Source organism: Ctenopharyngodon idella, chromosome 13, assembly GCF_019924925.1.
Source record: "Ctenopharyngodon idella isolate HZGC_01 chromosome 13, HZGC01, whole genome shotgun sequence".
In the NCBI taxonomy this organism is placed as follows: domain Eukaryota; kingdom Metazoa; phylum Chordata; class Actinopteri; order Cypriniformes; family Xenocyprididae; genus Ctenopharyngodon; species Ctenopharyngodon idella.
This window is the reverse complement of record NC_067232.1, coordinates 30282750-30522476: the sequence shown is the minus strand read 5'-3', so window position 1 is coordinate 30522476 and position 239727 is coordinate 30282750. Positions and strand designations below refer to the sequence as shown.

The following is a 239727-nucleotide window of genomic DNA, read 5'->3' as shown; positions in this document are numbered from 1 at the left end:
ATTTTTTCAAGACGGTGATCCCCTATTTTTTTTTGACGGTGCCAGGGACTATACATTCTTTTCAGCTCGTCATAAGAGCTATTCAAGGATAGACTATTTACTTATGTCCCCTTCTCTTATTCCATTTATTAGTAAAGTTGATATTCTGCCACTTCTTTTATCTGATCATTCACCTGTAATTACTACCCTAACACCTGTATCGTTGGGCTCCAGACCCAACCGCTGGAGATTTAACACCTCCCTGTTACAGGACTGTACTTTTGTGGCTGAATTACGAAGTTCTTTGAAGGAATTCTTGCAGAATAACACGGATTCAGCCTCTAACTCTCAAGTATTGTGGGAAGCCACTAAGTGTTTTATTAGGGGTAAATGTATAAGTTTTTCATCTTTTAGTAAAAAACATAGAGAGAGTCGTAAAATTGAATTAGAAAAACAAATTGATCTGCTAGAGAAGGAATTAAAAGGTAAATTTAGTGATATCAAAGCCAAAGAATTAAATGCTCTTAAATCAGAATTAAAATCTATATATTTGCATAGAGCTGAATTTATTATACATCGTACTAGGCAATCTTATTATTTCTATGGAGAACGCCCCTCTAAGCTTTTGGCTTTAAGGTTGAAGGATGGTGAATCCAAAGCCAGTATATCTGCTATTAGACATGAGGGTTTAGTGTATACTCAACCTAAGGATATTAATAAAGTGTTTGAATCATATTATCAACAGTTGTGTACTTCAGAATCCAGCACTGACCCAACAATTTTTGATTTATTCCTTAAGCATTTAAATCTCCCTAAATTGAATGATTCTCAGCGTGATATACTGGACAGTCCTTTGACAATTGAAGAATTAAAATCTGCCCTGGATTCCATGAGCAATAATAAAGCTCCTGGCTTAGATGGGATTCCCCCTGAGTTATTGAAGATATTATGGGACATAGTGGCTCCATTGATACTTAATTCTTTTAGTTTTGCTTTAGAAAAAGGTGCTCTACATAGAGACCAAAACACAGCTTTGATAACTTTACTGTTGAAGAAAGGAAAGGATCCCCTTGAGTGTTCTAGTTACAGGCCAATTAGCCTCCTATCCACAGATTCAAAGCTAATGGCAAAAGTTTTGGCCTTAAGATTGGATCGGTGTGTAGGAGACTTGATCAAGTATGATCAGTCAAGTTTTTTAAGGGGGAGATTTGCTGCATACAACATCCGTAGGCTTCTTCATATTATTCAACAAGCAGACACCTATATAGCTTCCTCTGCAATCTTCTCTTTGGATGCAGAGAAAGTTTTCAACAGAATTGAGTGGAATTTTTTGTGGTCTGTCCTGAAGCATTTTGGGTTTGGTTCTTTTTTCCTGCATGCTGTCAAAACTATCTATTTTGAGTGTTCAGCAAGAGTACTTACTGGTCCCCATATCTCTCCTTCCTTCTGCCTAAGCAGGGGTACTCGTCAAGGATGTCCCCTGTCACGCTTGCGTTTTAATTTATCATTAGAGCCTTTGGCCCAAGCGATTAGACAATGCTCTGCAATAGTTCCTATAAGCTGTATGAATGCAACCCATAAAATTTCACTCTATGCTGACGATATTCTTTTGAATCTATCAAATATCACAGATTCTGTTAGTGAATGCTTAAAATTATTCAATACATTCGGTAAATTGTCTGGTTACAAAATTAATTGGAGCAAATCCGTACTTCTGCCCCTTAATATAGCTGCTAAATCAGAGATTCAGGCCTTACCCACTATGATTCCAATTACCGACCAGTTTAATTATCTGGGGATTAGAGTTTTTTCTTCACTTTCACACATTGCTAAATGGAACTATCAGTCTCTTCTTGATAAGATTAAAAGCAATCTTCTGTGTTGGTCTCCACTCTGTTTGGCTCTTCATGGTAGGATAGCCACTGTTAAGATGAATATACTTCCGAGGTTGAGCTTTTTATTTTCTACCTTACCTCTGGCACCACCTATTGGTTACTTTGAAGAGCTTAATACAGTGGTAACAAAATTCTTATGGAATAATAAACAGCCTAGAATTTGTCTTAAATCTATGTACCGGCTGAAACCCCATGGTGGTTTATCGCTACCAGATTTTTGGTCCTATTATTTACCGTACCAAGTGAGACCGCTTAGGACTTGGATTGATGTTGACTCTCCTGTGTCATGGCGGGCCTTAGAAAATAATATTATTTACCCATTGCGTCTACAGGATTTACCTTTTACTGGAATACCTAAGAAGGTTTTGGAAAAGTTTGGTCCAATTATATGTCATTCTATTAAACTCTGGAAAGCAGCAGAAAAGATCATGGGAGTTTCAGATTCCTATAGCAATTCTACCCCCATTTGGCATAACAGTAACCTCTGCACATGTAATAAACCGTTTATTTCTAAATGCTGGGTTGAATGTGGTATTTATACCCTAAAAGATCTGTACAATGATTATGGGCTTAAGTCCTTTCAGATCCTACAAGTTGAATTCTCTCTCCCAGGATTTTCCTTCTTTTTGTATTTAAGATTAAGATCTGCACTAAAAGCTTATGGAGTACCCTGGTCAACTAAAATATCTCCTCACTTTATCATAGATTGGATAGACTCTAGTAGGGCTTCTAAAGGTATTGTGAGTATAATTTATAAAATACTTGTGGTACGACAGTACTCAAACATTCCGACTGAGGACTTCTGGGAGAGAGACCTTAACACCGTGATTAATTGGGACTCTGTCTGGGGGAATTGTTTTGCTACCTCAAAAAATCCGGCCCACCAAATTATTCATTATAAATTAATCCGTAAGGCATATGCCAGTCCCTGTTTACTATATAAAATGAAAAGAAAGTCTGATCCTTTTTGTCACTTGTGTAGCAGCGTAAGCCTAGGTACATATATGCATATGTTCTGGGACTGTTCCCGAATTGAGCAGTTCTGGTCTTCGGTCCGGGACTTATTGATAGATCTTCTGAAGACTCAGATCCAAAAGGACCCTCTGGTTTTCTTTTGCTAGATGACTCTTCACTATCACTGTCTGTCAATCAAAGAGGATTCTGTCAGCTGCCCTAACTGCTGCTAAAAAGGTTATCCTGAAACTGTGGTTGGAACCATCTACCCCAGCTATGTCCACTTGGATGTCCTATTTGCTGGACATTGCTCTTTTGGAGAGCACCATTGAGACTTTATCAAAAATGTTGAAATCTTGATATAATATTTATTTTTTATTTATTAAGTCTTATTGTATCTCTTTTTCTTATGATTGTGGGCGGATCTTGGGCTCTGTTGTAAATATTTATAAACTTAAAATGTTTAATAAAACATTTGGCCCTGAGATGGAGAACACAAAGATGGAGGGAGCTGCTCTTACCCAGGAGGTGGTGATCACACCACTCCTTCCCCCAGACGAGGGCCGGGCGGAGAATCTTTTGTTGCAAAAAAAAAAGAGTTTATTTCTGCAAGTATTTTTAAGCATTTTATTCTCTGGTTCTGAAGCTCCTGCCATGCGTTCTTAGCCTTTCCCTTTTTATCTGACTTGTTTGGCCCCAAAAATTACAGCTTGCTGTTGTATTTATGAATACTTTTTGTTAGCCGACATAAATTACATTATCAGGAAGGATATTTTGGGTGGAAAATCCCCTCAATGGCCCATCTTGAACTTGTGGCAGTGAGCGTGGACTGTCTGTTCAGAAATGCTGGTAGGCGATTATTCTGACAATTCCAATCCTCAATTGTCAGACTCAGGCGGAGACAGAGAAGATGTCAGATGCTTATTGACAGAGACACGAACACAGGTAACAGCAGATGATAAGGTGAGTAGAGATGCAAGCACAAACGAACAGACACTTAGCTATAGAGAGTAACTTGGAATGTCTTTGCAAGAATGGATGGAGAACACGGAGAACAGGACACAGGCAACAAGGAGGAATCGCCTCGCCCCCTGGGAGCAGGACGGTCTGGATGGTCAGCGTGGAATTGGGTAAGGAGTGAGGGGTCAAGGATGTCGTGACGATTTACCCAGGATCGTTCCTCAGGGCCATAATCCTCCCAGTCAACGAGGTACTCCAGTTGTGGACCCTGTCGTCGACAGCCGAGGATCGTCCGCACCCGGTAGATGGTCTCTTCTTCGACCAGGTCGGGACGAGGAAGTACCGCATCGTCACCAGGATCTGTGGGAGAAGGAGATAAGGGTTCAGTGTGGGGCTTAAGGAGTGACACATGAAATTAAGGTGCAATACGGTACTGTGGTGGAAGGTTGAGACGGTAGGTGACTTTGTTGAGTTGCCTCTGGATGGTGAACGGACCTATGTACCGGGGACAGGGATTTCAGGGCAGTCGGAGACGGATGTCCCTCGTCGAGAGCCACACCTTTTGTCCCAGCTGGTATTGGGGAGTTGGGCCTCTTCAGGGTGTCTGCGTGTCGCTTGTGTCTCCGAACTGCCTGCTGGAGATGGATATGGGCTGAGTCCCACACTCTCTCACTCCGCTGGAACCAGTAGTTGACAGCTGGAACCTTGGAGGGCTCACCCGACCAGGGGAAGAGAGGAGGTTGGTAGCCCAGGATGCACTGGAAAGGGGTGAGTCCTGTGGTGGATTGCCGGAGGGAGTTCTGGGCATATTCGGCCCAGGGCAGGAACTGGCTCCAGCTGTCCTGATTCCGGTGGCAGTATAACCGCAGGTATCTCCCGATCTCCTGAATCTTCCGCTCAGTCTGGCCGTTGGTCTGGGGGTGGTGTCCGGAGGATAGGCTGACGGACACTCCTAGGAGCTTGAAAAAGGCCTTCCAGACTCTGGAAATGAACTGTGGGCCCCGACCAGAGACGATATCTTCGGGAATGCCAAAGTGACAGAATACATTGTGGAATAAAGCTTTGGCCTCTTCCAGAGAGGTGGAAAGATCCCTTGAGGGGTATGAGTTTAACGGCTTTGGAGAATCAATCCACTATGACGAACACACGGGTGAAGTTGTTAGATGCTGGTAGGTCTGTCATGAAATTGATTCCCAAGTGGCTCCATGGATGATGAGGAATGGGTAGAGGTAGCAGTTTGCCTTCTGGTAGCCTCCTAGGAGTGTAAGCAACGGCACATACTGAGCATCCTTTGACGTGTCGGGAGACATCCTGGGTCATGGACGGCCACCAGTAGTGTTGACGCAAGAGCAAGAGGGTACGTAAACTGCCTGGGTGTCCAGATCCCGGAGAGGAGTGAGCTAAGTCCATGAGGACTGACGTTGGTCAGGTGGAACATAGAGGAGGTCCTCAGGACCCCCCAGCAGAGCTGGTTCAGAGGCGTTAGCTTGGATTATCTGCTGGTTGATGTCCCACTGGATTGGGCTGACAAGCATGGCTGGAGGGAGAATCGGTTCGGGGTCAGGATTTTCTGGCTCGGGCTGATATAGTCGTGACAAGGCATCTGCCTTGCAATTCTTAGTTCCAGGACGGTAGGAAACTTTAAAGTCAAACCTCGTGAAGAAGAGAGCCCAGCGAGCTTGGCAAGGATTTAGTCTCTTTGCTTCTCGAAGGTACTCCAGGTTCCGGTGGTTGGTGATGACCTCAAACAGATGGTTAGCTCCCTCCAGCCAGTGTCTTCACTCCTCCAATGCTAACTTGATGGCCAGTAGCTCTCTAGTCCCGATGTCGTAGTTTTGGTCCGCCGGGGATAGCTTTTTGGAGAAAAAAGGCACATGGATGGAGTCGTGGGGGATCACCCTGCCGCTGCGACAACACCGCCCCGACCCCTGTAGAGGAGGCGTCCACCTCGACGAATCTCTGGATTCGGATGAACGAGGATCGGGGCGGTGAGGAAAGCTTCCTGGAGATGTTGAAAGGCTTCTTGGGCAGATGGAGTCCAGGACAGAGACTTGGGCCGGCCCTTGAGGAGTGAAGAGAGGGGTGCACTGAGGAGACTGTAATTGTGAATGAAGCGTCGGTAGAAGTTAGCAAAGCCCAGGAATTGCTGTAACTCCTTGATGGTTGAAGGGAGTGGCCAGTTGCGGATGGTTTCCACCTTCCTCTGGTCCATCTGGATCCCATGCTGGTCGATGATGTATCCGAGGAACTGGACCGAGGTGGTGTGGAACTCGCACTTCTCCAGCTTGAGGTAAAGGTGGTGTTGGCGTAACTTCTCCAGGACCTGGGAGACGTGGTGGCAATGTTCTGCCAGGTTCTGGGAGTAGATGAGGATATCGTCGATGTAGACTATCACGAACCATTGGAGGTACTCCCGGAACACCTCATTCATGTAGTTCTGGAAGACGGAGGGAGAGTTGGACAGGCCATACAGCATGACCCGATATTCGTAGTGGCCAGATGGTATGATGAAGGCAGTCTTCCACTCATCCCCCCGTCGAATGCGAATGAGGTTGTACGCACTCCGCAGGTCCAGCTTGGAGAAGATACAAGCTCCATGTAGCTGTTCCAGGGCAGCCGGGACCAGAGAAAGGGGATAACTGAACTTCACCATCTGGGAGTTGAGATGGCGGTAATCGATGCACGGCTTCAAGCCTCCATCCTTCTTGGCCATGAAGAAGAAGCTTGAAGCGGCAGGGGATGTAGATGGTTGAATGAACCATTGTTTAAGGGCTTTCTGGACATACTCCTCCATGGCCTTTTGCTCCGGGATGGACAATGGGTAAACCCTACCCTTGGGTAGAGTAGCCCCAGGCAGCAGGTCAATGGCACAGTCCCATGGCCGATGAGGTGGTAGTTGCGTTACCAACCGCTTGCTGAACACATCCTGGAACGCCCGGTATTCATCGCTCCACTTAAGGATCTCACCCGTGTTCCACTGTACGTGAGGTTGGTGTTGATTTAACCATGGGCGTCCCAGGATGATGTCAGCGGTGGATTCTTACAGCACCATGAACGTTATTTCCTCAGCGTGTAGGCAGCCAATGCGGAGCGTCAGTGTGGGGGAGAAATGTCTGATGCAACCACGCCCCAGCAGCTTCCCCTGGATAGTTTGAATTTGCAGATCCTGCTGACATCGATTACGGCGTACATTCAGTTTCTGGAGAACCTCGTTGCTGATGAAATTCCCTGCTGAACCGGAGTCGAGGAGGGCTTGCGCTGAAACACAGGTACGAGCATTAAGGACATGGACAGTAGTTCTGGTAAGAGGGGCAGTATGAGCGGGTAACTGGAGGGTACTCACCGCGGGATGTGGTGGTCGGACAGGGACAGGCTGTGATGAAATGATCCTCTCCCCCACAATACAGGCATAGATGTAGTTGTATCCTTCTCTGACGCTCCGCTCGGGTGAGACGATATGAGTCCACTTGCATTTGTTCTGGTGCTGGAAGAGCGACAGATGGTGTGGTGGGCAGAGGATTGACAGTGGACACTGAACACGCAGAAAAACGGTGAGCAACTCGAATGGTTTTTTGAATAAGATTCTCCAATCCCATTGAGTCATCGTACACAACCATTAACTGTTTGACTTGAGGATGAAGTCCTTGGTGGAATGCTGTAATCAGCACCACCTCGTTCCACCCACTAGCAGCCGCTAGTGTACGAAATCAGAGCGCATACATACTCACAGTTTCTTCTCCTTGGCGGAGACTGAATAGTTGGTCATGCATGGAGAGGTCGGCGGTATTCTGTCTGAATACTTCCCTGAAGTGACTGAAGAATTCATTAATGGTGGCAGTGACTGGTGCGTTTGACTCCCAGAGGGGTTGAGCCCACTGTAATGCTCATCCGGAGAGCAAGCAAATGATGAATGCCACCCTGGCTCGCTCGGTGGAGAAAAGATGGGCTTGAGCTTCCAAGTAGAGTGAGCATTGTAGGAGAAACCCACTGCAAATCTCCGCCGCACCGGAGAATGTCGCTGGTCGCGCCATGGGACTGACAGAGGCAGTGGTGGGTGTGGGCTGAAGAAATGCTTGGCGGATGGCGTGCACGATGGTGTCTGTGACAGCGGGCGTTGTGCTTGCTGATGGTCGTGGTAGAGAGGACCGTACAGCGTCAACCAAACTGGTCAACGGATCCGATGTATGATCCTCGCCTGTGTTCGTGGCGCTCTGCATGATGGTCTGGTCTTCTGTCAGACTCAGACGAAGACAGAGAAGTAAGACGTCAGATGTTTATTGACAGAGACACGAACACAGGTAACAGCAGATGATAAGGTGAATAGAGATGCAAGCACAAATGAACAGACACTTAGCTGGAGAGTAACTTGGAATGTCTTTGCAGGAATGGATGGAGAACACAGAGAACATGACACAGGCGATGAGGAGGAATCAACGGGAATACAGGTACATAACAGATAAGGAGTCCAGGTATGTTTGACGAGACCAGACAATGAACTGAGGGAAATGTGAGTCTATATAGTGTCTGTGATGATGAGGTGCAGGTGCTCGTGATTAGTGGGAGAGTGTAGAGATCTAGTGACGATGCTTGGGTGTTTGTGGGCGTTGGCTGTGTCTCCGTGACATCAATAGGGTAAGTCGGGGTAAGTCGAGGTAAGACACCCCCCCCCCCCCCACACACACACCTTATTTTTTTCTTCAGACCATAGATGACACAAAATCACAAAATGAGATTTAGTCAGCTGAAACAGTTTTGAGGTTAATTGATCTAATTTTGTGTCTCTGAAATATAGTGATCTATGACTATTGATAGATCACTATAGATCTATGATCTATTGTATTATGATGAATATCAAAATTGTTTGTCTATTTGTTAATGAGGGATTTGTGGACACATCAATGTTTTTAGATTTGTGGAGTAAAAGTTATAGATTTTATTTTAAGTAAAAAGATAAAATTAGACCCTTGGAGTGAGATGGGCCACACAGAATTGGCACAGAAGACCCTAAATGGCATGTTGTTACTAGTGTTATTATTTTTAAATCGAATACTTATTGTAATTAATCAGATTATTATTCAGTATTCCATGAATTAGATACATTTCAGACTAGAGACCTGCACTCTGCGGGACCCAACGCAACAGAGTGCGGCACGGGACAAGATTTGATGTGTGGGCAGGGCCGTTTCTAGCCTTTTTGGCACCCTAGGCAAGAGATTCCTATTAGCCCCGAGGAAAGAACTATGTTCGTTTGGCAGGTCCACAATATAACATTTTTTTTGCGGGAGCGGGACAGAATCCTGCAGGAGTGGGCAGGTCTCTATTTCAGACATCTTTGCTTTCAATAAAACCTATAGGTTAATCAAGTGAAATCGTTCAATTTGCATTCATAGTGTTGCTATTACATATCTTCAATTAAAATATGTGCAAATAAATATGTAAATATTCATATGCCTGTATAAATCAAAGAATAATTTTACTTTTCAGATGAATCTTTTACTGAGATTCTGCTTTGTCTGTCAACGGATATTTAATTATCAATAACCGAACTAAATTGTCAAAATTCAATTTTAAATAGAATAGTTGATTTAGTATTTTTAGATTAATTACACTTTTAAAGTGGTTGATTATGATTTGACTTTTTTATCTTTAGTTAGTGTGTAATGTTGCTGTTTGAGCATAAACAACATCTGCAAAGTTACGACACTCAAAGTTCAATGCAAATAGAGATATTTTCTTTTACAGAAATCTGTTTATGGACTACAACAAATGGCTGGTAGGGACTACAATGAGCTTCTTCCCAGGTTAGTGACATCACTAACCCTAAAATTTACATAAACCCCGCCCCCGAGAACACACAACAAAGGGGTGAGGCCATGTTATTGCATTACAGTACGTAACACAAATGCAACAGCATGTCATAAATGCAAGATGACAACATACAGTGGGTACGGAAAGTATTCAGACCCCCTTAAATTTTTCACTCTTTGTTATATGGCAGCCATTTGCTAAAATCATTTAAGTTCATTTTTTTCCTCATTAATGTACACACAGCACCCCATATTGACAGAAAAACACAGAATTGTTGACATTTTTGCAGATCTATTAAAAAAGAAAAACTGAAATATCACATGGTCCTAAGTATTCAGACCCTTTGCTCAGTATTTAGTAGAAGCACCCTTTTGATCTAATACAGCCATGAGTCTTTTTGGGAAAGATGCAAGTTTTTCACACCTGGATTTGGGGATCCTCTGCCATTCCTCCTTGCAGATCCTCTCCAGTTCTGCCAGGTTGGATGGTAAACATTGGTGGACAGCCATTTTTAGGTCTCTCCAGAGATGCTCAATTGGGTTTAAGTCAGGGCTCTGGCTGGGCCATTAAAGAACAGTCACAGAGTTGTTGTGAAGCCACTCCTTCGTTATTTTAGCTGTGTGTTTAGGGTCGTTGTCTTGTTGGAAGGTAAACCTTCGGCCCAGTCTGAGGTCCTGAGCACTCTGGAGAAGGTTTTCGTCCAGGATATCCCTGTACTTGGCCGCATTCATCTTTCCCTCGATTGCAAACAGTCGTCCTGTCCCTGCAGCTGAAAAACACCCCCACAGCATGATGCTGCCACCACCATGCTTCACTGTTGGGACTGTATTGGACAGATGATGAGCAGTGCCTGGTTTTCTCCACACATACCGCTTAGAATTAAGGCCAAAAAGTTCTATCTTGGTCTCATCAGACCAGAGAATCTTATTTCTCACCATCTTTAGCAAACTCCATGCGGGCTTTCATGTGTCTTGCACTGAGGAGAGGCTTCCATCGGGCCACTCTGCTATAAAGCCCCGACTGGTGGAGGGCTGCAGTGATGGTTGACTTTCTACAACTTTCTCCCATCTTCCGACTGCATCTCTGGAGCTCAGCCACAGTGATCTTTGGGTTCTTCTTTACCTCTCTCACCAAGGCTCTTCTCCCCCGATAGCTCAGTTTCAGCTCTAGGAAGGGTTCTGGTCGTCCCAAACGTCTTCCATTTAAGGATTATGGAGGCCACTGTGCTCTTAGTAACCTTAAGTGCAGCAGAAAATTTTTTGTAACCTTGGCCAGATCTGTGCCTTGCCACAATTCTGTCTCTGAGCTCTTCAGGCAGTTCCTTTGACCTCATGATTCTCATTTGCTCTGACATGCACTGTGAGCTGTAAGGTCTTATATAGACAGGTGTGTGGCTTTCCTAATCAAGTCCAATCAGTATAATCAAACACAGCTGGACCCAAATGAAGGTGTAGAACCATCTCAAGGATGATCAGAAGAAATGGACAGCACCTGAGTTAAATATATGAGTGTCACAGCAAAGGGTCTGAATACTTAGGACCATGTGATATTTCAGTTTTTCTTTTTTAATAAATCTGCAAAAATGTCAACAATTCTGTGTTTTTCTGTCAATATGGGGTGCTGTGTGTACATTAATGAGGAAAAAAATGAACTTAAATGATTATGCAAATGGCTGCAATATAACAAAGAGTGAAAAATGTAAGGGGGTCTGAATACTTTCTGTACCCACTGTAAGTTATAACCGTAATTAAACTAAACTATACCTGTTCTATCTTCATGCAGCATATATTCTCTGGCTCTGTAGGATCTTACAACAGTTCCCACACAAGCAATTTATGAATATGCTAATCAATGACTTTATGAAAGTTAACTCTACATCAGCTACATAAATTCATCAACTAACCATTCAGAAATGTCCTGTTGCATTCTACATGTTGTCACTTCTTCTTGAGTGTCTCCATCATTGTCCGACTCTGGTTTGAACATAAAAGGCTGAACAGTTTTTGACATTTTCAGTGAGTCTGCGTGGGGTGCTAACACGAGCTCTTGAAACTCCGCCCTCTTCTTGGGAGCAGCAGCTCATTTGCATTTAAAGGGACACACAAAAACTGAGTGTTTTTGCTCACCCTCAAAAAGTGACAAATTTAACATGCTATAAAAAATTATCTGTGGGGTATTTTGAGCTAAAACTTCACATACACACTCTGGGGACACCAAAGACTGATATTACATCTTGTAAAAGTGGCATATGACCCCTTTAAAAAAATATATAAATATTAATAAGAATTATATCAATAGTCATATACATTATACATTCTGTAAAAGTTTAGCCAGTGGAAGCTTCTTACCCAAGTAGTGGGATGGAATAGCAGAATAGAATAAAGAATAGCGAGAGAATTAGCATTACACTGAATGACAAAACTTCTACTTCAGCGTATATTGCAGGCCATCAACTAGCCACCTATATCAAACAGTGAGCTTGACCAATACAGTTAATCACAATTATTCACAACATCTACTTATTTTTAAGTAAATAATCTAACAATTAAATTGTTTTTGGCATTTCACTGAATGACATGCATTGTTGTAACTTAGGTTACCACACTATGAAAAGGTGGAATGATCAAATATCAGATAGCATTAAACTCACTTTTCTGTAGCACCACAGTCTTCAGGGCGGCATTTGATGATGTCACAGACTGTCAAATCAGTTTTGATTTCAGAATGGCTTCTTGATCCTGTTACACTGAATGACCTCTAACAAACTGAGTATTTGGGACAAAAGTCTCCTGTGGCCTGTTGCATGAAGCTAGTTGAACAAACTCTGAGTTTCAGAGTAGGTTTGCAGTTGACAAATCCAGATAAATCCAACCTGTTTTAGATCATGGTCAACTGTTGCACAACGCTCGGTATAAACTTTCTCTGTCAACTCAGGTTTAATCCAGAGTTTGCAAAGCGCGTGCACCTGAAAGTCTGACATGTGCGGTAAACAGCCAATCACACGGAACAAAGAGAACATCAGTTTGATTCACTTCTCGCAAGAGAGCCGCGCAATTCATGTCTCTTCCGAAGATTAAGAGATCGTTATGAAAAATATGAAATAAAATGCATTTACAAAGCAGGAATAAACACTGATGCAGTGAAAGTTTGAGAAGGCAGCTGAAAGAAAATATCTGACTATATCAATGCATGTGAATCAAACAAATAGACCAAATAATTAATATAGTTTCACAAAGAGCTCAAAAGAATAAATGTAAGTGCATTATGCATGTATTATATTTATTTTAATTTAAAACTAAAGTTTAATATTGCCAATAAATATAATCGGCCTAATTATATGAATATGTCATGAAATATTCATAATTTTAATTTTTTTAATATAAATATAATGAATAATTAACAGCAAATGTTGAGAAATTTGGTTTCTAAAAATGTTTTCACTATAAACTGATTTAATTTGGAGTGAGAGATACAGGGGGAGTGGCTTTATTGCATCAGATACATGTCACTTTACTCACAGCTGATTGGCCGAGTTTGGGTTTGCGATCTCTAACCCAGAATAAATCCTGCTCCGGAGCAGGTTAGCCATGAAGTGTAAGTTACCATAGCAACAAACCCCGCTAAAAACCAATCTACCTTCATAAACCTGAAAAACCAGAGTTTGCTCAAACTAATCTTGAACTTACCTGGGTAGAATCTGAAACCGGCTTTGTGCAACATGCCACTGGTTATTTAAATTCTTAATAAATAAATAAATAAAATAAAACAGTCATTTTAATATAACACAGCCAACACTAATTTGAAAATGCCAAGAAAAACAAATATATTCTTAACTTGGTATTTTATGTGTTTATTTAAAGATGTAATGGCAAAATCAAAGTCCGGACCATTACGCTAAATGACAATTTTACACTTTAAAACATTATTTCACCCACATTTTGATGTTTTATTTTCACAAAAGTTATTTGAAACATTAAAGAAGACTCTTTACTTGCATTTAATACATTTTTTAATGTATATAAAATCACTTTTGTAAATTTAATTTGATGTGGACACCAAAATTGTCTTTGACCCAACTATGATTTAATCATTTATTCTCTGTCTTTTTCTTGATGGGAAAATTTTAAAGGGTACTTTGAAAAAATTTCCGAGCTGTTCCTCAAGTGCTTCTATTGTTAATTCCTGCACTTTGCCGTTGTTGTCCGGTCCATAGTAGGCCTTTCGTTTATCTGCCTTATTTTTCTGTTGACAGCAGGTGGCTCTCCAGTAATACTTTGACACAGTGACTTTCTCATTCATTTTTTCTTGGTCTAGGTCAGGAACTACACCAGTCACTACATAGGCCTTATCACAGGAATTCAGGTCTTTCATTACATCTCTCTCATGTTTCAGCCAAGACACCTGATTGAAATCTGGGTCCTGCGGAGCTGCGTTGGTCAGTGTGGAGGTGGCCAGCATAGACAGATGATTGTTGGTGTGGAGCACGGGATAGAGGTGACCTTTGTCATAGTCAGAGTCTGCATAGTCGCATTTTAGAGCCTGATTAGTGCCAATAGTCTTATCTTTGCCTTTAGGCTGCATACATTTAGGCTTTGTCTTTCCATCCAACTAAAGGAAACAAGGAAGAAAAATACCCCAGATTGTTATTTCAATTGTTATTTCAAATAAAGTCAAATTTGAAATGTGCAATTTTCTGTCTTCTGTCTGGTTAAGCAGAGTTTCTTGTTTGCATGAAATGTGGACTTAATAAATTCCTATCTTGAGCAAAATAAGCTAGCTGGCATTCAGTAAAATCTATATCTTTTATTTCTAATATATACAAATTCAGTGTTGGGGGTAACATATTACAAGTAACTTGAGTTATGTAATCAGATTACCTTTTCAAGTAACTAGTAAAGTAACGCATTACTTTTTCAATTTACAACAAAATATCCAAGTTACTTTTCCAAATAATGCAAGTTATTTTTTTTTACATTTATTGACTGACAGCTCTCCTGTCCGCATGTTGAGAGAAGTGCAGAGGTGTGAACATGATGGTTATTGTAATTCTAGACTAAATGTGAACATTTACTCATCTCACTTGCACAAAAACAGATTCAGTATTCCTCAAAATGAATAAAAACAGTGAAATGCAAGCTCAGAATTTTATGCAAACCTGTAATAATTTACTATATTAAATTACACAAATATTCTTTATGTATTTAATCTCACTTTATTAAACAATGTCTTAACTGCTGATCTTCGATGATCCAATTCAGTGTTGGGGCCCTATTCTAATGGTCTAAGCGCATGGTCTAAAGCTCATGGCGCAGGTACACTTAGGGTGTGTCCGAATCCACTTTTGCTAGTTTAATGACGGGAAAAATGTTCAGCACACCAGGAGCATGGTCTAAAAGGGTTGTACCTATTCTCTTAATGAGTAATGGGTGTGTTGTGGGTGTAACGTGCAATAAACCAATCAGAGTCTCATCTCCCATTCCCTTTAAAAACCAACTGCGCTTGCGCCGTGTCAGATTTGCTATTTACATGGTGGAATTTGCAAGTGGAAAAACTGAGTGAGGAAACGGATCTGCTCATGCACGAGGTTAAAGCAGACCATCTACGGGACAAGCCGTATTCCACCAAAGCATTTTTATCTTTATGCACACAATAATAATCTTTTACATTGTAATCCTTTTATTTTTAATAGTTGGCATGTTTGTGAGCTGCTGCGCGTCCCTGTGTGTGTAATAAGCAGAATGTACGTGTGTTGTGCACCCGCATATAGGCGCATATTACTAACACGCTCTTTAAATAACAAATCAAATACTGTGCCATTGACTTTAGACCAGGTCTTAGTTGGTCAATGGTGCAGTCTATTTAAGTTGCTTCAAAATAGCAACACGCCAACAATGCACCTCATTTTCAGACCGGCACGCCCATGGGCAAACAAATAGGTGCAAATGCATTTGCTATTTAAACAACGTGGCGCAGGACGTGAAAATAATAACTGCGTCACGCTGAAACTAGCAAAAAACACTTGCGTCGCGCCTGACGCCTAGTGATGTGTCGTTTGCAAACGAGTCGGCTCTAGAGCCGAATCTTCGGCCGCAGACAGGGGCGGGACTGTATTTGGATGGGCACACCATGTGGCCAATCACATGGGAGGACAGACTAGGATCATATCATTATGTGAAAGAAGGAAGGGGACACACGCTCCAAAGATAGCGAGTGTAGTGGCAGGGGAGCCGGATTTAAATGCAAGCGTGTTGGGAGAAAGTGAAGAAATGAGTGAAAACTGAAAAAGAAGCAGCATCTGGCTGCATTTTTTTTTTTTGCCTTATAAGCCTTTATTTATTTGATTTGTTTGCTGTGGTTCTGTGTTCAATTGTTCAATTAGAGTTTTATTAAAATGTTAAATAATATTAACTGTGTATTTTCTGTAACAAAAAATGCATAAAAAAAGGCTTACAAATCACTGACTAAAAAATTGCTTAGCAACACACAAACCATTCACAATTGCTAAATTGGGCTAAAATAGAAGGCTTCGAGTGATCCTAAATGAAGAGCCATTTGGGAGCCATAAGAGCCGGCTCTTCTAAGGGAGATGAGCCAAAAGAGCCGGACTTCCCATTACTACTGACACCGCATTGCGCCAGGTGTATGATAGGGCTCTTGAACTTCCTTCTCCTGTATCCTGTTCTTCTGTATTCCAGAATGGCAGCACAGCTGAAAGGTTTGTTTGAGCTGCGCCCTCTACTGTACAGGCATGAATTTGCATTTCCTTCAGCCTGAGGCTTGGGGTGTTGGGGGTGAAAGGACCTTAACATTTGCCAAAAATAGAACTTTTTTGTTGTTATTAAAAAACAAACAAGCAAGCCCAGCGCAGGTAAGAAAAAGTAACAAAAAAGTACTTTTTCATAAAAAGTAACTAACGTAATTAGTTATGCAATATTGTAATGCTTTACTTTTAAAAGTAACTATCCCCAACACTGTAGAAATTTAATTTACATCTTTTAGTTTGTCAAGAGATTTAAAGTGCCGTTTTTGAAGAGTGCACATGTGTGTACATGCTCTAGTCTTCAGATGCCAAAACATCTAGCATTAATTTGATCTCAAACGGATTCATTAAGAGAAGTTATTACTCCACCATCTGTATGACATCATTAACCAACAAGGTTGAATGAAAAATTTGTGACAATACGGTTTCAGGAAACAGTTGTGACTAGCTAGTTGATTTGTTCAACGATGCATCGAACTATGGTAGCATCTGTGGTACTATGGTATTGTCAGGACATTTAAACAAACACCAGCATTGTCACAGTGCGCTTCAATTGTATACTTACAGTTGTCTGCAAATGTATCTGGAATATGTATTTTAACATCACAAAAATTGCACACTTCACCTTTAACCTTACACTCATTGTATGAAGTTAATTTTTTTTTACCTGTGGTTCAATGTACCAAGCATCACATCTCCCAATATTTGGGCTGCCAAACACGTATGCAGAGTAGATGGGGATCTTCCAGGTCGTGCTGTACAAGGTTGCATAAACATAAATCTGCTGGTTTTTGTCACCCCAAAGACACTGGCAGATGTGCTTGACTGTATTGCCCTTCGCTGGTGTGAATTCAGGAGGTTTGTTGTTCAAAAAGAATTCACTGCATTTACTAAAATCATCTACAACTTCACTCAAAGTAAAGAAAGGTAACAGAAGAAAAACAAGATGTTTCATGATGAATGATGAGTGAATCCCTGAAGTTCGCCGTGTGCAGAGAACAGTAATGCTGTCCCTTATATAGTTTGACGACAGGGAAAGGAATCACATGTTTGTAGTTTACCTTGCTGATTTTTATTTTGTGTAAATATATTATCCACCACACCCTTTTTCCTGATATTCAAATAATGTTCAAACATAACAAGCACAACCCAAAAAGTTGCTTGATGTTTGTAAAATATGTCTCAGATTAGAGAACCGGTTATTATGTTAATTATGTATTATACAGTCCTGCAGAAAACAGGTAATGATGCGTTACTGGATAATGTAAACGTTTGTTACTGTACATAAAATAACGTCACTATATAAATAATTTATAGTGAAGAAAAGTATAAATTTGAACGATAAATTTTTTTTTATTTTTTCTCTGATTTTGTGTCTGTTTCTTAAAAAAAATACTAGGGACAATCCTTTTAAAACTATTTTTACTTTTAATTATTTTGATTTTTCATAATTGTAAAACCTTACAATAATGCAACCAGAAAATTTCAGACACTTGATAAACTCAAATAAAATTAAAAAAATAAAATTTAGTCAGTCAGAATAAATAAGTCATTATGTTATAGTCACACTATTTTACATTATCTAATAAACTGTAATGTTATAAAATTATGTCTTTTACATCGACTATTTAAAATAATTTTCATGACTGAAAATGTCTCTAGAGATTGCGTGACCTTACTGTGAAGATAGGAAGGAGGTTTTAGTGTCATGTCATGTCATTTTTCTCTTTATCAAAATTGACACATGATCTATTTATATAAAGAACATTCTTGCAACTCACTGAGTAATCATTTTATTTAAATATCTTCAAATCTTAGAATATCACAATTGTACATATTTCTATTTTCTTTTATTTGTTCAAATGAAAAAGCACAACAAAAACAGCAGGTCTGCAGAGTTTCAACAGTCACTAAGTACTATAGTCTATGATTGCTGTGGTTACTTTTGCATAAACACACAGAAACCATTGGTATCAGCGCATACATCTCAAATGATGTATTGAAACAGGATTTGGGAGTAGTTTCAATATATATGGTTATCATCATCTCATATGTGTTTACACTAGGTAAATTAAATACAAACACAGAACATACATCAGGTATGATGAATGTGTCCTGTGACCGTGAAGGATGTGGCACCATACTGTCAAGCCTGGGGCTAGATGTTAAGGGCCAACTGTGTAAAGAAAAACTAAATGCTCTTCTTAGGTCCAAAAATAGACATTTTCCCATAAATGGTTGGGTCAGATTGTTTCTACTGAGGTAAAGGATTGAATTCCATTATAATTAAAATATGACATGATATATATATATATATATATATATATATATATATATATATATATAAAAACAAGACAAGAGTTATCTTGCTGTCAGGTTTGGTTAGGATTCAGTTTCCTATGACTTTTAGTTTATACTTGTATTTGTTCTAGTTATTAATTTGTTTCCATAGTTCACCTGAGTCTTATTTGGTTCCCTCTTCTGGTCTTTTATAACCCCAGTTCTGTTCTGTTCTTTGTCTAGTATCTTCAGTGTTTAAGGTTGGTTAGTTCATTCTCCTGCATGTTTCTTCTTTGCCTACAAAACCAGTTTGGTATTTTTTTTTTTTTTTTTTTTCTAATAATGACTGCTGCACATCGATCCTCCACTTGCTTTTTTGTGAAACCAACCCATGACAATTGCCATATATTACTTGCAATGTGATAAATTATTATCATATACATTATTTGAATATATCATAAATTGAAGTCCCACACATACACAGAAAATTTTCTTTCTTCCCAAGAAAACTGAATTTAAATCAGGAATATTTGCTCATATATTGAAACAAATTAGGTTAAATATTTCAAGAGAGTAGGTATGTTTAGTGTTAGGGGTTAGGACAGTATATCAATTTATGACAACCTCAGTCAGGATTTTTTCCTATGTCTCAAGTCTCAATTTATTTATAAAGCACAATTAAAAACAACTACAGTTGACCAATGTGCTGTACAATGTTGTAAAAGACTTATAAAAACATGTATACAAACCAAGCAAACATCAGAAAACAAACAACATCACAAGTAGTGAAGGCCGTAGGCCGTAGTGAAGAAATACATTTTTAACTTTGATTTGAAAATATGCAATGTTGGTGCAGTTCTAATATGGATTGGTAATGTGTTCCAAAGTTTTTTACACCTGATTTAACTGAATAGGATAAAACACCAGAACGTACATGAGAAATGTTTGGGACTTCAGAAGAACCAAACACAATGATCTCTGTTTTACTCTCATTTAGATTTAAAAAATCCAAAGACATCCAGGCTTTGACATCAGAAGGGACAGAGGGAGTCTAAACCATTTTTATGCTTCAGGGGCAAATAAAGTTGAGTATCGCCTGCATAGCAGTGATAGTACAAGCCATGCTTTTCAAAAATAGAGGCTAAAGGAAGCATATATAAAGTGTAAGACTTGATTTTCCTGCTATGACAAAAGCTGAGATCAAGCACTCTGCAATAAAGCTATAAAACTCAACTGAGGAGAAGATCTCAAATAAATAGGACACCGCCTTGCCCAAACTCTCCTCACTCATGTAAGCACTTCCGCCCCCATCCCCCCCTGCTCCTCCTACTCTCTTCCTTTCCCTTTAATTCAAGTCACTAAATGTTCTCCAAGAATGCATATTCTATGTATGATGTATCTTGTGTATCTCACTTTCATGTTTGGTATCATTTTAAATGTCTCAGTGCGATTGGTAAAATGGTCTCAATTTCACAGCATTCCCTTGAGTTATGAAAAAGATTGAAACCTATGAGAATTCTGTTCTCCTTTTTGGGTGTTGTCTTTTCAATATATCTGATAACCCACTCCTCTCCCCCAAAAACAGGTGTTGGTGTAGTAAATATTTACAATCCTTTTGTTCTGGTCTGGGTATTTAAGGGAAGGTGGCAGAGCAGCCATTTGGGACATTCTGCAGCCAGAAACCCCCATGCAGTGATGGGTGAATTATTAGAAATATTCATCCACCACTGTGTGTATATGCATTTCTTACCCTTGGAGTCATCTTTGAGCAATTAATGTTATGTATTTATTATTTCTGAATTGGCTTCTAATTGTTTAATTGTGTAATTGGCATGATACATTTTTACCTGACAAATAAATATCATTCTTGATTTATTCTGCATTTATTCTTAAATCATTATTTCTAGTAGATTAAAGCGAAGGTATTACAGCAAATCAGTGTCCATGATAGATCGTACGGGAAGGCTCAATGAATGGAGCATGGGGCACATCATTTGAGACCTTTTTGATTTCTGACTATCGCTGACTTAGTAATTTGCAGTTTTCGTAAATATACAAAACTATGCCTTTTGTTATGAGTGAACAGAGCGCAACCGACTTAAAAGTAGATATTTACCCTGCATCCTCTGTCTAAGAATCAGAACTGCCATGTTTGTGATCGTGGGAGTACATAATCGGCCGATGTAACTTCCTGTGTGATACCGAATCCGTAATGAACGATTAATTGAGACTAGAAATTGAAAAAACTCCTTGAACATTGATGAGAAAGTATCACTAGTGGTGGAAGATATTATAAGAGTCATACAGGCAGGTTTACATGATTTAACATCAGGAGAGGACAAAGGAAGAGTAAATAAAATAGGTTTATGTTCTGAGAAACTGTAATCACCTAATTCAATGTCCAGCACTGAAAAACCACGAGACAGCACAAGGTCAAGTGTATGACCCTGTGAATGAGTGCAACTTTATACCAGTTGAACCAGATCAAATGAGTCTATAAGGCTAATGAAATCCTTGGCCAACAGAATAGAGGGACAGCACACATGAACTTTAAAATCTCCAAGGATTAAAAACCTATCAAAATTAGGAATAATACCACTTAAAAATGTAGAAAGTCTTTATGAGGTTTTGTGGGTCGATAAATCAATGCAATTACCAATGGATTAACAGAGCCCAGAGCCAGGAGTTGAAGTTCAAAGCTGTTATACGCATCCATCTTTAAAGCCCGACAAGAAAAGTTCTCTTTAAAAAATAGTTGCCAATCCTCCTCCCCTTCTCACAGTTGCCAGGTAACAATTCTGAAAATGGACTCACATCCCCAGCAGTGAACCAGGTTTCCGTAACAAATCGAAAGTCCTTATTCACAGCTGATCTTGCATTGACTAAAGCCATTCTTACTCGCACCGGGCTGTCCGCCGCCTGTGTGGTCCAACACAGCTAGTAGAGATTGTGCACACGCATACCGCCACGACGAAGACGAGGCGAACGGGGTTGGGGTAGCTGAACAAAGGCAGTTGGTAGAGCTGGTATAATCCAGGAACAGACAGGATCCGATGGATGCCATATGACAAAACGTTTAAGATCCACATCATGATTTGGGACGACCAAACAAGGTCTGAACTCTCTTTTGCTACCAGCAAGACTTTGATCTTGACAGCTACGCCTCCTCGTTTCCCCTGCCTTTTCCGGCATCTTTTCACAAGTAAGGAGCACAGAGTTCGGCACAAACTTGCAGGTAGAAACGCCAGCCAGGGAGGGGGAGAATGATATGGGCCTCTCTAAACTTGGTTAAACAAGGTATCCGTAGAGATTTGCATAATTTAAAAGCATTTGATGGTCATATACTATAAGCGGTGAAACAGCTTGAAATAAAAACCAAAAACACAGTAAAATAGACAAACTAAGAGACACGGAAGGGAGCAGACGGCAAGCCACACACAATGCCGCCATCTTTCTATGTTTTTTTATTTCTTTTATGGCATGAAAAACATCTCAGTTACGTATGCAACCCTTGTTCCCTGAAGGAGGGAATGGAGACGTCACGTCAGATGACCAGCGAATTGAGATCTCGCTAGAAAGGCCAAATTTACTTTGAGTGTAACTAAAACGAGCCAATGCACATTGGCATGTGATAATTGCATCAGCTGCGCTGTCCTGCGGTGCAGGTATTTAATGAGCAGCAGGTGCATAGCATACTTCAGGTTTCGCTGAGAAGCCAAGCCGAAGTTGGTGACCCGGCACCCCAGCAGCGGTAGAGCTGCTGTGGCAATGGGATGAAGGCAGCTACACATGGCAGAGATGGCAGAGTGGACTCTGCCAAGGGTAAGACATGGGCTTCTGCTTAGGAGCAATACCATGGAAGTTACACATATGGGCATCCAGCCTAGAACTGGTTCACATGGATACAACAGATGTAGGCCTGATGCCAGATGCTCCACCACATCCGGCTGCCAGGGGTTGATGGAGGACTCAACTGAGTCTGCCCGTAGGGACTTTCCGGAGCAAAAAGCAATCTGAAGTGCTTTGAGCACCAGAGTGAGGTCCCAAGAGGGTATGGAGGGAGGTCGAGGAGGATCTTGCCCCCCTAAGGAACCTGATGACCAGGTTGTGCTTCCAGACCGACTTGCCTCCTATGAGGTTGTGATAAGTAGAAACTGCAGCAGCCTAGACTTTGAGGGTGGAGGGAGACAACCTATGCTCCAACCATGCTGCAGGAAGGAAAGCACAACACTGATTAAACACTTTCGGGGGTCTTCTCATCGAGAAGAACACAACTTGATGAACAGGTTCCACTTCAGAGCATAAGCGTGTCTCATAGACAGTGCTTGTGCTGAAGTGATGGTATTAAGTACCTCTGGGAGTAAGTCACCTAGAACCTCTGCGTCCCGTCCAGGGACCAGACATGGAATTTCCAGAGGTCTGGACGCGGGTGCCATAGGGTGCCCCATCTTTGAGAAAGTAGATCCTTCCTCAGAGGAATGCGCCAGGGAGGGCAATGAGGGACTGTCGCGAGGAGCATCAATTCTGGGAACCAGGTCCGGTTGGGCCAGTAGGGCGGAACTAGCAAGACCTGCTCCTTGTCCACCCTTACTTTGCACAGTGTCTGTAGAAGTAGTCTCACTGAAGGAAACGCATATCTGCATAGGCCCCTGGGCCAGTGCGTCCATGCCGAGTGTTCCCTCGGACAGGGAGTAGAACAACTGGCAGTGAGAGGTTTTTGGAAAGGCAATCAGGTCTACCTGAGCAGCTCCGAAACGTCTCCAAATCAGCTGGACTGCCTGGGGATGAAATCTCCATTCTTATGGGATCGCAGCTCGTGATAGCTCGTCGGCCACATGGTTGAGCGTGCCAGGAATGTGAATGGCACGAAGCGACCTCAGATGCTTCTGACCAACCAATCTCGGGGACAGATGCATTCGAAAATGTGTTTCTGCGTCAACATTTTGAACGGTAGCTTGTGTAAGGCTCGGTTCAAAACTTGCAGGTCCAAGATTGGTCACCCACCACTAGGGCTGGAAATCGTGAGAAATTTTCCGGTTCTGGTTCCGGTTCCAGTTCCGGTTCTGCCTAACGATTTTGGTTCCGGTTCCGGTTCCATTCAAATAATTAAACAACTAATAAAAAATAGTAGTAAGGGGAAAATGCACAATACTTGACTCAAACAGTCCTTTTTGTGTTTAACATTTACTAATACATTATTAAATTCAAGAGTTGTATATGTTAACATTAGTTAATGCACTGTGAAGTAACATGAACAAACTATGAACGGCTGTATTTTTATTAACTAACATTAACAAAGATTACCAAATACAGTAACAAATGTATTACTCATGGTTAGTTCATAAATTAACCTTATTGTACAGTGTTACCTCAAATTAGATAAGATGCTTGAACACACATGTAAGATTCAGACAGGTGAAACAGAATATTTTTGTAAGTTGGATTCATGAAGACTTGTTTCTGAAAGAATGATTCAGTGATAGACACATTTTTAACAGTAATTTGTTGCCACCTAGTGGAGTAACAATGCAATCGATACAGTCGTTATTGAAGTACAGTTACTTTCAGAAGGTAGCCTAATTTATTATACATAAACACCAGCGTTTCTATCTGAATAATACACTTTTGTTTACTTCTGTTATAATTGGAATAGGCCTATTTGTCACAGAGAAATAATGTGCGTTTGAAAATATTGTTTGTGAAGCCGTTTATATCTACACATGACAACTCTCTTTAGATCCACGGCAGCGCGAACGCAGATTTTAATGTTGCAATTTTATTTTTGTCAAAGGTTTATATACACAGGCGAATCGTTGTCATTTAGGAATTAGATCATGTGGGTGATGAAATCGAGAACGCTATCTTTTAAAAATTAATCATGCAGCTTTGGGCACCTCTCTCTCTCTCTTTCTCTCTCTCTCTCTCTCTCTCTCTCTGCATTGAAATCTGACGTATATGAGTAGCGCAAGGGATTTTCAGTGCATTCATTGCTATAATATTCATGATGTGAGATGTCTCCATTAAAGGATACGCTCCCCGCACTTCGCCCACCCATCACACCAGAACCGTTTTCGGAACCGAAACTTAGAAATCTTGCACGGTTCTGGTTCTTTTCAAAGAACACTACCGGTTCCAGATGAGAACCGGTTCTCGGTTCCCAACCCTACCCACCGCCTTTCTTGGGTACAATGAACTGAATCGGCTATGTGAACTGAATTGCATAGGCGAGCCAGATAGTCTGAATGAGCTAGCAAGCCAAACTAAGGAGCCCTAGCTAGGCTCACAGAGACCGTGCAAGTGGGACCAAAGGGTCCACAGGCGTACCCGCAGTGGGGCAGCAAGGCGGAACGCAGGGACCAGGCTTGGGGAGGCTGTCTGTTTGATGCGGCCCGCAACAGGGTCTGAGTGTGCATCACAACACTTACCTGGTTTCGCGGTTGGGCAGAGGGTGCATGAGGAGGCTTGGTGATGTCCTCGAACTGCCCACTGCTGCCCGCTGGCGACAGAGGAGGATGAGAGTGGTCCGGTTCTGCACCGTCCACTGCTGTCCGTGCCCTCTGGGGACCAAGAAATAGAGGAACTGCTCTGTTTTTCTGTTTTACCCTGCTGGAAAAGAGCAGCTCCGCTCATCTCCTGGTTACCCATCTCAAGAGTGTTGTTTCACCGACCGCTTAACGGCAGCTGAGACGGGTGGCATCGTCTTCCTGTGACGGACACAGTAGAGCAGGCTGTACCAGAAGTTATTTTTTCACAGGGGGCGACACCCTTGACGATGAGCAGACTGAGGTGTGGCCCACAAGGGACTCTTGCACCTCTGCAAGGTGAGCCAGGGGCACTTCTGGACCACCAAAGTGGACATCGTCTGGCCAAGGGCCTGCGCCATGGCTTTGATCATGGATAGTCAACAAGCGCAGCTCAACCCAGGCTCAGAACTACCCTTGTGCATTAAGAGAGCCTTTTCCTCACATGCAAGGTGGAGGCAGCCTGCCAGCAGAACTGCCACCCCACTGTTGAGGGTAGTGAAAGAGGAGAAAACTTTATGCAGATTTTGGCACTTTTGGCCTTCCATATTTATGACAAAAAATAGCTCCATATTACCAATTTGTCCATGCACATCTGGTTCAACCAGGGAAAGCATGGCTGTTAACTCTGACTCTGATTTAGCATGAGCATACACTATTACAGTGGGGAGGTCAGCATCATCTTCATTTCCAGAGCATAACAGCCCTCTCTCTGATGCAGCGATCGACATCTGATCCTCTGCTGGAGCCCCGAATGAAACTCTGGGTTCCCCATGAGAAGGATCAGCAATCCCATCCAGAAGCTGCACAGCTTGCGATGTGCCTGGGGGGGGGAGGGGCCCTAGGGGGTTAGTTCCCCGAAGGAGAAGCCCTCTGTAGCCCTCAGGTCACTCAAGCTATAGTTACACTCGAAGTAGATTGTCCTCTCTAGAGAGATCCCAATTCGAAGAAAGAGAACAAGACTTGAAATGTCTTTTTTTTTTACACATTTTTCAACATAATACAATAATAACTCAGCAAAATTGTGTGTATTTAACAAACCAATTAATAAAATTATATAAAGTCATGTGAAAAATATAAAATATATACAAAAATATAAACACAAAATATCGCAAAAGCCACTGATCTTCATACAAATTGAACTCTGTGTATCTTTGATATCAGAACATGAGGATGTGATTCCATCAAAGATCTCTACAACCTGTCAGGGTACAACTATGGAAACCCAACTTGGATTATGTAGAAAACGCTCATGTTCCCTCCAGTCTACCAGAGTATATCGATTTACCCTTATTAGCTGATAATTCTGATTATGTTCAAGATGTACATATTTCTACCATAGCTCTCCTCAGAGAAAACCTAGCGATCATGTGTTTTCAGTCTCATCTGAAATGAGCATTTTTGGGGGTAACACATTACAAGTAACATGTATTACATAATTAGATTACTTTTTGATGTAACGAGTAAACTAACACATTACAAGTAACATACATTACATAATCGGATTACTTTTTGATGTTATGAGTAAAGTAATGAATTACAAGTAACTTGAGTTATGTAATCAGATTACTTTTTTGATCTAACAAGTAATGCATTTCAAGTAAAGTGCATTACGTAATCTGATTACTTTTTTGATCTATCGAGTAAAGTAACGCATTACAAATAACGTGCATTATGTAATCAGATTACTTTTTGACGTTATGAGTAAAGTACATTGCAAGTAACAAGCATTATGTAATCAATTACTTTTGATGTCACAAGTAAAGTTTCAATTTCAAATTAAATAATTTGAAATTGAAAATTTTTATGCCATAATTTTCTACATATGTATTTTCAAACAGCATATTTTTTGTTCTGAATTCTTAGACTGCAAATATTCACTTCTTAAAAATACAGCTTCAAGGTCACAGACACATCCCTTCAGATTTAATTTAATAAGCCTACAATTTGCATGATATTGAGCAGAAATAAATCATGTAATCGCGCCTGCTATGTTACACATCATTTGTGATGTTCTTGAGCTGAAAACGCCAGCGAGTGAAATAGCCTAACATCCAACTTTGATAACAGAATGCAGCAGAAATATAGTAATTATAGAGTTACTGTTACGCATGCTAATCACTTCCATACTAAATATACTTTGTACTAAAACAAATATCGTAGCAGAGACCCCCAGAAAAATCAGAGAAATGTCTCGCATGCTGAGAATTATTGCTGCTCTGTAATTGGCCAAAATGCAACGTTCGACTTTTCCGAGATCCTCTACCCTGTGGAACCCAGAAGTTGGACCTCTGACCTGCTTTCAGTATGATCTGAATTTCTGCGTTTTGAATTTTAGAATATTGAATTTGGTGTTTCAAATTTGTTATTCATGTTGAAAACTTGAAGCTGTATTTTTACGAATATTTGCAGTCTAAGAATTCAGAACAAAAAATATGCTGTTTGAAAATACATATGTAGAAAATTATGCCATAAAAAAATTTTTTCAAAATTTTTTCAAATTCAAATGTCCAAGATTCAAGTTTAAAAAATTCTAATTCAAATCTATATAAAATGGAACTTAATATTCAATTCTGTTAAATGACACTTGTCAATAATTCAAATTTACACAATTCAAATTCAGATCATTATGTCATATTTCTAGCTCCATATGATATTACTCATTAGATATTGCTTGATGCTACAGCATTTTTTACCTGCCAGTCTTCTAGGATAAAAGGAATGGATGGATATTCCAGAGCAACTTGGCATTTCTGACTAGCCATCAGCCATCTTGGTTTGGAGGGGAAAGAAATCGACATACAATGGCTTGCCACTTGGTGGCAGTGTATAGGATGATGCACTAGAGTCCACTGTAGAGGCTGATGTGCAACTATGCTATCAAAACCCAAGAAAATGCAAGAAAATGCTTTTTGAACAGCTATCCAACTATAGTGCCATCTATGTGTGGAAGTGTTAAACAACTAAATCATTCCTTATTCCTAATAAAAACAGAATTGAACAGTAAGTGCTATAAAATAGTATAAACTGCTAATACATACAAAAAACTAGGGTCTTAGAAATGCAGTCCAAATAGCAGCTTTCGATGGTTCCCCCGATAGAGGGTGGGATGGTGTCCCCTTGATAGTTAGTGCCCTATGCAGACCACATATTCTTCATATATGGAACAGTGGTAGTTGACTTGTTGTAGTAAAAGCTTTACGTGAAGCTTTTACTGAAATGGAAACATGAAATTGCTGCCATTGATCAACAACAAATACAATATACATGGCCTTTGGTTACTTTGGAAGCTTTTTTTCCACCACAGAATAAAAAGTATAAAAGGTAATTGTGACTTTTTGAATTCTGAGAAAAAAAGTCAGAATTGTGAGATATAAAGGTCCGTGTACGTTTTGATAATTTCATTTCCTATTTGGAATGGAATAATGAGAAATGAATAGACAGCTTGTTTATTAGTTTTTCGTTTAGTTTAACAAACGGAAAATTAGATTTTGGCCCAATTTCACATTTTTTTTAAATTTGTGATTTACAAATCGGTTTATGGCTTTGATATTTCATTGTAGCTGATAATTTGTTTGACAAAATATGTAACAGAGAGCATTTTTTTCAAGATCAAGATCAGTTTTGGTTGCATGCATTGTTGTTACAATAAAATAATGTTTTGCACATTACATTTGACATTGTACTGACTCACACATCTGCCTACACTCTCGGAAAAAAGCTACAAAAGCTGTCACTGGAGTGGTGCCCTATCAAAAGGTACATCTACCTAGAGTGTATATTAGTTATATATTGGGTATATATTGGGTACCAAAAGTGTACATTCCTAAATGGTACATATTAGAACCATTTACATGGTAAAATCCCAGCAACAGCTTTTGTACCATTTTTCCTGAGAGTGTAGCATGGATATTTCTAGTAATCCTGAAGACCTTGTTTAGCTGGTTCAGATGTGTTTGGTCGGAGCTGAACTTTGCAGGACATTGATCCTCCAGGAGCAGGACACCCCTGACATGCCCTTCACATTAATTGAATGTGATTTATCAACACCTTACATCTTAAAATATAGAGATCATGACAAATGAAAACAAAATAAAAGAAAATGCTTGTATAGAAAAATACTACCAGAGCTTTGCTGGACAAACATTGAATGCATAAAGCAGTGGGAATAAACAATACCTTGAAAAAAGTTTGCAAACTTCAGAGAAACATCAACCAATTAATCATGTAACAACAACAACTTTAAAAAGTGCTGTCTAATTAATATACAATATTAAGAGGGTTGATTTTAAGTTGTATTCCACATATGATAGAATCTGTTAAATGTAATTTGTAGATTAATGTATCTCCAGAAACTCTCCTCAGTTCACAATTCATATAATTGCTGTTTTTATTGGATTGTATTTCTAATCCAAAGAAAACTAGCTACTAACATTTTTTTATAACCAAAGATTGACAATGTTCTAGCCTATAAATTTAACATTACAGTTAAATCTCATTCTTTCCGCGTGAACTGAGTACATAACGCTTACAGTCCTACTTTTTAATTTCAGTTTTCACAATTATTTATTCAGGTCTTTATCTCTCTCTCTCTCTCTCTCACACACACACACACACACACACACACTACAGTGATCATCTTAAAAGATGAATGAGAAAGGTTAGATATATTATCATGGTATATTGGGAACACCAAACTCCGTGTAATACTGTATGACTTGTGATCTCTCAAGTGTCATACATTAGAGGCGAAGCTTTGCAGCAGCACTAATTATAGTTAAATATAACACATTTCTGATTTAAATATCAGCGAGTGGTGGTTCGTGTGGTGACAAAAGCTATTCTACCTGACAGAAATAAGGCCGTCCTGAAGACGGTGCGGTTTGACCAATCAGATGAAAGGGGCGTTTCAGCGCCGCCCACATGTGTGAATGAAATATCAAAGCCATAAACCGATTTGTAAATCTCAAACGAAAAATGAGAAATCGGCCCAAAATCTCATTTTCCGTTTGTTAAACTAAACGAAAAAAACGAATAAACGAGCTGTATTTTCATTTCTCGTTATTCCATTCCAAATAGGAAATGAAATGATCAAAACGTACACGGACCTATAAACTAGGAACTGAGAAAAAAAGTCATAATTTTGAGATTAAAAAAGTCAAAATGACCTTTTGTATTTTCTATGCATGGCAGAAATATAAAGCATACACAACCTTATCATGTAATGTCTTGTGTAGCAAAACAATAGGTGTATGAAAAACTAAACAAATAAAGCTCTTCCTGTCTCCACTCAATTCATTGCCTAGCTGTGTAACGCAAGTATGTTGGCATGTTCATGTAAGAAGTAGAAAACGATGCTTTGACTGCAATAGAAGAATGAAAGTTCAGGCATTTCAAACAGGATCAGAGCCCTGGTCAGAAGAACTAGTTTAAAGTTGAGAATGTTTTACTTATTGATTTGTTTCTTACATTAATCACAATAGTGGAACACATTTTCTTGCATTGTATGCATCCTACAGAGCTTGAATTTCCTCCAGATTAAAAATATGCATTTGTGTTCTGATTAAGAAAGTCATACACCTTGGATGGCATCAGTACGGTGACTGGGAAGGGACATGTTCGGTTCACTTTGTTTTGTAGCCACAACATATAAACTTGTGGGAACGTGTATGTTGTGGCCACGAGGTCATTTTGTCAAGGTAACGACATCCTTATGTCGTGGCCACGACTTTACATCACATGTCCCTTCCCAGTCACCGTAGTGATGCCATCCAAGGTGTATGACTTTCTTAATCATATCATATGGTGAGGGAACAATATATTTTTCTCGTGGCCACGACTTCATTATGTTGAGGGAACGGCATCTATTTCTCATGGCCACGAGTTGAATGTGTAAACAACCCGTGTGACCATAGCAACCTGGAATTATCAGAAATGAATTAGACTATAGTCTACACAACAACAACAAAAAAGCTTGGCAGTCCAGAAGTTACACTGGTTTCACCCAGAGCACTACCATAATGATTGGTTTATTATTAAAGCAGTTTGAATTCATGTTCGCAGATCCTCCACCCAAGCACAAGCTCAACACTGCACCACAGTACTTTGTTGAAGCACCTTTGGCACCAATTCCAGCCTCAAGTCTTTTTGAGTATGATGCTACAAGCTTGGCACACCTATTTTTTGGCAGTTTCTCCCATTCTTCTTTGCAGGACCTCTCAAGCTCCATCAGGTTGGATGGGGATTGTCGGTGCACAGCCATTTTCAGATCTCTCCAGAGATGTTCAATCGGGTTCAAGTCTGGGCTCTGTCTGGGCCACTCAAGGACATTCACAGAGTTGTCCCGTAGCCACTCCTGTGTTATCTTGGCTGTGTGCTTAGGGTCGTTGTCCTTTTGGAAGATGAACCTTCGCCCCAGTCTGAGGTCCAGAGCGCTCTGGAGCAGGTTTTCATCAAGGAGGTCTCTGTACATTGCTGCATTCATCTTTCCTTTGATCCTGACTGTCTCCCAGTTCCTGCCGCTGAAAAACATCCCCACAGCATGATGCTGCCACCACCATGCTTCACTGTAGGGATGGTATTGGCCAGGTGATCAGCGGTGCCTGGTTTCCTCCAGACATGACACTTGCTTTTCAGGCCAAAGAGTTCAATCTTTGTTGATGTCATGGTCTGAGAGTCCTTCAGGTGCCTTTTGGCAAACTCCAGACGGGCTGTCATGTGCCTTTTACTGAGGAGTGGCTTCCGTCTGGCCACTCTACCATACAGGCCTGATTGATGAAGTGCTGCAGAGATGGTTATTCTTCTGGAAGGTTCTCCTCTCTCCACAGAGAAACGCTGGAGCTCTGTCAGAGTGACCATTGGGTTCTTGATCACCTCCCTGACTAAGGCCCTTCTCCCCTGATCGCTCATTTTGGCCGGGCGGCCCTCTCTAGGAAGAGTCCTGGTGGTTCCAAACTTCTTCCATTTATGGATGATGGAGGCCACTGTGCTCATTGGGACCTTCAATGCTGCAAAAAATATTTCTGTACCCTTCCCCAGATCTGTGCCTCCATACAATCCTGTCTCGGAGGTCTACAGACAATTCCTTGGATTTCATGGCTTGGTTTGTGCTCTGACATGCACTGTTGAGGACCTTATATAGACAGGTGTGTGTCTTTCCAAATCATGTCCAATCAACTGAATTTACCACAGGTGGACTCCAATCAAGTTGTAGAAACATCTCAAGGATGATCTGTGGGAACAGGATGCACCTGAGCTCAATTTTGTGTGTCATGGCAAAGGCTGTGAATATTTATGTACATGTGATTTTTTTGTTTTTTATTTTTAATACATTTGCAAAGATTTCAAACAAACTTCTATTACATTGTCATTATGGGGTATTGTTTGTAGAATTTTGAGAAAAAAAAAATGAATTAAATCCCTTTTGGAATAAGGCTGTAACATAACAAAATGTGGAAAAAGTGAAGCGCTGTGAATACTTTCTGGATGCAGTGTAAGTCAAAGAGTAAAGATTTTAGGGCAATTTAACATGAAGCAATCACATTTGAACCAGAAACCACAATGGATACAATGGTGTTAAATCAAAATAAATAGTTTAAATGTAGTTCCAAACGTAGGTTCGGGAGGAGCCTAAACATTCAGTCCTGTCAATCATTACTACGAGCGTATATAAGCAGCAGTCACTGCGTCATCCCAGCGACAATTCTTCCAGCATTTGACCCTGCCCCGTCGTTTGAATGCATGTCCCAACCCGACGAGCTCCAGCAGCATTTTACCTAGTGATGGGAAACCGGGGCTTTCTGAAGCGTTTGAGGCTTTCATCAAATTGTGCCGAAAAATGGTTCATTACTCGAAGTTTTTAACACAGTGCGCATTAGCGACATCTGGTGGTCAGACTTGTTTTCTGCACCATATCTAAATCATCGCGGAGCAAATACGGTTTGAAAAAGCACGTGACCAAACAAAGCGTCGGAAGTCCGTGACATATGGAATCACTCTTGTCTTGGATCAATACAGTTCTATCTAATCTGATCTAATGTCATCTAAATTAATTTGTGACAATGAGACCACAACTCGTGTCATGCGTAGCCTGGTCAACAAATTCACATATTGATTAATAATATAAAATACAATGATGTGATCATAATTGACGTGAGTAGTTGAAAAAATATTTTGGATGAGCTGTTTAACCCTTATGTTCTGTTCGGGGTCTCTGAGACCCCAACAATAAAAAAGAAAAATTTCCTTTTATGCATCAGGTGAAGCGCCAATTTTTTCAAACCAGCTGTCCCGACTTTCCGATACTGCATGACGTTCGAAGCTTCAAACATCATCAATCACGTGGTATTGTCATTTTGATACAAGCATCAGTACAGTGTGTGATACAATAGTGCTTTGAAAACTGCGTCGGAGCATCGGAGCCCCAGTATCAACCGTCCCATCACTAATTTTACCTTCAACGAAGAGTGTTCCACAGAATACTCTTCCGTTTTCTGGATCCTCTACTTCTGGTTCCCCTTCCGCACATGACAAGGGAATTTGAGCATGTCATCCTCAGCGTCCTCCTGCAAATTTGTTCAGGCGGCCATTAAAACCCGCTCCTCCCGCCCTCGGCTAGGCGTCCACGCACCCCCTGCTCAGCCGCTTTCTTCCAGTCAAGTGATTTGCCGCAGCAAACTTCCAATTTCCACGAAAGACGTACAAAATCCCAGCTCTCTTTTTCCTTGATTCGCAAACTGGCCAATTGATCCGTCGCTCCTGTCTCTTCCAAGCATTTTAACCCGATGATTTTAATGATTTTAACGATTTCATGCCTAAACGGTAAAGCTGTAAGATCCGGTAAAGTTGTATTTCCACACACAGCACGAAGGTCTAAAAATCTACTTATTTATGAATGAACTGTTATGACATCCGCTAAACATTACAAAGCTCATGATAGCTTTCATTAACTCTAAGTAATTTCACTTAACCTTCTAATTACTCTTCATCAGTGGACTAGCTGACGTTTTTTAAAAATACGTTTTCAACACTGCATCATCTTTGCAACGCGATCGGATCCTGTAAGTCTATGCATGGCGTAATATTGTGCACAGGCTCGTTTGAATCGAGATCAACTGCCCTAAAATATTTATGTGAATTACTGTGCTTTACTAATGTTTCGTGAATTTACGAACTAAAACGTGGCCCAAAGCCTAATGTGTACACTGTTTACATTTGCGTACATGGCATTTATCTACAAAAACTCTGTAGATTTCTCTTATTAAAACAAGTATGCTTCTTCTGTTCTGCTAGTTAAGATCTTCTCAAACTAGACATAACACAAAAGCTAAGATTCTAAGTCTTAAAATGAGACCCCCTCTTTTGCCTGTTCAAACGGGTGGCAATGATTCTTTTAGATATGCAAAGATGGTGCACTCATTACTTATGAATGGTAGAAATTGCAAAGGCATAGGAATAAGAACCAATTGGTAGTCATTGTGTCACTGCAGCTGCTAAGCTCCGGTTGCTATACAAAAAGACAGTGTTCTGAGACTCATGAACTGCATTTGCTCATTGGTTCGTCCAGCCCAAAATAAGCTTTTTAACACTATTTGAGCATAAGAAACAATATTTTTGGGATAGTTCATATCAGATTTGTTGCTGAATTTAATCGTGTTATTTAAATATGCTTGCAGTTTTTGCAATTTCAGGATTTTCCTCATTCAAATATATAGGACGACTACTTAGATGTCCAAAATAGCTGCCCGGCGATGTCGCAAATATGGCTGCCAAATGTGAACAGAATTTTCTTGACCGAGTCTTCACTCCTACCCACTGCTGAGTTACTTAGCTTCGCCCAAACACACCCATCTCCGCTCCTCTCCATTTTCCTCCTGCATTCTTCCCAGCCATCTCCGGAGTGGCCCTGAGCGTGAGGCTGCCTCTGCAACAAGGAACTTCTCTGGCTCCTCTTTTCTTCCTATAACTTTCCTTTCAGTAGCACTAAACCTAGCGAGTGCCTGCCTCTGCTCTACCCTTCACTAGCCATCCACTACCTACATCAACTCAAATGCCATCTTACACCCTCATTACGGCTGCCCTAGTACCAACCCCGACCCACAACACCGCTATGGAACTTCTGCTTCTTCTCATTTTTAGGAGCCTAAGCATGGTTCACTGGACTTATTGGCCCATATGTTGAGCATTCCAAAGATCTCAGATCCTTCTAAAGGAGAACCGATAGCATCTCGGCTGGTGGTCTGAGTACGGTTTGCTTTCAGCTACAGGTACATTTCACTAAAATGTTTATCGTGAATGAAAATCACTCTCCTGACATTTTTCCATTTGCTAATTCCAACTGGTTTGGTCATCAGATGATTCTGTACAAATCTTAATCGTCATGGCTGCTGCTTCTGACAGATTCTGACAAATTGTTCATTTATATCATACATGTGCCAGCCACATCCAAATTCCAAGAAAGAACACCTCTCATGTTAATTTCACGTTAAGTCCACATGACGATATTTATTGATGATGTTAAACCACTGTGTGAATATTTCCATGCTGATGTCACCATTGCTTTGTGCAATAAATAAACATGATTCAAGGAAAACAATCCAAAATAAATGTGACTAATTATAATAATAATTTGTGATCTCCCCTTTTAAACTGTATATACAAAAACAGCATGAGTAAATCAGTGCTACCGCATCGTTCTGTTTCTAAAGATGGACTGCTCCATTCGGGCTAACCGCATCTGCGCTACAAGCCGGCCGCATGCTGCGATGCTACAAAAGTTCGGCTTGCGATTGGAATCTAAAATCTTCATAACTCAAGTCAAGTCAAGTCACCTTTATTTATATAACGCGTTTTACAATGCAGATTGTGTCAAAGCAGCTTTACAGTGATAACTGGTATATAATTTTGGCTGCACAGCAGCTCTAGAAGAAAATGGTGTCATTATCCATCTTAAGTAAATTCAGTATTGATTCATTCCGATGTAAGAATCACTAATTACTAATTTGGTTAATTTATCTATATCAGCACTGGAGTAAACAGTGATGTCATCATCCAGCTCAGTTCAGTTCGCATACAATGGTGTCGATGCAGGCAGATCAAAACATTGTTGAATATCAAATGTCAAGTGTCCCCAACTAAGCAAGACAAAGGCAACAGCGGCAAGGAACCCAAACTAAAACAGGTGACATCAGGTGGCAAACAGGTGTTAAAATGTAGAAAAAACCTTGGGAGAAAACAGGCTCAGTCGGGGGGCCAGTTCTCCTCTGGCCAATAGTGAACAGTGTTTTATGATAGCTGCCTGAATCATAATAAGTCCGATGGGATCGCAACAGTCAAAGTATTTATTCCAGTTCCATCCAATTGAGGATCGTATAATGCCATATCTACACCACCAGCGCGTTCATTTTTAACAAACACATTTGACAAGACAGACAGCAGCAGTACAACATCTAATGCTATGAAGAAATATACTTAAAGTGACCTATATCATCATTACCTGATATCTCACCTGTTACATTACCATTACATATGCAGCTTTTTGATTAAACCATGCTTTCATGGCCACTACCCTGTGGAGGAAACAATGGGCCTCCAAAGCATTCTCTTCTATTTGCAACAACTCCAATGCCATTCCGAACCAATGCCTCAGACGGCTAATCTGGTCTTCCACTAGTGATTCGTTTATAAATAAAACAGAATGTATAGCAGAATTTAAAAATCAATTGCCCAAATTCTGCCTTTCAGAAATTTAGGACACTGGCTTCATACGCAAGCTCGTCATGCACCCCAGTGCTACTCTATGTGGATCTAACGTTCCAAAAAATAATCTTCTCAATCATCTCCATCTTTTCTACAGTATCATTTTTTCCAGCAGAACTCCAGCTATTAATAGCCCGCAAATTCAAATATCTAAACCCAGCCTTTTAGATTCTCATTTGTCACTCGTAAAGTATTAAGCAAATGCTTATTCCTCCTCTGCAGGAAATCACTAAGAAAACATCACCAGAACAATCAACACTCTATTCATCCTCACGTTCTTCAGATTTTTCAGATGTTCCGAATGATCCACGATGCAGATCCATTTGTCTTTCTCCAGTCTCCAAGTATTATACAGCGACACCATCCACAATATCAAGCATAGCAAAACAGATCAGTTAATAAGCAGCCATTCAATTTTCATTGTTAATTTACCCAAATCCCTCCAACTTAACCAGTCCGTTTCCTTTTTTTTAGCCTACAGAAGTTCCTGCTGATGCCCTCTTCATCAACAACAATTCTCACAACTCTTTTCAAAAAGTGGTTCCAAAACACTTTCCAATCAGACTTCAGTTCAAACCCATCACACATACTCAAGCTCATCGATTACCCATTCAACAATGTAGTTGCTGCGCACCTGTACCGCATTAATCAATATCTCCACCTGCTCTCCTCCTTTCCTCTGCAATTGCAGGATTTCCACCTCCACCCTGAAAGCTCCATCAGCCTATCTCCATTCAAGTGGTGCAAGACTACCTAGCATGGGTTTCCCTTCAGGCTCTCCAGTTAGACTTTTATTTCTCACTGCCGCAGCAGTGATTTCTCCCCTCATTAAAAATAATCTTTTAGCAAACACCAATGCTAAATTTTCCATATATTGTAATTCTTTTTCACAGCTTATAATAATTAATTTAATGAGCCCATTGTTTCTGGCGTAAATTAAATAAAATACATTTTTAGATAACTGTGTGATTTGTACATTTCTGAAATACATTACTTGGACACAGTGACCTCTGATAACAGACCAAGGTTATTATAGTTTTGCATTTTTCATTAGTTTTTATTTTTATTTCGTTTAGACTTTTTGTTTTCAAATTCAGTTTAGTTTTAATTAGTTTTTAAAGTGGGTTTGCTAGTTTAGTTTAGTTTTTATTTTTTGAAAATGCTTAGTGTTAGTTTAGTTTTTATTAGTTTTAGTGTTAGTTTTAGTCTTTTTTTGTAATTTGGGTTATTTGTCAGGGGCAAGATTCAAAAAGGTCAGAAAAAGTATTGTGTAATAATAACTCAACAACAACATCATACAATTTTAGAAAATATTCATTCAAAAATAAAACCAGTACATAAAATGTACATATTGGCACAAATATGCAAACAGTCTCAACACTCCGCAGTAAGTGCAAAATGTGTAAGTGACGTGTGCCAGTAAAAAACCTAATGAGCCAACAGACTAAAGAAGACATACATGAACATGTATTCAACCCATTTTTGAGCCACAACAAGACATTTCTGTCAGATTGTCTAAATTTACCCTATACAATAGCCTACTCGTCTGGATTGAAGCAGTGTTGTGTGTGTGTGTGTGTGTGTGTGTGTGTGTGTGTGTGTGTGTGCGCGTGTGTGTGTGTGTGTGTGAATGTGAGAGAGACGCGTGAGTGAGAGACGCAGGGAAAGGAAATGCAGCTGAACGTTATTTGCTCTATGAAAGACATTGACAAAGACGAAAACTAAGGACATTTAATCTATAATTTTATTTTATTTTAGTTAGTTTTGCCAAACACACATTACAGTTTTGGTTAGTTATCGTTTTTTTGTAATGCCTCGTTTTTATTTTTATTTCAGTTAACGACAATGTTTTTTTCCCACCTAGTTTTCGTTTTTTCGTTCGTTTTCGTTAACGATTATAACCCTGTAACAGACCACACTAAATTGTAATGTAGATACATGAATTTCTGTAAAGCTGCTTTGAAACAATACGTATTGTGAAAAGCGCTATACAAATAAATGTGAATTGAATTGAATTTTACTACCACTAGCATGTATTTTGGCCTGCGCTCTTGCAACTGCTTTCAGATTAAACTTTATTCCCCACAGTGATTCCAGCCACAGCTCTCTTAACAGCCTTCAGACTAAAACTTTATTTATATCTTCCACAGCAATGATATCTCCCCCACTGCTCTCTAAACTTATTTCTTACTGTCGCCAGGGCCGCATTAAGACTTTAAGGGGCCCCTGGGCTTTACCTCTTGAAGGGGCCTTTCATCCACCAGAACTATAACCTACATTTACTCAGTCTTCTTAATCACAAAGTGCAAGTTATCAGCCTTTTATTTTGCATGAATAAATACCATCACCAAAGCATTCGAACCTATAGGTCTGTTATAAAATATAAATATCACTGCATGAACTACATATTGGCACATAGTCTGAACTATTTGTACAGGCTACTTACAGTACTTAGAACTACTGCTTACATCAACTCCATCTTCCTATCAAATCAGCCTTTTGTTTTGCAGAAATAAATGCAATAAAGCTATCATATACAACATTTCATTTAAAAAAATATACAAAAATGTTCCTTTCTGAACGCTTTTTTATCATGCTGAAAATGTAATCAGATCATGGGGGCTAACTTACAAAGGTTGTAAGCTTTTTCAGGACACAAAATCAGAACAAGTCTTTCTTCTGCCATTGCTGTTTTTTGTTGTTGTTGTTGTTGTTGTTTTATTACTATGACAGCTTTGAAAAAGAACGTTCTACATATGTATTTGTGACTGGTAAAGTTTAAAAAGCTCATATATTTCATATTCTCGAGATGTTATGACACCAACTCGTCTATTATTAGGAATTCAACGCAAGGAGCTATGCAAAAAAAAAAAAAGGAACACACCGACTCGCTCACTACGTTCCTCTGACTCTGGCCTTCTCGTTGTCCCTCGGCATCGCCTCTCTTCAATGGGGGGCAGATCATTCAGTGTTATCGCACCCAAACTCTGGAATTCTCTCCCCCGCTCACTCTGTTGTGTTAATAATATCTCTGAATTTAAATCATTACTCAAAACTCACCTGTTTTCTGAATGTTATACCTCTGATTTGATGAATTGATTGCTCTGCATTATTACTAATATTTCTCTGAATGTTATGTTATGTCTCTTAAGTCCTGTTTTGTATTTCTGTATTTGACTCTATTCTTTTGTATGCTTCCCTGTCCATTATTGTTTTCATCATTGTCTACTTGTATTATCTCTTCCTTGATAATTGTAAAGCGTCCTTGAGCCCTGGAAAGGCGCTATATAAATAAAACTTATTATTATTATTATTATTGTTAATTTCAACATTTTAAGTACAGTACCTCATTGAATGTTTTCAGAAACTGTAAGCAAACTGTATGCAAAGCAATGATTTGTATTTTTATTGGACTTCAGACAGAACATTACTGACGACTGCAGGGTTCAGTGAGTGAAGGGTTGCACATCGGTCGAGAAGCACAGCGCCACACCACGACATTCTAAAGTCATGAATCAGTTCAGCTATGTTAAAATCAGTTAAACTTTGCGGTTTCCCCCATTCCACTGCCCGCGTCTCGCGTTTTTCAAAGCAAAAACGCGTTCTGTGTGAATGAGCCCTATGAGTGTACGCACACAGGCAGCGCCACTCGGTCTCTCCGTGTTGTCCAGATACTGATACTGTGAGTTGCTTGCTGCTAGATGCGGCGCGTCTTGATGCACTTCACGTGCAGGACTTGAAACACCCGCACATGTATTCAAAGCAAAGCGATGTTAAAGGGACAGTCATCACATTATGAAATGCGGTTAAAAAAAATTTCCGGCATCACCGGGGCCCTTAAGCCCAGGTAAGCCCGTGCATTAATGCGGCCCAGACTGTCGCAGCAGAGGTTTCAGCCTCCACTCTCGAAGCAGTTCTCCAACTGATCATAGGGACAGAAAAGTATCCCTTCACTACCCCAGCAGTGATTTCTCTCTCTGTTCCTGCAGGAGCCTTTCGTTTTCTCTTTTAGCTCCCGCAGAAAATTCACCACACAAGCTGCCTTATTTTTCCCCAATATGGCAACAGCAAAAAATATTCTGCTCATCTTTGGGGGTAGAGGGATTAAATCCTTTAAGTCTTCTGTACTTATATTGCTAAACTACTTTTAGTTGACTACCCAGCCTGCTGTCCTTGTATCTTTTTGGGGGTTTAACTCAAGCCGAGCCTCGGGTTCGAGCCTCCTTCGAGGACAGCAAGCCATGTTTGTTTTACCATTAATCATTCAGACTGAATGGGCAGACACCCTCGTGAAAGGGTTAGTTTGCCCCAAAATGAAATTTCTGTCATTAAAGGGTTAGTTCACCCGAAAATGAAATTTCTGTCATTTATTACTCACCCTCATGTCGTTCCACACCTGTAACACCTCGTTTATCTTTTGAACACAAATTAAGATATTTTTGATAAAATCCGATGGCTCAGTGAGGCCTGCATTGACAGCAATAACACTCCCTTGAAGCAGTGTTTTGAAATCGCCCATCACTAGATATTGTTGAATAAAGTAACTATTTTGTTATTTTTGGTGCACAAAAAGTATTCTCATTGCTTTATAAAATTAAGGTTGAATCACTGTAGTCACATGAACTGTTTTAAAAACGTCTTTAGTACCTTTCTGGACCTTGAAAGTGTTGCTGTCTATGGTCAAGTCATAAACCTCTCGGATTTCATCAAAAATATCTTAATTTGTGTTCTGAAGATGAACGAAGGTGTTACGGGTGTGGAACGGCATGAGGGTGAGTAATTAATGACAGAATTTTCATTTTTGGGTGAACTAACCCTTTAAATAAAGTGAATAATTTGTGGAATAATATTTAAAATAAAAATGACTTGATATTACCACTATAACCAGTATGGTTGCGGCTAATGGCTGCAGAGGACCACTCATTGGCTCATTTGTCATTTCCACTCCCTAATATAGTTCTTTTCACATGTTTTGCTTTCAGATTTATATTTAGACATTGTAAAATCCCAATTATAACATTTAAAAATCTTTTCTTTTTTTTTTTTTTTGGCTAAGTTCAGCACTGTTTTATATTAAAGTATGAAGTAGAAAGAATTTTTAAAATCTCATCAGATCTACAAGATTGAATCACACAGAAGACCTATTTTGAATTACAAACTGCAATTTTCGGCTATAGGTGACTGCATCCCTGTTAACAATCTCCTCAGTTTCTCTCGAATGTAAACTGAATGCCCATTCACAAACATACCATGACTTTTTATTGTTTGAGCGACAGAGATACTCGAAAAATAACTGATATTAATGTTAATCACTTTGCCCTCTCAGGAAACAACATATAGCCCCAGTTTCACAGACAAGGCTTAAGCTAGACCTAGACTAAAATGCATGTTTGAGCTGTTGTAACTGAACGTAACTTGTACTGACAGATCTTAAAATATGTTCTGTCTCAAGATGCACACCAGTAATGTTTTTTTCTAGTGTACGTTTATAAAAGCTACTTAAATGCCCTAATTGAACTAAGACCTAATCCTGGCTTAATCTAAGCCCTGTCTGTGAAACCGGTCCTAAATGTTGACTTCTTGACTTACACTGAAAAAACAAACAAAAACAAACAAAAAACAAACAGCTGTTCACTTGGTCATTGCTGATCTCATTTTAATGCATTTTTTATTTTCCTTTTGTCTTTTTCTGTTCCGCTCCCCAGAAAGTTTCCCTCCTCTATTCATTTTGGTCATGTGACTGTGTCTATTGACATGTTCTCACTTGATAGTAAAATACATTTTTGTACCAATTTAAAATGCTAAACAGAAGTCAAAAATGTTTCCCTGTGTATGTGTGTGTGTGTGTGTGTGTGTATATATACATACTAGTTAAAAGTATGGACAAGTGGCTGCTTTTCCAACTTGTCTGTTTGGAAAGAAAATAACATGTAGGTACAATGTATATTTACACACAAAACCAATTTCAAGAACAAGCTTTTAGAACAAAAGTTTTTTTTTTTTTTTTTTTTTAAGATGAGAAATACAAGTTTATTTGAGCATAAAACCTTTGACCAGTAGTGTGTTTATACACAAGATCTTTCTCAAAACTGTTGCTGATTGCTGGTGCTTCAGTTAATTCAGGTACAATCTGAACCATATGATCTCATTCTGAAGCACTTCAGTAAAGTGTGCCGTACTATAATGTACTTCCTGTTGAGTGTCTGTGATTGACAGTTTCAGTGTGAGCTTTAGTCAGTGTAAGATTCTTGTACAAAAAGCAACAACAGGCAAAAAAAAAAAAAAAAAAAAACCCTATAAAACTAAAGTTCATTCTATTTTAAAAAAGCTGAATTTCTGTAACAGTATTACACATTCTGAATCCTCCCTTCTTATATACACTTTATTGCATATATAATTTCATTAAATCTTTGATCATGTAAAAACGTTGGTCTTCCATGAGCTGAATCGTCCCTCATGCAGGACATACAGCACAATGTTCAGGAGAAGATGCTCCGTCGGTTTATCAGCATCTTGTTTGTTGGACTGTTGTTCATCAACGCTTGTCATCTTGTGAGGGTATCCTTCAGTTTTTCATACATTAACTGCTCCTGCAAGGAGGGAAATAATAACCCAAGATTAAAGCAACCAACAAGATGGACAACTTTAACTTGCACAAGAGAGATGAATGAGTGACGTATGAAAACCATATGGCTGCAAACCTCGCCGTTCTGCTGTGCTACAATGAGCAAGAGCTCCATTCATGGATGTTTCATGCATTCTGTTCATACTGAACATGATGGGTCACTTAATATGTTCATAAAAGTAAATTCAAGGAAATAAAGTCAGTAGCGATATGAATATAGGCTTCACATTTAAACATTGACCAATGAACATACATAGAGCTCATTCAACAGAAGCTCAACCGTACTTGCTTGATGCACGAGAACAAACCCTTATTGGTTCTTGCAGAAGCTCAAAATTACTGCGTAACAAGCAAGAATGAACCTAAATTCATATGGATTTATTTTGCCATCTCTTTATGAACGTTTTTAAGCATTTTGGGTGAACAGACTGTCAATGGAGGGACAGAAATCTCTCAGATTTCATTAAAAATATCTTTATTTGTGCTCCGAAGATGAACTAAAGCAGGGGTGCCCAATCCTGTTCCTGGAGATCTACCTGGAGTCCATATGCAACACTTCTCCAACACACCTGTCTGTAATTATCAAGTACTCCTAAAGATAGAGATTTAATTAGTTGGTTCAGTTGTGTTTGTTCAGGGTTGGAGCTGAACTTTGCAGGAAGGTAGATCTCCAGAAACAGGATTGGGCACCACTGAGCTAAAGTCTTACGGGTTTGGAACAACATGAGGGTGAGTAAATTATGACAGAATTTGCATTTTTGGGTAAACTAACAATTTAATTTGTTAAAATAAAAAAATAAAAAAATCCTATTGGGTTTTTGTTGAGGGAATTAGGGTGATGTGAACATACAAAAATACGTCTTAAAAGGGGTCATGACATGCATTTTAATATGTTCCTTGAGGTTCACTTATAATGTTAATAAAGTTTTTTGAACAAAAAAAAAACATGCGGAAAAACAATTATTTTCTACCTTCACTTTGACCCTCTGTCTGAAATCATCAGTTTTTAAGGCGCAGCTCCTTCAAGGCTTGTCAGTAAACAGACACTGTTATGATTAGCTAATGTCATTGCATAGGAAACAGTATCAACGCCCACTCACTATTGTACGCAAGTAAGTGTTTTGAAAACATCCATATAAAAATGTAATTTACAAACAAAGCATTATTAAATGAATTTACTTATGGTTTGTGATGCAGCTGCTGTCAGATCCAATACAGTTGGCTACTTCATCTTTCAACAAAAGATAAACAAAATGCTACTAGAACTACCCTGCCATTCACCTCATTTTTTCTGGGAGTTTCTCTTGCTGGCAGTTAAGGTGCATTCAGTGGTGTTTCGCCTAAAAATGCAAGCACAGATAAGTGCAGTGACTCCCCCCTGGACGTTTTGGCATAAACGAGCACATTTCCCTAAAAAAGCAAGCACAGGTGGTGTCTTTTTCAAGATGCCTTTCCGTCCATGTATTTCTGGATGCTGTCGTTTCCTGGCCTCGTCTGACAGCCACGATCGGGCCGTGAGCATGCTGAGATGGCGTTTGTGGACGGTTCATGTCCTTATTGTGAGAATACAACCATCGCGACATTGCAATCACGACTCTCCTTCCTCATGAAGGGTGGAGTCCCCTCTTTTGCTACCCACTCCGGTCCCTCTGCACCGCACAGGGCCGCGGTGGTTAGCACTCAGGGCGATCTGAGGGTTACAGTGGGAGCTCTTCCCACTGTAGGATCAGAAGTCGATAGCTGCACTGGAGGGTGGGCTACAGTCCTCCGAGGACGAAGATCCTGCTGAGCTTCCCCCCTCTGGGATGGCCACTGAGTGGAACCCTCCGCCCTGCCCGAGCACACGCGGCTGGATGATTGGTTTGTGGGTGTGGGACACGGTTCGCAGCCATGCCCTGCACTGGTGCCTTTTTTCCTGGAGGTGCATGAGGAGATCAAGAAGTAGCGAAAGGCACCTTTTACTGCCTGAAACAGCTTCATGGCCTTCTCCAACCTCATTACCCTTGACGGTGGGGCCGCCAGGAGTATGTGGAGATCCCCCAGGTGTAGCATGCAACTAAAGTGCCGCCACCTTGAGGAACCGTCCGTGGTTCCCGTCCAAGGCTTGTAAGCTGATGGCAGCCCTGACAGCTAAGTCTTACATCACCGCTGGACATGCCGCCTCCGCCCTGCATGAGATGGCCATCCTGCAGATACATCAGGCCAAAGCACACAAAGAACTGCACCAGGGTAGTTCTGAGCCGGAGTTGATGCAGGAACTGCGTACGGCGACCGACTAACGTACCCTCTCTGCGGGTACGTTTGTTGTCTTTCTGGTGCCGCCTGGGAGCCTTGCTAGTGCTTTCCAGCCCATCCTGCTGGCTAATTCAGACAATCAAACTCAGCTATGTGATTCAGTTCGCCAGGTATCCTCCCAGGTTCAGCGGCGTCCTGTTTACCCTGGTGGCAGGCAAAGACCCCCTGTAAGTGGCGATTGCGGTCCTATTGGCGGAGGATGCAATAGACCCTGTCCCTCCAGCCAAGATGAAGTCGGGGTTCTACAGAACTGACTTCATTGTACCCAAAAAAAGGCAGTGGGTTACGGCCGATCTTGGATCTGCGAGTCTTGAATCGGGCCCTGCACAAGCTTCCGTTCAAGATGTTGAAGACGCAGAAAAGCATCCTCACGTGCACTCGCCCCCAAGAAAAGGGCTTGCTCCATTAAGGGAAGTGGGCATCCGTGTTCTCAACTCAAATTTCAATGACTGGCTCACTCTAGCTCACTGTCAAGGTTTGTTGTGTGAACACAGGGACCTGGACCCATATGTATAAAACTTCTCAGAAATGCTCTTAAGAATAGTCTTAAGTTTTGACTTAAGTGTCAAAAAATTCTTAGTAAAGAGTAGGACTTTTCTAAGAGTAGGAGACTTTTATAAAGAAGCTAAAAGCAACTTTTAGTAAAGTCTAAGACTGATTCTTAAGTGCTGACTTAAGTGTTGTGAACTAAGGACTACAATGATGTCAACTCAAAATGGCTGCCCTCAACCTCTGAATCAGCCAATAGCAAGCCTGTAAGGGTGAAGTCACAGCAGCACAACACCAATAATTTAATGTTATTATAAAAAAAATCTTTGAACTTTTTGAACTGAAACGTTCAAGATTGAACTGAATCATTTTAATATTTTAATTTATTTTTTAAAATAGCTTTGCATTGTGCAAAATGATCACAAATTAGTATTGATGGTGTGGAATCTTTTTCTATTGATATATGTCTCATCATTTACAGTTGGAGCAATGATGTGTCATGAGTTCATCAACGGCTCCAACAAACCCAGGGAAGTCCACTATCAGCATAAAAGCAGCTTGCTTTGATGGTCAGTTGGAAAGTCAATGAACTGCCATAGAGTAGTGGCCAAATGTGATGTCCAGCCATATGAAAATTGACATCTTCAACCTTCATTCAAATATTTTTAAAAATGTGTTAAAAGATATAAGCATATCGTGTAGCCGTGCTTGGACTCAATTGTTTCATGTGTGATATTGAAATGAAATTTCAAATTATTTCAAATTATTTTTGGCCAGCTGTCATACAAAGAAATTATGAACACATGCCAAAACAAGAGGACCAATGAAATCTTAATCTTAATATTTCATGTATTAAAACATTTAAATAATATAAACATAAAAATAAAAATATTTTCCTCATATTTTGATGGTTTAAGCAAAATTGTAGGGTCATTTAAAAAAAAAAAAAAAACATTTGCACATCAATTTTGGCCACTATGTTTGATGTGGTAAGTTTACACAATACAAAAGAGCTCAAAAGAATATCACTGGAATGAAGGTTTATGACTGGGCAAACGCTTCAGGACCCGCGTTTATATTAGAAAAGCTTTCCAGCGCTGGAGAGAGCTAAGTGGGAAGGCCTGAAAACAGATGAGGAGGCTGCTTTGATTCCTTCTCATGTGAGTAACACTGGGTTTTGATGGTCTGGAGCTGCTGTTCTGTTGGCGATTAACAACAAACTCTTGTTTGTATTTACTCTTGTGTACTGTACGTTCATTTTTTGTGCTTCCTTGTCGTTCATTCATCATCTGCGCTTTATTTTTCGTGAAGCATTTTGTTGCGCGTCAGCTGTGATAAACAAACATCCACTTTCGCATTGCGTGTGTAACAGTGGCCAAATAGTGAGAGTTGAGCATGTAAACTACTGCACACTGTTGACTGCTAGAGAATGAGGTGTTTAGCGCCATTGGTAGTACATTTGCCTCGCCTGCCAGCAGCGTTCGGGCCAGGGTTCGAGACTGATTGGGAGCAGGGTGGTTAGGATTGGAGTGTGAGTTTTGGAGGCGGCGCAATGAAGAGAGGGGTGGGTTTGTTTGGATTGATTTCAAATATCAACAGTGTTCAACAACGAATTTGAGAAATCGCATACAGCACCTTTAAATGTATTAAAATGCATTAAACATATTAATTATTGTTTAAGTAATATTTATTACACATTTAAAGTTGTTACACTTCTTATTAGCTCAGTTACAAAAAGAATTGTCAATCAAGTTTATATCGTTTTATCAACTCCATGCATTCATATAACCCCAATACATCATATCTTTATTGGAGAGCGTGTGTCTCCTCCTCTTTGCTGCCATCTTGTTACTCCTAACTAGGTTAAGATCCCTCTCCAGCTCTCCTAAATAATTTAGGAGCTGAGACCTAGTCTTGACACTTAGGAACCTTTATGAATCATACTTATTCTTAAGTCTAGGAATAAGAGTAAAATTACATCATTCTTAGAATTTTGACACACTTAAAACTAAAATTTTACTCTGAGCGACTTTATGCATACGGGCCCATGTGCTCAGCCACCTCAGCCATCTGGGGCTTTGGGTCACCTGGGAAAATTCAATTCAATTCAATTCAATTCACATTTATTTGTATAGCGCTTTTCACAATACATATCGTTTCAAAGCAGCTTTACAGAGAATGCATGTCAACATTACAATTTGGAGAATGCAGTTAGCTAATAATGTAATAATTTAGGCAATAAATAAGGCCAGCCCAAATCGCAAACCAAACGGAGCAAGGAATGCTGTGAAAACAGCAGTTGAGAGCTGTATAAATAGCTCGCGGCTTCGCTGTAAGGTGCCTTAACACCAGCACTGTCTAGTCTAATAGCAGGAACACACAGGTTGGCTCTGAAGCAAAAGACAGAGTGCGATTGCATCCGATTCCCTATTTATACCCACCTGGCGGGGGCAGTGCGCATTATGCAAATATCGCACGCCAATTCCATTGGCTTGTTTAGTTTCACTCAAAGCTGATAGGGCTCTCTGGCGATATCCCAATTCGTCGGTCACTACTGACGTACGTCGAACGTGACCGACTGAAAGGGAACTCAAGGCTCAGGTCAGTCATTTAGTGTTCACAGCATGTTAGTTCACTAGAGAAATTAACATTTCACTAAATATATGCACTATATTAGCTTATATATTCATTATATTTACTTTACCTGTTATGTCTTAATTATTTAATGTTTAAATAAATTTTGTCATGAAAACAAGTTATGACAGTAACTGTGTAAATAATCATATTTCAAAAATGAATTGGAGTAGAAAACTAATTGAAAAATAATTTTATAATTAGATTCAGAAGTTAATTCAAAACCTGCCTTATGTGCAATGTGTTTTTTATTTGAGTGTTGATTATTATATCTAAAAATATTTAGCAACTGAATTTAATAGTTTATGCTCTGTTGTTAATTGTAACCTTTAATATTATAGTAATGTGCAAGAAATGGCTCCTGTATATAGTTTACAGCATTAGCTGTAGATAGATTTTTATCCTTAAGAAAATGTTTATTATAATTGAATTTATTTAAAGAGAGAGACCATTTTTTTAATAAACAATTTTTTAATAAAAAAGAAGAAAAAAGAAGCAATTTTATGTTTAGTTTTCTCCCCCTGCTGTACCGAACCCGTATTGAACTGTGATTGGAATACCGTTGTACATACTGAACTGTTTGTGTACGTTACACCCCTAACAGTCAATGAGTACAATAGAGTCTGACGCTACAACATTGCTGTGGTTACTTTTGGCTAAACACACAGAAATCTTCGATGCCAATGCACACATCTCAAATGATGTATTGGTTTATCAGGATTTGAACAGGATTAGGTGTCCTGTGACTGTAAAGGATGAGGCACCTGTCAGGACCGGAGCTAGCTGTCAAGAGCCAGCTGTGTAAAGAAAATTGTCTCTACTGAGGTAAAGGATTGGATTTCGTATGGAAATAAAATATGATATGTGATCTATATATAATTATATATAACAAGGCAAAAGTTATATTGCTGTCATGTTTAAATGATTTTTTTTGAAGCTGTTCACTTTATTTAAACAATTCATTTTGATTTAACACCATTGTATCAGATTTCTGGTTCAAATGTGTTTACTTCATGTTAAATTGACTTGAAACAGTTATTTGACACGATGTTTTCATTTCAGGTTTCAATCAAGTAACAAAATCAAACAGGGCTTTCACTTCCCGTCATGCTTTGCACTGGGCTGAATTGGGAGAGTAAATGTTGAAATAAAGTGTTATTTTATGCATTTTTTAGGAAGACTTGTTAATTTTTAATGTTCTATGATATTGGTGTTTAAAAGTTTCTGTTATGTTTCCATCATGGTGAAGTGTTGAGCTTGTGCTTGGGTGGAGGATCTGCTAACAAGAATTCAAATTGATTTAATAAAAAAACAATCATTATGGTAGTGCTCTGGGTGACATGTCTCGGTTACAAAAGGTAAGGTGGAGAGGTGGGTTCTCCCAAAGGGAAAGACACAGGCTTCGTTTAGGAGCAACCGTGGAAAACACATATGGGATCCCTGTAGGGTCATACATATGGAACCCAGCGTAAATCCGGTCCTCAAGGATACAACAGAGTATAGGCCTAGCGCCAGATGCTCCGCCATGTCTGGCTGCTGAAGGGTGATTGGAGGACTCAACAAGGTCTACCTTGTAGGGACTCTGGAGCAATAAGCACATGTAAGCAGCTCTACAAATATCTGTCAGCGAGGCACCACGAGCCAGCGCCCAGGAGGATGCAACACCTCTCGTAGAGTAAGCATGCAACCTGAGCAGGCAGGACATGCCTTGTGCTTGGTAAGCCATGGCGATGGCGTCCACTATCCAGTGGGCCATTCTCTGCTTGGAGACAGCCTTTCCCTTCTGCTGGTCTCCGTAACAGACAAAGAGCTGGTCTGAGGTCCTGAGGCTTTGAGTTCTGTCTATGTACAGTTGCAAAGCACGGACTGGACAGAGCAAAGCCAGGGCTGGGTCTGCCTCCTCCGGGGGCAGCGCTTGCAGGCTCACTACCTGGTCCCTGAAGGGAGTGGTAGGAACCTTGGGCACATAGTCAGGCCGTGGTCTCAGTACCACATGGCCATCTCTCCGCCCAAACTCTAGGCACAATTCATCGACCGAAAATGCCTGCAGGAGATGCTGCCAGCGGCAGATGGGTGGACGCAGCAGCTGACTGCCATGGCAGGATGTGACTGATGGCCTCAGACTGCTTCTGTACAGCCGAGAACAGCTGGGCAAAGTTCTCAACCACGTCGCCGAAGAGGCCAGTCTGGGACACGGGGGAATTAAGAAACCTGACTTTGTCGGTATCCCTCATGTCAGCCAGACACAGCCAGAGATGGTGTTCCCGGACCACCATAGTGGACATCGCATGACCCACTGACCGCACTGTAACCTTCGTCGCACAAAGTGCGAGGTCTGTTGTGGCACAAAGTTCTTGGAGAACTTGTGGATCATGACCACCCTTGTGCAGGTCCTTCAGTGCCTTGGCCTGATGGACCCTCAACAACGCCATAGCGTGTAGAGCGGAAGTGGCTTCTCTGCAGGCCTGGGTCCCTAAGGTCCGATTAGTGCTTACAGGTCCGGGAAGGGAGAGACAGCACCCCCCACCAGGTGGAGTTAAGGCACAGTTGCATAGCAACGGCCCGCTCCACAGGGGGTATGCGCGTATAACCCTTTGCCGCACCGCCATCAAGGGTGGTGAGGGAGGAGGATCCACCGGCACGGTTTCAGGCAGTAAAAGGTGCCGTCCATGTACCCGTGAGCTCCTCATGCACCTCCGGGAAGAAAGGAACTGGGGTGGGTGGCTGAGAACCAGTATGCGCCACCCCGAGATACCAATCGTCCAACCGCGAGGGCACAGGACACGGTGGAGGGTTCCACATGACCCTGTTGGTGGCCCGGGAATGCATAGCCATCATTTCTGGATCTGAATCGGGCACCGTTGTTACCGTTCCCGAAGGAGGCAGCTGCACCGACTCATCATCTCCAGAGAAATCTGGCTCACCCTCCGAAGCAGCTATCGACATCCGGTCATTGGGGGGGAGCTCCGAAGGATACGGATGGTGCACACCTCAGAGATGGCCCACCACGTTCCCCCGGCAGCTCTACTGGCTGCAGAGTGCAGGAGGAGTGAGGGTTCCTAGGGGGTTGGTTCCCCAAAGGAAGCGCGCTCACTGTGATCCTTAGATCACCAGCACCAGCATTTTTTCCTTTTATTTGAGACATTCCAGGTGATGGAAGGTTAGATTTGTTCTGCTCTAAAAAGTCAATGTAAAAATATCAGAATAGTTATTACAATTCTTTTCTATTGTTTAACAAACACCTGCTTCTTTAGCACACACACACACATTCTCACTAGATGTGTTTCATGGTCAGAAAAACAGATGCAGAGATTCCCAAATACGAGGTTTATTTTTCTGAAGAATGAATACATTGGTGCAGAGTAGTTGAACAATGAGACAAGACACAATCCCCCGGTTTCAAAGACAAGGCTTAAGCTAGTCCCAGACTAAAATTAATGTTTAAGCTTTTTTAACTGAAAGTAACTTGCACTGACATATTTTAAAATATGCCAGAGCCATTGTTTTGTCTCAAGATGCACACCAGTAATGTTTTTTTTTTTTTGGCTTAGTCTAAGCCCTGTCTGTGAAACCAGGCCATTGTTTGGCCGCGCTGTTTGAGTTGGAGCTCCGTCGAGTTGATTCCTAATTGCCTGTTTTTCTTCTTAAAATCAAATTTATAACCTATTATTTTCTCCTTTTACAGCAGGTGAACATATCCCTGACATTATTCTATATAAAAACGTTTGGATTTCCTTGATATCGCTAGTTTTATCCGACTTCCCAAACACCTGCTACTAGCTTTAGCCCGTTAGCAGTAGTAGCGTGGTCTTACTAGCATTTGTACTGCTTGCACTTCTCACTCACAATATTATTATTCATCTGTTCTAATGGCGAATGTATCAGATGTGTGTCTCAAAGGTAGACACACATCTGATACATTCGCCATTAAGTCAAACCTCAAATCACAGTCTGTGTTCTACCCACTTAATTGATAGAAATGTGAATGTAGTACAGTCTACAGAAACTGTGTCTATTCCCCGAATAGTGAGGTCTAACAATAAATATATAGGATCTAGAAAAAATCTGATCGTGATCAAACCAGAAATTCGCAAAATTGCTGAACAAAAACAATTTCTAAAGCTAGGGCTCGTAACATTAGATCGCTGACACCTAAGGCTGTTATTGTAAATGAAATGATCACAGATAATAGTCTTGATGTAATTTGCCTGACTGAAACCTAGCTTAAACCAAATGATTATTTCTGTCTTAATGAGTCTAGTACACCTGGCTACTGTTATAAGCACAAGCCCCGTCTGATTGGTCATGGCGGTGGTGTTGCAACTATCTATAGAGATATTCCTAATCTTCAACCTCTGACAGAGTTTTATGTTTCAGCCTCAATTTTCGCTTCAAGAACAGTTGCAGTGCTTATAGGACAAGAAGAGCTAAATAAACTTATCATTGTGTCTAAACCAACAACATGTTTATTAGATCCAATACCCACTAAACTACTGAAAGAGTTGTTACCTGTAGCAGAAGAGCCTCTTCTCAATATTATTAACTCGTCTTTATCTCTAGGTCATGTTCCAAGACCGTTCAAGTTAGCAGTTATTAAGCCTCTCATTAAGAAACCACAATTAGATCCAAATGTATTGGCAAATTACAGACCCATTTCAAATCTTCCATTTATGTCTAAAATACTAATCAAAGCATTCACCGTGCTCTTCCATGTAGCATCTAGATGCGAATCACAAATGTTCGAGTCACCTCTAAGATTGTGTAAGCTGTAACGTTTGACCCCCTTCCTGTAACTCACCACGTGGCTCCGACTGGTCTGGACCACGTAGCCTTTTGTCACATTGTATTACCCTCCCAAAGAGACTAACCACAAACATAAGCTTTCTTATGGCACCTTTGGGAGCTTCCAAAGGTGCTAGATTGACCTCCTGTTGGGCTAGAGACAGACTGGGTGACGCCAGGAAACAACCCAATATACACACACATACCTATATAGAGGAAAAACTCTTATGATCCAACTTATAAGTTAACCATTCTTTCTAGAAAGTATATGGTGTATCCCTTTTATGTATGCATGTCCCCATGTGTAATTAGCCTAGTTGTGATTTTTAGTTATTTAAGAATAAGTTTAAATGCTAAGTTTAAATCATATGTGTGCTTTCTTAATGTCTTTGTCATCCTACCATGTTTAGTTTTGTTCTAAACCCCTACGAATGCTTTAATCAACTGTGTATGTTATGTTACTATAAAATGTGACATGCTACTTTTGAAGTACTTTTGAGAAAAACGTACCCAGATCTGATACCTCATAAGATATGCAAATTAGACCATAAAACCAGACAAATAAGATATTTCCCGCTACAGAATTCACGCTGGCGACTGGCCAGTCAAAACTTGAGAGGAGTGGAGATGTTTTGCTTTATAACGAACCAACGCGTCTTCACCAGTAGCTCAGCTTAACTTTATTTTCCGGGCATCGTACTTATATTAAAATTTGACTTTTTGATGTTTTTACCCATTTCACGAGTTCACACTTACATATAATTAAAGGATTAGTTCACTTTCAAATGAAAATTAGCCCAAGCTTTACTCACCCTCAAGTCATCCTAGGGGTGTTCTTCTTTCTTCTTTCTGATGAACACAATCGGAGATATATTATTAATTATCTTGACACATCCGAGCTTTACATTGGCAGTGAGCGGGAATATGAGCTGAAGAAAGTGTCTCCATCCACATCCATCCATCATAAACATATTCCACACGGCTCCTGAGGGTTAATAAAGGCCTTCTGAAGAGAAGTGATGCGTTTTTGTAAAAAAAAAAAATCCATATCTAACAAATTATGAAGTAAAATATCTTAACCTCCGCCAGACAGCCTTCTGTATTCTTCAAAAAAAAGCTTATGCTGTATGTCCTACGCCTTCCCTATTCAACTTACGGAACTGACGTGATGCCAGTTCCGTTTTTTCCGTAATTTGAATACGGAAGGTGGTCTGGCGGAAGCTACATATTTTGCTTCATAACTTCATAACATATTTTACTTCATAACTTGTTAAATAGGTACCAAGCTCCAGCGGATACAGCTTAATGATCCAGGCCTACCACAGCTCCACGGCCCAGGCCTGCCATTGCTATGCCTTGGTCCTGGTCCTGTCCCCTTTCACTGGCCTGGCCCTCCATCCCTCTCCCAAGACCACCCTCGTGGACTTTTGGGTTTTTGGTTTTGATGTTTTGTTTGGGCATCTGGAGTCCCAGAAGGGGAGGATGTGTCACAAATACCGTGGACTTATGTTACACATATATACATGTGCTGCTGAGTGAGAAAACAACCTGCTGCATAAAGCACAAAGCAAATTTTTTGCAGTGCAGCAAGAGGAGAACTGGCTCCCTGGTGTAACCTGTTTTTTTCTTCATTATCCAACTTCAAATGGAGTTTTTCATTCCTTCCTAGGGGTGTGCAATATATATCATCTGTGATAATATCGTAATTGTTGTTTTAACAATGTGCTCTCTGACATTATCGAGCATATCCCTCACACACACCCAGAGTGCACGCATACAATACGTGATGTTGCAGTCTTGTAGATTTGACTAGTGCGCGTGCACATTTAGAGTGCATGCTTTTACTGTGTGATTTAGTCTATATTTATATCATTTAATATAGCTAATAAATATCACACAAAGAGTGCAGTTTTTCTGCAGATATCAGCATGATAACAGATGTGATATTGATTTTATGCAAGTTATATAGCGTAGAATAACAGAAGAGAAGATATTGTTGAATAAAGTGGTTATTTTTGTTTTGTTTTTGCACACAAAAAGTATTCTTGCCGCTTCATAACATTAAAAGGTTAGCTCACCCAAAACTAATGTTAACAAGATTTTAATAATGTATTAGTAAATTTTGAAATGAACATTAACAAAGATTAATAAATGCTGTATAAGTGCAGTTCATTATTAGTTCATGTTAATTAATGTAGTTAACTAATGAACCTTGTTGTTAAGTGTTACCTTTAAAACAGTTCATGTGACTACAGTTGTTCAACCTTAATGTTATGAAGCGACGAGAATACTTTTAGTGTGCCAAAAAAACAAAATAACGACTTTTCAACAATATCTAGTGATGGGCAATTTTCATTATTTAAAAAACATTATTTATACATTTGTAACTGCAGGTTATTTTCATTTGTCATTTCAGGTCATTTCATTAAACAGTCCTTGTAAATGCATCTAAATGCCACTTCAGATGCAGCTTGTTTCCTCTCCACTGCAAAGATGAATTTTGTTGATACTGATTTAATTTGATTGGTAACAGCCCTTTTGTGTCATTATTATTATAACTGATTTTGATTCAATTTTAGAAATTGACACAAAAGATGATGCATGCATATAATTATGTTTGAAAATGTATTTATAAATGTAAAAATGACCATAAAAAGTAAAAAAAAATTAAAACATAATTGTGTGTAATGCTGTGAGCTGACCACCACACAGAATATGAAGAATTTCAAAAGCTTTAGGAGTCAGCTGTCCACAACAGTCCTACACCTGGCAAGGTAACAGCACAATAGCACACCCAGCAAAATATCGTCCAATTATCATTATCAAGAAAATCTCAGAAAATACCAATATATATTTTCGTCAATATCTCACTCCCTTATTCCTTCCCACAGTTGCCTTTGGTTTGCACACTAGGTGACCAAAGATATTTTGTATAATGCCTTTCATTAAACTTGGGGTGGGTGATATGACCAAAATCTTAAACCATGTAATTTATATGTGTCCTTTAACTGTGGCAGTGATCACCGTCATCAATGGGCTTGTCAGGACACCAAATTGTTATAAATTGTACAGACCCTTACAGATTCATAATTTTCAATGTTGCCGCATAAATTAAAACATATACTATTTTTTTTTCTGCATGCATTCAATACACTGAAACGGTCACACAATATGTATTATAAAGTAAAACTCCAATGCTTATAGTTTATATTTTCTTTATACATAAACTTTACTATCATTCAGCTCTAAATGAAGACAATCAAGCATCAATATCGTAAAACTCTGAAAAGCTGCTTGTGAAACGCGCTATATAAATAAATTATGTTACGATCCCTGGTCTAGGGCAAGGTGTAACACAAATGACACAACAATGCTGATACTTCTTAATTACTAATTTTTATTTTCTTAACGATTCTCTTGTTCATTTTTCGATGCGGTAGTGTTTTTGGTAAATACAAAACAATTTCATGAAAAAGAAAGAAACAAAAGGATTCTGAAGCAAAATCATCAGGGGTGAGCTTATGCCAAAACAACAAACAAACAGAAAACTAACTTCCCTATGAATCAAAATAAAAGAAACAAAACATACAATAACATAACTCCTTATCTGCCCAAAAACAGGAGAAAAAATAGTGGCCTGTTGGCCTACAAAAAAAAAGGCACTCACACCCTACAGCTTCCCAAAATAGTTAAGAAGTTACAAACATGGCCAGCAGGATATTGATGTTCTAGAAATAAGTCTCTTACAATCAAAGGTGGCTAACAGCACTGTGTTGGAGCATAAATCATGATGTGCAACAACATATTCACCAGAACTAACACAGTATCAAACACACAAACAGTAATGAGTAATCAATCAAAGAGGCAGAGAGCACGCCCTCCAGCAGCCTCTCATTATGCCCAGGACCAATCCTGAAAGAGAAGGAGACAGCAGGAATACAACCAAGCCAAAGTTTAACAGTACATCATAGACATAACAATTGACACATGACTATTACTATTACAGTGCACCTAAATGATTTTAGATATATGTGGTTGATGTGTTTATTCCCATCCACAGCTCTAGGTAAAGATGCTGCTTTGGCAGTTTCTTCTGGTTATCAAGCTGTACCATCAGTTACAAAACAAGGGCCTTAGAAATGGAGAGAGACAAGAGATAAAACACATGATAAGTCATGTAGAATATGTCTGTATACAGAGCTGACCATTAGGTTAAGATCCACACTGCACACTATGATTATATGCTATTGCACTGAAAGCTTGTACATTTAATATACTCATATCATATTACATCATCATCATTACAGTTCTCATGTTTACTGGTGCAAGTGGCATTCTGTTAATCTTAGTATTAAAGTATTTCTTAGTATTTAAAGTATTATTAGTATTTCCTCCCCGAAGGCGAGCTGGTGGGCTCGTCTTTATCACACTTACTTACACATAGTCTCCATAGAAAAGCCCTGGGAATTCAGATGAATCTTCACCTTCTGGTTGCAGCGAAGATGATAGTCCTCATAACGTGTGCATTTGCGTTTTTTGCACATGAACCTTCAGAATCAGAACACACATAGCACAGCATCACTATAGAGTCTTTAACACAGCTGACATTTGCTTTTAATCGAGTATAATTACTGTTATAACAATGATTTGTGTAAGAAACAGAACACAATTTAAGTGTTATTAACTGCTAATGAACTAGGAGATCTAGAGAGGATGTAAAGAAAAATAAATTTATTAATAACAATTCTCAAACTTTTGTTTTTCTTTTCCTCACAAAACGGTATTATGCAACTTCAGAAGACATGGAATATGCTGCATGTCATACTATTATGGTGTTTTTGTGTCCTTTTTAAAGTGTGAAAGTACTAGACAACATGAAACTGCATGGAAAAGACATTTACTGATGCAAAATGTATGACGATAAACCAATACAAACCCCTGAAATGTCGTAATATAGGCTGGTCTTGTGCGTGACCTCTTCAAGATCTCGATTCCTTCCTCCAGTAAAAAGTAAGCATTTACCCTAGATGTGTTATATAGATAAACTGATTTACATTTTAGGGACTGATAATTTCATACTTTATACTTTGTTTTTCACACATTCATTTGAACATTTTCATAACGATTTAAATTGATGAGCGCCATGTCATTCCAAACCTGTATGACTGACTTTCTTCTGCACAACACAAATATAAGGTAAGAAAACAGTTTAATTCCCATAGAATTCCATTTTGTTTTTTGTCCACACAATAGAAGTCAGTGGGATCTGAATCTGTTTGGGACACCACCATTCTTTAAAATAACTTCTTCTGTGTTACTCGGAAGAAAGAATGTCATGTCAATGAGGGCGAGTAAAATAAATACGATTTTTCATTTTTAAATGGACTGTCCCTTTAAATATGGGCTACACAAACAGACAAATTCATATAGGAACAAGACAGATGGTGATTTCATATATTTTGTCTTACACGAGTTCTGTTAGACTGGAGCACTTCTGGATGATTTGGAGGGTCCAAACAGACCACATCTCACTTAGACAGTCCACTTCTATTTCTATCCTTTTCAGTTTAGAGAAAGAATAGACAACAGACATCAATGCATCTGAATCTCCTTGGTGAATTTTCTGAGAAAATCTGATCCAGTCTAAGTTTTTTAGATCTTCGTTTGGAAAGGTGAGAATGAGTAATCGCAAAGATGCTCCTGGGTTTCTATACCATGGAGGACATATTTGGATACTGTACAAAAAAAAAAAAAACAGACAAAAACAAATTGGTATCAATGTCTGTAAACCAACAAGTCCTTCTTTAGAATAAGTTTTATTTTATTATGATTAACTGATGAACTGTTGGGCACCAGACATTATTTGCATCATCAGCAGGAATCAAAGAAGCTAAAATTGTGGTACTTTATTGTTTGATCTGTTTTGGGTCAGCAATTTAGCAGCATTATTACTACCATAATTATAATCTTAAGGTATTAGACTGTCAGATCAAACAGGCCAAATAAATGTGAGATGTTTGCCAGGAAAGGGCTTCTGTACATGTGTACTGGCAGAACATGGTTATTGAACGAGGTGACGATATAACTGCTCATCCGAAATATAATCATCACATAACTTTTCTGGTTATCATGAGAAACTGCTATTTGATGAACAGAAAACAAAAAACAAAAAAACAGTTAACTTCACCTGTTTCGCTCTTCACTGATTGACTGAAGTGAATTTCTTAATAGGAAGCAGAGATCATAGCTGCAAATCAAAGGACAAAAAATACATATGAACCAAACATGAAACAAAAGCACAATGAAGGATGATAGCTCATGTGTACATAAAATACATTATATGTATGAGACATTACTGCAGCGAGCACAGGGTAATCTTGTTCATCAAGTCCAGAAGATGACAGTACAGGCTAAATAATCAAGTTAACTGGCAATCACAAACAATGAAAACATAATGACACATTTATAAAATGTATAAAATATGTATCTGTATACAGATACATTTAAATAATATAATAAATTCACAAGCAAGAAATGAAAGTTAATATACAGTATGTAATATGTATGTAAATATAATGAATTATCTGCTTTGGAACAAAGCACTTACCTTACTCTCTTGAACTTGTGGAAAAAAGGCAGAATCATAAGCACCATTTCAGATGGTAAACCGCTGTTAAGATACAGTTCTTCAATGCACTGAACGCACTGAGCGCAGTACTGCAGGGCCCAGCAGTCTGTTCCTCTTAGGACTGCACCATATGTGTTAATTCTGTTCCAGGCTTCCATAGCTTCTTTCACAAAGTCCTCTTCATGAAGTTCATAGAGACAGTGAAGGAAAAAAACTGCTCTATTCGAATACATGTTATTACTTTGAAGCTCTTCCAAAATCCATTCTTTCAGATGAGCCTGTGTTTGTGGATGAACAAAGAGACCATGTGTTTCAAGTGTGCATCTCACATCCTTATTCAGCAGACCAAAAGCAAATTGCGCCACAGCTGCAAAGCGTGGAGGACGAGTGTGATAATCACTTGAGTTTTTATCACTGGAATATAGCTGAGTGAGTTTTCTTTGGGACTCTTCTTCATCCAGAAGGACATAGTACAGAGCAGTGAAGAACTCCTGAAAGCTGAGATGCATGAAACTGAACATCGTCTCCTGGTAGATTCTTCTCTTAAACAGGAACTTGCACAGGAACGGACTGCCAGCAGGGTCTGAAACTGTTTCATAAACACTTTTCCCATCAAACAGGACTTGCTGTTCCAGCATCCCTCTCTCTGCCAGCTGACCCAGACTCCTCAGCAGGGTCGGGACGGACTGACTCAAACCCTGGCAGTGATGATCCAGCAGAGTGGACACAAAGTCAACGTAGATGGAGGTGATGGTTCCCAGTCCGCTTGTTACATCTGCACCAATTTTGAATCGTTCCTTGATAGTTGTGCAGATGATCCAGCAGATGACAGGGATGGAGCAGGCAGTGATGAGAGTTTCATTTGTCTCCACAAATGTATAAGCCTTCCTGAAAACTTCCTCAATTTGAAAAAACTTCTGGAAGTACTCCTTCACCCCCTTCTCAGAGAAACCAATTATCTCAGAGAAACGATGAGGTCCTTTGAGCAGTTTACTCAGTGTGTCTGTGGCTGTAGATCTGGTAGTGACCAGCAGGAAGGACTCTGGCAGGATTCGACCCCTCAGCAGGTCACAAAGAATGACCTCAGCTGGGGCTTTCTGAAGCAGATCAGTGTGTGGCGATATGTCATAAACATCCGGTGTGAGTCTCAGCTCATCAAATCCATCAATGATGAAGAGCACCTTCTCTGGTGAATGCTGTAGTACCTGTGAGATCTGATCTGATGTTAAACTACAACTGCAGCTCAAGATCTCCGCCAAACTCTTTTCGGCAAGAATGCGGTTAATTTCTTTACACTTTAAGTGGAACACAACATCAAACCGCTCTTTGTAGAGGTCACCAGATGCCCAGTCCATCATGATCTTCTGCACAGTGAAAGATTTCCCGTTTCCAGAATTTCCCTGCAGTATAACAGCACTAGGACTGATCCCGTGCTCATCTGTGTCGAACAGAGTGTTCAGATCCCGGACAGAGTCATCAATGCTCCTGGAGCCGAGGAGCTGCTGGAAGCTCTCTCCACTGGAGCAGATCTCTTCTTCTCTCTCTTTTTGATCTCTATGTCTCTTAAGGATCAGCGGTTGTGTGTAGCGCTCAGAAAGCAGCACATGTTCACCAGGCAGTGAGTTATACTCGGTCACATACCGATACTCACTGCAGATCTGCGTCTTATGTTTTAAAATCACTGACCTTGATCCTGCACACATAAAATAAGCAATGTTGGTATATATTTTACAAGAAATTCTGATTCTAGTAGAGTAAGACATTTCAGAGCAGACTGCAAGTAGCTGCTACATTAAAAGGTGGAAAGTACAACATTCAAGACATACAGTATCAGATTGATCTATTACCCGAGGTTTGAGTTTTTTCAGAGGGTGGGCGATTCCAAGTAAAACCTGCAGAAAATTAGACAATGGCGATAAGTTATAAATTGTCAAAAGCTAAATCTAAAATATATACAGCATTAATTTAACCCTCTATGGCACGACTTTTTATTTTTGGGGGAAAAATATTTCACTCCATTTTTTAGGAGCTTGGGGATCTCTGATAATATATCCATCATAAAACTGATGCCACTGTGTGTGTATAAAGATAAAGTTTGCCAGAAAACACTACTCATTTAGGCAGTTTATGAGCTGATAGGCTTGATTCTCTGTGGCAGCATAATAATAATAATAAATATCAATTACACACATAAAGCACATTCTTTGAGCTTTCAGAGCTTGTGAATATAAAATTCATAGGAGGACTTGAATACACCATATGGTTCTAATATTCATCCACACTTTAGCACGATAGGCAAAAGTGCTCTAACTGCACAATGTTGCCCTGAGGCAACAAACAAAACAAAAACAACACAGCTTTAGTATATAAATAAAAACAAAATAAGTCTTTTAATAATCAAACATACTTCTTTACATATTGATGCACATGTATATGTTTTTTCTATAAAGATATTTCATTTTAAACATGTTAAACAGTGCTATTTATCTTACCAATTTGTGGCACAGTGTCCTATGCAGCTTTGCTTCCTAAAATGACTGCTCCATCCCCAAACAAAAGGCTACACCCACTTCAGCCCATCATTTCACTGTCAGGTGATATTATATGCATATATTTTTTTATTTAAAAAAAAAAAAAAAAAAGAAGTTGGGCGAGTTCCAAAAAAGTGGTTTGTTGCCTCAGGGCAACACTATGCCATAGACAGATAATATTATTAGCAGGTATCTGGTAGATCCCTTTTCTAATAAAACAATGATTTTAGCATATGACCTGTGATTACACACATGAAAATACCCAGTACATTATCAGAACAATTATTATAGTCAATATTATCAGCATCTATATTTCACTTACCTGGTGCATTATGTATGATGTGGACATTGCCTGTTATTGTATTGTTAGTGAGTACAGGTGCTGAAATATGGCTTCCACTCTGAGCTGTGGCGCTCACATTTGGTCCAGCATGAGATCTGACAATGTCCTCGTTACTGCGAAACTCTAGATGACAAAGGAAACATTGTAGACACCCCCCAGAAAACTATATTAAGGTAGTTGTTTTTAGCCTGAAATATCAATAAATGAGCACTTATTTGGTACAATGATACAAGCTTTGTGCACAGCTGAGGAGCAGAGAATGATTTGACATAACGTTGTTTTAAAAGCACTTTTACTTTACAGACTAAAAATAAAACTTAAAAGATTAACTGAAGTTCTTTAGTCTTGATTGAAATCATGTTAGACCCAAAACCTACGGTCAGAAGTGTCCATCTCTGTTCATCCTCTGCAAGAATATAAACACACACACACACACACACAGTCAATAATATAAAAGGGAATGCGAATTTTCAGAACTTTAAGGATATTTTATATTACACTTAAATGAAAATAATGAAAGCATAGTGTTAACAGCTTGCGTTACAACTCTTTCAAGCAGAACAATTTTTAGTTGGCATACGTTTTTTTTTTTTTTTGCGCCGTTACCTTATTTTCACGGGGTAGAAAGCCTTAATGAACAGACTGCTGCTTCCGTGATCTGTCACTTCCGACATATCGAGCGGAACTGCGTTCACGCGATCTACACTTAAAAACACATTGCGTGTCTACATGAGGAGGTTGTGTGGTAGGCTAAAGACTCTTGGTGTCGGTAGACATATTTTAAAAATTCATGAAAAAATAAAATCAAATTGTTTCTTGTTCTCCCTGCTGAAAAAAACAGCATATGCTGGTAAGGTAGGTTTTTAAGCTGGTATGCTGGTTTGAGCTGGTTTATGCTGGTCAAGTGCTGGTCCAGAACCAGCATGGACCAGCATAGGACCAGCTTTGGACCAGCATACCAGCTTCAAAACCTACCTTACCAGCATACTGCAGTGATTTTTCATGTTGTTTTAACTGTTTCATTCTTTAGTAATTGAATGCCAAAGTCTATTCCTACCTCAAGACTAACCTATAGACTTTTATATACTTAAAGCTGGCTTTGGGATAACCATGAGGTTTGGATACTGACTGTTGTTTTGCTTGGCTTAGTAAAGACTTAGGTAATTCTCATTTTGCTTCTGCTCCCAGCTTGCTGAACACATCCCGGAACGCCCGGTACTCTGGAGGAATTTCAGTTTTGCTCTCGGTCTCAGGAGATTCAATGTAAGTGGAGTTCAGGGTGACGACGGGTGGAGAGCTGATGAAGCTGGACTTGGGACGACGAACAGGAGGTTTGACAACCGGAGACAGGCATACGTGAAAGCAGGACTCACTCCATTACAGCATTTCCCCAGAGTTCCAGTTGATGTTGGGATCGTGTTGGGACATTTCTTGTAACATCCACGGGCATCCCAGGATGATGTCAGTGGTGGATCCTTCCAGCACCATAAACGAGATCTGTTCATCATTCAGGCAGCCGATGCGGAGCGTCACAGTGGGGGAGAAGTGGCAGATGCAACTACGGCCCAGCAGCTTGCCAAGGATGGTGTGAATCTCTAATTCCTGGGAGCAGTGTTTCCTCTTGATGTTGAGTTTTTGGAGAAGTTGATGAGAGATGAAGTTCTCTGCAGACCCAATGCCAGAGTCAATGAGGGCTTGCGCTGAAACAGTAATTTTTGGGGTTAGGATGTGTACTGTAGTTCTGGTCAGAGGAGCGATTTTATGGTACTCACCGTTGGGCGTGGTGGTCGGATGGGACACAATGCAGGCATAACTGATTGAGAATTCTTCTTCGACGCTCTGCATGAGTTAGATGGTTGGAATGGACCTGCATAGGTTCAGCTGCTGGAAGGGTGACAGATGGTGGACGGAGGACGCAAAGTGGGTCTTTCCAATGAACAGGCTGAGAGACGTTGTGAAATGATGGCCTTTTAAATGAAATTCTCCAAGCAGATGACATCATCATAAATGACCATCTGCTGATGCACTTCAGGGTTTAAAACTAGTTGAAAGATGGTAAAGAGGGCAGTCTCATTCCAGCCATTAGATGCTGCTAGAGTGGAGAGTACTGACTGAAGCATTGCCTTGACGCAGGTTAAACAGCTGATCATGCACAGACAGTACAGAAGCAGTTTGTGCAAAGACTTCCTTAAAATGGCTGATAAAAGATGTCAGTGAATTCATGACTTGCCTATTAGAATTCCAGAGAGATTGAGCCCGCTGAAGTGCTCGACCGGAGAGGAGAGAAATCATGAAGGCGATCCGCGTGCAATCTGTGGTGAAGAGTTGTGGTTGCATCTCGAAGTAGAGAGAACATTGAAGTATGAACCCGGTGCAATCCTCCGCCTCACCTGAAGCCAGGGTGGTGCCGGAAGCTCAGGGGATCAGGGCGGCGACCAGCTAGGCTCGGCCACTATGGCCGGGACATGTACTTTATTAACCTCCTGGAGGCGTATGGATTATATTTATGATGGATGGATGTGCTTTTTTGGTCTTGGGTTCCCTTCACTACCATGGAAAAGCCAGATTTTTTTAATATAACTCTGATTGTCTTTTAATGAAAGAAGATACACGTGTCATATACACCTAGGATAGCTTGAGAGAGAGTAAATTATGGGATAATTTTCATTTTTGGGTGAATTAACCCTTAACATCTGTTTGTTCACTTGGTCATTGCCATCTTCATTTAACATATTATTTTTTTAATTTCCCCTTTGTCTTTTTCTGTTCTGCGCCCCAGAAAGTTTCCCTCCTCTGTTCATTTTGGTCATGTGACTGTGTCTGTTGACATGTTCTCATTTGATAATAAAATTTTTGAACTAATATAAAATGCTAAACAAAAGTGAAATAAAAATGTTTCGATGTGTATATAAATACAAACTAGTTAAAAGTTTGGACAGTCAGCTGCTTTTCCAACCTGTTTGTTTGGGAAGAACAAAACATGTAGGCACAATGTATATTTATATTCAAAAACAATTTCAAGAACAAGCTTTTAGATCAAAAGTTTTTTTTAAGATGAGAAAAACAAGTTTGAGCATCAAAACTTTGACCAGTAGTGTGTTTATACACACAAGATCTTTCTCAAAACTCAACGCTTCAGTTCACGACGGATCGTTCAGGAACCATATGATCTCATTCTGAAGCACTTCAGCAAAGTGTGCCGTACTAGAATCTAATGTACTTCCTGTTGAGTGTCTGTGATTGACAGTTTCAGTGTGACTTTAGTCAGTGTAAGATTCTTGTACAAAAAGCAACAACAGGCAAAAAACTATAACACTACTTTAGAAAAGCTACTCATTTATACAAAAAAAAAAAAAAAAATTAAAATGAAATTTATACAAGCTGTCAAACTCACTTTTTTTTTTTTCAAGAATTTCTGTAACAGTATTAAACCAGCAATCATCTTCTCACGTAATTTTCCTGTTAAAACTCATTCTGAATCATCCATTCCTATATACACTTTATTGCATATATAATTTCATTAAATCTTTGATCATGTATAAGTGTTGGTCTTCCATGAGCTGAATCGTCCCTCATGCAGGACATACAGCACAATGTTCAGGAGAAGATGCTCCGTCAGTTTATCAGCATCTTGTTTGTTGGACTGTTGTTCATCAACGCTTGTCATCTTGTGAGGGTATCCTTCAGTTTTTCATACATTAACTGCTCCTGCAAGGAGGGAAATAATAACCCAAGATTAAAGCAACCAACAAGACGGACAAACTTTAACTTGCACAAGAGAGATGAATGAGTGACGTATGAAAACCATATGGCTGCAAACCTCGCCGTTCTGCTGTGCTACAATGAACAAGAGCTCCATTCATGGATGTTTTTATGCATTCTGTTCATACTGAACATGATGGGTCACTTAATATGTTCATAAAAGTAAATTCAAGGAAATAAAGTCAGTAGTGATATACACCGATCAGGCATAACATTATGACCACCTTCCTAATATTGTGTTGGTCCCCCTTTTGCTGCCAAAACAGCCCTGACCCGTCGAGGCATGGACTCCACTAGACCCCTGAGTCAAAGTCTGTCATCAGAATGATTTGGTTTAATTCCCTCCAGAAGCGTCTCACATGATTGTGTTCCCAAACACCAGCATCCGAACGCAAGAGAACATGACAGCGTTTATTTGTTTCATCTGCCGCTCTGAGATGAAACTCATTTATAAAAAAAGAGCCCGATTGCAGATATTTTGTGCCAATTTCCCAGGAAGTGCCGATTTTGTTCTCTTGAACACATGGGATGGAAAAGGTGCTTTACTCGCAAATGTTTTATGCAATATTGCAATTTTTGCGCATAAGTCAAATTTGCAACTTTGGATGGAAACAGCTAGTGATGCCCTAAGGCAACACACAGTAACTACACCCACAATTTGTTGGAATTTGTTGCTGATGCAATTTTTATTCAATCGAATCAAAGCACAGTCCAGCCAATCACTGTCTGAGAGCTGATTTCACTCATCGCTGTGACTAAATGTAAAGATATGAGTGAGAGTATGTAGAGTGTCTGTTCATTTAAACATTCATCTTGTCTTTTTCTCGTCACTCACCTTCTTGGACACAGACGGTCGCACCTTCTTGAAGGCCTCCTCGAAGTGAACCCGGCTCACTCTGATGTCCTTCACTGGCTCTGTAACAGAAAACACAAGCTTTTCTGTCATGTGCAGATCTACTGCAGTGTTTCTGACCAGAGGGTGGCGTGCAGGAGCTTCAGATAACATGTGTGTGTGTGTGTGTGTGTGTGTGTGTTACCTGTGTGTGTTTGCGCTGGTCCTGCATTCAGGTGAACTCTCAGAGCGTTAACACTCGCCTCTCGCACCAGCGCCGACAGATCTGCACCTCTAGAACACAATCCAACAACAAACTTCAAACTTTGGAAAGTAGGGATGTACAGTCAAACCAAAATTTATTCAGACACCTTGAACATTTCATTCATTAATTCAGTTTATTCACTATAGTTTAAAAAAATGGTAATAAAATATGACAAGATCTCAGAGTTAAACTGTCTCAGAAAAAAATTATCTTAAAAAAGCAAAACATGGTCAGGTCAAAGTTTATGAATAATTTTTGGTTCCAAATTTTTATCAATTTTACTGGTAGGCCACTGTATGAAGAATTTTTGGGTATAATATGTCACAGTTTACTTTATTTTCCTATCCTCACTTACAGAAATGAACTATAGTGTCCTGCACCCACTAGTAAAATATACCAAAAATTATATCTAAAATTATAATTTTTGGTTTGACTGTACGATATATTGGTATCGGCCGATAATTATTCATTAATGTTATCGGTACGATAATGGAAAATGAATAATTTTCACGGAAATTAGGGCCCTATGAAATGCATTTTATATTTTCCTAAATTCTGTTTTATTTTTCCCAAATTCCACTGACGTTTTTTTATATTACATTTAAATGGTTTAATTAAAATGTAATGATCAAATAGCAAGTCTAAGCAGATGAATTCATAAAACTTTAACAACTTATTTTTGAAATGTTTTCTTTATTTTCTTTAATATCAAAAAAAGTGGTAATCAAATGAAGGCATAAAACATGAACAATTTAATGAATCTTTTAAAATGTAATCAAATGATAGTTAAACAATTCCTTTTATTTAGTTGGCAAACAAAGTGCAGAGGTTTACTATTAAAAGTAAAACGGGGAAAAATTGTGTGCTTATTCCTTAAAGTTTCAATAATTGTATTGTTATTATTATTATTGATAAATTATGGACTAATTACAATTATGGGAGTTTTTCACCATAAAAAAAAAAAAAAATGGACATCAGAATTGCAATTCGCCTTGGGAATGTAAAATTAATTTTAAATGTTTTAACTGGTTTAAAGTAGGCTACATTTTGGGACATGACTTTGGAACAAAGTCCTTGTTTTCTGCAGTTAAGGTTTTAAAGAAAAAGCAGTTGTCCACTGTTTTTGTTTGCCTTTTTTTGGTAATCAGGCTCAGAAAAAAATTATTTCAAGATTTAGATTTATTGGCCAATATATCGGTTATCAGCTTCCAAATATAAAGAATTATTGGTTATCGATATCGGCCAAAATTTCCATATCGGTGCATCCCTAATGAAAAAAGTCAAAATCTACTAAACAAAAACATAATCTGGAGTTTGTTACAATAGACAACGCATTACAATTTTGTCTATAAAGCAAACTAGAGCAGAGTATCGGCAGCAACCTCACAATAAATCACAACGCATCACAATTTGCAGAATCATGAGAAAGACCCAGTGTGGGAAAGCATTTCGATCTCTCAGATCATTAACAACAATTTACAAACTTACGTAAAACTTTCACAACGTGCATCATGGGCAATTTCCTCAAGACTGACATCAGAGTCTAGATGTGGTCTGGTGCCACCCTAAAACAAAAGAGTTAATAAATCCAAAGATTACCTATATCACATCATTACAGTGGTTCATACGTTCATATTGTGTTGGGTTAAACAATGTTTACCTTAGTAATGGTGACTAATATGGCGTGTCTGTCTGCGGCGGGCGGCAAACCCACATACAGAGTTTTGTCCAGTCGTCCCGGTCTGAGCACAGCCGGATCAATAATATCTACAAACAGCCAACAGTCATATACGCATTTTAGAAATCTAAAAAAACCCCATCTCAATATTTTCAAAAACATTACTCTTTATCACCTGGTCTGTTGGTGGCAGCCATCATGAAAACCTGCCGGCGATTCTCCATGCCGTCCATCTCAGTGAGCAGCTGGTTTACCACACGAACGCTGGCTCCTGACTGACAGCACACACACATCACTGATCATCAACTTCATAACTCATCATCACACCTAACTAGTGTTTATTTGCTGCTGTAACTAGTAGTAAAGAGGAAGAGATGATCGCTTCTACAGTGATCTGTCACATTAAGAGACACAAAAACACGTTTATTGACTGAACTTAGTGATGAAACTGACAGGATTTGAAAGATCCAACAAAAAGTATCAAATAAAGCACAAAGCTTATTGTGATTATTGGATGGGAGGCCCTACAAATAATGTTTAGTGCAGTTTTGTTCATGCATCACCTAAAACTGAAAGATCTCTGTTCATCAAAATGAAATGGCATAAAACAGGTACTGACAGAATCAAAACGTGCCATCGGAGAAGCGCTAATTAAACGTCACCATTTCGGGCATTGCTGAAGTTTCAGCGCATCAAACTCTTGCTGTATCTGGTGTGGTTGTGCGCTCACCTCATGCTCTGAGCGACGAGGACAAAGAGCATCAATCTCATCAAAAAAGATGACACACGGCGCTGAGTTACGGCCTCTCTGGAAGACCTGCCGGACGGCTCTCTCGCTCTCGCCTACATACTGCAAACACACATCACACAACAAACCTGATGGCTGAACATGTCTGATTCATACTAGAAATATATAGAAATTATATTAATAGAACCATTAAGATTTTTTTTGCATTTGACATTATATGGTATTGGAAATTTGTAGAGTTGCTTAATTATCATAATTAAGCACCTCTGCAAATTTCCAATACCATATAATGCAAAATGTCTCATTAAACATGATACTGTAATGCAAAAACATAATTGCATTTTTACTTCAAGTATTTATACACCATGATGGTAGTACTTATTTAGTTTTGAATTAAAAAAATAAAATTTACTCGGGTTACATGCTAAATATATATTAGTTTGATTTTGTTGAAATGTGATCTGGACATGTTTTCATCTTGAATAGTACACAGATGAACAATATAATGACATGAGAGAAGAACTGTCACATTTTCTATGATGGCAGTTAGAATCTCACCATATTCAGCAGCTCTGGACCCTTGACAGAGATGAAGTTCAAGCCAGACTCATTAGCAACAGCCTGTAACGAGACAGAGAGACTGATGAAGAATGATGGAAACAAACTGAATCTATGGTGAACTAGATCAGAAAAACTAACCCACGGCGTATTATAACACCATGTCTTAACAAGGCGTGAAGATTCCAGTGACAAGCAATTTGTCTGTCCACACTGAACGCCAAAAATAAATTGCAAAACAGCAAATGAGAAGTGCGCTGTCGTCAAGAATCCAGGTAAATTGGGTAAAATGAATGGGACAGAAATTTTCAGGAGCAGAATCAAAACAACAGTCCTGTAAGTCGAAGGGTTTGTCACATAATATTCGATTCTGAACTTCCGCAATCGGCCTCTGCCCATTCATGATCGATGCTGAGCTGTAGTTCAGCCCAATAATATCTCTGTGTGAGTGGGATTTACAGACATAACCTAATAACGTCACAAAAAAGTGTCACTCACAAGGGCTTTCAGACTCGAACTAGTTAACCCTGGGTCATCCTTAATCCCGGGTAAAAAGAATCCTAGGTTATCTTGCTTCAGATTTCACAATGTTCATAATTTAGCCGAGTTTAAAACGATGATATCCCAAGGTTAAGTGCAGTGTGTAAAGCCCTATAGAGTGCCACAGGGATGACGTATCTTTTTATGTAAAAATCTGAAAACCCCCCTTGTGATTTTTAAAAAGAGTTTTCCTTTACTTGTAAAAAAGGTGGTTGCTAACAATTGGATAAGTGGGGCTACAAAGGTAGTCAGGGACATTAAACTTCATCAGCTGAAAAGGTAAACTCGTCTAACTAGTCCACTTTTATAACCACGTTGCTCTTGCAAACTATTCTCTCACACATTTTCAGGGAAAATGTTTTAAAAAAAGACTGGATAAATTTTATATATTTTAATTTTTAGGCTTTTACTCACATTTAAACACTGACCAACGAATACACATAGAGCTCATCAAATATGCTAAACAAAAGCTCAACCATACTTGTTTGACATGCAAGAAGAAACCCTTATTGGTACTTGAGGAAGCTCAAACGTGCTGTGTAACAAGAAAGAATGAACCTCATTGGTTCTCAGGCGTCATGCAAGCATTACCGTATCTGAGTGCAGTATGTTTGTTTACATGTGAATAATTTAAACTGTTCATCATATAAAGCAATCGTGTCTCTTCAGAAGACTTGAATTAAACCACTCAATTCATATGAATTTATTTTAACATCAGGGACAGAAATCTCTCAGTTTTCATAAAAAAAATATAAATATATAATAAAAATATCTTCATTTCTGTTTTGAAGATCAACGAAAGTCTTAAAGGAACACTGGCTATAGTTCCTAGCCATATCGGCCTAGAAAATCACAACTTTTCATTTTCCGTCGGTCTTGGTACACGATGTAACTACAGAAGAGTAGTTTTAAAAGTTTTAAATAGGAAAAATATCGAAACTCTTTGGTCATTTTTTAACGAGATGCAGAAACTGAACACATCTGTATACTGTATCAGCGTAGACGGCGTCAGTGTTTATAATGACTTCAGAAACTGATCACATCTGTATACTGTATCAGCGTAGACAGCGTCAGTGATTATAATGACTTCAGAAACTGAACGCACATCTGTATACTGTATCAGTGTAGACGGCGTCAGTGATTATAATGACTTCAGAAACTGAACGCACATCTGTGTACTGTATCAGCGTAGACAGCGTCAGTGATCATAATGACTTCAGAAACTGAACACACATCTGTATACTGTGTCAGCGTAGACAGCGTCAGTGATTATAATGGCTTCAGAAACTGAATGCACATGTGTATACTGTATCAGCGTAGACGGCGTCAGTGATTATAATGACTTCAGAAACTGAACGCACATCTGTATACTGTATCAGTGTAGACGGCGTCAGTGATTATAATGACTTCAGAAACTGAACGCACATCTGTGTACTGTATCAGCGTAGACAGCGTCAGTGATCATAATGACTTCAGAAACTGAACACACATCTGTATACTGTGTCAGCGTAGACAGCGTCAGTGATTATAATGGCTTCAGAAACTGAATGCACGTGTATACTGTATCAGTGTAGACGGCGTCAGTGATTATAATGGCTTCAGAAACTGAACGCACATCTGTATACTGTATCAGCGTAGATGACGTCAGTCATTATAATGACTTCAGAAACTGAACGCACATCTGTATACTGTATCAGTGTAGACAGCGTCAGTTATTATAATGACTTCAGAAACTGAACGCACATCTGTATACTGTATCAGCGTAGACAGTGTCAGTGATTATAATGGCTTCATAAACTAAACGCACATCTGTATACTGTATCAGCGTAGACAGCGTCAGTGATTATAATGGCTTCATAAACTAAACGCACATCTGTATACTGTATCAGCGTAGACAGCGTCAGTGATTATAATGGCTTCATAAACTAAACGCACATCTGTATACTGTATCAGCGTAGACAGCGTCAGTGATTATAATGACTTCAGAAACTGAACACATCTATATACTGTATCAGCATAGACAGCGTCAGTGATTATAATGGCTTCATAAACTGAATGCACATCTGTATACTGTATCAGTGTAGACAGCGTCAGTGATTATAATGACTTCAGAAACTGAACACATCTATATACTGTATCAGCATAGACAGTGTCAGTGATTATAATGGCTTCATAAACTGAATGCACATCTGTATACTGTACCAGGGTAGAGGCTGTCAGTGATTACAATGGCTTCATAAACTGAATGCACATCTGTATACTGTACCAGGGTAGAGGCTGTCAGTGATTACAATGGCTTCATAAACTGAACACATCTGTATACTGTATCAGCATAGACAGCGTCAGTGATTATAATGGCTTCATAAACTGAATGCACACCTGTATACTGTATCAGTGTAGACAGCGTCAGTGATTATAATGGCTTCAGAAACTGAACACATCTGTATACTGTATCAGCGTAGACAGCGTCAGTGATTATAATGGCTTCATAAACTGAACGCACATCTGTATACTGTATCAGCATAGACAGCGTCAGTGATTGTAATGACTTCTATTTGCTTTGGACGCGACACTCATATCCAGTGTAGCAGTTAAGCGAATGAACGCCAGTGGGCGGGGCCTATGATGCGGTGATGTATAACTATTGGTTGATGTCTTGCTCTGGAAGCATGCAAATGCAAATGAATTTGCCTGTGTAGTGTCACAAATTTCGCAGTATCAAAAAAAGCTGTTTTTTGAGCTTGATTAAATAAATGCTTTGTTTATAACGAGGAGTACGTTTTAAGCAATGAAACTTGTAGAATGTTTTAATGGAACAAAGACCTCTTATATGTTAAAAGATCAAGTAAATTTGATTTCTTATGTCATGACCTCTTTAAATCAGCACTCTAGATCTTGTCGCAGTTGGTAAAGGACAAAAACACTAACATGGCAGAGGCAAATTTTATCACTTGACTTGAATCGGTTAGGACACATGTATGAGAAACTGAAGTAATGCAGATTGAAATAAAAGTTCACACACTTTGGCTAAGAGGGTCTTTCCACACCCGGGCGGTCCGGCGAGCAGCACTCCAGCTGGGGCATTGAGACCCAGAGCTTTGAAATGCTCCGGGTTATGGATGGGAGCCTGGGAACATACAAACACAACCATCAGATCTGCCCTTCCCCATCATCTTCACCTTTCTTTAGTAGCAGAGTCCAGTGAGTTTGTTGAACAAGACAAAATACACATTGGCTCTGTATTATCGATATTCTAGAAGATGAGCAACATTGTAATAAACTGCAGTACCATGATGGCCATGTTGAGCTCCTCGCGGATGTCCTGCAGGGCGCCCACGTCTTCCCAGGTCACGTCCGGTACGGTGGCAAAGCCCTCACGCTTAGCGGATGGCTGGACTCTGGCTAACGACGTCTTGAAGTCTGACATGACAACGCAGAGTCCAGAAAGCTGCTCCTCGTTCAGAGACTCGTTCGTCTTTAGCAATGCCAGCAGCTGCTCCAGCTCACCTTTCTGCCAGGAACATCACATGTTTTGTGTTTTACTGCAGTGTATTACCATTTCAAATGGCTAAATATTTAAAGAGGACCTATTATACCCTTTTACAAAGTCTTGATGTTGTTTTTGGGCTCTGCTAGAACAGGTTTTCATGCTTGAATGTTGATTATTTTCCTCATATTCTCCATTGTTGCAGCTCCTCTCATCCCAGTCTGTCAGTAACGCTCTGTTTAGTTCCTGTCTCTATGAAGCCCCTCCTTCTGAAAAGCACAATGTGCTCTGATTGGTCGGCTAGATCAGTGTGTTGTGATCGGTCAAGTGCTTCGAGCGTGTTTGGGAAATGTCCCGCCCCTTACCATAGCCGCCAGTTTCAACACACTACTAGCTAACTCAACCAGGCCCCGCCCCTTTATTCTGCATATGAATTATTTAAATGAGGAATATTGTGAAGAAAACTCAAGACTACAATGGAGGCGTTTCAGAGAGTTCAGAAACACTGACACTGATACAGAGAATAACTCCCGCTGGAGGAACTTTGAAACGTCCTGCACAAGTCATGCTTGTGAAGGTGGTTCAGGTAGATCAGCTTATTCTCCTTGACTGTCATTATCAGACTTGAACTGATACGGCAAAACTGACACCATAGTTAGCGTAGTTACAGTACTCAGTATCCTCTGGAGCTGATACTCGCCGGTTATGGTAAGGGCCGTTACAATTCCAAAACATGCTCTAAGTGGTAGACCAATCACAACAGACTGTGACCGGCTGACCAATGAGAGCATACTTCGCATTTCGGAAGGTGGGTTTTAAAGAAACAGAAACTAAAACAGAGCGTTCAGACAGAGGGTGAAAACAGGTGCTGCAACAATGTAAATTATAAGAAAAATAATGAGTTTTTTGAACAACTAATCATTCTAGTAGACCCCAGAAACAAAATGATGAACCTGTAAATAATTATAATAGGACCCCATAATGAATACATGTGAAAAGGCCCTTTCACACCAAATGTGTTGCCAAAAAGTGTCAATGACACTGGTAAATAAAGTGAGATCAAATCCATAGTTTGCAGACTATTTTATGTGCTTCAATCCAAAATGAATACACTAGTAAGATAACTGAAAAGGAACTTTTAAAGAATAGCAGGGCTGCATTTAACTCCACTTTTAGACATACACTTGCAAACTTCCCCTCCGCCATTTTGTTGTGTGTTCAACTTCGTCAAGTGCTACTCAACATGTAGACTTCAGGCAGGTCCTTAGACCATAATGCAACATGATTGTGATGTCACAACAGCAACTCGCACAGCAGTTTCCAGTGATCAAGTGCTTTCATTTACAGCCACTGCAAGGGTTTCACCAGTAGTGGGCACTCGTGCAACGTAAGCAGTGACGTACATCAAAGTGAATGAGATGGAGGGAAGTAAGCAAGGGAAGGGCATGTGAAAAGTGGACTTAAACATAGCCCAAGTCCAGTGCTGCCGTACCGGTGGAGTGCCGTCTTCACTGCTCGACTTCAGCAGGATTCTGTTGACGGCTGTCATGGCCGCCTCACGGCACAGCGCCATTAAATCTGCGCCCACATAACCTGGTGTGAGACGCGCCAACTGTCTGTAGTCAAAATCCTCCGGCAGCGTGATCTTCCGACAGAGTGTCTTCAGAATCCTGGGATTGAAAAAATTGAGGATAAATTTTGTTTTTAGACAGCAACACTAAAGAAAGATGAACAGTGGAAAAAAAGCATGATAGTTCCTCTTTAACTGTATTTCCAAATATGACATTTTAGCACAAACATTAGTAGGCCACAACTGATTCAACTATTTTTGTTCTTTATGAGGAGGCGAGTCAGTGAGAGAGACATACTTCAGTCGTGCGCCCTCATCAGGAATCCCCAGACAGATCTCTCGGTCAAACCTGCCGGCTCGACGCAGGGCCGGATCCAATGAGTCCGGACGGTTAGTGGCTCCAATAACCAAGACCTGAGCTGGCTCTGATAACGAATTGAGGTCTAAAGACAACAAGAAACAGTAGATTAGAAAAACACCTTGAATTAAATCACACTAAGTCAGTTTGTTTCAGAAGAGACACCACACACCATCCATGCAGGTGAGTAACTGAGCAACGATCCTTCTCTCCATGTCTTTGGAGGCGATCTCTCGTTTTGGAGTGATGGCATCAATCTCATCGATGAACATGATACAGGGAGCGCTGCTCTACAGGAACAACAGAGACCAAACACAATTAAACAAGCACCAATGGAGACAAAGTTATGGCTAGACATACTGAAGTCCACGGTTAACCTTAGTTTCAGTTCAATTCAGAGGCATACTTCCTTGTTTTCCTGTTTCCTTCCTAATGCCTGTGTTCTATTGTTAAAAACATCGATATTTCAATATGTAACGACACTGAAATATCTGAAATGATTCCAATACTCCTTTCTGCAGTATCGATACACCAATACCAGCTGCGCAACAGCGAGCTGACTCTCATTCAAAGTGTTAGTAAACCAGGTCTGAATTTCATCGCGGGATTGCGCATAATTCTACTCATTCCCGCAGATTTCACACTCACATCTGAAGCGCACACACGTAATAAAGCCGCCTCTGACATACAAGAGCCAAAATTAGCTCTTTTTTGCGGCTTATTAATGGTCAAATACGTTCAAAAATAATGTCACAATGCCCATCTTGGCGATCATTAACATAAACGCAATTGTAAACAGTTCAGGAAGAATGTGTAACATTAACAGCGTTTTGGATCCGTAAGTGCGTTGTTCTCTATGTTGTTAATATTAATCAAACAACAAAAGACAAGGAGAAAATCACTTACTGCTCGTGACTGATTAACTTGTGTAACTTTAATTGATCAATCTGTATTTAATTGTTTCTTTATTCAGTTTCTTACCTGAATACTACTGTTAGACCTACCTGAAAAATAAAGCAGTCTATTTAATTTGTATCTTTATTCTATTGTATTTATTTGTGCTATTGTTAGTCATTTGTTTTTGTTCTTATTTTATTACTGTTTACTTGTCTTTTTAAAATTCAATTTACCATTTGAAATCAAGCTTCCTTGTGCCGTGTGTAAGCAGCTATTGCAACAAAATGACCCCTTTGTAAAAACAAATACATTAAGTTAGCAAATATTAGTGAGATAATTGTAAGGGTAATTGATCAACGTTTATATATGAAAAAAGCTTAAAAGCTTCATCATATAAAGTTATCTCTTCAGAAGAAATTTCTGATTGCCTAGACTTTCAATAGATGGACAAAAAACATTAAATATATCTATATGACAGTATATGCAGCGTTTTTTTCCTTTGGTATCGAATATCGATACTTTTCAAGGTATCGTATTGAAGTTAGAAATTCCAGTATCGTGACAACACTAGTGTGCTCTAGTCAATAGTTTGTTACCATGGTTACGGATTATGTTGTGCACCTGTGTCTTGTTGAGTTCTTGCTGTCCTGTGTAAACGTGCCCTCAGTTTCTTGTGTTCTTTGTCTGAACTTTGTTTTTAGCGGTTGCATTCGCTTCGTTGTTGGATTACCTTCTTCATTTTCGTTGTGAATAAAGTCATTAAGCTGCAAATAGATCGTAATCTCCGCTTACGTGCCCGTGGTGTTGACAATATAGATTTCATTCTGATGAACTGAAATTGATTCTTAAATCCCAAAAATCAATCGTTCAGTCTGTGCTGTTTTCAGTTGATGTGTGAACAAAACTTCACTAAACATTATTTGTAGCTCCTGTGATCCAATAATCATAAGTATTGTGCTTTGACACTTTTGATATGAAACGAAGTCTCAGCTTTCAAATTCTGCCAGTTTCATCACTAAATTCAGACAATAAATGTGTTTTTGTGTTTCTTTAATGTGTGCTGACAGATCGCTGTAGTTCAACCGATCATCTCTTCCTCTTTACTACTAGTTAACGCAGCACATAAACATGAATGAACATCAGAAGATACAGAACAACTTACTGAAATGAATTATGTCCCATGTAATCCATGTCACGTAACATCACATTTACGACATTCAGTGACCATAAACTCGATGGTTAGCTAGAAAAATAACTCTAGAGGAGCATTTTGATAAATATATGCACTATATTACATATTCATAGTATTTTTACTTTACCTGTTCTTCTATATTTTATTCATGTTTGATTAAAATGTCATGAAAACAAGTTTTTATTTTGACAACCACCATTTAAATGTTTATTTTTTCAACAACAAACTATTAGTAGAAACAATTATATCATTAAATATAAAAATATGTACAATTGAAATGTTTGTATAAAACACTGTTTTAAATTGTTCATTATTATATATCCAAAAATGAATAGCAATTGCATTTAATAGATTGGAATCTATTGTTGATTTCAAACTTTAATAATATAGTAATGTAGCAGCTTTAGTTGAGAGTGGTCATTTTTCCTTGAAAACAAAACTGACACGTATCCGAATGAATCGATATCGGAATCTAATTGAATCAAATCAAGGCCTTTTGCATCAAATTGATTTGTGTTTATTCTGGGTTAGAGAACACAAACCAAACCTGGACCAATCAGCTGTGAGTAAAGTGACATGTATCTGATGCAATAAAGCCACTCCCCCTGTATCTCTCGCTCCAAAATTAAAGTAATTCACAGTGAAAGGATTCTAATTATTTATTACATTATATGCATTATAATTATGTATAATTATTTTATGAATTGACAATTAATATTAAACTCAGCCTTTGAATATAAATACAAGCTTTAATATATAAAGCTTTTCAAATGACTAGGTTTACATGATTTCTTTTGAGCTCTTTGTGAGCCTATATAAAATATTATTTAAATTCAGTTGATTTAATAAAGTCAACAGCTGCCTTCTCAAACTCTTGCTACAGCAGCGTTTATTCCTGCCTTGTAAAAGTGTTTAAAGTCTTGATATTTTTCATAACAATCTCTTAATCTTCAGCAGAGAAGTGAATCAAACTGACGCTCTCATGTTCCCTGTGATTGGCTGTTCGCTGCACATGACGCACTTTCAGTTGAACACAGAGTTCATCACAAACCCTGAGTTGACAGAGGACGTTTATAGCGAGACGGCTGAACCTGATCTAAACCAGGTTGGGATTTGTATAGTTTTGTCAACTGTAAACCTATTCTGAAACTCGACTAGCTTCAGGCAACAGGGCATGAAATGAATGTTGATGGTGCGTGTGATCTGCTCAATCAGACCTCTCTGAAGATAAAAAACATTTTCAGAAGTGTGAATCTTACTATGGCTTGCTCAAACAGCTCCCGCAGCTTCTGCTCAGATTCTCCAGAGACTCCAGACACCAGCTCCGGCGCTGAGACCTTCAGCATGGGCAAACCAGTCTCCTACACACACATCAGACACACTCGATCAGCAGTGAAACACACACACACACAGATATGCACACGGTTACAGTCACTCACTCCAGCCACGGCTTGAGCCAGCAGCGTCTTCCCACATCCCGGCGGCCCGTGCAAGAGGAATCCTCGCGGAGGAACGACTCCCAGCCGCTGGTACACTTCTGGATGTCTCATGTGGATCAGCAGTTTACACACTTCCTGAAGAAGACAAGCGACCGGAGGCAGTTAGACATCGGTGTGTGAGCCAGACAGATGAACACATGATCAGAGCTGACGTTCACCTCCAGAGTTTCCTCGCTGCCGCCGAAATCCTCAAACTTCACAGTGGAGTACTGAAGCTCATGGACCTTGACCTTACCTTGAGTTACAATGAGAAAACACTTATTACAAAAACTGATGGCCTGAAATGTAAAAAAAAAAATATATATATATTTTTTGGGTGAATATCACAAAAGCATGTCAGGGTCATATCACACCGAATAAACTATACACAAAAATGTTTTGCATAAAGAAAATAAAGCTAATTTTAAGCCCACTGGTTTTTTGCATCACATTTTAATGACAATTAAGCACATTTTCCATTTAAAAATACTACCATCTATTAATAAAACATTTACTAATACATTATTAAAATAAAAAATCGTATCTGTTTAATGTTAACTAATGAACAGCAGCATTTTTATTAACTAATGTTAATAAATAAAGATAGTAACACTTTACAATAAAGTCCCATTAGTTCACATTACTTTATGCATTAACTAACATGAACAATATACAGTATTTTTTTTTACAGCATTTAATAACATTCGTTAATATAAATGTTCCTGTTCATGTTAGTTCACAGTGCATTAACTCATGTTAACAGATACAACTTAAAAATGCTTTATTAAATGTTGAAATTAACATTAATAAATGCTTCCCTCGCTAAGTATTTTTCATTGTTAGTTTATGTTAACTAATGTTTAACACAGTAAACTAATGTTAACAACAACTGAAACCTTATTGTAAAGTGAGTCACACTTTAGATTGGGGTCAAGTATTAACTAGAATTAAGTATTAATGACTTTTGCCTCAGTAAGCTCTTAATTACTGCTTATTAATAGTTAGTAAGGTAGTTGTTAAGTTTAGGTATTGGGAAGGATTATGGGATGTAGAATATGGTCATGCAAAATAAGGTATTAATATCTGCTTTATAAGTTCTAATAAACAGCCAATATCATAGTAATATGCATGTTAATAATCAACTAGATAATAGTGAGAATTGGACCCTAAACTAAAGTGTTACCAAAAATAAAATAAGGCACTCTTTTCATGTTCTTTGTGCAAAACACATGTAGTTTTTGGACTTGGATAAACCCACACACTCTCTCTCTGAGATTCACCCTTCTGATGACCAGAACAAGTGTGTTTTATCAGGTTCACTGACTCTTTTTCGTCAGTATTGCAGCACTGATCTCCGCGTCCTCGTCATGCTTGCTCTTCTTCACTCCCCTCTGCTTCCCGCTCTTTGATTTCTTTTCCTTCGATGGATCTCTCTGCTTCTGTAAACACATCATGATGAGATCAGAGGAGAGAGAAAGTAAATGCACCCCTTGCTTCATTTGGGCCTTTATCAACGTACTGTATGTGGGCATATCAACACTAAAACATTTATGGACAGTATTAATGAATAAATGTGATATAATTTAACACATAATGAAATTAGTGGGGCTGTCAAGCGATTAAACTTTTAAATCTAATTAGTTACACAATGTGCCAATTAATTAATTGCAAATTAATCTCACATCAAGTTTGGCTGAGAAATTACCCCCAAATGATAATATAAAATAAGCATTACAAAATGTAGCTTTAGAAGGAAATATTTTATTTGATTCAACATAGAATTTATTACACACAAACTTTTAGGCTTCAACAGCCATGATGTTTGTTCAGAAGCTGCATCTGAATTGTTATTTAGATATAATTACAGAGCGTTTACTGTAGCTTAGAAGAGGCATGATTGAATTTACACTGCAATTACAATTAATTAACGCCATGAGATTAATGGGTTTCAAATGGGTATTAAAGGGATAGTCCAGCCGTGTGCGCTAAAAGAGATAATCATTTTAACAAGTTATTTTTTCCATATCTATTCAAATTAATTCATTAATTTTACTTTTAGTGTGAAAGTGCCTTTACATTTACCAAAAACAGTACTTTTTGTTTTGTTATTAAAAAACCAACAAGCTCGTTAACCGATCATTAACCGTTAACTGTCAAGATTGTTAAATTACAATTAAATTAGAGTGGTTGTTTATGTCCAGTGCTTCCAGGTTCTACATCAGAACGCCGACTGATTATTGGCCGGCTCCTGTGTCAGCATCACACGCATGCATCGTGCTGATCACGTGATCAGCTTTGGCCAATAATGAGTCGCCGTTCTGACGTAGAACCTGGAAGCGCTGGACGTAAACTGCGTATGAGAATGACACAGAAGAGACGAATTTGTTGAATAAAGTGGTTATTTTTGTTTTGTTTTTGCGCACAAAAAGTATTCTCGTCTCTTCATAACATTGGGTTGTTGAACCACTGCAGTCACATGACTGTTTTAACGATGTCTTTAGTACCTTTCCGGACCTTGACGTTGCTGCATGTGTGTGGATCAGATGCCCTCGGAGTTCATCAAAAAGATCTTCATTTGTGTTCTGAAGATGAACAAAGATCTTACAGGTGTGGAGCGACATGAGGGTGAGTAATAAATGACAGAAATTTTTGGGTGAACTAACCCTTTAAATAATCATGATTTCAATATTGACCAAAAATAATCGTGATTATGATTTTTGCCATAATCGATCAGGCCTAACTTGAACCATGTAATGTAAATGCGGACTTAGCTACTTTTTGAGCAAGCTTTAGCTACAGTACACTGTCTATCTTTGACATGCGGCTCATGAGTTCAAAACACAAACGTCTGATATTTACCGCAGCGCTGGTGGACTCTTCCTCACACAGATCAATGCAGATGTTCTCCTGTCCTTTGTTTCCAGTCTTATCGATGATCCAGCCGTCGCTGTCGCTCTTCTGAGGGGTCGAGCCGCCGGCCGCGTGAGACGCTCCTCTCTGGTAGAGCGACGTCAGCGAGCTGTTCATGTGATTTGTGTGCTGTTGAAAACATTAAAGCATTTACAACATTCTGCCTGAAGTCAGATCTGATATTTCTGGTTTCTGGAGTCAAACTGCAGTTACTTCATGTTCAGGAATATCGTCCTCACTGTCAGTGCTGTATTCGGTGACGTGACTGTTGTCCCTGAAACAGATCAGCACAGAGCAGAGTTTATAAGGATGAGGGTAAAACAAACGGGAATAATTGTGACGGGTGACGAGAGCGTGGCGTCATACCCGTCCTCTCGGCTGCGTCTCGCTCTTTTGGCCAGATGTTTGTTTTCCAGAAGAGAGATGTCAGACTCACTGCATATGGCTGCATGAACTACACAGACACAACGATTCAAGATGATTTACAGCTAACAGCTCAAAGCATTTCATCAGCAGCTTGAAGAAAACAGAAATCAAAACACTGATATTTTGCTCTAACGCAGGGGTTTTCAATCTTTTAGACGCCACAGACCCCCAAATATGATCATCCTTGTGTGAGGAAATTTAAAATGCATCTATCTTTTATAAACACCCAAATTATATGCAGAAAAATTAATATTATAAACATAAAAATAGTTTCTATTGAGTTACACTAACATATATATTTTTCTACTCGCTATAGTAATGCACTGCTAAATGTATTTTTGTTTATTTGTATATTTATTTAATTTTAATATTTTTTATTTATTTACTTAAATCAAATTTAATCGATTAATAACATTTTATTTTAATCACATTTTTATTCTTTTAATTTAAACAATTTAATAGATTAATAACTAATATTTTATTTTAATCACATTTTTATTCTTTAATTTTAATCTAAATTAATTGATTTAATAGATAAATAATATACTAATATTATATATTAATACCCAATTTATTTTAATCACATTTTATTCCTTTATTTTTCTCTAAATGTTGAATGTATTTGTTTATTTATTTAATTTTAATCATATTTTATTTAATTATATAATTATTTTTTATTTTAATCTAATTTAATCAATGAATAATATTTTTAATCATATTTAATTTAATATTTTTTTATTTTAATCATGATTTATTTCAATTGATTTAATAGATAACTAATATTTTATTTTAAATATATTTTTATTCATTGCATCTAATCTAATCTACTTATTTACTTCTACTCACTATAATAATGTACTGGTAAATGTATTTATTTAATTTCAGTCATATTTCTATTCATATTAATATAATTTATTCGATTTAATTGATTAATAACCAACTTTATTTTAGTAACATTTTTATGCATTTATTTTAATCTAATTTAATTGATTTAATAAATAAACTATATAACTATTTAATAAACTATTTTTTTATCACAATTTTATTCAATTATTTTAAATGTAACTGATTTAATAGAATAATAACTAATTTAACTAATTTAAATCTTTTCCACAGAGCGCCTGTCACTCTCAGATTGAAAACCTCTGCTCCGATGCAGTTTTCAGACAAGTAATTCAGACCTTTTTCCACTTGAATCCTGAAGGCTGTCCTGTTCCTCCGGCCGTACTCAATCCTGCTCAAACACAAGCACATCTCAGACTCACTTCTGCTGGTTTGGAGGCGATTCACTCAATGAAACTCACCTGAACTGCTGCTGAAGCTCAGAGGCCATGGCTGAAATGTCCACATACGGATCATTGTGTGTTTTCAGGTACTGAAACAGGCAGATATGGGATTGACAACTGAAAATCCATCAAAAAATCCACACATGAAAAGCAGGATGTTCAAGTCAGTGTTGATCTCTATCAAGAGCACAGCATGAAACTGCTGCCTAATATATATATATATATATATATATATATAAGCATTTCTGCTTCCTTTCACACAACTATGTGTGGAAAGTGCTACGTTAACACAGACAAGCCAATTTTGTGGTGTTACTAACTTAAAACTAATAAGTAGTACATTAAAATGATTACAGACTCTTTGGGGAACACTATTGCATGAAGACTGGCTGTCTTCACTTTCTTCGGATTACTTTATTATTAGTTATGTACTGTATAATGTCACTGTTCTTTGAATGATAATAATAAAGCTTGACTTTTACCTGATGGACTCTGTGTTTGAGTCTCGGGTCTATATTATAAGCGCTGCGGTTCTTCATCTCTAATCCCACATGAAGACACGACAGAAGGCGAATTTACATTAATGTAGACTTTAAATGAAGAGTGGAAACACTAAAGACAATGTTTACAGCTCCATCTTTAGCATCGCACTGCTGCTGCTGTCCATGTGGAAACTGAACACACGCTGATCCGCTGCTGCTCAACACACGCCAGCGCCACCTCTCGGCCTGGAGTCGCTAGTCGTAATAACTTTTATAATATTAGAATGATATTAACCAAAGAAAAAAAATTCACTAGTTATTAGTTTTCGATGTTTTTGTTTTTACAAGATTGCTACAATAACTGAAACAATGGACTTGTTTATGAAATGTGTTTCTCTAAATTTTTCCACGGACCCCAGTTTGAAAACCCCTGGATTAGAGGATCGAATGAATTACAGGACAATGGTAATAATAATTCATATTAATTAATAATAATTACTGCGCGATGCGTACATGATGTTCACAGCATACAGCAGGTGGCGCTGTCAGTCCGTCGACCGCAGGAAAAAAAAGAGAACGCGTGCGCCATGGCGTCACATACCGAAGCGACGCGTGGTTGCGCTATCAGTGAACGTGCGCGTTCCCGTGTTTATTCACAGTAGAAAATGGCGAGTCCGTGTACGAAGCGGTTGTGCACGACTGAGAGGTTTTTTATTCGCCAGGACGCGGACTGCTGGAGGTCTGAATTCATTCACTGTGTGGGTAAGAGCAGCACACTCTGCAGAAGACTCTATTTTCATTGTTTGTTCACGTTAGTTTAATAGAAATGTGGGCACTAATTCCTGCAGTTAGCATGCTAGCGCTAACCTTCACGAACGGATCAAACCCCGTTAATCTTTGGCTTTCAGTGATCAAGTAATCATTACAGATCATACACGCGACGAACTGCCGTTTACCTGTGATGCATTACGGCAGTTTCTCGTCGCGATATTGTAATTCTGAAAGAGTTAAGTGTACTGCTAGCTCAGTGCGCGCTCACGACCGTATGAAAGTTGTTTTTTAAAATGCGCGTTCATTTCTAGTTCTGCATGAGCCTGATTGACAGATGAGCAAATGTCAGCGCTGCAGAAGTGAAAGCACTTCAAAAAAGGAAAGTGTACATTTACTGTAAAGCAAATGTACTGAACTAAACGTTTGTTTTATACAAAACTATATATTTTGCTAAATAAATAAATGCTTATTCTCGAGGTTCCCGAACTTTTGATCATTGGAATTGCCTGTGATGGGGCAAAATAATCATGTGTAATTATCATAAATTATTATGTTTCATAAATAAGTGCAGTTACTAATAATATTACATATTTTGTTTCTTTTGACTGTGAAGCACTGAGCTTGAGTTATTATTTTACTTTCATTAACAGCTGCAACAAGTAAAGTGTAAAACTCTATTTTGCAGATATTCTCTTTTAAAAATGTACCCTTGTTCCTGTTTGTACATCATCATAAACAACAAACTGACTGGCAGCTGCTGCTACTGACAGGTCATGTGACCTGCTATTCTAGCAAACGGCAGGAACTATTGTGTACATGCAAATTTACACTGAATTACTTGGAAGAAGCGATCATGATCTGTCCTGGATCGTTAGTCATTATGTGGAGTTCATTCCTCTTTATATTTATTAATAACTGTTGCTTATGGTGGCCAAACAAATGCCAGCTCCTATTAAAGTTGACATGAAATGGCAGTAACAGATCTTTTCTTCCATATTGTGATGTATGTATGAGTGCAACAGAAGCTGTCTCATTTCAAAGGCTGCGCCCTCTGGAAATCACTTTGAGGACTTCTATAATATATGTCTGAAATGTAATAACTTTTCTGAATTGAGGCAGCCTTGATGTATGCGACCTCTGGAGGGTGCAGTCTTTGAAATGAGACAGCGGGATTATAGGAAAATGGGGAAAAAAGCAGGACGAGGACTTTTTTCCCCAGCCATCGTTTGTTGATTGGATGTTGAGATGTGGGCGTGGCACTCAAGTTGATGCGAGCTTGCCGTTGATTGGAGAGGCAGGGATTAAGTGGACTACTTTATTGGAAAAGTCCTGCATACTTCACGGCAGAGAAAACTCTTTCACTGGAACGTCCGGTTATGACATTTTGGTTAAACTTTTAAAGCTCAAAATAAACAAAATAAAATAAAAATTAAAGGTATGCGTGGAGGAATCATTCGATTTAAGATGAATAACATGCGTTTAGAGAATATAGGGTGAATTTTCATTTCATGCTTGTTGGGTGATATGGCAAAAAAAAAAAAAATCTTTTTTTTTTTTTTTTCTAAAGTGTAATGTTTAACTAATTAACTGAAAAACATAACTACAATATGATTCAAGTAACATTCTCTTTATTAACCATCTGGTTAAAGCAAGTTATGTTCCAAGAGCAGCACACCTGAAGTGATCAACATGGTGTAAATGTAAAACAAATTACTTGTTAGTTAAATGTCTTTGCAGAAAATATGCATGAAATATGAAGGCAAATGGTGTGCAAACTTACCTTTAAACATATCCTATATACTCAGAAATAATATAAAATAAGAGAAATGCTAAATATTTCTTAGCCAAAAAGTAATAGCAATAAATAACACCAGTAATAGTCTATTATTAAAGTAAATGTTTTGTAAAAACCAAAAATAACAGCACATTTCAGCCTGTCACCATCATGAAAACATGAAATATCAAACATGCAGTGGTTCTTTACAGGTTGAGCTATTGTTCCTATTGTTTTTATGTTTGGCTGTTGCACGCGTGTCCCACATCTTTTGCAGCGTCTCACCCATGAAACGGCATTCTGAAAACTCAGCGTCAAGTTAAAAAAAAGTTTAATTCACATCTAATAACTTTGCTTTTTTCCCCATTCCACTGCCCACATCTCGTTTTTTTTTTTTTTTTTCAAACCTTTTTTGAGTGAACAGACTAGCGATGTGTTCTGCGTTCACAGAGCGTCACACGAGAGCGGTTAATCAGGCGCGCCATCATATGGTTGGATCATTTTCTTCTCTTAACGGTTATCATCGCTGTATTGTCAACATGTCTAATTGTAATGTTTGCTAACATTTTTTTTGTTAAAAAATGCGATTTCTCAATTTAAAAATAATAAAATCAAGGCAAAACATTAAATTTGAATTAATCGAAAAATTCTGAAAAAATCGCCCAGCCCTATTGATTACTAATGAACTGTCTTTGAGCTCATCTTTCCAAACGGTCCTTCTCACTCCAGTCAATTACATTTATTTATCTCCGTTTATCTGTTCTTACGGATGTATTATGCATTATCAACATTTTTCAATGTTTGTGATTTTTTTAAAAGCCTTACCGAATCACTCCTTCAAGTCACCATGAAACCAAAATGGAAAATTCTTGTTTTTTTAATGGAAAATTGCAGTGTTTATTGATTAAAGACATTAAATATGCCTCCTCCTTTCCCACGCAACAACATCTCAACATCAAGATTTATCGGTGCACGTGATTATTGTGTTAAATTCATGTTCCTCATAATCTTGAATCAGAATATCTTCTCCTCCCTCTTGCAGCATCTCTTCTCTTCTCTGATGACGAGGGCGGGGCAACCTGTCACTCACATGAGATCCACCAATAGCAAATCACAACCATCCAATCAATTCCCTACAGACAAAATCAAGCCCCGCCCACATTTGTTCTTGTTCCAGAAGCGTTTCACAATAGGAAAGAAAAGACTAGCGCGACTTAAGTTTCATGATGACTTTAAAGAGTTCTGAGGTTACTCCCCTCTTTCCGAGGAATTGCATGAATGTATATTTATGCATTATCATTGTTTAATGGAGATTTATCGCGATTAAAGTAGGAGAGAACTGTGAGAATCTGGACTTGAACGTTTCTCTCTTCTCCTCTGAATAGGTCTTGACAATATCTTGGAAGTGTTTCTTGGAACGCAAGTTGTGGAGGACCTCAAGCTTTTAAAAGGTATGTTTCTCTGAGGTAACAGTACAATCGTTAAATGTAAACATAGTTGTGGCGTAGTGTATTCATTATAAATAGATTATTAAAGCTTCAAAAGTGATTCAGTCAAGGTCAGTGAGTGAATCCCTCTTTTCTTTTGATGTTTGACTAACATTAATGACACAGGCAGCAGCAGGCTTATTAGCATCCGTTTACTGTCGGCAACTTGCCGCACATCCAGTGTAGACAGAATCACTAATTATAATGGGTTCTATGTGACGTGTCGCGCCGTTCGCGTCCAGTGTAGACTGTGTTAGCTGCCAGTTTACACCAATGTGACTAGAATCAACAGTGTATCATTTCCATAGCAATGGCTATTTACTTCAGTGTTTCTGTCAGCTTTCTGTAGTGCAGCTGCTGAACTTCTAGTGAACACAACTTAGTGTCCAGCATTCAGATACAGTATAACACATTATGCTTATTTCTTGTTCTTGTTTTCCTTTGGAAAAATTAATATGAATGCTTCTCATTTGCTGATTGGCTGCAGTTTATGATAATCTATGTAATTAAAGATCCAGTGCCAAGTTTCTAAAGCGTTTATTTAACACTCATAAATAATTTCTATTCACATGGCTTTTTGCTCCTTGGGAAACTAATGATATTTCAACTGTCCAGTCAAATCAAATCTGTTATGTGGCATTCAATGACACGCTTTTAAGTTTATATATATAATATATATATACACAGGTGAATTAAAAATAACAATAGTAATATACATCAAAATATATATTATAAATACAAATATATCATATACACCAATTAAAAGTTTTTTTTTTTGTTTTTTTATATTTTATGTTACAATTAGGGCTGGGTGATAAAACAATAATTTTCGCAATATATTTTTCCTCAATAAAACTTTTTAAAAAATTTGATAAGTGTTCAATATAATGTTTATGCACTATGCAAATAATGCTGCGCATGCTTGTTGCAGACCGTTGCACTGGTGAAAATAACTGATAAGCCCGGACATGTCTGTTGTGTATGAGACATTAAACAGCAAACGTTCCAAAACATAAAGAGACAGAGCGGCTCGTTTGAACCATTCGCCACACGGAACGTTTATCAGCTCGGCTCAAAAAAACACGGCAACGCGAGCTTAGAGCGAATGCGTTTACTCGCAGACTGTGACCGAGTGTTCGAGTTCGAACTAGTTGAAAGTCAGATAAAAGAGCACTGACATTCTCAACAACACTGATGCGGAAAACAGGAGAAACATTGTGCCACAGCGATCCAGTTAGGCTTTTCAATGCACAAATCGCCAACTTTGACCATGATTTACTGTAGTAACACTAACTGAAACCATGGTATTGTGGCAAAAATGTGGGATATTCATATTGAATTTTATTATATTAATAATATAGACATTAAAGGAGTAATGTAATATAATTGCAGTATTTAAGTTGTAGCAGTTTTTGTGCTTTTGTATTTATACTAAATGTCATTAGGCTACTGTTTTTCATAACAAATACCATAGAAACCATATAGCCTAGTTACTTTTTACCATGGTAGTGAGGTGCAGTGTGTGGTTTTACCTGTGGGTAACATGATCCAAATACTATGGAAGACCAAATTTTACCCTATAAAATTTTGCCCTTTAAAAAATGAGGTTATTACAATTTTTACAGATCTTTCTGTTTTTGTTCACGAACAAAAATTTACATCTGCATCCCAACTCAAGCTACTGTCAAATGTGCAGCTTTAAGAGAGAAAACATGTAATATTAATCTGTGAGATGTTTGGCAGGTGTTTGTCATATTCTGATGATAAAACCACAGTTAACTGTCTGGTTTCTACAACTTTCACTCGGGAGCAAAAATCTGCCTTTAAACTTGTAAGAAATAAAGATTAGACATTTATCATTGTTATAATTATCGATATCGACTGATGAAAAATGTTATCGTGATAACTTTTTTGGCCATATCGCCCAGCCCTAGTTACAATTAAGTTAAATATTAAATATTATTATTTTTTTGCTTAAGTTAAATATAATATAATATAAATATGTACTGTGATCTTGTAAGTCACAAAAAATATGATGCACACCGTCTCGCCAAGTCATTGTGCACTTCTGCCAACTCTGCAAAATGCACTTGAGTTTCTGTATAACCCGTTCGCAAATTGGAATGTCACATAAAACATTTGTGAACATAGCACCATTTCCATCCCATGTGTTCAAGAGAACAAAATCATCACTTCTTGGGAAATTGGTGCAAAATATCAGTAATAAAAATGTAAGTTGTTTCAATCTGGCTCTTTTTCTCCATCATAAATGATTTTCGTCTCAGAGCGATAGACGAAACACAATAAACGCTGTCATGTGATCTTGCGTTCAGATCCTGGTGTTTGGGAACACAATTGTGTGGGACGCTTCTGGAGGGAATTAAACCAAATCATTCTGATGACAGACTTTGACTCAGGCGTAGTTTGTTCATGTCTTTTCGGATAAACAAATTATCCACCTCAATTCAGTGCACAAGTTTTTAATGAGCATTTTTAGAATTTATGCACATCTTGCCATTTTCATCCAGTGTTTTTTGTTCGTTTTTTTTTTTTTTTTTTTTTTTTTTAATGCAGTATCCCAAAATGCACATTAAAAAATAGGTGGATGGAAACATAGCTAGAGTGATGAAACGGATGGGCCAAAACAAACTGACATGTCTGAAAAGATCTGTGCAAAAACCAACACCTCTGTTTGTGAGTGGCTTGCGTTTATGTATTTATTTTTGACAGCACTGTTTGTAGGATAGGAAGAGGGGAGCTGGGGTTCCCAACATCCTCTTTCTGTGTTAGGGATGGAAGGTTGGTGGATGATGAATGCCAGTGGTTCCTGTGGTGCTGGATCTCCAGAGTGACATAAGAAATCATATTTACCCAAGTTGTGAATGTGAATAATTTACCTCAGGAATTCAGTAATATACGAACACTCTTGAATTTAGATAATGCATAATAATAAAGGGCCTACAGTTCTGCTCATAAGTTTACATACCCCTTGCAGAATATGCAAAATGTTAATAATTTAAAAGTTATAAAATAATTAAAGTTCTGTCTTGAATAAGCTATTTCACATAACATGCACTATATTGCCAAAAGTTTTGGGACGCCTGCCTTTACGTGCACATGAACTTTAATGACATCCCATTCTTAATCCGTAGGGTTTAATATGGAGTTGGTCCACCCTTTGCAGCTATAACAGCCTCAACTCTTCTGGGAAGGCTTTCCACAAGGTTTAGGAGTGTGTTTATGGGAATTTTTGACCATTCTTCTAGAAGTGCGTTTGTGAGGTCAGGCACTGATGTTGGCGAGAAGGCCTGGCTCACAGTCTCCGCTCTAATTCATCCCAGAGGTGTTCTATCGGGTTGAGGTCAGGACTCTGTGCAGGCCAGTCAAGTTCCTCCACACCAAACTCGCTCATCCATGTCTTTATGGACCTTGCTTTGTCCACTGGTGTGCAGTCATGTTGGGCCATCCCCAAACTGTTCCCACAAAGTTGGGAGCATGAAATTGTCCAAAATGTCTTGGTATGCTGAAGCATTAAGAGTTCCTTTCACTGGAACTAAGAGGCCAAGCCCAACCCCTGAAAAACAACCCCACACCATAATCCCCCTCCACCAAACTTTACACTTGGCACAATGCAGTCAGGCAAGTACCGTTCTCCTGGCAACGGCCAAACCCAGACTCGTCCATCGGATTGCCAGACAGAGAAGCGTGATTGGTCACTCCAGAGGACACGTCTCCACTGCTCTAGAGTCCAGTGGCGATGTGCTTTACACCACTGCATCCGACGCTTTGCATTGCACTTGGTGATGTAAGGCTTGGATGCAGCTGCTCGGCCATGGAAACCCATTCCATGAAGCTCTCTACGCACTGTTCTTGAGCTAATCTGAAGGCCACATGTTGAGTTTGGAGGTCTGTAGCTATTGACTCTGCAGAAAGTTGGCAACTTCTGCACACTGTGCGCCTCAGCATGCGCTGACCCCGCTCTGTGATTTTACGTGGTCTACCACTTCATGGCTGAGTTGCTGTTGTTCGCAATGGCTTCCACTTTATGATACCACTAACAGTTGACCGTGGAATATTTAGTAGTGAGGAAATTTCATGAATGGACCTCACGGTACAACGTTTGAATTCACTGAGCTCCTGAGAGCGACCCATTCTTTCACAAATGTTTGTAGAAGCAGTCTGCATGCCTAGGTGCTTGATTTTATACACCTGTGGCCATTGAAGTGATTGGAACACCTGAATTCAATGATTTGGAGGGGTGTCCCAATACTTTTGGCAATATAGTGTACATATAGTCCACAAGACAAAATAACCCTGTTACAAAGTTTACATATTCTTGATTCTTAATACTGTGTGTGGTTACCTGGATGATCTACGACCGTTATTTTGTTTTGTGCTGAGCAGTTAAACTGCCCAGTGTTCTTCAGAAAAATCCTCCAGCTCCTGCATGTTTGATCCTTTAACAGCTGTGACTGTATGATTTTGAGGCTCTTTTAACACTGAGGATGACTGAGGGACTCATAGGTAACTATTACAAAAAGGTGAAAACATTCACTGATGCTCAAGAAAGGAAACATGATGGATTGAGCTGAGGGTGTAAACTTTTTGAACAGGATGGTAGTGTAAATTTTTCTTATTTTGTTTAAAGATTGTATTTTTTCCATATTTTACTGCCCTTCAGAAGCTACATAAAATTCTTAAATTTTTCCCAGAAGACAAAATAAGTACAATTTACCCCAATCATCCAATTTAAAAAGTTTACACCCAATTTTTATGATCCCTCTTATTTTGTTAAACTTATTATCATTTTGCATATTATGCAAGGGGTGTGTAAACTTATGAGCAGAACTGTATATAAACCTGGTCACTTAATGTGTTTTCTCTGATTTGATAGCTATTAGATTGTGTAAATGCCCTCCGAAACGCTTTCGAGACTGATTTAAATCCGTCTGAGATGTGTTCCAGAGGTGTAAATGTATCTGCTTGTTGAAGCCACATGTGTACATTTTACTATTCTCAAAATTGGTAAATAAATAAACATGTGAGAGCGTGTTATACTGGCTCCCGGTAGTCAGATATGACACAGCATTTTGCGGACACACATTTATGTGAGTAAAAATGTAAATTAAACAAATCCGATAGTTGTCTGATCAGTAAAAACACATGGTGACAAGTGTACAGGCCCATATAGTCAGTAAAAAAGATTTCAGTATGCCTCAGTATGCCACAGTATGCCACTAATCATTAAATTGGGGAGGAGTGTGATGCTTTTTCAGTGCTGTCAAAATAAACGCCCAATTTCCAACACTTATTATAACATAAGGTATATAATGTACAGATTTTGAAGCATTATGAAGTATAACAATTTTTTTTTTTTCATCTTGTACATTGAATCTGCATTCAAAAGTTTCTTTTTGTATATCATATGCATATCACAAATGCGAAAGCAAAATGGCTAGTTAAAAAAAAATCTAAACTTACATAGTTGTATTATCTCTGTGAGCACAGACTGGTTTGTAATGCTCATTTCAAGTCATTAAAACATCAAGTTCTGTGTCTCATGAAGTAATGCGTGTTTCACAGGGTCTGTTTCCATGGTGACTTCTGGATTCAGCGCTCTTTTGAGAATATCTGTATTTTTAGGCTGAATGAAGATATGCAATGTACATCTTGGTATTTTCTAGTATGAAGTGGGTTAAATGTTTAGCTCTCCCCCCTGCACTTCGGATCAGTGAAGAGGATGTGTCGGGCCTTCAGGAAACGGAAGGAAAGCACCAGGTCCAGACGGTGTTTCACCAGCCTGTCTGAAAACCTGTGCTGACCAGCTGGCCTTCATCATCTCACAGATCTTAACAGATCACTGGCGCTGTGTGAAGACCCTCCCTGCTTCAAACACTTCACCATTATCCCCATACCAAAGAAACCCAAAATCGCAGGAATTAATGACTACAGATCTGTTGCTCTAGCATCTGTTATGAAGTCATTTAAGAGACTGACGCTAGCCCACCTGAAGGACACCACTGGACTCTTGCTGGACCCCCTAAAGTTTGCTTTTTGACCAAAGAGTTCAATGGATGATGCAGTCAACATGGGACTGCATTATGTATGGACAAACCAGGGACTTATTTGATCCATCTGTCAATGGATCACCAGCTTTCTGACAGATAGGCAGCAGCTAGTGAGACTGGGAAAATTAACGTCTAGCACTGGCGCCCCACTGCTCTTCTTCCTCTACACCAACGACTGCACTGCTAAAGACTCCTGAAGTTTGCAGATGACACTAAAGTCATCGGCCTCATACACAATGGTGATGAGTCTGCATATAGGCAAGAGGTTGAACAGCTGGCTGTCTGGTGCAGTCGTCATAACCTGGAGCTGAACACGCTCAAAACAGTGGAGATGATTGTGGACTTCAGGAGAAACCATTAGTCATTGGAGTCATTAAGGTTTCCGGGCACCACCATCTCTCAGGACCTGAAGTGGGACAATCACTTTGGGTTCTTCTTAAATGCAAGTCTGCATCCTACCGAGGCTGCGTCCTTCCTAGTTCAGTCCTTCTGAGGCTTGTAGACTTGAGTCCTCCTCAGCATTAAACACTAGAATGAGACGGTCTAGTAAGTGCGCAAGGCTACGTCACACGTGTTCCCACCCCTACCGTCATGGCACGAAAATACTAATAAAACTTAATTTTGGAAAAATACTTTGTATTACAAATCTTTATATTATCTGGCTTTCTAGTAATCCAATACAATGAATCACAGCCGTCTATAGTCTCCCAGTGGCTTACATTATTGGCGGTTTATTGTTAACTGAGTAATTTACACCAAAAAAAAAGATAACATCTATGCTTTCATGTCCGAAAACATTATTTTTGTCTTACGTTTCATAATAAATTCAGACAAGCTCAATACTGTTTTCTGTCTATTTTCGTGACTGGGAATGTGTACAAAGGATTGTAGGTTATTGAAGGTCATGAAGGATACATCCCATGCATCCTTCAAATTCAGCTAAACAAGAAAGCTGCCTTTCAAGGATCCTTTAGATTGAGATGGCCTTCAGCGACGTTTGATGACGTGGCAGCGGACATATGCAGCCTTCGTAGGATGCAGTCTTCCGTTTGAGCAGCACCCATTGACTCCATTGTGAAAAGGCCCAGCAGAAGTTGTACTTTCTTAACCGGCTGAAGAAGTTCAACCTGCCACAGGAGCTGCTGATGCGGTTCTACTCTGCCATCATTGAGTCTGTCTTCTGCACTTCAATAACTGTCTGGTTTGGCTCAGCTACAAAATCAGACATCAGAAAACTACAGAGCACAGTTTGGACTGCTGAGAGGATTATTGGTGCTCCCCTGCCCACCCTCCAAGAATTGTATACATCCAGAGTGAGGAAAAGGGCTCAGAAGATCACTCTGGAGTCTGGATCCCTCACATCCAAGCCAACTTCTCTTTAAACTTTTGCCGTCTGGCCGGCACTACAGAGCACTAAGCACCAGAACAGCCAGGCATATTTGTATCTTAATCACATTAGGGTTGGCCCGACAGACGATGCCATCGTCCATCGTTGATGCTGACAGACATCACAATGTTTAGCCGGCACTGTGATTTTTTTTTTTTTTTTTTTTTTTTTTTTTTTTTAAATTCCACAACCCTAGCACCATTTTACTGTTTCTAGTTGAAGTGAGCAGCACGTCAAAACAGCGGTGCGGTCACACCACAAGCACTCAGGATCGTTTTTGGTAATGATATAGTGCTGAAATATCTTCTAGTAGTTTTATCTAAAGCCAACACACTTCATTCAAGCCCTTTCAGCTATGTGCACGTTCTTTCTTTCTCCAGACGAGGGCCACATTAATTCCAGTGAATTAAAGCCCCCCCACCCCCCACCCCAATGTCATCGTCCATTGCGATGTTTCACTGTAGACATCGTCCGATGCCAATTTGGTAGACATCGCCCAACCCTAATTCACATATCTTTATTTTTTTATTTTGCTATCTGTGTACTGTTGTCTCTGTACTGGAAGCTTCTTCTGTCACCAAAACAAATGCCTTGTGTGCGTGTGCAAACATGCTTGGCAATAAATCTCTATCTGATTCTAATTCAAATATTGAGGTCATTGAAATAAGTCAAAACCCCCAATCCTCTCTACTGGTCATTATTATTGTTTCTCAAAGAACATGCATACTGATAAACCGATACCATGAATGCACTATTAGTCACTATGAGCATTTATGGTAGATGCTTTTATCCAATATACAAATGTACATGGGTAAGAGAAATGGAAATTCACATGCTGAAAAACATTGCCATTTTGCTGCTTTTCCCCCCTCACCAGTGGGTGGCACTGTCACCAAACCTAGCAGGTATGTTTAGATCATGGTGGCAATGGCTGAAGATTATGTCAACCAAATTTGGTGGAGATGGGACAAAACTTGAAAAGTTTTGCAACCCAAAACAATAGTCAGACTTTGAGCTGGTGCTATAGGATTTGAATTAAAATTAATTAGACTGGTATAAGGAGGCTTTTGATTGACTGTTTCTGTTTATACAAAAAATGGACTGCTAGTTAGTATGTAAACCTGCTAGTAGCTTTTTAGCAGTAGCAGCATTCTGTATTCGGTACAGTTTGGTCTTTCCCTTCCCTGCACACACGGTTGAATTTTGCCTCTTCTTTTGGATCCACAGATTGTAAGCCTGCAAGTGTGTCAAATTGGTCATTTGCTGAAAATTGTCTTTTCTGCTGCTTAAGACGAGAAAAAGTGAAGGTAGTTTTTTTTGTTCATTTACTTTTTTTCCCCCTCTTTCCTGATATTTCAAAAGACCTTGGAAGAACCGTTTTGTTTTGTTTTTAACCTGTTTTTCTTGCACTAGCTATACTATGGACTCTACAGTCATTTCAAGTAATGTGCTCAAAGGACACAGTGGTCTCAATTGTAGTTTTTTAAATGTTAATTTCTTTTTCCTTGGTATTTGCATACATTAAGTACATGTTGCATGTGTGTCTCCTAGATGTAAAAGACCTCCACCCTTATTCTTATTCCACCCTTGTTTTTTTTTTACTCCATGAACAGGAACATGTAGTTGCACTCAACAAACAAATTGTGGAAAGTGGAGGAAAACCTTTACTAGGTAAAGATCCTTCTAATATCACCAGACTGGAGTCGCAGTCAGAGGAATTCCTGAATGCAGTGTTACACAGGAAAAGTGAGTATACCGCATATGGTCTGTCATTTGTGTAATAATGAATGATCAGACATGGTGCACTATAGTGATGGGAATGTCTGCAACTTTTACTCATTTAATGTGGGCAGTAACTGCTCTTACTAGAGTTGATGAAGTTTTAGCATGTGGATTTAGTCTACTCCTTTGAAGCATTTCACAACATGTCCACATCAACTACGATTTATCAGGCTTTTCTCATGTTGCCAAATCATTTGCGTTCATTTTAACATGATTGAACTGTCAACAGAATACACACCAAGAATTCCAGATCCGCACATCCCTGTGGTGGCCTGTGATATCGTTCAGCAGATGATTAATGAGTTGGCTAAGTATTATACCTCACAAAACAAAAACTGCTCTCAGGACTCCCTTCAAAACAATGGAAAAAAGGACCAAAGCTTTCTGAAAACTAGCTGTGTCACTTCAACAACTGCTGTCAATATAGCTTCTGCTCAAAACAAGTTCATCATGGTGGACCAAGATGCCCCGCTGGACCTCTCTGTGAGAAAGGTCAAAGTAGAGGACATTGAGCAAGGTGCAGTATAGAATTATGAATATATAAAGAGTTACTAGTTTAAAAGAAATCTGTTCAATTTAGCTTTGAATGATTTGTGTCTCTTTAGATGGAGTTCTTGACCTCTCGACGAAGAAGAATTTCAGCAAAAGCCATGCGTCTTTAAGTAATTCTAATGTTCATGCCAGCCCGACTACACATTTGGTCAAAAGGTAAAGGAAATCAGGACTCTATTGACCAGGTTTATGTGTATTATTTGCTGATTACAAAGACATGTATTTTAGGATTATATCCAGTTGAGATGGTGTCTATATACGTCTAATTGTTTTTTGCATGGTCTTTCAGGGACTCCGTCAACCTGAGTCTTGCCCGAGAAGGAGATCTACAGTCGGTGTCCACTTTGGAACAGTTCATGTCTAAGCTTTGTTTGCATCACCAGCGCCAAATAGTTGACGCATTAGGCTTCTTACAAAGCGAAGTCAAGACTGTGGCTGCTTCCAACCATTTCCAACCACCCACTCCAAATTTGACTGAGAAGCAAGTGAAAACCAGCTGCATTAATATATCGTTTGAAACGAGGTCTGAAAGGACATGTTCTGTGGATGCTGCTGTGAGCATTACTAAGTCTCAAGAGTCGTCTGCTGTCAGGACTAGTCAAAAGCCTACTGGAGAGGTTTTAAATGCAGATGTTTCCAGTGTTGCATGTGTAACGACTGAAAAACCAGTAGACCTTTGCAAGATGGAAGTTTTGTCGTCTTCATCTTGTGGAACAGGTGATGAGTGTGGAGATGAAAGTTCTCCAAACAAATTTGTCGTCATGACAAAGACAACTACTGATCATCAGGAAGCCAAAAAATCATTAGGGTCAAGCATTCAGCAAATTCAACGTAGCGATTCTGTAAAGTGTCTATCCAGTGCTGAGCGATGTTTGCCGACATGTGCTGCAGAGTCTGATCATGCAGACCTGTTATCAAAATGCACACAGAAGAGCTCTTTTGCACAAAGTGAAGATGCTGTTGTAAAGCCCTACACAATTCAAAAGACATCAAATGTAGTTTTACCAATATCTCCAAGAACAGCCAGGAAAAGCAGAAAAGGTTCTTGCCTTAGGCAAAGTAATGGCTCTTTAAGTTGTATCATAAATGATACCGATAGCCATTGTGACTTGGTGTATATTAGAAAGTCAATAACAGAATGTCAGCTTCAGTCTCGTAATCGATTGCATCCACGACAAAATGCTCGGAAGAGCACAAGAGGGCACAAGTATGTCGAGGAGTACTTGGAACTAAAAACTGTCCGTACGCTAGCTCGTAAATCTATAGTTGATTCCACTGGGAATTGTCCAGCTCATATACCAGACATGCACATATCAGTCGCTCCAAAGCAGGCCCTTTCTAATTCTGGCAGTGTTCCTCTCGTAAATGCACCTTTTGCAGGGGACTGCATGAAAAATGTTATTCAGAAATTATCATCGGAGCAGATAGCGGAGAATGAAATGCCAGGAGATGTCGTGAAAGTAACTGGTCTTGGTCTGGTGGTTGAAACCAGTCAGACGGGAAAAGTTGAAAGTAATGGGCAAATTTCCCATGAACCATCTTGTAAACGAAGTGAATTAACCATGCAACCAGATTTGATCACAGAAGCTATTATTGCTCCTAATGCATTAGTGCAAGAAGAAGACATGGACTCGGTAGAAATCAAAGAAACGACTGAAACAGAACTCGCTCTACAGAAAGAAGGATGTGAGTCCCAAATTGGACCCACGCCAGAAGAGGTGGTATGTGGTACAGAAAGTAAGGCTGAGTGTGAGGATAAATCTTTGGAACCATCACTGATCCCTGTATCCCCCAACATGGCCAAAGAGTCATCTGATGGAGTCGACGTGGAACCAAGAAATGAGCAAGAAATGTCAAATCCCACAGAAGTCGAGACTGCAGCAGATGTCCAGAAACAATCTGAGACATCAGAAATAAAGGAAAACACTGACGAGGATAGAAGTTCTCAAGAGCAAGTTTTGAATGACACTGAAAGTAATCCCCAAACAGTGAACTCTTCCAAACTACCAGCGAAGGATCAAGGGGATTCAGCGGTGTCCAGCCTGACTGAAGCCTCTACTGTACAACCACTTGTAAAATGTAAGGAGAATGATGAGGATCCGCATACCCCAAAAGTTTTGAATGCAAAACATGCAGTGTCCTCAGACAGATGCTTGCGTAGTAGAGGTTCAAAAGGCAGCGTTGACGTAATGAAAGACTCTGTGAAGTGTGGTGCATCTGAACTTGAGCATGCCAATGATAAAAGCCCAAAGACTCAATCTACTGAAACAAATGTGCATATTGAGGAAGAGCATGATTCGAAAGCTCTAGACATTCTTGAATCCCCCCAGGAGATCGCAGCTGCCAAACCTTGTAATAGTCTGGTTGTGGATCATGCAGTCAAAACGAGACAAAAATCAAGAAACGCAACTGCTTTCGAAAGGGATGAGTATCCGAGTCCAAGCGTCAAAACGAATGATGAGTTGCCAAGTGTTTTGTCACCTGAGGTTCTTCCAGAAACTGTAAGCACCACCTCCACCACCACCACAGAGAGTGGAAAACACCACAAACCGAATAATCAAGCCTCTGAAAGCTCTGAAAATATGCCACTTAAAAATGAATCTAGTCCTATTGAACTGTCAGATAGCAGAGACTGTTCACCCATCAAAAAATCTCCACCAAGCTCTGAAAATATGCTTTTGAGAAGCAGAAGTAACACTGAACGGCCTTTTGGTAGCAAACCGAGCAATCCAACAGAAGGCCATTCAGAAAAGCAAGGGCAGATGTCTTTAAGAAAGAACAGCCCTGTTACTGAGCAGGCAACTAATAAAGATTTGTGTATGTCTTCCGAGGGAGTAACGCGTATGCCTCTACGAAGCAGGACTATTAGCACAATTAAACAGACTGTTACTAGAGATTCTCCTGTTAAAGGTTCCATTAAGAGTTGCATCAGTGAACAATCTATCAGTTTACAGTCCAGTACTACCTGTAGAAAAACAGAGACCAGTGCGCACAGGCCCTTAAGAAGCAGTGCCAGTTTAATTGCAGAACCTCCCCATCACAACAAATCTGCTGTTGGAGATGGATTAGAGAGCCCAGGGCGTATGTCGTTGAGAAGAGGGAATGTTTCAAATACTGAAAAGTTGTTTGGCTCAACAACGTCCCCTAGTAAAAATAAACGTCCTTCGAGACAACGAGAGGTTTCAGCATCCTCAAGTGGGGAAGCAGAAGAGAGCCCATTGAGTTCAAAACTTAAAATCCAAAACCAGAAGCATATGGAGGCCCAAATAAGAGACTCTTTGAATCTGCCAGATGAATCGTTACGCATAGCTGGTTTTCAGAGGCCTGAACCAGTTGTTTGTAGTCCCCCCAAATTTTTGGAGGCGCTAAGGGGAGAAGAACACCAGCAGGTGATTTCAAATTTAAATGCAAAATTTGATAAAATGCACAAAGGTTGGATACAAATGGACAAGGAGGGTCAGCCTGCTCCGAAACCCAAAAACAAGGCAGATAGACTTAAAGAAATCTGGAAAAGCAAACGCAGAGTACGAAAGTCAAGACCATTAGAACAACAGAAGTTTTCCCCTGTGCAAATGCTTTTCATGAAGCCCTTTGACTTGCCCAGTATCTGCAGGTGGTTCCTGCAATCAACTGAAACAAAATCTCTTGTAATTGTTAAGAAGGTGAACACCAGACTTCCTTCGGAAACACAGTTGTGTTTTCACTCTTCAGCGGCAGGAGCAGGGTCCTCTCATGGCATATTTCCTAGCCTCCAGGCCGAACGGTTGAAGAAGCATCTGAAAAAGTTTGCTATTGCATCACCAGTGAAGAATAACCCCAAGAATCAAAGACTACTCTCAAAAGCTTTAGGTCAAGGTATTTCTGCGATGAGGAGTAAAGAGAAGCACGAACCCACAACTGCCACACGGATCTCTACAAAGGCACAGAGTCTTGCTGGAGTGACACCGGCACAGGCTCCTGAGAGCCTCGGTGCGATGGCAGGAAGTGCGAAAAATCCAGCAAGTGCTCGAATTCTTAGGAAGTATTCGAACATGCGTGAGAAACTTCAGGTTCAGCAAAACAAGAAATGCAAAGAGAAAACATTCAAAGGTGCTCGTTTGAAGGCAGCATTAATTCCAAAGAAAGCCAACAAACAGAAATTACAGACACGAAAAGGACCGAAGTCTGTGGTTGTCCAAAGGATCTCATCGCTCACCAAAAAGGCAAAAGCAAACTCTGCCCTCAAAGAACGGGCTTTGAAAAAGAACCCATGTCACAAAGACTGTGCCTCTCCGAAGAGGTTGAAGGCACTCAAAAAAGTGACGAAAGGTGAGCATGTCTCGACTAACGCCTCGGGTAAAAAACAGACACTGCTCAAAACCAGGATTGATAAGGCACAGCAAATGAAAACAAGTGGGACTAAAGTTGACGTAAAGAAATCAGTGCTCCAAAAAGGCCCTAATAATTTAGAACCACAATCTTTAGATATGGACATTAAGCCTCTGGCATTGGAAGACCAAGTGTTAACTAGGTCTCAAAGAAAGATGGAAGTCACCTCTTCACAGACCGGCTCTCCTAAATCCTCCACAAAGCGAGGCTTGGAACCACTGGTCACTCCAACAAAACGTACAAGGACCTCAAAACCATGAGATATGTGTACAGGTACTAGAACTCGTGTAGAAATGTTTCACAAGAACAAGGGGTGCTGATGCTTTTCAGAATGTTCCTTTCTTGGAAGGACAAATTTATTTTTGAAGCTGTTTTTTGAAGCTTGGCAGTACATTTTCAGAGTTGTGAATATATTGTCATCTGAGAGAGATTTGTCTTTGAAACGAAGGAACTTGACAGCTCTACCTAACAGTGTCAAATTTTTTCAAATATGCTTTAAGAAATCTATTTGTTTGTTACAGAAAATTGATATTTTTTCCCTTGATGGAGCCGTTAATGTAAAAACAAGTCAATAAATAAAGGTTCCGATTCCCTTTTAATGGGGCATTTTAAATATGGGTTATTAACTAAATAACTCTCGTTTGTTTGACCGTTACATTGTATAGCTTATTATTACAACAACTTGTAATATTGAACCAGATATTATTTAAGGAGTGATCCACAATTCTAAAACAATTAATAATTTTAGTTAATTAAAGTGGCTTTGTAACCTGAATAATGTGCCTTTTTTCTTATCTGTATTTATAAGTAATTGATTTTGCCTCAAGAAATAAAGCCTCATTCTTTTTGCACATAGATGAGAGAAATTTGTCCCAAAATTCTTCATAAAATACAAGGAAAAAAATACTAATTTCCCTCTTCTCTGATAACTGAAGTTTAAAAATGTTGTAGTTAATATTTTCATACAGTGTACCAGTATTGTACTACTTCATTTTGTCCGTTCCTTTGAGATGATGAAAATGATTTATGTATAGAAACTTGTCTATATCACTTTTGTTTCTCAAGTAGATTATCTATAGTGAAGAGTAACTTATGCATTATGGTCTCAAACGCTCTAAAACAGTTGTATTTATGATGCTAAAAGGAAACTATGCAAGATTACAGATTTTCTAAAACATGTTTCTGCTCTAATCCAGTTTGTTAATTTAGGCATTAAGTTAGATGAAGAATCACAAGAGCTTAATTTTTTTCAGCTTACTCTTTCATAATTGTTTTAATATTTTTAAACTACTTAAAGGTCAAAAAAGTACATTAAAAAATGTAGTTTACATATACCAGGGTTGAAGACCTTACCCCATTTATATGGTTTTTGGTGTCATGGGGGGAAAAAAAGATGTAAATGAACTTGGTTTTGAGCTGTATGCATTTTGTCTTTTGTCGGTTTTTCATGCATTTTTGTTCAGATTTTTTTTTTTTTCCTTCCCCAAAAGTAAACAAGTGATGAGTGAAGTAAAGAATGTGCAGTGAAAGTTGGTTCTCAACCGTGTAATTTCATCCAATGCAATGTATGTAGAAGCCAATGTTTACAATAACCACAGCATTTATTTATAGTGAATCATTAATAATTCAGTTTTGCTTCTCAAGGTTTTTTTTCCCCCTTTCCAGTGTATGAATGACAACCAGTTCCTCACGTTTGGTTTGATAAAATGTGCCAGGAACCAAATATTTTGCTGCTTTAAAAAATTTTTTTTGTGGTTTTGATAAAGCAGACATAGACACTCGTATAATCACACATTTTAATGAATGAAAAAGGAGGAAGTTCAGTAAACATTTTGGTGGCGCTACTTACATTCGGAGTAACTGCAGTTAGTCAATGTAACTATCAACGTAACATCAGAAGAATAAACAGCAAGAGCTCTTAAATGTTCTATATGCAACAGCGACAGTTTCTTTCACAATGTCTTGAGTTCATGATGCGATGGTTGTGATTGGCACAAGGTTAGCTCAGACCATGAAATCTACAGGAAAAGTCTGTAACCCTTTCCAATGATTTGTATGCACTGAAGCGATCACATCTTTAGCGATGACATTCACATTAGCTTCCGTTCCCAGTACCTCAATGTACAATAAGAGCAATAAGTATCCACCGTAGAGTAACAAAACCGGTTGATGTTTGCTTTATGGAAACACCAACCATGTGGTACAATGAATGTATGGAGAATTAAATTACTGCAAGTAGTTCTCAAATAGTACCACTTTACTAAAGAAGAACAGCATTTTTTCTTTTGGTCTGCACAGAAAACACTAGTAGCAGTCGGGGCTATTGACTTGCTCTTTAGTATGAGGACTGGTTGTAATTACCCTATTAAAAATGCCTTAATCTCAATAACCTCTTTTTCCTCTTGGCTTTATTCACAACTCAAAATCAGCTTTCTATCTGGACAGGTCTTAAAATAAATAATTACAAAATCAAGCACAAAGATATTTTAAATGAATTAAATGTGGTATTCACATGGAAGACAACATTTACAATATTAAAAAAGAAAACAAAAAAAAAACCTTCCGAAACAATCAACACTGGCTCATATTACAATAAGGCTAATAGGCTAATTATCATCTATGCTTTTGGCCAGTTTCAAACCACTGTGGCCTGTATAAGCAAGTGAATTAAATGACCGAATAAAACACCAAAGAAGTCACCAAATTTCACACTGCTGTTTGATAATAAAATCCTGAAAACAAATTTATTCTTTAACATATAAAAATACTATACCAAAATGAAATACAAATATATATTAGAATCTGTTAAGCATTTCTGTATAAAGTGAAGGACTAGGGAGTTAGGAAAAGGAAATCAAAGCGAAAACAAACACCCACCGAAATTAAATGAAATAAGCCAAACTGCACTTATTCGTGTTTTAATTCTAGGACGATGTTCATGGCAATTTGAACGCAGTAGCTTGCGGAGGTAATACTGTAGGAATCGAAAGGAGAACATGGCGGAATCTGGGAAGTCGTTACTGTTGGGAGATTTGGTGTGTACAGTGTTGTGGTCATAACCCATAGTCATATTGTACCCCTCAAACAGTTTCAACACTGACCCATATATAAAAACTGCAGTGGCGTTGCATATTTAGCAGTGTTTCGATAAGCGATGTTCTATTTTCTGCTCAGCAGTACTAATATTAACCACAATCCAGACATCACATGACAATGAGCATGCATCTTAGAAAACGGTGTGATGAGATCTATCTAGCGCTTGATTTCAGCTCTCCCTTACATTCTGTCATTGAGTTCTCTGTTTGAGGTAATGGAATGACAAACACTATGGAATAGATCGAATGGATCCTTCGGTTTGACTTTCGTTTCTCGATCTATCGAAAGTCGAAATATTATAAAGAAGCTCCCTTCCGACATGGTAACTACGATATGGCACCAGGAGTTCTTCACGCGTTCAGATGGAAGGCTGCTGGGTATTTTTGGCCCCCATGTAGTTTATTAATGGTGTCATATTTGCAGTGGAATTGGGGCAGGGACAGAGTCCCGTGTGCCGCCCATAACACAAAACCATTGGAAATATCTGGTTAGACAGCATGTGGTTCCATGCACATCTCCTGCTGTACTTGTTTCACACCTTCTATTTTACCAGCATGTCACTGAGGATGTATTCTCCCACACAGATTTATCATACATACAGTTTTTTCAGGCATGGTGGAAATATGGATCTTCCTTTCATCACCATTACGGAGCCTTATCTGCTCAAATACATGTCCTGCACTGCAGAGAGAGTCAAAAAGACCATCATTTTCTTCTAATACATGACTAATGTCCTGTTTTTGGGCTGAAACAAGCCAGGGTCCATCTCGCTCGCCTTCCTGTCAGCAGAGTTGGTGTTGTTTTACCCTTCTGAGACCTTACGAAAGGACAAAAAAGGGTTGAAATTTCAGGCTGTGGTGGAAATCTAAAGGGGGGGGGGGGTATGTCTTTGTATACCCAATGAAACATGATATCTTTTTCTGTTGGCTTTTTTTGTGATGGCTCTTTCTGTGGTTCTGTCAGACTGTGATGAGGTGGTGATGCTAGTGGTTGTGTTCTACATGCACCCCACACAGCCACACTTGATGGTCTTCTCAACCTCCTCGCTGAAGGACGTGCCGTCGCTGCACTCGAAAGTGTATTTCCTGCGCTTCATCCTTTGGCTGGCGCAGCAGGAGCCGGTGTCGCAGGCACCGCTGCACTCCACCCATGACACCATGCGTGTGGTCTGACAGATGGCGTACCCTCGCTGGACCTGGTAGAAGTCCCGTACTGGCTCCCCGTGGCACTCGGACTCTACAACAGAAGAAACGGCATTAAATAGCATACAAAAGACACATTTAACTCTTTCCCCGCCAGCGTTTTTTAAAAAAGTTGCCAGCCACCACCAGCATTTTTAATTTTCATAAAAATTTCATGGCCCCCAGAATATTTTGTTGGATGTTTATCTGAACATGCAGTAGTCGTAACCCGAAGGTTGCGGGTTCAACAGGAAATGTAGGTGGGGGGACTGAATGAACAGCGCTCTCATTACCCACAACCGAGGTGCCCTTTGAGCAAGGTACCGAACCCCCAATCACTCCCCGGGCGCCGCAGTAAAAATGGCTGCCCACTGCTCCGGGTGTGTGTTCAATAATCACTGCTGTGTGTGTGCACTTGGATGGGTGAAATGCAGAGCACAAATTCCAAGTATGGGTAAGTATTTCGCCATACTTGGCTACACGTCATGTCACTTTATTAATATATCAAACGAAAGAAATGGAGCCTGTGCTTTTAAACAAACAAACAAAAAACTTTTACTCTAGCTTCATGCATTCTTTTATCAACTCTTGAATGTGGGCAAGTTTCATAAAAAATAAGCAACATTTTGAACAAAAAGCAGAAAAAAAAAAAAAAAAAAAAATCGCATAAGCAATGCTTTTATTGCTTGTTTGTGCTCCTTCTTTTTTTTTTTTTTTTTTGTTTTTTGTCTGTGTTTTGATCCGGAGATTCTGTACTCTTTCAGAAGATGCGTAATAGTGCCCCCTACCGTATAACAGTGAAAACACGAAAAGCGGGAAAAACGGTGGGGAAGCGGCTCATAAATGACGGAAAATTCCGTCAATGGTGGGGAAAGAGTTAATAGTAAACTGAAGGATCTATCCATAGTGATGGGCGCTTTGCGACGCTTCGAAACCTTTGTGAATCAATTGTTTCGGAGCATGTATCAACGGCTAAAGTCATGTGATTTCAGTAAACAAGGCTTCGTCATAACCGTTTTGAAATTCAGCGAAAAATTTTAGACGTTTTTGACTATTTCCCTGCCATTTTTCATCATTTATGACAACACTTTCCTGCCATTGACAAGTGTTTCCGCCAATATGTGTTTTCACTATTATACGGTAGAGGGCGCTGTTACGCATCTTCTGAAATAATACAGCCTCTCCGGATCCAAAAACAAGCAAAGAAGAAGATCTGTGTAAAACAGAAGGAACAGATAAAAGTTGTTTATGCACATGTAAGCTAACACGATCATCAAACATTCAACAGCATATAAATAACAACCGCCTAATGTTACTGGATGAAATGTCGAACCCATGAAGAGGAAACGACCGAAGCTTTGATGGACTCGATCTACTCCATCTGTGTTTGATCATCATTCTGAATCCCATTCGGACCAAGTCTTTGACAAAAAGTCTTTTGTTTAAAAGCAGAGGCTCTGTTCTTTCTTTTGTTCTATTGACTGTTTACATATTCATACAACAATATTTAAATACAAAATATTCTAGGGGCCTTGAAAGTTTTGTGAATATAAATGCTGACTGGCAACTTTTTTTGTGAACGCTGGCGGGGAAAGAGTTAATGACACATTTGTATAATAAAAAGTTGTAGTCAATAGTCTCATACTGGCCTGATTAAACAAGCTCTCCATAAAACAAGCCCTACAATTTAATAAAATAACATTAACCAGCAGGCCTCACCAGTTTGTGTCGTTTCGAGCACTTTGAAACAGTGAATCATTTTGTGAAGTAATTGGTTCAATTAATTTAAAGTTTTGAAAAGTTTTGTTTCTCCCATGCTTTGTCATCTCATCAGAAACAGAATGCTTCACATACGTTTTGAATTTGTTTTCTTACCCTTGTCACATAACTCCCCGCTGTAGCCCACCTCACAGTGACAGTAGGCATCTCCTGTGTCAGATATCTGACAGTGACCATGTTTGCATTGTAGCCTTCTGCACGGATTGAAGAGTTCTTCCTGCTGGTTGCACAGGGCACCATGAAAACCCTCCTGGCATTCACAGCGGTACGACTGCATGTCCATTGGAATACATCTCCCATGGACACACCTGTGCAAAGCGAATGAAAGAATTAGAGGATCACGTTGCGCGTCAGTCCAATCGGCATATTTCACTTCAAGAACTCCACTGACTTGCTGCCCAGGCAGGGGTTCGCAGAAGGCTGGTCACAGTGTTGCCCGCTCCATCCAGGCTGGCAGTGGCAAACGGGGCCCGTGGCGGTGTTGGGTTGGCAGATGCCATGGAGACAGTATATCTTTCGGCAGGGCTCACATCCGGGCACCACACCAGGTTTCATCTGGGTTTTGGTGAAGTCTTGTAGCTCATTATTGATGTAAAGGTTCTGAATGCAACCGTGGAAACTGGAGCCGTTTTGTATCTGCCACACACGAGGAGCAGTGGGGTGGACGCTGACCGGCATGCCTAATTGAGAGAAAAAATGTTGTAAGCGCAGATTTGGGAAGAGACCAGTGGCACATATACAGCAGAATATTGATGCCAGTTACGGTTAAAGCTATGGTAGGATTCTTAGAGTTCAAGTGTCATGCAGTTTAGCTGCAACTCTAATCGAACACACCTGCACAAGCAAATCAAGGTCTACAGGATTGCTAGATATTTATAGGTAAGTGGGTTTGAGCAGGGTTGGATCTGTACAACAGCCCACCAGGAGCAGATGTGAAGAATCTTGGTATACTGTTACTGTACTCATATTTGTTTGGATGAGAGGCCATCCAAGAGTGCTGATATCCAACCATGATCAGGACTAGAACTCACTCTACTTGTGCATTCTAGACATCAAGAGCAATGGAACGGAGAGCATGTGTCATGTCTAGGTGTTTCCATGGGTACACAGCGGTGATTGACAGTATTGTACAGTTACTATGGCTGTGACGGAGACAGATATCTGTGGTGTGTCCTACCTCCCACATATAATGGAGCTTCTCCCCTCAAGGGCTGCACTTTACCAAAGCTGTCCATGGTTGTTGGGATGCCACCGTCTATGGAAAGGTTCACCATCTGGTCAAAGGTCACCAGTTCTACAGTGTGGAACTGACCATCATTGACGGTCTCAGTACTGAGTGTAAAACAAACATGAAAGATAATTGATTCAATATTTAATTTGCATCAAAACTTCATAAATGTTTCATTTGTAGTTGGCTGTGGAGTGGAAAATACAAAATGTCTTTTAGTGACATCACTGGTCAAAAAATAAATGGTGCGTCTTATTCCATCTTACCCAACTATAATCATTTTTAAAGGGGACCTATAATGCCCCTTTCACAAGATGTAATATAAGTCTCTGGTGTCTCCAGAATGTGTCTGTGAAGTTTCAGCTCAAAATACCCCACAGATCATTTATCATAGCTTGTCAGATTTGCCCCTATTTGGGTGTGAGCAAAAACACGCCGTATTTGTGTGTGTCCCTTTAAATGCAAATGAGCTGCTGCTCCCGGCCCCCTTTCCAGAAGAGGGCGGAGCTTTAACAGCTCGCGCTTCGGTTGCTCAACAAGAACAAAGCTGGAGAATCTCACGCAGCCAAAATGAGGATTGTCAGTAACGGTGTTCAGCCTTACATTGTTCAAACCGGAGTCGACACTGATGGAGAGACTCAGGAAGAAGTTACAACTTTTAGAATGAAACTGGACGTTTCTGAATGGTTAGTGGATAAATTTATGTAGTTGCTGTGGAGTTGATTCAACTCATCCACTAGCATGTGCCGTCATGTTAATCTTTTGTGCAAATCCAGTGTTGAATTGACCCTCGTTTGTGAAGCAGTCCGGTGTAAAATGACGACATCAACAACACTCTACTACAACAACTCTTCCTCTTCTCTAAAGCAGCCCAACATGGCCCCGCCCCCCTTGTTGAGTGTTCTCGGGGGCGGGGTTTATGTAAATTTTAGGGTTAGTGATGTCACCAACTCGGGAAGAAGCTCATTGTAGTCCCTACCAGCCTTTTGTTGTAGTCCTTAAACAGAGAATTCTTTACAAGAAAATATCTCCCTTTGAATTGAACTTTGAGCATCGCAACTTTGCAGGTGTTGTTAATGCCCAAACATTACAAACATGCAACATTACACACTAACACAAGTTAAAACCGTGAAATCATAATCAACCACACCTTTAATGGATTCAGCAATATCGTGCACATCTTCATAATTAATAATGTCCCTGCATGCCAACATTCGATTTGAATTTTAAAAAAAACTCTAGCTCACCTGTAGATTGCATGACTTTGTTGGCTGCCAGGGTCATAGCTGACTTTAACATGACCTTCATGAAGCTCTACAGCAATGTGGTCATTGTCCCCATTGTACAGAAGAATGCCATTGTCCTCTGCCGTGGACACCTGTAGACAGAACCAAAAATATATCATCAGAAGATGAACAGAACAAATCTGAGAAATGGACTTTGTCACTACACTGGTTACCTGTTATAAAGCACAGCTAGCCTTTATTCTTATACATTCTTTAGTTCTGTATACCTGAAGCCATGTGAAAAATGTTACAATAACACTGACAAATTACCTTCAGTATTTGTTCAAAGTTTGGGCTTGGCTGAATACCTGTAGTGTGATGTTGGCTTGAGGCCAGTTCTTCAGGTCACTCAGTAGCAGGTAGGAGTCTCTGTCCACAAAGTTGACACTGACCAACTTTTCACAGCGTGGTCCACCAAACCCTGCCAAGCACTGACACAGAGGATGACCCCCCCGCTCCACACAGGGGGCGTTGTTCTGACAGTCGGCCAACTCACAGAGAGAGCGCGGTGTAGATGGGACTTCACAAAGCTGTCCACTGCACACAAAATATTTCAGGATAACTTTGATCATCTCAAATCTAATTGTGATTTTCTCTGTCATGCATGTTCTTTTGCTGGAGTGAGCATCTATAAGAGGCCCTGTTTCCAGATGGTATTAAGATGTGTTTTGGTCGATCAGATCACAAGTGGACAAGGTAGACACATACCCGTTTACACCTGGTGTTTTAATCCGTCTCTTTTATCCACTTTCAACCACTTCTGTCATGATTTCTTCGAGGGGAGGGTCTATGGGTGGGTAAATGTTTGAATTTTTTCAGATCTTTCGATCTAATGGACAAAATAAGCTTGTGCAACTGATATATGAACACGCCAAGAGATGATGGAAAAACGTAAGGAGAGCAGCAGCTTTTGTTTCAGCCGCAAGACCGGCCGAATGCTGTAGTGCATGTTAGAAATCAGTAATGGTTAGAGAACATTGTGCTCTGTGCATTTTTCATCTTCAAACCAAACTTGGGACTTCAGCTGACAAAGTTTAAATCTCATCTGGCTAGCGCGCTTCCCATAACGTTTATGCTTTAGGTCAGTCGACGAAGAGTTGGCGTCTTTAGTGGCTGTTCAAACACATTCGATCACATGAGCGTTTACACTAAGAAAGCAATCCGGTTGAATGTGTTTTCGACTACCTCTGGAAGTGGTCGAAAGTGGACAAGCTCAAAAAGTTTTAGACTCCGTTTACACCTGTGTTTAGTGTCATCCACTTATGATCTGATTGACCAAAATGCATCTTAATACCATGAGCAGAAAGACTGCATGAAACAAAAGAAGCACACACTGCAATTTGCAGATTAAATTTGCAGACTTTCCTTCCTTAATGTCTGAATCACTATTGTAGATAATGGCAGACACACAATCAAGAAATGTCAATACACATAAAAACACTATTGGAACCCCACAAGTGGTTATAGGGTGAGTTTGTGGACAGCTTAGACACCTGAAGCAGGCACAAAAAAGATCCACAGTGCACTGAAAACAGCAAGTACGCGCTCACTATAAAATAAACCATGACCAAGGACTTATTTCAGCTGCTTGTACCCACAAACTTGCTCTTACAGTCACTATCCAAAGCTCATGACCATAGGGGAGGGCCTGGAACATTGATTCATTGGTCAATTGAGAGCTTTGCCCACATGCTCAGCTACTCTTCACCACTACAGCCTGTTACAATCACTGCATTACTGCTGCCAATGTCCTGATCCACCTACTCCCTTCTTCTTTGGAAGAGAACAGTGCTGTCCCTAAAAAGGGCTTCTCTTTCACCTGGGCAGGATACGGATGGTACTGTTGTTCCAGGTCAGCATCAAATGACCTTCACACCCAGGCCGCCTACGTGAAGATCCATGACTAAGTCCTCCCAGTGGTATCTTCCGCCTGCACCCATCACCACAGGACTTAGCATATGTGACATACCATCACAATGAATGGATTATACTGGCAGAAGTTTGTGTAACCAATCCCACTCTCTCTTCCAACACTGACCGTTGCCAGCAGGCTCAGAAACTGAGACATGCAGGCTGGAGGCTGCTGACGCAGTAAGTTGGTCTTAAGTGATCCCAAGAGGGGAACCATACAACCCTTCAGAGTGACTTGCAACTGCTCTGCTGCTGTGCTGTCTTCGCCAATGTCGTGACATGCTGAGTTGTAGCCGAAAGACACCATGGCAGTCTTCGCCGAAGCCCACTTGACCAGTCATTTTCCTGCAAGGCCTGCCCACCTCGGATAACGCCCTAGGTGATTCTTCGGTGCAAGCACCTTAATCACTGGTGGCATAGCCTGAGTAGGCAATCCCCTACTTAACCTTTACCCCATCACCATGTTGAGGTGTGCGTTGGACTTGGAGGGGGCCGAGCTCACCTACTAATCCACCTACCAATCTCATGCTCTGACCTACCCTTACTCGTGAACAAGACCCCAAGATAGGTAAACTCCTGCACTTGTGGAAGGAACTCCCTTCTTACCCGAAGAGGACAATCTACCTCTTTCTGGCTGACAACCAAGGCCTCCGATATGGAGGTCCAGACCCTCATCCCAGTCGCTTCACACTTGGCCATAATTAGCAAATTCCAGCCTGAGGCCCCCAAACTGGAAACACTCCACTCCTCGCCTGTGCCTTGAGATCCTGTCCATGAATTTTACAAATGGCATAGGATAGCCTTTGTGTAGTTCAACACCAACTGGGAACAAGCTTGACTTAAGGCTGAGAGTGCAGACACACCTCTAGAACAAGTTGTATAGTGACCGGATGGCATGCATAAGTGGCTCCAGTACTCCATACTCCCATAATACTCCCAACAAAACACTCTAGTGAATGCCAGAACACCCAACAACATCCAGGGCTTTTAGCATCTCAACTAAGTAACAACAACAGTTTTTTGTTTAGTGTTTTCCATTTCACAGACACATCAACAGAGTTGTTAAGTCCTTCTAAGATTCTTCTTAACGTCATTGCCCATTTTGCGTTGTGCCCTTTCAGTCATGTCTGCAGGATGGCCACCTCTATGGAAAGTAGCAGCAGTGCTTTCTCAATTTATAGACAATACATCTCACCATAGACTGCATTATAAATGTTTATGCAGTGTGTTCAATAAAGTCATGAGAACATAACATTATTTGTGTGTTATTTATACAGACTGTGCTCATCTATTGTTGTGACTTATTGAAGATTAAATGAAATTTTATAACCAATTCATGCAAAACATACATTTTCCTCCAGCAACTCTATGGCACAAATATTTCGCCGTCTAGGATCAGGTGATTACAGACTGTAAAATGAGTTCCCTAAAGTGATCATCTGTATGCTTCTTGAATCTAATAACGGTTAAAAAAAAAGAGCTGGAGAAAGCTGAGGTTTTGTTCAAACCCTCCACTGAGGCAACTTTTATCAAAAATGACTTCTGAATGGGGGATATAACAACAAAAGCAATTCATCCTACGGAGTTGCATGAGTAATGTGAGGCACTCCAGCGTACGAATCCACATCAACACACACCCCTTAACAAATCCTCAACTTCTTCATTTATCGAGTCACATAAAGTCCCTCCAGAACAAAAAAAAAGTCTTTCAAAAGATGAAGTGTAATGCTAGATCACTGGTGAATTGGAGTTAATTCCACAGATGTTAAAATGTAAAGGTAATGGTGTATAGAACTGACCTGAAGCCCTTCGGGCAAACACAGGAGTATCCGTTGACCTCGTCCACACACTGCGCCCCATTCTGACACCTGTGGTCCTTACAGTCATCATAGTTCACACTGCAGTCGTCACCCACATAACCAGGTGCGCATATACACCTAAATCAAACACATGCACTTGCTAAACAAATCACTGTACACAAAAATTATGGAGTTCTTTGAAAAGATTTGATCTTTTGGTTAAAGAGGACCTATTATGCCCATTTATAAAGTGCTTTTGGGCTCTACTAGAACAGGTTTTCCTGCTTGAATGTCATTATTTTCCTCATATTCTCCATTGTTGCAGCTCCTCTCTTCCCAGTCTGTCAGTAACGCTCTGTTTAGTTCCTGTCTCTATGAAGCCCCTCCTTCTGAAAAGCACAATGTGCTCTGATTGGTCGGCTGGAGCAGTGTGTTGTGATTGGTGTTTGGAAAATGTCCCACCCCTTACCATAACCGCCAGGTTCAATACACTACTAACTAACTCAACCAGGCCCCGCCCCTTTATTCTGCGTATAAATTATTAAAATGAGGAATATTGTGAAGAAAACTCAAGACTGCAATGGAGGCGTTTCAGGGAGTTCAGAAACACTGACACTGATATAGAGAAGAACTCCTGCTGGAGGGACTTTGCAGAGCTTTTTCATGATCAAACAGAAACATTACACACTAAAGAAGGATGAATATGGGAAAAAGCATAATAGGTCCTCTTTAATAAAAAGGCTGTTACTCGGCAACTAGGTTAAAAGAGATGTTTACTTTGGGCCTGTGACTGTGATGAAGCAGGTTGACTGATGCTTGCAGGGACTACGAGTAGAAGCACACATATCCTCCATATCCTCACACATCTCCCCTACACAAACACACAAAGTGACATCTGTAAGTCTGGTGATATAACAATGTGCTTACAACAGTTTGAGAGAAAAGATGTAAATGTAAAAAACAAAACAAAAGTATGCGTTCAGAAAGTAGTAAAGGCCCTGATATACTTCAAGCTAAATTGAAGAACAAACTGGTTTGATGTCATTTCGAACAAAATCAGGCACGAACGATGTTCGTTTTTGGAGTTCGAAACAATTTGCCAAAGTGAGCTTTCTGCCTTCAAACTACCATTGGTCAGTGATGATGATGTAACAAGTGGGTGTGGATCTGAGGCTCCGCCTTCTTTGAGGTGTAAATCTTCATTTCTTCTGTTCAGTTGGTCGAGGTCAGATGCGAGTAAACACATGAACACACTGGAGAGACTCTTTATATCAGAAACTGAAGCTGTGATTCTAACTGAAAGAGACTCTGACACTGTTTTTCATGTTTAATGCTGTAAAGCTGCTGCTTTAAATCAATCTATTGTATAAAGTGCTGTAGAAATAAACGTGACGTGACTGGAGAGCTGAAGCAAACATACATCACTGTGATCAGATGCTTTCTGAACTGCTGTTTTCTCACCGCTGGTGTTTGTGTTGTGTGTTAATTCTGTTATAGAGAGGAAAGCGCAGCACATATTTACATATTCATCTAAATGTGGATGGTGTCAGGATGTTCGCTAACAGTTTATCACTGTAACGGTATTTCAAACTTCTTTTTATCCCTTCGCCGAGAGTATATCAGGGCCTTAACACATGTACCTGTGTAAAAAGGGGCACATAAACATGTGTAGTTGTTGATCCCGTCTATGCAGGTCGCTCCGTTCTGACAGTCGTTATCTTTACACTCATCAATGTCAGTGTCACACGTGGGTCCTTCAAAGCCTGCAGCACATGAACAGCTGAGAAAACACAAATGCATTGTTTTAAATGGGGATCAAGCTTTCTAAGCACCGTGGGAATGAATTTCATGAAGAAGTCCTAGTCATATTTCACCCAAAAGCAAAAGATCAAATATAAAACATAACAGTACATCTTTGCAGCTTATTTTAGAACTAGAGATGGGTAGGTGACTCCAAAAGAGTCAATTCCTCGACTCTGAATAGCCCTAGAGTCGCGGTCAACCCTACAGGAATCGACTCTCGTTGTTGACGCTGTTGCTGTGTCCAATACAATTTTTTATACTGTGATATTATTTTCAGAACAATTTATGTAGCTGTAATATAGTGCTGTCCAGACACAATGGTTTTAAAGTGAAAATATGTTGAATTTAGTACAACAAATAACACTTTGTTGCATGCTTTCAACTAATTCACATGTTTTTAAACGATAAGGAAAATGTCATTTGATGTGGATATTTCACCTAAAGTCTTCATCCTCTTCTCCAGACGTGTGGCATGTTCCTCCGTTCTTACAGGGCTCACTGACACAAGCGTTAATCACCGTCTCACAGTTTTTGCCCTGTACGTGAAAGCAAATGCATGAGTGTTTCACGTCCGTCTGTCAGCGTTCACATTGATCACGTTTCGTATGCTCACCTTAAAACCCTCGGAGCAGCTGCACCTGTATCCGTCCGTCTGATCCGCCTCGCAGCTGCCGTGGTTCAGACAGGGGCCAGACATGCACGGGTTACACTTCGCCAGTATCGTAGTGTCCACTTCACCTGCGCACACGGACACACACAGTCACTCACATATCAATATTATAAAAATGAGTCTGAGTGTGTCTCTCTCAGAGCAAAGACTGGTAGAAGAGCTTTTCTGAGGTGTAAAGGACAAACATTTTGTAACACAAAGATTGTTATTTAAACAGTCAATATTTTGCCTTGATTGTGTTTTTGGGCTCTACTAGAACAGGTTTTCCTGCTTGAATGTTGATTATTTTCCTCATATTCTCCATTGTTGCAGCTCCTCTCTTCCTAGTCTGTCAGTAACGCTCTGTTTAGTTCCTGTCTCTATGAAGCCCCTCCTTCTGAAAAGCACAATGTGCTCTGATTGGTCGGTGGAGCAGTGTGTTGTACTTACACTCCACTCATCTTACCCTGACACTCAAACCTCTTGGCGGGGGTGGTCAGCAGCAGTTTTCCCTCCATGCCGTGCGGCCCAATGCAGCGCGCGATGCCAGGCTCCTTGTAGCCGGTTTTCACCCAGTCCGAGAGCCAGCGCAGGCGGCAGTCGCAGTACAGAGGGTTTGCACCGATGGCCCTGAGAACAACCAAACACGTTCCAGTCAACCCAATGAGTGTTTAGACACCAGAAATGAGATGCATTAGAAGGCATGTATTTGAACAAGCCCTGTCTGTGTATATAATACAGTACACAGCAGAAATGAGCACAACCCCTCTTGTCATTGTTCTTGTCATTTTTATTAGTGTTACCTTGACTTTTTAAACATATGCATGAAATGCACCAAACTTAGACGGCTGTATCAGTCTGGTTCCGGACGTAAAAACTCCATTCATTTTCTCCATAGGGAAATGAATTTATAACTCTAAGTTATAAACCTTTAAAGACAGCCTTACTTTGAGCTTTGAAGATGTTAATCAATAGTATCTGCTTCTGTTGAAGCTGTCAGCCCATGTTATTTCAACTTATTTTTTTTTAAAATCACTGTGTTTAACAGTGGAATTCATGGAGAAAAACTACATTACCCATGATGCTGTACAGAAAATTCCACCAATCAGAGAATCAATCAAATGAAGACAGTGCTAAATTTCTGTAATACTTTGGCTACTATGTTCACACTTCAACATTTTATCACTTTGATCACAAGTCTTATTTGTGTAGCTATTATCGACATGCTTCTTTGGTAACTGATCAAGCACACTTGCTGGAACATTACATCTTCAAGAAAGCCCAATATGTCTTCTACAAAAAGATAAATGACTGAATGTAAGTTTCACAGAGGGTGTTCTGCTGTGTACTGTATTACCACACCATCACTGCTAGATGGCGCTGCAGGCGTCCTAAACATGAAGCTGCTGCAATTGCCAAACAAAGCGCTTGAATTCTATTCAACTCCTCAAAATAAAGAAAAATGTCACCAGATTCTGTGAGTTAAAGGGATTGTTCACCCAAAAAAATCAAAATTCTGTCATCAGAATATTAAAAATATCTTCATTTGTGACCCAAAGACAAACAAATGTGCTATGGAGTGAACTATATTTTATACTTCTGATATTTTATGTTATTTCAGTTAACGTTTATTTTATTTAAAGCAACAGAAATGTTATTTATGTTTTTAGTTTCAGTTATTTCTGCCAAATAATACAGCTCATTACACATTAGACTAACTAACTAGGCCATTTACCATCACCAACAATCGACTGTAACAATCAGAAACCACCTATCGCTAGTGAAGCACTCATGTGATGTGTGTCACAGGCATGTGTGTATCCACTACTTTCCATCAGCTTCCTCCAATAAGATGTAAGAGCTGTTTTATAACAGGCAGCGTGTGGGCAGACGGACATGTAGGGTTACACTCATTCTCTAGGTCACTCAGAAGAGCCGCAGTAACAGTGAACATGTTTAATGGATCTGAAGACAGACTGACCAGTCTCTGCAGGAACTCTGGGAAGACACAGAGCTAATGTGTGTTTACGGCTCTAAACTACAGCTTTAGGGCAGAGCAGACGTAACAGACTCGGTTTCTGTTCAGTGTGTGTAATACTGTCAGTGTTTCGTGAAGTAGGCCTGTATATTCACTCACAGATGTGACAGTGATGCAGCGTCGTTGAAGATCCCATCAGGCAGCTCTGAGATGTCATTGCCATGCAAAGAACTGAGAACAACACAAGAGAGAGAGAGAAAACCGTCACATACATACTAGAAACATCAGTTATTTGACATGAACCCCGAGCTGCTGTGGATTCTGCTGCTTTGAAATAAAGCGCTGTAGAAATGAAGCTGACATGACTTCTTTCTCATTCTCATACTGTCTTGTTGGACTCCCGCCTGACGCTGGAGGTTTGGTTGATCTATTTCCACCCGTCGGTTTGCCAGTGAAGCTCCGGAGGAATTTGAGGAAGCTGGTGTTGTGTTACTGAACTCACAAATGACAGGGAGCGACAGGGACGATCACATAAACCATTGTCTCTCTCTGCCTCATGATCAGGCAACAAGACAGCTGTAAACAGTGAGCATCTTAACACGTTCTCTGTCATCTCGACCAATCATCATGTACTTGATTAACATAGAGCTGATTCTGGACCGCAACTGACTAATTGTTTCATCACATGTTGCTTGTTGTGGTCATGAAACATGAAGAAGACGTGAGTAATCACTTGTTTCTCTGTTGAGTGTCGCCTGGCCATGACAAACGACAGACTGGAAGTCAATGATTTCCAATGGAGAGTTGCATGGGTTTCTGATCATGTGTGCATGCAGAATTTCAGACCTGATTTGAGATATTTGATATCTGATTCATGAGAAACTTTTGTGGCTAAAGCACATACAACCATCCGTCCAGATGTGATGCACTCCAGTCAAAACTAAGGGTGAGAATTATCAATGATTTTTGATTCGGTTATAATGCATTGTATGGTCTAATGAATATTGCAACCACAGTTATAATGCATTATAATACTTATCAATTCATTGTTACGCCTTTAGAAAGTATAATGCATTAAAACACGTGACAAACAACCAATTTCAGATGCAACAAGGAATCTGAAAATATTATAATGCATTTTAACTTTGATAACAATTATTTATGAAAAGATATAATGCATTATAACATACATTATGAATAAATTATGAATAAGTGTTATTCTTAAAACATGACTAAAAAATGGGTGGTTATGAATAATCATGTCCAAAAAATTATTTTATAATTCTTACAATGCTTTTCTTTTAAACATATTGGCAGTCATTTGTTTCATGTAGTGAATAAGTCAAATGAAGTCAGCTTTATTTCTATAACACTTCAAAGCAGCTTCACACTAATAAACAGGAAAATATCAGAATCAATGATGCAAACTTCATCAAATATGAGACTAATTCTGCTGTAAAGCAGCTCTACAGAAGACAATAGTGTCGTTATTCACTTTGAGTCAGTTCAGTGTCGATTCAGTTCAGTTTAATGTTGATTCAGTTCAGTTAAAAAATTTGATTCAGCTATAAAACAGAAGACAATAGTGTTGTTATTCAGCTCAATTCACTTCAAGATTTGTTCTCATTAATAGGGTCAAGTAAGTGGATAGTAACGGCAGCTTCACGATCTGTTTGAAGGGTCTGTGTGACTGCCACTAGTGCTGAAATGCGACAATCAAAAAAAAAAAAAAAAAAAAAGAGTAAAAAAGTAAAACAGAGATACGTACAGCAAGCGGAGAGATCGAAGACCCCCGAAGGCCAGAGTCGGGATACAGCGAAGAGCGTTATAGCTCAGGATCCTGCAGGACAAAATCACACAAATCCTCCAATGAGATTTGACTTTCACAGCTGTGATTCAGCATGAGATTAATGTGGTTCACGACATACAGGGTAGTGAGTTGACTCATGTTGGCGAATGAAGAATTGGTCAAGGAACTGATCTTGTTGTTACTCAGGTCTCTGAAACGAAAGTTCATCAAACCAGCTGATGAATGACACCGAAGACAACAACTCAGAGAATACATGAATGTAAATAATAAGAGAGAGAGAGACGTACACGAGCTGCAGGTTTTTGAAGTTGGACAGCTCCTTTGGCACTGCGCTGAACTGGTTTCCGTCCAGGTACCTGCAGACATTCAAAAAACATATTTCCATATTTATCTGTTTCTCAAACAATCTTACGCAGTACTAAATATTTTTGTGTTGCACCATTAAAGGGGACCTATTATGCCCCTTTCACAAGATGTAATATAAGTCTCTGGTGTCTCCAGAATGTGTCTGTGAAGTTTCAGCTCAAAATCCCCCACAGATCATTTATTATAGCTTGTCAAATTTGCCCCTATTTGGGTGTGAGCAAAAACACAGCGTTTTTGTATGTGTCCCTTTAAATGCAAATGAGCTGCTGCTCCCGCCCCCTTTCCAGAAGAGGGCGGAGCTTTAACAGCTCGTGCTTCAGTTGCTCAACAACAACAAAGCTGGAGAATCTCACGCAGACAAAATGAGGATTGTCAGTAACGGTGTTCAGCCTTACATTGTTCAAACCGGAGTCGACACTGATGGAGAGACTCAGGAAGAAGTTACAACTTTTAGAATGAAACTGGACGTTTCTGAACGGTTAGTGGATAAATTTATGTAGTTGCTGTGGAGTTGATTCAACTCATCCACTAGCATGTGCAGTCATGTTAATCTTTTGTGCAAAACCTTGCAAATGCTTGCGAAAACAAAATGGCGGCGCCGTGGATGGAAACGTGAAGATCAAGGGGTGGTAATATTATAATAAGATCCCCTTTCTATGTCACTAGGGGAGCAAAATCTGAGCAGCTCATTTTTTCACATGCTTGTAGTGAAAGGCTTGCCAAAACAAAGTTACTGGGTTCAGGTTTTCTGGGTTGGTAGATGCACCGGGGGCACGATTATAGCACTTAAACACAGAAAAAGTCATATTTTCATGATATGTCCCCTTTAAACTTAGTTGAAATGCAGCTCTACGTATAAACTAAACATTTATGCAAGCTTTTGATTAAACAACAGATTGATTGAATTGCATCAATAAGCTCTAGTTTTACCCAACATACCTAGATGACATTTATACTCACATTTTATGAGACAACATTATGTGAATAAATTACTTTGTTAGTGGCTCTTAAACATGAACCAGTCTAAAAAGTGTGCCTTTATGTGCAAAATGTCCCCACAAAGATGGTAATATCCAAAATCCTTGTCCTTGTGGGGACACTTTTTGGTCCCCATGAGGAAAACAGCTTATAAATCATACTAAGTGACATTTTTTGAAAATGTAAAAATGCAGAAAGTTTTCTGTGATGGGTAGGTTTAGGGGTAGAGAGTCCCCGTAAACCACATATACAAGTGTGTGTGTGTGTGTCTGTGTGTTGTTGCTGTAGCTGAGAGACCAAATACACAATGCATGTGAAAGTCAGTCTGTATTTGACAGGAATGTCGAAGCCTCTCAGCACCTGGTCATGGAGGCGACGGGTTTAATGACGGGCTGAGAGTGCAGCACACCTGGACGCGGCTCTAGAGTCAGTGAGAGCACTGCGTAAATGAGAGGTTTTCACGCTCTGAGGGACGAAAGGCATCTGATGTGTGTCACTCCCACTCAAAAACACACTCATTACAATCACTAACAACAGCTTCTCCCCGGACGACGACACTTTACAATAAGGTCCCATTCAGTTAATGTTATCTTGTTCATTTGTTCAGCTCAAGTCCATTAAATATTAACATTTGATTTTAATAATGTATTACTAAATGTTGAAATTAGCATTAACAAAGATTAATAATACATGCTTGTTATGTTCTTTCCATTGTTAGTTCATGATTAACTAATGTAGGTAACTAATGTCAACAAATGAAACCTTATTGTAAAGTGTTACCAAGAAATGTATGCAGAATAGCTGAAAGTGTACTACTGAATTGTAGCTTGTATCCTGTATATTAGAGTTCATTAAAGTTTGAATTGCATCTAAAACTTCCATGCATTTGGATCACAGGGTTTTAACATAAACAAACATAAATAAACGTAATGTGACGCATATCTGTCAGTCATACATAAATGAAACAGGTCTATACTTTAAGAACTATTTGCATCTATTTGATTTTATTTAAATAAATGTTATTTAAATTGTATTTAAATAATCGTATTTAAATATTTTTATTTAAATAATCAAAATGCATTTATTCAATTGCTCAGAATCAGCATAAATCTGTTCATTGTGAAAACAAGTATAAAGATGGTTAAAATATCAGTGGAACAAGCAATATCCAATTAGTTAAAATGTATGAGACTGAAAGAAGTTGGATGATAAATACATAAACCTGTTTATTGTGTATTTAAAACACATTCAGTTTATTATTACTATTACAGAAATCTGACCTGTTTCATTTTTGTGTGACTGACAAATATGCATCACATTACATGTTAAAACTACATAAACTAAATGGATGGACATTTTACATGCAATTTAAACATATGAATCTTAAATATAAAACTTTGAGTGAATCTCAACAAGGGACTGCAGATGAAAATTAGCCAATTTGGCTAAATCCATTTTCCATGTATTGTCCTTGATTAAATAAACAAGTAAGTAAATAAATAAAGAAAAGTAAGTAACATTTTCTCAGTTGCTGGCTTTATCTCTGTGAACTGCTGAGTAGCCCCGCCCACCGTGAAATCTCATTGGTCCTCATCTCCACATTAGCATGACATGCTCTGATTGGCTGTGATTTTGTCACTTTTTTTCTTGATGCTGGAAGCTTGTTGCAGGGTTGGCAAGTCTGCGGTTTTCTTGTGAAATTGGGCTATATTTAAACTGTATCCGTGGGTTTATTTCTCCCCCCATGAGTTAAAGGTTTGACATATTGAATAAATTATATTTGACTATTGTTTGTATTGAAATATTTTATATTCTACCAATGATGTGTGCTAGAACTGTGCTAGATGTTAAGTTTTCTGATCACTACAATATAGTGGTTTTCATTTTGCATAACAGTGACTGTAAAATATGTATTTTAAGTATGGGAATGGCATATTTTGATATTTGGGATATGATCATTGGGCTACTTTTGGATATTTTTGATTGGCCATTGGGCCGCACCTGGTTAGGACACCCAGTGTAATAGTTTTGTGGCTCACTGAGGCTCAGACTCACAGCTCGGTGACGTTGCGAGGAATGCCTTTGGGTAAGAGGCGCAGGTGTTTGTTGCTGCAGCGCACCACCGTCTCCAGACAGGTGCACTCGGCGGGACACTGGATGGGCGGCGTGCAGCTCGCTTCCTCTTGATCTGAGAGAAACATCAGCGTGAAGGGATCATTAGCCCTCTCAGAACACTGGGAATCGAGACATGCAGTTTTGATGAATTAGATCCTACCGTCTTCGCAGCGGAAATCTGGTAATGCGACGTCCTGCAGGGGAATCTCTTTGAGGAAGGCCGGCCGCTGGCAGCGCGGGTTCCCCGTGACGATCTTATGGTTCCTCAGCCAACTGCTCAGCCAGGCCAGATGGCAGTTGCAGTTGAATGGGTTGGCCAGCAGGTTTCTGCCACACAAAAATAGATATTAATTAGACCAAACCATAGTCCCTTTAAGGCAAGTCCTTAAAGGCTTTTTAGTGCAGCGATTTAATTGGCTGTTTGAGCAGTCACTCATGTATCTGTCGTAAGGTCAATGCATACTGTATAGTGCAGCATTAAAATAATTCCCCAAAGAAATGACTGATATCTAAATATTTTTTTCTTCATCCTATGTTGCTTTGCGTGAATTACGGGAGTAACTTGCATCATGCTGTCGACAATCAGTAATAAAGACGCATTCACACTAAAGATGATAACTATAAAGATTAAGTTTTAATAATCATTCTAATTCTGTGAGAATACTGAAGTCCACAACACTACAACTATAACAATAATGACACAATATCTTTGGAATCACTTTCGGAATCCTTTTTTTCCAGCTGATAAAGGATTAAAACATTGACAGCCAATCAGAATCCCTCCTGCTTTAAAGAGCTGGAGCATTTAAAGAGACAGACGACAAAACTGCAGCACACTTATAATAAAAACAACAATATAGTGTGTCGATGTGGACGCTAATATATCATTATAGTTATTCTTTATAGTTATCATTCTCGGAGTGAACGGGTCTTTATGCTAGCAATAATAAGCCTTAATGAAAATGTGGCGAAAGACAGATACAGAGTCTTTATAGCATGACATTATCATTTTATAGTTTGTTACAGAAATGTTGTGTGTTTTTTGCTTGTTCAGAAAATTCCTGTATTTCTGAGAGCATTTTGCCATTGAGTTCTGAAAACGTTATTTCTGAATGTTCAAAACGTCCAGTTTTTTAAATGTTTTAACCCTCTGAACCCCTTTATTTTTGGGTCACACTTGGTCCCTTCGCGGTCAAAAGTGACTGAAGCCTTGAAATGTAACTCTTTTTTTTTCAGGAAAATCAATGTAATATATTTTTCTTCAATAATATTTTTTGATTATTATTTAGAATTTTGAGGGGATTTTCTAATACTATGCAATATTTATCAAATTTTTATGAGCTATTTTTTCCATTAAAATTAATATAATTTTTTTTATTTAAATTATTTTTCAATAAATGCAGTATTTCAGATTAAATTAGAGTGAAGGCCTTTAACATATCCGAATCAAGTCCATGATATTTTGTGTGTTCACATAGCTAATGCAACAACAGTCATCAAATGTCATCCCATTCAGATGAAACAAAAAAAAAAGTAAAAATTCAATTTCAAAGTTTGGTCAGTTCTGACCAAAGAGGCCAAGAGGGTTTTTTCTTGGTTATCAGAACATTAAGAGAACATTCCATTTTGCAAACATTATGTGAATGTTACATTTGAATGTTCTCTAAACGTTCTGAAACAAGTAGAAACATTTAAAAATGTTAGACGAACATCCGACTGAAATGTTTCAGAAAAAACATTCTGTAATTGATGTATAAATAATTTTTATGTGCTAACGTTTTGAGAACATTATCAAAAGCCAGATAACTTTGAACGAACGTTCTATTAATGTTACTGGAAGAACGTTTGTTCATAACTCTGAATGAACCGTGCCAGAGATCATTCCCGGTTATCTTGGCCCAGCTCAAGTTAATGATTACAGGAAACATCTGTCTCTAGCACCACATGCTAAACTCTTCTCGGGAGTTCTGCCAGTGTTGGGTCAGATGAAGCAGCGGTTTGGCTCTTACAGGGTGGAGAGGCTCTGCAGCGTGTCGAAGGCTCCGGGCGTGATGGTGGTCAGTGTGTTGTCATACAGGGACAGCAGACGGACATTGTGCAAGCCCGTGAAGCTGTTGTTGTGAATGCAGCTGATGCGATTGTTCCGCAGCATTCTAGAAAACAAACAGACCATGTGCATGAATTCAGATGAAGAAAATGATATATTACGATTGTTTTTTGACTAAATCTGGGCTCACAGCATCCGCAGGCTGTCCAGACCCCTGAACATCCCGCTGTGCGCCGAATCCAGCTGGTTTGCCGTCAGGTGCAGTTCGTTGACCGAAGAAGCCCCTTCGAACGCCCCGTCCTCGATCTCAGAGATCTTATTGTTGCTCAGGTTTCTGCAGGTCAAAGGGCAACGTTAGTAAAGAGTCACAACCAGTCACACGGACGCGAGAGCGGGACTTACATTTTCTTCAGGTGAGAAAGCGTCTTGAAAACACCTGTGGCTTCTATCGTCGTGATCTCGTTATTGTTGAGACGGCTTGTGAAAACATACGGGAAAATGAGATTAAAGGAAACACACTTCTGGAATCTATCAGAAATATTGTCTGATGTTGTCTTACAGTTCAGTGGTGGATGCTGGGATGTGCTCAGGGATGCGGTTTAGTCTCAGATTGGAACAGTCCACTACGTTAGACTCACAGCGGCATTTGGCGGGACAGACCGGGTCATTATTACAGTCATTGTTCAGTCTGGTGTCCTCCGTTCCTGCAGCAAAAACAACTCGGTCAACAGGGAACGTCCTCAGAACGTTCTCTCAAAGTTTTGAATAAACCAATAACGTTATTAGAACGTTCATTCAAAGTTATCTGGTCTTTAATAAAACGTTAGTACAAAAACATTACTTATGAATCATTCATGGAACATTTTTCTGAAATATTTTAGTTGGATGGGCTTTTTAAATGTTACTAACTACTTGTTTCAGAGCGTTCAGAGAACGTTCAAAAGTAATGTTTTCATAACTTAATGTGAACATTGGCAAAACGTTCTTTGAATATATTAGTGTTTGCTGGGTTCATTTGAACAGAGTCTTGGGATGAGGAAACTGTCAGAATACTTTAACAAAGGAAGTGTTTATATGCGGCGAAGCACAAGGCTGTTATCTAACAAGTGTTCAATAATTAACGCGCACTCCAGGAGACGGCGAGTGATGATTACAAGATCTTCTAAAATTAGCAATCATAATAATTTTTTCAATCTTTTTTACACTCTCAGAAGAACAGGTTCTAGATGAAACCCTAAAGAGTTCTGTCAGGCGCTTCATAGATAAAACCTTTTAGGGGTCCCATCATTTTATGGATTTAGTTTCAATTAATTTTGTTTTAGTTTATTTTAATTAAATGTTATGAATTAAACAGCTCACAAACATACTTTATCAGTAGAAAAAAAGCTGAAATAACCCGTTAAACGTGAAAGTATTATGCAATCATTTAAAGGATTAGTTCACTTCAGGATTAAAATTCCCTGGTAATTTACTCACCTCCATGTCATCCAAGATATTCATGTCTTTCTTTTTTCAGTGTAAAAGAAATAAAGGTTTTTGAGGAAAACATTCCAGGATTTTTCTCCATATAGTGGACTTCACTGGGGTTCAACGTGTTGAAGGTCCAAATGTCAGTTTCAGTGCAGCTTCAAAGAGCTCTACATGATCCCAGACGAGGAATAAGGGTCTTATCTAGAGAAACCATTGGACAATTTCTAAAAAAATACAACTGTATATGCTTTATAAACACAAGTGATCGCCTTGCACGTGCTTCCGTTTTCCGTATTCTTCAAAAAGCTTACGCTGTATGTCCTACGCCTTCCTTATTCAACTTACGGAATGAAAGCGGCGCCAGTTCTGTTTTTACCGTAAGTAGAATAGGGAAGGCGTAGGACAGACAGCGTAAGCTTTTTGAAGAATACGAAAGTACGGTTTTGGCGGAAGCACTTAGAAGGCGATCTTTTGTTTATATAAAGCATATACATTTACATTTCTTTTGAAAATGACCGATCGTTTCGCTAGATAAGACCCTTATTCCTCGTCTGGTATCGTTTAAAGCCCTTTGAAGCTGCACTGAAACTGTCATTTTAACCTTCAACCGTTTGGAGGCCATTGAAGTCTATTAAAGGAGAATAATCCTGGAATGTTTTCATCAAAAACCTTAATTTCTTTATGACTGAAGAAAGAAAGACATGAACATCTTGGATGACATGGGGGTCAGGAAATTATCAGGAAAATTTTATTTGAAAGTGGACTAATCCTTTAAACTACGCCAGAACGTGTACACACCTCACGCACCGGATGCTGTGCGTGCGCTCAAGGCAGTTGGACATAGTGGTGTATTAGAGGTAAAAAATGACATAAATACTGTTCGGTTTCTCGCACAAACCGATCGTTTCATGTCTTAGGACATCAATGTGTCGTCATGAGCCGCAGGGTTTAATTTAGATTTGTCTGTGCTTGTTTTTTTGACTCTTATAGATGGAGTTCCCATTGACATGCATTATATGACTGACAGACTGCAACGATTGGAGTTAAAAATCATCATTTGTGTTCTACTGAAGAAACAAAGTCACCTACATCTTGGATGCCCTGGGGGTAAGCAGATAAACATTAAATTTTCATTTTTGGGTGAACTATCCCTTTAGGACAGGGATTTAAGACAGATTTCTCCTTATTTAGAATCTTTTTGACATAAATTGTTCTTTAAAACTGAGTCAAGAGCCCTAGAGTTCTATATAGAACCACACTGAACCTTTTATTCTAAAAGTGTACTTTGTTGTACACTTAAAACACAATTTTCACTCAGAAATTGTGGTTACACTTTATTTCAATGATCCACAATTAACTACATGTCAACTTATTCTACTAACCCAAACCCTAACCTAACAGTCTACTAATACTCTAATGAGAGTTAGCTGACATGTAGTTACTTATAGTTAGTGGAATGTCTAAAGTGGATTATCAGAATAAAGTGTAACCGAAATCGCTAGTAAATTTCACAAACATTTACAAAGAAATGGCAAATAACACACTGAACATGAAATTTTGAAGAAGAAAAACTGAAATAGTATTTTCTTCTTTGAAAACCATTTTTTTTATAGTGTACTGGAATAAAAGTACCTGCGCAAACACAGACTATTAAGAAAACCTAAAGCTTTGTTTGATGTTAAGTGAATTCGACACACACTCACCCGGGATGACGTACTGCTCTTTGGCTGTGATGGAGACACAAGAGGACAATAATCACCATCAGCATCTCAGAATACAAATCCATGATCCCAGCAGAGACATGCTTTGATGTATTATTACTGTATAGACTCTTTTTGTGTAGTGTGTGTATATGGTAGTACATTTCCATTGTGTACAGCATGAAACATTTACAACAATTATACTGTGCTACTGCCATCAAGATATATTAGATGTACACAATGGCATCGAATAAAATAAAGACTGCATTGTAAAAAATCAATGTGGTAAAGGGTTTTGATGGCAGTGTTTCAAACTGAGCTTAATACTGTGAAATGAACAGTGATTTTGATGGCTTGTATTTTGATATTGTCAATCCCTTTGACCAGCTGTGGTGTAGAAACTTTGCTTGCATGTGTGAGAATCAGCTCTGTATCAAAGTACTGCATGTGACACCAAGCAATAATGCAGTTTAATATGATTAACATGTAAGATTCCTGTATATGTTTTCAATCCATTTTCTAGAACAATCGTTTTTAAGGCTGTTTCATGATACAGTGCTGGAAAGAACATGTTAAATTGATCGAAAGTGACAGTAAAGACATTTATAATGTTACAAAAGATTATATTTCAAATAAATGCTGTTCTTTTGAACTTTCTATTCATCAAAGAATCCTGAAAAATAAAATGTATTACTTATTACTTATTTTACATTGTAATAATATTTCACCATATTTACTGTTTTTTTATCAGACAAAATGCAGCGTTGAGACTTGAGACAGAAGAGACTTAATTATTCCAAACTTTTGACCTGCAGTGTATATTGTGATACTTGCTGTAATTTAATTTATTGTGTGGCAAAAACTACTCATTCATTACAATAAGAGAGTTTGAGGTTTTTAGTTTGGTTTTGTGTGCTTTTGAGAAGCGTATTCCAGAGCTTTACCCGAGCAGCGGAACTTCTTGCTCTTGATCTGGCCGATGCGTTTGTTGGCGAGCCGGCGAGGGCTGGTGCAGCGGGCTCCGCTGGTCTCGATGGGGTTGGAGCGCAGGTAATCGGCCAGCCACTTGAGATTACAGTCACAGATGAACGGATTCTGAGCCAAATGACTGAAAACAGGACAAACACATCCACCTTACTGAACCACAGGCCTGTCTGACAAACAGATTCTCATGTATAACATCACTTCAGTAGGAACTGGTAATGTCTAGAAGCGCAGCTTGCCATCTGTTGATCAGGTCACATGTCAAACATGATCATGAATCCACCAGGATCTGTGCTTTGACCTCCTGTGTGACCTCCTGTAACCCAGCAAACAGGGAACGTTCTGGCAAGGTTCTCTCAAAGTTACGAACAAACGTTCTTCCAGTAACGTTAATAGAAGGTTATCTGTCCTTTAATAATGTTTTCAAAACATTAGCACAAAAACATTTTTCTGAAACATTTTATTTGTATGTTCATCTAATGTTTTTTAAATGTTACTTGTTTCAGAACGTTCAGAGAACATTCAAAAGTAACGTTCCCTTAATGTTTGAAGAATGATACAATGGAATGTTCCCTTAACGTTCGTTAAAACATATTAAAAAATCGATGTTTTGAACGTTCCCTCAGAAATAATGTTTTCATAACTTAATGGGAACATTATCAGATCATTCTTAAAACATATTTTTGTTAGATGGGAATCTGTTATTTACTGTAAATTTTCTAAATATGTTCAGAATATTTGTGTGTGTGGAACCTTAAATCATCTACAGTACATTGTGAGTATAGATCACTTCTGAAATGTAATCTGGTACGGATTACAAATTACACAATGGTATTCATTACCTAAAAAGTGTAATCTAAAATATTAATCTAATCGGATTCTAATCGCAAGATCAGTGGAACATATTTCGTCAGTGTCCTGGTAGCACTTTTTATTTACATCATAAATTAGATTTGAAAGCTTGAGCACTCAAAATTAATCCTGTGAAAGCCATTTTGAGTGCTTTAAACAGTGCTTGAAATCCTTTAGTAGGCTCCTCCTCCTAGTGGGCGGGGTCATCTTTCAAATTTTACACAATTTACTGAACTGTTTTATAATCAAATCTTTTGCTAATCTTGACAAAACACACATTGTTGGGAAGGTCTAAGACTTAAGGTTCCATATTTGGCCGCTGTTTTGTGATAGAAGTGTATTAATGCAGAAATGTATTAATTTGTGACAGGAGAACACATCGGTGTGTTTGTCACCCGGTGGCTGTTTTTGGTAAAGTGCCTAAACAAAATCTCAAACGAACCTGAATTTTTGCGATATCAACTCCAAATTTGTAACACAATTAGGTTAGAGATATGGCTTTGAAATCATAAATTATTTTGTAAAATAAATGTTTGGTAATAAATAAAACAAGTGTAGTACAGTACATTTGCTTTGCAACAAACTTAAACTTTTATAATTCCTTAAAGGGGTCCTAAAATGCCCCTTTCACAAGATGTAATATAAGTCTCTGGTGTCTCCAGAATGTGTCTGTTAAGTTTCAGGTCAAAATACCCCACAGATCATTTATTATAGCTTGTCAAATTTACCCCTATTTGGGTGTGAGCAAAAACACACCGTTTTTGTGTGTGTCCCTTTAAATGCAAATGAGCTGCTGCTCCCGCCCCCTTTCCAGAAGAGGGTGGAGCTTTAACAGCTCGCGCTTCTGTTGCTCAACAACAACAAAGCTGGAGAATCTCACGCAGCCAAAATGAGGATTGTCAGTAACGGTGTTCAGCCTTACATTGTTCAAACCGGAGTCGACACTGATGGAGAGACTCAGGAAGAAGTTACAACTTTTAGAATGAAACTGGACGTTTCTGAATGGTTAGTGGATAAATTTATGTAGTTGCTGTGGAGTTGATTCAACTCATCCACTAGCATGTGCCGTCATGTTAATCTTTTGTGTTGAATTGACCCTCGTTTGTGAAGCAGTCCGGTGTAAAATGACGGCATTTACTACAACTACTCTTCTCTAAAGCAGCCCATCTTTGTTGTATGTTCTTGTTCTATGTTTTTATGAAAATATAATCACTAAATTTAAATGCATTAGATATTAATTAAAAGTCCAACATTAAGCATGCAAAAAAATGTTCTCTTTTGATGATAAAAGAATGCTCAATAAGAGCGTGTGGTATGAATGTGTGTGTGCTCACAGGGTCTGTATTGCGCGCAGCGAGGTGAAGGTGCCCTTGGCCAGCGTTTGGATTTTGTTGTCGTATAAAGAAAGCAGCGAGAGATTCTGCAGGTCCTGAAAGGTGTTTGCACGAAGACAGTGGATCTTGTTCGCATTCAAAAGCCTGGAAACACACGAGAAAGAGAGAGAGACGCTGATGAAACAACATCATGCAAAACAACAGTGAGCAGTTTATTCAGTACTTCCCAGCCCTTATGAAATGGAAACTCTTCAATATCTCAACTGAGATTAAATGGAGGGCAAATTCTTTCAATGCTGAATTATCTGAGCTGTTCTGTCCACATTCATTTTACAGCTCTGCACTCTTACGCAGCCTCTGAGCAATGAGATGTTGCTCTGACACTCACAGCAGCTGGAGGGCGTAGAGTCCATCAAACACTCCTTTGGGCAGATCAGTGATCTTGTTTCCGTACAGAACCCTGGACACCAGAGACACAATCAACACAAGACCATGCACACTTGTCCTTACTGCTAGACGAGCTAAAAATCATAGGTAAAAAGTATTTTAATGCATTAATTATGCATAATTATAACTACATACATTATAATACAAATCTATTCATTGTTACACCTTTAGGAAGTATAATACGCTCAAACATGACAAACAACCAATTTCAGATGTAACAAGGAATCTGAAAATATAATGCAATTTAATGTTGGTTACAATTATTTATGAAAACATATAATGCATTATAACATATATTATGTTCTCACAACGTTTTTTCCTGAAGCAATTTAGTTGGATGTTCATCTAAGCATTTTTTAAATGTTACTACTTCTTTCAGAACATTCAGAGAAAATTCAAAAGTAACGTTCTTATAATATTTGAAGAATGATAAAATGGAATGTTTCCTTAACATTCGCATATCCAAGAAAAAGACGTTTTTAAAACATTTTAAAAACTGGGCATTTTGAACAGTCAGAGAAATAACATTTTCATAACTTAATGGGAACATTAACAAAACGTTCTTAGAACATACTTTTGCTATTTGGGTTTTTGCATCTGAAGTTATTTTAAACAAGAAAAGTTTGTGATGAAATTGAATTAGCGACAGATCTTTTCTTTCATATCGTGATGTACATCCGAGTGTAATGGATTATCGAAAAAGATAAAATGTAGGGTGGGACTTGGTTCTGTGAATTGGTTGTTGATTGGATGTTGAGACGTGGGCGTGGCACTCAAGTGTATGCAGATGAGCGTGAGGTTGCAGGGGTGGAGTTTAAACCGGACTAACTGATTGGAGAATCCTGCATAAGCTGCCAGAGAGAAGACTGATGCTCCACCGGTTATGACATTTTGATTAAACATTACGATTCATGAATCGTTCACAATAAGATCATCAAGACACATTTAGTAAACAGATCAGGTGAATTTTCATTTCATGCTGAATTTAAGAAAGAAAAAATCTGTGGATAAATCCACTAATTTACAAAATCTGATGGAACTGAATTAAAAGCGAATTAGAGAACTCAAGCATACAGTGTCTGGGTGATGTACAGTAAGTTAAGATGTGGTGAAGATGAATATTAATGAGTTTACACCCAGAAAGTCAGCACGGCCTAATTAATATGCATGAGATAAGCCACAAACAACCTATCACAGCACTCGTTGTGACGTACAGCACACACACACACACACACACACACACTCACAGTGAGTTTAGGGAGCGCAGACCCTGGAAGGCGTCAGGAGCGATCTCAGAAATCTGGTTGTTGCTGAGATCTCTGTAAAGAGAGACAGAAAAAGACATGGTTCAAAGTGTCAGCAGACGACATGTGAAGTGAGTTTGCCAGGATCACGCTGGGTCTGGGCTGTTTTTGGCTCATGTGGCAGTCGGTATGTAAATGGGTAGGTCTGAACCTCCAGCCCGGCTGCGGTGAGGACTATTAGTAAACGGCAGGCATTACAGGCCACGGAGAAGACTTTAATAAGCCTGTGGTCTACCCATCAAACCACATGCAGGCACAGCACTGCAGACAACCAGAGAGAAAATACTCTCGACAAGATGTAGAGCGGTGGGATTTTACAAGACATGCTGCATGAGCCAATCGGCTTCTTGAAAATCTTAACTTTAAGTAGAATCACATTCATACAATACAGATCCTTCACAGTAATAAACAGGAAAATAACAGAATTGATGCAAACTTCATCAAATATGAGACTTAGATTCAGCTTTAAAGCAGCTCTACAGAAGTAGAAGTAGTGTCATTATTCAGATCAATTCAGTTCAAGTTTTTGTTTAACTGAATACAAACAAACTGTGTGAAATCTCTGGGATCAGATATCATATGTACATGATGCCAAATAGGACATTTCAGCATAAGCACAAGTTCTTAATATCAAATGAAGATCCACTGATATAATCCTCATGCCAGAGTCCAGCATCTCCAAAACATCTTTTATTACATTGTTATGGTTTAAGTTCTCTTATAGTGCTCAGCAAACACTTCAGAAGAATTTTTTTTCAATCCTGAATCCATTTAGAGTTTTCTAAGCTGTGTTGCGAACTTACATTCGGCGCAGTTTCTTATAAGGAGAAAAGGCTCCGGGAGGAATGGATTTGATGCCGTTCTGTTCCAGTCGTCTGCAAAAAGAGAAATAAAAAAAAAACACACAAGCGTTATTGCAATGTTAACATTTCCTTGCGCTCTCTAATAGACACACTCCCACTTCATATCACCCACAATCAAGTAGTCACAGCCTTGAGCGTGTCTGAGTTTAGTCTTCACTAATACTGTAGTCTCTGCCATCAATATTCTCTCTGGATTTCCTATTTGGCTTATTAGCATTATTATTGCATAAGTTATTTATAATTTCACAGATTGCAAACAATGTTTTAACTTTAGGAGAATGCCAACAATGCATCATATTATCAGGATGTAACCAATGCATCAACTTGCAAATACGTCATCCAGATATTGTTTTGCATGGTTTTTCGCAGTGATGATTGTTGGTAAATTAGACCTTTTAGCTGTACTCATATTCGAGGCACTCAGTTTGAAGCAGGATTTGGCTGAATGTGCGATATGATGTCTTAGGACAAATATTGTAAAAAATCTGTGGCAATTCCAAAAAATTGTTTGCTTGATTTTGCATTAAGTTCCGCGATCACAAAATCCTGGAGAGACTGAATAAAGAATCACTAACAGCAGCTGTCATATATTCTATCTGCACTCTATTCCTGTTTGTACAGCTTTTATGTCTTTCTGATAAGCAAATACACAGTTTTCTCCTTTCCTTTTTGGTTCTGTGTCTGCTCTCACTTTATCCTAGTGTTTAAGATGACAGACCCATTGGCTTCAACTTCGATATGGAAGCTACTTTGTCAGTAAAGCAGAATTATTGGTAACTCATCTCGCCCTATTATGATGTGCATCATCCAGAAATTCAATTGGCATGAAATCCGAGTTGTAGTTTTAGGATCTGGAGATATTTAAACCTCCTCAGAGATCCAGAAAGGGTGTCATTAATTGAATAGCTGATGCAATTTGGATGCAGAAAAGAACAACAAACAATCACTGTGTACTTTATGGCTCTTCTCAATACTTGTCACACTCAGGCTTAGACAAGAACTGAGGTAGAACTCAAACAGGTAGGTTTATCTGCAGATATGGCAGGAACACAATGCATAAATTGTTAAGTGATGATACTGGAGATTGTTGGCAGATGAGATAGATTTGAATTGTTAACTTTGAGTCTTTGGCTTACAGAACTGTTGGAGCACACACACGTGAGGGAACAACTTTGATACGAGGGATGACTGGAAGACAACTTGGATGATGTGATGACTGGAAAATGACTTGGATGACTGGAGATCGACTTGGATGAGTTAATAGCAGGAACATTAGCAGGGTAAGCAGTCTGTAGCATCAGACGAGGTCAGACAATAACTGAGGGAGTGTGTGTGCTCTATATAGTGCTGGTGTTGAGTGCTAGATGAGTTCCAGGTGTGCGTGGTTTGGTGCATAAACTTGCACTGGTTGCCAATTGCCACTCACATCAAATTCAAGGCACTGATGTTTACCTACAGAACAACCACTGGCTCTGCACCTTTACACCTAAACTCACTACTTCAGACCTATGTGCCCTCCAGAAGATTGAGTTCTGCAAGTGAACGACAACTTGTGCCACCCCAAAGAGGCACAAAATCACTTTCACAGACCTTTACCTGAACTGTTAACCTGCTGGTGGAATGACCTGCCTAACTCAACCCATTTTCAAGAAACAGCTGAAGACACATTTTTTTCATCAACACTTGAACTATTAATACTAACACTATTCTATATATCTATTAAAAAAACACCTTGCTATGTGTACTGTGCTAGACTAACTGGGACTAGTCACAGCACTTGCATATTGTTGCCATATTGTTGGATTTATTGCTTCTGTTGCTCTACTCATTTGTAAGTTAGGGTTAGGGTTAGAGGATAAAAGTGTCTGTTAAATGTTAAAATGTAAATGTAAATGAGTGAGGACAACGGTAGAGCCAGAGGGAAAGAAGAGCCCGGTGGAGCCGAAGGGGTAGAAGTAGTGTTGTCACGGTACCAAAATTCCAGTAGTCGGTACCGATACCAAAACATTTTTACGGTTCTCTGTACCAATTTCGGTACCACAGCAAAATCTGTTGGAACAATTTTACTATTTTATATAGCCTATTTAAAAAACATATTAAATATGGTAATCATACATATAAATATTTGGAGCGTGTGTGTATGTTTGTGTGTGTATATATACCTCAATGAAATAAATTTGGAAATATAAAAAAAAAATCAATAAATGCTCAAACATCCATTTTGTAACAGACATGCGTGTTTATTTTAGCTATTCCATCAGTGAAACGACACACTACAGCCTGTAAAACTATGAAATAAATATCGGTAAATAATGGTAACCTAAATAATAAGAAAGTTAAATATTATTAAAAAAAAAAAACATTCGTTTTTTATTTCCACACAAAGATGCGTCATATTAGCCTACCGCTCTATGCTTTGAGAGGGATGAGGGACACGAGCAGGAAAGAGACCATTTCTCTTTAATAATATCTTCATGTTATCTCCTGATGTTACAAGCAACTGACACTTGTTGTAAAAGGTCGGAAGAGCGAGTTTTATCCTCCGCAGGGGCAAGACATTCAGGCTATGTTTGATTTTGCTCTGCCAGAGAAAGCGAAAGTAAAAATCTCTGGCGTGTGTGAAATGCGCTATATACAAATAAACTTGTCACGCCTTATAAAGTCTAATAACAAGCACAAACTGTGTTAAATAGAAATTGATGCGCAAGCAAAAAGGTTTCTGTCCTGCGGTGTTTTTTCTACTTTACCACAGTAAAGAATGCGAATATATAATAGGCCTAAAAGCGAACGAAAGGAAGAAACGTTTATAATCCCCTGTGTGAGTGAAGATTTGGGAAAAGTAACAGAGATTCCATGTTCAGTGGAATAAGCTAATCGGGTGATCAGATCGTGATTCGCAAAACAGAATACAAAGCTTAAATTTATGGACTCTCGTACCTCTCTCATTCGGCATGAACCAAAATGTTTCCATGGCTGCGATGTCACAATAAATTGCTAACCTATTATTTCTTCTGTAAACAAAGCTTTGTGCTTCACTCGTGTCATATTCAAGTAAATACTGGCATAGCCCTATCAGTGGGTACCGAATATACCCGGATTCTCGGTACTACCGGTACTACAGAAATGCTGGTATCGTCACATTTTCAAAATTTCAGTACTGACTTGGTACCGAAAAACCGGTACATTTGACACCACTAGGTAGAAGGATGAAGTGTAACCAGAGGACCAGAAGTCTGTGGCACAACCAGGGTGATGACTGACCAAGGTGGAGCTGGAGGGAGAAGGAGCCTGGTGGAGCCTGAGGGAATGACCACAGTGGAGCAGAGGGAGCACTGAGCCAAGGTGGAGTCCAGGGGTCGGAGGCTAGAGGTGTAGCTGAGGCATCTACACACCAATGTGGAGCTGATGACTGGGTAGCCCAAGGCAGATCCAAGTAGCACAGCAGAACCAAGAACCGAGGGGCCGAAGGGAGACAGCGGAGGTGAGGCAGAGGAACTGGCTGTCAGCTGGCAGTGGAGGAGGGAGAGGGAGGCTGGGCAGGACCATCCACGATGAAGGAGATGTGGAGCTGGGCAATGAAGACTAGAAGCTGGACTTGACCAGCAACGACTTGGAACTGGAGAGAGCTAATGGTGACAAAGACAACTTGGGATTGAAAGGGACCAACGGTGGAGATAAGGCTTGAATGTAGGAGGGAATCTAGGAGTTCACATGAGGAGGTGCAGACTTCAGGGGCATGAGGATGAGTGATGATGTCAAATTCCACCAGCACTCTTTCAGGGATGAACATCAATACTGGCTCACACACCTGGTCAGATTGGGCAGGCTTCGGCTCTGGTTCTGCGGTGGGTTCTGGCTTGTGGTTCACGCGTATTGCTGAGATCGGGGTTGATCGATCTGCCCCGAGTTCACAGGTCGGATTTGCTACTTTGAGCGGTGTTCCAGGTGTTATTTCCGAGTAGGAGGTGGGAAAAATACGTACTCTGGATTGTCAGGAACGCAGTGTAAGGGGCCATTCACACAGAGTGCGTCTTTGCGGCTAAAAACGCAAGACGCAGCGCTCAGGAATGGTTTTTAAAAAAGCGCAGCGTAAAACACGAGGGTCTCGAGACGCGCTTTTGAGACTTGATGCAATAACGACAATAACGGAAATAATAGAAATAGGCAAACAGCAGAATTGATAGATATGAGTTTTGACATGGAAAAAAAGAAAATAAGATAATAATGAGCGCCTCCTCCGCCATGTTACCGTCAAATAAAACAGTTGACATGCCAACTTGCTACTGTAAACAGAAGCTCGCAACACTTGCCCCGCCTCCGAGTTCTTCTGATTGGTCCACTGTTTTGGAACTGACATTGATGAGCGGCGCTGCGTGTAAAAGTTGAAACTCTTTTAACTTGACACAGGGTCTTAAAAACGCGGCGCTCATGTGCGAGGCACTGCAAAAGACGCGAGACGCGAGCGTAACGGTCATGCACGTCCGTCAAGGGCGTGTTTACATAGAAAAACAATGGGAAAGTAGCGCATTGGAATAGAAAAACGCGTTCTGTGTGAACGGCCTCTAACACTGCATTGTTTCACACAGCTTACACGTAACCCCAGGTAACCCCGCTTCTGAGTAAAACGTGGGTTAAAAACGGTGTTTAGAACGACAATAACGGGTTAAGCACAGTGTAAAAACACCTATATTGTTGCAGCAGGGCACATGTTTCTGCCTTAAAGGATTAGTTCACTTTTAAATAAACTTTTGCTGATAATTTACTCACCCCCATGTCATCCAAGATGTCCATGTCTTTCTTTCTTCAGTCGAAAAAAAATAAGGTTTTTGATGAAAACATTCCAGGATTATTCTCCTTTAATGGACTTCAATGGACACCAAACAGTTCAAGGTCCAAAATTACAGTTTCACTGCAGCTTCAAAGGGCTTTAAACGATACCAGACGAGGAATAAGGGTCTTATCTAGCGAAACGATTGGTCATTTTCGAAAAAAATACAACTGTATATGCTTTATATAAACAAACGTTCGCCTTCTAAGTGCCTCCGCCAAAACCGCATTTCCGTATTCTACAAAAAGCTTACGCTGTATGTCCTACGCCTTCCCTATTCTACTTACGGAACGAACGCAGCACCAGTTACATTTTTCCCGTAAGTTGAATAGGGAAGGCGTAGGACATACAGCGTAAACTTTTTGGAGAATACGGAAATGCGGTTTTGGCGGAAGCACTTAGAAGGCGAATGTTTGTTTATGTTTGTTTATATAAAGCATATACAGTTGTATTTTTTTCGAAAATGACCGATCGTTTCGCTAGATAAGACCCTTATTCCTCGTCTGGTATTGTTTAAAGCCCTTTGAAGCTGCACTGAAACTGTCATTTGGACCTTGAACCGTTTGGTGTCCATTGAAGTCCATTATATGGAAAAAAATCCTGGAATGTTTTCATCAAAAACCTTCATTTCGACTGAAGAAAGAAAGACATGGACATCTTGGATGACATGGGGGTGAGTAAATTATCAGCAAAAGTTTATTTAAAAGTGAACTAATCCTTTAACATATCCACCTTACTTTGAAACACAGAAGTAAACTGCTTTCTGTGAAAATATGAGACGTTATAGCGAAATAACTAGATGGTAGTAAATGGTAAAACTGTGCAACAAACCAATGTGTTTATAATTAAGAAAATACATTAAAATATGGCAAAAAAAAAAAAAAAAAAATACCAGTTTGCAGTATCAAGCAGCATAAGGAGCTGTTTTGTCCAGCTAAAAATTACTGGATGCGAATGACACTGGAAGCCAGTTTCATTCACCATTCAATGTATAAATAACCGCACCCACTCTTATGTTAAAAATAAGGTGGATACTGTCCATTTGCAAGTTGCTTTAAGGAGAGTACATTCACAAACTGATTAAAGAATAGCAATTTTAATACATAAACATGTAAATAGAGTATACTGTAATTCTTCCAAAAATAAATTTCCCATGTGTGTATGATATTTCTGGCCTGGCTGGAACGATCTGTCGTAGGATATGTTTATGGCAATTTAATCATTTTGTTGAGGTAGAAACTTCGAGAACACAGCAAACATCGCCTTTGCTGATAAAGGTGGGATGAGGTTTGTCTTTTCGTCTGGTTTAGATGTCATTAGCCTCTGTGACGGCTGGTTGTGTTTTTAAGGGTCTGTTTTAATGGCACACCCTGCAGCTTCAGAACACAGTACTGTGAAGAAAGCAGTTGTTTTCAGTCTAAAAAGCCTCATTTAAAACAGGAAAGTCATTTGTCAGGGTCATTTAGAGCCTTCAGAGCCAGAGGCAATAACAGTTTGACTTAAACACTTGCAGAATTTCCCTTCTCTTCAAACGCAGGGCACTCAGTAGGAAATATAGAAACACAATTTACATTCTTTGGATTGCAGTGATTCCAGACAGCACATTCCTGTGGTCTGTTCAGTCTCTGTCCAAATACATCTGTCGTAGATCATGTGACTATAATCTAGAGATCGTAAGAGATTGCACTGCAAAAAATTATGTTCTTCCTCAGTGTTTCTGTCTTGTTTTCCAGAACAAATATCTAAACATTCTTAAATCAAGATGCATTTACTGGAGAAGCAAAATGACTTGTTTTCTGAAGGAAAAAAAAAAAAAAGATAAAAATCAAGTGAATTTGTGACTTGGTATTTTGTAACTTTTCTGACCCCATTGGCAGATATTTGTTCTTGTTTTAGGCACAAACTCACTTCATTTTGATACATTTTTCAGAAAACAAGACCTAATATCTTGAGTAATTTTGCTTCTCAAGTAAATGTATCTTGATGTTTAGATATTTGTGCTGGAAAACAAGACATAAGCTCAAAAGCTCAAACTTACTATACACTTGTGCATTTAGCAGACACTTTTATCCAAAGCGACTTGCATTGCATGTAAGGTATGTGTGTTAGTTTATGTATTCCCTGGGAATTGAACCCACGACCTTGGCATTGCTTGCGTCATGCTCTACTGTTTGAGCTACAGGAACTTACATCTCCGCCATGCTGTCGGGCAGGTTGGCCGGGATCGCCGTCAGTCCTTTCCCTCTGCAGTCCACTATATTATTACTGCAGGTGCAGACGGCCGGACACGAACCCGTGGCCAAACTACACGACTGAACCGCAGCACTCTCAGACTGACCTGCAGAGGGACAGTCATAATGAATAAGAAGTTAGCAGTCGGAAGAACTACTGTAGGTGGTAGCACTTTACAATAAGGTTCCAGCAGTCTAACAATGAAAGAACTAACCATGAAAAATACAATAGAGAATGGAAGACAGATTGGTCACTGAGGGCTTGTCTTACCTGAACAGCTGAATTCATGTTTCTGGACCTCGGCTACATTAAGTCCTCGCAGTGGAGCTGGAGAGCTGCACTGGGTGAACAGACCGATGGTCGGCCGCTCGCGCAACCACTGCGACAACCAGGCAAGATTACAATCACAGTTCAGGTTGTTGGAATGTAAACGGCTAAAGGAGGGAAAATCCAAGCATGAATGTTAGAGAGGCCATATTATGCCCTTGATTGTGTTTTTGGGCTCTACTAGAACAGGTTTTCCTGCTTGAATGTTGATTATTTTCCTCATATTCTCCATTGTTCAGCTCCTCTCTTCCCAGTCTGTCAGTAACGCTCTGTTTAGTTCCTGTCTCTATGAAGCCCCTCCTTCTGAAAAGCACAATGTGCTTGGTGCTCTGATTGGATTGATCAGTAATTCCATCATCTGGTCTTTTTCTGTTAGGTAAAGGAGGATCGTGTGCTGCATATGATGGGACTCATGCTTCAGAATGAACTACAAAAAACTATCCTGTTTTACTGATGCAAACGGTTTCAAAATAATAAACAGGGAACGTAGAACCTGACTGCAGTCACATGGATCTGGCTTTCATTTTCTAAAACCTCTAAAACTTTAATCATGTTCATGACATTCTTCAATGGAAACCTGTAATGTCAGTTTCGAACCATAAATCTGTAACTGAATAACAAAATAAATAAATAAATAAATAAACCAGAACATCATGAAAAAGAAACTCCATGTGGTAAAATGGTTTAGAAATTCCAGAGAAATACCAAAATATACATTTCATAAAAACAGTGTGGGTGTTTATTTCTGGGGTAATTTGCTGTATATGTGTGTGTGAATCAGGAACTGTGGCTTCTGGCAGAGCCGTGTGGCCTGTGCCGTCCCGCCAAAACTGTATGGAATGACACTGTGTGTATGAGTGTGTGCGTGTGTGCGTGTGCATGTGTGTGTGTGTGTGTGTGAGTGTATGAGTGTGTGCGTGTGCATGTATGAGTGTGTGCGTGTGCATGTGCATGTGTGTGTGTGTGAGTGTGTGTGTGTGTGTGTGTGTTACTCACAAGGTCCTGAGCTTGGGCATGTGGTTAAAGCTCGACACTGGAATGCCACTGATGTTGTTGTTGTTCAGCGTTCTGCAAAATATCAAGACAATTAAAGCCTCTAGTGCTCCTCATTTAGGGCTCTCACTAATAGTCCAGTAAAAAGTGGCCGAACACCTCAAATGTAATCTTTTTTTTTTCTTTTCAGTAAAATCAATGTAATCTTTTTTTTTTTCCAATAATATTTTTTATTTAATATTTTGAATTTGAATTTTATGGTACTAAGTAACATTTATGCAATAATTATGATTAATTTGTTTCCACAATTTTTACAATGCAATATACTTATTTAATCCATACTTTTTTTTTTTTTAAATTAACCCCTTCATTGCTTTTTGCTTTTTTCTGCATGATGGCTGATTTGTAGAATGTAACCCCCAAAAATTCTCTGAATATTAAATTTTTCATTCATTTCCCTGGTGGTCATATTTGACAATGTGACTATTTTATTTAGGAACATTTAACCTTTTTGAATTATGTCCACAATTTTAGTGTTTGTGTGTGTTCAAATAGCAAGTGCTTAAATACACAAGAAAGGTAATCAAAGAAACAGAGGACAGGTGTGACACTAATCAGGGACTATGGAAACAAATGGATGACTAGAAGTCAGACAAAACAGACAATGAAAACAATGACTAAAACTAAACACGACAGAGAACAAAACATGACCGTGACATAACTCTTCGTTCCCTGGAAAATAAGTCCTCGCACTGTAAAACAGTTCAAACTGAAGAGGGAGGGAGGAGGCTCTGGAGGAGGACGAGGAGCAGAATGAGGAAGACACAGAGTAGATAATGACTGGGGAGGAGATGAAGGTGGGAGGAGCCAGGGCGGAGACAGGAGGGACCAGAGCAGAGACAGGAGGAGCAGGAGGATGACCCAGAGCCATGATGTGAAGTAGGTCCATGCTGGAGCCTTGGTGGAGAGGCCAGGCGGAACCAGACCACTGACTGAAGTGGAGCCGGTGGAGGTGGAGACAAAGGCAGAGCTGAAGAGCCAGGGTGATGCCGAAGGCCTGGAGGGCCACATTGGCGCTGCAGGTGGGCGTGACCAAGGTGGAGGCATGGGCTTGGCAGACCAAGGTGGAGACGGTGGGAATCAGGACCATGACAGAGGAGCCCAGCGGAGCCAGAGGGGTGGAAGTTCGAGATGAAGCAGCTGACTCAGAAGTACGAATGCGATGGACGACGATGAGCGACGATGGACCAAGGTGGAGCAAGAGGGACGAGGGAGCCCGGCGGAGCCTTAGAAATGGTGTTCCATAGTGGAGCCGAAGGAGCATTGAGCCAAGGTGGAACCGATGTTTCGGAGGGCCGAGGTGGAGTCCGGGGCTTGGAGGGTTGAGGTGGAGCTGTGGGATCCACGAGCCAAGGCAGAGTTGATGACTGGGAAGCCCCTGGAGGATCCGTGCAGCAGAGCGGAACCACTGGACGAGCCGACGGGCTGAAGGGAGACAGCGAAGATGAGGCCGAGGAACTTAGACAGTGAAGGAGGGAGAGGGAGGTTGGGCGGGACAATCTGTCATGTGAGATTTGGAGCTGGGCAATGAAGACCTGGACGACAGTGATGACTTAGACGACTTGGAATTGGATGGGACCAGCAGTGACTGTAGCACAGCAAACACCTCCTCATCCAGTTCATAATATAACAAATCCACCGTAGCCCAGCTCTGTGTCTGTACCTCAGGGGTGGTAGGGTGGGTGGGGGTCCAATCTATCCAATCCATCCCCACAAACTCCACAAATATACCCTAAATGATGGTCGCTGTTGCCGGCTCGCACACCTACACAGACTCTGCGTTGAGCTCAGGCTCAGTGATGAAATCAGCCTCTGGCGATCGCTCTGTTGTCATGATGGGCTTGGGCTCCGATTCAACGGTAGGCTCTGGTATTGACCTCGTTAAGCCCGGTATGGTAGAATGCACACGGCGAGCGGTCGGGGGAGTGAGTAAGGAACGGCAGGTTGAGAAAGTTCCTTGTGTGATCCTCGAGGGAGTGATCCCCCTGCTCCAGCAGGAAGAGGCTAACTGGGGGCATGTCTATAGTTTTTAATTTGCCATAAAAAATCCTTTCTTATGTCTCTCGTTCTGTCAGGGGTTAGCTAATGTTGACAATCCAAAGATGATGCATGATGAACGAATAATTATAATACTTTTAATGAACACAAAGAGAATACTACACATACACAACACAAAGTTAACACAAGACAAAGAACTGAGGAAGACTGAAGGCTTAAATACTCAAGGAAAGTAATTCAAAGGAACAGGGAACAGATGTGACACTAATCAGGGATTATGTTAACAAATGAATGACTAGAACTCAAGTAGAGACTCACTCTTGTTCATGCCATAGATTCTGTTCAGTTTCTGATCAGTCTTCAGGTAATGAGATGCAGTCGGTATGTTTAACTGTGTATGTTTTTATACTCACAAAACTTCAAGCCCACGTAATGCACGGAAAGCGCCGTCCTCGATGCAGCTGATGTGATTCTTGTCTAACTGACTGTTAAAACACAGAGGAAATGATGTTTAGCAAACGCTGGAGTCTGATCTCTTATACGGTGCTGTCGTGTCGTGAGTCTCACAGGTTCTTGATGTCCGTGGCTCCTCTGAAGGCCTTTCGGGGAATTGCCTGGATGAAGTTCTCACTCAAATCTCTGTTAAAAAAAAAAAAAAAAAAAAAAAAAAAAACTAGTATTAACTATATGAGTAAAGTTTGAAAGTTTGAAATAACCTTTAAAACTCTGAATATTTTACTTAAGAATTCAATAAAATGTTGTTAACATATTCTAGCACATTGCTAACATATGTTAACACATTGTTAGCATGTTTTATGAAGTTGCTAACATATTTTACCATGATTTAACATGCAGCAGGCATGTTCCTAGCATGATTTAACACACTGCTAACATTTTTTGAAACATGAATTAGCACATTGCTAGTATGGTTTAAAATTCTAAAATTAATGCAGATAGATAGATATATCTTACTCATTGTTCATTGAACATTTTGTCAGTTAGTGACAATCAATGTTGTAAGTATTCACTGTAGACACTGGAGCTGCATTTCCCTAATGCACTGCATGCCTAAGCAGACCATACAGACTATTGGTGCCAATACAATGGCGTTTTGCAGCTCCAGTGTCTCCAGTGTATATACTTTTTATGTCCAGTATGCAAAAAAATAAATAAATAAATAAATAAATAAATAGCACCTACACTAAAACTCTAAACATACAGATAGTTAACAAAAGCAAATGTGACATAAAATGCTTTTGCTGAAGCAAGCATGGCATTTTAACTTGCTTCTTTGAGCTCTTTTATGGTGACTCGTGTTTCACGGGACTCGTATCAAAAGTGCACTGCTGTACCAGGTGAGCTACTGAGCAAGTTTACTACATCAGAAAAGCCACACAAATGGAGCTGGTTATGTGATGCAAGTGTCAAGGTATTATCTTACAAATCTATTAACATTTTTATTGACACATCACTTAACACTTACTGATACAAAATTATAATTAAACATTATTTGTAGTTTTTCTTTATTGCACAATGCACATTTCTCAATATTATGCCTAAAAAAGTGTGTTAATATCACTATTAATAAAGATTGTGTGATCTTTGTATAATATTAGTCTTTAAATGCAAGATATTTAAAGTGTACCTAAATTACACTCGCAGTAGTTGCACTTTAGCACAATCAAATATACTTCAGTATATCTTTAGTTGGACAAAGTACAAAATTAGTTGATCCAATTAAGCAGACTTTAAGTTTACCAGTTTATATACCAAAAGTACAATTGCAGGGTATTTCTATTAAGCACATAAATATGTAAATGTATTTGTAGTATACTTAGCACAACAAAAAAAAAAAGTTTTTCAAAAACTAGCTAAATAAAATAAGTTTAAATTTTTTATATTTTATTTTATTTCATTTCAAGTAACAAAAATGTTTTTCTTTCGTATAGTTTTTGTTATCTAAGCCTTCTGAGTACATGAGAAAACTGCAGATATTTGCTTCATGAGCAATTGTTCTTTTGAGGAAGATCTTTTCAGTTTGCATGGAAAGAGCCACCTAGCACTATTCTCTTTTTGTGCTACAAGACATGAAGTCGTACGGGTTTGAAACGACAGGAGGGCCAGTAAATGACAACAGAATGTTCATTTTTGTTGAATTATAGTGGAAAGACATAAAACCGCTGTAATGATGATCTACCTGAAAAACAAAAGGTAAATGAAACTGCTGCATATTGTACAAGGCTTATGCATCATGTGCTGAAAAACTGTCAGTGTTCTTTGTTTCAGATGTGAAACAAAGCATACGCAGTGTGAACAAACTGAGAGCATTTTTGAAAATCAAAATGAAGACAGACATGTCATAGCAGGCGACGCAAAAGCAGCTGAAAAGCATCATCCTAAATCCTGTTTTCATGCTCTAAAGTGATCGTCTGCCGAGCACAAAGCTCTCTGGGTAATCTGAGCGGATTACACGCTTGTGTTTAAGAGGCTAATTGCGTATCTCTAAACAGACTAATGAGAGGAAAACACACTGGCAGTTCCTTTCTCTTATAACACTCACTTTCATCCAGCTATTTACTGAGCTTTTACTGCTGCTGATATGAAGAGCAGCACAGATCATTTCCTGACACGACTCCAGTGTTTTTTCTAGCTGTAGATTAAGGGTTGAGAGAGGGTGTGTGTGTGTGTGTGTGTGTGTGTGTGTGTGAGTGCGATTAAAGCAGGCAGAACTAATGAGTGTTTGTTAGAGTGTCTGGCTCTTAACGGATGTGACACACGAGGCCACACAGGTTTCAGCAGTGATCGCTGCACATCCACCAGCCTCGGCTCATTATTCACACACTACCAGTCAAAGTTTGGGGTCAGTGAGACTTTATAATGTTTTTGAAAGAAGTCTCTTCTGCTCACCAAAGCTGCTTTTATTTGAGCAAAAATACAGTATAACAGTGAAATATTATTCCAATGTAAATCAGCTGTTTTCTATGTGAATATATAGTAAAGTGTAATTTATTCCTGTGATCAAAGCTGAATTTTCAGCATCATTACTTCAGTCTTCAGTGTTAGTTATTTATTTAACTGAATCCATGACTGATTTATCTCAAAAAAGGCCGGTTCAAAACTAATGTAATACTCCAAACTTTCAGAATATGACCCAACACTTCGTCTAATAGTATATGCTGTCTGTAATAACACAGAATTAGGAATGTCTCTCTTCATCTCATTATTGCAGACTCTGTCTCTCTCAGGGAATGGTCTGGAAGCCTCCCGAGGAAGTCCAGTAACCACAGAGACAACGCAAATAGCTTTCATTCCCTCCAGATTCAGACCAACAATGAAAGACTGCCTCAGCTTTCTTCATCGTGATTTACTCCCATCGTGCTCGTATGTGAGGTTCAGCACTGCAAGAGCCATTCTGAAGTGTAAAAATAAATATAAACCTTTACAAAAAAAGAATACCCATGAAAAAGAAAACCAGCATTGTGCAAATGACGTGCAAAGTTCAGTCAGGTTGACGTACAATGGGCCAGATGAGTGAACAGAAACAACAACGCCAAAAATACTGTTTTCTGTCCTCGACATACTGAACGACAGCAGAAAAAAACAATCACACAAGACATGAGAGAAATACATCAGACCTCTCAACACATCCATCCTGTGATCATCTCAGATCATACGGGCAGTTCAGGGACATGTCTTTTGATCAAATTATTTTATTATCAATATATAGACAATATCTGTCTGAATACTCGTTTCTGATTGGATGCAAGGTGCACACACACACACACACGCACACACACACACACGTTGGGTTTCCATGTTTTACGGGGACTCTCTCCATAGACATAATGGTTTTTATACTGTACAAACTGTATATTCTCTCCTCTTACACTACCCCTAAACCTAGCCATCACAGAAAACATTCTGCATTTTTACATTTTCATAAAAACATCGTTTAGTATGATTTATAAGCTTGTTTCCTCATGGGGACCAAAAACACACACATAAAGATGGGAGTTTGCACATGCAGAAACATTCAAGAGCAGAGAAACTTGTCAACGCTACCCCGCAACTTATATTAATAAAATAGCTTCTCTACTCACTATTTCTCAGCAACAAAGGGAGTAACTGTTTTATCAATGTTTTTGACGTTTTTGAAACTTGCATCTTCACTAAAGACGCCGTACAGACACAGGCAGTTCACACACGGATCTCTCTCACTCCATAATTAACTCTTTCCCCGCCAGCGTTTTTTGAAAAAACATTTATTTTTATCATTTTCACAAAAATGTCATGGTCCCCAGAATGATTTGTTTTATGAATATCTGAACATGCAATATATCAAAAGAAAGAACAGAGCCTCTGCTTTTAAAAATGTGGGCAAAAATTTTGAACAAAAAGCTGAAAAAATCATGTTTTTTCAAAGACTACAATGTGCATCAGCAATGTTTTTATTGCTTGTTTCTGCTTCTTCTTCACCTGTGTTTTGATCAGGAGATTCTGTACTCGTTCAGAAGATGCGTAATAGCGTCCCCTACCATATAACAGTGAAAACAGGGATTGCCAGAAAATTCTGTTGATGGCAGAGAAAGAGTTCATTCAAATAAATGCTATAATTCATTTATTCAAATAAATTTAATCTTATTGCACTACTTAAAGGGTTAGTTCACCCAAAAATGAAAATTCTGTCATTAATTACTCACCCTCATGTAGTTCGGAGCACGTATCAAACTGCCAGAGTCACGTGAACTATTGAAGTGTCAAAACACTTATGACGTAATGAAGCCTCGTTTACTGAAATCATGCGATTTTGGCGCTCCGAACCACTGATTCAAAACAAACAATTCATAAAGCTTTTAAAATTGCCCATCATTAGATATTGTTGAATAAAGTCGGTATTTTGTTATTTTTGGTGCACAAAAAGTATTCTCGTCGCTTTATAATATTAAAGTTGAACCACTGTAGTCACATGAACTGATTTAAATATGTCTTTAGTAGCTTTCTGGGCATTGAAAAAGGGAGTGTTATTGCTCCCTATGTAGGCCTCACTGAGCCATCGGATTTTATCAAAAATATCTCAATTTGTGTTCTGAAGATGAACGAAGGACTTACGGCTGTGGAACGATATAAGGGTGAGTAATTAATGACAGAAATTTCATTTTTGGGTGAACTAACCCTTTAATCTCTGTGTCTGATTCAAAGCGGACAGAACGCTAAATCTAATTGCCGAAAATAACCCTCATTTTTACTCTTCCAGTTAAATATTGTGCTGCAAACATCAATAACAGCTTTAACTTCTCAATGTTGGCAAATGATCATGGTATAAGCGGGATAATCCACAGCTAGCTGTGCATTATAGCCCTATAAACCAGAACAGCCAAAAATCACAAATAGATTTTTTCCCCAAATCATGCAGCTCTAGTTGAAGGAGCAATGAAACGTTTCTCTGAAAACATCTGAAATACATGTCCCAATTTACCCCAAGGCAAGAGTATATTCATTATTTTAAAAATGCCTCTAAAATGTATACAACCTGAACACTGTGTTTGCCATTTTCCACAATGTAATGTGTTGGAAATGCCCATCTAATTAAAAAACATGGCATGACAAATGGAGCAAATACTGTAAATGCATATTCATGCATACCTCTAAATTATACAAAACACATAATTGATTGTATATAACCCTCACATAATATATAATCAGCACTTTATGACAGCGGACGATTAATTGTACTGTAATGAATTCTGCTCTTTCCAGCCAAAGCGGCGTTGGACTGAACAATGTGAAAATGTGCCGGACAGAGAGAAACGTTCCTCGTTAACGGCAGTGAAGTGTCTTTTGTGTGCCGCTCTATTCAGTGTCAGTCGTGTAAAGGCACCGCATTCATTCATATCTGCTCTTCTCACACATTTTCTCAGGCATTCTTTTCCTTCTGGCTTTTGATGTACAAAATATGAATATTCAAAGCCAGGTTTGTCAGGTAGTTTTATGTTGTTGATTGTGTTTGGTAAATCAGACGAACACACACATCGTCTCCCGACGGCATGAAAATATTCCTATTGAACTCAGCAGTGCAAAAGAATCTGGCACTAAAAGCACGTATGACAGACTCTTGTGTTGATGTGTGTACCTGTGTGTGTGTGTGTGTATGTGGGCTATTATGTGTGTCACTCTCCTGACACACTTTAGGGAACAGAGAGGAGCGCATGAGGACTAAATAAATAAATATAGATAGAAGGCTTCTGTACAAACACACACTCTTTTACACAGACACACACACACAGTGAGCTCGTCTCTTTCTAGGCTTGCAGTGCACCATGGGTAATGAGTCGGGTGGATTGCGGTCAGAGGCCAGTGATTGGCTCTCTTTCGGTTCATAAAGCTTCACAGGTCGTTATCTTTAGATGACAGAGGACACCATCATTTTCAGTGATGTTATCAGCACACACACAACTTACGAAGACCGTTGGGTTTCAGGTAAACTGTGAAACTGATCCTGTGACAGTAATATTGAGGTGTCCTTGTTACAGTGTAATTACGCAATTAAATACATGTTAATTAACTACATGCACTTGCTATAGGGTTAAGATTAGGGTTATAAGTATAGTAAGGACATGTAACAAGGACACTAAAATAAAATGTTACCCAATATTGTCTTATGATAATTGGTGACTGTTGGGTTACCATGTAATAAACATGTAATAGACCAATAATACATTTTAATAATTGAAAATACAGATGATTAAACTGCCGACCCACATATTTTAAAAGGCAAGAGAATATTTCACAAGTCAAACTAACATCAGAAGTGTGAGCATGACGTGTGTGTATTCTCTGTATCAGTGTCAGTGTTTCTGAACTCCCTGAAACGCCTCCATTGTAGTCTTGAGTTTTCTTCACAATATTCCTCATATAAATAATTCATTTGCAGAATAAAGGGGCGGGGCCTGGTTGAGGTAGTTTGTAGTGTGTTGAAACTGGCGGTTATGGTAAGGGACAGGACATTTCCCGAACACCAATCACAACACACTGCTCCAGCTGACCAATCAAAGCATATTCGAGATTTTCACCCTACCGCGGTACTTCTGCCTATGTCACACGTGACCTTTCCAACGTGATTACGTAATGCGTGCATCACAGAGCAGTGCAAGATGAGCATTTGTGGTTAAAAAGTATATAATGTTTTTTTTTTTTTTTTTTTTTAGAAAATGGCCGATGGTTTCTCTAGATAAGACTCTTATTCCTCGTCTGGGATCATGTAGAGCTCTTTGAAGCTGCACTGAAACTGACATTTGGACCTTCAACCCGTTGAACCCCAGTGAAGTCCACTATATGGAGAAAAATCCTGGAATGTTTTCCTCAAAAACCTTCATTTCTTTTCGACTGAAGAAAGACAAACATCTTGGATGACATGGGGGTGAGTGAATTATCAGGAAATTTTAATTCTGAAGTGAACTTTTTAATGGTGTGTAGGCATATGTGTCGAACATAACTCTGTATGTTTCAATTCAAGTCCATTCATAATGTAATACCACATTTTGCATTTTAATGAACAGTACTTTTTATTAACTGTTTATCATATGTCCTAGAAGTAATATTTTTTAAAAATGCCATTTTAACATTATTTTGTCTTTGTTTAAGGTATTATGAGAGTAAGGAATCATGTATCTAATTGAATCGTGACATGACTGTATCGTTACACCCGCTAACGAACAGCACTATTATCTTTCGCTCATGTTGACATACAGCCAAGCAAATAATGTGATGTCGGCCTGAAATACAGCAGCGATTTATTCATGGCCCACAGAAATCTAAAGGTCTCGTCTCTGCGTCTGTTTCTGCGGGTGTAATATAAATGTCCTGAGGCTTTGTGAATCAATGATTCCTCACCGTAGGTGCCGCCAGTCAAATTACTGAGGTGAAGGTTGCTAGGAGACCAAGGTACCCAGCTGGAACTGAGTGTGTGTGTGTGTGTGTGTGTGTGTGTGTGTGTGTGTGTATTCAGGAACAATGGAGCAGGAACAGACAAGAGTCAGTATGTGAGAGTCTCTCATGATCACTTTTTTCAGCAATGTTAATGTTTTCATACTTCCAAACTCCCACAGTATCCTGCAGAAAACCAAACCTCTCTCTTCTCTCAGAAACCTCCTCCTCCTCCTCCCTATATATATATATATATATACACAAACATATAAATACTACAACAAGACACATAATAATTCAATTAAAGAATAAAAATATGACACTATATAAAGACATTTAGTTTTAGTTAACAATAATAACTCTATATATATATATTATATATATATATATATATATATATATATATATATATATATATATATATATATATATATATATATATATATATATGTCAGAGTTATTATTGTTAACTAAAACTAAAACTAATAAAGACATTTCTTTTAATTGAAATAAAGCTGAAATAAAATAAAATATAAATATTATTTGAAAAACGTAAATTAGAAATGTTGCCTTGGCAATAAATTGAAATAAGTTTAAGTTCAAGCATTAAAATTATTATGCTTTAAAATTACATAAACTGGAAATAAAAAAAAAAAACCCTAAAACTAAAATAATAATTAAACCTAAATATTTAACAATATTAAAAAAAACTAATAAAATGACAAAAGCACATATTAAAATTAATAAAAAATAAAAGTAAAATTAACATGAAAACTAAAAATATAAAAATAAAAGCTATTAATAATATTAATAAAACTATATATATATTTCTCAGGGTTATTATTGTTAACTAAAATTGAAACAAAAATAAATTAAACCTATATAGCAATATAAAAAAAAATGACAAAACCACATAATTAAATGACTAAAAATTAAATTAAAATTAAAACTACGATTATGTAAAATTTGTGCTCTATAAATAAAATTTGACTTGACTATATATATATATATATATATATATATATTGAGATCTTTAGAACGGCAGATATGCGAAAGGACTTACGATTTGCAAGAGGATCAAAATTTAACAACAAAAATGAATGTATTTCAGTCCCAGTTCGCATCTGTGTCTGTAAAGATGAAGTCACGGACCGAGACGAGGAAGATTTCTGCGAAAACAAGAGTCTCTTTTTCAGTCTCTCTTTTAACATGAAATATTACTGAAGAGATCAAGTCATTTCAACCATCGAAGCGAAGAAAATAATCACAATCCGTGACATTTCTCCTTATATAGAGCCTTTTTTGGCATAAAGGGTTCTTTAAAATTGAGCCAAGAACCCCAGAGTCCTGTATAGAACCACACTGAGTTCAGAAACATTTCTGTTACATTATAGAAATGGATTTGAAAGCGAAGACCAGCGTCAGCAGAGACAGCAGCAATCACAGCTCATGTCTGCAGGGCTTCAGCTCACAACACAATCAATACAATCCAATCTCACTGAGCCCCTGCCAGCGGGGATGGGCGTCGGGTTATCTTTGTTTCTTCTGAGGCATTTACAACCTTCCCTCTTTGGGAAGCCATGCTGGTGTGTGAATAGGCAGCAAGAGCTCTCAATAAAGCGTGGACATCATCTGCGCCCCCCGCCGTCCACCACACTGACCTCTGCACCTCAGGACTTCCTCAGGCAAACACGGCTCCAGGGGGGCCCGGCCGGACCAATCCATCTTCAGCCCCTGACAGCGATGGGAACGGCATTTAGACCCCAGGCCAAGGGTGACAGACTAAATAAAGAGGGGCGGTTTGATCAGGGTTACGTGTCTGCTGCACAATGGCAGCGCTGCTCCTGGGTTGGACATTTCTTCACAGGAGTTATGTGAAAACTGCTGTGTAAATGTGTCATGGGTACAGCCCACCTTCCCAAGAGTACAACCACTGGATGATAGAGTCTTTGCTCATCTGCAATACTAAAACATTCCCTGTCAGTTACAATGACATTTAGACAACACAGCCGCATTGGAAAAACAAGCCTCTACCTACATCTTTGCAAAACTCCAAAAAGGTAGAGGTAGTAAAACACCAACAATTTTCATTACTTCTCATGCAAACTGTGATTACAGGGGAAATTATTGATTAAAGTCCCCCTGTGGTGAAAATCAAGTTTTAAATGTTGTTTATATGTCTATGTGTTGTTTTTAAGGGGTGGTTGATTATGATTTGACTTTTTTAACTTTAGTTAGTGTGTAATGTTGCTGTTTGAGCATAAACAACATCTGCAAAGTTACGACACTCAAAGTTCAATGCAAAGGGAGATATTTTCTTTTACAGAAATCACTGTTTAAGGACTACAACAAACGGCTGGTAGGGACTACAACGAGCTTCTTCCTGGGTTGGTGACATCACTAACCCTAAAATTTACATAAACCCCACCCCTAAGAACACACAACAAAGTCCATGTTGGGCTGCTTTAGAGAAGAGGAAGAGTTGTTGTAGTAGAGTGTTGTTGTCATGCCGTCATTTTACGCCGGACTGCTTCACAAACGAGGGTCAATTCAATGCTGGATTTGCACAAAAGATTAACATGATGGCACATGCTAGTGGATGAGTTGAATCAACTCCACAGCAACTACATTAATTTATCCACTAACTGTTCAGAAACGTCCAGTTTCATTCTAAAAGTTGTAACTTCTTCCTGAGTCTCTCCATCAGTGTCCGACTCCGGTTTGAACAATGTAAGGCTGAACACCGTTACTGACAATCCTCATTTTGGCTGCGTGAGATTCTCCAGCTTTGTTGTTGTTGAGCGACCGAAGCGCGAGCTGTTAAAGCTCCACCCTCTTCTGGAAAGGTGGGACTAATTAGCATATTCATAGTTCTGCGTATACTAAATGAAGCAAGGGTGTAGAGTTACATTCAAGCTATTTTAAGGCATGAAGAAATTTTTTTCACAGGAAAACGTTTAAATATGTCATTTTGGTGATCAAAGATGAGTTTTAAGGGATAAAGTTACTTTAATAAATACTAGGGGTGTGACGAGAGCTCGTCGAGGTGAAAAGCTGTGTCATGATATCAGCATGACTGAGTTGAGTTTGTGGAAGGAAGTTTGTTGAGTTTGTGCTTGCATTATATTGTTCTGTCTTTTACTGCATATGACAAGTCATACTCAGAAAGTAGAACTGAAGGGACATTAATTACAAGATGATTAGTGAAGGGCTGTTTGGGTTCAATTAAATACCAGAAATGGTGCTTTCCACGGACCAGAATCTAGTCATGCGGTTCATCCGCATGACTAGATCATTTTCTAAGGCTGCACAATATGTTAAAACAATTTAAAAATCATAATATAGCACAGCACAGTGCTATCATTTATAAACCTACACTAACACAGAAGAATATCTTTCTAAATATGCAAACTGTTCATGGCGTTTTTAAAATAATAGTTTAAACCTTCACTCTGAGTTTGTATGTTTTGATGTTCACATGTTCTTGTTCAAGAAATTACGGTGGCTGCAGAATTTCTATCGTAAAGAAGTGGCCAAATATTAAAGATTAAGTGGACATTTGAATTAAATGCTGTTTGGCCAATATTAAAAAAAGGATTTGATCTGCTGTAAAGTGTAACAACAACAATCACCAGACCGCTGGCGCCCTCTGCAGGCATTTGTTAGAATACATCATGTATATAAGTTGATTATGTTTATATTATATATATTATTACATTAAGTATTTTAACAGTGTTGTTAAAATACTTAATAAAACCATAAAATGACTTGCTTTTGATATTTTATGTACAGTATTGCCTCATTTTTATTATATATGTATTTTAAGTCACCGGACATTTAATGTCTGAACTGCTGCATTACGTACAACAACCAATGTTATGGATGCCAGATCACGTTCATCTGTTTTGCATAAAACAGGCATTTCACTTTGAAAGTGTCACAAAACGTGCAATACGTAACGTGATATTTTGCTGAAATGTCGCCACAATGAACCTGGGCTGCATTCAGAAGTAGTGAATCTGCTTTTCACATGTACGGACACTTAGAATAGATTGCAATGTTTTAGATGGTGTGATGGACAAGGTTTAAATAAGGTAACCGTGCTTCACACGAAAGAGAGAGAGAGCAGCCCTACGAGAGGTTAAGGATGAGTCAGGGAGCCAGAGGACAACAAGCCGCTCTGGAATGCCTTTGTGTCGCTTGGCTAATATTTGCTCATGGATTTGGCTTTTTCCTCTTTAGCTTTCAGTGTTTGCAAAGGCGAATGAAAGGGCGACAAGGCAATGGGTTACCGGGCAGCATGAGATGGGTAAAATGGAATAATTGGAAGGTAGACGTGGAGACATTTTTGAGAATGTGTTAACTCGTCTCCCATTAACGCACACATTCTTGCACTCACATGAACATATAAAAGAATACAGGTTAATGCACCATAACACACACTTCACTGACTCTTTGTTTCCCGTATCTTTTGAAATGCGGATGGTCTTTCTGAATATGAATTAGGCTGTTTTGTGGTGAAAATGGTCAAATCCAGTGAGAGTCGGATGGTGTCTGAAGTAGAGCTCAGACAATAGAAGGTGCCATTAGTGGAAAAGCAGAAATAACAGCATTCAAGCACTACTACACTGAAAACAGCCATGCAATTACATCAAAAGTCAATGATAATGCAATCCGCTCATGTGAGCTCTGCTATACAGGGCAAATCTGAGTGTCTGGATATCGTCAGACAGTCAGTCACATGATATACACCATCTAAGCAGTATCCGTTTGGACTCTAATGTAGCCCGTTTACTGTGTGTAAGCGAGACGTGGATCAGCCCAGCCGTGACAGCAACATTCACCATTCTCTTTGGTCATCTGGTTGTTGTGTCTCGCTGGAATTCCTCAGATCTTAATGCTCCAAACAGAGTCTCTAAATATTTTAAGACTTTCCTTTCTGTGTAATTAATATCACTGGAGCATGTTGGCGGTTTGATCAAGGTTAAGTCTGTAAAGACTTTCAGAGAAGTGGAACATTAGGAGCAAACTCATGTCCTTGTCCTCTCTTTAACACTTCAGAAGTAGGGCAGAATCGCTGATGTGTCTGCAGTGGGGAAACTGCAGCAAAATGGTCATTCCGAACGCACGGCTAAACATGCAATGATTCACAGAGACGTTTTTAATATTTGTTTTGCACATGAGATGCAAGTAAGTTCTCTATTTGGTTGCCTACTTTTCTTATTTCTTATCGCAGTATTTGCTTTTATGAGTCGAGTGCTGTGCATAAAAAGAAAGCATAAGAAACAAACAGTGGGAGGGGAAATAAATACGGAAGCTTTTTTCCACCACAGAATTAAAAAAATAATAATTAAAAAAGATAATTGCGACTTCATCTCACAGTTCTGATTATTTTTCCCCACAATTTCGAGTTTACATCTTGCAATTCTGACTTTTTTTCCCTCACAATTCTGAGTCTGTCGCAATTCACTTTTTTAATCGCAAGTTTGGTGCAATTCTGACTTTTTCCTCACAATCCTGACTTTTTCACACAATTCTGAGTTTATATGTCGAAATTCAGATTTTTGTCTCACAATTGCGAGTTTGTTGCAATTCAGATTTTTTCTCACATTTCTAAATTAATATCTTGCAATTCTGACTTTTTCACACAATTCTGAGTTTATATGTCACAATTCAGATTTTTTTCTCGCAATACTAAATTAATATCTTGCAATTCTGAATTTTTTCTCACAATTCTGTTTGTCACAATTCAGACTTTTTTCTCACAATTGCGAGTTTGTCAAAATTCATATTTTTTTCTCACAATTGTGAGTTTGTCGCAATTCAGACTTTTTTAATAGCAATTGCGAATTTGTTGCAATTCAGATTTTTTTCTCGCAATTCTAAATTAATATCTTGCAATTCTGACTTTTTTCCTCACAATTCTAATTTTATATGTCGAAATTCAGACTTTTTTCTCACAATTGTGAGTTTGTTGCAATTCTGAGTTTTTTCTCTCACAATTCTGTTTATATGTTACAATTCTGACTTTTTTCTCACAATTGAGAGTTTGTTACAATTCAGACATTTTATCGCAATTGCAAGTTTGTCGCAAATCAGACTTTTTTCCTCATAATTCTGTTTGTCGCAATTCTGACTTTTTTCTCATAATTGCGAGCAATTCTGAATCAATATCTCGTAATTCAGACTTCTCACAATTCTGTCTTTTTTTTTTACAATTATGAGTTTATCAAAATTGTGACTATTTTCTAGCAATTCAGAGTTTACATCTCAGAATTGTGAGATATAAAGTCACAATTACCATTTTTATTCCGTGGCAGAAAAGCTTCCATAAATAAGAGATCAATAGTATTGGTGTGAAATCACCTCCAGTTCTATCACTTCTCCAGCATCCACTGATGCAGCCCTAGATTAGCCAGTCTCAAAGCAAACCTACAGAGAGCTGCTCTCATTTCCAAACACACTTTATTTATTAACAGAAGCTTCATCCGCTTCTCAGTGTAGATGAGCGACAGAAACTCCAAAAACCACATTGCCACCGTGACTCCACTTCTCAGCAAGTCACTTATCTTTGCGGAATCAATGATGTGTCGTGATTTCCCTTATAGAGTTGGGAAGAATACTTAAAGGGATATTTCACTCAAAAATGTAAATTCTGTCATCAGTTACTCACCCTCATGCCCTTCCAAACCCACAAGGCTTTCGTTCATCTTCAGACTACGAATAAAGATATTTTTAATATTCTCTCATCATTTTTGTTCATTGAAAGTAAAGGCAAACAACACTTTCAAACTTTAAAAAGTTCATAAAAGATCGTAAAATAAATTCAAATGAACTGAACGGTTTATTGCTTTATATGATGAACAGATTTAAACTGGCTTCGTGCAACTTTTGAGAGTACTGAGGGCGCAAAGAGGGCATCATTCTGAAATCTAAAGAACATCATTCTGTAATCTAAAATGACAAATAGCAAACCCTAGACTTCACCAGAATGCGAACGCCTGTGCAAGAATATAAACGCACATCAAGTTCACTATTTAGAACGCAGCCAAAGTCGCATTTACAAGGTACCAGCACATAGGAACAGTATAAATTGCCAGACAGCTTTTTGTGACAAAATGTGTGGCTCCATACAGTCTAATCACTACACAAAATTGTATCACTTTATTTCTCAAACCTTCAACCTGTATTTTTGGATACATATTAATATATGTTTTTGCCTAATCATTAAGAACGTTGTGAAATGTTGATGAAGTTATGTGTGAGAACATCAATTCATACGACAGAAATATCCTACATTTCCTGGAGAACTGTTCAAATGTGTAATATTTAGCAGATCTTAGTAGATCTATTTATTGTTCAGCAGTTTGTAAAATATAGTTACTTTATATTGAAGCCATTTGTTCTTACAAGCTGTGAATCTGTAATGACCTTAACAGCTTAACAACTCATTTGACCTTAACACTTTTAAACATAACAGTTTAAGCATTTGGCATAGCTCAAATATTCTTTAAATCTTTCCAGATCATTGTTTAAATATTCTTTGCCTGAATGAAACTGACACAGTAATAAACACTGGCTGAAGGAGTAAACATAATCATTGTATTCATACAAGTATCTTTGATCTACAGTGATGTTCATTAACAAACACACATTTAAACTATTTGGGCAAACAAGTGTATGGTGTCCCTCAAGGCTCTGTCCCAGGACCGCTATTGTTTTAACTCTGAGAAATGTAACTGATTGCACAAAATTAAACTTATGTGACAGACTAGATGAAGTGAACAGACTTCAGAATAATAAGCAAGTCCAAAGAGCAACAGAAAATGAACGTCTGTATGTCATAAAAGTCGTAAGCATTTATTTTGACCTGGTTTGTGCACATAAGTAACATCTGTAGAACAGTTTCATTTCACACAGGGAGTAACTCAAAGTTGAGGAGCATATTTTCTGTACATAATGGAGTGGAGAATATAAAACCCCTCAACTGTAATACTTTGATGGCAGGATGTTCCTCTGCATCACATGTTTTTGTAACAAATCCAAAATGAATGGAGCAGCCGTTCACAGACCAGCATATTCTACACAGATGTCACACTGTCAGAGTGTAGGGAGAGTTCGCGCATTAGAATTGAAAAAGAAATTAGAGTTAAAGAACTAAGATTTCGACAAGAACAAAACAAAAGCCATTTCTTGATCTCAAACAATTCCTCTGTGTGTTCCTTCTTTTGTCCGTTTTTTAAAGGCATTTTATTATTAAACTCTTCAATCATGTTATACAGTTTTGTTATAAAGTAATAATGAAGCCTGTTAAACAATGTTCCTCCAACAAACCTCCTGTATATATAAACTGGTTAAGAATTTGATTAGGGTCAGTGTTGGGTTTAGGTTTAGAGTTGAGAGTAGATATAGTATCTCTACTATATTTTCCAGCACAATGATCATCACTCTCATTGAAAACAAACTATAAAGCTGCCTCCCCTTTGCCTGATGCAACATAGGCTCAGATCAATGAGGCCTACGAACAATCAGTTTCAAAATTAAATACCAACCCTGTCCTAACTGAAAGAAAACAATTTGGCAAAAAGATTGAATCCAATATTTGGTGATAAACTAACATAACAAGAGTTTTATAAGCTATTTTCTGAGGCTGGTCATTTTTGACCTGGATCATCACTAGTGTAACAAGGTGGAAAAAAAATCCCAAAAAAGTACAAAAATGATCCCAAAAAATTTGGGATGTTGTTATATCCTGTGTGAGCAAAGTCAGTAAATTTTAGTCCAATGCAATAACATTAACTAACATTTTATATTACATTTTTATATTTTATATTACATATAACATTTTACATTTATTTGAAAGAATTAAAAGAGCAGTTTCGTGTCTATTCTTGTGTTGTTCAACTGGTCGGGATTGATATGGGATTCATAAAGTAATTAGTACTTTTTAGAGAGAGTAATTAGTACAGTAATCTAATTACACTGTTGAAGATGTAATTAGTAGCTAGTAATTATTCATTTTTTAGAGTAACTTACCCAACACTGATGGAGCGTTTCCCAAAAGCACTGTAATCTAGGTTGCATGCAGAAGTGTCTGTAAATTACCAAGAGCCGTGGAACACAATGGACCGTAAGTCCATTATGTGCATCTTCAATCAATAAACACTTCTTTCAAAAGACACTTCTTAAATCACATTGACGCATTTTGATCAATGAAAAGCCTCTGTACATTATTTCAGAATGTGTTGGTAAAAACACCAACTAAAACAATAGCTGCTCCGCAGTGCCACATGATAGGGCTACTGATCTAATGGGGTTAGTGGGATAAGTTGACCAAAGTTACTTATAGTCAGTAGAAAGTCTGTTAGTGGAGCATCAAAATAAAGTGTTAGCAGATATTGAGCAGACAGTCTACTAATACTCCAATGAGAGTTAGTTGACATGGAGTTGCAAAATTACTTGTAGATAGTAGAATTTCTAAAGTGGACTATTGAAATAAAGCTTTATCCCCAGATGTCCATCAATTCCACCATTTTGCTCAGAGAATGTCAGAAAAAATATGCTTATATCACCTGAAGTAGTCCAGAGTAAATATATTTATATTTTATAATACATAATACATAAATATTGGCCAGGATTTCATATGAAGCCACATGTATGTGTAAAATAGTTTCCTTCTGCACTATTTAGGGTCCAGCTGACATTAACTGTGTTGACATGCCTTTTCTGGACCAGCACAGCTTCTGTATATCCATATACAGACAATAAACTGAAGGTTGAGATCCGGCCGAGCCGAAGCGGGAATTTATATGACGTTTACAGCAACACTCTTAAAGGTCATCTGAACTAACATTGCACAGAGTTTTACAATGACGTTTCTCAAACCAGATCACTCATTACTTGCATTGTTTCTGGAAGCTGTAAGGTCTCGAGATGTTGAACCAAGGCCAAAACATGATTATAAAGGGCTCTGTTACTGTTTAGCCTTGAGTGTTTGTGCTCCTTTGGTTGGAAACATAATGGATGCACACAGAACAGAATTACAATGACGAGCATCATCGCTGTATATCATAAAGTGAAATATACTGATTACAAAGAAATTTTGTGCTTTCATTAATAAATCTGGTTTGAGGTCTAAGTATTTTGCATTTGCATTGCATTAACTAATGAAACCTTATTGTAAAGTGTTACCCATGCACTCTGCATGATTGTGGTGGTCTAACCGATCTTCTACTAGTCTGACGCTCTTTGCTAGTCTTCATAATAAAGGCCTTGAAGGACGCAAGAGGGGGAAGAATGGGCTACTAAATGGCAGAGGAGTTTCAGGACATGCCAGGCCCCATTGTGCCATTCTTTATCACGCCTGACCCAAAATCAAACATGCAGGTCCCCGATCTCCTTGGTGACATTGCAAGGCCTATCACTTGGAGACCGAGAACAATGGCAGCCTGGGAAAGCCCATGGTGCGAGGAAAGGCCAGGCTCTTTCACTTAGACAAGAGGTGGCATTGCTCTGACTTAGAAACACAAGCAGAAGGGAAGGCTCTTACAGATCTAACCCTCTGAAAAAGCCCCTGGGTTCTCCTCTACACGTCTTCATTTCTTCAGCTGCATCTGTATAGTCTGCCGCTCAACAATTATTTCATAACCTTTTCTTGAAGAATAGCACTTGTGATTTATGCTATTTCAGTTTTCTAACAGCACACTTTCTTTTTGAAAACATGAAAGCATATATACAAACTATATACAGAAGCAGTTGGCATGAAATATACTTGAAAAATGTACTTTCCTGATAACAGGAAACGTTCTCAGAACATTGTCTAGACATTCTATAGATTCTTTCAAAGTTACTAACAGCATGACTCCTTCACAGCAAGATAAGCAACCCTTTATTCTTCTAAAAATCTGGGCAATTTAAACACAAACTTCCGAAAGAACCAAACAAGACCAACAAATTCAAGCAGCAATACAATTCACAGTGAGAAGCTAACTGTATTCACCAAGTCCACTCACTATCCCTTAACAACTTATTGTACCGTTCACCATACATGTCACTGAAAAGCAATAGTGGAGTCATTGCTTATTCATGAATATCCCTGGGTGCCTAAAACTGACCTCAACCCCATCAAATGATGGAGACTTGAATATGGCAAATGGAGAGATTAGTTGGATTGATTGGGTTGAATATTAGGTCTAGAAAATGTAGTAGTATGTTGCCCTGAAGGCTCTTGCCTATAGCATAGTCTCATGACAAACACAAACAACAACTGCAACATCTCATGGAGTCCAGTTATCAAGTGTGCACTTGGACAAACAGAACTGTTGCGACACCGCATACGCACTACATGTACATTCCCGTTTCGGCTCAGCCGGATCTCAGCCTTCTGTTTATTGTCTGTCTAAGGATATACAGAAGCTGTGCTGGTCTAGAAAAGGCATGTCAACACAGCATATGTCAGCTGGACCCTTAATAGTGCAGAAGGAAACTATTTTACACATACATGTGGCTTCATATGAAATCTTTGCCAATATTTATGTATTTGTTTGTCATGATAATTGAATATTTACTCTGGACTACTTTAGTTGATTTAAGCATTTTTTTTTTTTTTTTTTGACATTCTCTGAACAAAATGGTGGAATTGATGGACATTTGGGGATAAAGCTTTATTTCGATGGTCCACTTCAAACATTCTACTGACTAGAAGTAAGTTAACTTATTCTACTAACCCTAAACTAACAGTCTACTAATACTCTAATGACAGTTAGGACTCCATTTATATGCATTAAGATCTATACTATTCAAAGAGTTGCTAGAAGCTCAGAATCAGAGGATGATTCATGATATCATGACAATTGATCCAATCAATCACAAAATGTATAAACAGAAATTTTCATAAGCTTTTTAACACAAAAAGTAGTTCAATGCATGAAGGTGCAAATTATGTCCATAATTTGGCTCAGTGAATGTAATAAGATCATCGACAAAATTAGTGCAATGTAAATATTCAATTAAACTAACAACAACCAATAAATAAGGCCATTGTTTAAAAAAAAAAAAAAAGTATTCAAAATGTGTGAATATACTTCTAAAATATCATGACTATTCTGCACTAATATAGTGAAACCTGTTTGACTAGTGAGCAGGACCTCATGAATTGTAAATCATGTTTCGATTTAAGTCTAGTGTTTTGCACAGGTTTCTGTGAGGGTTATGTTTAAGAGAGAGCAATAATCTGACAGAAAAACAATGTAAGTCTATGAGATGTCTTCACTAATATAGTGAAACAAACATCAGTGTGTTTTTAGGGGTTGGTTTGAGGAAGAGAGGAGTTGGGAAAGAGAATGAAGGACAGTTTTAGGCAATGCAAAGACTGACCTTCATAAAACATCCAGTTTACACTTCATTTCAAATGGGAATACGCCTTCCACAAAGAACAGGTTGATGCATAAAAAGCATTCAAAGACGATATGCTGTCCTTGGCCATTCCCATCGCAGTGAAGATGCTTATATGTTCGGAGACACTCTTGGCTCATTTGAGATGCCAAACAACACGCCTCGAATGTAGACGAGAGTCGCGGCCAAAAAAGAGCTGTCAAGTCAGACAATTCTTACTTCTCGTAGTCAATCTACAAAAGCAAATGCAAATATTGCATTCATGCTCTGGGTTCCTGAGGAAGTGAATGCATTTAAAATAAAGAATAACAATAAATATGATGAACATTTCATTTCAGCTTTATGCATGCTTTTTTGAATGTGGGTTTTTGAATGTGAGTTTTTTCAAAAAAAAAAAAAAAAAAAAAAACAACATTTCAAACAAAAGCTGAGAAAATCCTGATTTTGTCCGGATGGGATTCAGAGCGATGATCACAGATGGAGTAGATCGAGTCCATCAAAGCTTCACAGTCGCTTCAACAAAAAAGCCGGAAAAACTCATCAGAAGCATTGTGTCATAAATGACAGAAAAATTTGTCAATGGTGTGGAAAGAGTTAATGGAGTTGTTAACAAACCCTTCTATACCATTCCCACTCCTGCTCGAGACCTCACCATGGATAAACCGCATACACACGCTTTCTGCGATCGGCGCAGATCTACATACTAATGCGTAAAACAGAGATGTGTTTTGTGCCGCTCGGAAGGAATGATTTTTATAATTGGAAGCCTGCCATAATTTCATCCAAGGCACTAAAGAGATTTCTCCCATCACGTCTCAGCCAAGAAGGCAGACTCAATCGTCTCTCAAGTATCTTTTACCTTTAGAGATTTCTGAAAGCCAGTCGCCCGTGGAAACTTTCCCCTGGATTTATTCCAGCTCTATAGGAACAGGCTTGAGTGTGAATAGCACACAATCTAACCTCCGCGTACTCTTTATCATCTCCGCGCTTCAGGGGATGTGAGCGCTTCAGCACATACAGCCTCTTATATCACAATATTTGTCTGTTTGGGAGAATAGCGTTCGTTCTTCAGTTGCTGCCATACATTCAAAGCGGTGCATTGAGTCAAAGCCACTGCTTTCCTGTCTAACTGGGCCAAGAACAAGGGCACAGTTATTCCCGCAGCCGGGGAAAGCTGTGTGCGTCTCTGCAGGGTTCACCTGTAGTCGCTGCCAGCCTCCCACATGCTCCTGCTCACAAAGACAGTAATATGAATGCTTTCACCACCGAAAACTACACTAGAATCACACTAGACTGATCAGTCATGAAAACGATGTCACAAACACACCAAAAAAGGCCTTGTTTTTCGTCTTACGGTGTTGTTTTCTGTGGTCTGACTACTTTGAGGGAAACTTGCATCACACTGTACAAGCTGACTTTTTGTCTAGTGTTGCACAAAGAGTGTTGAACAAACTCGGGTCCAGCTGTCTCACAACACTTGATACTACACTCTAAAAAATGCTGGGTTAAAAACAACCCAAGTTGGGATGAAAATGGACAAACCCAGCGGTTGGGTTAAATGTTTGCCCAACCTACTGGGCAGTTTTATTTAACTCAACTATTTTTAAAAAATTACTATATTGCTCACTTAAGATGAACCCAAAGTACAGTTGCAAGAAAAAGTATGTGAACCACTTGCAGAATCTGTGAAAATGTGCAAAATTTTAACAAAGTAAGAGAGATCATACAAAATGCATGTTATTTTTTATTTAGTACTGTCCTGAGTAAGATATTTTACATAAAAGATGTTTACATATAATCCATAAGACAAAAAAAAATAGCTGAATTTATTAAAATAACCCCATTCATAAGTATGTGAACCACTGATTCTTAATACTGTGTGTGGTTACCTGGATGATCTACGACTGTTTGTTTGTTGTGTGATGGTTGTTCATGAGTCTCTTGTTTATTCTGAGCAGTTAAACTGAGCTCTGTTCTTCAGAAAAAATTGTATGATCTCCCTTATTTTGTTAAAATTATTAACATTTTCACAGATTCTGCAAGTGGTTCACATACTTTTTCTTGCAACTGTATGTTGGAAATTAACATTTATTAATATGTTTAATAAATGAAAATGTATTAATAAGTTTAATAAATAATACTTAAACAATAAACATTTATTAAATTGCTTATTAATAAATGTTCACCTTTTGATTATTATTGTTGCCTGTAGTAATTATGTCTGATTTTTAATTTCCAACGTATTTTGGGTTCATTTTAAGTCAGCCATATAGTAATTTTTAAACAATAGTTTAGTTAAATAAAACTACCCAGCAAACATTTAACCCAACATTTTATAGAGTGATAAGGTTCCCTGTCAACTCAGGGTTTGTTCCCGAGTTTATGACTAACTAACAGAGAATTATCTGACTTATTTGACTGAAACTACAAAAAAGCAAAGTAAACTTGAATGTTATTTGGTCCTAAAAACAGATTTAACTACAACAAAATATGGGAGTACAGTGAGAGAGAGCCAGAGACAGAGCAATGAGGAAATTAGGAGGAGATTCTTTCCAAAATTAAACAATAATTTGCTCCGACTTCAGAAACAATATGTGCATTAGTGCCCGCCCACTTTTCCAGTGCTGTTGGTTCTGTATGTTTTCCATTCATTTTTCCCATAGGGATTTTTAAAAACGTTTTCATTAAAGCGTTATAAGCCATGAATCAAGCAACCAGCTACGAGAAGAATCACAACATTGCAAACTTTGATTTTGAGCAAAAGTATTTGAAAATCAGACAAAAATACAAAGGTACAAGATAACTTCACAGCTTTAGTGAGGGAACTCACTTTTTATCTTTTGTTTTCATTTGTTCTAGATTTACTTGCAATGCTTTGGCAATACATTCTAGCAATTGTCCTGCCATAGTTCTGAACTCCCTGAAACGCCTCCATCTTGAGTTTTCTTCACAATATTCCTCATTTACATAATTTATAAGCAGGATAAAGGGGCGGGGCCTGGTTGAGTTAGTTAGTTGTGTGTTGAAACTGGCGGTTATGGTAAGGGGCAGGACATTTCCCAAACACCAATCACAACACACTGCTCCAGCCAACCAATCAGAGCACATTGTGCTTTTCAGAAGGAGGGGCTTCATAGAGACAGGAACTAAACAGAGCGTTACTGACAGACTAGGAAGAGAGGAGCTGCAACAATGGAGAATATGAGGAAAATAATGACATTCAAGCAGGAAAACCTGTTCTAGTAGAGCCCAAAAACAACATCAAGACTTTGTGCATAATAGGTCCTCTTTAAACACATTTAAAAGGCAGGAAAAAACATCACAGTTGCCACAAATGTTTTGAAAAGGCAGCTGAAATAAAATATCTGTCTAACTGAATTCATTTAATGAATAATTTATATAGATTCAAGAGCTTTAAAGCTTTTATTTATATTTTTTAGTTTGATTATAATTCAAACTTCAAAATATAATATTAATATTAATTCAAAATAATCCAGTTGTCGGGTTTGTAGGAAATGGAGCCGTCCTCTTTTTTCCCTGTGTCTCGCTGAATAAAGATGTCTGCACTGCCAACAATTCTCAATCGCTTACTTTTTTTTCTCCAGAAAACGGTGTAATGACTTCTGCATGTCATATCAATCCATCATTTCTGGAAGTATGTGTTTAACAGGGCAGGTTATTATGAGAAAGAGCCGGTTGTGCAGCATGGGCCCAGAGGGAGGCTGTGTCTCCTTCTCTGAAACACTGAAACGTCACTCCTGCTGACGGCTCTTCATTGTGAATATTTCACACAGCCTCTCCTGCCTATGAATAATGGATGACAGCGAAATATAGAATCGCTTGTACATACATGGAGAATTCTGTCTGTGTTTGTCCTCTTTTCATCTCTCTCTCTCTCTCTCTCTCTCTCTCTCTCTGTTATTCATTTCCACGTCCCACTCGTTCTGAATATTTCAGCATGTTTTTAAAAATGTCTCTCTGGCTTCCCTCAGATGGGTTTGTGGAGTCTCGGTTGCGTAAATCATTAAAAAACAGCAACAACATAAAGATCCACCTTGAACGACTGGAAACAGGAACAAAGAGTGATGATCAGACTGCAGAGCGTCTCTTTGCTGAAAATGAAGATCTTCCAGAAACTGATTTTGATTAAAAAAATCCGTGCAAACTTGCTCTCATAAACAGTGCTGTAACCATATAGCAAATCGACACGGATCTATGAACGCTATTAGAGCAACTTGATTCTCTTTGGAAATTTCAAACCAATGTCTATAATAAGGCAACTTAAAAGGTTCATTTATACTAAACCTAAAAGTTGACGTGAATGGCTTGAATCTGCTAATTTAGATGAAGTCTAACAACATATATTAAGAGGTCTTCTATGCATATTGTTCCCTTTCTTTACATGGTTTTAAACTGCTATATGCTTCATCTCATGTTTTCTATAAGTGCACACGGAAAGCAAACTGCTTATCGGCATGAAGACAAAAACAGCTTTAAAAAGTCACACACAAACCTCAACATTTGTTACATGAAACACATCACGAGTCAACTAACTGCTCATTTTAAAGGGGGAATCATATTTTGATATGAAGAATTAAATTTTCCTTGATGTTTTGACATATTTGTTGTTTTATGAAGACATAATTTAAGTCTCATGCACTGATTGGACTGTCTTTGATCATCTTTGTCACACGTCTCACTATCTGTCGTACTGATTAATGTAAAATATACACACTACCGTTCAAAAGTTTGGAGTCTGGGGTCAAAAAATTAATATTTTATTCATCAAGAACACATTAAATTGATCAAAAGTTACAGTAAAGACATTTATAATGCTACAAAATATTCTATTTCAAACTTTCTATTCATCAAAGAATCCTGAAAAAATAAAATGTGACAGTTTCCACAGAGATCTGAAGCAGCACAACTGTTTTCAACAGTGATCATAATCATAAATGTTTCTTGATCATCAAATCATCATATTAGAATGATTAGAAGGATCATGTGACACTGAAGACTGGAGTAATGATGCTGAAAATTCAGCTTTGATCACAGAAATAAATTACATTTTACTATATATTCACAGAGAAAACAGCTGTTTTACGTTGGAATAAAATTTCACTATTTTTACTGTATATCAAATATTTGATCAAATAAATGCAGTCTTGGTGAGCAGAAGAGACAAAATTATAAACAAATCTTACTGACCCTCAAACTTTTGAAAGGTATATTAATCCAACAGTGCTATGCTAGTACAACTAAAAAAAAATAAAATCAATAGTAAAACTGCATCAAAATATATTATTTCCTAAAAGTTTCCTAAAAGAAATTAGAAATTCAGAATAGTAAGTAAATCTTTGGTAATTTCTTTCAGCATTGTTTAATTGAACATGATTTTCCACTTTTATAGTGTATAGATATTTCTGGATAGATCAGACATACAACATTAAATCTTATTTTGATGATCTAAAGCCTCAGCTTAGACAAATATTAGTTACTAGAAAATGGAAAACATACAATCATTCCCCTTGATCGGCACATAAATTTGTACATGTATTCAGTGAATTAGAGCCAAAAATTGCTCTCTTAAAGCTTTTGTCATCTTTATAAAGAGTATTTCAAGCAATTTGACAATGATTATCACGAATAATGATCATTAAACCCAGCAGTATATTCATAATAATTCAGAATATTCATTCATAACAATACAACAACACTAAGAAAGAAAGAAAGAATCTCTTCCTTGTATCCAACTTTAGGCCCAATACATGAACAATAAAGACATTAAAAAAAATCATTCAAAATCACTCAAAATACAATCCCACTGTCATACATGCAATGTCAGAGAGCGCTTTTGTAAATGTCGAGTGACACCGCAGGTATTAATAAGCTGGTTTCTCACAATACAATAACTGGTTAAAACATTTTTTTTTCCAAATGCTTAAATGTGAATGTGGATTCATTGTGTGATTTTCCAAATGCATCAGGCAACATGAATCATCAAAACATCATACCAATTCCATGAAAACCAAGCAACAAAACGGCAGAAAACAGGGACTTACAGTCTGGACAGAGCCGCGTTCTTCTGAAACAGAAGCTCTGGAAGCTGGTGAAGCTGGTTTCTGTTCAGACGTCTTTGAGAAAAGAAGAAACAAACACCCGTTCACAGACTGTAGGAAGGCAAGACAACAGCTCTAGAACTACAGGTGACTAGCAAACTCATGTTTATGATGGAAAACTGATGATTCAGATGCCCTTGAACACTTAACCTCAGTTACAACAGGGGAATAAGATGCTTTACATAATGACAAAACAAAACTTCCTGAAATATCGTGAAGAAAGCTGGAAACTAAACCTGGGAACCTCTGGCTCATGCACAAAATGATATTAGCAAGTGAAACAGCAAATCTAGAGCTGATGGGATTTTAGAGTTTAGCTCCAGAACGCTTAAAGGTCAATCATTGCGTGACGCTTAACAGTGAAGAAGTGTGAGGCCAGTATTCCTCAACCAGCGGGTCGCAAGACCATTTCGAGTGGGTCACGGCACGTTTAGTCAAAGAAACAACAACAACAAAATAAAACAATAAGTCCCATACAGTGAATTGAGAACGGGTAAGTGGAGTTGTTATGCACGACGGCTTATTACTTTTATAAAATGATTAGTCCATAAAATTATTTATTTCAATGAGGTCACAGGTGTATGATTGTAGATTAATTTAGGATAGTTTCAAATGCAGCGCAACCAATCAGAATCGAGGACCGGTTTCAGGAGAAATTGAGTCCCCCCCAGGAATCGGGTCTCCTTTAGGACCCAGGCGGTAATGACTGATCAGAAGTTGTTATCCTGATGCCATGACTAATTATAACCTATTTCACTATTGTATGATGTTTATTACATTAAGTGCACAAACAACATCTTTGAAATATAAAATGAATATGTATTGCATAATAAAACAAACTGGAAAAACAACCATACCTTAAACCATGCCTAAAAATGTATTTTTTATAAGGATAAGGATTGTTGCAACATACTATGTTCTGTAAAAGTAATTGAATATTAATTTTACACAATAATAGCCATGTGGTATTACTATTATAGTTTTTAGTAAATTAATTGTCATGCTAAGTACACACAAATATCATTACTTTGAAACATGTAATTAAAAACTATATTGGAAGCAAAAAAACATATAAGCTATGCTAGCAGGCAAATCAGGTAGATGTATGCTAGAACATAAGCTAACTAAAAAAAAAAAACAGTAAGAATGAGAAATGCTTGATTTCACAACCTATAGGTAGTATATGAACCTTGTAATTTTAAAGACATTAACGGTCATTATAACGCATTTTAAACTATATAAATCATAAAATGATTTTGCAGGAATTATAATCAGGCACTAAAAATACTACCCATTAAAAGGCCGTTGAACCAATGGGATCACTCAGGGTCCTAAAGGTGACCCGATTTCTCACCACACCGGAACTATCCATTTTATAAACTTAATTCTAAATGTTTTTCTGACGCGAGACTTTTATTTTGAAACACGTGTGTGAAAGCTGTTGACTCTTTCACAAAGACTTTCCATTTCAGCGTTTTTCCATTCCACTGACTGCACTACTTTTCCATTGTTTTTCTATGTAAACACATGTTTGACCGTTGTGCTTGCATCTTTTGCGCAGTGCTCGAGTAAAAAGTAGTTCAACTTTAACAAAAAAAAAAAAAAAAGTGTCTCTAGACTTCGCAAGGTTTTATTTGGTTCCACTGGCCTGTGTCAGGCTGATGTCAGGCTATATTTCTGATGACTGTGGTGGTTCATACCAACTTACTAACTTATAGTATTAACAAGAACTAGTTTGGGACTGCTATTTAATAGCCTTATAACCTTATACTGTTTATTTATCAGATGTATGTGAATGTTAAGTAAAGTGGGATGGTACTTGTGTGTGTGTCAACCATTTTTGAGAAATAAATTTTCTTGTTTCAAATTCCAAAAAAAAAAAAAATTGGGTTGCAGCTTAATAACCATGGGAAAATGTGGGCAAACCAGCTGACAACCACTGATGTATCCTATAACTAGACATTAAGTATCTGACAATGAACGACAGTGAATATCCAGTGATGCAAACTACACTTTTTATGTCAAATTTTGCCATTTTGAATTGAAAATATATAATTTATGTAGGCCTAATTGAATGTAAGTAGCCTAAAATAATTGAAGTGATTTACAGATTAGGCACCTCTTTCCCCTGATAGTGAACTGATGTTGAACTCCAGAACACTTACAGTCTCTCCAGCTCCTTCATGTCATCGAACGCTCCACGCTCCACCGTTCCAATCTGGTTCTCCATCAGCTGCCTGTTCAAAAATGCCAAATTACAGGAAATTACTTAAAAGGAGAGTTCACTCAAAAATGAGCATTCGTCCTTATTTGTTGGCTGGGGTTGTGTGGAGCCCTTTGAAGCTGCAAAAATATGGATTTTGGACCAAAAATGGTCAACGGTGAGCACCGTTCACTTGCTTTAAATGGAGAAAAATCCTGGAATGTTTTCTTCCAAAAGCTTAATTTCTCTCTGGCTGAGAGAAGAAAGTCATACACATCTTGGATGGCCTTGGGGTGAATAAATAATCATGAAATTTTCATTTCTGGGTGAACTATTCCTTTAAAACGGCAGCAGGTAAGACCTGAGGAAATGTTTGAAGGAGCCACTAAAGATGAAAGCTCTGGAAACTTCATGCTGCCTGTTTCACACCATACTCACAATCAGCAGCAGCTTCACACTGACAGAACTGTGACTCTATACAGAAAATAGCACTGATGGCGAGAAATTATAAGATGCTTTAAGGCTTAAATTGGCCTTTGAGAAACAAATTTGGTTGTGAAGAGAAAGTAACTCATAATAACATGAGGAGGGAGAGCACCCAAATGGTAGTTAAAATACACAGAATTGAACCAGAACCTCAAAGTCTAGCTACAGTACAAACTGCTTTAATCATCTTCATAGAGTTGATTTAAAGTGCCGTTTATGGCATTGTTTTTCCAGCAATGGTTGAGTAGTTCACTCCAGTGTTTTTGTTTTTATAAAAGGCAAAATATTAAATAGTTACATGGTGTATTTTTGATGTGAGTTATTTTTATATTTGGACCTACAGTATGAATGCTGTAATATCTGTGAAGAGAGTTCCATTGGAAAGACATTGGGATTGAATTGGCTGTAATGCAATATCAATATATTTGTCTGCCTTTGAGATTTGAGGATGTCAAACAGAGATTATACTTTCAAAAATGTGACAATCCACATTGGCAAACACATCTATATTATAGTACATGCTGTTGCAACAAATAAAGTAACAAGTTTCCATTTGTTAACATTAGTTCTTAAGCTAACAATGAATCAATGTTATTTCAACATATACTAAAACATTATTCAAATTAAAAGTTGTATATGAGCTAATGTGAACTACAACCTGAATTCTGGAAATGTTGGGAGGTTTTTTTAAATTTAAATAAAATGAAAACTAAAAGACTTTCAAATCACATGAGCCAATATTTTATTCACAATAGAACACAGATAACATAACTAATGTTCAAACTGAGAAATTGTACAATTCAAAATTGTACTCATTTCAAATTTGATGCCTGCTATAGGTCTCAAAATAGTTGGGACGGCGGCATGTTTACCATGATGTAGCATCTCCTCCTCTTTTCAAAACAGTGTGAAGATGTCTGGGCATCGAGGTTATGAGTTTCTGGAGTTTTGGTGTTGAAATTTGGTCCCATTCCTGCCTGATATAGGTTTCCAGATGCTGAAGAGTTTGTGGTTGTCTTTGACATATTTTTCGTTTAATGATGCTCTAAACGGTTTATATACCTTTCAGCATTCATAGTGCCTTCCAAAACATGCAAGCTGCCCATACCGTATGCACTTATGCACCCCCATACCATCAGAGATGCTGGCTTTTGAACTGAACGCTGATAACACGCTGGAAGGTCTCCCTCCTCTTTAGCACGGAGGACACGGCGTCCGTGATTTCCAACAAGAATGTCAAATTTGGACTCGTCTGACCATAAAACACTTTTCCACTTTGAAACAGAAAAGAGCTTGGCCCACAGGACACGACGGCGCTTCTGGACCATGTTCACATATGGCTTCCTTTTTGCATGATAGAGCTGTAGTTGGCATCTGCAGATGGCACGGTGGATTGTGTTTACCGACAGTGGTTTCTGGAAGTATTCCTGGGCCCATTTAGTAATGTCATTGACACAATCATGCTGATGAGTGATGCAGTGCCGTCTGAGGGCCCGAAGACCATGGGCATCCAATAAAGGTCTTCGGCCTTGTCCCTTATGCACAGTCTCTCATAATCTTTTGATGATGTAGATGATGAGATTTGCAAGCCTTTGTAATTTGATGTTGAGGAACAGTGTTTTTAAAGTATTCCACAATCTTTTTACGCACTCTTTGACAGCTCTGCCCATCTTCTGAGAGACTCTGCCTCTCTAAGACATCCCTTTCATTAATATAAATATAATATCTATTATAATATAATATTAGCTAATATAAATTATCAATTAACTTAATTAGTTGCTAGATGTTCTCCCAGCTAAATCTTTTCAAAATGTCTTGCTTTTTCAGCCATTTGTTGCCCGTGCCAACTTTTTTGTAGCAGTCATCAAATTTGAAATGAGCTCATTTTGTGCATAAAATTGTAAAATTTCTCAGTTTAAACATTTGTTATGTTATCTATATTCTATTGTGAATAAAATATTGGCTCATGTGATTTGAAAGTCTTTTAGTTTTCATTTTATTCAAATTTAAAACATTTCCGGAATTCGGGTTGTAACAACGAACAGTTAAATAACGTTAAAAAGATTATTAAATAGTGTAACAAATGTATTGCTCATTGTTAACTAATGGGACCTTATTGTAAAGTGCACAACATTTGGAGCAATAAGAAGCATCTGCTCTGAAGATGATCATCACATATTTATATACAAAATGTGAAGTATGTATAAATGTAGAACAACTCACAAAACTCGAAGATACTTGAGTCCAGAAAAGTCATTTCTGTTGATGCGTGTGAGGTTGTTTCCATTCAGTTCCCTAGAAAAAAGAAACAGGAGTTACGTGTAAATTTATTTTCAATCCAGGTATGGATATAACATTGCAGTAATTACTTATTTTGCTCAACAAGTGTCATAAACCAAACACAATATATACATACATATACTGCCCACTATAACTGTACAAAACGATGTGGATAAATACAATTTCAACTCTAAAGAATGATATGCAATGACTGGATGGTACATAATATTCTGAAGTTATGTATATAATGTAAAGCTTGCTGCTGAAAAATACTGTGTGGGTTCTTCACAAATGTCTGCTCATTATTAGGAACATGTGTTTCTTTTTTGTTGTAAACCTCGTCCCCAATCACTGAGAGAAACTCACACTCGCACACACAAATCTCCCATGAATACTGGATACAAAGTCATGCACTTTCTATTGGTTCTAATGACCACTCCTGGGAGCGCAGCAAAACAGAGACAGAGAGATTGCAGACAGATGTATACACAGGTGCACAGGCATAGGGACATAAATAATGGGCTGCTATTCATCAGCCATGGCCGGATCTCCTGATATGTAGATGCTCCGCGTATTATTGTTTTGTAGTTCTGTCTTTCTGAGAGCTGATCTACTCTTGAAGAATTTGACAAATGTTCTTAAGAGAAAACTGCACTTTAGACATTATACTATCTACAAGTAACTTTGCAACTACATGTCAACTAGCAGTCATTAGAATATTAGTAGACTGTCTGGTTAGTTAATATCTGCCAACACTTTATTTTAATGGTCCACCAACAGACTTTCTACTTTCTACAAGTAACTTTCCAACTACAAGTTCAACTAGCAGTCATTAGAGTATTAGTAGACTGTCTGCTTAATATCTGCAAACACTTTATTTTGATGCTCCCCAACAGACTTTCTACTATCTACAAGTAACTCTGCAACTACATGTCAACTTATTCTACTAACCCTAACCTGACAGTCTACTAATACTCTAATGAGAGTTAGTTGACATGTAGTTGCAAAGTTACTTATAGTTAGTAGTATAAAGTCTAAAGTAGACTATCAAAATAAAGTGTAACCAAAACATCAAGCTATAAGTGCATCTGAAATTGACTATTGTCTCACTTTAAAATGCCTGTAAATTAACATGTAAAAGAACTCTCATATCTCAAACTCAGTAACATTGTATAATAAATCAATTAACTTGCCTAAACCTACTTGGCTTTTTGAAATAAAAACCACCTGTGGTGATCAAGCCTTCATCCATCAGAACATTCATGCTGGAGCTCAAGGGGTTTGTATCTCAATCCTTGAAGCTCCTCCAAACCAGCAAACACAGCAGTTTTCAGATGCGATACTTCACTGATCAAACCACATCCTAAAGTACTAATGATCCACTCAGGACACTCTTAAATATAAAGGTTCTTTATTGGCTTTGATGGTTCCGTTAAGAACCTTCAACTTTCATGGAAACTTTCAATTGCACAACAGGTTCTTTAGATTGTTAAAATGTTCTTCACACTAAGAAAACATGGTTCTGTTAGGAACTGATGACTGAAAGGCTCTTTGGGGAAACAAAAACGTTTCTTCTATGGCATCGCTGTGAAAACCACCATTTGAGATTTTTATTTTTAAGAGTGTAAAAATTTTATTGATGATGGAAAGATTGTTATACTGGATTTTGCCTGTTTGGATTCTGTGCTCTCAAAAAGGTGTGTATGCATTTGTGCATCCATGACTTTGTAGAAGCTATCCAAATAAGGCTAAATGCATCTTAACACCAGCTGTACATGGCCTAATCAGCAAAGTTGGAAAGTTCAAATGCTCCAAATGTTTTTTTAACATCATCAATAAACTCTAAAGTCATGCACTATACAAATGTGTAACTAAATGTCTAAAAATGTGCAACTATTTAACCATATGTGCTATCCATAAATAAACCGTTACTCACAGGTCGCTATTTTTACCCAAGAAGGGTTTGTTTTCTGAAGAAGAGCAGCTTAAATGACTAACATTACATAGTTTTTATCTTCATCTCAACTCTATCACTTTGTTACTCTCTCCTGCACTGTAAAAAAAAAAAAAAATCAAGTCTCATATATTTATAAAGCCCTTTAAAACTACAATGTAGACCAAAGTGCTGAAAATGAAATAAAAAAAATAAAAAAATACATGACATTTTTGTGCAACTAACCATTTTTATTTACAGTAACCCATATTCTTTTCACACTTTTTACATTTATACAATGTGAAAGTTATTTTAATTAAAATATTTTTGTATTGTGAATCAAGTTGATGGATTCTTTTGAACTGGCTCTTTTTTAGAAATATGAAATTACTGCTTCTCTATAATCTATACCTTAAAAGAATGTATGCGAGTCATCAAGCACAGTTGAGTATGTTCTAACAGACACAGTAAAACATAAAGCACGCTCATTACAGCTCATTCAGACCACTTAAAACCCGACTGTGATGTGAGTTTAAAGAGCAATCTCTACTACTGGCAAACTGCCACAACCATTTCTGCCATAACACAGTTGAGTTAGGGGGAAAAAACCAGCACTCATTAACCAGCTAATGAATTAAAAGAGAAAAAGCACATTTCATGGAAACCCTTTGATGCTGTAAAGCAGGGCTTGGTGGGCCAGTTATGGAGCATTAATGAGTCTGATCCATCAAGCAGTTCTCAGGTAGAGTTGTTCACAAGGATCTAAAAAGGCCACCCTGAAACTTCATCATACAGTTCCAAACGAAAGGTCAAGAAGAGGTTAATCAATGATGATGTATAAACAGCTCCTTATTTCCATAATGTTTGCATTGTATCCCGCATAGGCCAATCTTGTTTATTCATTTCCCCACTGCTTAATTAGATTTGATGAGCATTTAAATTGGGGGAAAGCCAAAGCACTTAAACATGCTGTTTCAGATTTGCTCCATTACATCTGGGCGTTTTCACACCTGGCTTGTTTGGAGTGTTTGTTTTAGAACCTTAGTGCGGTTCATTTAGGCATATACTGTATGAATCTGCATTAGATCCGCACCAAAAAAATCAGTTTTGAGTGAGTCTCGGCCCACTTGAAAACAAACTCTGGAGTGGTTCACTAGTGAGAAGGCAATCCGACCCAATGGACCAGGCTTTATCACAATGTATTGTAGGTAATTACGTACGTTGTAGGGCTGCATGATATTGGAAAAAACTGACATTGCAATATTTTGATTCACTGTATAAATTAAATATAATTAATCTTTTTTAAAGCTACAAAAGTATTTTCTTGTTTGATTAACATTAATGACACAGACAGCAACAGGAATATTAGGCTGCTGTCACTTTAAGACTAAAGCACGGATCCAATATAATGATACACATCTGTTTTCTTTCTCAATTGTTTACGTTCATGTAAGCCATTAGCGACTGTGTTTATGAGGATGCTTGCCGAGATGGGCATTTTGACATAATTTTATGTGCATGTGTCCGTTCAAGCACAAATAAACACGAAAGAGAACATAATTCAGTGTTCGCGTGCGTCTGTGCTACAGTATGTGTACAAAAAAACAGAGTGTGAGTACTGAATTGAGTTCCCTTTCACGTCTTCTTGCACTTATATGGTTTTAAATCGCATTAATGTTTAAACTGAAAAGACCTAAAACACTTGCAAATGATAAACTTTCTATGATGGTTAAACTTTGCAATTAATCAGAGAATCACATGCGTTTCGAATCATGGGGCCTGGTCTGTATGGATGAACTACGATCCCTATACTTGAAATTGCAGATGCGCACATTGCGATAACGATGCTAAAACAATATATTGTGCAGCCCTAGTATGTTGTGTGAAAAGCAGCAGTGTTTATTTTGCTTATCCTCTCCAAATGAATCGTGGGTTAACCTGGAGTGAAATGCAAATTGAAATTTGGTCGGACAAACATATTTCAGAACAGCTGCCCAAAACATATAAAAATACCAAAGTTTGCAAGGTGTCTAGCGAGCATCTCAAAGAGATGGAATTTAAATGCTCTGTGGAACAGACCGATGACTGCGAACAGGTGAACTCTGACCAATGAGAGGACAGTTTCCTTGCACATGACTTGTATTAACAAATTTTGGTCCACCTTGTGGAAGCGAACCAAACCAAAAAAGAAACTGCAACATGGTAACAATTTTAATCCTTGTTTCAGGAACAAACCAAATGATCTACAGGTCTGAAAAAAAGCTCAAAGACATTTAACCCCGCCATTGACGGACATTTCTAGCTTTCTGTGTTTTCACTGTTATATGGTAGTGGGGGCGCTATTACTCATCTTCTGAAAGAGTACAGAATATCCGGATCAAAAAACAGTCAAAAAAGAAGCAGAAACATGCAATATCATATGTAAGCAGATGCATATGTAAAATAATGTGATCATCAATATTAAACAGCATATAAATCAAAACTGCCTAATGTTACCGAATGAAATGTTGACCAAGGATGAGCTACAGGACTGTGCAAGCATTAGGGGCTTTGATGGACTCGATCTACTACATCTATGCTTTGATCATCTTTCTGAATCTAATCCAGACATAGTCTTTGACAAAAACTTGGTGGCTGGCAACTTTTTTAAAAAAAGAGGTGAAAGAGGTAAGAACTACCATTCACTGCATGTCTGCTTTTCCCCCCACTAGACAGCACATAAACACACTCATCTGTACTGCTATGTGACTGCCATCACAAAGACCTCTCACAAGATAAAAGCTCTGAATTCACAAGCTAATCTTGTATTGGTTATGAGATTTATCACTGGGATCCAGCAGCAGAGCCGATAGTGTTTCTCAGTCTGAGCCGCCGTCCACTTTCAAGACAATCAATAAGCAATCAGTAGGAAGCTCACAGGGACATTTGGCCTGCATGGAGAATTCTTGAGTACATCAGAGCTGGAGTTCACAGCGCGAGCGGCCCGATACTCTGAGTTTAAAGAGAATTCTCAATCAGATCGCTCATCAGCGGTGTTTGATCTCAGGCACAGCAGCTTCCGAAGTGTGTATAAATAGATGCACTAGCATAGATAAAATAAGAAGGGTCGAGTCTCTGGACGTCTGAAGATGAACGCAGGGTACATATAAAATGACTGAGATTATTCATTTAGGGAACAGAGAGTCTGATGTGTCTCAGAGCGCATTAAATAATCTGTCTGCTTTAAACAGTTGTGAACTCATATGCTGGACGCATGAGAGGGGGCGTTCACTTTTACAGCCGTGTCGTGTGCAATGAGCAACTCCCTCCACTACTTACTTTAGTTGTCTGGCACATTCATACTCTTCAAAAACCTTCTCATTGGCCAAAATCTCAGGCAGAAGCCCAGAAAATGTTTGTCTGGTGATGGCCTGTGAGCATGTGTTTCAGGTCTGAACTGTAGGTTAATGGGGAAACCTTGTGGGGTGCGAGAAATGGGGAGGGGGGTGTGATTTTCACACTTCCTGAACACATAGTCATTACAGAATCCATCAAAGACATCCAGAAGGCTGGATTTGATAGAAATGCCCTTTGACAAGTGCAAATAGATTAGTTTTGTTCATCCACCCCCAATGATCAGCCTTGAACGTATGGAGACTGACGGCTGTTCCTGCCTCGTAAACACACTTGAGACGCTCTGTCAGTCGTTCAGTCGAGTAAATACTCAATCCTAAGCCATGCCTTGCCTGTAATGTGACTTGATGAGAAGGATAAACCAAAAAAGATGGTTTTGAACTTCAATTTCATACAACTGAACCACTGAAAACTGATCAAACTCTCTTGTGGCTGATGCAATTTGCATATTATACTCTATTAAGTAGATGGGGCTTGTTGGCGCCGATAGCCTAGTGGGCTATGCTTCGGGCGGCCCGAGTTCGAGTCACCTTTGTGGACCTTTCCCGATCCCTTCCCTCCACCCCACCCCACCCCACCCCCTCCCAATTTTCTTCCTTTCAACTAACTGTCCTATCTCAATAAAAAAAAAAGGCAAAAACGCTAAAAAACTAAACGCTAAAAAAGCTTCGACACATAGCACGGTTGCGCTTCGGTGACCCAAGTTCGAGTCCTAGCTTGTTGACCTTTCCCGATCCCTTTCTCCCTCTCTCTCTCTCTCCCAATTCACTTCCTTTCAACTAACTGTCCTATCTCAATAAAAAAGGCAAAAACGCAGAAAAAACTAGATGGGCCTGATTGGCGCCGATAGCCTAGTGGGCAGCGCTTCGACACATAGCACAGTTGCGAGTTCGAGTCCCAGCTGGTGGACCTTTCCCAATTCCTTTCCCCCTCTCTCTCTCCCAATTCACTTCCTTTCAACTAACTGTCTTATCTCAATAAAAAAGGGCAAAAATGCCAAAAATATCAATCTAAAAAAAAAACTAATAATAAAAAAAAAACTATATGGGCCTTGAATTTCAATTCAATTTAATTTCTCGAAATCTCAAAGCAGTTCTGGTGCTTCTCTGACATGTATAATTCATCAGAGATTTCCTCATGCAGAACTACTGCATATTAGAGAATGTCTAAACCCTACAGAGAAAAGCTTAAGTAAATACAAAACATCTCATTTGAAAGTGACAGAACTATAGTAAGAGATGCATTTCAGAGACCTACAGAGAAAAGCTTGTTCAGTAAATATAAAACATCTCATTTGAAAGGGGCTTGTCAAAAGAGTGAAAGGAGAAGGGAAAGTTCTCAAGAGCTGAAGGAGTGATATGGGAAGTTTCCCTCCTTCCGCAGCATGTGACAACATACGGACGCATTCGTGCCGATCACGTCCGATTGTACCTGTCCAGGACGGCAGTGCCTTATTCAGCTATTGTTCTCATTCAATTCCTTTTGGTAATGATGCAGACCACCCCCCCCACACACACACCTACACACACACATGCAGATGGAGGTAAAGTGTCTACTCACAGCCTCTCTGCATTTCTGGGTATGTTCCTGGGCATGGTTTTGAGCCCCAGCCCGTGGCAGTCCACTGTGGTGCCGCTGCAAGTGCAGAGCGCAGGACACGCCGTGGCAGCCTTGCACAGCAGCAGTATCCGGATGCACGCCTCCACCAGCCTGCCTACAGAGTATCCTCCTCTCGCAGGCATGATCCTTGAGACGCGAGCGCTCAGGCTAGTGCTCTCCCAGAAAAAAAAAGCGGCTCCTTCACTTTTTGCACAAACTCTCCTTTTCCTCTTCTTGGAGGAGTTGCTTCGCCGCTTGCGTGCGTAACGCGCTCCTGCCTCACTGCTTTTGCTCAGCCGTCTGCCTGAAGAAAGGGGATACGGAACAGCAAAGGAACAAAAAATCTCTCTCCTCTCTTCACACACACACACGGCAGTAATCCATCACAAGGATCTACAAATAGCAGTTCCCGGACTCCTCCCACCCCCTACCCTCTCTCTCGCACCCCTCCCTATCAAGCCCTGCTCTCCCCCACCCCTGCCAGAACCTCAAACTCCCCTCTCTCCGCTCAGACGGCACATGGCACGCAGCACCCCGTCCTCAGGCAAAGGCCCCTGCGAAGAGAGTGGCCCGGGGAGGGGTCCATACCCCCCACCATCCCTCCCCTCCCCAAAAGAACGGTGTATAATCATGTTTTGGGATGGGGGAAGGTTAGAAATGCAGAGAGCAAAAATGACGCAGCCTTTGTGGAAAGCATGTGGACTTTTTTTGTTATTTGTTTGTCGCTTGACTTCATTGAAATCCAAACCTTGGCTGAAGGGAGCAGGGGAAAAAATCAGAACAATCGAAGTCCACCTTGTTTGTTCGGACAGTCATTTTTCTGCCTCTGATGATGACATGGATGTGTGGATTGTCTCAGCATTATACTTGGATTGAAGTTTTCTCTATATCTCTGTTTTATCACAAGAACAGCCATTCTTTTTGAGAAAGTCATAGTTAATTAAATGAATATGAAAAATGAATGCCATGAGATGCTTTTGCAACATTAAGCTTGGAATACAAAAGATATGGCCATCATCCTGCGCTTCACAGATACACTCACACTACACCAGCAAAAGGACCAATTGTGGATATCATAGTAAAAATTAAACCCCTAATGAAAATATGCCTTTCAAAATCAATGACATTCTCTGTAGGATGAATTCAAATAAAACCATAGTATGATACATTTAAGCATTAAGCATGTTAAAAGGTCATGCATTCCAGCCATATTTGTGTATTGGGTTTTATTGGTGTTTTTGTGTGTCAGACACAACCAACAGTGCAAATACAATAATGTGATGAATAAACATAATGACAGAATGTTGCGTATCCTTCCAGTGTAAAGTGTCAGCAACAATAACAATAACAATGTGTCCGTCTTAATGAAAGGTTTTTCTGGACAAAAGGATATGCTGAAAAGACTTCTCCACACTTTGCATCTGATTTACTTCACACAAATTCCTCCACTGCTCCCCCTTGTGGCTAAAATTAGATGGCAAAAGTTTGTTACAGTTGGTTACATGCACTTCTCAATACGAACTCAAGCTCAAAACAAGCAGCTAGACATCCACCTGATTTTATTTCCAAAATACACTAAAACCACAAAACACTCATTCTATCATTGAATGTCTAACAACTGAAAATTTGTTGTATGAATATATGAACATACATTATATCAACAAAAAGAAAATTCTATCTTCATGCATTCTTTTTTTTTTTTTTAATCAACAATTGAATGTTGGTAAGTTTCATTAAAAAAGCAACATTTTGAACAAAAAGCTGAGAAAATCGTGCTTTGTCAAAGACTTCGTCCTGATAGGATTCAGAACGATGATCAAAACACAGATGGAGCAGATCGAGTCCATCAAACTTCACAGTCGTTTCCTCTTTATGGGTTCGACATTTCATTTGGTAACATTTGGCAGTTTTGATTTATATGTTGTTTGATGATTGCATTAGCTTACATATAAGCAATGCTTCTATCGCTTGTTTCTTTGAAGCCCCGCACATGACAAAAATAGTAGGTTAAATCGTGCACACAATTTACTAATTCGTTCACTCAGTAATCGCAAATAGCAAATTGTTGCAACGAAACAGTAAATCGTGCGCACGATTCAGCAAATCAAGGCAACGACACAGTAAATCATGCACACGATTTAGCAAATCGAGGGAACGAAAGTAAATCGTTCACACGATTTAGCAAATCGAGGCAATGAAATAATTAATCGTGCGCACGATTCAGCGAATCAAGGGAACGAAATAGTAAATCGTTCACACGATTTAGCAAATCGAGGCAATGAAATAATTAATCGTGCACACAATTCAGCAAATCGAGGGAACAAAATAGTAAATTGTGCGCAAGATTCAGCAAATGGAGGCAACGAAAGTAAATCGTGCACACAATTCAGCAAATGGAGGCAACGAAACAGTAAATCGTGCGCACGATTCGACAAATGGAGGCAACGAAAGTAAATCGTGCACACAATTCAGCAAATGGAGGCAACGAAACAGTAAATTGTGCGCACGATTCGACAAATGGAGGCAATGAAACAGTAAATCGTGCACACGATTAAGCGAATCGAGGGAACGAAATAGTAAATCGTGCACACGATTAAGCGAATCGAGGGAACGAAATAGTAATTGTGCACAAGATTCAGCAAATCGAGGCAACGAAACAGTAAATCGTGCACACGATTAAGCGAATCGAGGGAACGAAATAGTAAATCGTTCACACGATTCAGCAAATGGAGGCAATGAAATAGTAATTGTGCACAAGATTCAGCAAATCGAGGCAACGAAACAGTAAATCGTGCACACGATTAAGCGAATCGAGGGAACGAAATAGTAAATCGTTCACACGATTCAGCAAATGGAGGCAATGAAATAGTAATTGTGCACAAGATTCAGCAAATCGAGGCAACGAAACAGTAAATCGTGCACACGATTAAGCGAATCGAGGGAACGAAATAGTAAATCGTTCACACGATTCAGCAAATCGAGGCAATGAAATAGTAATTGTGCACAAGATTCAGCAAATCGAGGCAACGAAACAGTAAATCGTGCACACGATTAAGCGAATCGAGGGAACGAAATAGTAAATCGTTCACACGATTCAGCAAATGGAGGCAATGAAATAGTAATTGTGCACAAGATTCAGCAAATCGAGGCAACGAAACAGTAAATCGTGCACACGATTAAGCGAATCGAGGGAACGAAATAGTAAATTGTTCACACGATTTAGCAAATCGAGGCAATGAAATAATTAATTGTGCACACGATTCAGCAAATCGAGGCAATGAAATAATTAATTGTGCACACGATTCAGCAAATCGAGGGAACGAAATAGTAAATTGTGCGCATGATTCAGCAAATCAAGGCAACGAAATAGTAAATCGTGCACACGATTCGGCAAATGGAGGCAACGAAACAGTAAATCATGCGCACGATTTAGCAAATCGAGGCAACGAAACAGTAAATTGTGCGTACGATTTAGCAAATTGAGGCAACGAAACAGTAAATCGTGCACACGATTCAGCAAATTGAGGCAACAAAACAGTATATCATGCATGCAATTTACTTTTTCCCTTCATGTCTTGTATGGGGGCTCTGCATGTTTCTGCTATTTTTTTTGCCTGTGTTTGATCCAGACATTCTGTACTCTTTCAGAAGATGCATAATAGCACCACCTACCATATAACAGTGCAAACATGGATTGCCTCACTGATGCAGGGAAAGAGTTAATCTGCATTTGGATCCAGCTCTCCTTGGTTTCTGAGTTTACCTTTCCTCCAATCATTTGTTGCTTTGCCAAGTTTCTGTTTACACCAAATCCACCTCTGGTTTGGTTTTGGAAAAGCTCTATTTTGTCTGATTTGACCACAAGATACAGTCCAGATGGTAGGTTTAGATGCATGAGTTTGTTCTTTGACACTAAAGGCTTTTTATGGCAACTCTCCCAACAAAGTTGAGGTTATGTAGGTGCTGTCTGATAACAGTTGTGGAGACTATTTGACTTCAAGGCCCAACTAACATCTGAAATTGTTTAGCCACTCAAACATCCTCCTCACTGGAGCTAATATTGACACACAACCTCTTCCAGGTTAATTGATAATCTCTCCAGTGAATCTACACTTCTTGATAATCACCCTGTCAGGAAACAAGCATTTTCAACCATTTCCTCATCTGTGATTTCAACAACCTTGTGTCGCACATCATTACTGTATTCTCAAGTCTCTAATGGAAAGCCTGTGTTTAGCCTCATATTTATACAGGAAATCATGACTTGACCTGATTAAAATCGTTGTCTTATTACATTCAAAATTGGGCAGACCAAAAACTTATGTTTTACAGACAAGATAGTGCAACAATATTGGCATTTTGATGGTTCTTGACCTTCAATAAATGCCCATGAGATTATGCTAAAAACATTTTAATACCGCTCTGTCCTGGGCTGTGTCCGAAATCGCATACTCTCAAGTAGGTGCTTACTTTGAATGAGTAGTTAAGCTACTTTGTAGGCGCTAAAACAGTACATTATATATAATATGAATGTACAGTATGTGTGTGTGTAGTATGAATGTAATCCGGATGTACTACATCCACCGTGTTGTCATTACTGACCTACCAGCATCAGTTGCGTTGCTTCACTGCCATTCATAAATCCTCTCCCATGGCCTCATGGGATAGTAAAGTGTCCATCGTATGCACACTTAAGAAGCGTGCAAACACAGCCTTGGAATCTAACAGAACATGATGCTGTAACTGAGTCTCTGTAACTGACTTGCTTTGATTAATATGTCAGCAAATATTGGTTGATTCGAATTATTCCAGTGTTTGCAGGCAGGATTCTGAGTCAGTAAACACTAGCCTAAACTATATAGTACATGTAAAATCAAACATGGCACTGATAATAACCTACATTGATATACAGGTCATTTTTATACCAAGTGCTGTGTGCTGTGCTCTTCCGTTTTTTTTTAAAACATTTTGTTTGGAAAATGCTTTTACCTGAGTCCTTCACAAACTACAGACTGATGTTAATAAAGATCTACGATAGGACGCGTTTCAGGCTCGTTTTCAATGGATTGTAGGTAATTATTCCACTTTATCCAGCGTTTTTGTACTTTGTATTCGTATCGTATAGTTTTACAACGAGTCAAAAGATTCAGTGCGCACATGAACTGTCCAAACGATTCAGTTCAGACTGAATCGCGAAACGATTTAGACCGTTTTGCTAACTATTTTAATCGATTCATTGAATAGAACCGACTCAAACAAGTGAATCATTCACCAGTCAGGCTTTGCGGTTCACAGACTTTACATTAAAAGAGTGAATTGCGCCACCGTCTGGCTTCGTTTACGAAATTATTTGTTAAAATAAACTATAAATCGGGGTTATTATCGTTAACTAAAACTATTAAAACATTTCTGTTAACTGAATTAAAGCTGAAATTAAACAAATATATAAATATTAGTTGAAAACTTAAATTATGCCTTGGCAATAAACTAAGTTTGCTGAATCACTAAAATTATGGAAATAAATAAAACCGTAAATAAATAAAAACTAAAACTAACTAAACTTAAAACTAAATTAAACCTAAATAGCAATATTTAAATAATATTAATAATAATAAAATGACAAAAGCAAATAATGGCTAAAAATTTAACTAAAATTAACATGAAAACTATAAATAAAATAAAAGCTACTTAAAAAATAAAACCATGATTCATAAAATGTTTACATATATTCTGTAGGGAGAAAGTTTTTAGTTTGTTTCATGTGTAATAAAATCTGCATCTCAGCATGTAATTCTCACAATGTAAAATTTTGAACACAAAGTAATTATATTGCACATATAAATTATAACGTAAAATTTAATTAGGTTGTTAAAAAAAACACAATTTATCATATTTTAAGAGAAAGTTTTGTTGTGTGATCTGAGTTCATTCTTTCTTATGAAATTCATACATTTTGCTAAATTTCTGATAATTTCATGTCACCCTTTATTCGATTTGCTGATAATTTGCACATTTTAAGTATTTCAATCTAAATCAAATAGACATAAGTAATTTGTACCAGTGAATAAAATTAATTAAAAATCAAAATTTTACTGAATATGGCATATTAAACATTTTGACCCACCTGCAACTCTTCTAGTATTGTGTGATTTTGGCAAAGAAAGTGATAAACACACAAAACCAGTGCTGAGAGAACAGCTTATTCTACAGATTTGCTTTAAATTGACAAAAATACAACCAAAAATTAATTAGAATAACAGTGGAGGTAGAATCTGAACTATTCTACAGAAAGCTATACTTAAAATTATATATTTCTATAGAATTATTAACATTTTAAAAGTATATAGGAAAACACATATGGCGTTTGGGACCGTAAGTTAAATCCCCTATGTTTATGTATGATGAATAAGATGTACAAAATACCCAATGCAAGTTGTTCCTGCATATTTACACGACATTTCCCAGACCCACTCAATATGTTTTCCGTCAGTATGTAGGCCTACATATGAAAGAATACATGTGTTAAACACATCACACACACCTATGGAACCATAAATGAAATCCCTAATATTGTTTTTATGTATTCATTTACCATAGACCTAAAAGCCTCCTGTTTAAGTTGATACATATGTACATATTATGTACATATTAACTACATATATGCTTATATTGTAGACATATGCTATTGTAAGAGAGTCAAGATGCAAATTAGAGGCTGAACCCAGTTGCCGGATCTTTATTGACATTAGTTGTGAACAGGTACAGTATAAACGATGAAAACGCTGATGTTTCCTCGCTGCATTTGCCCGTCTTCACCAGCAGATGGCCACAGAGTGCGAGTATCGAGCGCCTCCAGTCGTTTTGTGAAGCAAGTGGTTCAACTGATTTAAAGTTGCGAAAATCCCCGCTTCTCCCATCTACTACTTGTATCCTTACGTTACATACTATTGAATTGGGGTACAACGATATGTATATATTTTCTAAGGGCAAAAAACAACAAGCCGCCATCTTGGCCCGAGGTTTTCCAGAGGGATGAGCTTCCCGTGCGTGACGTCACGCTCTCCCTCAGCAGCAACAGGCGTCTGAACGACGGCGGAATATCACAAGGAAGAAAAAACACTTTGGACTGTAATAAGAGACACTGAAAATTCACTTCCGCGTGAACATTTGAATACTTCTTTGGTAAATAAAACTATCTTCGATATTCGTGATCTGTCCGATGTTCGCGAGCAAAAACTCTCGCGGTTGGAAAGTTTGGGAAGGCCTCTGACGTCACACGCTTCGGCACTTGTTTTATCTAACATGAAACTGGTCGTTTTTGCTTAACTAACATCTTACTTTGATTTATAACTTTACTAAAACAGTAAACAATCACACATTCCGATCCGGATTGGAAAACATCCTCAGACGCGACGCGAAAATGATGCCGGTGAGTGAAGGGGTTTGTTTTCATACTCGTTTATATAAAAACTCAGCAGGTTTTTCTTCTTTAATATCACCTGTAGAGATATTATTATGTGTAATGTTGCCACATATGCGCATGTGACTGTATTAGATTCATCGATTCATACGCGAGGATCTCAGAAAGTAACATGTTTTCTTCACATAAAACAATCGTGCTTTTGTAAAAACGTAATTATGACACAAACAGTCGAAATTATGACATACTAAGCCATAATCGACTACGTCACATTTATGAAATGAACATTCGAAATTGACAGTCATAATATCGACTTTTTAATATCAGAATTTCAACTTTTTTATCTTGTAAATCACTTGGTATGTTCCAGTTTCGACTTTCTTATTACTTAGTATGTCGTAATAATGACTTTTACGTCATAATTAAGACAGCAAAGCATGATTTTTTTCCTTATATGGCAGAAATGGGCTTCTATACTATTGTTCATAAGTCCAGATAATTTAATACCATTTAAAGGGTTATTTCTGGCATAAACTCTTGACGTTGTCGATCCGTCTGAATGTATTTTTATTTTCCAAATTCATAATAATTCAGTGGCAGGAAATATAAACCCCAAACAAAGAAAAAAGGAACCGTTATTTCTATTATTTTATAATAGAAATAACTATTTCTATTTTATATAAAAAGGTTATTTTGCCTTCCTTACATTACTTACAGTTTCTGTGCCATTGGTGGTCTTTACAAGATTATTCATGTTTTAAGTCAAAACAATCAGAATCGATCTTCCGATAATATTAATTGCAGTTATTTGCAATCTTATTTGTATAAATGAATTAGGAGGGAGAGTCTACGAGTAGGTACTTCTTTTTGAAGAACTTCACTACCATGTTCCATCTGTCATGTGACCTGCAGCATCACACATTGCAGTGGTTTTGCACCTTCTCTACCTCTCTCACTTGAGTTAATAGTTCTCTGGTCTGAATCAGTTGTGAATGAAAGTCTGAGGGTGAGTGATTGATGGCAGAATTGTCATTCACCTATCCCTTTAATCTTCACTTTCATATCCGTGCGCTTCATTGAGATCATCACTTCGATTCTGTGCATCCCTCTTAAACTGTCACTGTCCTCTGGTGTTTTTCAGATGTTCCTGACTGTGTATCTCAGCAACAATGACCAGCACTTCACCGAGGTGCCCATCACCCCTGAGACGGTGTGTCGTGATGTGGTCGATCTGTGCAGAGACCCCGGCGACAGCAGCTGTCATCTGGCTGAAGTGTGGCGAGGCTCCGGTGAGAACGCCAGCTTTACGTCACGCTCAAAGACAACTGGCGCAGAAACCGTTTTCACACTGTAAACTTCTAGGAAATGTCACAATTAATTATAAAGAAACAGCAAGTAACACATTGAGCATGTTTACATGTGCGTTCTTAACTAGGGATGTCAATTTAAATAAATTCCCATAATCAATCGTTGTTTAAATTAACAATCAAGTAATCTATTAATCGTTAACCTTAAAGGGTTAGTTCACCCAAAAATGAAAATTAACCCATGATTTACTCACCCTCAAGTCATCCTAAGTGTATAACTCAACTACTAGAATACAACAAAAGCATATTTGTTTCAGTTAAAGACCAAACTATACTAAGTATTTGAATAAAAAAGTGCAACCGATGCATGTGTAAACCGTATATGCATCATGCTTTTGTGCCACATTTTTGTTTGTAACGTCGCGAAACACATTAATAAACCATAGATCACGTCTTTATTCAGAGCATGCGTCCTCGAATGAGCCCAAACAAACACAACATAAGACAGTGATCACAGAGTGACATTGATATGCTGCTCCGCTAAAGCTAAAGCACTGTAACGCTATTAAATATACCATAACACTACTATAACACAATTTTCCTTCCGCAGATATAACAAAAATAATTCGGGAGCTGTGACGTCACTCTCCGACTCATTTCCTTTAAATCGCACAAAACCAGTATTGTTTGTTTGTGCTTGATTTGCGCTGTTAAAATAAACACTGTATCTATTTCCCCTCCTTAGAAAAAACACATGTGTTGTCACTCTTCACCCCATGCCATCCAAATCACTCCAAACCGGTTGAATTATATTTGTTATATCTGTGGAAGGAAAATAGTTAGTGTTTGTTTTAACAGCACAAACTGCGCACAAACGAATGGCACCAGTTTGAAGCGATTTGAACGACATGGGGTGGAAAGTGATGTCACACAGCCAAAAAAATAATGTTTAATACCTTAAACACCAAACCAGCACAAACGTTCTTTTTGACGGCACATAGTTTTGGGATTATTTCATTTTATTGGGTGCCAACTTCACAGAGGTGTCATTATATACTCAAATGATCATAAATGATGACTGTGTTCATTTTTGGGTGGTCTATCCCTTTAATACCCAGTTAAAACCCAATAATCTCATGGCGTTATTTAATTGTAATTGCAGTGTAAATGCATTCATGCCTCCTCTGAGCTGCAATTAGAGCTGGAAAAATACCGACTTTGGTACCAAGTCAGTACCTGTTGAGCAGGTTCGTAAACATCTCTGATTGGCCATTGTGTTGACGCGCTCATCAGATATGTCTGTGAGTGGCTACGATGATCAACGCTTCAAAAACATGTTGTAAATAGTCCTCAATGACGCTCTTCACCGAGCGCTTACACAGATATACGCGGGAGGGTTTTAAAAAGCAGGCCGACCAGTCCACTGATAGATGCCTGCTTTTACGATCTGATCACCCGATTAGATTTTTCCACTGAACATGGAATCTCTGTTTCTTTTCCCAAATCTTCACTCACACAGGGGATTATAAACGTTTCTTCCTTTCGTTCGCTTTAGGCCTATTATATTTGCATTCTTTACTGTGGTAAAGTAGAAAAAACACCGTAGGACAGAAACCTTTTTGCTTGCGCATCAATTTCTATTTAACACAGTTTGTGCTTGTTATTAGACTTTATAAGGCGCATCAAGTTTATTTGTATATAGCGCGTTTCACACACTGGTAATTTTTACTTTCGCTTTTTTCTGGCAGCGCAAAATCAAACATAGCCTGAATGTCTGAAGATAAAACTCGCTCTTCAGACCTTTTACAACAAGTGTCAGTTGCTTGTAACATCAGGAGATAACATGAAGATATTATAAAAGAGAAATGGTCTCTTTCCTGCTCGTGTCCCACATCCCTCTCAAAGCATAGAGCGGTAGGCTAATATGACGCATCTTTGTGTGGAAATAAAAAAACAAATGTTTTTAAATAATATTTAACTTTCTTATTATTTAGGTTACCATTATTTACCGATATTTATTTCATAGTTTTACAGGCTGTAGTGTGTTGTTTCACTGACGGAATAGCTAAAATAAACACAAACGTCTGTTACCCCTGTTGAAAAAACCAGCATATGCTGGTTAAGGTAGGTTTTGAAGCTGGTATGCTGGTTTGAGCTGGTCCATGCTGGTCCTGGACCAGCACCAGCATAGGACCAGCATGGACCTGCATAGGACCAGCATAAACCAGCTCTAACCAGCATACCGGCTTCAAAACCAACCTTAACTAGCATATGCTGGTTTTTTTCAACAGTACAAAATGGATGTTTGAGCATTTATTTATTTTTTTTATATTTCAAAATTTATTTCATTGAGGTAGCCTATATATACACACAATGCTCCAAATCATATTTAACATGTTTTTTAAATAGGCTATATAAAATAGTAAAATAGTTCCAACAGATTTTGCTGTGGTACCGAAATTGGTACCGAGAACCGTAAAATTTTCATGGTATTGGTACCGACTACTGGAATTTTGGTACCGTGACAACACTATTCTGAACACAAAAACATCTATGTCTAATAAATTATAAGTTGAATCAAAAAAATATACTTCCTAAAGCAACATTTTGTAATGCCTATTTTCTAATTAAACACAATAATGATCTTTTAGGGGTCATTTCTTAGCCAAATTTGGTGTGAATAATTTGCGATTAATTAATCGCCACATTATGTAATTAATTAGATTAAAATGTTAATCACTTGATAGCCCTAATATAAATGTATATAATCGTGTGTGTGTGTGTGTGTGAATGCAGAGCGGGCAGTAGGCGAGAGCGAGAAGATGATGGATCTGTTGCTGCAGTGGGGACAGGCGAGGCCTGAGGTCCGGTTCTTTCTGCGTCACGGCAGAGCGCCCGGCCAACTGTCAGGTAAGCCCACACTTCAGAGTTTCAGGCCGATTTATCCCACATTTACACCTCCCGAAAAAATCTTGTCCAGGATCTCGGTCTGTCCCGATGTTTGGCACAGGTTATCTGGTAATGTGAAGTGTTTACAGATCAAATCTCAAACCTCCCGATCTGACGCAGACACATTGGCGCCGACTTGATAATATCAAACATGTTTGATATTTAGGATTTTAAATCAGGGATATTATGACTATGATTACGTCAGTGCTTTCGGAATAGCCAATGAGAGAGAAGTTTTGAAACACCGACCATGAAACAAGCTGCTGTACGGCTCAGATGGACAGTGGAGATGGAGGAACGGCTTGTGGAAGTGTGGCAACAACACGACTGCCTGTATAAAGTGTCTTCAAAGATGTATCACAACCGTACGGACAGAGAAGAGCTGGGGAGAAATGTCTGTTCTTCAGCAAAAACTGGAGGCATGTTTGAGATTTGAGAGAAGACAATCTGTAAAGATTCTCATGTGCATGTCTCTTTAAATGCTCGAGATTGTTAAAACAGGATGGATTCTGATTGGCTGTCGATGTTTTTATCACTCGTCAGTTGGAAGTGATTCCAGTGATGTTGGTCCTCTGTGTCATTATCATTAAAGTTGTGCTGTGGACTATATATATGGACTATATATGTTATTGTTAATTTGATTGTATTACTCTTGAGTTTGCAGTGAATATAGCCTCTGATGCAGATACGGCGTTAAATGAAAGATAAATAAATGAATGTTTTCTGCAGTATTGTGTGCTTGAGCGTGTGCTTGTGTTTCAGACTCCAGGACTTTGAATCAGAAGAGGAACGGCGTGAAGAAACCCGCTGACAGACGGCCGGAGAACGGGGTGAGTTTGGCTGCCTTCACTTCACTGTGGCATTTCCTATCGAAACGTAATCCAGGTGTTCTTGTTCTGTGACAAGCTCTTACATATGAAACTATGAGAGGAATGTGGCCCAGTCGAACAGGAAAGGGAGGAGCGTTTAATGATGTAAGCGACTGATGTTTGTGTAGGTAAGCAGCCCGTGGATGGACATGACCCTAGCAGAGCTGCAGGAGATGGCGGCCAGACAACAGCGACAGATCGACGGCCAGCAACAACTCCTGGCCTCTAAGGTACAGCAGAAAACCTCAGAGCGTGCTAGTGCTGCCAACCGATTATAAAAATTAACTAATGCACATTTTTCTGTAATTAATCACGATTAATTGCACCTAACATTAAAGTTTTTAATATATTTTTATATTGTAATACTTTTAACATTCAATCTCCAAAATAATGCAGAAACAACATAAAGACAGTGTATTTTAAATATGTGTTTAATGTCATATTTTACTAAGCATCAGTGAAGGCCAGTGTCACTGATACTCTATTAGTTTTCTTAAATTTAGACTTTAATTATAGACATTCAACATTACAGTATAATTGAAAGCTATCATTTTTAACATTTAATAGGCTTTAAAAATAAATAACCACTTTTAATTTAAGTCAACTTGAAATGATCTTCACATAAACCCATTGTAATGTAACATTCAGCTGTGCCTTTAATATATCAGGGCTCAACACTAAGGGTTTTTCTACTGGCCCAGTTGGGCCAGTTCAGATTTCTACCTGCCCTGCTAAAATGTACAAAAAGTTAGTGTTCTATGTTTTTGACTCATGTAACCTTGTAAATAGTCAGGGTTCCCACGCTTCCTGAAAGTACTTGAAATTCAGACACATGGATTCAAGGACTGGAAAGTATGTGAAAAGAAACACAGATCCTTGAAAGTTCTTGAATTAAACTTGAACTAAATTTTGTTGGATTGATAAGAAGCTAATGTGCTTTCAAAAAATGTAGAATAAAAAGGTATCTCAGATATATCTCTATTAGGCTATATATACTCATATTTTAAGTTAATATGTATAATAATTGGTTATTAAAAAAATGGTTTAAAGCCCGAAATGTGAGATGGATCATTTTTAGGGGTGTGACGAAATCTCATGCCACTAGATCTCGCAGATATTAAAATGTGACTAGATTTCTCGTAGAGTGAAAAGCTGTCTCACGATATCGCCATGATGGAGCGCAAGGGTGAAATTATCATAGAATATGCCATTGCTACGTTTAGATTGCATTACAGTGTCCACCGCGGCATCGCCTCCACTGTCATTTTGTTTTTTTATAGAAATAAAAACCATTTAATTCAGTTGGACAACATTCGCTTCAATTGTAAACGTCTGCTCTGCTCATCCAGCACGAGCTGCAGAGTCGCACACAGTGCAGCAGGAATCAGAGTTCACTGATCATGTGACGAGAGTAAGGCGAGATGACTGACAAGACCATGGCAGAAGATTCATTGCGTAACAGAGCCTAAGCATCTGATAAACGTCTTGTATAATGCTCGCTCAGCACCGCCGCTCCCTATACACAGAGTACGTGCGACTGCGAATTAGAAAGTGAAAGTAAAATGCGAGCACGCATTCAAATGTGGTTTCAATACTCCACATTTTGAAAGCGTTTTTTTTTGTTTGTTTTTTGTCATTTTATGATTTGGATAGATCTTGCTCTGCCCACCCATATGGTATTAATTTTATTTGTGCAGGTCTTAAATTTTATTATAAAAATCCTTGCATCAGATGGTCAGTGAATGAGCCTCTCTCTGTGTCTCTGTCTTGTTTCAGGAGCAGCGTCTGCTCTTCCTGAAGCAGCAGGAGCACAGGCAGCAGCAGACCACTTCAGAGCAGAAGAAGCTCCAGCATCTGAGGGACGCGGTGGAGAAACAGGAGGCACAGCTGAAGATGGTCCGAGCTCTGAAGGGTCAGGTGGAACAGAAACGCCTCAGCAATGGAAAACTTGGTAAGCATCGCAGCTCCGTGGACTTTCATATATCAATTAAAAAATTTCAGTATCTTCAGCGAAGGATTTGGAGCACATGCAGTGGAAGTTATACTGTGTGTGTTTGCTTCAGTTGAACAGGTTGAGCAGATGAACAGTCTACTCCATCAGAAGCAGAAAGAGCTGGTTGTAGCCGTGTCTAAAGTGGAGGAACTGAGCAAACAGCTGGAGACCCTTAAGAACGGACAGCTGGATGCGCTTCACAGTAACCAGAGCTCTGTGGCCGATTTGGACAGACTCTACAGGGAACTGCAGGTACAAGCAGAGGTCCAGAGCTGAGTGATCAGGTGAACATCATAACCTCAGGCCTCTGTTCAAAGCATCTTACCTGTGTGTGTTCACCAGATGAGGAAAAACATCAACCTGGAGCAAAACACGAAACTACAGCAGCAGAGAGAAAACTTGAACAAGAGGAACCAAGAGGTGGCCAACATGGACAAACGAGTGAACGAACTGAGAGATCGCTTGTGGAAGAAGAAAGCTGCCCTACAGCAGAAAGAGAACCTTCCTGTGAGTGCCATTTTCTCCTGTTGACTCCAGCCAATTCATTAAAGAGTGACGCATGTTATAAGTATAAAATATCCCAGTTTTCAAGCTTCATTCCAATCCCCAAAGCCATTAGTAAAACAGCATTTTGAAAATTCAAAGTGGCTGATCATGAGATGATGATAAAATATTATATCATAGGGACACTCTTATGACCATATCTGACAACTGTTATAAGTAGGTTTAACATCAGTTAATTTGCACATTTTTTTTCACACATTTACATTTTGCTTTAGATTTTTTTTAAAAGGCTAAAGATAAGGCAAGCCTTTTCTCTGGAATAATATGCACAGTTGTGTTCTGGCATGATTTCATTGCTGACTTACTTTACAGTTGCCTTCAGATGGGCAGACGGCGCAGCAGACAGGAGTGTCCCGTGTGGCTGCTGTCGGCCCTTATATCCAGTCTTCCACGATGCCCAGGGGCCCCAGTAAACAAGACCTGCTTATTAAAAACACTTACCCCGACGGCACAGCAACGGTACCGCATCAGGAGAAGAGCGCTCGACCCGGATCAGGTTTGCACATCATCGCTTTAATAATACATTTACATTTGAGTAGAATTTATTTTATGCAGAGAAGTACTAAATGCAAATAATTTGACTTTTTTTCGTAACAGATCTGATTAAAATGTTAAAAAAACAAAAAATTACAAATATTTGTATTCTTATAAAATACATTCATGAAAAACAATGTATTAGATTTATGTTTATATATACTACTGTTCAAAAGTATTAAATTAGTAAGATTTTTTTAATGTTTTAAAAGAAGTCTCTTCTGCTCACCAAGGCTGCATTTATTTGATCAAATATACAGCAAAAACAGTGAAATACTGTAAAATATTTTAAAATATTATTTGAATATATTTTGAAATGCAATTTATTCCTGTGATCAAAGCATAATTACTCCAGTCTTCAGAGTAAAAACATTTAAAAATCTTATCTACAACTAAAACTGAACAGTAGTGTACATCCAAACAATTTTTAAGATTTATATATAAATATAAATCTAATATATACTGTTTACATTTACATATGAATATAAAATATATAGGCTTTATGAAAATAAATTATATAAAAAGACGTTTATTTTTAATGTATTGCGCAGCTTTTTAAAAGGGCCACAAGATGTGATAGATACGACAGAACAAGGCTTTAAATAATCTTGCCGTGCGCAAAACCACATTAATATTAAAGGCACAAATCACTTATGCGCATCCGGAATAATGTGCTTAAAGCAACATGGAGTCACACCTGCTCCGTATTCACAGAGAGAAGAGATATTGTGCACAAAACTCCTTGTGTATTATATCTGTTCTGTTCAATGAAAGCAACACACATGAGCTGCATTTTATTTATCATCAGCTAATTTCAAGATCAAAGGCCGCAATAGGAGAGAGAGCGGCATCAGCACTGGTAAGATCATTAGCCTCACTACTGAAGATGATTGTGTTTAATGAAGATGATTGTGTGTTGAGCGTCTGCGACTTACTTTCAGATGCATTTGCGGCAGTTTGAGTGTTGGTTTGCTGAAGAGACACTCAGCTGCTCATCTGCGCCGATGCCTGTTGCAGTAGCGCTGTCATATCTGGATACATGTCATATAGTCTATAACGTGCTCTTACACGCTTATTTTGGGAGGAGCAAGTTACATATGTGGCTTTCACAACCAGATCCATTTACACTTGTCCAGTTTCACCTGGAATGTGTCTCAGACCATCTCCTGAAGTGATCGATTTAAATCCATCTCGAAAGTGTTTCAGAGAGCATTCACACCTGGTCTTTCCACGATCAGATAACCAGAAAAAATGCATGAAGTTACTTTATTCGGCGTATAAATTATTTAAATGAGGAATATTGTGAAGAAAACTCAAGACTACAATGGAGGCGATATAGAGAAGAACTGGAACTTTGCAGAGATATTTTTCATGCTCAAATAGCAACACTACACACTAAAGACAGATATGGGAAAAAAAAACATAATAGGTCCTCTTTAATTCTGCAGGTCTGCAATCAGCAAAAGCGTCCTCAAAGTTGTCTAACTGGAGTGCTGCCAATACGAAGTCCGCCGGTAATAATGGGTCCACCAGTCTCCCACGCTTGGTGACCCAGGCATCTAAAAACCAAGGTGACCCTCTACACCCAATATCCCTCATTGAATCTGTAATGCACAGTTAGACTCTGATAAATGTATTGTGAATTTATTCACATGTGCTTCTGCTCCAGATAAAGCAGACGTGCTGAAACGGGACCCCAGGGTGCGCCCCGCCTCCATGTTTGAGTCCATTGAACCGCCTGCAGCTTCTTTACGGAAGAATCAGAGCAGCGAAGACCTTGCGAGAGACATCCAGGTACTGCTTCACTGAAAAACATGCGGACACACATGAATGTGTTTTATTATACACTACTGGTCAAAAGTTTGGAATTATTAAGGGTTTTTTTTTTTTATGTTTTTGAAAGAAGTCTCTTCTGCTCACCAAGTCTGAATATATCTGTACAAAAATACAATAAAAACAGTGAAATATTATAAGCCTAAAACAGCTGTTTTCTATGTGAATATATAGTAAAGTGTAATTTATTCCTGTGATCAAAGCTGAATTTTCAGCATCATTACTCCAGTCTTCAGTGTCACATGATCCTTCAGAAATCATTCTAATATGATGATTTGATGCTCAAGAAACATTGATGATTCTTGATTATCATCAATGTTGAAAACCGTATTTATGAAAAACCATGATACACTACCATTCAAAAGTTTGGGGTTAGCAAAATAATTAAAAAAATTAATACTTTTATTATTAATGTAAAGTGACACTAAAGACATTTATAATATTACAAAAGATTATATTTCAAATAAATGCTGTTCTTTCTATTCATCAAAGAATCCTGAAAAATATTTTCCCAAAATATTTTGCAGCAAAAACTGTTTTAAACATTTGATAAGAATAACGTTATAATAATTGAACACCAATAATTGCCAATAACTGTGCGTCAGGATCATGTGACACTGAAGACTGGAGTAATGATGCTGAAAATTCAGCTTTTATCACAGAAATAAATTATATTTTACTATATATTCACATAGAAAACAGCTGTTTTAGATTGTAGTAATATTTGACAGTTTTTACTGTATTTTTGATTAAATAAATGCAGCCTTGGTGAGCAGAAGAGACTTCTTTCAAAAACATTTAAAAAATCCAAACGTTTGAGCCTGTAGTGTACGCTCTCTTCATCTCAATATGCCAACATGACCAGGTTGACATTTAAAAAATGACACTGATGCTTCCTTACACTCAGAATGCCATCAAGAACACCGTCAAGGTTCCTCCTCCAGTTCCGACTAAACCTAAACAGGCCAACCTGCCCTCTGGTGGCCAGATGGGATATGGCAAGACGGCCGTCAATGCCGGTACCTTCCCAGGGAAGAGTAAATCTTCCGCTCAGCAGCCGCCCACTGGCTCCCAGTCTGCTTTATCACAGGGAGGTACTTTACCCCTTCCCTCCAAGCTAGAGGCTCCTCCAGCGGCCACCGTACACCCCTTCAGCCTGGATCCTCCTGGAACCAAAGACTCCGGTGGGCAAATCCTGCACAAGCCGCAGATGCTGACCACCAGCTCCATCTACTCCATGTACACACAGCAGCCCGCAGCTGGCAAAGCGCAGCAGCAGAGCGCGCAGGGAGCGCTGGGCCGAGCCCAGACCCGCAGCAGCAATTTCATCAGTGGTGAGTCGGCTTGTTTTTTTACCAGGACATTGAAGTCATTTTGCAAACCACTTTATCTAGAGCAACTTACAAAGGAGTAATCACAACATACATGACTGGATCCATCCCTTTCCCGTCAAATTCACACCAGAACAATCGATGGTGAAACAAAACATGCAAATTAATATCAGTCGTAAACCTTCCTCAAAAGCCTGATTTTATACTCAAGATTTATCTAAAATAATCAAGTAAACCTAAGCTGCTTCAGTCCAGCAAGTGTTCATCTTGAAATATTACTGACAGTATCAAAATTATTCTCACGTTTAGATGAACATGTGTGCTCTGCTTTCCTTTAAATAACAGAATAAACACACAACACAAACACCAGTGGTGAGAAAACAGCAGAAAGAATCTGATCACAGTGATGTGGATGTGTTTGCTTCAGCTCTCCAGTCACGTCACGTTTATTTCTACAGCACTTTATACAATAGATTGATTTAAAGCAGCAGCTTTACAGTATAAAACATGAAAAATAGTGTCAGGTCTCTTTCAGTTAGAATCACAGCTTCAGTTTCTGATATAAAGAGTCTCTCCCGTGTGTTCATGTGTTTACTCACATCTGACCTCGACCAACTGAACAATAGAAATGAACCAGCTATGGCTGCCCCACTAATAGTCAACTAACCATTAGTCAACGAGAAGAGGCTTAGTTGACCAAAACTGGTATTGGTCAGTTTGTCACAGAAAAAAAAAAACTCTGGCGAAATCACGCAGTCTGTGATCGACAGATCGTTAACGACAGGAAATCCAAACATTTGCCTGTCATTCATCGACCTCAAATATGGCTTATCACTTGAAACCTGCAAGTATAGTAGCAACATTACAAGTCCACTCGCTCTAACGTTAACCTAGAAAAATGTGTGTCATCTGCCGCATATCCATGTGTGTGTGTGTGGCGAACACACTTACTGCATGACACACAGGCGCCGATGCGATCACACATTTAACTTAAAATACTCCATCATTTTTGTTTATACAGATAAGAATAATCCAAAATTCTGTAAATGATTTTATTTGTGTTTAATTGTGTGCTTTTATTTGTGTAAACACATAATAACAACAAAAAGTTGTGCTTTTGTAAAATAATGAAAACAAACAGGATGCGCTGTCTGCCGTCTCAGTTTCATGTGAACTTGAGCGCGTCACCAAAAAGAACCGAAACTCACAGATGTGAGAAATATATTTATGGAAAGCTTGAAATGTCTACTTTCAAATGAACAGATTTGAATCTAAAACAAATATTCTCAGATTATGTAATCCGTATGAAACGGGATGACGAGTCAGCGTCCTCGACTTCATCTCTGCAGCCAAAAACATACAAAACACTACTTTATCAATAAATGATTAAAATTTTCAGAAATCTCCTTGTTTTTTTGTTTTTTCATGCCACATTCATGATCATTACTTTTGCCGGTGCGCTGCTGCAAGCTTCATGCGTGCGTTTGAGCGCTGATTAGGCTATGCATTATATATAGGCAATTGAAGGCTCATTATTATGATTTATTAATATAAAAATGCAATTAGTCGACTAATCGCTTAAATTAACAACTACTAGTGGACTAGAAAATCTTTAGTCGGGGGCAGCCCTAGAATCAGAGAAGATTTACACCTCAAAGAAGGTGGAGCCTAAGAGCCACACCCACCTTATTACATCATCACCACGGACCAATGGTGGTTCAAAGGTGTTTAACAGCCAGAGCAAACTTTTCCAGAAAAATCAGCTTTGTCAAGCTGTTTCAAACTCCCAATATGAACTGGCCTGATTTTGTTTGAAATTATGTCACACAGGTTAATTCGAGATTTAGCTTGAAGTATATCAAAGATTGCCATTGTACACTATGAATATTGTAGGCTCTGTGACAAGCTGCTTGTAGGTCACTTTGGATAAAAGCTTATGAATGTAAAAAAAAAAAAAGTATGATCATTTTGATCAACAGTTTTTTTTTTTTTTTTTTTTTTTTCCCTTTCTGCACATGTAGTTTATGGGAAGCCAGTGACGTCCACAGGCCAGCAGTCTCAAAGCCAGTACCCTGAGAACCCGTACCTGGACCCGCCCAGTGGCCCGGAAATAGAGCGGGACCACAGTCCTGCTCCAGAAACCCAGGAGACAGAGCGTATTCCCAGACCTCTCAGTCCCACCAAACTGCTGCCCTTCATCTCAAACCCCTACCGCCACCAGAGCGACGTGGACCTGGAGGCTCTCCGGAAGAAGCTCTACAACGCGCCCAGACCCCTCAAGAAACGCAGCTCCATCACGGAGCCCGAGGGCCCCGGGGGCCCCAACATTCAAAAGCTCCTGTACCAGAAGACCACTCTCGCCGCGATGGAGACCACAGTGAGTCCTGCTGGAGAAGAGGAGAAGGAGACGGTGGCAGAAGCTCCCAAAGCTGATGAAGCGGCACTCGAGCGACCTGATCAAACTCTTCCTGAGCCGCTGGCATCCACAGAAACAGAAGCGGAGGACGTCCCTCCTCCACCGCCTCCACACCCGGCCCCACAGCCCGACACTGAATTCTTACTTCCACCTCCTCAGCCGGCCAGCCCTCCTCCTCCTCCACCTCCTCCCGCTGAGAGCTTCGTAGAGGACTTCCCTCCATATCCTCCACCTCCTTATCCCAGTGGAGCGGAGCAGGAGCCTCCTGAAGACACATTTAACATGAAGCCACCAGAGGTCACCGGACAGGTTCCCTTTCCACCCGTAAGTGCACTAAACAAGTCCTGTCTACCTGCCTTTTTTTTTTTTTTAGATTTACGCATTTCAATTAACAGTAAAATTCATTTTTTTTTAATGATTTGTGATTTTTAGATTTTATTCCAGGTTTAAATTACGATATTGAGGCATTTGGACAAATATGAGTGGTCTGACTTGCCTGTAAAGGGAATTTGGGTGTGTTCACACCCCTGCTAATTTATAACTGGCGTACCTTGAATGCAATGTATGTCACCTCGGATGAAAGCGTCTTCAAATGCATGACTGTAAATGTGCGATGACTGTTTTCTGTCCAGGGTAAGAGGACGAACCTGCGTAAGGCCGGATCGGAGCGCATCGAGCACGGCATGAGAGTGCGCTTCAATCCTCTGGCTCTGTTACTGGACTCGTCTCTGGAGGGAGAGTTCGATCTGGTGCAGCGGGTCATATACGAGGAAAGTTACATTTCACAGTTAAAACTTAAGGATATATGTCCGTGAGTGTGTGATGTGTGACTGTGATTGATTATTAGTGTTTTATAATAAACTACCAGTTAAAAGTGTGGAATAATTAAGATGTTTTAATGTTTTTATAAGAAGTCTCTTCTGCTCACCAAAGCTGCATTTATTTGATCAAAAATACAGTAAAAACAGTGAAATATTATAACAATTTAAAACAGCTGTTTTGAATGTGAATATAGCAGCACAACTGTTTTCAACATTGATGATAATCATAAATGTTTCTCGAGTATCAAATCATCATATTAGAATGATTTCTGAAGGATCATGTGACCCTGAAGACTGGAGTAATGATGCTGAAAATTCAGCTTTGATCACAGGAATAAATTACACTTTACTATATATTCACATAGAAAACAGCTGATTTAGATTGTAGTAATATTTCACTGTTTTTACTATATTTTTGATCAAAGAAATACAGCCTTGGTGAGCAGAAGAGACTTCTGAATATGGCTGTAATATGATGGATACAATAAATATTTTTGTTTTTCTTGATCAAACAGGTGGAGGATCCGAGTCAGCCAAACGATGAGGGCATCACTGCGCTCCATAATGCAGGTGTGTGCCGGTCACACGGAGATTGTTAAATTCCTGGTGCAGTACGGAGTCAATGTCAACGCGGCTGACAGTGACGGATGGTGAGCGACGTTTGCATGTCATACAGTCATACATACTTTGTCACAACAGTGTTCATTCACATGCTTCCTCATCAGTCACATCAGTTAAAGGATTAGTTCACTTCAGAATTAAAATTTCCTGATAATTCACTCACTCCCATGTCATCCAAGATGTTTGTCTTTCTTCAGTCGAAAAGAAATGAAGGTTTTTGAGGAAAACATTTCAGGATTTTTCTCCATATAGTGGACTTCACTGGGGTTCAACGGGTTGAAGGTCCAAATGTCAGTTTCAGTGCAGCTTCAAAGAGCTCTACGCGATCCCAGATGAGGAATAAGGGTCTTATCTAGAGAAACCATCGGACATTTTCTAAAAAAATAAACATTTATATACTTTTTAACCACAAATGCTCGTCTTGCACTGCTCTGCGAGGCTCCACGCAAATCACATTGGAAAGGTCACGCGTGACGTAGGCGGAAGTACCGCGATAGGATAGAAAAAAAAAATAATAATTCTCCTCCAACTTCAAAATCATCCGACATCGTTGTTTTACCTTTTTTTTGTAAAGGCTGTTTGACTTATTCTTTGTACATTCACTTTGTAAACACTGGATCGGTACTTCCACCTACGTCACATTTTACCTTTCCAACATGATTACGTAATGCGTGGAGCATCACAGAGCAGTGCAAGACGAGCATTTGTGGTTAAGTATATCATTTTTTATTTTTTTAGAAAATGGCCGATGGTTTCGCTAGAGCTCTTTGAAGCTGCACTGAAACTGACATTTGGCCCTTGAACCCGTTGAACCCCAGTGAAGTCCACTATATGGAGAAAAATCCTGGAATGTTTTCCTCAAAAACCTTCATTTCTTTTCGACTGAAGAAAGAAAAAGACCCGAACATCTTGGATAACATGGGGGTGAGTAAATTATCAGGAAATTTTCATTCAGAAGTGAACTAATCCTTTAAGGCCCATTCACACCAAGAATGATAACTATAACAATATTTTTTTAATATTTGAAAGTTGTCAACATAAAATTTTGCTTTGAGTAGCTGTGTAATAAGGGAGATAACTTACAGTCAGCCAGTCTTTATCACAAAATAAATCCCTACAAGACGGTATCAGTACTTTATTCGTTACATATCAACAAAATAATAGATAATTAAAGTAAAAAGTAAAGATTGTTTTCATTCAGTAAAGGTGTCCGGCCGTAACCGTGTGTGTGTTTGTGTGTTTCAGGACACCCCTGCACTGTGCAGCGTCCTGTAATAACGTGCAGGTGTGCAAGTTCCTGGTGGAGTCTGGGGCGGCCGTGTTCGCCATGACCTACAGCGACATGCAGACGGCAGCTGATAAGTGTGAGGAGATGGAGGAAGGCTACACACAGTGCTCTCAGTTCCTCTACGGTGAGTTACGGCTACTCCTTATATCTGTGCTGCCCTACAAAGACAAACACTACATGTGCACCAATAATGTGATTATTTCCAGTGGACTTAATCACAGTAAGATGTTACACAATCAAACCCCGTCACTCCCGTTTACGTGCACTTTCATTATTCTGGTTATTCTCTAAGAATTGTGGTTATTTTTACTGCCATTATATGCGTAGCACAGATGATGTTCTCACAGTAAGTGTCTTTACTGTCGGCATACACCCAGGGCCGGTTCTAGACGTTTGAGGACCCCGTCAATGATGTCATATAACCAAATCCAGCCTGATTAGATTACGAAGATTACATGAAGGCTAATAAATACTTTGTTACTAGTGAGCTACAAAATAACTCAAGCATTACATTATGACTTTAATAAACTCAACTCAGCCTTACCTGGCTAGCTGCCCAAAGGTGTTTTATGGTCCAGGTGTTTCACAGCTGTTTTTGGCGTGTTTTTCAGGCGTCCAGGAGAAGATGGGCATCATGAACAGAGGGGTGGTGTATGGTCTGTGGGACTATGAAAGTGAGCAGGATGACGAGCTGTCGTTCAGAGAGGGCGACAGCATGTCTGTGATCCACAGGGAGGACGAGGACGAGACGGAGTGGTGGTGGGTGCGCATGGGAAACATAGAGGGGTACATACCCAGAAACCTGCTGGGGGTGAGTGACACGCCACCGCATTCCTCTCATTGCACATGCTCAGATTCTCCTGTGCTAAAAGAGCTGCAAACCTTTGGTGCATCTTTCGTTTCTTCAGTCTTCAAGGCTTTCATTTTGCAATCTTTGAGGAATAGTACAACCCGAATTCCGGAAATGTTGGGATGTTTTTTAAATTTGAATAAAATGAAAACTAAAGGACTTTCAAATCACATGAGCCAATATTTTATTCACAATAGAACATAGATAACAAATGTTTAAACTGAGAAATTTTAATTTTTTTTTTTTTTTTTATCCACTAAATGAGCTCATTTCAAATTTGATGCCTGCTACAGGTCTCAGAATAGTTGGGACTGGGGCAACAAATGGCTGAAAAAGCAAGACATGTTGAAAAGAGTCAGCTGGGAGAACATCAAGCAACTAATTAAGTTAACTGATATCAGGTCTGTAACATGATTAGCTATAAAAGGGATGTCTTAGAGAGGCAGTCTCTCTCAGAAGTAAAGATGGGCAGAGCTGTGAAAGTGCGTAAAAAGATTGTGGAATACTTTAAAAACAATGTTCCTCAATGTCAAATTGCAAAGGCTTTGCAAATCTCATCATCTACAGTGCATAACTTCATCAAAAGATTCAGAGAAACTGGAGAAATCTCTGTGCGTAAGAGACAAGGCCGAAGACCTTTATTGGATGCCCGTGGTCTTCAGGCCCTCAGACGACACTGCATCACTCATCGGCATGATTGTGTCAATGACATTACTAAATGGGCCCAGGAATACTTCCAGAAACCACTGTCGGTAAACACAATCCGCCGTGCCATCTGCAGATGCCAACTAAAGCTCTATCATGCATAAAGGAAGCCATATGTGAACATGGTCCAGAAGCACCGTCGTGTCCTGTGGGCCAAGGCTCATTTAAAATGGACTGTTTCAAAGTGGAAAAGTGTTCTATGGTCAGACAAGTCCAAATTTGACATTCTTGTTAGAAATCACAGACGCCGTGTCCTCCAGGCTGAAGAGGAGGGAGACCTTCCAGCGTGTTATCAGCGTTCAGTTCAAAAGCCAGCATCTCTGATGGTATGGGGGTGCATAAGTGCATACGGTATGGGCAGCTTGCATGTTTTGGAAGGCACTATGAATGCTGAAAGGTATATCAAGGTTTTAGATAATCATATGCTCCCCTCCAGACGACGTCTATTTCAGGGAAGGCCTTGTGTATTTCTGCAAAACCACATTCTGCAGCTATTACAACAGTATGGCTTCGTCGTAGAAGAGTCTGGGTGTTGAATTGGCCTGCCTGCAGTCCAGATCTTTCACCTATAGAGAACATTTGGCACATCATTAGATGAAAAATACGTCAAAGATGACCACAAACTCTTCAACAGCTGGAAACCTATATCAGGCAAAAATGGGACCAAATTCCAACACCAAAATTTCCAGAAACTCATAACCTCGATGCCCAGACGTCTTCAAACTGTTTTGAAAAGAAGAGGAGATGCTATACAATGGTAAACATGTCCCCGTCCCAACTATTTTAAGACCTGTAGCAGGCATCAAATTTGAAATGAGCTCATTTTGTGCATAAAATTGTAAAATTTCTGTTTAAACATTTGTTGTTATCTGTGTTCTATTGTGAATAAAATATTGGCTCATGTGATTTTGAAAGTCTTTGTTTTCATTTAATTCAAATTTAAAAAATGTCCCAACATTTCCGGAATTTGGGTTGTATATCTCTCACCTATGGAAGCTTGTTTCTGGAACAGAATTAAAAAATGAAACAAGACAATTCAGAATTTAGAACTGCTTCAGAATTGTCAGAATTCAGAATTGCGAGTTTATTCACAATTGTGAGGGGAAAAAAGTCAGAATTGCGAGATGTAACTTGTAATTGTGGGGAAAAAAAAAAAAAAGTCAGTGTTGGGAGTTTATATCACAATTCTGAGAAAGAAATTATGAGATGAGAAGTTGCAGTTGCCTTTTTTGTTTATTTTTTTATTCTGTGGCAGAAACGAGCTTCTGTAAACAACTAACAGATGCTTTTGTTTGCAGTTATTGCTGCTAATGGAAGTGTAACCAGTTATTGAACTGAACTGAATTGAGCTGAATAATGACGTTATCGTCTCTAGAGCTGCTTCACAGCAGAGTTTGAATTTGTTTCTTTGTTGATTAATTTTACATTAACAGTTACTTTTCTGTTTATCACTGTGAAGCTGCTTTGAAACAGTGTAAAAATCTGCAAAAATCCAGTAAACTTGTCTTCAGCACTGTAGTTTACTCCGTTCACCTTTAGTGTCACTTCATTAAAGCCTCTATTGCAAAATATCCATGCAATATTTGGAAATCAAAAATTGATATTTGCCAAAGATTGTAAAGTCTCTGTGTGTATTATAATCATTTCTTTTCTTCCTCAACAGTTGTATCCGAGAATCAAACCTCGCCAAAGGAGTCTGGCTTAAATGAACAGACGTACAGTCGCTCTGACACCAATCAATCCATCAACACTAGTTAACCTCTGCATGTACCTGTTAGTCCCATGTGATGTTACAGTGATGCTCATTCCTTGTGCCTCTTTTCACACTATCATTGAGTAGAATTAGGTGATTAGAATGTACTTTATATTTGTAAATCAAGACTTTTTCACTGAAATGTATTTTCACAAGTTATTGTGGCCTGTGTTTTGCATCACAGCCTGAGGTATTCAGCGCTTTAATGAAGGGTTTTTAGACACAGGCCAATCGGCAATATTTTTATGTTTTTCTCATGTGCACAATGTTTAACAACTGAAATTTAAATGAATTTGTTTAACCGTGCTGGAAAAGTGGGGTTATTACAGTGAATTTCTGGCTCAATTGTGAGAATTCATGGAGACTTTGAAGTCGGTGAGCAGTCAGAAGTGCTGGGACTGGAGATGAACGCAAGATTGTGATGTTCCCGCCGGCAGACACAGATTTTATGATGCATTCCTTTCTTCTGTTCAGCAAACAAACCCTGCGTTTGTACATGTTCAGCCTCTTTGACAAACCAACTGATCAAAAAATAAAAGAACACTGAACAGTTCTCATATGAATATTGTCATCTGTGAAGTGTCTTACAGTCTTTTTTACAGGTAAAATGATTCATTCGTGCGCAGCCGTGTCTCAACATCAAGAGCGCTCCAACTTCCTGTTGTCTAATTATTTTGGCTGTGCTGGTCTGGAGGGGATGTTTTGTTTTTTAATGACCCTATAAGTTCAAAATCATTTTAAATATGAGGGACAAACAAAACAATTAACTTGGTTAAGGTGTTTATCTGACAGAATTAATTGGCAAAAAAGTCAAACTACAGCTACAGGGTTTGTTATGAAGGAAAAAATGCAAAAAAAAAAAAGAAAACAAACATTGACTACAACATAATCTGTTATTAATATTTCATTGGTTCTATCTTGTTTTTGCATGTGTTCATAATTTCTTTGTATGACAGTCTGGACAAAAAATTATGTCACAGTTTGTCATGTTTCATTGTGTTGTCACAAATAAAACCATCGACTCCAAGCACAACTATGCTTTCAAAATCTTTAATATTTGAAAAAGGGGGAAGAGGTCCATTTTCCTGGGCTGGATGACACTTTTTGTCACTACTATATAATGTCATGATCAGTTTTGTGCAAGTTCATCTTCTGCAGTGATTGGACAGAAGCTTTATCCAATTTTTTGAGCTTGCACGCTGAAAACACAAGCTCCACAATTCTAGAGATATTCATAGATGTTTAGATTTCTGCATGTTAAATTACTCTTCATGCAGAATTGCAGAGAATGTATTAATTGCCATCCACCAGTTCGACGGTGAATAAAGCAGCAGTGATTTCGAAGGGTTAACCCAGTAAACACTGACGTTTTATTTGTGTAGCACTTTTCACATTTCACATTTCAAAATAGCTTTACAGAAATTCAAGTCAAGGAAAAAGCTTCACAAAATGTTTTGGTAGTGGAGGGAAAAGCCTCTCATCCTCTGACGTGACGATCAATGCATCAAGTGTGTTCAGCTTTATTTTTTCTGATATATTGGCCCTCTCGTAACACTGGTCTGGAATAAGATGTCCACAGTATTTTCTTTAAACACCCATGAAATCAAATCTGGAGTTTTGTGGCTTTTGGCTTGAAGAGGGTAACTTACTGAGAAATGTGATGCAGTGGTGTACAGCATCGTAAATGACTCGTTCACAGCTTCTCTGGTTCTTCCACTTTGTATGGCTCTTCTTTGAGATCACACAAAACATCTTTGACAGTCCTCTTACACCTCTGTAAAAGAGGCATTAAACAAACTGTTTGAAAGTCCGGGCTGAGTTTATGAGCTCTTGACAGTGTCTGAGGAAGAAATTGATACTCGAGTTTATCTTGTTTGGTTTGGGTGAAGGAGTGTGTCCCAATTCACCTACGTGTTTTTGTAGTGGGACACTTGACACACTTTTTATTGCCTTTTCCCCCATCTGAAAACGGGTGTGAGTTTGGTTAGAATGCGGTTGTCACTCCATTAAATAACCGAACTGTGTGTGAACGTGACTGTATTAAAGACTCAAATACAGGACTGACAAGTGTATTTTTGCTGCTGTGAACGTGGTCATACACACACTGAACACAATAGAGCTGTATTTATGTTGATTTTCTAAATTTTTGTTCATTTGTTGATATTGTTAAGTCCACAGAATCGCACTGAACACTTTTATTGGTTTCTTTTCATTGATTTTTATTATTTTCTTAGAAAATATTCATACGAAGTACCATAATAAGAGTTATTTTGTTGCCTGCTGGGATGGCTTTTGGCTGTGAGGATTTCCCAGTGGAACTAGGCAGTGTTTACACATAATCAGAAGGAGAAAAAGAGCCTATAATAACTGCCCACATGGCGACTGTATTTTCTCATCCAGTGTGACTGTGAAAACAAGCCATTGCAAAACAAGCCAATGAATTACTTATGCAGGCTTTTGTTTCTCCATAAACTGTCATGAAAGAGCAATGGAAAGCGGTCAGAGTGTGGATGTGTTTTTGGAAGGGGGGTCGCTCAAACCTCACACACAAACACACACTTCTAGTAAAGCAGCATGTCACAGGCACACGGAGTCTTAAAACAGCTGCTGCCAGCTGATGAAACAGGTGGACTGTATGTCTTGATGCTGCTGTCCTTCTTCCCGCTGTACTGCTGGTTCCGTGAAGGAGGTGAGTGTCTGAAGTGCTTTTTATTTATCTAGAGAGGACAGTGAAACGGTCACAGGAAAGTAGGGATAATGGGAACGGGACACGACCCAGGCCGTCTCGAGCCGGATCCCCATGAATGTCCTGAGCGTGCAGTCCACTGTGCTCCAGCTCTGATATTATTTTTAAGCACATTTTCTCCATATCACTTCTTCTGTAAATAAATGCTAAGATGTCAAATAATTGGCTTTATAAAAGCACAAAAGTTTTAAAGGGAACCCCTGGTATTAAGACTTGTATGGCTTAATATAATGTAAATGATGTCTCTTACTGAAATATGTAGTAGAAAACCCATGAAAGATTTATGTTATTTAAAAAATCCATGATGTATTTGGACATGGGGGGGGCGCCATTTTGTTTAGGTGTGCGGTGCTACTGACACTACCCTGTTGTTATTTTTACCGCAACACAATTTTTAGTCGATGAGCCACAAGAGAAGCGAAGTCTTTACTAGCGATAAGAGGAGAAAAGAATGGGAAGTTGTGAAGAATGTGGACGAATAAAACTTCCTAAAGATCCACGTCTTTGTTCTCTTCACTTTAGCCCTGATGACTTTGATACTTTTAATCTGTATGTTTTGGTGCAACGGTAATCTAGTAACACATACAAGTCTTAAATTAATATAATAGATTTGCAACGCAATAATTTCATAGCACATCACCACATAACTGACGTGCTGTGAGGATAATAAAATATTAGGCTATTAGCTATCTTTGAAAATGTTTTAAACATTTTTTAGGTCTATTATACAATGAATTATAGGCCTATAATTAAAATTAAGAGTGTATAATATTTCCTAACACTGCAGTCATAAATGAAAATTAAGCGCAGCTTTACTTCAAGCACAGACTTTTAAAAAACAACCTGTTTAACATGAAATACTATTATTCTCATTTGTTTCACTAGCCTACAGTTATATACCATTATCAGCATATTATGTTGAAATTCGTCTCTGAGAGAATATGCTCCATTAATGCAGCGTCAGACAGCTCCGTCACTTTTTACTTTCACTTTCTGTAGTGAATAGCCTACTGACCGAGGCTGAGACTTTTTCACCGGCATAACTCTTGTGCAAAGTTTGCATGTTGCTTTTTGTGTGATATCCATTGGCTCCTCTTGTTTTAAAACGGAAAGATTTCCAAGATTATGATGTATCTGCACAAAGCTGCACAATGAGGCATCATAAATTATATTCCGAGTTGTGTTGCGGTAAAAATAACAACAGTGTAGTGACAGTAGCTCAGTGAGTGCAACCATTTGACGTCATGGACAGAACGCACTGTGCACCTAAACAAAATGGCGTCCCCATATGTCATGGATTTTTTAAATAATGTAATTTTTTCATGGGTTTTCTACTACAAATTTCAATTAGACACATCATTTACGTTATATTAAGCCATACAAGTCTTAATACCAGGGGTTCCCTTTAAGCCTATGTTTGTTCTCTGTACATCACAGGTCAAAAGTTTGGAATAATTACTATTTTTTAATGTTTTTGAAAGAGTCTCTTCTGCTCACCAAGGCTGCATTTATTTGATATAGCCATTTTCTATGTGAATATATAGTAAAGTGTAATTTATTCCTGTGATCAAAGCTGAATTTTCAGCATCATTACTCCAGTCTTCAGTGTCACATGATCCTTCAGAAATCATTCTAATATGATGATTTGATTATCAAGAAACATTTATGATTATCATCAATGTTGAGAACAGTTGTGCTGCTTCAGATTTGTGTGGAAACTGTGATACACTACCATTTAAATGATTGGGGTCAGTAAGATTTAAAAAAAAAAAAAAAATGGGGAAAAAAGAAGTTAATACTTTTATTCATCAAGGATGCATTAAACTGATCAAACATGACAGGAAAGACATTTATAATGTTACAAATTAGGGTGAATTCGGGTGATCTGGGACATTGGGTAATATGGGACACCTAAGCTCCAGTGTGTTTCTTTCCTGTTCTAACAAAATGTAGTCAACAGGACTTTTACTATAGGTTTAGCATGGATGTAATGTAACTGAAATTACATGACTTCATGTGGGTGATGCCACAGAAAGGGGCAGGGCACTTGTCAATCAAGAAGCTCCCCTGGCAACTGCATGACAAGGTCAATGACATAGGATTCTGACTAGATTAATGTTAAGGACATAAATCTGTCATAAATAAGAAAATGTTGCTAATTGTTGTCAAATTATGTTTGTGATCTATTAAAGCAACAAAATATGTATTAAAGTGTTGAAAATTTGTTTTAGTTTTTTTCTTTCAAACATTTGTTTGTTGTCCCACTTTATCAAATATGACTGAGAATGTGGGACAGCATGCTTTGGGTAATCTGGGACAGTCTTCAAATGGGGGAAATATGCATTTAGGGACTTTATAAGCCTAATGACAAGGGTGTAGATCTCATTACAACTTAGGGGTAGACCACTGATAAACTTTAAAAGTAACTTTAATGTAATGTTAATATATGCTATAATGAGAAATGGGTGTTAATGTGGGCTACTGGAGGTTATAACGTTAGCATAAGTTCACAGTAGCTAGCAGCTAGCCAAACCAACTAGCTACAGAGATGGAATCTGGGAAACGTATTCCATTAGCAAGCAAAGGTATCAGGATGAAGTAACCCATTAACTTCATTTCCCAAATTCCCAGTTAGTTTAGTATAGCACTGAGCAGGAGGGGCGACCTCCCCAGGATCTGCGCCCAGGCCAGTTGACAATGTTCTGTACAAACACACACACACACACACACACACACACACACACACACACACACAGTATTTTGTAGTTGCTCATCACAAATGTGAGTCATTAGTCTGAAAATAAAATATGAAAAAATACTAAAAAAACAAAAACAAACGAAAAAAAAACACTAAAATATGAAAATATCCATGACTTTATGAAAGAAATATGACTAGCCTATATGTGTATATGAATTAATGAAATTTCTATGAATATACATTTTCTTATTGAGATTTCTGTACTTGTCATTTTTCATATTGCTTTTTAAAAATGCATAAAGTATGGTGAATATAGGCTTTTTTAGGCCTATACATATGTCCTAGATTACAAAGTGACCCGTCCCAGATTATCAAATTCAGGCAGAATTTTTTTTTTGGCACAAAAACACTAATAGGTGTGGCATGTCTCCTCTGGGTATAATACCTTTCTTTCTTCTTGTGTGGTTAGAAAACATATAAGGAATTTCAGAAAAGCCTAATGTGTTGATCTAATATGTTAGTTAGATATTGAAATAAACCATAGAATCAAAATTGAAAAAAATGTCCAAGATTACCCGAATTCACCCTATTTCAATTTTAAAGACATTCTGTTCTTTAGAAATTTTTATTCAAATGATCCTGAAAAAAATCTATCATGATATAAATGTATCAAATTTTTTTCTGCAAAAATATGAAGCACTGAAAATAATAAGAAAATAATAAGTCAAATGAAACATAAAAGTTTATTTATTAGAGCCTAAGCATTGAAAGTTTTGCCATGACATAAACGAAACGGGGTGTAACTTCTGCATGCATTGAGTGATTTAGATCAAACTTGAGCTGTACGTTTGGCCACATGGACTGATCACATGGATGTGACCATTGGATGTGTCACAGTCATAGCGCCACCAACTGGCAGCAGGAAGTGTGTAACAACAGGCCTTGAAAACCTCTTATATTTACCCAAATCACTTCAGACTTGGTCAGAATAATGTCAAGACACGGCTGATGTAAAACTGCCAAAGGATTCTTGATATCTTAAACAGTGTTGCCACAGTGTTTTTGAGGCTACAGTCACCAAACTTGGTACATATATTGTTTTCATCAAGTTGGACAATTTTGGAATCTTTTAAAAAATTGCAGACTTTGTGTTTTTCAATATTCCTCCAAAGAGATTCATGCAATTCTCACCAAACTTGGTAAAGATGATCCCAAGACATTGAAGATGCTAAATTGTGAACAGATTTTTGATATCTTCAACGGTGTTGCCATGGCGAGGGATTAAATTAATGACAAAAATGGGAAATGGGAGTCTCATATCTTCTAAGTGCATTGTCTGATTTAGAGCAAATTGGTGTCGTATGTTTGCTGATGAGGGCTGATCACATGAATGATGCTCTTGTGATTCACAGTCATAGCGCCACCAGCTGGCAGTGGGAAGTGCGGCTTCAGAGTCTAAAATGATTACTGTAGTTATGTTTTATATGTTAATTAATTTGCTGCAAATATTGCATACTTTTAAAAGAAAGTTTGATTTGTTACTTAAGTGTTATGCACCAGACTATAAGAAACTTTACTTCACCTCGGATTAACCAATTGTCACCAATAACTTTCTTCAAAACATTTTCTCTAAAACAGATGAGAAAATTAACATCCATTTATTTCTGTTTAATGAGATGTTGTTTCTCTTACAGAGAGCAGTGAGGAAGATTTTCAAATTTCCTTTGTTTGCCATCGACCTGAAGGTCTGGAAACACTAGAGGAACAGACCAAATTCAGCAAGAAAGAGCTGCAGTTCCTCTACAGGGCCTTCAAAAATGTAAATGTTTCTCTACTAAAATAATATAAGGTGGAAAGCTGGGAGTATCACCATCATGTGGCACAAACAATTGTTACTATTTCGTCGAATGGTCTACATTTAGATTTTTTCCCAGAATGACGTTTAATTCATTGTATATTGTATTATGTTGAAGGTTTTTTTGTGTGTTTCAGGAATGTCCCAGTGGAGTGGTGGATGAGGACGTGTTTAAACTCATTTACTCCCAGTTCTTCCCACAAGGAGGTGAGACAGCATTACTCCGACATACCTTCCAATTATATCTCTATATATTCATATTTTTAATAATATAGTGTTAATCTTTTTTATTTCAATTAATTATATAAAAGAGAACATATATAGAAACATATTTCTGATTTCATAGTCCCCTATAAAATTCTTCTGTCGCATTGTTCAGAAGATTTGGGTTCATAAGTGAACTTCTGTGGCCTATATCTATTAAGAGATTTGGCAAATTAACATTTCTTTTGATAACTTATTGTCATACATGCACCCATAATTGAGGCTTGTTGATGTTGCTGTGGTTGCAAAGCTTCACTGAATTAGAAATTAGGCTGATGGATTTAACTTGTAACTAGAAATTGTTTTGTTTTTTTTCAACCTTGCCAGGTTTGGTCGTTTCCTTCCTTTTCCCAAACTGCTTGGACCCAAATGATAGTCTTGTGATGGAAGACAGAGTATTTTTTTAAAAAAATTCAAATTCCTTTTTCTCTCTCTTAGATTCAAGCAATTATGCACATTTCCTATTCGAGGCATTTGACACTAACAAGAATGGCTGTTTGAGTTTTCAGGTAAGCTGTAGATTTCATTTGAGGAACTGACATGATAATGTGAGCATTTGAGAGTCAGGATTTCTTTCTAGACCAGTGGTTTTCAGTCCTGGTCCTGTTTGTCTTCACACTTGATTCAGATCATCAGCAGGGACTTTATTTATTTTGCAGATTTGTTTTTTGTGTTCTGTTGTATTTGTTCATTTTACAGGAGTTTGTTGCTGGACTGTCACTCATCCTTAGGGGCTCAATGTATGACCGGCTGAACTGGGCATTTAATTTCTATGACCATGATAAAGATGGATTCATCACAAAAGAGGTTTGTTGATGGGCTCAGCAGCATTCACATGAATATATCGCATTGGTGTAAAAGTATTGGTGTGTGCATGTGGTTTCGGTCTCTCAGGAGATGTTGAACATCATGAAGTCGATTTATGATATGATGGGGAAGTACGTGTCTCCACCCATTCAGGACGATATTCCCAGAGAACATGTGGAACGCTTCTTTCAGGTGAACTCAACACACAGGAACTTCATTTCAGTTCTTTCAAATAACATCCTAGATTTTTCACCAATAACCCAACTAACAGAGAACATTCTCAGAACGTTCTGGCAAGGTTCTCTCAAAGTTATGAACAAACGTTCTTCCAGTAACGTTAATAGAAAGTGCGATCACAGTTATTTGGTCTTAAATAATGTTCTCAAAACATAAGCACAAAAATGTTATTTATACATTGTTCATGGAACGTTTTTTGGAACTGTTTTAGTTGAATGTTTGTCTAACGTTTTTTAAATGTTACTTGTTTCAGAACATTCAGAGAACATTCAAAAGTAACGTTCCCATGATGTTTGAAGAATGATATAATGGAATATTTCCTTAATGACCACATTTTTAAAACATTTAAAAAAGGGAACGTTTTGAACATTCCGAAATATTGTTTTCATAACTTAATGAGAACGTTAGCAAAACGTTCATAGAACATATTTTTGTTAGCTGGGAAGCTGCAAAAGGTGCAGATATTTTCCAGTGGCATGATCATTCACACTCTAACGAAAAAAAAGAAAGAAAAGTTATCTTGCAATAAACATTTGAGTGCATATTGTATTCTGTTAATTTATTATAATACAATAAATCACAATAATTTAACCCTTCCAAACTTGACTCTGAATTGAAGCAGTACATCACTTCATTTCACCATTTCTCTAATCTGAGAACAGCTAGACTCTGAGCGTCACCGTGCCGTGTCTCTACCTTTCTTGCACTCAAACATTTTTGTTTGCTAAAAGTACAGAACACTGGAAAATGAGCTCCATGTAAGCTACAATTATTGGAAAGAGATAGATATGGTGGTTGAAGTGCAGGATCTTCAGAACATAACTCTTAGAAAAATGTTCAGTGGGGTTCTGTTGTCAGTCCGGTTGAAGTAAAAGATGAGGAAAGGATCTAAGTGCAGCAGTATAAAGTTTCTATTAAACAAAGAACTCAAAAACCAAACACTCGGGGCACAAGAACAGAACATCCAGGGTATAAATACACGACCAAACCAATCAATAATAACTGAATCAGTAATTAACACAGGCAGGAAAACTAGAACAAAGGAAGCATGCACAAAACACAGGAAAACTGAACATATCCCTGACATCTATATAGATCTCGATTCAATTTAAAAGAACCCTTTAGGGGTTCTATTAGACGAGAAATGTCTTAAATGATTGCATAATACTTTCAAGTTTAGCAGGTTATTTCAATTCTTTCTAGTGATAATGTATGTTTACAAGCCGATGAATTCATAAAAAGTAATCAAAATAAAAAATTATTAAAAAAAGCTTCTATATATGAAGCGCCTGACAGAACCCTTTAAGCTTCTATATAGATCCTTTTCTTCTACGAGTGAATAAAGCAATGGTAAGATTATGATGAAATGCTTTTGTGCTAATGTAAATGAAGACTTCAAGGCTTGAAGAATATATCCTGAACTTGATCATTTTTCTTCCAGAAAATGGACAGAAACCGTGATGGAGTGGTCACCATTGAGGAGTTCATTGAGTCATGTCAGAAGGTGAATCTCTATCACTCATAACTGTTATCTGAATGCAAAACAAACAAATTCAGAGATTAAATACTTCAAGGGAGAATTGCAGAAAGCAGGTTTAACTCACCATGACATTAATCCTGAGTCATTAAACAGCTGGCATCTTCCCTTGTACTTATAACTATATACTGTGTCAAGCCTATATGCATCACACTTGTGTCTAAATTGCATTTTTTTTTTTTTTAAATAAATCAATAAAATGTGTGGAGAAAACTAAGACAACAGTGAACCATGAACAGAGGAAACTTATGGCTTAAATACACACAAAGTAATCAATGGAACTAAGAACAGGTGTAATACTAATGAGTAACTAAGGTAAATAACTAGCAAACAGAACTAACTAGCAAACGGAAACAGGGAACAGAATGAAAATGAAACCAAAAGAGTTGATTACTAACATACCCTGAAAGCTCCCCCAGTTTTGGGGACTGAAAGCTGAGGTTAACAGCTTACTCCGGGATAACTTACCCAGTTTAGTTGCTAAATCTGCTTTCTGTAGTATCCCACAGGAAAATGTGACTCTTGCCAATAACTCTTCTTTCTTTTCTGTTTATTTGAGGATGAGAATATCATGCGGTCAATGCGGCTGTTTGACAGTGTCTTTTAGGACGTTTCTGCCCGGCTGTGGATTTCAGAACCACATTCTTCTCTCTCCATCAAGTTATACATTTCCCATATATAAATTTCTTTTTTCTTAGAGAGACAAACTTCCTAGACAAACTTCATTTGTGTGAACATCTTCCATGAAGACAGAGCCACTAAAGTTTTAAAGAGCAGCGATATATAATACTGCTTATATTGAAATTTTAGTCTTAATGAAGTTATTTTCTATGTATTCCTACAAAAATGGTTCTTCATACACATTCACAAACGCTCAATGTATCATCTCCTAAATGATTTAAGACAGATGGAGGAGTGTCCAAACCTGTGAAATGGCTCTGTAATGTACAGAAGAAACAAAAGAATGAATGAATGGATATATTAAAATTACATGAATTTGGCTCAGTTTCATTTGGTAAATCCATCAGTGTATTGGAGTCTTTCATCACAGATGTGTTCATTCTGTATTATGCATTACTATAACATGTATGTCAAGTTTGCTGTTTTTATCAGAGAAAACGTGAACTTTGGGGAAACACACCTGAGCTCATTTTAGCTTCTTATGGAAACATCAGTGTGCAAATATATGTTTTGGTTTTATCTGTACAGTTTATTTAATTTTTTTTAGTTCTATTTCATAGTTCCAGACTGCCAGAGATGGTTAAACATAGTGGAAATGGGTCATGTGCTGGAGTATGATACGAGAATATTCAGGTGAGTAGTACAGAGCTCACTGGTTAACCATGGTTCTGATCATCTTCTTACTGTGTTTATCAGTATTTGCTGTGTTTGAGTCTAAGAACACTCATTGGTTCCCAGAGTGTTTGGACATGATTATTGGTGACAAGCTTGTTAGCTAAACATTCCCATTTAGTGCTGTTTACCCCATTGGCTGACCAGGGGTCTGACCACCTCCAGGAGGCCCTAACAGATCCTTGACCCGAGTGTAGCATTGTGCCTATAAAAGTGAGACGATAACGATTTGCAGGATTGGACCCTGACCCCTCAAACTGCTTTCTCAGCTCAGCCGTGCAGCACTAAGCGATCGGCAGGAAAGGCTGAGGGACCTCGAAAGAAGAAGCATGCATCATGGCTCTCCCACCAGGCGGCTGAACTTACAAGAACAGTCCAGAACCTCCAGGCTTTACTTTACAGGCTTTACAAGAAGTTAATGAGGGTAGGGAGACATATATGCCTACTTCTCCATTACCTCACCATGAACCATCAGTTAGCTTTTCTCAAGAGGATCTGAGTATCGTCTCGCTGGCTGCTTCAGATTCCTTGGTTAAGTCTGAACAAGGTCACTATTCCTCCATTGTCCCAGTCTCAGCTGTCCCATAGAAGAAGGCAAGCTGGCGGAGGCAGTGTGATGCTTTGGGCAATGTTCTGCTGGGAAACCTTGGGTCCTGCCATACTTTGACACGTTCCACCTACCTAAGCATTGTTGCAGACCATGTACACCCTTTAATGGAAACTGTATTCCCTGGTGGCTGTGGCCTCTTTCAGCAGGATAATGCTCCTGCCACAAAGCAAAAATGGTTCAGGAATGGTTTGAGGAGCACAACAATGAGTTTGAGGTGTTGACTTGGCCTCCAAATTCCCCAGATCTCAATCCAATCGAGCATCTGTGGGATGTGCTCAACAAACAAGTCCGATCCATAGAGGCTCCACCTCGCAACTTACAGGACTTAAAGGATCTGCTGCTAACATCTTGGTGTCAGATACCACAGCACACCTTCAGGGGTCTAGAGGAGTCCATGCCTCGACAGGTCAGGGCTGTTTTGGCAGCAAAAGGGGGACCAACACAATATTAGGAAGGTGGTCATAATGCCAGATTGGTGTATACTAATTATTACTTTTTACTATGGTAAATATAGATATGCAGTAATTATATGCAGGTGTGGCTCATGTAAATAGGCAGGCAGGGCAAAGCCCTACTTGATAAACACAATAAACTTCCAATAATGTAATTTGTTAATCATAAATGCATTAAAAAATAAAACAGATTTGAGTTAGCCCTGAGTTATAGAAATGTAGGACCTTTAAACACAGTGCATGCCATTGTAAAGACTCTAGGGCTGTCCCCTTACAACCTCATTTTCATCCATGAAAAAAAAATTAAATATGGCATCTACTCTGACTAAGGTCTAACCATCTGTCATATAATACCCACACAAAATGCACGATTGGTTAAAGACTCTTACTTGACTCTGACTCAACTAAGGTGGACTCGAACCCAACACTACTTAGAGGAGCCAGAGTACGGGAAACACACACTCAGTGGGATCTTGATAGCTTGCCTTATGAGCCTCTCAGACAAGTTCAAGTATCTCTCTATGAAGACTGCCTTTCTTTTGGCCATGACATCAGCCAAGAGGGTCAGTGAGTTGCAGGCCCTCTCAGTCAGTCCTCAGTGCCTTAGGTGGGGACCAGAGGATAATCATGTTATGCTTTGGCCAAACCCAGCTTTTCAGCCTAAGGTGTTATCAACACAGTTTGCGAACTGCCCTATTCAGCTTGTAGTCTTTTGCCCTGCTGATGATGCTCCAGTATGTCCAATACGAGCGTTGCGGCGATATGTGTCAACAACGGCTTCGTGGTGCACCACCGACTAGCTGTTCATCTATTTTGGTCCCAGTCCTAGAGGTGCATCCTTGTCTAAGCAACGGCTATCTCATTGGTTGGTTGACACCATTTCCAATGCTTATCACTTGGTAGGTCGTCCAGTTCCAATGTCTGTGAAGCGCCATTCTACTCGTGCTGTTGCCAATTTGTGAGCGGCCCTGTGGTATCTCCCTATAAGACATATGTGCAGCAGCCACATGGGTATAACCTTCCACATTTACAAGATTTTACAGGCTGAATGATGTTATGTCATTGGTCAAGGTCTCATGTGAATGAATCAATACAAGATTCTCGTATCATACACAAGTGCATGACCCTTTTCCACATGTTTAACAGGCCACGTTCCTCCAATGTAATTGTAACGCAGTTCGTAGATACGGGAAGAAGGAGGCGGGAACCGGCGAATGTTCCAACATAACTTTAATATTAAATAAACAAATAACAAAACGAAAGTAATGCCGGCAGACACTCACGGACGTCTGCCGGCCACACAAACATAATAAAACAACTTAAAGTCCAGGCCTGGTCCTCTCTCGTCCTTCACTGTCGTCGCTCCCCTTTTATGCTTCCGGAGTTCCTCCGTGAGAGACTCGAGACCGGTGCAACGCACAGCTGACGCTCATTAACACATGCCCTGCTCGTCACAGTAATATTAAAGATGGCGACGTCCATAAAACTGAAAAGTCTTGTCACTTTTGACATGACACGATACCATTTGAACCACGAGTTCATCCATCAAAACTTAATTAACCAACAGCAACATCAATGTAAACACGTGCTAGCCGGAGTCTTTAACCGTTACACTCGCATCTCACGTCCTTTGCTGCGTCTCGCGCATGACACGGCATTTGAATTGCGCAAAGAAACAAAAAACTGACGGGAGCCGCTCCGGTGGAGAAGAGTGACTGGATCTAACACATTAAGATGACACACAGCTCATATCTCTGTCACTGTAAGTACTGAAAGCGAAACCACATACGAAACCCCTTAGAAGAGCGGCTCTCTCGCACTAGTTGACGTGACTGACAACTAGTTGTCTATTCTGGTTCCGTTCATACAGTGTGGATTTTCTGAGAATGCGGTTGTGTGTCCTGAAAATTTACAGGTATGAGTTCTGTAATGCATCACTCCCGTAAATGACCGTACTGTGTGTGAACGTAACCGGATTAAGGACTCAAATACAGGACTGACAGTCGTATTCTGCTGCTGTGTGAATGTGGACACAGTCTCTAGCGGTCTTCCACTATTCATAGAATTCACTATTCATACTATTCATAGAACCATGGTTACACCAGAAACCAGTGTTTTGGCTCATTTTATCTCTGGTTCTTTGCAGTGCACCTGTGCCACCTGTGCACTCTGAGCTGGCTTATTTTGTACAGTTGATTTGATCACATCATTAGAAACATGTGTGAATTTTGAGTGGTTGTGTGTAAACGATGACAACTGTGTTGTAGTTGTTTAACTTTTGCCTGCCTGTTTAGTGTTTTGCAGCACAAGTGTGTCACAGTGTGAAATGTGTTTCAGTGAGAGAGGATGTCATTGTTTTGCAAAAAAGAGTTGATGAGATTTGCAAACTGTGTCTAGCTGCCTGAACTTGTTTTAGGTTTTTAAAAAAATGTAAGAAAAATGTAAGCAAACTGCATACAAAGATAACAAGATCAACAAAAGAGTAAAGCAGAAGTGAGAAAACCACAGAAGATGTGATAACATGGCAGCATTCTTTGTGCATTCTTTTGTGTGTGTATATATTTATTGTAATGTATTGTTGTGTGTAGTGCACGGTCTCTCTCTCTCTCTGGCTTGATTGGGACCAGCTGCGGCAGGTTAGGTGGAAGAGCGGGTGCTGAGCTGCGTCGAGCGCGTTGTGAGGCTCCACACGTGTTCTGTCCTCTGTCTCCTGCCCCAGACTATTCTTAACATTGTTATTGTGTGACCGATGCTGTTGTTGTCAGTGCGTAAGAACTGTTTTCTCCTGAACGTGTGACGGAGATCCCTTACCAAACAGTACTCATTATTTATTTAATTCTACTCCTTGTGATTATGACGCTTGTTTCTTTCACCGTTTATTTGTTATCTTTGAAGCTTTAATTTGTGCAATATTGTTTTCTCCTGTTTTTGTTTAGTTGGGGAGCTATAGGGTAGATTGTTGTATTTCATTTATAATTTTCTTTGTCAGGTAAGCTAGCATTATTCTAAACCCTTTAGTTAGTTCTCCCTTTGTTTGTTGTTTTGGCCTAGACTCCCTTCCGAAGAAATGCTTCTGTTAATATTTGGTTTTGAAAGAGAATAAAGAAAAGAATTTCGATTTAAAAACGTTGTGGTTATTGTGAGCTGGGACAGGAGAGGAGGAATTGCCGTTCTTTAAAAGTCCCTTATTATTAGTTTTATTGTCACCGATCCATCCAACCCCTAGACTGGGACGGGTCGTGACAACTGGGGGCTCGTCCGCTCGTTATATTCGTATTTTAACAACTTTGCTTGGCTGCTTTGAATTTTCGTTAGGGGAGGACGTTCATATGATTTAATATGGAATTCGATTTAATTAAGTTCACTCTTTCGCCTACGTTGGAAGAATTTGACCGCTGCAGAAAGAAAGATTTGATTGTAATAGCGGAGTTTTTCAACGTATTGGTTTCTAAAGAGCAAAGGAAGCGCATCATTAAAGACGAGCTGTATGGTAAGTTAGTCGAGATGGGTATTTTGCCTGAAAGTGCTGCAGCAGGAGGATCTGAAGTGGAGACTGACGGAGAGGCCGCGTCTGATGGCGCAGGTTGATAACGCTCGTCATCACGCAACAATGTCACGCCGTCTGCGCTTCGGGGAAACGCGGTCACGCCATCTATGCTTAAAATGTATTGCGCGTCTACATGAGGTTGCGTGGTAGGTGTTTAGTGTCGGTAGAATTTTTTTTTAAATTCATTAAAAAATAAATAAAATCAAACTGTTTACTGCAAACTTCACCTGATTCTTGTTATACATGTTCCCAACTACTATCATGTTGTTTTACTGTTTTATTCTTTAATAATTATATGTCAAAGTCACTATTTACACTATACTATATACACTATTTACCTCTCTATACAGATTTTAAAAATTCATAAAAATATGAAATCAAATTGTTTTCTGCAAACTCCACCTGATTCTTGTTCTACATCTCCCCAAGACCCACTGTGGTGATTTTCATGTTCTTTTACTGTTTTATTCTTTAATAATTGTATGCCAAAGTTATGACAAATACAGTTTACGTTGCTATAGAGACCAATTTTAAAAATTCATAAAAATATGAAATCAAATTGTTTTCTGCAAACTCCACCTGATTCTTGTTCTACATCTCCCCAAGACCCACTGTGGTGATTTTCATGTTCTTTTACTGTTTTATTCTTTAATAATTGTATGCCAAAGTTATGACAAATACAGTTTACGTTGCTATAGAGACCAATTTTAAAAATTCATAAAAATATGAAATCAAATTGTTTTCTGCAAACTCCACCTGATTCCTGTTCTACATCTCCCCGAGTACAACTGTGGTGATTTTCATGTTCTTTAACTGTTTTATTCTTTAATAATTACATGCCAAAGTTATGACAAATATGGTTTATGTTGCTATACAGACACGATTTAAAAATTCATAAAAATATGAAATCAAATTTTGGAATGTAGTATGAATGTCTTTTTGGCAGATGCAGGAGGAGGACTGGTAGGTACACTCGATGGGCTGGTAGCAGACGACAGAACACAGGATCCTTGGTGGCAGGTAAGTACACAGGTGAGTAGCAGGAAAGGAGTCTGTTCACATGGGAATGACAAGACCAGACAAAGGAGTGCAGGATGTGATGGAATATATGGGGTGCGTTGATAAGGGAGTACAGGTGTAGTGAATCAGAATGCTGGGGAGAGTGAATAAGTTGGCAGAACGTGCTGGTCTGGTGACGATGGGCAGAAAGGTGTCTGAGATGGTTGCGACGCCATGACAGTACCCCCTCCTCAACGGGCGGCTCCTGACGTCCAGATGGTGCAATGATGGGGGCTGCCTCTACATCTTGGTGCTGGACGATTCGAATGATCAGAATGGAATTGGGTGAAAAGAGATGGATCGAGCACATCATCACGAGCAACCCTGGATTGTTCTTCAGGGCTGTAACCTTACCAGTCAATGAGGTATTTGATTCGATTGCCCCGTCGCCGCGAGTCCATGATGGAGTGGACCCGGTAGATGACCTCGTCGTCAGCCATTTCAGGAGGAGGAGGTATCTCATCACCACCAGATCCTGTGAAGGGAGAAGACAAAGGTTCAGTGTGGGGTTTCAGTAGTGACACGTGAAATGAAGGTGAGATTCTGTAGTGAGGTGGAAGTTGAACCTGTATGTGACCTCGTTGATCTGCCTCTGCACATTGAAGGGACCTACATAACAGGGACTCAGCTTACGGCAAGGCAAGCAGAGACAGATGTCCCGTGTAGAGAGCCACACCTTCTGACCTGGTTGGTACTGTGGAGTCGATGTTCTGCTGGGAGTGTCAGATTGTCTTGTGTCTCTGCACTGCCTGTTAGAGATGCACGTCTGCTGAGTCCCACTCCCTCTTGCTCTGCTGGAACCAATGATTGACAGCTGGAACCATTAATGGTTCGCCAGACCAGGGGAACAGAGGAGGCTGTTATCCAAGGATGCACTGGAATGCTGTGAGTCCGGTGGTGGATTGTCTGAGGGAGTTCTGGGCGTACTCTGCCCAGGGGAGGAATCGGCTTAAGCTGTCTTGGTTCTGGTGGCAGTATGACCGCAGGTACCTCCTGATCTCTTGGATCTTACCCTCAGTCTGGCCGTTGGTTTGCAGATGATAGCCGGAGGAGAGGCTGACAGAAACTCAGTGGAGCTTGAAGAAGCAGCGGGTGAATGAGTGACAAACTGCCTGAACGAGGTCTGCAAATGGATCGTTGGAATGTTCTCCACCAGTGTCCATCAAACTCTGCATAATTGTGGTGTGGTATGGTCTTCTGTCACACAACAGAAGAGGACATAAAGGTAAGTGATGTATAAACAGATTTTTATTGAACGACTGGGTAATCAACAGGAACAGGTTGCAACAATGGTGATTATAGCAGCACAATGTAGATAATAATAACTTATAATAATGACCCCACGCAGTAGTATAAACAAGGGTGTGTGTGTGTGTGTCACGGTCACCATGCATGTCGCCTTCTGCACTACATTTCCCAGAATCCTCACTGGTCCACCATCTGCACACATTCCATACTCACCAACTGTCTTCAATCACCTTATAAGCCCAACACCAGATATATGGACACCACACACACACACAGAGTCTGGTCTTGTCTCTCTACATGGAATTACTTACCAGTCTTCTCCAAGCCAGCACCACATGGACGTCAGCACCTGCAACAAACCAAGAACTGTTAATGCTCAAGCTAAGTGCCATCAATCTACATTGATTTTAGCACTCACCTGTTTATAATAAAAAACACCTGTCTGAATAAAAAAAAGTCTGTCTGTCAAACTCCAAATTACAAAGTTTGGGAGGAGCAGGTTCAGATAATTAAACTAATTAGCACATGTGGAGAGCATTCAGTTAATCAACTCAACCAACGACAAGAGGTATAAATACAGCAGACTTACCTCTGTTCATTGACAGTTTATCAGCATCCCTCCACCACCCCTCCTCACTTCTAGTTCTATCTATTTTTACCACAACTGGGGGTAGTACTCTGGGTTCGAGCCAAAATTCTGAGCTCGAAGCCCTCCCCCACCTCCTCACCTCAATATCTTGTCTAATGCCTTGTCTTGTCAATAAACCTGTTACACTCATCCTGCGTTTGAGTCCTCTCTCATAGATCCCTGACATCTGTCAATGTACTAATTTGACATTTATTTTTATGCTGCATCCAAAGTACAATTACTATTTAATTGCAGATTTCACAGTTCCACTCTTCTGTGGTGGTGTCCAATGCATTGTGTGGGACAAACACACAATTGGGGTGAAACCAGTGATTGCAGCTGCTGCGCTGCACCATCACCTCCTGGTTGTGGGAGGTACTGCAGATGCAGTGAACCTCCACCTGAAGTGTGGCCCTTTCAGGTTTTGCTTGTTTAGATTTGTAAATGAACACTGGAGCCTGTTTTCTTTTCAGAGCTCTGTATAAGGTTTGTCTCATGGTTCTTTCTTGGAACTCGCATTGCTCTGGTTTCACTCCCTTGCACAACACAGTTGCAAAGGCCAACGCAAACAACCCGCAACTGCTAGAAGACTGCTGCATTTGTACCGCAGGCGTTCTGATCCCAAACTGGGGTGCTTGTGGATGAATCAACCAGGATCATTTTTGCTTTGTCTGCTTGGTGATGTTTGTGTTCATGCTGTCATATATGCAAATCTCATTGGGTCCACAAAAAAGGTTGCTTGCTGTGATCCAGTGGTTGTCATTTATGTTCAACACTTGCACAAATGGATTCTGTGGTGTCCCAACCACACCCCCTTGGTGAAAACTCTGATGTGGCTGGACTGAAACCCATCTATATGAGGGAATGTCTGAGAAATGTAAAAAGAAGCTGCATCCACTTCATCGCTGCTGAGCCAAGTTTGTGGGTGCAGGATGCTTAACATTTGTCCTTGTTTGATCACTACTTCTTTCACCAATTTACTGGCTGGGATAACTTCCTTTGGTGAGTGATGCCTCCAAAGTGCTCCATGGGACTTTTGTCTTTGTGCTCTTTGCAGTTTCCTCCCTTTATATGAGATAAACACAATAAAGACACATTTAGACACTCCAGCTCCACTTCCACTTTAAATATTCCATTCTCCCTTACAACACTGTTTTGTCAGTGTGTGTTACTAGTTTAGGGCTGTGGATGAGATCAATTAAGTTATCTTTGGATAAATCTGTGTTTAGCTTATTATTAGTAATTACACAACGGAAGACATCACAATATTTAATTCTACTTGCTTATAAATGTTTTAACTTATTACGTGTATTGTCGGCATAACATACTTTTGATTGTCAAACTATTGAGATTGTAAGTGCACACTAAAAAGGACAGTACAGTCCAGTTTACCTCCAAAGCATCTTTGTCTTGTCTGTCTGTCTTTGGGTCCTGTGCTGCCACTGATGGTGTTTGTCTGTCAGTATGTGTGCTGGTTGTCCCTGGGGCTGTAGACACCTGCTTTATTTCAGGAAAGACATTAGAAACTAGAAATGTCTTTGAAAATTGTGTTATTTGTTAAGTAATGCATCCAAATGTGCTTCATGTTACCGCTGATTTTTTTAAATGGAATGGCTTGTTGATGGAGGTAACATAGACTCCTCTCCTACTTTGCTTTCGCTGCCTCCACTTCTCCTTCAGGATACGGTGCTCCTATGAAATGAAATATATAGTAAAACTTCTTATATATTCTGACAAGTTAATTTGTGAAGAAGTGACATTCTTTAACATTTTTTTCCTTATTTCTTACATTTTTATATATTTCTTGATAAATGTTGGAATACAGATTTTACCTTTTTATTTAGGTTAAAATACCACGATTATATCATATAGATAAATTAACTAAATTAATAACTATTGATTCTTACAACGGAATGAATCAATGCTTAATTTACTTAAGATGGATACTGACACCATTTTCTTTAAGAGCTGCTGTGCAGCCAAAATTATATACCAGTTATCACTGTAAAGCTGCTTTGACACAATCTGCATTGTAAAAAGCGCTATATAAATAAAGGTGACTTGACTTGACCATTTCTGTTTAGTTTGATGTATTCTGACTTTAAAAAACACAACATATCTTTCTTTAGGGAATAAGGATGCACCCATCAAATATCATAATTATCTTTTGTGATATGTTCTGAGCAAATTTGGTATGTTGGTTTAATGGTGTTGCTGTTTGTTCGTTGAGCTGTGAAATTTCAGTCATGACATCCCACTGTACTGGAGCGAGTAACAAAGTTTCGGGCAGAATGTTCTCAGTACCCTCACTACGTCCCGTCTCCTCCGTCTGCCTCAATAATGCATCCGCCTTGAAATTCTTTGACCCGGGTCTGTAAGTAACAGTGAAGTGGAAACACGTGAAGAACATTGCCCATCTTGCCTGTCGTGGATTTAAGCGTTTGGCTGAGCGCAGGTACTCCAAGTTTTTGTGGTCTGTGAGAATAATGAACGGATGTCTCGCCCCCTCCAACCAATGGCACCACTCTTCCAGCACTGCCTTCATTGCGAGTAATTCTCGGTTGCCCACATCGTAGTTACGTTCTGCCGCTGACAGTTTGCGAGAGTAGAAGGCACAAGGGAACATTTTGGCCGGGTTACCTTGCTTTTGAGAGAGGATCGCACCAATGCCAGTACTGGAAGCGTCCACCTCCACGATGAAGGGAAGCTCGGGGTCTGGATGACGGAGGATAGGCGCTGACGTGAATCGTTCTTTCAATTCCTGAAACGCTCTTACTGCTTCGGGTGACCAGATGAGTCGTGAAGATTGGCGCTTAGTCATGGATGTTAAGGGAGCGGCAACCCCACTGAAGTTTCTGATGAACCGCCTGTAGAAATTGGCAAACCCCAGGAATCGCTGTAGCTCCTTTAATGTGCGTGGTTGCGGCCATTCCAACACTGCTTTTACCTTGCCGTCATCCATTGCCACTCCATCCCGGCTGATGACGTAGCCCAAGAAGGATGTTGAGGTGCGGTGGAATTCGCACTTTTCAGCCTTGGCGTAGAGTTTGTGTTGGATTAGACGTTGCAGCACAGCTCGAACGTGTTGAACGTGTTCGTCGAAGGTGTTGGAATAAATGAGAATATCATCTATGTATACGATGACCCAGCGGTTGAGCATATCTCGGAAGACATCATTGATGAAGGATTGAAAGACTGAAGGACTGTTGGACAGGCTGAAGGGCATGACAAGGGTCTCGTAGTGGCCAGTAGCGGTGGAGAAAGCGGTCTTCCATTCATCGCCCTCCCTGATGCGAATTAGATTGTATGCACAGCGAAGATCCAGCTTGGTGAAGTATTTGGCTTGACGTAGTTGTTCGAGGGCTGCAGGGACCAATGGTAACGGATATCGGAACTTTACAGTGATGTCGTTCAAGCCGCGATAGTCAATGCAGGGCCGTAGGCTGCCGTCTTTCTTTTTGACAAAGAAGAACCCGGATGAAGCTGGTGATGTTGATGGCTGAATGAATCCCTTAGCCAGTTCCCCTTCGATGTACGATCTCATGGCTGCATCCTCGGGCTGTGACAAAGGGAATATCCTGCCCTTGGGCGGAGTGGTACCGGGTAATAGTTCAATAGCGCAGTCACTGGGGCGATGAGGTGGTAGTTCCGTGGATTTGGATTTACTGAAAGTGATGGCCAGATCTGTGTATTCGGCTGGAATAGCAGGTTCGTGGTCGGTTGGAGTCTCATTGACGGAGATGGTTTGGAGAGGTAATGGCGTGACAGAACTCAGGCAGCGATGATGACAGGCGGGGTCCCACTGGACGATCTGACCCTCCTTCCAGGATATGTGGGGATTGTGTGTTCGAAGCCAAGGCAACCCAAGGATGATTGGATTGTTGGGTGAATGGATGACGTAAAACTGAATTTGTTCATGGTGAAGCGCCCCTACTTGTAGGGCAAGCGCAGTCGTAATGTGCGCCACTCTTCCTCCTCCTATAGGCTTCCCATCTAGCGCCTCCACTGTTAATGAAGAGTTGCAGTTGGTTAGTTGTATGTTGTGTTGACGAATGAATGTGTCTGACATGAGATTGCCTGCTGCACCAGAGTCCAGAAGAGCATAGGTAGCTATAGTTTGATTGTCACTGGTTAGTTGGATGGGGATTTTAAGACAGTTGGGCAAATAGTCGAAATGCTGTGCTGAACTCACCGCTTTGGGATTAGGAGCGTTGGGTTGAATGGGGCAGTTGAACTTGATGTGACCAGCCTGACCGCAGTATAGGCATAAGTGCAGCTGGCGCCTTCTCTCTCGTTCCTCTGGAAGAAGGGGAGTATACCCGAGTTGCATGGGTTCAGGAGTGGCAGTGACTGGAGCGAGGGAGCGAATGGGTCGTCGGGCTCGGAGGAGGTTATCGATGTGAATGGCCAACTCTATGAATGTATTTAGCGATCTCCCCTCGTCACGGCTCAGCCTGGAGCTCCAGAGACAAGCCCTTGCGAAACAGCAATTTCAGTGTGTCCTCCACCCAGTCTGTTTGTGTGGCCAATGTGCGGAATTGCAATGCAAATTCGGCGGCGGTAGATTTACCTTGACTTCGTGAAAGAAATTGATCACTAACGCTTTTGCCACCCTCCTGGATGTTCGAACACCTCCTTGAAGCTTTGCAGAAAGGCCGTAAACGTGGGGAACACAGAGCTATCTTCTCTCCATACCGCTGTGGCCCAGTCAAGTGCTTTGCCGGTGAGCAAGGAGCATACAAACGATATCCGGCTGGTTTCAGTGGGATACAACGAGGGCTGCTGATTTATAAACAAGGAGCATTGAAGGAGAAAGCCCTTACACTTGGCTGGACTGCCGTCGAATTTCTCTGGTAGTGTGAGGCGTGGATTTACGGCGGGTGGAGAAGTGAACGCTTGACTGGCATTGATAGTGGGAGGCGGCGTGGTGGCTTCAGGAGAGGGAAACCGCAAGCTCTGCAGGGTTTTTACCAGCTCCTCGGTGAGTGACGTAAGACGAGTCAGCTGGTGCTGGTGCGCGGCAAGCTGAGAGGCCTGTGCTGAAAGTTCGGTGGAGATTTGCATGAGAACTGCTGGATCGTTTGATGGCGAAGTCTTCTGTAATGATGGGCCAACTGCGTGAGGATCCATTTGCAGTTTCTTTATTGCAAGAACAAAGCACAAAGCAGACAAGGGCAAGACAGTAGCGTAAACAGGGACAGGCTTAGGTCGAGACAGGTGGCAGAGATTCAGGGTCTTACAACAGGCAGAGTTCAGGGCAGGCGGCAGGCAAACACAATCCAGGAAACAAGCAAGGTTCAGGGCAGGCGGCAGAGGTTCACAGGAGATAAGCAGTCCAAACAATAACAGAGAAACAGTCCACAGGAAAACGCTCAGTAATGATCACCGGGGCCAATCAAGACTTCGCAGTGTATGGATGCGTGTGTGCGTCTTAAATAGTGTGAGTGTGATGCAGTGCAGGTGTGCGCAATCAGTCCCAGGAATGAGGGCCTATGGGTAACGTAGTCCAGAAGGAAGTAGCTCAAAACTCAGTTGATGGCTCCCTCCTTGCATATATTCATCTAATTTTTTCTACACCTGGCTTTTTTTCTTTGAAATCTTTGAAAATGTCTTAGAGAACAGCTGGTATGGGGGTCCTTTGCCATGCCTGCCAAGGTCTCCTGAAGATACAGTATAACACATTAGTTTTACATCTTGTTTGGTCATGGTTTAAGGACTCATCTCTGCATCCATTATACTTTACATCATCTGTACAGTACTTAGACAAACATAACATCTGTACAAAGCTGAAAATTTGCCCTGAGGGTAAAAGCAGAGGAAGGTTATGAGATCCACACCCCTTGCATAATTGATTTGCATAACAAATTTAATGTGAATGCAATTAATAGCTTTTGATGGGCTGACTGGCCCACATGGACATTTTTTGTCCATGCCATGCAATGGGCCAAATGTAGTAAAGACATCTGACAAACATACCACTTGGCCATGTCAAGTACAACTTTACACATAAATTATTGTGAATAACCAAAGATATGTTTAAGTCTTTCTCTGAGTGACTCTTTTAATCACAAAAAGTGTAACTGACCCAGCATCATGCTTGTCCAAAGAGCAGCATGAGGCAAGAAGTAGGCAGCCAACGAGGAGATAAATGTCTCACTGTAGTACACATTTGGGTCCCCTTTTTGGTCAAGAGGTGCAGTGCTTATGACCTCCATGAAATGTCTGTGAAAAGGCGTTTGACTGAAGGTGTCCTAAAATATGAAATTTTACATGATGTTTACATGAGTGATTCTACCCAGGTTAACAAAGATATTATTTCAAGACATTTTTAATGTGTTTACTGCATACCTCAAGGTCCTCAGGAACAATGCTGCTGTCATCGACAGCTGATTTCCCAATGGTGGTCAACAAAGTCTGGATGTTGTTGAAGTGCTTCTCCACATTTTCAGAGCTGCATGGGCTTGAGAAGATGACAGTGCAGCTGAGGAGCATTTCATCAAACTCAACAATGGAACTTGCTGTGGTCAAAAGTCAGAAAACATGCATGGCCAGCTTGTAGTTCTTTGGTGCACTGAGAGAGAAATAAAAATAACAACATTGTCATAAATCATCATGAATAATTTGTTGCCATTTAATATGGTTATCTGCTTTATGAAAAAAATATATATATATTTTACCTACTGCTTTTTGCACAGGGATTTTGCATTTTTCATTATATGGCTTAGACAGCAGTGGAGGATAGGAAGACTGAAGTCTTCAGTGGTGCCTTTCCCTATCAATATTTGATAGTAACTTTGGAGCAAGGCATTGAGGTTGGTTTGGCAGAAGACAAGTGAGATGGCATGCATGAGGACCATGGATCCATCACATATAATCATGCGTGGACTGATGTTTTTATGTCCATATTGCTTGGCATGATCTGTCTGGAAAGTACTAAGAAAATACATAACAGATGAGGTGGTGTGGTCACAGGTCACAAACGTGGATGCTGGAAAAGGAGAGGAACCCTTATTTGGGTTTCTGACCACCAGCTCGTATATGTAAAAAGGACCTGTGCTGTGTTTTGTTTTCTTCACAATGCTTCCTGTTGCATCGAGGTATACTATGTCATTTTTGCATCTTTGGTGGAATATGTCAATGCTTTGCTTTGACCAAAGCATCACACCCTTTGGATGAAGGAGCACTTTCTGGATGACCTCATCCGGTTCATCTCTTTTTTCTTCCACCATCACCTGGAGACTGAGAGTTTCATTTTTATGTTTTCTGCTCTCCATTCTTTGTCTCCAGGAAATGGATTTCAGAACACCTGGTGATGGTGCCTCATCTCGACAACCAGACTCTACCACAGATTCTTTAAGGTTTTCCATTTTCTTAAGGTACAGTGCCCTTGGTAGTGTTGTTTGCAATTGCTGATTTATTTCCTTTTGGTCATCAGCCCTTACAGGTCGCCTTTGCAGCTCTGTTTTGCTGTGCACTACCATGTCACCTCTGAAGGACACCTGTGCTTTAAGCATGTTCTTACTGTGTACAACGACATCAACTTCTATTGGGCAGTCAGTGAACAAGCAATAGCCAGAGCATTTAAAAACAGGTGTGTTCCTGGTTGATCCTTGTATTTTAACCCTGTGGCCTGTAAAGGCAAAACTGCAATGTGGATGGATTGTGCGAATGCCTGAAGAGATAATGTTAGTCCACTGCAATCCCTTGAAGTGATCCTTTTTTTGTTTTTTTCTTAGTTTTTTCCAGGCATTTCGAGGAATAAAAAAAAGAAGGTGGTGCAGGAACA

The 239727-nt window shown here is 39.1% G+C and overlaps 7 protein-coding genes and 2 long non-coding RNA genes across 15 annotated transcripts; 4 read left to right on the top strand and 5 right to left on the bottom strand.

Annotated features, from left to right (window-relative positions):
- Positions 1–13436: 13436 nt before the first annotated feature.
- LOC127525103 (endonuclease domain-containing 1 protein-like) lies at positions 13437–17394 on the bottom strand. Its single transcript, XM_051917353.1, has 2 exons — positions 17024–17394; positions 13437–14204 (listed from the first exon to the last, which is right to left on the bottom strand). The coding sequence occupies exons 1-2, from the start codon at positions 17309–17311 to the stop codon at positions 13680–13682; spliced, it is 813 nt and encodes a 270-aa protein (XP_051773313.1). The 5' UTR covers positions 17312–17394; the 3' UTR covers positions 13437–13679.
- A 39722-nt stretch (positions 17395–57116) lies between these two features.
- LOC127525099 (NACHT, LRR and PYD domains-containing protein 1 homolog) lies at positions 57117–64026 on the bottom strand. Of its 3 annotated transcripts, none has more exons than XM_051917346.1 (10): positions 63848–64026; positions 63619–63647; positions 63221–63364; positions 62215–62259; positions 60347–62060; positions 59927–59986; positions 59208–59474; positions 58676–58762; positions 58174–58287; positions 57117–57871 (listed from the first exon to the last, which is right to left on the bottom strand). In XM_051917346.1, the coding sequence occupies exons 2-10, from the start codon at positions 63632–63634 to the stop codon at positions 57853–57855; spliced, it is 2466 nt and encodes an 821-aa protein (XP_051773306.1). In that variant the 5' UTR covers positions 63635–63647; positions 63848–64026; the 3' UTR covers positions 57117–57852. The 3 variants fall into 3 exon arrangements, with proteins under 3 accessions (XP_051773306.1, XP_051773305.1, XP_051773307.1); XM_051917345.1 differs by having other exon boundaries at positions 58178–58287; XM_051917347.1 differs by lacking the exon at positions 59208–59474 and having other exon boundaries at positions 58178–58287.
- On the top strand, positions 63865–66612 carry LOC127525105 (uncharacterized). Its single transcript, XR_007933252.1, has 2 exons — positions 63865–63986; positions 64430–66612. It is a non-coding gene; the product is annotated as an uncharacterized LOC127525105 (long non-coding RNA).
- Positions 66271–85941, bottom strand: nvl (nuclear VCP like). Of its 2 annotated transcripts, XM_051917349.1 has the most exons (24): positions 85711–85941; positions 85247–85317; positions 85124–85176; positions 83883–83970; positions 83730–83790; positions 83466–83645; positions 83111–83188; positions 81931–82045; positions 80786–80862; positions 80568–80702; positions 80388–80489; positions 77212–77329; positions 76980–77124; positions 76604–76781; positions 74914–75135; positions 74647–74751; positions 71085–71147; positions 70509–70628; positions 69954–70053; positions 69761–69867; positions 69589–69665; positions 68041–68129; positions 67839–67918; positions 66271–66949 (listed from the first exon to the last, which is right to left on the bottom strand). In XM_051917349.1, exons 1-24 carry the CDS (start codon positions 85765–85767, stop codon positions 66905–66907), a joined length of 2466 nt encoding a protein of 821 aa, XP_051773309.1. In that variant the 5' UTR covers positions 85768–85941; the 3' UTR covers positions 66271–66904. The 2 variants fall into 2 exon arrangements, with proteins under 2 accessions (XP_051773309.1, XP_051773310.1); XM_051917350.1 differs by lacking the exon at positions 83111–83188.
- Positions 85942–86309: 368 nt separating this feature from the next.
- wu:fc17b08 (uncharacterized) lies at positions 86310–106457 on the top strand. Of its 4 annotated transcripts, none has more exons than XM_051917340.1 (7): positions 86310–86472; positions 89641–89706; positions 98425–98504; positions 98811–98943; positions 99209–99496; positions 99585–99687; positions 99821–106457. In XM_051917340.1, the coding sequence occupies exons 1-7, from the start codon at positions 86376–86378 to the stop codon at positions 104157–104159; spliced, it is 5106 nt and encodes a 1701-aa protein (XP_051773300.1). In that variant the 5' UTR covers positions 86310–86375; the 3' UTR covers positions 104160–106457. The 4 variants fall into 4 exon arrangements, with proteins under 4 accessions (XP_051773300.1, XP_051773302.1, XP_051773303.1 ...); XM_051917342.1 differs by having other exon boundaries at positions 86370–86468; XM_051917343.1 differs by lacking the exon at positions 98425–98504 and having other exon boundaries at positions 86386–86468.
- slit1a (slit homolog 1a (Drosophila)) lies at positions 105682–186042 on the bottom strand. The gene is made up of 37 exons (XM_051917344.1): positions 185608–186042; positions 178665–178736; positions 175918–175989; positions 173696–173767; positions 147885–147956; positions 147731–147802; positions 145263–145334; positions 144210–144373; positions 143898–144045; positions 136820–136891; positions 135960–136031; positions 134654–134725; positions 134266–134409; positions 132040–132203; positions 131099–131122; positions 128485–128629; positions 128328–128402; positions 128116–128259; positions 127888–128031; positions 126039–126205; positions 125819–125951; positions 122707–122775; positions 122538–122609; positions 122378–122449; positions 120769–120840; positions 119098–119261; positions 118596–118720; positions 118421–118518; positions 117820–117959; positions 116957–117050; positions 116180–116317; positions 112778–113006; positions 112431–112561; positions 111133–111287; positions 110347–110635; positions 110052–110263; positions 105682–108231 (listed from the first exon to the last, which is right to left on the bottom strand). Exons 1-37 carry the CDS (start codon positions 185787–185789, stop codon positions 107993–107995), a joined length of 4581 nt encoding a protein of 1526 aa, XP_051773304.1. The 5' UTR covers positions 185790–186042; the 3' UTR covers positions 105682–107992.
- Positions 186043–192595: 6553 nt separating this feature from the next.
- On the top strand, positions 192596–213453 carry tp53bp2a (tumor protein p53 binding protein, 2a). The gene is given in 19 exon segments (XM_051917354.1): positions 192596–193075; positions 194208–194355; positions 197170–197283; positions 198085–198152; positions 198320–198421; positions 199968–200142; positions 200255–200436; positions 200527–200691; positions 201061–201244; positions 202731–202853; positions 202952–203076; positions 204023–204449; positions 206468–207186; positions 207495–207630; positions 208197–208252; positions 208254–208333; positions 209550–209716; positions 210204–210403; positions 212811–213453. Coding segments are annotated over 19 exon segments (3222 nt in total). The 5' UTR covers positions 192596–193066; the 3' UTR covers positions 212853–213453.
- A 2025-nt stretch (positions 213454–215478) lies between these two features.
- On the top strand, positions 215479–224044 carry LOC127524995 (Kv channel-interacting protein 2). Its single transcript, XM_051917154.1, has 8 exons — positions 215479–215589; positions 220039–220163; positions 220337–220406; positions 220902–220972; positions 221163–221270; positions 221358–221462; positions 222949–223011; positions 223604–224044. The coding sequence occupies exons 1-8, from the start codon at positions 215544–215546 to the stop codon at positions 223649–223651; spliced, it is 636 nt and encodes a 211-aa protein (XP_051773114.1). The 5' UTR covers positions 215479–215543; the 3' UTR covers positions 223652–224044.
- Positions 224045–229618: 5574 nt separating this feature from the next.
- LOC127525044 (uncharacterized) lies at positions 229619–233634 on the bottom strand. Its single transcript, XR_007933235.1, has 5 exons — positions 233532–233634; positions 233334–233438; positions 231625–233006; positions 230632–231262; positions 229619–230540 (listed from the first exon to the last, which is right to left on the bottom strand). It is a non-coding gene; the product is annotated as an uncharacterized LOC127525044 (long non-coding RNA).
- Positions 233635–239727: the final 6093 nt, after the last annotated feature.

Bases quoted from the DNA above. Each gene is read 5' to 3' on its own strand.
- LOC127524995 (XM_051917154.1), top strand. From the start codon at position 215,544: ATGCTGCTGTCCTTCTTCCCGCTGTACTGCTGGTTCCGTGAAGGAG. The intron at 215,590-220,038 runs GTGAGTGTCTGA...TTTCTCTTACAG, and splicing joins CTGCTGGTTCCGTGAAGGAG to AGAGCAGTGAGGAAGATTTT. The intron at 221,463-222,948 runs GTGAACTCAACA...TTTTTCTTCCAG, and splicing joins ATGTGGAACGCTTCTTTCAG to AAAATGGACAGAAACCGTGA.
- slit1a (XM_051917344.1), bottom strand. From the start codon at position 185,789: ATGCCTGCGAGAGGAGGATACTCTGTAGGCAGGCTGGTGGAGGCGTGC. The intron at 178,737-185,607 runs GTGAGTAGACAC...TCTTTTTTCTAG, and splicing joins CCCAGAAATGCAGAGAGGCT to GGAACTGAATGGAAACAACC. The intron at 128,032-128,115 runs GTGAGCCCAGAT...TTTGTTTTCTAG, and splicing joins CTGGACAGCCTGCGGATGCT to AATGCTGCGGAACAATCGCA.
- LOC127525099 (XM_051917345.1), bottom strand. The intron at 59,987-60,346 runs GTAAGTGCTTTG...TTTGATTTGCAG, and splicing joins CACAAGTTCAAGAGAGTAAG to CTATGATCTCTGCTTCCTAT. The intron at 58,763-59,207 runs GTAAGACAAAAT...TAACACATCTAG, and splicing joins TCCAGTCTAACAGAACTCGT to GGTAAATGCTTACTTTTTAC.
- wu:fc17b08 (XM_051917340.1), top strand. From the start codon at position 86,376: ATGGCGAGTCCGTGTACGAAGCGGTTGTGCACGACTGAGAGGTTTTTT. The intron at 86,473-89,640 runs GTAAGAGCAGCA...TCCTCTGAATAG, and splicing joins TGAATTCATTCACTGTGTGG to GTCTTGACAATATCTTGGAA. The intron at 98,944-99,208 runs GTGAGTATACCG...AACTGTCAACAG, and splicing joins TGCAGTGTTACACAGGAAAA to AATACACACCAAGAATTCCA.
- nvl (XM_051917349.1), bottom strand. From the start codon at position 85,767: ATGAAGAACCGCAGCGCTTATAATATAGACCCGAGACTCAAACACAGA. The intron at 80,490-80,567 runs GTGAGTGACTGT...ATGTGTGTGTAG, and splicing joins TGGCTCAAGCCGTGGCTGGA to GAGACTGGTTTGCCCATGCT. The intron at 70,054-70,508 runs GTGAGCGCACAA...GTGTGCTGTCAG, and splicing joins CTCGTCGCTCAGAGCATGAG to TCAGGAGCCAGCGTTCGTGT.
- LOC127525103 (XM_051917353.1), bottom strand. From the start codon at position 17,311: ATGAAACATCTTGTTTTTCTTCTGTTACCTTTCTTTACTTTGAGTGAA. The intron at 14,205-17,023 runs GTAAAAAAAAAT...TGTTTCCTTTAG, and splicing joins CTTGGTACATTGAACCACAG to TTGGATGGAAAGACAAAGCC.